Source organism: Manis pentadactyla, chromosome 10 (genome assembly GCF_030020395.1).
Source record: "Manis pentadactyla isolate mManPen7 chromosome 10, mManPen7.hap1, whole genome shotgun sequence".
Taxonomy (NCBI): domain Eukaryota; kingdom Metazoa; phylum Chordata; class Mammalia; order Pholidota; family Manidae; genus Manis; species Manis pentadactyla.
The window spans coordinates 102,788,319-103,066,263 of NC_080028.1; the positions used below are offsets into that span (position 1 = coordinate 102,788,319).

The 277,945-nt window shown below is 44.0% G+C and overlaps 5 protein-coding genes and 3 long non-coding RNA genes across 17 annotated transcripts; 3 read left to right on the forward strand and 5 right to left on the reverse strand.

Annotated features, from left to right (window-relative positions):
- Positions 1–11,137: 11,137 nt before the first annotated feature.
- Positions 11,138–109,439, forward strand: GNA12 (G protein subunit alpha 12). The gene is made up of 4 exons (XM_036932882.2): positions 11,138–11,585; positions 51,280–51,495; positions 104,896–104,946; positions 106,310–109,439. The coding sequence occupies exons 1-4, from the start codon at positions 11,274–11,276 to the stop codon at positions 106,877–106,879; spliced, it is 1,149 nt and encodes a 382-aa protein (XP_036788777.1). The 5' UTR covers positions 11,138–11,273; the 3' UTR covers positions 106,880–109,439.
- A 7,484-nt stretch (positions 109,440–116,923) lies between these two features.
- On the reverse strand, positions 116,924–142,324 carry AMZ1 (archaelysin family metallopeptidase 1). Of its 4 annotated transcripts, none has more exons than XM_036932994.2 (7): positions 141,889–142,324; positions 130,261–130,786; positions 128,599–128,763; positions 124,857–124,985; positions 124,383–124,549; positions 123,654–123,830; positions 116,924–119,633 (listed from the first exon to the last, which is right to left on the reverse strand). In XM_036932994.2, exons 2-7 carry the CDS (start codon positions 130,562–130,564, stop codon positions 119,076–119,078), a joined length of 1,500 nt encoding a protein of 499 aa, XP_036788889.2. In that variant the 5' UTR covers positions 130,565–130,786; positions 141,889–142,324; the 3' UTR covers positions 116,924–119,075. The 4 variants fall into 4 exon arrangements, with proteins under 4 accessions (XP_036788889.2, XP_036788892.2, XP_036788893.2 ...); XM_036932997.2 differs by lacking the exon at positions 141,889–142,324 and adding an exon at positions 136,962–137,075 and having other exon boundaries at positions 130,261–130,680; XM_036932998.2 differs by lacking the exon at positions 141,889–142,324 and adding an exon at positions 136,962–137,046 and having other exon boundaries at positions 123,654–123,761.
- On the forward strand, positions 137,169–140,658 carry LOC118936133 (uncharacterized). Its single transcript, XR_005034137.2, has 3 exons — positions 137,169–137,305; positions 138,243–138,516; positions 140,374–140,658. It is a non-coding gene; the product is annotated as an uncharacterized LOC118936133 (long non-coding RNA).
- Positions 142,325–144,401: 2,077 nt separating the features above from the next.
- Positions 144,402–167,805, reverse strand: BRAT1 (BRCA1 associated ATM activator 1). Of its 7 annotated transcripts, none has more exons than XM_057487437.1 (14): positions 167,538–167,805; positions 154,458–154,600; positions 152,594–152,748; positions 150,662–150,809; positions 149,829–150,201; positions 149,430–149,546; positions 148,289–148,380; positions 147,457–147,575; positions 147,193–147,379; positions 146,896–146,969; positions 146,117–146,219; positions 145,921–146,019; positions 145,605–145,780; positions 144,402–145,305 (listed from the first exon to the last, which is right to left on the reverse strand). In XM_057487437.1, exons 2-14 carry the CDS (start codon positions 154,582–154,584, stop codon positions 144,607–144,609), a joined length of 2,469 nt encoding a protein of 822 aa, XP_057343420.1. In that variant the 5' UTR covers positions 154,585–154,600; positions 167,538–167,805; the 3' UTR covers positions 144,402–144,606. The 7 variants fall into 7 exon arrangements, with proteins under 7 accessions (XP_057343420.1, XP_057343421.1, XP_057343419.1 ...); XM_057487438.1 differs by lacking the exon at positions 167,538–167,805 and adding an exon at positions 155,404–155,514; XM_057487436.1 differs by lacking the exon at positions 167,538–167,805 and adding an exon at positions 154,867–155,397 and having other exon boundaries at positions 150,662–150,806.
- A 24,672-nt stretch (positions 167,806–192,477) lies between these two features.
- On the reverse strand, positions 192,478–194,429 carry LOC130685155 (lysine-specific demethylase 4D-like). The gene has a single exon (XM_057508325.1). It carries the CDS (start codon positions 194,047–194,049, stop codon positions 192,478–192,480), a length of 1,572 nt encoding a protein of 523 aa, XP_057364308.1. The 5' UTR covers positions 194,050–194,429.
- Positions 194,430–218,630: 24,201 nt separating this feature from the next.
- LOC118936143 (uncharacterized) lies at positions 218,631–221,053 on the reverse strand. The gene is made up of 3 exons (XM_057488004.1): positions 220,998–221,053; positions 219,998–220,906; positions 218,631–219,118 (listed from the first exon to the last, which is right to left on the reverse strand). The coding sequence occupies exons 1-2, from the start codon at positions 221,051–221,053 to the stop codon at positions 220,069–220,071; spliced, it is 894 nt and encodes a 297-aa protein (XP_057343987.1). The 3' UTR covers positions 218,631–219,118; positions 219,998–220,068.
- A 2,258-nt stretch (positions 221,054–223,311) lies between these two features.
- LOC118919739 (uncharacterized) lies at positions 223,312–250,969 on the forward strand. Its single transcript, XR_008992251.1, has 3 exons — positions 223,312–223,682; positions 246,762–246,938; positions 248,771–250,969. It is a non-coding gene; the product is annotated as an uncharacterized LOC118919739 (long non-coding RNA).
- LOC130679185 (uncharacterized) lies at positions 223,729–270,685 on the reverse strand. The gene is made up of 3 exons (XR_008992252.1): positions 269,861–270,685; positions 251,666–251,748; positions 223,729–223,925 (listed from the first exon to the last, which is right to left on the reverse strand). It is a non-coding gene; the product is annotated as an uncharacterized LOC130679185 (long non-coding RNA).
- Between the last annotated feature and the right edge of the window lie 7,260 nt (positions 270,686–277,945).

A 277,945-nucleotide genomic window follows, 5' to 3' on the forward strand; every position in this document is an offset into this window, starting at 1 on the left:
AATTTTCCCATTGGCACAGAATTGTCTAGAATGCCAAGGTGAAGGTAGAGAGGTATCGGGGGGTGCCCCCAGCAAAAGGGGTAAGATGTCTTCTCCGGGCTAAGCAGGTGGCCCAAATGCTACCCCACCTGCTCCCCCATCCCTCCGCACCAGCCATGAAAGCAGGAGACTGCCAAAGAGACAGGAGGAGAAATCAGGAATCATTGGGGGAAGTGAGGAATGGTAGCGGTTAGGTAAAAGACACATGGATTCTTCCCCCCATCCTGTCCCAGCACCCCCTGCCCCCCACTCATGGCCCAGCAGAGAGGGAGGAAGAGGAAGGTGCAGAGCTGGCTCTCCTCCCTCCCTCCTCAGGCTCTTAGCGCAGGGCCCGGCTGCTCCACGAGAGGGGACAAGAAGAGCGTGAAATTGGATTTGAGATGGAAGTTTTAGATTCAGCCAAATTGACATTTTTATTGCCCAAAAGTTCCTCAGGGAATGACAGAACCTGCCCGACCCCGAACCAGGGCCCTGGACGTGGAGACTGGAGAGAGCAAAGCTGAAGAGAATGAATCACCAGTGGGGAAAACCGAGTCATTTCCTGTGCATCTTTACAGGCCACAGCAACGTAATGGCTGCCCCTCCAGACCCGGCGTGAGCTGGTGTCATCACCGGGGAACCGGGCATTCCCTCCCCCCGGGGTTCCATGCCTGAGATGCTCCCACAAGGGTCTGGGCCCTGGACACCCTCCCAGTGCCTATGCCCTCCCTGGACTCAGAGTCCCGAGCTCAGTAACGGTCCAGGCTTGCTCGGTGCTCCACAGTCACCATCTTGAGATTCTTAACACCTGAGCATGGGAACCCACAACTTCATTTTGCACTGGGTCCTGCAAATCATGTAGCCAGTCCTGGGATGGCTCCTTGTTTCCAAAGGCCACAGACAGTGGTGGAACCCACTTCTCAGGCTCCAGGGCTCCTGTGCATGCTGCTCCCCACCTTCTGGGGTTCTCTGAGACAGACAGGCTCCCCCGCCCTCCTCCTTGCCCAGGAGGCAGGCTTGAGCCTTTGTGCTCTGCGAGCCACGGCCTGTACAGGCCACCATGCACACCCCTCTTGCCAATTTTGGGGAGGGGGTGAGGATAGGAGAGAAGTGCTACAGGCCCTCAGGGACACAGAAATCCACAGGAAGTTAGGCAGAATTTCCAGACAGCTGTGATGGGATGAGAAAGACAAGGACAGGAGTGAGATGGGCCCACAATAGGAATAAAGTGCAGACACTTAGCATTTCCTGAGTGCCAGGCACTATGCTAGATTTTAGGAACTTGACTCACACTATCGATCGTGGGGCTGGCAAGTCTGAAGTTTGCAGGGCAGGCCAGCAGGCTGGGAACTGAGGCAGGAGCTGAGGCTTTAGTCTTGCAGCAGAATGTCTTCCCTTGGAAAACTGTTTGCTCTTACAGACTTTCATCCGACTGGATGAAGCCCCCTCTCGTTACTGAGGGTAATCTTTACTTAAAGTCAATGATTGTAGGTGTTAACTACATCTACAGAAGAGCTTCACAGCAGCAAGATTGGCGTTGTTTACATCTAATGTAATGTCTGTTTCCATCACTGGGTATGATGGTATAGGCAGGTTGACACACAAAATTAGCCATTGCAATTCTGACCAATAAGCCGTGTGTCAGAGCTGGCATGTCACTTCCAGGTTAACTGTCTATGCAAAGCCCTCCAGAGCACTTTCTTTCCCTCTGCACAGTGACCAGCAGTCTGTGAGAGGGTGGATCCCAGAGTGAGGAGACATGAAGGAGACTCCCCAAACAACCTCGATGCCCTTGAGTGGGAGACAGATATAAATCTGGGGTGTAGGAGAATTTTGTGAAGCTAAACTAAGTCTAAAGAAATTGAGTCCTCTGCTTCACCTTGCATGTCCACAGCCTTTATGAACTGCCTTGCTGTTCCCCCAAAAGCTTCCCCAGATCCCATCATGCTTGCAGCAAGTAGTGTTGTGCAAGTCTCTGTATGTTGCCACCAAGGATGAAATGCCAACAAGCACCAACCTGTGATGCTTGAACCTGATCAGCACCTGAGATGGAGAGGCACCCAGCTGTCCAGCCTGCTGACTTGGTTCTCAGAATTGCTGACTGTTAGTTCTCATAAATATTCTCCTTCAGGACCTTGAGGGGCATGTAAGTAGAATCTAGGTTCAAATAGGGAAGTGCCTTAGCATGAGTCCTGGATCCCACGACTAACTCTTCCTTAAAAACATACTGACTTTGGGTGAGACAATCAGCCAGCAAGACTACTATCTTCCAAATCATGGCTGGACCCCCCATGGAAAATCCCTTCCTTTCTTCCTTCCAAGAGAAGGAGCAGGTTCTGTCCTAAAAGAGGGCCCTCTGCAATGCTCTCAGGGCCCCTGGAGACTATGCCTGCCTGCTGTCCTTCCATTCATCCGCCCAGCCATGTATTCATCCGTCCTTCCATCCATCTGTCCACCCACCCACCCATCTACCCATCCACCCATCCATCCAATCCATCCATCCATCCATCCATCCATTCATCGACCCATCCATCCATCTGTCCATCCACCTACCCACCCATCCATCCATCCATTATCCATCCATTCATCAACCCAGCCATCCATTCATCCATCCATCCACCCAGCCATTCACACCACCCACCAATCCATATACCCACCCATCCATCCATCCATCCACTCATCCACCCACTCATCCATCCATTTATATGTACATCCATTCATCCACTCATTCATTCATCCATCTATCCTTCCTTCCTTCTTTCCTTCCTTCCTTCCTTCCTTCTTCCTTCCTTCCTTCCTTCCTTCTTTCCTTCTTTCCTTCCTTCCACCCATCTACCCAACAGTGACTGAGTTCCTACCATGTGTGGTCACAGGGGCTCCAGCCCTGTAGAGAGCCTGTCATATGGATGTAGTTGGGGAGACAGATGTTCAACATATAATTACATATAAAATTTTAAGTGTGATAAATGCTTGGAATGGAAAGCATGGGGTACTAAGAAGCTTACGGAAACTGGACCAGATTTAGCAGGGTGGTGAGGAAGTTTGGTGTTAGGAACGCCCTCCTGAGAAAGTATGGTTTTGAGCTTAGCTCTGAAGGGTAAAAGCCCAAGAGAACTGAGGGCAGGGCAGTTTTCTGGGCTGAGGGAATAGCCTGAGCCAGCGCCCTGTGATAAGCCCAATCTGTCCCCAGAACATGAGTCAGGGTTGCCAAAGAGTGGATGCTCTTATGGGGAGGTGGGAGGAAGAAGGGATAGCAACCTTACAGTTAGTCATGTGAAGGAGCTGCACTGGGGAAGACACGTCCTATAAAGGGGGTATAGGTGAGGCCAAAAAATACATTTTATATGTAATTATATGTTGAATGTCTGTCTCCCCAACTACATCCATATGGCAGGCTCTCTACAGGGCTGGAGCCCCTGTGGCCACACATGGTAGGAACTCAGTCACTATAAAGGGGGTATAGGTGTCCTATAAAGGGGATGTAGGTGAGGCCAAAAGAGCAGGATTCAAATTCTGTTTTTGCAACCTTCTCAGTGTATGTTTTTGGGCAAGATAATTTACATTGCTGAGTGTCAGTTTTATTGCATGTAATATGAAGATAATAATAGTAATACTAATTAACATTTATTGAGATCCTACTTTGTTCCAGTCATTCTTCTTAGGACTTTACCTATATTATCTCAATTAATCTTCAATAATTTCAACCTTATTGTAGGGCCATTTTTATTGCACTTTACAGATGAGGGAAAGTGAGGCACATTGAGATTAAGTAATTTGGTTAAGGTTACACAACTGGTAGAGGTAAGAGTCAGGATTCAAATGCAGACAGATGGGTCCCCAGAGCCCATGATCCTGACTATTAGACTATAGTGTCACATAGAAGTTGTATCAGTAAAGATAGGTTATGAGACAGTAACAAACACCCCCAGAATCCTTTTTTTACTATGATGCAGTAACAAGCAAGTTTCACAAGCTGGGTTGAGTTTATTTAGAAGGTGTATTTTTAATTTCTATAATGTTGGAACTCTCAGAGGATATATTTATGTAAATAACATCAATTTAATTGCAACATGGTCAGAGAATTTGGTCTGTATGACACCAAACCTTTCAAATGTGTTGAGACTTGCTTTACGGTCTACTACGTAATCAACTTTTGAAAGCATTCCTTGTATTTGAACAGAATATGTATTCTCTAATTACTGAGCTCACTGTCCAGTATATGTAGAGTAGATCAAACTTGTTAATTGTTGATTCTGTTATCTACTGGTATATAACAAGCCACTCCAAACCTTAGTGGCTTAAAATATTTTATTTGGTCATAATTCTGCAACCCAGGCTGGGCTCAGCAGGACAGCTGTTTCAGTGTTTGTCTCTTATTATATAGACACCTATACCCCCTTTATAGTGACTGAGTTCCTACCATGTGTGGCCACAGGGGCTCCAGCCCTGTAGAGAGCCTGCCATATGGATGTAGTTGGGGAGACAGACATTCAGCTGTTTCATGCCTAATTTTCATGCTGTTTCAGACTATGGCCATAGTCAGCTGCAGACTGACTGAGCGCTTGGCTTAGTGGGGACACTGGGCTGGCTGGGGCTCCCTATTTCCAAGCAGTCCAGGACCTTTGCCTTTTCCTATGGTCTCTCCCGCAGAGTATCTGGACTTCTTAGATTAGCTCAGGACTCCAAAAGCACAAAAACAGAACCCAACGGGCTTTTTTAGGATTAACCCTGAAAGTGGCAGAATGAAACCACTGCCACATTCTATTTGTCGAAACAGATCCCAGGTCCAATCTGGATTCAAGTAGAGGGACCACTTAATTATTACATTAAACCAGTGAATCAAACCTTTTATTATATAAAATGACTCTTTTTCTCATCAGTAACACTTTTAGATTTAAAATCTATTTTGTCTCTTATTAATATAGACATGCCAGACTTCTTTAGGTGGGCATTTTTCTGGTAAATCTCTCTCCATTCTTTTACTTTGATCTTGTCTGGGTCACTAGGTTATGTCTTTCTTAAGCATGTAGCCAGACCTTGTTTGTATTTTATCCAGTCTTACAGTCTTTGTCTTTTAATTATTTTAGTCCATTTACACTTATTTTGATGAGTGGTGTATTTGGATTTATTTCCACCTTCTTATTTCACCTATTTGTCCTGCTTTTATTCCTTTGCCTCTTTTTTCTTCATTCCTCACATTCTTTTGTGTTGATTTATTTTGGTTTCCTCTTTTCATTTTCTCCCCTACTACCATGGAAGTTACACTTTTTCCCTCTTTTGTGTGTGTCTACCCTAAAACTTTTAATATGAATATTTAACACATACTCCTTTAATGTCCAGGGTTTTAGTTCTATTTTTCTTCTTAACTCTACAAGATAAAATTATTATTGCCTAACACAGTCAATGATAAGAATTACCTGTATGTTCACAAAGTGTCCACCTTTCCTTTTGATATGGCAGACCTTCCTTGAGATTATTTTTCATTCTTCCTGAAGCACACTGTATTAGCATGGCTGCCACTGTAAAGCATCCCAGACTGAGTGGCTAACAGCTAATTCATTCTCTCACAGTTCTGGAGGCTGGAAGTCCAAAGTCGGGGTGTTAGCAGGGTTGGTTTGTAAATGGCCATATTCCCTCTGCATCCTCAGATGATCTAATTTCTGTATTTATTTGTGTCCAAATATCCATTTCTTATAAGGACACCAGTAATATTGGATTCCTAATTACCTCACTGTAACTTAAATACCACTTTACAGACCCTCTCCCCAAATGTTGTCACATTCTGAGGTACTGGGGGTTAGTATTTCAACATATGAATTTGGTGAGGAGACACAACTCAGTTCATAAAATGCATTATTAGTATAAAATAATCTTTTATTTGTGTTTGTTTGAAATGTCCTCATTTCCTCCACTTTCTTGAAAGATATTTTTACTGGGTTTATAATTCTAGGTTAATGGTTATTTTTCTCTCAATACTTTTAACATGTTTCTCATCTGGCTTCTACTTTTGTGGCTGAAATATGAGCTCCCAGGGTATGTGGTTCCATTGAAGATTACATGAGTTAGTACATGCAGAGTGGTGCTCAGACAGTGCCTGGCACCTAGCACTAGGGAGGGAGGCTGCAGAGGGAACCAACCCTCATATACATAGTAGCTATTTTATTTTCTGTCTGGCTACTGTTAAGATCCTCTCTTTGTCTTTGCTGTCCTTCAATTTCACTCTGGTGCATCTTGGTCTGGATTGCATTTTGTCATGTTGAGCACTTCATGTCATTTGTCAGTTTAAAATTCTGAGCCATTATCACTTCAAATATGACCTCGTCTTCCTCTCTCCATCCTCTTCTGGAACTCTGGTTCGCTATATGTCCAATATTTTCCTCCACCTTTCCTGTCTCTTATCTTCCATATTTTTGTCTCTGTTGGATTCTAGGTAATCTTTTCAGATCTGTATTCCAGTTGATTCTCTTCGTCTGCGTCTGAACCTGCAATTTACCATATCTATTCCATTTCTGTTTGAGTTTTAGCTTACAGTTTTACATGTATTATTTGGTTCTTTTTCACATCTTCCCAGACATATTTTTTATATAAAATCTCTTTTTTTCTCAGAGATATTAAATATATTCACTCTATGACCTGTATTTAATAATTCCAATATCCCAAATTTTTGTGAGTGTGATTCTGTTGTCTGTAGTTTGGGCTGATTTTCATGCCTAATTTTCATGCCTTATTTTCTTGAATGTTTAGTGGTTTTTACAAAATGCACGCTCACTTTCATTGGAACAGAATCTGTTAAAAAAGTATTGAAACCCATCCTGTTGATTTTACTACTTCACCCTAGTGCTGGATGGTCCTGGGTGTGCACTGGTTTCTTATCAGACTCCCTACCTTTGCTGAACTTTAGGCTTTATCTCCTGCCCCTCCCCTGCAGCCAGAAAAATAGGTCAGATTTGCAAGATTTCAGCGCATATCCTCAGGGCAGCTGGTGGCCTCACCACTGATCAGCTTACCTCTGACTTTTTGCTTCCGCTTTGATTTCAGCCCCCAAAGTTTCTTTACTCAGCTCATAACTCAAAGCTTTGAATGGTTTGTACACCATTTTCAACTGTTGCTGCAGGAGAGTTGGCCAGAGCATTTGGCCTACTGAACTGTCAGAAAAGGAAGTCTCTTTATTATTTCTCTCTCTCCCCCTCCTCCTGGATCATTCACATGTAACCCCCCCATCCTTCCTGTCTCAATTTCCAGCTCTTTATACTTTTCCTCTGGATTTTGAGATATTTCTTTCCCCTCCCCCTTCCAGGTCTTTCCTTTTGTTTTCAGCAGTTCTCAATTTTTTGTTGTTGTATGCTGTTGTTTTATACCATGAATAACTCTCCTGAGGTGGTGATGATGGTGGGGGTGATGGTGGAGGTGGTGGTGATGGTGAGGGTGGAGGTGGTAATGGTAGTGGCGGCGGTGATGGTGGCAGCAGTGGTTGTGATGGTGGAGGAGGTGGTGGTGGTGGTGACTGTGGAGGTGGTGGTAGTGGTGATGGTGGCAATGGTGGTGGTGGTGGTGACTGTGGAGGAGGTGGTAGTGGTGATGGTGGCAGTGGTGGTGGTGGTGGTGATGGTGGAGGTGGTGGTGGTGGTGGTATAAATCTTTCATCTATTACCACTAGTTAAAATGTTCTGCTTAATTTACTCTCTGGCTCCTGGGTCCCCTTAAACATATCTAAATACTCTTTTTCCCACTCAGAGCTCTTTGACTTTCAGGGAAAGCTTTTAGGGTCTCTTTTGTGGTGACAGAAGATGAGGTACCAAGCAAGATGTTGCTCCTCTGATGAGCCCCAAATGGAAGCTCCCAGGTCTCAGCAGTGGCACTTGTTGGCAAGTCCCCATTCCCAGGACTGGAGGTCTCCCAGCCCCCTGCCCATGCAGCCCTTCCACATTCCCCCTAGGCCAGAGAAGCCATATGAGGGCCTCGGAGGAGACCATGTGCATGGGACCCTATTGTTTTGGGGTACCATAGAGACCTAGGCCTTATCCCAGGCCTCTGAGATGCTGATCCCCTCACTCCCACCCAACTGGAGAGTGGCAGTTCTGTGGCTGTCCCTTTTCTGGAGATTCCAGAAGAGCTCACTATTCCTCATATATGTTCCAGGCCCTACCAGTGGAACCTCCTTCCAGCTGCCCCTTAGCCCAGGAGGGAGTATTAAATCCAAGTTGGGAGGAACATTGAGGGTACCCTTCCCACCCCTCTACCAGTTCGTAAATACATGGTAGCCATCTGTTTACAAATTTTGGTCTTGCTTAGTCTTTTTAGGAACTGTATGTTATTGTGTTTATATGGCTATACTTTATTGAATCAAGCCTTTTCCCAGGCTTTGAGTTTTAATACTATACAATGTGTTGTCCTCATGAATTTTTCATCACACCATTATTATCATTCTAAACTTGCAGTACCTGATCACCAAAGCTCCATCGTGATAACAATAAGAATGGCAGAAGTCACTGAACGCTCATGTTGTGCAAGAGCCTTACATGTGTTCACTCGTTTAACATTTATCACAGTCTTGTTTGTATCCCGATTTTATGGATAAACTAAATCTTAGAGGGTTTAAGTGACTTGTTCAGGGCCTCACAGCTAGCAGGTGGTGGAGCCAAGCTTCAACTCTCATCCACCTCATACTGTTCACGGAAAATACACTAGGTTAGATTTCCATTCCAGCTCCTGCAATTTACCAACCATACTTCCTCTGACAAGAGACATTCATTTCCTGAGACCCAGATTCTTCTATTACACTAATCTCTGTCTTGCCTCCCCCTCAGCACTGTTTAGAAAACAAAGGAGATTATGTATGCAAAAGCACTTTAAAAACTATAATATGCCATACAAATATAGGGGATAATTAAGAGATTATTAGTGAGTATATAGATAAGCTTATTTCAAGCACCTTAGCCCTGTGATGAATGTAAAGGATATGTCCAGAGACCTTGTCCAATACCCAAATTGGATACCACATAATGATTGCATAAACACAGACAGAAAGCTATTTATAAAGATAATAAATGATTGTAAATATCTGAAACACTTGCCCAAAGTGTTTTGTGAATCACCTTTTCTTAATTTCTTTTAGCTGAATGAGGAGCTACCCTGGTCTACCATTGAATTCCACATTTCCCTCTTTATTTGCCCAAAATTCCTGTTTTCTAAGAAACACTGCTTCCTGAGGCCTCTCCACTTTCTTTTCTGTCATAATACTCACATTTGTCTTTCTGTGGAAGGCCATTGTCAAAGGAAACTAGACTTTATTTTTCGACATTTTTGAATGACAAAATACTAGGTAACGTGTTGACTCATAGTCATATAAATTCATGCCACATATGGGCATCAAGGTCCTCAGGGAGTTTAATCTCTGAGTTAAACCCTTGAATATCACAGCTCTGTGGCAGAAACTAGGGATTTCTTTAGTCTCCACATTGCCCTGTGAATGGAGCAGCCTGGGTGCCTAAATTATGTCTAAGTTTCTTGACACAAAGACTGCATCTTTTGCATCCACAGCTTCCTCGCTGGAAGTCCCTGATGCCCGGCATTTTCATGAGTGTGCAAAAATTATTTGTAGAAGGGAGTGAAATCACATTCACTAATCATTTTTTGTGTCTCACAGTTAGAAGCAGAGTGATTGAGTGGGACCAGGAGTCTAGTCCACTCTTAAGTGGGACCTCGGGTCAGTCATTTGTAGACTAGTCTTTCTTTTATCCACCTGGTGAGAGGGAAGATTTGGACAGGATGATCTTTATGATCTGTTAAATTAACTAAATTAAGAGGCCATTAGACTGAGGTGGCTGTAATGCCATGGTGGCCTACATAAGCAAACCAAAATCTAACCCTGTAAGTGCTCACAGTCAAAATCAAAATGCTAAAGACAACCAGTCATGAACAGCCAACTAGCCTTTAAGCTATAGCCAATCAATTCCCTTTCTCTTGCTTCTGCATTTTCTCTATGTAAGCCTTTCTCCGGGCTCCTCTCCCCAGAGCAACCCTAGGCACTTCTAGTTTGGACCCAACAGATTTGAATCAATTTTTGTTCAAATAAACTCTCAAACTTTTTAATATGCCTCAGTTTATTTTTTAACAGACCAGTTTCCAAATTTGGCCAACCACCTGCAAATTAAGAGACACCTGAACTCCTTCCAGAAGGTTTTAATTCACACTAGATCTGGACAGGTAAGAATCTGTAATAAGATCACCTAACATTTATCAAGAACTTAACGTGGTTCTAGGCACCTCTCTAAGTGTTTTTTGAGTCCTTGTTCTCAGTTTGTACCTTCACAACCATATGATGTAGTTGCTATAATTGCCCCCAATAGAGGAGGAAATTGAGGCTAAAAACAGAAAGGCGGAAGAGGGAAGCTGCTGAAAGTGTTATTCAACTAGTAAAGGGTGGCGTGGATATTTCAACTCAACCCCAGCAACTCCAGACCCCATTGACGATCACTGTGCTATATAAAGACTTTTTCAGGTGATTCTGGTCATTCTGATTCGCCGGCTTTTTTATAAAAAGCCTCCCAGAGGCCCCTGCCACTCTCAAAGGGTGTATTTGTTGGAAATGTGTGTTTCATTTTGGGGTTTCTGGAAGGAAACTGGCTCAGGAGCAGCTTTCTCTCTAACCTAAGAAGAGCAGCTTGGCCTCCTAAAGGCATTTCCCAGCTTTCGGCAACGTCGAATGTGCTCTGCGAGAGACCTCGTCTCACAGGTTGACCCAATCTGGGAACCCAGGGAGAACATTTCTGTACACCTGGCACTTCTGGTCCCGCCCGATTTTGCCAGTCCCCCATTCCCAAGCCCCTTCTCCGTGATTGACATGACCTCAGAGCAATTATAATTGGTTATGGCGTAGGGTCGCTCCTCGTCCTCGATGACCCCGCCTCCCTTTCATTCTGAAAGAAAGAGCCTCGGCCCGGGGGTCCAATGAGGAGCGCCCCCACCCCAAAGGTCCCGCCTCTTTCGGCGCCGACCCCGCCCCGAGGGCCCGAGGGATGCCCGCCTCTCGGAGTGGCGTGGCCCAATCGGAGGGCGCATTCGTCCAGACGAGCGGCAGCCGGCCCAATCCCCGGGCCGCGAGCCGCGCGCCCCGCCCCTCCGCCGGCCGACGGCGGGCCGGGCGGCCAGCGGGCCTCGGGCGGCGGCGGCGACGGACTCGGCCTGAGGGAGCGGCCGGCTGCCGCGGGGCGCGCCTCGCCTCGCCCGCCCCGGGGTCCATGGCCTGAGCGGCCATGTCCGGCGTGGTGCGGACGCTCAGCCGCTGCCTGCTGCCGGCTGAGGCCGGCGGGGCGCGCGAGCGCAGAGCGGGCGGCGGCGGGGCCCGTGACGCGGAGCGCGAGGCGCGGCGGCGCAGCCGGGACATCGACGCGGGGCTGGCCCGCGAGCGGCGTGCCGTGCGGCGCCTCGTCAAGATCCTGTTGCTGGGCGCCGGCGAGAGCGGCAAGTCCACCTTCCTCAAGCAGATGCGCATCATCCACGGCCGCGAGTTCGACCAGAAGGCGCTGCTCGAGTTCCGCGACACCATCTTCGATAACATCCTCAAGGTGCGCGTGTCCCCGCGTCCGCGCCGCGCACCTGCGCCCAGGTGCGGCCCCGCGGCCTCCCGCCCCGCGCGGCCGGGTGCCCGCGCTGCGGGTGCCCACCCGATGGATGGCCTTCCCTCCTGCCCTCGGCGGCGGCCGAGTGCGGAGGGGGCGGGAAGGCCGGCCAGCGCCCGGGGATTGGAGCGGGGTGGGGGCGGGGGGCGGCGCCGGACGCGGGGTCAAGGACGCGCCCTGCGGGGTGGCATCCACGCTTCTCCCCGGTCCGCCTCTGGGGGTCAGGAGCCAGCCTTGCTCTGCCCTCCCAGTAAGTTCAGAGGAGTGGCGAAGGCCGGGGAGGAATCCGGCGCGAGTCCCTCCTTGTAAACTACTGGGAGCACTTCAAACATACAAAGTAGAGAGGCTGGAAGGAACTGTGGGTACCCACGCCCTCCGCCCCCCCAGCAGGGATCAGGGCCGCTCTGCGTCACCCATACCCCCGCCCCAGGATGGTGAAGCAAATCCGGGCGTTTTGTGACTTCATTAGAAGGTATCTTAGTATATGTGTGTGGCTAAGAGATAAGGCCTCATTTAAAAAGCAACCACAGGAGCCTTATCAAACCTAAGGATTAATAACTTATTAGTATCATCAAACAGCCGGCCAGCGTTCACATTTCCTCCATTGTGCTATAATCGTTTGTTTGCATTGGGGTATAAATTTTTTTATAATTAATCCTTGGGTTGCGACTTTTAATGTACCTAAGTGGTGTGTAGTCCTCTAGTTCTTGTCCTCCTTTGCAGTTCATTTGTGAAAAAACTGTAGAGTTGACAAAGTCTGCGTTCTAGTCTACTGTGACCTGTGCTGAATGAAGGGCACCAAAGAAAGATCTGAAGAAAAACGAAGATGACAGTAAAACAGTCTGTCATGCACCTTGATAGGGTCATTCTTTTTTTCTTTTTTCTTTTGGTGTTTTATATCTGCTTTTCCTTTACCCAGTCACCTGCCCTTTCCCAGGCCCATTTCAGGGAACCCAAATTACAGGTCTGAGGAAAGTTGTCTTAAAGCTTGTCAAGGGGAGTTTGTCATACCAGAGAGTGGCCTGGGGCCTAGATTTGATGGTGCCCAAGGGACTTTAACTTTAGCAAAGGGCTGTAGGAACCCATCTGGTACATTTCCTTCCCTTCTCCAGAGAGGAAGCCCCAGATGGGGGGGAAGTGAAGGGGCTCATCACTGGGACACGCGGATGCTGGAAGCCCAGCTTCAGGCCTGCCTTTCTCCAGGCTTGCATCAGGAATCTTGAACCAGTATTCCCACTTTATGAGATTGTTATTAAGATACTTCATTTTAATAGAAACAGCATCTTCTCAGGCGGGGAAGAGAATAATTTGAATGATAAAACACTCCCTTTTCTTTTCACCTCTTTCAAAGGCCTCTCTGAGTCAGACCTCTGGCCCAGGACTTTAAGGCTAAGGTGCCCAGTGTGATTCAGGGGATCGACTGGTGTTTAAAATTCCCCTCATCTTCTGGGGTAAAGTGCATTTCATTGTCTGTTCAGAGTGTATTTTTGCTGCTTTTCTGGACCTCCAAACCAGGCAGGTAGAAGAGTATAAAGGTTTGGCTGTTTCCCAGTTTATTTCAACTCGGGTGGCAGAGATCATTTAGAAGCATAGAATCTTAAATATAATCAGTGTATTGAATGTTTTAGAAAACTCAGCCTTAACTTTTTCCCAGTGCACATAAAACAATCGCTTTTACTGGCTTCCTTATCAATAGAAACGAAATTTGTTAACCAGTATCCTATTTTCTTTCCCAACTTTTTTTTTCACTGACTGTGGTTCACTTTAAATTTACTGTATCTGTTGTGACCATTTCAGTAACTAGACATTAGAAATTCATTTTCCAGTTTAAACCCAAAACTCCTCCCTCCACCCTGGCACCATTTTTAGACCTATCACTTTGGGAAGAGACTTTTAAAATAAATTGCTCTGTAGTGCCTTTACTAGAACAATACTGTGCAGAATCATTGTGTCTGCATACAGATTCAGTGTCAACAGATGATTTTTAAAGTACCAACTATATGCCATTCGTATAGCTAGGTCCTTTCACATATGGCATTTAATGTTCATAATGCTTCAGATGGTATGGTCCCATTTAGCCAGTGAGGAACTTGAGGATAGAGAGTTTAAAACCTACTCAAGGTCAGCTACCTGATAAGCAGGTGGCAGAGCTGGGCACCAAACCTGGTCTTTTTTTTAAGCTTTAATTTTGAGATAATTGTGGAGTCTTGTGCAGTTGTTAAAAGTAACAGAGAGCCCATATACCCACTACCAGTTACCCTGCGTGGTAACATCTTGCAAAACCGTACAACAGCATCACAACCAGGATACTGACATTGAGAAAGTCAAGGTACGGAGCATTCCCATCTCTGTCAGGATCCCACCTGTTGCCTTGGATAGCCACTCCCTCTCTTTTGCTCTCCTCCCTGACCCTGACAATGACTAATCTGTTCTTCAATTCTATAACATTTTTCATTTCAAGAATATTGTAAAAATGGAATCATGCAAAATGTGACTCCTTGGAATTGGCTTTTTTCACTTCAACTAATTCCCTGGAGATTCACCCAGGTTGTTGGGTGTATCAGTAATCAACAGTCCGTGCCTTGTGGTTGCTGAGTAGTAGCCATGGGATGGATTTACCACAGTACACCATTTAACCATCTACCTGCTGAAAGTTTCTGGGTTGTTTCCAGTTTCTGCCTAATGTGAATAAATCCTCTGTGAACATTCATGTACATGTCTTTGTACACACGGGCATTTTCACATATCTGGGATAAATGCTCAGGAGTGCAATTACTCAGTTGTATGGCAGCTGCATGTATAGGAAACTGCCAGACTGTTTCCAGAGTGGCTGTAGCATTTTACCTTCCAGCCACCAGTGTATGGGTGATCCAGCTTCTCTGCGTCCTTACCAGCCTCTGGCATTGCCCCTGTTTTTTATTTCAGCCATTCTGATAGGTGTGCAGTGTGGCATCTCATTGTGGTTTTAATGTGATTTCCTTGATGGCTAATGATGTTGAACATCTTTTCATCTGCTTATTTGCCACGAATGTATTCGCTGAAATATATCTACATATTTTTTACCCATTTTCTAGTTTAGCTTGCTTGTTTTTCACTGCTTATTTTTATTGTTGGTGAATGTTTTGAGAGTTCTTTATACATTCTAGATACTAGTCCTTTGTCGAATATTTGGTTTGTGAGAATTTTCTCCCAGTCTGTAGATTTTCCTTTCATGCTCTTAATAAGGTCTTCACAGAGCAAACATTCTTAATTTCGATGAAGTCCACATTATCAGTTTTTCCCTTTATAGATAATGCTTTTGGTGTCAAGTCTAAGAACTCTTTGCCTAGCCCTGGACCCCAAAGATTTTCTCCTTTTTTTTTTCTAAAAGTTTTACACTTTTACATTTTATTTAAGCTCCTGATTCATTTTGAGTTAATTTTTGTGTAACATGTGAAGTTTAGGTCAAGATTCGTGGTTTTTGCTGTGTTATGCCTGTGGACGTCCAATTGTTCCAGCACCGTTTGTTGCAAAGACTTATCTTTCTATTGAGTTGCTTTTGCACTTTTGTCAAAAATCTGTTGGCCCAGATTTTTGTGTGGGTCTACTTCTGGGCTCTCTGTCCTGTTCCACTGATTTGAAAGTCTCTCCTCATGCCAGTATCACACTGTGCTGACTACTGTAGCTAAGTAGTAGGCCTTAATACCAGAGAGTTATTTCTCCCACTTTGTTTTTCTTTTTCAAGATTGTTTTAGCTATTCTAGGACTTGTACCTTTCCATGCAAGTCTCAGAGTAAGTTTGTCTATGTCTGTCTTTGAAAGAACCTTGCTAGGGTTTTGATACCAATTGTTTTAAGCCTGTAGATCTCTTTGGGGAGAAATGACATCTCTAGCATGTTGCATCTTCCAATTTTTGAACATGGTTTGTCTTCATTTGTTTTGATCTTTGATTTCTTTCATCAGCATTTTTGCAGTTCTAAGCATACAGATCGTGTATGTGTTTTGTTAAGGTTATACTTAAGTATCTCCTTATCTCCTTACCTTAGAGCAATTGTAGATGATACTGTGTTTTTATTCTGTTTTCACACACTTATTCGTATAGAGCAATGTGATTGATTTTTGTGTCTTGATCTTGTGTCCTGTGTCCTTGCTGAATATACTTACTGGTTCTAAGATCTTTCCTGTAGATTCCTTGGGGTTTTCTACATAGATCATCCTGTTACCTGCAGATCAGAACAAATTTATCTCTTCTTTCCCAGTAGGTATGCCTTTTATTTCTTTTTCTTGCCTTACTGCAGTGGCTAAAGCTTCCAGCATTATGTTGAATAAGAGTGGTGAGGAGGCATATCTTTTGTTTCTTTCCTGAAATTGATAATTTGTCTTCTAATTTTTGCCATATTCCTAGAGAGATTTCACTTTTACTGATTTTTTTCCTTGAAAAACCAACTTTCTCTTTTATTGATTTGTCTTTATGGTTTTTCCAATTTTCAATTTCACTTATTTCTGCTCTTTATTATTTCCTTTCTTCTGCTTTGGATTTATTTTTCTCTTTTTTCCTAGTTTTTTAAGGTAGAGGCTTAAGACCTTTCCTCTCTTCCAATGTAAGCATTTTAACTGCTACAGATTTCCCCCTCAGCACTGCTTTAGCTGTGTCCACATATTTTGATATCTTGTATTTTAATTCTTACTGAGTTTCATGTGTGTTCTTCTTTTGAGAAAATTTTTTGATCCATGGATGATTTAGAAGTGTGTTGTGGTGTTGTGGTTTCCAACAGTTTAGAGATTTGCCCATTAATTGATTTCTGTGACTCCTTAAATGATGAAGAATGGTCAGAAAACATATTTTGTATGATTTCAATTCTTTTAAATTTGTTGAGGTTTGTTTTAAGGCTCAGGGTCAATCTCTGTGGGTGAATGTTCATGGGCACTTGGAAAAAAACATGTGTTCTGTTTGGTGGGGTTGTCTGCATGTGCCAGTTAGACCCTGTTGGTTGTTGGTGGTGGGTTCTTCTATGTCCTTGCTGATTTTCTGTTCAGTGGTTCTTTGGGTTGCTGAGAGTGAGGTGTTGACATCTCCAACTGTAAGCGTGGATTTGTCTGTTTGTCCTTTTAAGTCTGTCAGTTTTCACTTCATGTATTTTGAGGCTCTGTTGTGTGGTATGTAAACATTTCCTGGTGGTTTGATCCTTCTGTCATTTTGTAATGTTTCTGTCTCTGGTCATTTTCTTTACTTTGAAGTCTACTTTGTCATATATTTTAATATAGTCCACTCCTTTTTTTTTTAATGAAAACTTAAATGTTATATGTTTTCCTTTTAACCTACCCATGTTGTTGTTTTGAAGTGAGTTTCTTATAGCCAGCATATGCTACATCATATTTAAGGTAAGGTAATTAATATGTTATGGCATTAGCCTTCCACTTTATTCTTTTGTTTGTTTGATTCTTCTGTTTATTTTCCTGTGGATTATTTAAACGTGTAAGATTCCATCTTGATTATTTGGGGATTGGTTTTTGAGTATATCAATGAAAGCTGTGTACTGTTTTCTTGGTGTTTGCTCTGGGTTTACAATATACATGAATCCCTTATCCCAGTTTATGGTTTCAGTAAATGAACTGTGGAAACTTTATTCCAACTAGATCCCTTTGTCATGCCTACTTTTTAAAGTATAAATGTCTTAAGAATTTGTTATCATACCTTGAGTACCGCCTGGGATGGTTTTACATTAAGCAACAAATACGATTTAAGAAACTTACCTCTGTTTTTACCTATTCTTATGGTCTTTGCTTCGCCAAGTCCTAAGCCCTCTCCTTTCAGTTTGGAGAAACTCGTTTAGCCATTCTTCAAGGGGCAGTTTACTTACCACAATTTCTTTCAGTTTCCCTTCATGCAAGAATGCCTTTTTTCCCCTTCATTCTTGAAGGATATCTTCACCAGCTATAGAATTCACAGTTGACACTTCTGTTCTATTAGTACTTGAAAAATGTGGCCCATTCTTCTGGCCTCCCTGGTTTCTGATGAGAAATCAGCTGTTGTTCAGATAACTGTTGCCCTGGAAGTGTGTCGTGTTTCTCAGCTAAGGTTTTTCCTTTGTCTTTAGTTTCCAGAGTTTAATTATGATTTGTCTTAATGTAGCTTTCTTTCAGTTTACTATATTTGAGGTTTGCTCAGCTTCTTGAATCTATACATTTCTATCTTTTGCCAAAATTGGAAAGTTACCCTCCCCTGTTTCTTCAGACCCACCTTGAGGCCCACTCTTTCCCCTCTCCTCCTCCGACTCTGGTGACAGGATCATGAGCTCTTGTTACTGACCTCCAGGTCCCTGAGACTGTTGCCTTGTTGAGTGGAGTTGCTATCAGGGAGTGGAGGGGGCAGCAGAGTGACAGCCAGCCCAGCACCACCCGTTCCTGCCAGCTGGGACTGGGTGGGGCTGGAGGCTCAGCTCCCCACTGATGCTGCCCCTGTCAGAGAATCAGAGGACCTCCTGAGTTCCTAGGGGGTGAAAGATGAGATCCTTTCTTGGCCCTCCTAACAACACTTGGTGGGCCATTTGGAACAGGCCACCTGGTTTCCTGGGGCAGGAAGAGGAGGTGGAAGATGGGCTTCCCTTCCAATCCTGCTGAAAGTTCCAAGGGCAAGATACAGTTTCTGTTGATATTTGACTGGAATAAGGTGGGTGTTGCCCCAAAATGGTTTCTCTTGTAAGACCAGCCTTTTCCCAGTTCTCAGCTAGGGGGACCAAGCTTTTCTTGGAGCTCTTTCCGTCCATGCTGTTGGCTGTTCTGTGTGGAGGGTCTCAGACAGGTAGGAGGCAGTAGGGACACCTCCTAGCCATTCCTCAGGTCCCAAGGGCCCAGGCAGCCTGCCTCTTCTTTCCACCTTCTTTCCTGTGCTTGCTTGTCGTGTTCTGTCCAGAGTGTGTTTAGCTGTAAGGTCTTGCACTAGTAACTTTCATATAGAGGCTGAATGTGTCCCATGGTAAATGTCATTGTGAAAGTAGTCAGGAGGTTCAGTGGAGGAAAGGGAAGATTAATTCTGCCTGAAGTGTCTGGAAAAGCCTATTAGGAAGGGAGGTTTGAGCCAGCCTTTGAGGGCTCTATAGGATTTCAGCAGGTGGAGAACACACACCAGTGACACCATCTCAGTGCCAGACATTTGTCAGTTAAGACAGAATTCTGATAGGTAAAGGTATTAAAGATGACTGTAGGAGTAGATGGAAATTTCTGGTGCAAAGGAGCGGTTGTTATGTGGTGGCTAGCTAGAGACCCTGCAGCTGAAAGCTGTGGCTCCTCCTGAGAAGAATCACATACGTGTGGCTCCTAGGAGTTCCGTGGCCATTCCTAAATCTCAGTGTGGGCCTGTTGATGCTCTGTGGATTGCAGCTTAAGAACGTTTGCAGTAGAGTATCTAATATGTTAAATTTTTGTAAATTATGATTTTTTCTTAAAAGAATTGTTTCCTGTGTCGCACTGACTTTTTGCTAAGGTGACTAGGACTTTGGAGAAGTCTCCGGTGCTGTATTTTAAGCACTTTGGAACTCCTGGCCTGCAGTCTTTGTTTTTTGGGTTCAGATGCTGCAGTGGGCTTGTGTATGAGCACAAGCGAAAACGTGCTTCTGGGGCCTGGGAGAACTGTTGGGTTTCTGTTGCTTTGTGGCTAATCGCATTTCAGTAACAAGTTTACTTTTACACTTGGACACACATGGGTGGGCTTTTAGTGATACCAAAAAACAAGAACAGAAACATCTTTTCCATTGGTTAAAAAAATATCCAGAGCGCCCCCTCTGGCCATCACTGGGGGTTCAGAGCACCTGGCTGGGTGGGCTTCCCCTCCAGCTTAAGGTTGGTGTGTTGTTTATTCCAGGGGGATAGTTTTGACCTTCTTGTATCTGTCATGTGAAGTTTGGAGTTTAGCCATGCTTGATGCTAAATTGACAGATGTGAGCAGCTCATAATTATTTTCTGTTATTACATAGTTGGGACTGGGGACATGGATTGTACCTGTTTTAAACGGAGCTGAAGATTTAAGCTTAAGGCTTATCTAGAGATATAATTATATGGTTAACTTCAAACCAAAGAGGCTAACGTTGTGTAATGTCTTGGTGTGTGACTTGGGTCACCTGAAGGGCAGTGCCACCCTTAAAGACAGGCTCGTTATTTCGTGTTATAGTTGTTATGGTTTGTATTTGAACAATAGCAATAGAGTCTTCTGCATCTTCAGTCGAGTGAGCTGGACGAAGCAGCTGCTTAGTTTTTACTGACTGCCCTTTTAGAGAGTGAACGAAATATGAATAGTTGCTGGCAATGTGATAGGTTAATTTTTTTTAATAATTCTTTTTCCATTGAGATATTTGTCCCACATTAAGATAGGTAGGCTCAGGTAGGTCCAGGGGCCTTGGTTTACGGAATGGACACCACCACTTGCATTCTGCGTTGGTGTAAGGGTTGAGGAAGCCACTGCTTCTGCACTGATATGCTGCTCTGAGTCTGTTGGGAACTGGTGCTTTGGAAGTACGGCATCCCCAAGACAGAAAAGGAACAGTCCTCGCTCTTGGGAGTATTTATTTGCAAGTGGATAGAAAGCTGGAGAGCCGCACTGCCCTTGTTCAGAATGCCAGGGGGTGGAGGGTGTCCCTGATCCCTGCTTTCTTAAGGAGAGAAAGACAAGCAGACAGGTCCCTCTGGACCTGGGCCTCTGTTTTACCATCTAGCCAAAAGCCCACAGCACCAGGTACGTCAGTGGCCCTGTTCCATGAGACTCAGCAGGAAAGACTGACCTTAATGGATATGCACTGGTGTTACTTGTGAACCACGTCTTAGGCAGTCAAATAACTGCTTAAACTGAGTTGAGCAGAAACTCTAAGCCAAGGGAGCACTCGGTCAGTCTGCCTCGTGCAGTGTTAACATCACAGTTATGTAGTTGAGTGTCCCATGATTGTGCCAGGCGTGGGTTCCCCTAGCCCTTCAGTGCCTGTCTGGGGCAGTTACATGGAGGTTTCCTGTGGGTCCGGGCAGGGCAGGCTAGATGTGACCACAGGAAAGTCTCCCATCATGCAGAGCCAGCTCTTGGCTATGTATGTGCGTGGCAGTGAGTGGAAGGCATGCAGTGAGGAGCCCTCCTTTCACGGTGCCTGTCAGCCTGTGTGGCTTCTCTGGGGACAGGAAGCACAGGGCAGGACATGAGAGAGGACCCAACTGGTTAAATCACTGGAGGGACAGGGAGCCCTGGCCTCACAACGGAAGCCATCAAGTCTGCCTCCAGGTTGTATGATGACATTCACCTGGGGTGGTGCAGTGAAAAATACGCTGGGACCCAATCAGTGATTCAGACTGCCAGGAAACTCGGAACAAAACAGTTCAGGGCTCAGCCCTGGCACAGGGAGCATGTGCCACGGTCCTGATGGGACACCATGTGATGCAGTTCGCATTCACTTTCAGGGTAAAATTGTGGTCATCTTTGTAGACAAGGTACCCAGTGCTCAAGCAAAAGACTTGACACTTATGGGGAAGGAGAGGGAGTAATTATTTAAAGCTGCACCTCACTCTCATACACAGGCAAGAGGCTAGCTACCTCAGAGTTTTGTTCTGGGGTTTTTATAACTCTTGTTAGCAAGATTTTTTAATCTGTGTTTTCTACTGATGCTCAGTTTACTTCTGTATCTATAGTTGCTGGTACTCATGAGATGATCCAAAACTGTTCAAGTTTTTATGTCCACATAAGTGGTTTTTTTTTTAAGGAAATGAAGTTCCATAATTTTAGTTTTAGGATGGGGAAAGGAAATGTTTCTCCCTGGGATTCTGCTGACTTGCTTAGTAGGTAGATAGAATTTGAAGACTTTGTTAAGTGTGATGTGGACAAGGAGGAGAAACTGAGAGATTCGCTGGTCAGAATTGAGAAATAGAGAACTGCTTAATAGAAATATCAGCACAAATTTGGTACAATTCTAAAGTAATGAGATTGTGTTTCCAAACAAACATACCAGGACTACCAGAACATACTAGTCAAAGCAGATGTCTCATTAATAGTAATCATCTTGGGAAGCCAAGCCAGCAAATACTCAGTGTGTATTTCTGTGCGAGATGCTACAGAAGCTGCGAAGATCAGCTCCACCTGGAAGGAATAATGCCTTTTCTTTGTATGGGGAGCTTGTTGTGTCTTTGTGTCTGAAGCACCCTCCCTGTTGTCTCATTTGGTCTCAGTAACCCCACAAGGGTGGGGTGGGGGCTTCATCCAGTGGGAGGGATTTGCACTTTTCCAGCCTCCTCTCCCCACGACCAGGGCTTTCAGCTGTAGGATGACTCTTGCCCTCTCTGGCCCGGTGCTCGTGGGAGGAGGGGTGGCTGCTTGCCTGGTGGGCCTTGGAGAAGGAAGTGAGCATGGGTGCTCAGAGCCCTGGGGGTCCCCTCCACGCTGCCATCACCCTGCCCACAGGTGGTGCCCACAGGTGGTGCTCACAAGCCCACCTTGTCTCTGCGCTGGTCGGGCTGTGCTTGTGAGCAGACGTAGTACTTGGTGCAGATCAATAACCACCCTCTCCTAAATGGCTTGTTTAGAAGGAAAGCCAGTATTTTGGTGTCCACATATCTATCTGACTCCTGTGTTAATTTCCAAACTGATACTCGACCCGGGAGTGGAAGAAGAAAAGTCAAGACTCACTGAATACACATTTGCCTGGAGTCACCTGCTTGACTAGAATCCTCTCTTGACATCCAAACTCCATTTCTTTTTCTGTGATACGTGGAAACAGCAACCTGATATTTCAGGAATCAGTGTAGTTGTATCTGAAGGACGCCATCATCTTCTATTTTCTGATGCAGAACAGAACTAATCAAGAAGGCTGGCTGTGCTTACCCATTTATGGGAAGTTCTTAGAGTTTTGACAGAATCTTGGAGTTGCTGGGCCTTCTAACCCTCCCACGCAAGGCGAGGCCTCTTTCACGGCCCTGGCCTTGGCCACAGCAGCTCTCACTTCGGGGAGCTCACTGTGGCTGCCCCTCACCACACTAAAAGTGCTTCCTGGACCTTGAGTTGTTAACAGTGACTCTGAAATGCCTGGACCCACTTGACTGGTGTTCCATGGAGCAACTCAAAATCCAAGCACTATGACCAAGAACAGAAGGGTTTTCCCTACCTGTGTGGGGAGAGCTGCCGCTGGCCCACAGTGCATCCTTGTAGCACGGCCTGTTTCTGGTTGGGTGTCCCGTAACTTGCAGCTGAAGCAAACGGAGGCCTGAGGGACGAGATGGCACCAGCTCTGCTGGGCTGGAAAAAAAGGTCCAGGCAGAGGAACTGAAAGAAAGCTCTGTGGAAATGACAGATGGGGAGGTGGGGAGGGCACCTGGGTCAGACCTGGCAGGGCCTCCTCGGTCAAGGTAACTGGCAGCAGTGGGAAGCCATTGAAGAATTTTAAGCAGAGGATTGCCTTGGTTTTCACTTTTATGAGCTCAGTCTGGGGAAACATGTTAGGATGGAGCAGGGTCAGAGAACCTTCTCCCATGACCCAGTGGAGTGGGCACATACATTTATATATATATATTTTTAAAAATCTTACATGTGAATATGAAAATTCACTAGCTGTAATTAAGGAAGGAACAGGAGCACTTTTACACTTAGGGGTTGAACATATGAAATCCTGATACTTGACCCTCTTGACCTACAGAAAAGGCAGTTTAAGTTTTACATGGTCAAACCTTATTTTTCAAAAACACTCTGGCCAAGGGCCAAAAGAGAAGATCCTACGGCGGTGTAGTGCATCTCTTGACCTCAGCCCCACCCCTTAAAAGTACTGTTGAGGGAAGAAGTGAGTCAGCACATCCTATACCTTCTCACTAGTCCCCCAGGTTGGGGAGAAGCAGACCCAGGGTCTAGAGGGGAGCCCTGGGCAGAATTAGGGGCAAGCGCTCTGAAGCAGAGGGACTAGCTGATCCCCGAGCGTGCCCTCTGCACAGCACAGCTCAGCTCAGCTCTGGGGAGTGAACCCCAGGGGTAGGACATTTACCAGCCTTTCAGAAGAAACCTGCTCAGCCCCAGGCAAGGCTTTAACTTCCTTCCCCTCTGTTCCCTTAGCCAGAGATTGACAGCAGCGTCTGCCCATCAAACTCTAGCTCTGATCTGGGAAGACAAATAAGATGGAAACGCTGCCAGGGACACTGGCTCCAGGAACACTGACTCCAGGGACACTGGCTGAAGGGACACTGGCTCCAGGCTTTCTGATATGACTAGGTTGGTCGAGAGTTGAGCGTGGGACCCCCAAAAAGAAATGGCAAGGCCACTCCGCAGTTCAAGCACTATATCCAAAAGATGAGGCTGGGGAATGGCATGTGAAAGACAGATGGAAAACTGAGTCCAGAAGGAAAGGTAAACCATGACACAGAAGTATATTCCCCAGGAGTGGTTTATGTTTTACAGTAATAATAATAAGCATACAGATTGTATAAAACCAGAGCTCAAGGATCCGATAATAAAATGAGGAAAAAAGGGAAATTGCAGAATGAATGAGATAAAGAGATAACACTACTATAGATCTCATAAATAAGTCAAAAACAGGAAGGAATGGAATGGGAAGTTAGTCATGATGTGGGGACGTGTCCAGGCTGACGCACCAGGGATCTCCCCCATATTGTAGTCAGAAGTTGGAGAGACAACCAGGCACTTTGGTGTGTGTGTGGACACATATGCCTGAACTCCACGTCTCACCTATGCCCGCAGATGGAGGTGGAGATGTCTCTCTGCTGATGAGACTGCTGTGTTCTCTCAGCTCTGATAAACTGTGCTTTTGGCCCATCGCTGGGTCACCTTGGTATCCACTGCAGTGAGCAGGCCTTTTAAGGTGCTCTGGGCAGAAGGGAGTGTATTTTCTTTTGTCACCTGCTGACCTGAGGTCCTCAAGGGCAGGAATAGCTTCCCTGGTTTTTTTTGCCTGGTCTTTAACCCTGTGCCTGCCTGTCGTGGGAGAAGAGCACTCAGGGGGCACCTGCAATAATGACTACTTGGCGGGTGTGTGGCTTTACAGCTTTCAGACCCCCTCTTGTGGAATTACCTCACTTGTGGACTGTGGCGGCCTCATAGTGACTGGAGAAAGGCGAGGCAGGCCATGTTTCAGCTGAGGTGCATCGCGGGGCCTGCCTGATGGGGCCTGGGGGCAGCAGGCTGTGTGGATTTACTTAGGCTCAGCTTTTTTTAAAATGGGAGTTTTGCTTAAGTGGTGAGAACGTCTCCAGCGAGTTTTTGGCTTTCCCTGTACTCTGACAGCAGTAGAGGATTTAGGAACTCTAGCCCAGTGTAATAATTTGTACAGGTCCACATAACCACAGCTGAGTATCACGCAGGTTACGGTGCAGAGCTCAGAGGGAAGCACACACACACTCACACGCTACAAATCGTTCATGTACTATGATCCTGTTGTGAAAATACATGTAGCCATACCTAGAAAAAAATCAGAAGAACAAAATACCAAATGTCTATTTCTATGAAACAATTATGAATTTTTTTTAAATGTATTTTCTACAGTAAACATTATTTTAGAGACTGCCTTCATAATAGTGATTATTGTGTGTATCCTTAGGAATCTAACGATTCAGTAGTAATTATTCAAAGACTTTTTTCCCTATGGTAACTTCTGCAGTTACTGAGACATGTTCATTTCGAATTGTAGGTGTTTTACTTTGTGGTTTGAATCTTGCTTTAGAATTTTTGTAATCTTGAATATTTTCAGAATGCGTAAATATTTGCCAAAGAAGCCACAGCATCTTCAGCATTTTTTTAAAATAGGAAACGTCTTGTTTTTTAATTTTTGGTGACTTGAAGAAAAGAGCTGCCAAATTGCCTGAGCTCTTTCCTAAATCCGATACAAATTAAGAGTCTTCCAACAAAGTAAAATACTTTTTCTTCTAGCTTTTCACTCATTTTTAAAAAGTCATAACATTTAAAAAAGTCACTGGGTGTAAGAAGAATATCTTAAATATAAGTGCTTTTGAAATGAATTGAGACTTAAATCTTGAATTAGCTCTTCTAATAAAACTCTCATTTTTTATAGTTACTTAGCGATATGTTATTATTTATATGGGTAGTTATTTTCTTTTGTATTATTTTTATAACTGATAGGTGATTGTTTCCTCGATTGAGCTTTTTTCCCAAATAGTTTTGACATCGGTCCTGTCAAGAGGGGAAACCATTTAGTACTGTGGTAGACAGCGTCACAAATGCCTTGTAGGAGTGCCAGCAGGTGTGCTGACTTGAGGAAAGGTTATTCCCTGCACAGGGACATTATTATTTCAGACCAGAACAAGTTAAGGTTGCCAACTACTAATATAGTAATTCAGTGATGTTCTGGGGATTCTAGTCAATTAAGTAAAAGAAAAAAAAAAACTAGACATATCTACGAGAAAGGAAGGGACAAAATTAGCATTATAAGTAGAAAACCCAAGATGTCATACAAAAAGTTACTGGAATTAAAAACAGTTCCAGGAGTGGCTGGATACAAAGTAAATGTTTGTGTATGAACATGTATCTGCATGCTTTCCTACAACAGAAACATAATCCCATTGGTAACAGGAAAAGTAGGGTAAAATACCTAGAAATAAGCAAGAAGTAAAACCTATATGATGAAACCCATAACACTTTTCTGAAAAACATAAAAAGACTAGAAAAAGTAGATTATTTTTTAAGTAGGAATTCATGATATCAGAAGAAGGCCAGTTTATGAATTGGACACAATACCAGTCAAATCCCAATTTATTTCTTATTTTTTGGAACTTGACAGAATGATTCTGAGGTTTTTCATGATGAATGAATCTATGGTAGTAACAAACTTCTGAAAAAAAATGTGTTTGGGGCAGTTGAAGTATTAATATTAAAGTACTGTGAAGTATTAACATATAAAGACCCACACTCATTAAGCAGTCACCCGCTGTTACCCCTACTCCCAGCAACCACTCATCTGTGTTCTATCTCCGTGAATTTACAGAACTATTCTGGATAGTTCATTTAAATGGAATCATACAGTATGTACTATTTTATGTCTAGCTTCTTTCACTTAGCATTTTTTTTTAATAAGCTTTATTTTTTTAAGAACAGTGTTAGGTTCACAGAAAAACTGAGCAAAAAACAGAGTTACCATACACCCCATCCTCAGTCTACCCCAAAGTTTGTCTATTACTAACATCTTGCATTAGTATGGTACATTGTTACATTGATGAACCAGTATTAATATATTATTATTAACTGAAGTCCATAGCTTAGTTTGGATTCGCTTTTGGTGTTGCACAGTTCTGTGGGTTTTGACCAACATATCCACCATTACAGTGCCATACAGAATAGTCTCACTGCCCTAAAAATCCTGTGTGCCCCACCTATTCATCCCTCCCCCGCCAGCTCCTGGCAACCCCTGATCTTTCACTCTCTCCATAGTTTTGCCTTTTCTAGAATGTCAGAGTTGGGATCATTATAGTATGTAGCCTGTTCAGATTGGCTTTTCACTTAGTCATATGCATTTAAGGTTCCTCCATGTCTTTTCATGGCTTGATAACTCAGTCTTTTAGTGCTGAATAATGTTCCATTGTCTGGATGGACCACAGTTTGTTTATCCACTTACTTACTGAATATCTTGATTGCTTTCAAGTTTCAGCAATTTTGTATAAAGCTGCTATAAACACTTGTGTGCAGGCTTTTGTGTAGACATAAGTTTTCAGCTCATTTGGGTAAAAATACCAAGGAGTATGGTTGCTGGTTTATATGGTAAGTTTTGTAAAAAGCCACCAAACTGTCTTCCAGAGTCACCACACCATCTGCCTTCCCACTGGCAGTGAGAGGACTCCTGCTGCTACACCTCCTCCTCAGTTATTTGCTGTTGTCAGTGTTGTGGATTTTGCTATTCTAGTGAATGTATAGCTGTTTCAATTTGCAATTCCCTGATGACATACCACATTGAGTACTTTTCTTATGTTTATTTGCCAACTGTATCTTCGGTGAGGTTCAGATCTTTTGCCCATTTATTTGGGTTGTTTGATTTTTTGTTCAATTTTAAGAGTTCCTTGTATATTGATACAAGTCCTTTATCAGATATGTATTTTGCAGTGATTTCCTCCCAGTTTATGACTTGTCTTTCATTCTCTTAAGTGTAATGTTTACAGGATCCATCTACATTGTAACATGTATCAGCACTTCATTCCTTTTTATGGCTGAATAATACTCCATTTTAGAGGTATACCACATTTTGCATATCCATCTATCAGTTGATGGACATTTGGGACATTTCTACTTTTTGGGTCTGATGAATAATGTTGATTCATGTGTGGACATACATTTTGTGTGAACATATTTCCATTTCTCTTGGGTTTATATCCAGGAGTGGAATTGCTGGACCATATGGTAACACTGTTTATTTTAAGAAACTGCTGGACTGTTTCCAAAGTGGCTGCATCATTTTACATTCCTACCAGCAGTGTTTGAGGCTTCCAGTTTCTCCACATCCTCACCAACACTGACTATTGTCTTTTTTATTATAGCCGGTTTGATTTTGATTGCATTTCTCAGTGACATTGAGGATCTTTTCATAGGCTTGTTTTGTTCTTCTTTTGATTAAGACTCTTCTTTTTGACCTCTTGACTTTCCCTTCTTCCTATTTAATCAAACCTATGTGAGAATTCATCATATTTTTATAATGCTCTTCATATATATATATTTGAGAGTTAATGAGGGTATTTGTCACTCAGATGCCAAGGAATCGGAAATATCCAGAGGTTTTAAAGGATTTGGGGTTTTTTTTAATTTAAGAGAGTGTTGAGAATGTAAAATTGGAATGAAAATACTTCATTGTTCTTTTCAGCTGCCTCCATTACTTTGTGCCTGTATTTCCGCAATAGCCATTTGTGGGCGGTCTCTGCCTTTGTAGACTTCTTCCTCCATGCCCTTTATGTGACTGCTGGCAGAAGTCTTCTCAGATGCTTCTCATAAGGCTGTTTTCCTGCTGTAGAAATTGTAGTGGTTTTTCATGTCCCTTCAGATCAGACCTCTAAGCCAGCCAGGGCCTGTGATGGCCGTGTGTTGGCAAAGACACGCCCCCATCCCTGCTAGGGTGGCTCCCTTCTGTCCAGTGCCGGATTCCTTCCCTACGCTTTCCTCACTCTTGGTTTCTTGAAATTACCATGTAAAGTGAACATACACCCACTCAGGTACAAGGGAGAGGCGTCCTCTCACACTGGCAGGTGGGGGTCTCCCAGCCCTCCGCACCCACGCCGAGAGGCCCTGGGTCCTTGGGGCTGACCCGGGAGGCTCAGGCTGGCCAGAGGCAGGAGGGAGGGCAGAGCATGAGAGCAGGCAGCCATCCCCCTTCCTGTACCCCACACCTCCATAGTTACCCCTAATTTGAGCATGCTGTCCATATTCTGTGGGAACCCGGGCTGGCTTGGGGTGTAAATTGGTGCAACCTCTTTTGAGGGTGGTTTGTTGGTTAGAGGCGGTTCCGAGGCTTGTGTACAACGTGAGCGAGGCCGCTCTTGGTGCCCTGAGAGAGGCAGGGCGCCCCCTTTAGCAACTCATCTGGTGCGTCCTTACCGCCCCTGCCCAGGCCCTTCCCATGCAGTCTGGTGAAAATGCAGATTCAGACCCAGGGGTCTGGGGGGGTCCTGGGACCCGTGTTTCTTGTAAGCTCCCTGGGGAGGTTTCCACCACTGCTGGTCCTCAGGCTGCACTGATTAGCAAGGGGATGAGTTACAGTGGAATTCATATATGAACAGCCTAACTCCAGCATAGGGAAACTTGGTTAAATGATAGCGTGTAGGTCCTGCGCAGCCGTGGGAAGTCATTTAAGCTACTGGTATTTACTGAGCCCTGATGTGTGTTAGGTGTTAGGATGCATTCAGTGATAAAAGCAAAACAAACCCCTGTCCTCCCAGAGCTTACATCCAAGCATAGGAGCAGGGCCAGCATAAGAAGTGGGTGACACTCTGGGTTCCATTAGAGTATTTTTTACTCACAGGGTTCCTGGCTGCCATCATTTCAGGGAGTCCAGGGCTCTGGGAATGCCATGAAGGTGCCAGGGTTGAAAACTGTGTCTTTGAGACATGGGAACATGCTTGTGACATGTTTAACTGAAAAGGAGGGAGCAGTCTTTTAAGGTCTGAATTTTGAGTATAAAGAAATAAATGGGTGAAGGGCTGACAGTGACATCCACCAAAGCATAATGAGTAGTGGTCTCTAAAGGGGACTGACTTATTTCTGATTACTTACATAAGCACATATATCACTTTATAGACTATGAAAACTTAAAAAAGCTTGTCTTTCTTTTCCTATGTAGTTTTACTACACGTCCTTTGTTCCAAGATCATTCATTTGCATTGTACTTTATAGATACTAACATACAGTTTGTACTTTATTATGTCCACAAAATACTTTCAAAATTTTTTCTTTTTAATTTTGTGTATCTAGCCAACTAGAATCCAAAATCCTTTGAAGTTAAGGGTTTCATTTGATTTTCTCTAGACTCCACCTTGTAGCAAATTCTTCCTAAGTACTTATTGAACGAACTGTTCTAATTCTTCTGAATAACGACTGGGCCTCTTCCAAGGCAATGTTGTTTTTCTAAATCTGCAGAGTTTATTATTAGCATGATTGAAAAGACCAGGAATGTCTAATTCTTGAAGGTTCTCATTTTTCCCTCGTCACATTCTCTATTGCTACCATTCCCCCCCACCCCCTGCTTTCTTTTACAGTGATGTCAGTACTTCAGTGAGATAAGTGGCCTTTTTATCTAAACAGTTCCTTCTTGCCTCTGTGTAGCTACAGAAAATCGGGTCCCTTGGGTTGAGCTGTGTCTGTGCATAGCAGGGGGACTTTCCTGTGTGTCGGGCTGGCTCTGTACCGGGTGGCCCAGGAAGTGTGGAAAAGGCCCCACCAACAAAGTGGGCCACACATACCTCAAACCCAATTTTTTTGGTTACAGATAATGTATGAATAGTCACTAAGAACAAAAATTACTTTTTTCAAGACCATAGTAATGGTTGGTAACTGTAGTGTTCCCAGAAGACTTACTGTTTCTAATCTCTTGTTGAATTCCAGTAAATGGGAGGTCAGGGGATAGCCATGAGAGGCTCTGATGATAAATTCACGTAGCATCTTTTTAGTTACACTTTTAGGAGTGGTTCCAGCAAACCGTCTTGGGGGTTGGGGGAGTTGAGGGTGGTAATTTTGTTAGACTCCTTTGCAAATCATTGTCTATGTCTTTATTAGGGCTCGAGAAGGGGACTCCCTGACGATATTTCATAGATTTGGGAGGTAAGAGTGTGCCAGGTCTAAGGCCCCCATATCTCAGAATTACCACTTCTGGTCACTGGGCACACTACAGATGCTAGGTCAGACAGGGCGATTATCTTTGAATTCTGAGAATTTTGTCCCAGTGAAGTCTCGGAGGTGAGACAAAAAACACCTACCAGGTAGATCATCACAAAGGAAAAGTAGGTCCTAGTAGCAGCTTCAGAATTTGTAGATTCAAGTAAAAAATTATAAAAACAGAAAATAGGAAAGCTGAGCAAATACATTTTTAAGCTAGACTTGTCAGGAAATTTTGGTGTTAATCTGAATCTTGTTTGTTTACATGCATATTACATTTGTGCATAGCTCTAGAATGTCAACCCTCGGTTGGCGTGCAGGGACCTGGTCTCATGCACCTTGTGTCCCTAAGGCCTGGCATGGTCCCAGCATATGGTAGGCACTCAAATATATGTTGGACATATGAATAAATAATTTTAAAGGAAAGAAGTCTGAAAGAACTCGAAAACCAAATTTTAATTTTAATGATCTCATAAGCAAAACAGTTTTCATGTTTTAATAACATGAAGGTCAGGATTCTGCTGAGCAGGAAGATAGTCTAACCTTTGTGTTTCCTGGTAACTAACCCTGTGCTGGTGGCCTTGCAAAGAAAGAGAGCTCACCTAGAGCTGTGTGGCCCCCCTGCTAAGGGGCATCAGGGGGCCCAGAAAAGAGCGTGACAGGTGAATGGCTCTGCTTTGGGCCAGCCAGGGAGTTAGTGGGAAGTTGCAAGCCTTGTTCCTTATGTAGGGTCATCCATACTGTTTGGGAGTTTCATGCAAAGCTGATAGAAGCAGTTCTCTATTCATTATTCCATGTAACTGAAAACACATGAGTCTAGTTTCTCTCTGCTGTCAGGTGGAGGCTGACATCGTTTGAGTTGTTCACACTATTTTTCTGCAAGGGCAGCACCAAATCCAGGGCCCCTTGCCACAGGAAGCAGTGGGTCCCCACTGTTTGAAGAAGTTTTGCCTCTGAAATAAAGCCCAGTTATCTTACCTCCCACTTGTATTTCTCAGCCTGTCTTCATAGAACATCTGTGATCTGAGAATCTTCACAAAAATTCTTAAGCCTATAAAAATGAGAGTATTAACCAACAAATCACTGGTTAGCATCTTTTACTTGGATAACATTTTTGTAGACTGTGAGCGATTCCCATGGAGTTTGCCTGTGTTAATTAAAATGTGGCCGCAGTTTCATCTTTTTTAAGGTTATAAGGAAGAAGCCACAGTGGTCAGACCATAACTGACTTGTGGAGGCGGGTCTGGAAATCAGGCAGCTGGCAGAAACTGCAGGGAAAGCGACCCGTGCTGACATCTGGGGAAACTGGCTTCACAGAAGAGGGACCAGTGACTGCAGAAGCCCAGAGGCTGAGATGGACCCGGGGGCTGGATAGACTGCAGAAAGGCCCGCGGTGGGGGTAGAGCGGAGCAGCAGGGAGAGAGTGGTCAGAGATTGGGGTGGCAGGGATGCAAAGATTATGCAGTCTTGTAGGCACCCTAAAGGTTTCACATTTAAAACCAAGTGCACTGGGAAACTACTGGAAAGTTTTCAGCAGAGACATGAAATGATCTGACTTATGTGTTCAAAAAGATGATCCTGTGTACTAAGTGGGGAATGTAGACAGGGTTGGGGGATGGGAGCATGGGCCAGACAGAAAGTAAGGAAGCCACTCAGGAGACGGCCCTCGGACCTGCACACTGGTTGTTCCATTAGGTGGAGCAGTGGGAATGGCTTTTGTTTTTATCTTGCTGGACTCAGTTTTTGCATCTGTGAAATGGAGATCGTGGAGCTGTCTCATGGTTGCTCTGAGAAGTGAATGAGTAATGCCGGCTGGACTTGTGCCTGGACGCATTAAGTTCAGATCACGTTAGCTTAACTTTTATTGTTTCTCTGCTGCTACAGCCTTTCTCCCCAGGGAAAACCACTGCCATGAATTTGATAGGTATCCAGTCTGTCTGATATTTTTACTGCTTATATGTATATTCATAATCAATATATATATTTAATGTACTGTTCAGAATTTACAAACTGGTGTCATTTTGAATATTTCATTTTAAAAATTGGTTTGCTCAGCAGTATGTTTGCATTCTGTCCATGCTGGTAATACAGATCTAATTGGTTATTTTAATCATTACCGTTACTAGTTACCATGCTTTGTAATGCATTCTCTGCAAATGCACAGTGAGGTCTTACTCCATTTTCTCTGTGACCAGCAGTGCTGTGCATCCCCCTCCAGCCTGCAGGGACAGTGGCCGAAACCTCCCTGGGGTGCATGCTTAGCTGTGGACCTACAGGGCCAGTTATATACAGTGTTGTCAAATACTGCTCCTCATGGAAAGTCTTAGCAGGGTGTTCAGTGAACTCGAAAACTGTGTTCCTTATTTCAGATAAATGAGAAATTCACTGTGTAGGTCTTTGAGAAGACTATTGGGACTTGTTGGGTGCCTGTGCCACAGGAAGGAGCAGAGAAGTGATGGAGAGGTACTGGGATTTGTTTTAATCAGGAACAGTAATGCACGCAGACTCGAGAATGCTGTCCCAAAGTAAGGAGTTTATAAGGAGAGATCCCTGGAAGCGGACCCCTGGCCTGCAGGGCTGTGCCCACCATGCAGAGGCACCCCTGCCCGCGGAGCCACACCCACCGTGCAGGGCTACCCTGCACTCGCCACTGGGAAGCACCAGGGCGTCAGGAGGTAGAAGGAGAGAAAGGAAAGCATGGGAAGGAGCGGGCAAGGCAGGGTGAACAGTTTAGTGTTGGATGTTTCTGGTGGACGGTGGTGCTGGTTGCCCAGTACCTGGCCCTGGGTGGTCAGGACAGAAGAAACCTTCCCCTGAAGTATAAAAGCCAGGGAGGGGAGGTGGAGGCAGGGGGAAAAGCACCCACCCTCTTCCCCGATGTTGTGATGGGGCAGTTCATCATGACCCTTGGAGGTCTCAGCATCTTCCCTCGGATCAGGCCGGATTATATATAGACTGCTGTCCAGAGCTCAGCTCTGCAGACTGTGAAGCCTCAGGTCACCTTTGAATAAAGGTGATGCTAGAGCTTTGAATTTGCCAGCAAATGTAAAAAAGCAACATCCTAAAGTCTCTCCTCCACCCTGATTCCTGTGGTGATGGGCATACCTCAGTAGAATCTCCCCTTGTGCTGTCCTCTTGACCAGCTGAGGAAAACTCTGGAAGTGCCTTTGTACATGGATAAACTAATAACTCCAAAACCTGAGCTCCCAAACAGGCAGATTCTGAGTACTTTGGCAAACTTTCAAAGATAGTTTGATAAAATGATGTGTTGATGTTAAATTTCTATTTCTAAACTATAATTTATAATATTTTCAAATGGTAGTCAAGGGAAAACCCAAATAGCCCACGTGGAGCCTGGGCTGCCTTTCAGCCCCGCACCAGGCCTCAGGACCCTCCAGACCCCTCTCCTCTCCCAGCCTCTCCTCGCTCACCATGCTCCAGCCTCCCCAGCATCATGCTCAGTTTTTCAAAACTGCTGACCTCAGGGCCTTGTCCTGCCACCTACTGCATGGCTGGCTCCTTCCTGTCCTTAAGGCCGGCTTCCATGTCACCTTAGTGGCCTCCCCTGACAGCCCTGTGGATAGCGACACCCTTTACTGATTATCCCCTTCAGAGCATGGACCCTATGGCTGCACTGCAGCTATCCCACTTCTCTCTCTGTCCACGTGGGTTTTGTGTTCCTCCTCCCCTAGCTCGTGGGCTTCACGGGGCAGGGCCTCCCTACCCCTCTCAGGCCAGGCCCTGCCCTGTCCTCCATACCTGCGCAGCACTGGCACCTGGGGACTGTGGTGGATGAACTGAATGGGACAAGCAGGCTGCCTCAGAATTAAAGTGATTTTCTTGTCACCCACATACTGTTTGTTAGGCACTGGAAATAAAGGGGCAGATGGGTCCAGGAACTATGCTTAGGTTTGTGGCATGCCATGGGAGAGCATAGGAAGGGTGCTAATGGGATTTGTGGGGTCAGTTAGGGAACCCTTTCTAACAATGTCAAACCAAACATAGGCATGTATCAATAGAGCTATTTACAAGGAATTCACCTCTGGAAGGTGATTTGGCACAGCCCCTCTTAGAGTTCCCCTCAGTCCTGAAACTGTGTGACATTGTGTGCCATGAAAAAAGCAGGAAAAGGAAGTTTTGTGGTGGGGCTGTGCTTTTAATTTTAAAAAGGATTGTTGGATACAGCCTCACTGAGGTGATGCCTGAGCAGACTTTTTTCTTCTTACAAAAGAAATTGCCTGAAAGTCTCAGTTTGTGACTCTGACTTTATTTGTGAGCTTGGACCAGGTTGAGAGGGGTCTTTATTTTGGTGTCTCTAGTTGCCTTTCATTCAGCTTACTGGGATTCTTAAAGACACATTACCTGCGTGGGCCAGGACAGCAGATGGGGGCTGGAGTCTGTCTCTGTTGTGAGCGCCCAGCCCTGGCACGGCAGGGCGTCCTGATCTCTGTCCCCCTCACAGAGGAGTCTTTGTAGAGGGGCAGACACAGCTGTAGCCCCCAATCTCAAAATCTTCTAATTATGGGGTTTACATTTTCCAAGTGCAGTCTCACACTTCCCACTGGACAGTGGCCTCCATTTCCTTGCCGCTGTCAGCCCCACCTTTTGAGCTACCCCCACTTAGCGCTCACCTTGAATGGCTGGCATTCTGCCCAGTCCCTTTCTCTTGGGGTGCAGCAGGCCTCTTGATACAAGGTGTGCTTCACTTGCTCCAGACAGTGGGTGTGCCTGATGTCAGTAAGCCCTCCAGCAACTGTCACCAACTGGGCCCTGCTGCCTGCCACCATAGGAGGGTGAGGCAGCAGGGGAGCGGGGGCAGGAGGCCATCACTGAGCACCCTTTTGTACCGGATTGAATTTGATTGTGGGCATGTAATCATCTACTTTTAAATAAAATTAAAAAAAAATCATCCTACTAAGAAAGAGCTTAGTTTCATCGAAGCTGGTAATATTCATAATTTTTAAACTTTGTTTCATCTTAGAGCTAGAAAACAAAACATAAACTAACCTTTTATTATAGGGGATAAAGCAATGATGTTTTAAAAGTCACTAAGCTCTTTTGAATTTATAAATGTGTTGATCCTTAAACCCATTTAAAAATGTTGAGTAACTGTACTTTTTTACCAACTTTATCATTTGTTGAAGGTAGAGGTTTTGTGCTGTGTTCATTTGTCTATTCTCTCCCACATTATCTAGATGGACTTTGAAATTCATGATAACTGTTAGTGCATTCAGGTGGCTTTCAGTAGGGCACAGTCAGAGAAATTGCGTATGACCGTATTACAGGAGCATGGAGTCACCCGTTTTAGCAAATTACCAAGGTCGAAAGACTCTCTTACTGTCTTTCTTAGCAGCTTGAAAGAAAAAGAATGTTTAAGCTAAGAAAAACACTGTCAGAATGATTTATCATAATTTTGAGGAAAAGCAGATGTGGGTCCTTAAGGAGGTTTTCTTACTTGAAAACTGAAAATAGATTTTTCTTAGAATTAGTAACAAAAGGATTAGCATAGTTTGCAGGTTTCTATTACTAAGGAATAGTCTGACATGCAGTTCTGTTTAGCACTTGAGAACCTGTCTGACTGCCCCTCACGCACTAGTGGCCTCACATTACTAGGCAGAGTTTCTGGGAGGCTCCCTCCACACTCTAAGTAGCCCGTGCTTTATGTGTTCATTGTCAAATTTCCTTCAGTTTTATATGGAGGTGAAATGTAACTTTTCACCTGGTTCTTAATGGAAGGTGCTTTGTAAGAAATGGACAGTGTGGTTTGGTGTGGCCTGCCGGCTGGTTTTAAACACCCAACAGAACCCTTCGTGTGCATGCTGCCCGGAAACTGTGACCTTTAGAAACAGCACAGCTCTGAATAGAATAGGATCGAGAGCTGCTCCCTGAGAGCCCACCAGGAGAAATAATTTTTGCTTTGTCATCCTTTACTGCTTCATAACCTGTTAAGTAGGGTCAGTGCACTTTCAGGTACATGGATTTTTACTTTGAGGTCTCTTCTCAAATTATTTTTTAAGAAGTCTGTATAGTAAATAAAAATGGTCAAAGTTACCTTAATGGTCGTTACATAAAATTTATCTGAGTAATAAGAAGCAAAAGCTTTCTCCTGCGTGTTCTAAACAGGTCATCCCATCTGGCCGTCCTGGGGCCCTCTCTGGTGCTGTGGAGAAACCAGGCTTCTGGTAGCTTGGTTCATCTTTGGTTTTCTACAGAAGTCCAGGGACACCAGCAGATGGGCCCGAGCCCATGGTCACAGTGCCCTGGGGGCCTGTGGGATGCAGAGCAGCGAGCAGCCCTGCCCCTGGCTAGGAGCTGAGCCCACCTTTCTGGGTCTGTAGTTGCCCGGCTCCCAGAAGCCCCCATATGCCCAGCATGGGACTTGAGGCTGGCAGCTTCCTGGAAGTCTGTATTCTCTTTCAAGTTTGAATCTCCTTTTGCTTGGAAGATAATGTCCCCTCACTTGTCTATGTGAGAAGTCTCTGTTCTGATTCTCTGCACCTACTGCTGCAAAGGCTGGGCTTCAGGCCTGGTAGCCCCTGTTGAATCAGGTCTTCCCTGGGGTCCTGCCTCCCCATTTTTTCTTACTATCTTCCCAGCAACTGCTGGGATTTGTTGTTTGGGATCCAACTTTTTAGTTAGTAATAGGATCCTGAGCAGAGTTCCTCCTGAAGGTAATGACATGGTTATTGTAATAATTGTTACTACTTTTATTATTATTTTGCCCATTGCAGTGGACTCTGAAAAATAAAGCTAGAGATTTCCTCCCCTTCTGGGGTTAATCTTTTCCTAATGTCAGAACTCCCTACAGGAAAATGATTGAGAAGGCATAACACTGGAAGGCTACTCCAATTCAGTATGCTCTTAAAGAATTACAATGTCTTATTCCTCAGAAAAGCATTTGTATGCTCTGAAAAGAAATAATACATGTATGTGCAACAATTGCTTCTATTTAAACTCCACCAGTCTCTCTGCAGTTTTAATTTACTTGCTATAGTAAATTAAGCTGCCTCTTCCGTCTAACTTTTCCTGTAAACAGGCTTTTCTTTTGTCTTTGACATATGAAAAAGAGAGCGTTTTAAAAGGAATTTCCAGACCACTTGTACAACCAAGTTGCTTTCACGTGAAGTATGGGCCTTTGTAAGGACCTGGGCTTTTACTCTGATGAGTTTGAGCAGAGGAGTACCATGAACTGACTTATTGTCAGAGTAGATCGAAGGGGCCCGTGCAGACCTAGGGAGGCTCGTTAGCAAGTTTGCAGTGACCCAGGTGGAGATGGTGGCCTGGCCAGAGCCACAGTCATGGCAGTGCATGAAGTAATCAAGGCCAAGATACATCTTGAAGGTCACATGACAGCATCTGCTGACAGCTGGGTGACAAGAACAGTGTTGTTTCCTACTCCTCCCTGCGGGTTCCTGAGCACCTGCCAGTGGAGGCCTGGCTGGGTGTGGGCTGCCTGTGTCCAGCGGGGTGACTGCCCAGTGCCTGCCTGCAAGGGGAGTGCAGGCTCCGAGTCAGTCCCTTGGCCCCTGCCTTGGTACCTGCAGTGGTTGCCAACGTCACTTTCCCAAAGGTGCCATGGCAGCAGAGCCAAGTGCTGCCAAGGCTATTGCCAAACGGACCGCTGTGTGCAGTGTCAGACACCGCTGCACATTGTGTCCACTTTGAATTTAAAGGAGGAAGTGGGCTCTCAGTGCAGAGGAAGCGAATGAGCAGGTTCTTGAAATATATATTGAGAATTGTGGAGACTAATTCTTTGCTCTTTTATAAGTGCTAATTGCACGTAAAGTAATATTTTCATTTTTCATCATTAAATGTTTACTGGGCCAGTCCATAAAGACAGATGCCCATAGAACAGGGCCTCCTTACTAGTGGCCTGAATCCCAGAATGGAGGGCAGAGCCCAAATAATGGGAGGGTTTCAAGTTTCCTATAGCCGCTGGGGGCCAGGAAGCCGCGTGTGTTGTTTTAACAGCTCCTCATGATCAGCTGAGTATGGCTGTCCTGGTTCTGTTGTGCCCAGTTCTGTTTGCGCCGAACACCTGATCTGGAGTCCTAACAGCGTTGTCACACTTCGATGTGAGTCTGCCTGGTGCTCGTATTTACCTTACCCAGCCTCAGCCTGTCCGTCAGATGGTTTCTGAGAGAGGAGTGAGAACATGAGCAGGCTGAATGTCATCCAGCCTTACTGGTGTTTTCCCATCAGACACCTTACCTTAGTGCCTCGCTATGTGAAGGGATTCCTCTGTCTAGAGGCAAGAGCTGATGCTCACCCTCCCATCAAATTCAAGGCTGTCCTGAGTGAGAACTCTGGCTCCAGGTTGTAAATTCTTCTTTATGCCTTTGGTGTGAAGTTTTGTTGGAAATGCTGACTGATCTTACTTCTCTTACTGGAGATGAGAGACTTGAGAAATTCAAACATGCTTGAAAAATTCAAGCATTTTTGTTATTAGTAGTTCCTTTATTATTTTCTCTATTTTTAACTAATTTGTTACTTGTATTTATCATTCACTAATTTTATTTCATTATTGTTTATTACTAATAAGACTAAGAAGGAAAATGAATGCTTATATAAAACCTGATTTGAAGTATAGAAACCAAATACCTATTTATTTTCTACTTTGGGTTGTCATTGTGTGTGTATATAGATAGATACAAAGTTTGCTTCATTTTCAGTTGCTAATTATTGCAGTTTCTCTTGGAGCTATGGTTTGAAGATGGGACTGGTTAAATATTATTAGAGGACAATTTTAGTGAACCAAACCGACCAATTTTTTTAAAAATCAGGAAAATTAAAGGAAAGTGAAAAGTTTCCAAATGTTAATGTGTAAGTTGGTACAGCCTTTTTGGAGAGCAGTTTAGTAATATTTATCAGAAGCCTCAAAAATGTGTGCATTCTTTTTGACTCAGCAATTCTGTGATTCAGCTTCTAGGGATTTATCACAGGAGAATAGTCAGCTATGTGCAGATATGCCTATATCAGGGAGTTCCTTGTATTGTTCATACTTTCCAGGCATTTGAAACAATTCAGATGTTCAGCAACAGAGGGTCAACTTAATTATGGCAGTTCCCATATGTTGGATTACTGTGCATTGGTTACAAATCTTGAAGTTTTGAAATACTTAATGATGGGTGTCGGGGGGTGTTTATGATATATTGCTAGAAATGTTTTTAAGGATTTATAAAATGTTTATACTCACAAAGAAAGAATTTATTTAAAGAATGAGACATAACATTCTAAGACGTAAACTAAAGTTATTTCTAGATAGTGATTTTTTGAGGATTTAATTTTTCTACTTTATGCATTTTTATGTTTCTTCTATTTTCTACACCAAAAATATTTTTATAACTGGAAAGAAGCAAATACCATTTTAAGAAGTGTTCCCATACAGCAGTGCTTATACATTACAGAGATGTGATGTGAGCCACATTTTTACTTTAAATTAGCCACATTAAGAAAGGTATAAAAGCAACAGATAAAATTAATTTTAATAATGTTTTAATAACCCCAAATAAGTGTTATAATTTCAACATGTAATCAATATAAAAAATTAAAAGATGCTTCATGTAAGTCTTTGAAATCCAGCATGTTTAATAACAGTTCAGGCTGGCCACATTTCCCCTGCTCAGTAGCCACGAGTGGCTAGGGGCCTCTGTCGGACAGAGCAGCCAAAGATGTTGTAGTCTGTGCTGCTAACAGAGTGTGTGTGAGTGGAGGCCTTTTACTTTTTGGAGATTAAAGTAGGCTCTGAGCTCACCAAATTTCCTCTAATATAGCCAAGCAAACAACATATCCCATATGTCTAGGTTTAATTATAGTATTTTAAAAACACATTCTAGAGAATACCAGAAATGTCAGGTCCTCTCCAAGGCCAGTTCAGTTCTCGTTCTGGTCAGTGCCTGCTGTCAGCTCTGTGCGAACAGGCAACAGGCAAGACCCTTTCTGCCTCCTGCCCCTTTCTTTGCCCCCTTATCTCCCCAGATACACCTGAAGAGTTAGAGAATATAGGTCAAAAACCACCAGCCATAGAATCACTGAGTCACTCCTAATGGCTGTGTGACTGAGCTTCAGTTTTTTACTCATCTGTAAAACAGGCATAATTTTGTTCACCTCACAGTGCTATAAAGACAAAATGAGCTAATGGATGTTAGGCACGTACCAGATTGTTGTTCACATGGCAAGTCCTTAGTGTGATAAACATTAACGTGCTGCTGTGGCATCTTGGGCACAGCCTTTTGGTTGTCAGAAGAGTGGATTTCATATGTGTCTGCGTCTGCTTATTTAACACCTTGATCAAAATGTAAAGGCTTTGCAGAAAGGTAGCATTTTTGTGGCCTCTGAGCCTTTATTGATCAAATATGCCAGCACCCCAAGCCTGATCAAATTGGAAGCAGAGACAGTGGTTCAGGAATAGGGTTCTGATGTCCTTCACACCTCTGACCTTTGACCAAGCCAGAGGTAGTCTTTTAAAGGGAATGTTAACGGCTTGTCCTTGGTAGCGTCTATAGGGCAGAAAATGTTGTGTGGCAACTCTGTGCTTCCCAGACCTCACCTTGCCATCCACAGTGTCAACAAATTGGCTGAGATGGTGTTTCATCAGAACCAATCCAGTGGCACTGTCCCCAAAGGACAACAGTTTCACACTTTTCTCAGACCTCATCACACAGTTTCTTTCTCCTCTCTTATCAGTTCTTCCCCAAACCCAACTCATACTGTTTGGACTTGTTATGTGTAGTAATGTTCAGCGCAGTAATGTTAGGTGGAAGTGGTGGGGCAGGAGAGGGGCCAGCCTTGTAGACACCATTATATATTCTATATTCTATTTCATGTTTTAACTGCTCACTAGATTATTTCACAGCATAGATCCTAACTTGGATTTTGAAAAGATGAATTAGCTCATTAAGCTGTGTTACCTGTTAGTAGTGTCTGTGAGATCCTCCCCGCCCGGCTTGAAATTCTATTAATTATCTATTTGTTCTCAAATTTCTTTAACATTTTCAGTGCTTAATAGGAAGGTTTTATTTCCCCTCCTACTAGTGTTGGTCTTTATAACATTTAATGAAATGTTTAGTCAAAGTAGATTCCAGGGCTTGTCGCCTGACACCTGGGAGAGAAGAGAAAAGGCTGGTCTCTACATGGCTCCAGGAGGCGATTTCTCACAACTCCAGTCTCCTGGTTCTTGAGTTCTGCAATTCATCATGCATTTTCACATTCCAGTTTAGATCTGAGGAATTCTGAACTGATGTTGAATTCCTTTCCTTGTTTTGTTTTTTTAACTTTCGGAAGAACTGACTTTCCTAGACAGTGGAGAGAGGTTGACAGGTGATAGGTGGCTTCCCCCACACTTCCTATACCCAGAGTTCCTAACAGTGCCATCTATTTCCAGAAAATGCTTCCTTAGATTTCCCATTGTCCATTAAGTTTGACATAAACCTGGCCAAATCTCAGCACCCCCAGGCCATCCCCTCATCCAGACTCAACCTGGAGGGCTGGTCGGTGGCCCTGTGCTTATCTGCCCCGCCCTCCAGGCAGGTGAGCTCTGCTCTCTGCTTCTAGATCTCATCTTCCCGCTGCTTCTCTCCACCTGCACCGGTTCCCTCCCCCGCAGACACCTCCCTCCAGATGCCCCTTCTCCTGGTCAAGTGTTCCCTCCTATTACCGAATAAAGTACGGACCTCTGAGCTGACCACATCTGGCTCTAACCGCCCCTCTCACCCGCGGTGACGTTTCGGACTGCCGCAGGATCTCTCTCCTCCCTTGATGACAGCATTTGTCTCTGGCCTAAGGTGGGATGTGCAGTTCTGCTCCTGTGCCTGTGCTGGAAGCTCTCAGCGCCTTTGTTTTCCCTTACCGGCCCTTTTCTTTGCCTGAGGCAAGCGCTCAGCACAGCTGTGGGTGGAACTCTGGGGGCAGCTCTGGAGAAGTGACTCTGGTGAGGACAGCAGCACGGGGCGAGGAGGCCATCCAGTTCGGGGCCACAGAATAACGGGGGGGCGCTCTGACGACCCGTTTGCCTGCTTGCTGCCCCCCTTTCTCAGTCTCTCTCACCTCTGAGTTAGAAGGTGTCCTCCACTGCAGTTTTACAAGCCAAGAGGAATCATCTGCCTTTGCTTGCTGGGCTTCTTCACTTAAAGAAATGTATCCTGTTTACATTTCTGGCAGCATTTCTTTTATTTGGATGGTGGCCAAAGGCAAACAACTCAGCCTAGTGGGTTTGAAAAACAAAACAGAGCTTTCCAAATACATATGCTGTCGTCAAATTGGGTGAACATTCAAAACCTTAAAATTTGCTCAATGTAACTGTTTCATCCTATGGAAAAAGTTAATTTGATCTACTAGCATTTTATATCTGTGTTAGCTTTAGTATTTATTGTGGGAAGATTTTAGTAAGGAATGACCAAGATCAGGTTTGATTAGGGGCTGAACTAACAAAGTCTATTTTGAAATGAGATAACAGGATTTGCAGCTTTTGGTCTTTGTCCAGTAAAACCAAAAAACCCCCAAATCTACATCCCCAGCAGACAGGGAATCTGTTTTCTGACTAGAAGTTTAAATTACTGAGTTTATAAGCTGTCTTAAAAATGTGCTCTTTGAACAGTTTGAAGTGTTACATAGTATTGAGATGAAGTCATCGAACTGCTTACAACTGTTTATATTTGGGTAACCAAATAAAATGTATAGTTATAAAAAAAATTAATAATTTTTGAATAATTTAGGAACACTTCTTGAAAGAGGGCTTTCCTTAGGGCCCTAGGGCCCTAACAGACTTGAGTAAATTGTCTTCTGCCTCAGTTTCTTTTTCTTTAAAGTGTAAATGGATTTTAGGGTTTTCTTGGCCTTTGTGTTTTAGGACATTGGTCTTACTGGGAAAGGCTAGGGGCAGGATGTTTTATTACCCTAGTGTGCCTCTATATTAGTATCTTTTTGAGGCGCTAACAGCTCTGCATAATGATGGTGGCATGTCTGACTATCAGTTCTGCAGAAGTGCAGTAAACAGGACATTTCCCAAGACCTTAAGCTCCCTCTAGAAAGGACGAGAAAGTGGACTCAGATTTTAAGCAGATGTCCCAAGGCAGAAAAGCTCCCTAGGTCTCAGTGTTGGATATTTAGAACAAAGTTAGCACAGAGTGATTTTTTACCAGAATAATTGAAAAGGGCAATGGAGAGGTGTCTTTTTTTCTTGATGCCTTTTTCCTCCAAATGAAGGGAGTAAGAGAGAAACAGACTATAGCTAACTGGTATAGTTCAAGGTTCGTCAGCAGTTACGCCAATTAGCCCTGGATTTGTAAAAAGAAAAGTAAGGAGCTTTTTTTCGTGTTTGGGTGAAGGTAGTTTGGACCAGTTCCAGCTTGCCTGGGGGGCAGCATGCAGTGGGAACACAGGCTGCTTTTGGATATACCAGTTTTTTTTTTAAGCCAAACCTGTGTTCACCCCAATAATTAGGGAAGGCCTGTTTTTTTGTGCAGTGTTGAAAACTGTCTCAGGAAGTGACCGCTCAGACTTCTAAATCCATTTTGATTCTCTGCCTTCATCTCTGCCATAGAAAAAGGAAACTCCCCAGGGAGCAGAGGCCCAGTTTAACTTGTGAGTGAGTTTGTGTTTCTTCAAAGCTAACCTTTCTTAGCTCTGAGAGATAGCCTGCGTGTCAGACCGCATCCGCTATACTGGAGGGGCGTCCTCACAAATGACCATGGGGAAGATGGGGATCCCCTGACCAGCTCCCTCTGCCAGGCGTGGGCGCCTGCAGGGACGGTGGGGGCCCTTCTGTGTTTGCACAAAGGTGCCAAGGATCTCACCAGAGGAATCTCCTCTGCCTCCGTGTGCACAGGGACTTTTTGTTGTGCGTAATGTGGAGCATTTGAAACCCCTTTGTTTTCTTTGGTTCTTGAACCCTTTCAATATTGTCCTTTGGTACCAGTGGGAGTTTGATGCTATACGGTCAGAGAAAGTGGAGTGGCAGGAGGGACCCAGAGGCAGGAATGTTGGGGGTGGGGAGACAGAAAGGAGAGCTGAGGATTTATTTAAGCTAATTTTTCTGCCTGGTAGGTTCTCATCCACTGTTGCCACTTGTTGAGATTAACCTGCACTTTGAGAAGCTCAGTTTGACACCCGGTTCCAGCTAGGATTTTCCAGCCTCACCTTTTCCTGCTCCTCTCTCTTCCTTTGGCCCCTAGTAACCTTCCCTTTCTACATCACGTAATGGGAACATACATTGCCATGATTGCTAGTTAACTTTTTTCCCTTAACTTTTTATTTTGAAATAATTACAGGTTCACAGGAAATTTCCAAGATAGAATCACCCAGTTCTCCCATCAGTTACATGTCATGTAACTACTAGGGGTGGAAGGCCAGAGCTGATGTGATGCACGTGCACATGGTTCTGTGTCACACCATCACACATAGGCCTGCGGAACCCCCCCAGCTATCAAGACCCAGAACTGCTCCATCATGGCTAAGACCCCCACCTCCAGCTACCCTTCATAGTCATGTCCACCTCCTTCTCCATCCCTCACCGCAGCGGCCAAGAATTTTGTTTTCCAACTCTATATAACTGTCATTTCAAGAATACTACATAAATGGAATACCATATAGTAGGTGACCTTTTGAGAGTGTCTTTTTTCGCCTGGGCCATCTCCCTGAGATCCATCCACAGTGCTGCTGTATCAGTTCACTCCTTGTATTACCGAATCATGTGCAGGAGGTACCATGCATTGTCTCACCATTTATCTGTTGAAGGGCATCAGTTGTTTCCAGCTCTGAGCTGTTACGAATAAAGTTGCTATGAACATTCCTGCACAGATCTTGTGTGGACATAAATTGTCATTTCTCTGGAATAAATGCCCAGCAGTGAGTTTGCAGGGTTATATGGTAAGTGCGTGTTTAATTTTTAAAGAACCTGGAAAACTTTCCAGAGTAGCTCTACCATTTTACATCCTCACAGCAGTGTAGGAGAGAGCACATCTCGTGGCCTCACCACCATTTAGTATTGCCACAGTTTTCTGCTTTAGCGTTTTTGATAGGTGTGTCATGATATTTTAACAAGGTCATAATCCGCTCTTCCCTGATGGCTAGTGATCTTGAACATCTTGCCTTCCCCTGGCTTATGTGTTATCTATATGTGCTCTCTGGTGAAACAGCTCCTCATGTCTTTCCCCATTTTTTGTTGGATTGTTTTTTTAACTGTTGAGTTGTGAGCATTCTTCATATATTCTAAGTATGAGTCTTTTGTCAGATACGTGCTGGGCAGACATTTTCTCCCAGTCCATAGCTTGTCTTTTCAGCCTCTTAAGAGAGTCTTGCAGAGCAAAAGTATTAATTTTGATGAAGTCCAATTCATTTATTTTTTATTAGGGTATCATTGATATACACTCTTATAAAGGTCTCACAAGAAAAACAATGTGGTTATTATATTCACCCTTATTATTGAGTCCCCCCATACCCCATTGCAGTCACTGTCCATCAGTGTAGTAAGATGCCACAGAGTCACTATTTGTCTTCTCTGAGCTACAGTGTCTTCCCCATGACCCCACACACACCATGTGCACCCACCAATCATGATACCCCACAATTCCCTTCTCCCTCCCCACCCACCCTTCCCCACCCCTCCCCTTTGGTAACCACTTAGCCCCTTGGAGTCTGTGAGTCTGCTGCTGTTTTGTTCCTTCAGTTTTGCTTCGTTGTTATACTCCACAAATGAGGGAAATCATTTGGTATTTGTCTTTCTCTGCCTGACTTATTTCACTGAGCATAATACCCTCTAGCTCCATCCATGTTGCTGCAAATGGATTTGTTTCTTTCTTATGGCTGAATAGTATTCCATTGTGTATATGTACCACATCTTCCTTTATCCATTCATCTACTGATGGACACTTAGGTTGCTTCCATTTCTTGGCTATGGTAAATAGTGCTGCGATAAACATAGGGGTGCATATGTCTTTCTGAATCTGAGAAGTTTTATTCTTTGGGTAAATTCCTAGGAGTGGGATTCCCAGGTCAAATGGTATTTCTATTTTTAGTTTTTTGAGGAACCTCCATATTGCATTCCACAATGGTTGAACTAGCTTGCATTCCCACCGGCAGTGTAGGAGGGTTCCTCTTTCTCCACATCCTCTCCAGCATTTATTGTTCCTAGTCTTTTCTATGTTGGCTGTCCTAACTGGTGTGAGGTGATATCTCATTGTGGTTTTAATTTGCATTTCTCTGATGATTAGTGATGTGGAGCATCTTTTCATGTGTCTGTTGGCCATCTGAATTTCTTCTTTGGAGAACTGTCTCTTCATATCCTCTGCCCATTTTTTAATAGGGTTATTTGCTTTTTGGGTGTTGAGGTGTGTGAGTTCTTTAAATATTTTGGATGTTAACCCCTTGTCAGATATGTCATTTACAAATATATTCTCCCATACTGGAGGATGCCTTTTTGTTCTGCTGATGGTGTCCTTTGCTGTACAGAAGCTTTTTAGCTTGATGTAGTCCCATTTGTTCCTTTTTTATTTATTTCCCTTGCCTGAGAAGATACATTCAGGAAAAAGTTGCTCATCTTTATATTCAAAAAATTTTTGCCTATGTTTTCTAAAAAGAGTTGTATGGTTTCACCATTCAGATCTTTGATCCATTTTGAGTTTACTTTTGTATATGGGGTTAGACAATAATCTAGTTTCATTCTCTTGTATGTAGCTGTCCAGTTTAGCCAACACCAGTTCTTGAAGAGGCTGTCATTTTCCCACTGTATATCCATAGCTCCTTTATCATATATTAATTGACCATATATGCTTGGGTTTATATCTGGGCTCTCTAGTCTGTTCCATTGGTCTGTGGATCTGTTCTTGTGCCAGTACCAAATTGTCTTGATTACTATGGCTTTGTAGTAGAGCTTGAAGTCGGGGAGCATAATCCCCTCCCCAACCACTTTATTCTTCCTTCTCAGGATTGCTTTGGCTATTCGGGATCTTCTATGATTCCATACGAATTTTAGAACTATTTGCTCTAGTTCATTGAAGAATGCTGTTGGTATTTTGATAGGGATTGCTTTGAATCTCCGAATTGCTTTAGGCAGGATGGCCATTTTGACAATATTAATTCTTCCTATCCATGAACACAGGATGTGTTTCCATTTATTGGTATCTTCTTTAATTTCTCTCATGAGTGTCTCGTAGTTTTCAGAGTATAGGTCTTTCATTTTCTTGGTTAGGTTTATTCCTAGGTATATTATTCTTTTTGATGCAATTGTGAACGGAATTGTTTTCCTGATTTCTCTTTCTGCTACTTCATTGTTAGTGTATAGGAATGCCACAGATTTCTGTGTATTAATTTTGTATCCTGCAACTTTGCTGAATTCACATATTAGATCTAGTAGTTTTGGAGTGGATTCTTTAGGGTTTTTTATGTACAATATCATGTCGTCTGCCAGCAGGGACAGTTTAACTTCTTCCTTGCCAATCTGAATGCCTTTTATTTCTTGGTGTTGTCTGGTTGCCATGGAGAGGACCTCCAGAACTATGTTGAATAAAATTGGGGAGAGTGGGCATCCTTTTCTTGTTCCTGATCTTAATGGAAAAGCTTTCAGTTTCTTGCTGTTGAGTATAATGTTGGCTGTGGGTCTGTCATATATGGCCTTTATTATGTTGAGGTATTTGCCCTCTGTACCCATTTTGTTGAGAGTTTTTATCATGAATGGATGTTGACAATTTTTTTTTTAATGAATCATACATTTCATGTTCTGCCTAAGAACTGTTTACCAAGCTGTAGGTCCTGAAGATTTTCTCCTATGCTGTAATTTTATATTTTAAGTTAATTTTGTATAAGATGTAAGGTTTAGACCAAGATTCTTTTTTTTCTTTGCCTTTAGCTGTCCAGTTGCTCCAACACCATTTGTTGGAAAGGCTATTCTTTCTCTGTTTAATTGCTTTGGATGTTTACAAAAATCCATTGGCTGTACTTGGGTGGGACCATCTCTGGTTTCTCTGTGATGTTCCTGTGATCTGTGTGTTTCCTTCTTCACCAGTCCCACACTATCTTTATTACTATACTTATATTAGTCTTGAAATTGGGCAGAATAATTCCTCCCACTTTATTTTTCCTACTTAAAATTGTTTTAGCTAATCTAGTGCCTTTCCATATAAATCTTAGAATAATCATATCTGCATTCATAAAAGATCTTGTGGGGCTTTTATAGAAGTTGTGTTAGACCATATATCAATTTGGAAAGAACTGATATCGTTACTGTGCTGCAGCTTCTAGTCCTTGAACAAGGTATGTCCCTCCATTTATTATATCTACTTTGATTTCTTTCATCAACATTTTGCATTTTTCTGTGTACAAAGTCCTGTATGTATCTTGTTAGATTTATATCTAAGTTTTCTCTGTTTTAAGTGATTGTTAATAGTGTTGCATTTTAAATTTGTTTCCACATGTTCATTACTAGTATTTGGAAGGACAGCTGACTCTGTGGGTGATTTTCTATCCAATGACCTTGTTGAACTCACTTGACTTCTAGGAGTGATTTTGGTAGATTTCTCGGGATTTCATACATAGGCCGTCATTTCATCTGCAGGTAGGCTCTGTTATTTTTCCTCTCTGATCTTCGTACCTTGTATGTTCTCGTCATGTCACCGCACTGACTGGACGCCCACTACCTCATGGAAAAGCAGTGATAAAAGTGGGCAGCCAGGTTCTTAATCTTGGAGGGAGAGCGTTCCTTCGTTCTGCATTAATTAGGATGTCAGCTGTAGGGTTTTTGTCAGTCTTCTTTATGAAGTTAAGGAAGTTCTCTTCTCTTCCTAGTTTTCTGAGAGTTTTATCATGAAGGGGTGTTAATTTTTAAAATTCATATGTCTGTTTCCCCAGCCAGTTTCTGGAGATCAGACAGTGCTTCATACACATTTTGTTTCCACCCCCGATGCCCAGCTTGGTGCTTTGCCCCGAGTGAGCACTGAGCCCATGTCTGTGGGCCAAGAGGACGGGCCTGGTCCCTGCCAGTAAACAAGTGTGGAAGCTAGGAGGCAGCTCGTGGGGACATCTCTGGCCGGCCTGGCCTGCTAGGTCTGAAGGGAGGATTGGGGCTGATGTTTTTGGCCATGTTAGCATTCCACTGAATGGTTCAAGGCAGAAACAGTAGTTGTGGGCCTCAAAGTAATGCTACAACAGAGACAGGAGAAGGCAGAATTGATTTATCTACCACGCCAGGTGTTGGAAGTAAGGCTCTGTAGGATAACTGCCAACCAAGAGCCACTGAGCTGCAGACTTTCAAAGGGGCAATTGTATGTCATGTGACTTTATTCCAACAAAGCAGCTTTTTTTTTTTTTTAAGTATGTGCCACGTGGGCAGTGAGGTCCTGGTGCTCTCTGCCCTAGGAGACAGGGAGCTGCCCTTGTTGTTCCAGTCCTGCCAGCCAACTCCAAATTACTGAGGGCTTTCCAGACAGGGCCCCTGCTGCTCTGCTCCCCCCAGAACTGATGGTGCCGGAGAGTACTGGGAACCCCCACCAGAAACTCAGAAACTACCCCATAGTGCCGTTTCGCTGACTTGGAAGCACAGGCTGGGGATTGTGGCCTGGACATCCTCACTGCCGGCGAGGCCATGTCACCCAGCCGGAGTTTCCACGGTTGGGATGCAGGCCCCACTGCTGTTCTATTTGGGGCTGTTTCTCCATCCCTTTAACCCTGGGAGGTAAGAAAGGGGCACAAAATACTAGCTTTATTTTTAACAGTGAGGAAATAAGCAATAGAATGAAAAATAGTTTCTCATCATCCCAGACAATGGTGGCATTAAATCTGGACGGTGACCCCGGCTCCTGTCCAGTAGGCGGGCGGCCCACGTGGGTTGTTGCATTTTAGCCTTTCCTGTCTTGTGACTGCAGACTGCCTGTGTTTGTGTTTGAACTCTCCCAGCCACCGAGTTCAAGTTGGAACGAGCAACCTTCTGGAGCTGAGTTGCTGCCAGATCTCAGTGACAATCAGAGCAGTCGTTCCAGATAGCAGAAAGCAGTTGTTTGAAAACACTGTCTCCTCCTGACAGTCACAATCCAGGGTTGGTTTCGTCTCACTGCAGCTGTTGCCCCTCCGTGCTGGTTCCGTGATTTCTCTTCCAGGTCCTTCTCACATGAGTGATAGCAGAGCCAGCCCTGCCGTGCAGGGAGTGTCCACACCTGTCGGGGTGCGGTCGGAGTGCCAGTAGCTAAGGAGTTGGTGCCATGATAGCGCAAACCAGTAGATGAATTCTGGTGGCAAATTTACTAGCTTGTGAGTCTTTTGCTCTGTGACAGACGATGGCATGTTGGGGTCCTGTGTTGTGATTGGTCTCCAGGGCACCATCAAACCCTTTCTCTTTCTTTTATTTCCTAGGGCTCAAGGGTTCTCGTTGATGCACGGGACAAGCTTGGCATTCCTTGGCAGTATTCTGAAAATGAAAAGCATGGGATGTTCCTCATGGCCTTTGAGAACAAGGCAGGGCAGCCTGTGGAGCCCGCCACCTTCCAGCTGTACGTGCCTGCTCTGAGCGCTCTCTGGCGGGATTCGGGCATCAGGGAGGCCTTCAGCCGGAGGAGCGAGTTCCAGCTGGTGAGTGAGCCCTCTCTCTGGCCTACATGCTCATGTGTCACAATTAGTTTTGACCATTAGTAGAATTTCCTTAAAAATTCAATGAAAGTACAGGCAAACTGTAATTGCTGGAAATCCTAATATTCAACAATAAAAATACATATTGGGGACCAACTAAGGTATCTAAATGGAACATGCAAGAGGGAGCAAGATCAATTCAGTTAGGCTTGGTAAATGTTTTTGTTCTAGGAATACACAGGATTCTTAAGATTTTAAAGATTGGTGTAACTCAAGGAGCCCAAATATTTTAGGTGCTATAGGAGGAAATCAGTGCCTCCTTAAAACAACTTTCCTGCTTGTAATGCATGGAACCTGCCTGGCAAGCCATGTATGTCTTCAGTCTTCAGATCAGCACCTTGGAAGCTCATCTGAACTCCTCCACTTTGTTCCCTTGCTGTACCCAGCTGACACCCGTGCATGCCCAGGGGATCCAGGAACACTACCTCCTCCTCACCCCTGTGCCCTGAGAACCAGGGCCCTGAGGCTTCAGCCCCTGGCCTTTCTGTATGGTTTTGCCATATTGTGTATTTATTTTTAAATCATGGAGTCTTGAGTTTTCTCTGTTTTCAAACCTCATCTTAAGTGGTTTCATACTGCATATCTTCTTCTGTGACCTGCGTTTTGGAAGTTGATTCACGTACATGCGTTTCTGCACTTCTTCCCCTGCTGCTGCCGCATGCCCCTCTGATGTGGTCACACTGGCATTCAGGCATCCTCTTGTAGGCACACTTTGCAATGGTTGCCGTGTTTGCTTTTACAAACAAAACTGCTGTGGTCTCCCTCCTGTGTCTCCAGATGCACGCATGCAGAGGTTTCCCTGGGACGCACACTGTGGGGTCAGGTTGCCCCTCCAAATAGACAAGATGTGTCCAGTTATTTTCCAAAGTATCGTACCAGCTATGCTTCTACCAGGAGTAGAAACAAGTGTTTCTTGCTCTTGTTCTTACTAGTATTTGGTGTCACTCGACTTTAAAATTTTTAATAGTGTGTCCTTACAGTTTAACTGACATTTCCCTGATTACATTAATTGGTTATATGTGTTTTCTTTTCTGGACAATGCCTGTTCATGTCTTCTACCACTGTTTTCTGTAAGTGCTTTGTATTTTTCTAATTTATTTGAGGCTCTGCGTTGTCTGCCTGATGACCCTTCCAGTTCAGTCTGCATATACTCCATCCTCCCCTCAAACACTCATGTCTTACACAACCAGAGCTCTGTCACCAAAACCAGGACGTCGATGCTGGCATGCTTAGTAGTTAAACTACAGACACCATGCAGAACTGGCCCTTCTCTGCTAGAGTCCTCCTTAGGCAACAGGACCTGGCTCAGGACCCTCGTGGAGTTTAGCCCCCTCATCTCCATCTCCTCTGATCCTGGGAAGGCCCTAGCCTTACCTTGATTTTCATGACCATGACACTTGTAAAGAACACTAATCACTTGTTTTCTAGAATGTCCCTGTATGGGTTTGTCTGGTGTTTTCTCAACATTAGAATAAGACCGTGTTTCTGGCAAGAAAACCACAGAAGTGATGTTCCGCCATGCAGAGCATCATATCGGGGTCCATGCTGTTGATGTGCCCCGTGCCTGGGGGCGTGAGCCTTGATCATGTGGTTAAGGCGGTGCTCTCCAGGTTTCTCCACTGTAAATCACTGTAGTTCTCTGTTACTAATAGGCATTTGGGGACGATACTGTGAGACTATCCAAGTGTCCTGTTTCTCCTCAAGCTTTGCCCACTCATTTTAATCCACTGGTGGTTCTTACAGATGACACTTTTATAACCTGTTTTCATTTTCACATTCTTTCTCAAGCCAACTCTAAAAACTAAGGTGACCAAGAACAATCTGGCAGTTGCCAGAAAGGAGAGGACTGAGTGGGGGAGAGAAATAGGTGAAGGGGATTAAAAGGAACAAGCTTCCGGTTATAAAATATGTTTGTCATGGGGATGTACATATAATATATTGTACATCATAAGGAATATAGTTGATAATGCTGTAACAGCTTTGTATTGTGGCAGATGGTAACTAGATTTGTCATGGTGATTAGTTTATAATGTGTATAAATGTTGAATACTATGCTGTATACTTGAAACAAGTATAATTCTGTATGTCAACTACACTTCAATAAAAAGAAATTAAGGTGAAAGAGTCAGAAGAATTAGAAGATGCAGTTGCCATAGAAAGGAAATTTTTATCTTCTGAAGGGCAGGAATATCAGAAGCAACTAGAGAATACAAGTTAATATCTAAGTGTGAAATTGGGGTTAAGTCTTTTTCTTCATAAGCTCATATGGTCTTGGAAAGAAGATTCCACGGTCCATTCTGAGCTTGTATGGAAATTGCTGTTGATTGAGGAGGCACCAGAGAAGGAAACACAAGCACCCAGAGCTGGTTGTTTGCTAGTGTTCAGCGTGTTGCGTCTAGGCCAGCGGTGTATCGGGATAGTGTTGTCAAGACTTCCATCCTTTGCCTCCCTCCACGGGATGTGGCATTGCAGGGACCTCCTGGCTGCGGAAGTCAGGCCTTGTGTGGTTGCAGATATGGAAACAGACCCAACCTTTCCAGAGAGGTTATGGCTTGCTCACAGCCATCTTTTGAGGAATCACTATGAAGACCTTGGGCCAGAAAGGCCAGTCTGCATATTTCTCCCTACATTTGTTCATGCATGCATTAAACATTTGTGGGGCACTTTCTGTGTGCCAAGCACTGTTTATTGTGCTAGGGATGCAGAGCGAGACCAAAAATAAGCCTGCCCCTAGAGAGCTTCTCGTGCAGCCCCCACCTGGCACATGCCCAGCACAAGGCTGCAGCTTCCAACAGCTGGCTGTGCAGGTACGGCTGCCAGGCAGGTGTGCTCTTCCTGCCAGTTGTGTATGTTAAAGGCAATGACCCAAAGCAGATAGGACACTGTTTACCTTGTTTACTTGGTAGTGTGTATATGAGTGTCTGCTGTTCCCATACTTTTATACTTCTCTGTATTTTTCTTTTTATTTTAGCAAAATATAGAGCATTTTGCTAAAACAGCTTGACAGTAAACCTTTAACAGTCATAACTGTCAAGATATACAATGACAGCAACTGTAAAGAATAGAAGCATCTTAGCCCAGTGTGACAAGTGCCCCACAGCCTCCCCCATCTTCAGGAGGATTCTGGCTTCTCTTTGCTATAAATTTCTTCTCAGTGTCAAAAACCTTTCCAGGACAATGTCTCAACAACTTACATTTTGCCTTTCCTCTACGGGTGACGGGGCTGGAGCCTTTGACCGTCAGTGGTGAGGACCAGCCCTTTGGAGGGCTGCTGTCAGCCAGGTGTCAGGGTTTTCCTATCCCCTGTGCCGACTCGGTTTTCCTCATCATCCAGGCATAGGCAGAAACAGAGAGGAATAAGGGCATGTCTGGTGGCTGCCTTCTGGGGTACAGGGTTAGTCTGTGGGGCAGGAGGGGACCATTCCTGTGTGCTCAGTGATGGCCACTGCTGTTTAGACAGAGGGTTTGATACAACCTCTGTGGCTTTAAGAAAAGGAGAAAAATTAGCCTTGCTGTGATAGATTTTATCTTTTGAAATACATTTAAGTGAGACATAGCAAGACACTAATAGAGGTTTCCTCATAGGTATAACCAATATAAATATTGCCAACCTATATGCCCTTTTCCTAATAAAAGAGAATTTTGAATTTTTTAAACACATTTTGCAAATTGTCATGAACTGATGTACTTATAGCACAGCATGTAGATAATATTAGCATGATTTATCTGCTATTACTTCTTTTGAGTGTCTAGTTAATTAGCCTGGTACACACAAGTGTATCCGTTGTATTTTGCGTATAATTCCAGCACTGATGGGGACCGTGAATTTGCACATCATTGTCCCCCATGCTGGGCAGTGTGGTGAGCATTGTCTCACTGAGCCCTTTCTGTGGACCAGGGTCTATGCTGAGGTTAAGTCCAGTTTCCTCATAAAGCTGGTAAGATAGACACAATGCCAACAAATAACTGCAAAAAAAAGGTACAAAGAAGTATGTTTGAGGAGTATACAGGCTACGTTAGGCATACAGGGAAAGTATGTGACTCTACCTGGCAAGTAGGGGTCAGGGAGATGCTTTTGGAGATTTCTGATGATGAGGTAGGCATGGACCAAGGGGCAGTGGGGAGTGAAGTACACAGGGAACAAAAGAGGTTCGAGTTTGCGAGGCACCGGGCACCGCAGGAGCTCCCTATTTGGAGGGCGGGCAGGCACGCTGAGGCCCTGCTTCAGTTGGGTGGCTTGCACACGCGAGTAATGGAAGTCCCAACTCAGACCAGCCTGACTGGAAAGGGACCTAACCATCCGGGGATAGAGGCTGAGACAGGCACTCTGCCCATTTCTCTGTGCCAGCTCGGCTGTGGTCAGACCCACCCTGTGGTGGTCTCACCACCAACAGAGCAGCGGGGCTGCACAGTTGCCACGGCCACTTAGACCCGTGTTAGTGCCCCATCCCTAGCCTGTCCACTGTGGAGAGGGGCACTCGGCCCCGGACAGGGTGTGCACGCCGCAGGCTGCTCAGTGGTGGGGGTGGAGGGGCCACATAGGCCATGGGGCAGCATGGAATTACCTGTAAGCATAGGAGCCACTGAGGTATTTAAAGCAGAAAATTGCAGTTCCGATCTGCAGTTTTTCCAGAAATCACTGTCAACAGTGCAAAGGTGGAAGGAAAGAAGGCAAGATTGCAAACCAAGGCCGCGTGGTGGGCTCCTGTACAAGTTCTGGTTAAGAGGCTGAGAACTTGAACCAGGGCAGGTTCTCAGGGCTTACGATTTACTGGTATCAGTTTCTTCCTCACTGATCACTGGCATGACTCTTTGTTTGTCATCTCGTTACTGTCCTCTACATGATCAGACTTCTCTCCAAACATGCCATGTGAGCAGGGACATAGTAAGTCAAGAATCACCTGAGTAAATGGAGCCATTTGTTGCTTTGCATGATGTACCCTGGAAATTACGGCCAATCAGCTGCATTTAGTAACTTGTCCTTCTTGCTCAGAGGACTGGGTACCTGGGATACAGAGTCCTCAGGCCCGGGGGCTGCGCCTTTGTGGGTCAGGTGCTGGGGAGACCTGGCACACGTGGATTGCTGCAGGTGGTTCTTCCTCTCCTCGGATACTCTTCACTTCACTTCTTGGATGTTAACAAAGTTCACTGAATTGGGAGTCATTTTTTATGTCCTTGGAGTTACTTGAGTGGCAGGGCATCGCGCTGCACCCTTTCTGCTTCAGAAGACGCAGGTGGAGGCTCAGTTGAGAGGAGGAGTTTTCTGTTGATGGCACAGTGTTCCCCGGTTCCCAGGAGTCAGGTAGCTCTGCTATTAGAGGCGTTTATCTTCCTGTCGTGCAGGTGGGAATTAGGTCTCCGTGGCCTTGCAGAGGCTGCCAGGAGAGGCTGTGGCATGGGCTGAGTGTTAGATGTGGAGGAAAATCATCCCCCGTCGTTGTGTGTGTGTGTGGATGCTGCCAGACCAAGTGGTTTCAAGAGGAAAATTACCTTTTGGCTTAGCGACATGCTAACTATAAAGAGTGACTGGACTGGCCAGCCTTGCTCCAAACCTAAAATCCCTGTCTGTCATTAGGCGTGCTCAGTGTTTGTGATGTCTGGGCTTCAGGATTGCTGAGGTCTACAGGCTAGCTCCATAGGCACAACTGCCTCGCCCCTCTGTTCCTTGTCAGGGGATGTGTGCTTTTTAAGGGCCGTGAAAACGTATTTACGTGTTTTCAGGCTTGGGATGGATTTTGGGAAAGCTCCAGGACACGGTCATGCCCCAGATTCCCTCTCCATTCCTGAAACAAAATCAGCTTAGGCTGTGTGGTTGTTCCATCCTCTTAGAAAAAACAGGCCCAGTGTCTTTTCCAAAGGCCGACCCCATGGGCCAGGCTACTAGGAACCTACTGCCCTTCCCTGCCGCCGTTTCGCCTGATTTCCCAAAGGCCTCCCCAGCTGTCCTGATGTGCTTCGAAGGCAGGAGGGCCAGGCTGGATGGGAAATGCGGGCATTTGTAGCTACAGTGGCTTTTTGTAACTTTTTTGAGGCCCCAGGACACGAGGTGAATTGTCCTGAGTGGTGTGGTCTGTCTGAGCCCGGGGCTCTGTCCTTGAGGAGAGCAGGGGGCTGGGGTTGCGGGTGCTCCTGTCGGCCTCTGGGGGGCTGCAGTCATGGCAGCTGGCTGATTAGCAGTAAGACCTGGCGAGTGGCAGGGCATGCCCACCACTGTTTGGGGTGACAGGGCATCTCCCCTGAGTCTGAAGGCTCTGCTGCTAGCCTGGCCACATCTCCGACCCATAGGAGCTTTACCCAGGCTGCCTGGCACAGCCACAGACCTGTGTGGCTGCAGTCCTTTGCCTTTTCTCCTCGCTCTGCTGTCACCGTGTCCGATGTCTTGACTTTTTAAGTGCCATAGTCTAAGGGTTTAGAGCAGCAGGAGACAGGAAACCCCGGAAAGCACAACCAGGACAGCGCCTTCTCCTCACGTTTCTTGTGGCATAATTGTAACATTTCAAAGAACCTTCCTACTGAGAAACAATCATGTCCCCTGCTGTTCGTACCAGGTGTAGGTATCCCTGGGTATCTGCACTGCTACTGTGAAGTTTGGCTGGATGGGATGGATGAAAACCCAAAGGAGCAGTGACTTTCCCTCTCATATGACAGAAGGTCAGAGAGAACCAGGACAGGTATGGCTTTAGGTCTCCGTCTAGCCCTTTCTGGTGTCCTGCCACGTGGCTCCTTTCCTCAGCCATCAACCAGGACAAGGCAGTGGAAGAAGGGTCCACCCTTTGCCTTTCAGGGCTTCTTCCTGCAGGTACCATCATCCAGCATGTCCGTGGCTGGAACCTGGGCACGTGGTGGCACCTTCAGCATGGCAGCTAAGTGTGGGTCCTCAGCCAGTGTGTCAGTGCTGAGGAGGAGGGACAGAGCAGGGCTGCAGCAGGACCTTTCTGCCTCTGGTGTGACAGGGGGTAGTGCTTAGTGCGGCCCCCAGGGAGGGTAAAGTTGGGTTTGTCAGTTATTTTAACTCTCCCTTGTTGAATAAGGAGGCATTTATAATAGCACAGAACATCTTATCTGTGATATATTATATCTGGACTGATGGCGACACCTCACAACTGTCCTTCCAGTCTTGTGTGTGTCTTTTTCAATTTTATGGAATTCATTCATTCGGCAAATACTTATGGAGCATCTACTATGCATCAGGCATGCTTATCAATACCAGGGAAATAGTGGTGAACAGCCAACCAAAAATCCCTGCCCATGTGGAGCCAACTTTCTGATCAGAGGTGGCAGGCACTGGTCCTAGGCATGTGTACACATGCATGCACGAGCCCTTGTCATATGTGTGTTAGAGACAAATAGGCAGAGAACTGGGATGGATAATGTTGAGGGGGAGCCGAGGTGGATAAACACGGGAGGCTCCTTCAGATTCTTAGTTCTCCCACCTGTTTCCCCTTCTCTCATGATACTCAAGCTGAGAATGTGGCCCCAAAGCCAGGCTACATTGCTGCCCTCTCTGTGGTGGGGACTGAGTTCTCAGTCTGCTCCTAAAATGACTGGCATGCCTCCCCAGTCTCTCTGCTTCCCGTGGACTAACCAGCGTGGAGGGCCTGGGTGGCCAGCACAGACTCACCTGTGGAACTGACAGAGCATGGCACAGGCACACAGCCCATATTGTTTAAGCCTATGTATTTGCGTAGAGCCCTAACTAATGCAAGCAGACCCCTGGGTGGCATTTGAGAGCTCTGACAGTGATGGCATGGGAGAAGCAGGCCCGGCAGGTGTCCTGGGAAGAGTGCTCCCACCCCAGAGAGTGGCAGGTGCCAAGGCCTTGGGGTGGGAGCGGACAGCTGGGGGGAATGGGCAGAGGGCCACTGGAAGGACTTGGGCTTTGGGCAGAGGAGTGACATGGTGTGACTGACATGTTAGGATCACTTTGGCAGCTCTTTCAGTAGCACAGGCAGGCCCTTTGGGAGCTTTTGCAGTGATCCAGCTGGCAGGTGATGGTAGCTGAGATCATGTGATAGTGATCAAGGTGGTGAGAAGTGGTCAGGCCTGTCCCGGTTTGCAGGAGCATTTGGGGCTGGTAGCCCCACCACCAGTCCACTCTAAGGATTCCCTTAGCATCAGCCCTGATAGTGATTTTGAGCCCAGTGTTTTACTTTGTATTTTAAATTTAGGACACCCAGGGAGAGTCCCATGCTCCGCTTTGTGAGGGGCCTGCCGACTGCCCTGTGTCTGGAGGCAGTCCCTGGATCGCATAGCCTGCAGGACCACAGCCATCTGAATGCATCTTGCACTTTCTCGCTACAGGGTGCGTTCTCTCTGCCAGGGACTGGCCATCTGTGCCCATTCTGTGGGCAGTCGGTGGGTTACCCTTTGCTTCCTTCAGGTCCTCAGATGGGGAGGCGGAAAGTAAGAATCCTGATGGAGGAGGGCAAGCTTGTAGTGGCTTAGAGACCCAAGCAGCAATTGAGAGTTCTGAAATGGGTTTAATTTGTAAAAACTGACGGCAGCAAGTCTCACCACCTCATCCAGTAACCAGGGCATTTCCCACACACCCTCAGCCATGCTAGTTTTACTTTTCTTAAATTTTCACCAGCCTGATAAGTACAAATTTCCACGATTATTTGTTCTTTCCATATGTTTATTAGCCATTTATATTTGTTCTTTTGTGAGTTGACACCTTTGTTTTCTCTGTTTTTCTGTTGGGAACAAGTTTGATTCGTACTAGTCTACCATCAGGTGCTCATTTTTTCTAACACCTTTTTTAATTATAGATTTACAGGAAATAATTATAGATTTACAGGAAATTACAAAGATAGAGAGAGGCATTCTTCACCTATTTTTCCCCAATGTTTACATCTCACGGGACTAGAGTATAACGTGGAAACCACGAAACTGACTTGGGTACTATGCATGTGTGTTTCTGTGCCGTATTATCACATGTGTAGATTCATGTAACCACCACCACACTTGACCCAGAGCTGCTCTGCCATCTCAGAGACCCTCCTCCTGCTGTCCCTTTACAGTCATGACCCCGCTTCCTCCATTACCTTCACCCTGGCGACCGCTGATTTGTTCTCCATCTCTCAGATTTTTTTCATCTGGGGGATAGCGTGTAAATAGAATGGTATCTCATGTCTCGTCATGATGCCCTTGAGGTCCATCCAAGGTGATGCGTGTGTCAACAGTACACCTTTTCATTTCTGAGTAGCGCCTGTGGGAGGGAGGTGCCACAGTTTACCTCACTACATACAGGTAGACAAATGTGCATATGTACATATGTATATACAAAGAGAGTGTTGGTTTTTTTTTTATCTTACAGGGTAAGTCAGAAACATCAGAAATCAGTGAATGGTTTCTAAGAGAAAACAGTTCTATTTCAGATACTCGAAGACCAGAGATTGCATTCTTAGTTTTGGTTTGTTCCTGTGTGTGTGTTTTAATCTTGCAAACTACATTGACTTTCATACTGTGATAGAGGGGGAAATCTCAGCCTTCCTAAAACTTACTGTTAAAGTCAGAGAGACTTGAGAAGTCCTGCAACCAAACCCTCCTAACTTGTAGAGATGGTTTGAGAGTTGAGGTCTGAGAGTTGAAGAAGTTTGCCTGCAGTGAACAAGCTAATGGATGGCCTCTCCCAGATTAAAATGCAGCGCTTGGAGTAGTCCGAGCCTTTGAAGGCTTGTGTGGGTCCTGATCCCAGCTCTGGAGGGGTGGCTCTTGCCTGAGAACACAGAAGCAGGAAGCTGAGGTATTTGCTATTCTTGGATCCTGTACGGGTGAGAGACTTACGTGTCCTGCTTTAGGCTGTTGGCCTTTCCCCTTCATTTCATTAATCATGAATAGTATTATATACTTACAAGCCTCTAAAAATCTAGTCCCTTAGGGGGAAAAAAGAAGTGTTACGTATTTTAACATAAATCCTTGTGAAAAATGTTGCTACAGATCTTTACATCTGGAGGGTTTCTGAACCCATGACATAATAGCCTAGGGTGGAAATGTGATATATTCTGTGTAGAATTAATAATGGTATTTTCCACATGATAACAAGACCAGAAACCCTAAAGGAAAAGAATAATGAATTTGACTGAGTAAACGTTTTTAACTTTTGCATGTCTAAAGTTAGCACAAAGTTAAAAGGCAAATGACAAATTAGGGGGGGAAATCGCTGCTTGTATGGAAGGTATTCTTTGCATGTTAAGAGAGCATGTAGAGCTGCAGCCTGCATGAGAGGCTCCTGTGCATCAGTAAGTGATGGCAGCTGATCACTGCCTTGCACTGGCCATGGAGATGCAAACTAAAGCAACAGTGAGGTAGCTGTCAGTCAGATTGGTAGAGATCACCGAGCATAATACCCAGGATTGATTGGGTCCTAGAAAATGGGGATTCTCATACCCAGGTGGCAGGCAGGCAGGTAAAGTGATTCAGTTTCTCATTTTGTGTCAAAAAATGAGTGTTACACCCTCTGGCAGTAATCCATACTATAATCCATTGTATTTATCCTAAAGCAATAATTATAAGGTTTCTGGCTTCTAATTACAGTGGACTAGTTTTCCAGAGACTTCTGCTGAAAATAATTTAAAATGTTACAAGTGACTTTGTGAAAGCATTTAAGGGCTGACAAATCTATAAAGAGTCACCAGGCCAAACAATGAGAGGGAGAGAACCATGAGAGAGGAGCAGAGCCCCTGCAGCTTTCTATCCCTGACATGTTGGTGATCTAAACCATAAACCATTTTGACAGGTTTTTCAAAATCTCAAAAGGAGGTAGAAATGTAAGATTGCCAAAATTGAGGAATCTGGTAGGAGACTCTGCTGTAATGAGCTGGGACCCCAAAGGGTACAGGTGTACTGAAAGGAAACCCTCAAAAGAGGAGAGCCGAGCCGAGAGTATCGCCTGGCAGCTAAGCCAGGACAGGGAAGGGAGAGGAAGCAGAGGAAAACCCAGCTGTGGGTAGGCTTCCCTGGGGACTTGTCACCCAGATTCACGAGAGCAGTCCAAGAAACCCCAATGCTCTGAATTTTAAAGTGATGACAAACACATAGTGTGTCCAAGTGCCTGGTAGAGCAAGTGGACACACTCCCTGGAGAAGATACTTTAATCCTAAACCTTGGAGACTCCCCAGAAATGATGTTTTTAAGGTTGGGAGTCATCACAGAGATAGCCAAAGTCATGAGGAAACAAAGCAAAATGCCTAGAGTGGAAAGAAAAGAACACACAGCAGAAATAGATCCAAACAACTATGCTTAATGTGTTTAAAGAAATAAAAGTTAGAAAATATCTTCATGAAAAAACAGAAAATATTAAAAGTGATATAACATATTTTTAAAAATCAAGCTAGAACTTCTATAAATAACAAAAAAGCAAAAATTAACCCAATGGAGATGTTAGGCAGTAATTTGAACCCAATAAAAGAGTGTATAATAAACTAGAAGTATTAGAAGAAAGTTTCCAAGAATGTAGAAAAGAGAGACAAAAATAGAGGAATATAAAAGACAGGTTGAGCAGTATGGAGGATAGGTGGGAGAGGTCTCGTACATGTAAGCAGCAAAAGAGGAGGAAGACCGGGCAGAGGCAGTATTAGAAGATAATGGCTGATAAAACACAGCAAATCAGAGGATCAAGAATCCCAGTAAGTCCCAAGCAAGATTAACAAAGAAGAATTTATAGCTAGACATATAATGAAACTTCAAAAAACCAGACAGAAAAATCCTAAAAGCATCTACAGAAAAGGGTAGAGATCAACTTTCAAGGAGTGACAGATTGACAGCTTTTTCCCAAAAGCTACCACAGAAGCCAGAAAGAATGAGTGACATTTTGAGGTGGTGCCAACGAGAGAGTATAACTACAGATCTTCCTCAGTTTATGGTGGCGTTACATCCTCACAAACCCATTGTAAATTAAGAGTATAAGTTGAAAATGCATTTAATACACCTAACCTGCCGAACATCAAAGCTTAGCCTAGCCTTCCGTAAACATGCTCAGAACACTACATTAGAGCACAGTCAGGCAAAATCATATAACACAAAGCCCATTTTATAGTAAAGTGTTGAATTGTAGCATGTAATTTATTGAATCCTGTACTGAAAGTGAAAAGTGGAATGGCCATAGGGTGGCAGAATGGATGTAAATGTGTCAATTGTTTACCCTTGTGATCAGGTGGCTGACTGGCAGCTCTGGTTCGCTGCCCTGCCCGCTGCCCAAGAGAGAATCAACACCGAATATCATTAGCCTGAGGAAAAATCAAAATTGAAAATTTGAAATACAGTTTCTACTGAATGTGTATCACTTTTGCTCCATCATAAAGTTGAAAATGGTTAAGTCAAACCTTTTTTTAAGTCAGGACCATCCATCCTAACCTAAAGTTCTATAAAATTAAGGGCAGATTAGAGACATTCTCAAACAGAAAAAGTTGATCATCAGCAAATTCTCACTGTAGGAACCATAAAGACTACACTTCAAGAGAAAAGTGATTCCAGATGGAGGGTTTGAAACATCAGGATGAAGACCAATTTATCTGTTTTATTTTTTTGGTCATGCTTTTGGTGTCAAATCTGAGAATTCATTGCCCAGTCCAACATCAAGAAGGTTTACTTACGGATGTTCTTTTCTTATATTTAGGCTGTTCTCTTGTATTTCTGTTGTTGCCCCATTTTTGTATATGGAGTAAGGTAGGGGTAGAGGTAGGCCTCCGACCTCTGCAGGTGGACATTGAGTTGTTGCAGCACCATTTGTTGAACATCTGTTCTTTCCCCGTTGAGTGGTCTTGGCATCCTCAACAAAAATCAATTTGTCGTACGTGTTTGAGTTTGTTTCTGGATTCCCAGTTCTCCTACATTGACCCAGTATCTGTCCTTACGCCAGTAACACACTGTTTTGATTATTATAGCTTTGTAGTAAGTTTTGAAATCAGGAAGTGTTAGTCCTCCAGCTTTGTTTTATTTTTCTCACTGTGGTTTTGATTCGCTTTTCCCTGAGGATTAATGATGTCAAGCTACTTTTGAAGAAGAATAAAGGGGGAGGGACTTCCTCTTCACAGAGGTCAGCAAACTGTGGCCTGCAGGCTAACCTAAATGTGGCTTACTTTGTTTGGATCCCTAGTTAAAAGTGCTTTTTACATTTTTTAAGACTTGGAAATGAGGAAGAAGAATATGCAATAAGGACAACTGTATGTGGTTCACACAGCCTGACTATTTACCATCTGGGCCTTTGTAGAAAAGTTTGCTAACCCATTCTCTAATACATCAGATACTAAGATTTATTTTAAACTTTATTAACCAATACACTGGGGATATTGGTGCAAAATTAGATGAGTAAATTGGTGAGCCACATAGAGAACAACGAAGTTGGACCCCGGGACACAAATACCCAATTTCAGATGGGTTAGAGATCTAAATATGAAAAGCAAAACTGTGTATCTTTTAGGAGCTAATATAGAAGAATCCTTATGATCTTGGTGTAGGGAAGAATTTAGGTCATTGAAAGTGTAAATGCAAAAAGAAAAGATTAATAATTTGACTACTTCAAATTAAGAGGGTTAATCCCAGTTTATTCAAAGACACCACCAGCCCTGGGAATGGAAACATGCCCCCATCTCTAACCTACAAGGAAAAGTGTCCAGAAGATTTAAAGAACTTCCATAAATCCACAAGAAATAGGCAGTTAAACAGAAAAATGGATTGAAAGGTTGAACAGGCCTTTCTGAGAGGAGAAATTGTATACTTACCAGATTTGCAAAAATTAAAACACCCAATAATTCCAAGCATTGGCGAGAATGTAGAGTACCAGGAGCCCTCATACACCATGGTGCTGGTATATGTAGATTGCTGCACCCAGTTTAGAAATAGATCAGCGTTAATTACTAAAAATTAAGACATGTATTGCTGATGGCCCAGTTGTCCCACTCCTGAGTGTATATAAAGGCACACATGTAAATATTCATTGCAGAATTATTCATAACTGGGAATAATCCTAGATATTCCTCAGCAGTTAAATGGGTAAGTAAATTGTTCTTACTCCTGAGTACTATAGTGCAGATGAGCAAAGAACAGCCATCCTCATCACACACTGGTTCTGAACCCGGATACTACACTGCGGTAAAACTGCAGGAGAAGTTAGATAGCAGGAAGAGAGTGGCTCAGTCTGGGAATCAGATGAGCATCCTAGCAGAGCCCTTGTGGGGTGCTGGTCACGATCCTCTGCTTGACCTTGGTGGTGGCTGTCTTATCAGTTCAGTTGTGCATTTACAGTAGTAGTGATAAGGATGTGAAAGGGCAGATATAATTAGATAAATATGCAAAGATTATTTGTAAAGAATTTTAATTGTATTGCTTATTAAAGCAAAAACAAGAAGGCAGTAGCCTACATACTCTCCGGTAGGGATGGGTTGACTGTCAGAATACTGACCGTGTGACAGGACACTATGCGGCTACTAGAAGAGCTGAAAGAGAACAGTGCATCCACCACCGAGAGGCCCTGACACACATGGGAGAACAGGTTAGGAAGCCAACTAGAGGTATGTCCTGTCCTTTTCTGTTGAGACAGAAAAGAAGCATTTGTACATGAATGCAAAGAGAATTAAACCCTGGCGTAAATACATCCACAGAACCATCTCATTGATACCTTTTTAAAATTTCCTGTGAAATTGCAGGAACATGTATTTTTTTAATTACTTGAATTTTTAATATAAAAACACATATTCTTATAATCAGAAAAAACCATGAAAACTTTTTGAACAAGTTATAAAAATTGATGTCTACAGAAGATAATTTTATAAATCTTACAGTAATTTCTGAAAGAAGGCTGAATTCTGGTTAACTCTAATATACTGTTAATCTGGAAGTTTAAAGGATGGTGGTGTCGACCTCCTTCCCTACCTCCTCAGACCAGATCTCAGTCGATTTGGTCAGCCTGCTGAGGGAGCCCGAACGGGAAGAGCCCGGCCCCTGCCCCTTTTGCCGCGTGTTACCGGAGCTTCGTGCCTCAGCTGTCAGGGAGGTGGCGGCAGCTCTTGTAGACCCGTCCTGAGCCATGCGAGTACTCCAGCCCCGTGCTTGGGAGGCAGAGTTTGTTTAGTGAACGTGCTCACTGGTTTCGAGTTTCTTCTGCATCCATGTCATCCAGTGTGTGGACAGTGTTTGTAAGCAGGGTTGTGGGTCAGGGTGTCATGGCGGGGTCAGACCAACTCCCGTGGTTGCTAAAGATGGGAAATTCTCTAAGGAAACGAGAGGGAGCAGGCCGCTGGTAGTTGATAAAAACCATCAGTAGTCATCAGTCTGAAAATTGTGATTGACTCTAGTGAGAGAGGCATCTAGAAACAAGGATTTCCCTGTTGTGGCTCTCTTTAGGAGGCTTTTCTGAGATTTTTCTATTTAAGCCAAGTGAAATGGTTGATTTTGTTAACTTGTTACAACTTCTTTCTTTCTTCCTTTTTTTTTTTTTAATTGTGGTTAAAAAATGCTTTTTTCTAAGTCTCTTGTCACTAACCCTTCTAGCACACTAGTATTATTGATTAAGCGTGTGTATCTCAGTGAGTCGAGTGAGTTCTGGTTAAGGTGCCAGAGCTCAGTGTGTGTGTGACATTTCTTCTGAGGGATTCCCTTTGAATGTGAACGGCTCACCATTTAATAAACAGGTCATGAGATCGGAAGGAGCCCTCCTTCTCTGATGCCAGAAAACCTCCTTGCTGGCACCACCAGGCACACCTCAGAAGGTTTTATCAACACTTTCTGTTTATAAATTTAAGATTTAGAAATAAACCCAAGTTATTATTTGTGAGCCTTTCAGTTCTGAGTGGGCAGATTCCATAGTCACAGTATTTGCCCCACACCACTGGGCAGCTTAAATAGCATTAATTTTGCGCAGTCTGGAGGTTGGACATCTGAGGTCAAGATGCCGGTAGATCAGGCCCTCGATGACAGCCCTCTTTCCCACGTGCAGACGGCCGCCTCCTCTGTGTGCTCGGAGAGAGCACTCTGATGACCCTTTCTGATCCCAAAGGACACTCCCCCTCACAACCCCATCTAAACCCAGTTACCTCCCAAAGTCTCCCCATCCTGACCCTGTCACACTGGGGTCAGGGCCTTGACATAGGAATCTGGGGGACACAAGCATTCAGTCCCAGCAGTGTCCCTTCCCTTGCCCCCTTGCCCACTGCCCTTCCCAAAGACAGTTAACCAGCCTCTCCCCTTGGCTCACTCCAGCTTTTGGTGTTTCTTTCTATAAGAAGACAGGTTGTATTATGTGTTACCTTGCCAGAACTACCTTATTTTCGTATATTCAAATAAGAATGTCTTTATAATTGAAATGGGATTTCCCTCCCCCTTTCCAAGAGTTCTGAACCCAAGAGTATTAGATTGCATTAAATTCTTCATTTTTAAAAGAGGCACCAGCCACATGAATTTTGAGAAAAGCAGAATTCAGTGAGAGAAGGGTAGGGGCCCAGGTTTCAGCTTGCCCAGGGGATGGGATGCAGTAAGTGTAGAACACTAACGTAAAGGTAGCAGGCAGCTCCAGGAGGCACTTAGCCCTGATGAGCCACCCAGCAGTGGAGAACCTCTGCTTTTGGCTTCCTGCCCTGCCATTTAAAGTCTGGTGTGATGTTAACAAACCTTGTTTTAGAAACCTCTACTCAGTGAAAAGGTTTTAGTCCTTGAAATATAAGTGAAATTTTATTCACCATTTGGCCTCTGCTTTTTCCACGGCCCAGTTGAACTGTGAAGCTGACTGGTGTGGGATGAGAAGCTTCATGCTGTGGACACAATACACCAGGATAAGCAGTTCTTGGAACTGGGTTTAATGAGGCTTTGATCTCATCCCTTAAGTGACGTTTGATATAAAGGGAACTCCTCCGTTTAGCTGTGTTGTGTTGCAGTGGCTATTCTGCGTCATTCTGGGGCATTTTAGCAAATTCTCCAGAGCCTGTTTCTGAGTCTGTATCTCCCAAGCAGCACATGGGAGAACCTTGGACGCTCCCAGACACAGGTCGTGTTTCGTGCCAAGTGCAGCTGTCCTTGGAGCCCCGGCTTCGGTCGTCGTTTTGCCTGAGTCGGGCAAGTTGGTGACTCCTGCGCGAATTTGTGCTTCTGAAGTGCCACTCGCCCCTGGGCCCCCTCCCTGCTTGGTTTTGCGTCCAGCCTGAGTTGTGGGCGTTGGTGTCAGTTCAGGTTCTGCCATCAGCTTGCTGACCATTGCAGCCTTCTCTCCTCTCCTTTCTGTTTGCCCCTCCATACTGCTCGTACCTCAGATATTTTGTCACTTAGCTGCTTCTACAGGACACCCTCATGTACCCAGTGTTCATCCTTGGGTCCGCGTGCATCCCTTCCCTTTGCTAGTGCCGTGACAGCACGGAATTGTGGGCACACGCATCGGCCAGGAGAAGACCACCAGCTAGCGCTGCCCGCCATGTTATCTTGAGGTGGGGGGGAGGCTGGAAGAGAGGAGGTGGAGAGGGTGAGCAGGAGGGGGCAGCAAAGTGGAAGCCAGGAGTCCTGGTCCTTCCTTCTCTGCCACTCACCCATCACCCTCACAGGCATGGAGCCATTTTCTCACCAGCAAAGGAAGGTTCATCTTACCTGTGTCTTGGGTGCGCTGCTGTGTGAGCTGGTGTCTGTGAACGCACTCTGAGAGCGTGAGCCCTGGGTAAGGGAAAGCATAGAGCCGTTGACGCCATGCCGCTGTGCCAAGCCAGCCCTACTGCTGCTGGGTGGGACTTGGCAAGGGGGATTTCCTGCATTTTGGCACCAGAACTTTTTATTAACACCCCTTCCAATGGGATTTTTCTCAAAATCTGTTTCATATTCCCCTGTCCTTTAACTGTAGAGTATTTTTCATTTTTAAAAAGAATTTTAACAGCTTTGTCAAGGTGTAACTGACACAGTAGACTGCACCCATCTAAAAGTTATGATTTACTGAGTGTGGACGTGTGTACACACCACGAGACCCTTACCACACCCAAGGTCACCCAAGCGTGCAATGGAAATGTGCCAGTTTTGTCATCTCTTTGTTATAAATGTGTGTGTGTTTTATTCTCTGCTGGGCTGTGGATTTTCGAAGTCACTACACAGCGATCTGGGGATGAGCCACAGTACTAGGCCTCTGCTTCTTTAGGACAGCCACCACTGAGAGCCCCAGTGAAGGTGAATAAAGCAGTCACAGGAAAGCCCATTACCACACTTGAAAGTGTGCTTGTGAACTCGAGAACCCAGTGGCCATCAGGCTTGGGCTGTGCAGACCCTTTTCACCGTCTGGCTGTGGCCCAGCCGGCTCCGTGTGGGGAGCTCTGTAGGTGTTCCTGATGCCCAGCCTGTGCTGAGAACCCTTGACTAACCTCTGAGGTCCCTTCAGCTCCCGACATGATTCAAGAGTGCGGTTACTTCTACTTGAATTCATAGGCAAGATTTTTAATGGTCAATGTCCTTCCCTAAGAAGGCCTGCCACTTCAGAACAGCCTGTCCACTTGTTACACAAGGCATTCCGTATCCAGGGTTTTTCTCTTTTCTGCTGCATTTATTAGTGTAGCTGGCAGAGAGCTTCAGCCTGAAGGTCTTTCTGAGATGCTGGGCTTCTGGGAACTAAGACAGAGAGATTGGGAATCAGCCTCCATTGTCAGGTTATTTTTCCCCCTCTCTGTTCTTTTTATGTAACCTCTCTTTGTCTTCCAGAACTTCTTACTTAATCCAAGTCTCCCAAGACAATTCAGGCTAGTTCTATCTCATTCCAGTCAAAAAGTACATGGTGATATGTAACCCAAAATGAGGTTGTAAAGTCAAGAAAAAAACTCCAGAGAAGGGATATCTTGATCAAGACTATCAAAGTAAAACCAAACAAACCAAGAAACTAGTTATAGTGGTTATCTTCAGGCAGAACTCAGTAACCAGGAGGCAGACCTGTTCCTCCAGGGCCCCACCTCCTTCTTTGTTTGTTTTTAACTTTTTGATTTTCATGTAATGTGCATGTATTATCTACTCAAAAACTTTAATTTAAAAATATAATTCAAAACTTTATTCAAAAACTTTAATTAAAAATATAATTCATAACATGGTAAAAAGTCCGAATTATATAATGAGTATATTACCACCAAATGTGAAAGGGATGTCAGTGAATTGAATTATATAATTCATACCGCTTTTCAAATATTATTGATAATTGAAATATTAACAAGGATGCCCGTATATTGAGCGCTTGCTGTCCAAGCACCTGTGCATGAACATAAGCCAAATCCTGAGTAAGAAGTTGGCTCTTTAACACAGATTGAACTTCATAAATATGTATACATCATTGTCTTTCTTTTTAAAAAAGGAAACGATGGCTTAGGCTTTATCCATATTTTTATTATTTTAGTTGTTGTATTTTGTTCTTAGGTTAGTTTTATTCATCTGTGAAAGCAGTTTGTGTAAAAAGGAAGACAAGCCTAAGCCTGAAAGGAAAAACCCATGACAAGTGTTGACTTTGGCTCTTGAGCCTGCTTGAGCTGCACCTTAGCTAATTAGAGCATTCCATGAATCACTGATCTCGAGCCCCACCTCACAAACCTGACTTCACCTACTCTTCCTCTAATTCGTTCTGCTCCAGGCGTACAGGCCTACTGGCTGTTTCTTAGCAGTCTAAGTACACCTGGCTGCAGGGCCTTTGCACTTGCTGCTCTCTCTACAGAACACTCTTCCTCTCTTACCTGGTAAAGGTTTTGACTTCCTAGTGAACAAAGTCTTCCCTGACAGTCTTGATTAAAATCACAACCCTACCCACATTGCCTGTTAACCTTTTTTCTCTGTTTCATTTTAAGAATATTTTTATTGGAAAATTTGCGATATGTGTATATGTACACATGCATTTCTATAAATAAAAGAACATGTATATTAACTCAATTTTCACAAACGGGACATTCCTATGTAACCAGCACCCAGCTCGGGAAACAAAACTACCTGTACCCCAACCCCTTCTTTGTTCAGTACCGCCTCCCACTCTGTAGAGGTAACCAATCCTGACCTTTAACAGCATAGAATGAAGACTTTTGCCTGTTTTTGTGCTTAATTACATATATGGCATCATACAGTATATACTCTTTTGTAACCAACTTCTTCATTCAACATTATGTTTTGTGAGAGTCATCCATATTGTGGCAGGTGATTCTAAATCATCATTCTCATTGGTGTGTGGTATTCTGTTGTGTGAATGTAGCAGAATTTAATTGTACACTCTAATGTTAATAGGCATTTAGGGTTTTTACAGAAAGTTGCTGTGTATTTGAACATATTCCTTTTAGTGAAAGATGTAGGCATTTCTGTCAGGTATATCTGGAAGTGGAGTTGCTGGGATAAGGGTTCTGCATGTGTTCAATTTTAGTAGCTTTTACACAGTGGCTGTGTCACGTTCTCTGCCCGCAGAGTCCAGGTCAAGCCATTCCTCCTCCTTAACAGCACTTGTTATTCTCTTTTCCATGCAGTTACTCTAGCGGCCTTGTAGAGGTATCTCATTTTCTTTTTAATGGCGATATAGTTCACATACATAAAATGTAGAAATCCTGAGCATATACAGCTCAGTGAATTTTTCCCTGTTTATACCCATATAACTAACACCCAGACTAAGATAAAGAACATTTTCAACATCACAGAAAGTTCCTCCTGCTTCTTTCCAGTTCATACCTCTCCTCCTAATGAGACCACTATTTAGAGCTTTTATCATTATAGATTAGTGTTTTGCCTGTTTTTGAAGTTCACTTAAATAATTTATTATGTGCCCTTAAATCTGACTTAATGGCTCAAGATAATGGCTGTGAGCCATTCCTCTATGTTGTTGCATGTTTTTCATTTTTATACACAAAGGGAAATGAGAAAGGAATGCAAACATTTTACTACAGAAAATCAGCTAAACACAAAAGAAGGCAGTAATGCAGGAAGTGAGGGATGAACAGGCTATAAAACAAATAGAAAAATGAGAGAAGCAGAGCCTTCCTTACCAATAATTACCTTAAATGTAAGTTGATCAAGTTCTCCAATCAAAAGACAGAGATTGGCAGAAAAAAAACACGTGGTCCAACTATGTCTTGTCTGCAAGAGATTGACTTTAAATCCAAAGACACAGATGGATTGAAAGTGGAAGGTGGAAAGAAAATAGTCCATGTAAATAACCAAAAGAGAGTAGGGGTGTGCTAATATCAGACAGTATAGATTTAAATCAAAAAAGATTATTGTATAGTATATAAAGCCTTTATATATTATTTAAAGGTTCGATACAACAAGAAGATATAACAATTATTAACATTTATGCACCTAATGACAGACCATCAAAATACACGAAGCAAAAACTGACAGAATCAAAGGGAAAAATGTATAGTTCCTCAGTAATAGTTGGAGGCTTCGGCACCCCACTCTCAATAATGGATAGAACAATCAGAGAGAAGATAAGTAGGGAAATAAAGGACTTAGTGCAATAAACCAACTAGATCTAACAGACATATACAGAGCACTCCACCCAACAACAGCAAACACATTCCTCTCATGTGCATATGTGACATTTTCCAGGATAGACTATATGTTAGGCCATAAATAAGTCTCAAAAGATGTAAAAAGCTAAGTATTATACACTGTATCTTCTCCAACTACAGCAAGATGAAGTTAGGAATCAATCACAGAAATAAAACTAGGAAAAAATCATAAATTTATGGAAATTAAAAAAACACTCTTAACCAGTGATTCAAAGAAGAAATCACAAGAGAAATTAAAATACTTAGAAATGAATGAAAACAAAAACACAGCATACTGAACCTTACAGGATGCAGTGAAAGCAGTGCTAAGGGGGAGATTTAGAGCTGTAAATGCTGACATTAAAAAACAAAGACCTCAAATCAACAACGTCACCTTACAACTTAGCTAGAAAAAGAACTAAACCCAAAGCTAGCAGAAAGGAGAAAACAAGTAAAGCAGAGTTTAAATGAAATAGAGAATAGAAAAACAACAAAGAAAATAAAACCAAAAGTGAGTTCTTTGAAAAGATAAAATCAACAAACCTTTAGTCAGGTGAACTAAGAGGAAAAGAAGGTTCCAATTTCAAAAATCAGAGATGAAAATGGAGACTTTGAAGCTGGAGGACATTATGCTCAGTGAAATAAGCCAGGTGGAGAAAGACAAATGCCAAATGATTTCCCTCATTTGTGGAGTATAACAATGAAGCAAAACTGAAGGAACAAAATGGCAGCAGACTCAGAGACTCCAAGAATGAACTAGTGGTTACCAAAGGGGAGGGGTGTCAGAGGGCAGGTGGGGAGGGAGGGAGAAGGGGATTGAGGGGTATTATGTTTAGTGCACATGGTGTGGGGGATCATGGGGAGAACAGTGTAGGCATGGGGAGCACAGAGAAGGCACATAGTGGATCTGTGGCATCTTGCTGCACTGATGAACAGTGACTGCATTGGGGTATGGGTGGGGACTTGATAATAAGGGTAAATGTAGTAACCACCTTATTTTTTCATGTGAAACCTTCATAAGAGTGTATATCAATCATACCTTAATAAAAAAATTGTTTTTAATGGGGACATTGATACTTATTCTACAGATATAAAAAAGATTATAAGAGAGTACTGTGAACAACTGTATGCCAACAAATTAGATTACCTAGATGAAATGGGCCAAATTCTTAGAAACACAGAGCCTACCAGGACTAATCATGTAGAAATAGAAAATCTGAATAGACCTATAGCTAGTAAAGATATTGAATCAGTAATCAAAAACCGTCTTAAAAGAAATCCCTGGACTTGAAGCCTTCACTCATGAATTCTGCCAAACATTTTAAAAAGATCTCAGATCAATATTCTTAAACTTCCAAAACATTGAGGAGGAGTGAACCCTTCCTAACTCATAATTCTTTGGGTATAGTATTATCTTGATATCAAAGCCAGACAATGACTGTATAGGAAAAGAAAACTGTAGACCAGTATCTCTTATAAACATTGATGCAAAAATCCTCAACAAAATACTAGCAAACCAAATTCAGCAGCATTTTAAAAGGATTACACACTATTATCAAGTGCAGTTCATTCCTGAATGCAAGGATGGTTCAGTATACAAAAAATTGATCCTTCTAATACCCCACAATGACAGAATGAAGGACAAAAAAAAACATCTTAATTGATGCAGAAAAAGCATTTGACAAAATTAAACCCCCTTTGATAAAAACAGAAAACTATGAATAAAAGGAAATTACCTCCACATAGTAAAAACCGTATATGAAAAACCCACAGCTAATATACTAAATGGTGAAAGAATGAAAGCTTTTCCTCTAAGATAAGAAATAAGACAAGGAAGCCCACTTTCATCAATTCTGTTTGACATAGTACTGGAAATTCTAGCCAGAGCAATTAGCAAGAAAAAGAAAAGGTATCAAAATTGGAAAGGAAGAAGTTAAATTATTTCTACTCGCAGATGATATGATGTCATATGTAGAAAATCCTACAGATTCCACAAAAATCTTATTAGAACCAATCAGTGATTTCAGCAAAGTAACAGGATACCAAGTCAAAATGCAGAAATCATTCATACTGTATACACTAACAATGAACAAACTGAAATGGAATTTGTTCTTTTTATAGTGGTGTCTTTCAACATTCCTTTTCATCATTGTACTGGAAATCCATGTTAATGCAATAAGGCAAGAAAAGGAAGTAAAAGGTTTACAGATTGGAAAGAAAGACATAACTGTCTTTGCTTGCAGATGACATGACCAACTATGTAGAAATCCAAAAGAATTGAAAAAAAAAATCCCAAAACTAATAATTATAGCATGGTTACAAGATGCAAGGTTAATATGCAAATGTTAATTGCTTTCTTATATACCAACAATGAACAGGAACAGGTGGATTTTGAATTTGAAACACAGTGTCAATTACATTAGCACACCCAAAAATGAAATACTTAGGTATAAGTTTAATAATGAACTATGCACAAGATCTGTATATGGAAAACTGCAAAATTCAGATTAACAAAATCAACTAAATATATATTTCATATTCATGGATAGGAAGACTTCATATTGTCAAGATGTCACTTCTTCCCATCTTGATCTATAGATTCAATGTAGTCCCAATCAAAGTCCCAGCATATTATTTTATGAATATTGACAAACTGATTCTAATGTTTATATGGAGAGGCAAGAGACCCAGAAGAGCCTATAGGATTATTGAAGGAGAATACATTTGGAAGAGTGATGCTGCCCAACTTTAAGACTTACTCTAAAAGTTATAGTAAGCAAGGTAAAGTGGTATTGGCAAAAGAATAAAGAAATAGATCAGTGGAACAGAATAGAGAACCCAGAAATAGACTCCCATAGTCAACTGCCCTTTGACAAAAGAGCAAAGGCAAAGGTCAAAGAGTCTCTTCAACAACTTGTACTGGAACAATTGGACATCCACATGCAAAAATTTAAAAAGGAATCTATACACAGACCATACTCCTTCCATGAATTCAGAATGGACCATAGCCTAAATGCAAAATGCAAACTGTAAGACTAAAAGAAAACATATAAGAAAACCTAGATGACCTTGGATATGATGATGCCTTTTACATATAACACCAAAGACATAATCCATGAAAGAACTGATAAGTTGAACTCCCTTAAAATAAAAAACTTACGAATTTCAAGATTTCAAGCAAGTTAGAAGGTAAATCACAGACTGTTAGAAAATATTTGCAAAAAATCATAACTGATAAAAGATTGTTATCCAAAATACATGAAGAACTCTTGAAACTCAACAGTTAGAAAACAACCCTGTTAAAAAATGGGCCAAACGCCTTAACAAATATCTCACCAAACAAGATACAGAAATGGCAAATAAGCATATTAAAAGCTGCTGCATATCATTTGTTATCAGGGAAATGTCAATTAAAACAATGAGATTCCACAATACACCTATTAGAATGACCAAAGTCCAAAATTGTGACACCACCAAATGCTGACAAGGATATAGATCAGCAGGAGCTCTCATTCATTGCTGGTAGGAAAGTAAAGTGGTGTGGCCACTCTGGTAGACAATTTGGTTGTTTCTTACAAAACAAACTTACTCTTGCCATGTGACCCAGCAGTTGTGCTCCTTGTTAGTTACTCAAAGGGAGCAAAAACATACGCCCACACAAAAGCCTGCACACAGATGTTTATAGCAACTTTATTCATAATTGTAAAAACTTGGAAGCAATCAAGATGCCCTTCAGTAGGTGAATGGATTTATAAACTGGTAGAGCCATACAACAGAATATTCAATGCTAACAGAAAATGAACCATCAAATCCTGAAAAGACATGAAGGAACCTTAAATGCATATTACTAAGTGAAAGAAGCCAGTCTGAGAAGGCTACATATGATATGGTTCCAATTATATGACATTCTGGAAAAAGCAAAACTGTGGAGACAAAAAATCATTGGTTGCAGCTGGCCCAGAGTTGGGGTTAATGAATAGACAAAACAGAGGATTTTCAGAACAATAAAAATAGGTTTTCTATGTATGATATTATAATTGTATGTATGATATAATTAATAGTTAAATAAATAACTATATGATATTATAATTGCAGAACTATTATATTTTTTGTTCAAACCCATGAAATGTACATCACCAAGAGTGAGTCTTAAGGTAAACTATGGACTTTATGATCCGTCAGTGTAGGTTCATCCTTGTAAGTCCTTCAAGGTTTATCTTTGTGGGTCCATCATTGTAGGTTCATCCTGGGTTTAAAAAAAGGTACCATTCTGTTGAGTAATGTTGATCAAGGGAAAGTTGTGCATGTGTGGGGATAGGGAGTAAATGGGAAATATCTGTACCTTCTTCTCAATGTGTTGTCTTTTTTTAAAATTGTTTTTATATATTAGCAATTAGTAATCAAAAATTGAAATAAAAGCATTTACAAGAGCATCAAAAAATATGAAATAGGGTTAAATTTGACAAAAGATGTGCAAAGTCTTGAAATCTGAAAAATTACAAAAGCATAACTGAGAGGAACTTGGGAAATCCCTTTTATCCATGTTTTGACGTTTTTTAACTTGAGAATGTATTCATCAGTTACATAGTTTAATAAATTAATGTCTTTTAGTCCATGTATTTTATATTTTAATACTTTTGGAAGAGAAAAGAAATAATCATTGTTAGCATTTGGTTTTATTCTAATCTTTCTTCCCCTGTATCTTCTACCCATGATTTTTAATGGTGAATCTTAGAGGACTCTAGGATATTTTCATTTTGAGCAGTCCTCTGATGTAGTGTTGCAGTGGGTTCCCTGCACCAGAGGAAAATTGGGGAAACAGCGTGCTAATGTAGGACTCAAAAAGGAGGGTTACTCACTTTCATTATGTCTAACTAAATGACTGTGAAGCTAAAAAATAGAGGTTTGAATTAGCAACTCCTTAGCCACTAAGTTAGTGTTTATGAACTTTGAAGATGGAAACATTTCTGTTAATTTATTTGGTAACAAGCCTGATCTGCCCCGGCCTGGACTTGTTTGGCCTCAAAGCCTGACCTCACTTATCTGGGCATTGGTAAATGCCCCTCCCTTACTGGTTTTAAATATTGGGGAGGGTGTGTGTATTTGTGTGTTACATACAGAGGTAAATATTACTACAGAAATATTAGCATATTTGATTATAAGGTACTACCCTAGATTCCATCTGGTGATATTTTGTAATGTAAAGTATTTTTAATATATTACTGTACAAAATCTGAAAATTTCTGAATTCCAAAATATTTCTATCTAGTTCTAAGCATTTCACAGTAAGGGTTGTAATACAAATGAAGAAGTGAGGAACTAAAGATAAAATTTGAAACAAGTCAGCCAAGAGTTAATTTTAACTCCTGAAAGGGCTGGTAGATATATGCTGTCATGTGTGTAAAAGGCTTATATAAAGGACATTGTGTCATCATTGTTCATAATAGCAGAACACTGGAAATATTCTAAATGGCTATTGATTTGGTCAAATGAATTTTTGCACATTTATTCAGAGGAATGCTGAATACGGACCCTTTTCTTACACCGTGTACAAAAATTAGCTCCAAATGGATCAAAGACCTAAACCCAAGACCTAAAATTATAAAAACCATAGGAGAAAAATAGGGGAAAGCCTTCACAACATTGGACATGGCAGTGATTTCCTGCATGGGACACTGAAAGCACAGGCAGCTAAAACAGAGCCGTCTAACTTCCAGCGTTGCCAGCGTGTGGCATAGGATGCAGCCAACAGAATGAATAGGCAGTCTGCAGGATGGGTGAACATACTTGCAAATCATGTACCTCATGAGGAGTTAATGTCCAGAATATGTTTTTTAAAAACTACTGAACAACCAAAAAAAAAAATCACCTTATTTTAAAAGGGACCAAGGATTTGAATAGGTATTTCTCCAAAGATGATATACAGAAATGGTCAACAATATGTGGAAAAGTGCTCAACATCAGCAATCATCAGGGAAATGTAAGTCAAAACAAAACCACAGATACCCCCTCCACACCCACTAGGATGGCTACTGTCACAAAACAGTAACTCACAGGTGTTGGTGAAGATGTAGAGAAATCGGAACCCTCATGCACTTTTGGCGGGAATGTAAAATGGTGCAGCTGCTGTGGAAAACAGCACCTAGGTTCCTCAAAAAGTTAAATAAAAAAAAAAAAAGAACTTAACCGTATGAGCCAGTATGTGATTTTGCCCATATATATAAAGGAATTCAAAGTAGGATTTCGGATTTCACAGGTATTTGCAAACCCATGTTCACAGCAGCATTATTCCTAGTAGCCAAGAGGTGGAAACACTCCAAATGTCCATCAACAGATGAATGGATAACAAAATGCGGTCCATCCATACAAGGGAATATGATTCAGCCTAAAAAGGAAGGAAGTCCAGCCACATGGTGTAGTGTGGATAAACCTTAAATGAAGTAAGGCAGACACAACAGGACAAATGGTGTGGGATTCCCTTCTGTGAGGTATCTAAAGTATGTTCATGGAAACAGAAGGGGGATGGGGGCTACCAGGGGCTGGGGAGAGGAATGGGAAGCTGTAGTTGAGTAAGTATAGTTTCAGATTTTCAAGATGAAAAAATTCTGGAGATCTTTTCACAACAGCGTGGATGTATTTAACACTACTGAACTGTACACTTAAAAATGGTTAAGATGGTAGATCTCAGGTGTTTTTACCAACACAATAAAAAAAAGTAGATCTGTGTGTGGCAATACGCAGCAGAGCCTATACAAGATGTGTTGTGAGTAAAACAGGACACAGAATTCCCTACTTGTTTCTGATTTCCTCCACCTTCAATTGATATTCAAATCACAAAATTCAGAAGTGCATTGGCAAGCTTAGGGAGTACCCCTTGCCCCTGCCCGTTCATTCATTCAACTGAACATTCCTATATTCACCTTGGCCATCAGCCTGGCGAAACGGGTGCTACTTTTCCCTCATATTTTACCAAAAGTAATCATAAATGTCAAGGGTTAAAATCTTGGGAACTCAGGGTTCCTGAGATTAGGTTCCCTTCCCTTTAAGGAAAGGTGGTCATTTTCCTCATGGTACAGATTATTACTTCTTTACCTGACAAAATGCAGTAGAACTACCTCTATGTTTTGTGCATTCAACCTGGACCAGAAGCATTCTCAATAATTAGTGCTTCTTTAAGTCTCCAAGGATTTCTTTCACTAAGAGGACTGGGCCAGAGCTCAAGCCCAGCTGTAGTTAACCTGTGCGTCCCCTTCAGGACTCCTTGACACTGCTACTGAGAAAGGAGAGGGACCCAGCTGGCAGAAACCCCTGCACAGCCTGTTCTGCTGCCTCCAGTTTTCAGAGAAACAAAGAAAATGCAGATGCATTCAGATGCAACCCCAGCTCAGAGGACAGACCTGGGCTGTGATTAAACTGATAGGCACTAAAGTAGAAATGGTTTTGGTGTCTTTCCCTTAAGTACGGATATTAGAATTCAACAATTCTTATAAAGTTTTGTTGAATTTTTTTAGAAGTTATGATAGCAAAATATATGAGTGAGAGGAAATTCTGTAGTGTTAAGTCAAAGTGTGAATATGGTAAAGAAAATAATTCATCTGTATGTTAGAAACGAATTAAACCCTACTGTCCAGAGGCCAACAGAGAGAAATCTGGATTATGAAATAAAAGCTGAGCTCCACCATAATAATAACAAATAAACTGTTTGTTACTGGAATGGTTTGGAGGATTCAAGTAATTGAACAAATGAATGTCATATGCAATCTCAACTGTAATCTGGTCGGCAAACTCCCAGGACCGTAAGATGCTCTTCTCAGTGAATGATAAACCAGCGAGGATGCCAGGGCAGCAGTCTGAGGGAGCCTCTAGAAAAGGCATGCAAGTCACCCTTTTAGGGCAGGGTGCTGGACTCACTCTCCTGTGTCGTCTTTGTAGGACTGTTCCCTATGTGACCAGATGCCACTAGTTTGTCCCTGTGATGCCCAAAAGCAGCCCATCTGTGGAGAGGGTGCCACCCAGCCACTTACCCACTGAGAACTGGACACAGACTTATGTGGCCATGCAGTGGGCTGACTTTGAGGTCCTTAACCACTGTCCTTGGATAGAATTTTTGCTCATGTTCACAAGCACAGAATTTCTCCAATTATAATTTTTATTTCTCCAATTTTTTCTTTTGAGATCATTTCAAACTTAGAGAAACGCTGTAAGGGGAGTTCCGAAACTGCAGTCGCCTTGCCCTGGGACCTGGTGCAGCAACTCTCTGCCCCTCTGTCTCTTTTACTTTCTTCCTCACTCTCTCTCACATACAGTTTTTTTTCTGAATGCCTTTTTTTTTAAGTCCTTACCACCTCTCTGTCTCTAAGTTGTCAGACACAGATGCTGTAATATATTTCCAATCAAGTGCCAAAATGGTTTAATGAATCATAACGATTTCCCCCCTTTTTTCATAAGGGCACATTGTCAATCGGACTTTTTCCTAGTTTTCAAAAGAGGGTAGACTTCACATCTTGTGTGAAAAAGGATTTGACAGTAAGTAAATGTGAGGGAAGGGGTAGAACGCTGCTGGCCAGGCGTCTGTGGGCCGCATGTGCCACGCCCTCGGGCTGTGCCAACTTCGCTGGGGGAGAGGTGGGTTTGCCTCCACTGGCCACTCAGGGATACATGCTGGGGATCCCCAAGCTAGAAGCTAGACCAAGCCAAAAACTTGCTTTTGCCTCTCTTTCTTTAGGGGGGCCCAAGCTCTGGACCATAAGAGAGAAGGGTCAGCCTCCAGCTCCCGAGGGCGCAGGGCTCCATCCTCCCTTCACACCGCCGCCCACCTGCAGTCTTTGTAGGGGCATCAACTTGGTGCCCTTGTGATGGACGTGCAGGGTCTGTTTAACTTCCTGCTGCTATTTTGCTAAATAACTGTGGCTTAATAAAGATGAAAACAGCCCCATAACAGTCTTTATACCTGGAGCTCTATCTTCCCTGAAAATTTTGAGCCCCTGAAATAGTTTAGACCCAAATCAGTGTTGAACTACTTAAGAGTTATTAAATGGAGCTGATTAATTCTCAGTGTGAGCAAAACAGGAGCATTCTTGAATAAATAACTTGGTGTATGGAAACTTTTTAATGCAGCTTTTTTAAAGTGTACAACTCAGTGACTTTTAGTAAATTTACCAAGTTGTGCAACCTGAATCACCATACACCAGTTTTAGACCTTTCTATCATCCCATTGACACTGAGCCCAGTCCCCAGCTCCAGCCCCACATCCACTCTGTCTCTGAGGACGTTCTGGATGTTCCTGTCAGTGGAATTACACGTGGCCTTTGTTCGCTCAGCAGCATGTGTCTGAGTTCTGCCATGTCATAGCCTGCAACAGTATTCTGTGTGTGTTTAGCCCTGAATAGTGTTCCATTCTATGGATGAACCACTTTTCCTTCATCTCTTCACTAGCTGTGTGATGGGCATTTGGGTTGTTTCCCATTCTTTGCCTATTAATAATGCTGCTATAAACATTCTCATGCATCTTTTTGAAAGGAAATATAAATATGTTAATGGTGCTTATAAGAGAGCTGGCATTTTGCTCTTTTGGGGTGATTTTTACAAGAAGCAGTCCTCATTCCCCCCCTTTCTTTCTTACCCAACACATTATCCAAGAATCAGGACCTCTTAGCGCTGAGTTTGATGACTGTTGAAAGTAGTCGTGAGGAGCGAATGAGTCTTTCCAAGTAAACCTGGTGCCGTGTCATGAAGTCGGTATTCACAGACCAGAAGCAAAGTTGCCCGACAGTGGACCCATTGTTTCCCCTTTGCTCCCATTATTGCTCATTTCAGCCTCAGCTGACTACCAGGAACTTTGGGTTTGGGGAGATACCTCTTTTTTTTTTTGGTAAATCTATACTTTGGTTTCTCTGAATATTCTCTTTTAAAAAGAAATTTCATCACTAGTTTCAGTGCAGAATGTGATAAAATATTGTGTCTTCCCTCCCCTGTAAGAAGCAAGATTTTGTGAAATAACCCTACAGTTCACTCTTCTGTTTACTGAGCTTAAAAAAAATTTTCGGAAATATCAAGCAAAATCCTCCATTTGAGAAAGTGAAAAACATGTTGCTTTGAGAAGCAACTTATTGACACCTTTCAAATGTCCCCTTTGTCCAGGAGGTTCCTGCTGCTCAGGCTGTGGGTGGCTTACGTTTCCTTTGGCTCTGTTCCTGAGCAAATGCTTTATGTTGTTCTAAGGAGGTACCCCAAAAGTAGCCTGAATTGGGGTTTATGCATGTTCGTGGGCTGGTCCATAAAGAGTACACTCCAGTAGGTGGCACTTGCTCATAAGGTCTGAGGTCCAAGTTCTCTCTGGCTGGCACTGGTTCTTGAAGTAAGAAAGCTGATTGGATAGTCACTTCACATCTATTTTCCAGTGCAGAAGAAAAAGACAAGCAGTTGATGAGGATGCTTTGGTCGTGACTGAGGTTTGATCTCCTGGTAGCTTGGCAGATCATTGTCACAGAGGTAATCCCGTAAAACTTCCATCTGCTTTGGTTTGCATGCTACTCTTACAAAGGGTTCTGACAGGCTGATGTTTGAATTGTCTCCTTTGGCAACAAACCACAACCTAAATAAAGATCATTTAGCTCGGCCTGGTTTGTTTTGTAAGATAATTTTTTTTTAAGCAGAGGTTCACTAATATGACTTAATTTTTTAGGTTAATTAAGAACAGTTAGTGAAAGTGCCGCATTTTGAAGTACCAAGACATGATCCAATAGTAAATGCAGCACAGGCACCAAGGAGGTGCCTGCTTCCAGAATCTGCTTTGTGATTCTTATCATTGGGAGGGAAATAAATGTTTTCGTTCTGTCCAGATAACAGTCCTTAGCATAGTTCGTTCTGCTTTGAGCTAGCTTTAGATGATAGGGCCATTTGCAGTTGCAGATGGAGTTAGCATACGGGTGTCAGAGCTCCGTCCTACCCAATAGAACTATGCCTTGCCAGGGCCAAGGGGGTTCGGGTAGCCTCTCCAGACTAGCTGTTACTCAGAAAGTTGGCAGGGCCAAGGGAAGAAATCCTTTGTGGACTACCTGTGCCGGGACTCCAAGTTTTCTCTGCCAGATGAAGCAAATAAACTGTGCTGAGAGCACGCTGGCAGTCATTGTGCAATAAAGTGGTTCTGTCTAAATCTCCCTCCACTCCTCTCATGCAGTGCAGGAACCTAAGTTTCTCCTGTGAATTACCTCTGGCACTATTCCACTCCGTGCGTTTGTGTGGGGTTTTTCGTTGTGGTGGGTGTCCTACAAATTCGGCTAACTTTTAATCTGCAAAAAAATGTTTAAATGGTTACAGAAGGATAGAGGGAGAGACCTCTCAGGTGCCTGTGCAGGGCTCTCATCAGAGAGCTGCCCAGCCTGCCGCAGGACAAGCTCCGACGTTTGTGGAGGAGTGGGTGCTGAGTCAGTGGTCCTGCGCCTGGGATCCTGCAGGCCTGTCAGCGACAGCACAGAGCACAAGGCTTCTTTATGCAGAGCCAGGGCCCTGACTTGCAGGCAGCAGCATCTGGGGCATCCCTGCCACCACACCTCGCACCTCCCTGCCAGCCACAGCTCCGGTTGGTTCCACAAGCAGAGCCTGGCTCGTCTTGCTTCAGAGAGCCAAGCTGCTGAGCATGGCAGATGACTCAGATTTTGGCAGATGGCAGGCTGCTTTGAGCCTTTCTCCTTCCCTTTTGTTCGGCCAAGCTGGGGGAGGATCAGGCTGGGTAAACATCCAGCGAGAGCACCCTGAGCTGCACACTGTGCCTCTCCTCTGTGGCTATGGCCGTCGCCTTCAAAGCTGTGCCCGTCCACATGGCTAGCACCCCAGTGTGTTGCTGCTCTGTGCCCTGTCTCCTCAACAGTCAGGTCATAGGAGGGATGGGAGTACTGCCGTTGTTTCCATTTTCTAATTTATTTTTTAGGAAATGCAGCCCAGCGTAGCTCTCACATACAGAGCCTAGCTTGGGCGGCTGGTGCTCAGGTGCACCGCTCTGCTCTCTGCCCTGTGTGCAGAGCACCCGGGAGCTGGGCCTCTGGAGTTGAGCAGCTTTTTTTGACCTTGGACAAGTTAACATCAAAGATTGAGTTTCTTCAACTAGAAAAATGGAGTAACTGTATTATGTTTGGATTACATGAGATACTGTGTTAGGCCTGGCACCAAGAAGCTGTTAGCAGCATTGTCTCCCAGCTGAGTGTGTGGTTCACACCAGCCAGCCACATAACCCGGCCAGGTGTGAGCTTTCACAAACCAACTATTTGTTGAGCATTTATTAGTCAGGTGCCATGTTAAGTCCTTATAACTCCTAGAAATGGACCCCGAGTTGGCTTCCTCAGCCCTAAGGCCAGAGCATTGGGTGTTTTGAGTCAGTATTTCTGGTGTGTCTTGATTTCACAGCTTTCTCCACTGTTAAATTTTATACTGGGGTCTGGAGGCAGAGGTGGGAGGTGTGAAGAATGAGGATGGAGCCGCAGCATTCAGAAGGTCTGGGATGTTTGCAAGGCAGTTTGATGGTCTGCTACATTGTTCTCCTAAGTCCCGGCATTTGTTGGGGCACAGATGGGACACCATGGCATGGCTGGGAGTTGGATTGTATGTAGGTAGTGACCCCAGAGCTGGTTGGTGCTCCCCATACCTGGAGCATGCTGCCTGGTCCCTGTGTTTCATGCGCCATCTGGTCCCAGTGTTACTGTGATGGGCCTGATGGTCTTTGTTTCCCAGTAGCCCCTGCTGACAGCTACTCACAAGACTGTTTTTTAAGCATATTCAAGTATGAATGAGAGAAGAACCAGTAACAGCCAGATTGTACTTGGAATGGAATTTTATTTGAGTTTAGGGTGAGGGGCTAGTTTTGGAAAGGAGATTGTTTCTATCCTTAGAGATGAGACAGATTAGTTGGCGGCCATGACACTGTGTTGGAGCATGATAAAGTGGGGGCGAGTGAGCTCTCCGAGCACCATCAGGAAAGCCAGCGTTTCCCGGGTTGCCCCCTTCACTTTTACTTCCTTCTGTGCACTCTCGATCCCATCAGCCTGGTTGCAGCTCCGGGAGAGGGGTTTGTTCTCGTCGCATAAGTGGGACACTGAGGCCAGGGAGCTGACTGCATCCCATGGCAAAACCACAGAGCTCGGACGTGCTGTGCCTCGGTACAGCAGTCTATGGGATACGTGCGGTTCGGAGGCAGCCTGGCTGGCCCGTGCTGGAGGGTGCTGGCTGGGTTTGGGGAGGTGCTGCATTTGTGACTCCATTTAAGTTACACTATTTGGGGACCAGAGCAACACGCTGCCCAGCATGAGTCATGAGCCAGGCTGAGCAGGCTGACCTCGTCTGTCTGTCTGTCTGGGGAAAGGCTAGCAGGCTGTAGAGGGGAGGGCTTCGCAGGGAGGGACCCTCCCCAAGAACTGCTGGGAGGAGGCCCCTCCTAGGGGACTTGACAACAGTTCTTCATGTTCTTTCTTGATGCCCCAGCAGAGCAGCATCTGGCGCCTTGGGGCAGCCACAGCAGGACGTCCCTGGAGAAAAGACTGGAATGGTGCTGGCTAAACTTAGCTCCCGCCTGTGAAGCAGAAGGGCGGGATTTGGAGGGAGGGGTGAGAAGACTTAAAGGAACAGGGATAGTTCTCAGGGCCCGTCCTGGGCCCTGGGGTGAGTGACGCGTACTAGGATGTGCCCTCCTGGGCTCTGGGGTGGGCCGTGAGAGCACCCCAGCCACCCAACTGAGATGTGGGGTTTTGCCCGGTGCCAGCACCAGGGAGACCACTGTGGTGACTTGCTGGGTGGAAGGCATTTTTAACTCCGGAGCACTTCCCGTTGTGCCTACAAGAGCAGCAGGGCCTCATGGGCACTCCCAGAGCAGGGCGTGAGCAGCTGAGCGCTGACTGCTGCTGCCCAGGTGCTGCCACCACCGCGTGCGGCTGGTTTGGGGCCTCAGAGGATGGCAGACGTGTGGGCCTACTGGGCAGCTCCCCCTAGAAACAGGTCTGAGCAATTCGTGGGCAAAAGGGAACACTCTCTTACTTGGAAAACCTGAATAATTCATCAGTTACCACTACCACTTTTTTAGTCACCTCTCAACATCTGCTTCTTCCCCAAGACAGAGACAAGGTCAGTAGGAAAGAAGGGAGTCCACCGGCCGCCACAGACACGCGCATGGTCTCACGGTGCTATCTGTTCCTGCCACGGGCCCAGTCTACGCTGCTCACGGGTCTGTCTTTCTGACTGACAGCCATCAAGTACCAGGCGTTTTTCTGTTCTCTTTAACACTTTTTAAATATTTATTTTTTGTGTGTTCACGGTCACAGAACAAAGCCACTGGCTGCCCCCGCAGTCTGGTGGCAGGGAAGGGGAAGTAGAAAGCAAATAACCCATCATGGGGCTTGGTGGAGAGTGGCCGCCCCCAGTGAGCCCTGTACCCTTTGCTGAGGAGCTGCCTGAGAGGCAGCCTGGCCTCGAGGGTGGTGCCCCTCTTGGGGCTCTTTTCTCTCTCTTGCTCTTTTTTAGAATTGTAGCATATATAAATATTTCTCATATCCTGTATGACTACAGAAGAGGGTCTGAAGACGTATGTGCACAGTTTAGAAGGAAGTAAGCCAAAGATACCTGTATGTGCCACTCAGATCAAGAGCACCAGCCCGCAGGCACCTTCTTGCTCTTAGATACACAACCACCCTGCCGTAACCTGTTGTGATGGGGCTAATCATTCCATCTCGACGTGTGGTCCGGGGTCCCTGCGACACTTTCAGGGGCTCCACAAGGTCGAGACTGCCAAAAAGGCAGAAAAAAGGAAAAGATATTCTTTGTCCTTTTCACTCTCACTCACTCAGGAGTGTGCAGTGGTTTCATTTCTTATACAGTAAATATTGAGACGTGTAGGGGTTTTCTTGGGGGGTGGTCTTTGTTTTATTCCAGTAAGTTGTAAAAATACAGAGGCTTTCCATTAAAAAGCCTAAAGAAACTGCGTTCTCATTCATCCCATTTGTTTCAAGTTAGCTAATGAGTAATGCCTCAGCAGGAGATTTTTCAGACATTAATTAGGATTTTAGCACTTCTATTTTATGTTAATTGAGCAGCTCCATTGTGAGGAGGAGGAGGAGCCATTCCTCGTTATTGCCTTCCTGATGTTTGGCCTGGCGTTTACAGGCAGGGCCTAGAGAGCAAACAGATTATCAGGGATTCTCTAAATTATTACAGGAAATGGTGTTTCGGCCAAGATTCAAAAAGAGTCAGCTTTGAAGAAACAGTATCTTCATTTGCCAACAAGCCTTCAGTACCTCCTCAGTGCCAGGCAGTGCTGGAGCTGAGGCCGTACAGTGCAGGCGACCCGTTTTTCTTTTATGGTTCATGAGGTTTTTTTCCCCTAGGAAGTATATCAGTTCTGTTGCTAGGTAGCACGTTGCAGTGTAGCAAGTTAAAACCACAACAGAAATGTACTATCTCAGTGTGTGGGGTCAGGCACCCTGGTGCCCAGCATTCCCTGGGTCCTCTCTCAGGGTCTTACATAAGGCTTAGGGTCCTTTTCCAGCTCACCTTGCAGTAGCTTGACTGAGATCTCCATTTTTCTGCTAGTTGTCAGCCAGGCGGCACCTCAGTTCCCTGCCCTGTGGCCCCAGCGCTCACAGCAGGGCTGCTGGCTCTCTTCCAGGCCGGCAGGACAGGGCCACTTTGCAAAACGCTCACCTAGTTAGATCAGTCCCACCCAGGGTCAGCTCCTTTGATTAGCTCAAAGTACTGGCCCCTCTATCTGTGGGCTGGCTCCTCCCACGCTCCAAAAAAGGAGATTGTACAGGGCCATGTGTTGTTGAGGCTCATCTTAAAATTTTGCCAGCACACCAATCCCAAGGTCACAAAGATTTCTGCGTATATATATTTTTTCAAGTCTGCAGTTTCAGTTTTTATCTTTAGGTCTGTGTTCTGCTTGGAGTAATTTTGCCTGTGACACAGATAGGGTCTATGTTCTTTTTTTCCCAAACATATCAATTTTTCCAGCACCACTTGTTGGGAGACTGTCCCCACTAAGTTGCCTTGACAACCTTTTCAGAAACCAGGACCTTCTGGGGCTGTATTTCTGACTCTCGCCTCTGTCCAGTTGTCTGTGTGCCTTTTCTTTCACCAACACCAAACTCTTTTCCTCTTACTTTATAGGGTCAAAATCAGGCACTGTAAACACATTTTTCTTTTATAAAATTCTTTAACTTGTCCTATATCGTTTTTTTTAAATATCTGTTTTTCAAATCAGCTTGTTTATTACCAAAAAAAGCCTGCGGAGCTTTTGATTGGTATTGTATTGAGTCTGTAGACTAATTTGGGGAGTGACATCTTAACAGCATTGAGTCTAAAAATTCATGAACATGGCAACACTTCTCCATTGAGTGAGGTCTTGAATTTTTTGTGTCACTGTTCTACAGTTTCCAGTGAAGAGGTTTTAAGTTTCTTAGGAGAAAAAGTTGTTTTTAATGACTATATTATGGCAAGAAACATAAGAAAGGAAATATAAGGCATACAGATGAGAAAAGTTCCTGCTGGCAGATGACAGAAAACCCCAGCAATCTACCCAGAAAGTTGCGTAACTAGTAAATCAGCTCAGCAAGGTTACAGGATACATGAGCAGCATATAAAAACTCCATTTTATTTCTACATACTAGCAATGAACACATGGAAACACATTAAAATGCAGTACCACTAACAGTCGGTCAAAAGAAAGGGAGAGACTGTGATATAAATTTGGCAAAACTATACAGTACTTGGATGATGAAAACTACAAGACCACCTACTAAAGAAATCAGATAGGAACATGTGGAAAGTGTATCACGTTCCTGGATTAAGAAACTAGCAGGGTAAAGATGTCAGTTTTCCCCAGATTTATAAACAGATACAACACAATTCCACTGAAAGTCCAGCAAGACCTTTTATAAAGGTAAGTATGAATACTCTAAAACGTATGTGGAGAGGCACTAGGCTGACCAGAACAATTTTACACAAAAGGACCCTCTTAAGAGGACAAAAAGCAAGCTATGGACTGAGAGAAAATATTTGCCGTCTGCATAGCTTACAAAAAACCTATAATCTAGGATATATAAATAACTCTAGAAACTTAGCAATACTTAGATTATCCAGGTAGAAAATGGGCAAAAGATATCCCAGAACATAAGAAGAGATTTCCCCTGAGAGGAGAAGGTACAGATGATGAATAAGCCATGAAAAGATGTTCAATGCTACTCGTGGTTTGGGTCATTGCAGATTAAGGGAAATGCAAATTAAAACCATGTTGAGATGATTAGAACATATCAGATAAAAAATAGAGACAATACCAAAGGTTGGTGAGTATGCAGGGAAACTAGATCTCTCATACACCCATGGTGGGAACGTAAAATGGTGCGGCCATCATGAAAAATAGTTTGGAAGTCTCTTTTAAAAACTAAGCATATGCTACAGGGGGCAGAAGATGGCGGCGTGAGTAGAGCAGCGGAAATCTCCTCCCAAAACAACATATATCTATGAAAATATAACAAAGACAACCCTTCCTAGAATAAAGACCAGAGGACACAGAACAATATCCAGACCACATCTGCACCTGAGAGAACCCAGCGCCTCGCGAAGGGGGTAAGATACAAGCCCCGGCCCCGCGGGAGCCGAGCGCCCCTCCCCCCAGCTCCCGGCGGGAGAAAAGCAGGGAGAGTGGGAGGGAGACGGATCCCAGGACTGCCGAACACCCAGCCCCAGCCATCCGGGCCAGAGTGCAGGGCGCTCGATACTAGGAAAACAGGGCAGCAAGAACAGTGAGCAGGCACTGGAGGCTGGGCGACAGAGGGCATAAGAAAAGCGCGCGACCAATTTATTTTTATTTATTTTATTATTATTTTTTTTTTGCTTTGTTTTGGCGAGCGCTTTTATGAAGACTTAAAGGGATAGGGACCCCAATACTAGGGAAACAGGGAAGCAAGAACAGTGAGAGGGCACCGGTGGCCTGGCGCAGGAGGACACCAGAAAAGCGAGCACCCATTTTTTTTTTTTTTTTTTTGCTGTTTTGTTTTGGTGAGCACTTTTTGGAAGTCTTAAAGGGATAGGGACCCCAATACTAGGGAAACAGGGCAGCAAGACCGGTGAGCAGAGGCCTAAGGCTGGAGCCAGAGAATAAAGAAAAACGAGCGGCCACCTTTTTTTTTTTTTTTTCTTTTCTTTTTTTTCTTTTCTTTTTTTTTTTGGTGCTCATTGTTTTGTTTTGGCGGGTGCTTTTTGGAAGTCTTAAAGGGGCAGGGCAGGTCACTTAATACAGAGGTAGGGAATCCGGGATCTCTGGGCACCATAACCCCTGGGCCGCAGGGAGCAGGGAGGCCCCTTACGGAGATAAATAGCCTCCCAGCAGCTCCTGCTCCAACGCGACTCCACCATTTTGGAGTAGCTGCCCGAGCCAGGCCACGCCCACAGCAACAGCGGAGATTAACTCCATAGCAGCCGGGCAGGAAGCAGAAACCCTGTCTGCGTGCAGCTGCGCAGCACAAGCCACTAGAGGTCGCTGTTCTCCCAGGAGAGGAGGGCCACAAACCAACAAGAAGGGAAGTTCTTCCAGCCGTCACTCGTCCCAGCTCTGCAAACTATTCCTATCACCATGAAAAGGCAAAGCTACAGGCGGACAAAGATCACAGCGACAACACCAGAGAAGGAGACAGACCTAACCAGTCTTCCTGAAAAAGAATTCAAAATAAGAATCATAAACATGCTGACAGAGATGCAGAGAAATATGCAAGAGAAATGGGATGAAGTCCGGAGGGAGATCACAGATGCCAGAAAGGAGATCACAGAAATGAAACAAACTCTGGAAGGGTTTATAAGCAGAATGGATAGGATGCAAGAGGCCATTGATGGAATTGAAACCAGAGAACAGGAACGCATAGAAGCTGACATAGAGAGAGACAAAAGGATCTCCAGGAATGAAACATATTAAGAGAACTGTGTGACCAATCTAAAAGGAACAATATCCGTATTATAGGGGTTCCAGAAGAACAAGAGAGAGGAAAAGAGATGGAAAGTATCTTAGAAGAAATAATTGCTGAAAACCTCCCCAAACTGGGGGAGGAAATAATCGAACAGACCATGGAAATATACAGAACCCCCAACAGAAAGGATCCAAGGAGGACAACACCAAGACACATAATAATTAAAATGGCAAAGATCAAGGACAAGGAAAGAGTTTTAAAGGCAGCTAGAGAGAAAAAGGTCACCTATAAAGGAAAACCCATCAGGCTAACATCAGATTTCTCAACAGAAACCCTACAGGCCAGAAGAGAATGGCATGATATATTTAATACAATGAAACAGAACGGCCTTGAACCAAGGATACTGTATCCAGCACGACTATCATTCAAATATGACGGTGGGATTAAACAATTCCCAGACAAACAAAAGCTGAGGGAATTTGCTTTCCACAAACCACCTCTACAGAACATCTTACAGGGACTGCTCTAGATGGGAGCACTCCTAGAAAGAGCACAGCACAACACCCAACATATGAAGAATCGAGGAGGAGGAATAAGAAGGGAGAGAAGAAAAGAATCTCCAGATAGTGTATATAACAACTCAATAAGCGAGCTAAGTTAGGCAGTAAGATACTAAAGAGGCTAACCTTGAACCTTTGGTAACCACGAATTTAAAGCCTGCAATGGCAATAAGTACATATCTTTCAATAGTCACCCTAAATGTTAATGGGTTGAATGCACCAATCAAAAGACACAGAGTAATAGAATGGATAAAAAAGCAAGACCCATCTATATGCTGCTTACAAGAAACTCACCTCAAACCCAAAGACATGTACAGACTAAAAGTCAAGGGATGGAAAAACATATTTCAAGCAAACAACAGTGAGAAGAAAGCAGGGGTTGCAGTACTAATATCAGACAAAATAGACTTCAAAACAAAGAAAGTAACAAGAGATAAAGAAGGACACTACATAATGATAAAGGGCTCAGTCCAACAAGAGGATATAACCATTCTAAATATATATGCACCCAACACAGGAGCACCAGCATATGTGAAACAAATACTAACAGAACTAAAGGGGGATATAGACTGCAATGCATTCATTCTAGGAGACTTCAACACACCACTCACCCCAAAGGATAGATCCACCGGGCAGAAAATAAGTAAGGACACGGAAGCACTGAACAACACAGTAGAGCAGATGGACCTGATAGACATCTATAGAACTCTACATCCAAAAGCAGTAGGATATACATTCTTCTCAAGTGCACATGGAACATTCTCCAGAATAGACCACATACTAGGCCACAAAAAGAGCCTCAGAAAATTCCAAAAGATTGAAATCCTACCAGCCAACTTTTCAGACCACAAAGGCATAAAACTAGAAATAAACTGTACAAAGAAAGCAAAGAGGCTCACAAACACATGGAGGCTTAACAACACGCTCCTAAATAATCAATGGATCAATGACCAAATCAAAATGGAGATCCAGCAATATATGGAAACAAATGACAACAACAACACTAAGCCCCAACTTCTGTGGGACACAGCAAAAGCAGTCTTAAGAGGAAAGTATATAGCAATTCAAGCAAATTTAAAAAAGGAAGAGCAATCCCAAATGAATGGTCTAATGTCACAATTATCGAAATTGGAAAAAGAAGAACAGATGAGGCCTAAGGTCAGCAGAAGGAGGGACATAATAAAGATCAGAGAAGAAATAAATAAAATTGAGAAGAATAAAACAATAGCAAAAATCAATGAAACCAAGAGCTGGTTCTTTGAGAAAATAAACAAAATAGATAAGCCTCTAGCCAGACTTATTAAGAAGAAAAGAGAGTCAACACAAATCAACAGTATCAGAAACGAGAAAGGAAAAATCACGACGGACCCCACAGAAATACAAAGACTTATTAGAGAATACTATGAAAACCTATATGCTAACAAGCTGGGAAACCTAGGAGAAATGGACAACTTCCTAGGAAAATACAACCTTCCAAGATTGACCCAGAAAGAAACAGAAAATCTAAACAGACCAATTACCAGCAACGAAATTGAAGCGGTAATCAAAAAACTACCAAAGAACAAAACCCCCGGGCCAGATGGATTTACCTCGGAATTTTATCAGACATACAGGGAAGACATAATACCCATTCTCCTTAGAGTTTTCCAAAAAATAGAGGAGGAGGGGATACTCCCAAACTCATTCTATAAAGCTAACATCACCCTAATACCAAAACCAGGCAAAGACCCCACCAAAAAAGAAAACTACAGACCAATATCCCTGATGAACATAGATGCAAAAATACTCAACAAAATATTAGCAAACCGAATGCAAAAATACATCAAAAGGATCATACACCATGACCAAGTGGGATTCATCCCAGGGATGCAAGGATGGTACAACATTCGAAAGTCCATCAACATCATCCACCACATCAACAAAAAGAAAGACAAAAACCACATGATCATCTCCATAGATGCTGAAAAAGCATTTGACAAAGTTCAACATCCATTCATGATAAAAACTCTCAGCAAAATGGGAATAGAGGGCAAGTACCTCAACATAATAAAGGCCATCTATGATAAACCCACAGCCAACATTATATTGAACAGCAAGAAGCTGAAAGCATTTCCTCTGAGATCGGGAACTAGACAGGGATGCCTACTCTCTCCACTGTTATTTAACATAGTACTGGAGGTCCTAGCCACGGCAATCAGACAAAACAAAGAAATACAAGGAATCCAGATTGGTAAAGAAGAAGTTAAACTGTCACTATTTGCAGATGACATGATACTGTACATAAAAAGCTCTAAAGACTCCACCCCAAAACTACTAGAACTGATATCGGAATACAGCAAAGTTGCAGGATACAAAATCAACACACAGAAATCTGTGGCTTTCCTATACACTAACAATGAACCAACAGAAAGAGAAATCAAGAAAACAACTCCATTCACAATTGCATCAAAAAAAATAAATACCTATGCATAAACCTAACCAAAGAAGTGAAAGACTTATACTCTGAAAACTACAAGTCACTCTTAAGAGAAATTAAAGGGGACACTAACAGATGGAAACTCATCCCATGCTCGTGGCTAGGAAGAATTAATATCGTCAAAATGGCCATCCTGCACAAAGCAATATACAGATTTGATGCAATCCCTATGAAACTACCAGCAACATTCTTCAATGAACTGGAACAAATAATTCAAAAATTCATATGGAAACACCAAAGACCCCGAATAGCCAAAGCAATCCTGAGAAAGAAGAATAAAGTAGGGGGGATCTCACTCCCCAACTTCAAGCTCTACTATAAAGCCATAGTAATCAAGACAGTTTGGTACTGGCACAAGAACAGAGCCACAGACCAATGGAACAGACTAGAGACTCCAGACATTAACCCAGACATATATGGTCAATTAATATTTGATAAAGGAGCCATGGACATACAATGGCGAAATGACAGTCTCTTCAACAGATGGTGCTGGCAAAACTGGACAGCTACATGTAGGAGAATGAAACTGGACCATTGTCTAACCCCATACACAAAAGTAAACAAAATGGATCAAAGACCTGAATGTAAGTCATGAAACCATTAAACTCTTGGAAGAAAACATAGGCAAAAACCTCTTAGACATAAACATGAGTGACCTCTTCTTGAACATATCTCCCCGGGCAAGGAAAACAACAGCAAAAATGAGTAAGTGGGACTATATTAAGCTGAAAAGCTTCTGTACAGCAAAAGACACCATCAATAGAACAAAAAGGAACCCTACAGTATGGGAGAATATATTTGAAAATGACACATCCAATAAAGGCTTGACATCCAGAATATATAAAGAGCTCACACGCCTCAACAAACAAAAAACAAATAACCCAATTAAAAAATGGGCAGAGGAACTGAACAGACAGTTCTCCAAAAAAGAAATACAGATGGCCAACAGACACATGAAAAGATGCTCCACATCGCTAATTATCAGAGAAATGCAAATTAAAACTACAATGAGGTATCACCTCACACCAGTAAGGATGGCTGCCATCCAAAAGACAAACAACAACAAATGTTGGCGAGGCTGTGGAGAAAGGAGAACCCTCCTACACTGCTGGTGGGAATGTAAGTTAGTTCAACCATTGTGGAAAGCAGTATGGAGGTACATCAAAATGCTCAAAACAGACTTACCATTTGACCCAGGAATTCCACTCCTAGGAATTTACCCTAAGAATGCAGCAATCAAGTATGAGAAAGATCAGTGCACCCCTATGTTTATTGCAGCACTATTTACAATAGCCAAGAACTGGAAGCAACCTAAATGTCCATCGATAGATGAATGGATAAAGAAGATGTGGTACATATACACAATGGAATACTACTCAGCCGTAAGAAAAGGGCAAATCCAACCATTTGCAGCAACATGGATGGAGCTGAAGGGTATTATGCTCAGTGAAACAAGCCAAGCGGAGAAAGAGAAATACCAAATGATTTCACTTATCTGTGGAATATAAGAACAAAGGAAAAACTGAAGGAACAAAACAGCAGCAGAATCACAGAACTCAAGAATGGACTAACAGGTACCAAAGGGAAAGGGACTGGGGAGGATGGGTGGGTGGGGAGGGATAAGGGGGGGGAGAAGTAGGGGGGTATTAAGATTAGCATGCATGGGGGGTAGGAGAAAAGGGAGGGCTGTACAACACAGAGAAGGCAAGTAGTGATTCTACAGCATTTTGCTATGCTGATGGACAGTGACTGTAAAGGGGTTTATAGGGGAGACCTGGTATAGGGGAAAGCCTTGTAAACATAATATTCATCATGGAAGTGTAGATTAGTGATATCAAAAACAAAACAAAACAAACAAAAAAAAAAGGGCAGTTCCTGTGTGGTAACCTCCAATGAGTTCTACACAAGGGTATAAAGGGCATATAAAAGTGTAGGCAAAGGGTCTGTTTGTGTTTATACAGAGGATCAAAGCCTAATTGGGCTACTCCGAAAATGAACTAAGATACGATATGAAAAAGAACTTCCAACATCAGCACTCTCTGGAAGACTCATGCCAGAAGATGATCATCAAAAAACCCCAACAAAGATCCACACACTGCTACAGCTGTAGATGCACTCATCCCACCAGCTCCTGGACTTGCCATGGGAATGAAGGAGATATCTAAGCTGGCCTGTGCATACAGTAAAACAACAAATTTGACTGGATCTATACTGTTGGAACTCAACCAAGAATTAGGAGAAGTGCAAATTGTAGCGCTCCAATTACAACTACAGACTATTTACTGTTAAAAGAACATAAGGGATGTGAACAGTCCCCAGGAATGGGTTGTTTTAATTTGTCTGATTTCTCTCAGACTGTTCAAGTTCAGTTGGACAATATCCACCATATCATAGATAAGTTTTCACAAATGCCTAAGGTGCCTAACTGGTTTTCTTGGTTTCACAGGAGATGGCTGGTAATTACAGATATGCTTTGGTTTTGTAACTATACTCCTATTGTGTTAATGTGTGTGCGCAATTTAAGTAGTAGCTTAAAACCTATACACGCTGAAGTTACTCTACAAGAAGATAGGTCAAAGAAATAATCAATCTTCCCATGTTTTCTTCCGCCTGCTACTTCTATAGCTTTTCTTCTTCCTTCCTAATTACAACCCTGAAATAGAATTCGTACCTCATATCAAATTTACCGAGTATCATAAGTCTTCCAAGTGGTAAAGATACCTCAAGACAAATGCTGGGCATAGAAGCTACAGGGCATAAATATGCAAAGAAATAAAAAGCTAACCATTTCAAACAATAAGGCTTCTCTCTCGCTTACCAACTTTACATTTCCCTGTATGGCCCCGGAAGATGACTGGTTAGCCAGAGACGGGTAAGATTCCTCAAGGGAGGAACAACCTAAGACAGGCACAGTCGCAGGGGGGCCATCAGGTGAGAAATTGGGGATCAACAGAGGTGAGGCTTAGAACCTCACCCCCCCTGTTCTGAGAGAAATCTTCTGCATACGTGGATGTTTTATTGCCCTGGTCTAGCTTGGGTTAACACATAGTCTACAGGCACACACCTGATCATCTACATTTGCTCCCTTACAACACTAAACTATGTTTTCTACCTTTATCTTGTATCTATCTACCACTTCAGCATTTTATTAAAAATAATAATAACAAAGAGAGAAATGTGGTATCCACATATAAATCAAGTATAAAAATCAAATGAGTATTCATATTTGAACTGACTGTTCATAGTTCATAATGCATGAGCAAAACCGAAAGTTTCTGTGATGACTGCCCTTGTACTGTTCACTATGTAACTTATTCATTATGTAAGAATTTGTTCTCCATGTAAGAACTTGTTTGTTATGCCTCAGAAGATTGGAGACTGATGAAAATTAGGCTTGGGGTGGATTAATGATTGTGCATTGAGCATTGACTCCCCTATACAGAATTTTATTGTTGTTAACAACCATTTGATCAATAAATATGAGAGATGCCCTCACAAAAAAAAAAAAAAAAAAAAAGTACAGCCTTCCAATGGTAAAATAAATAAATAACCGGGATGTAATGTATAGCATAAGGAATATAGTCAAGATATTGTAACAGCTTGGTAGGGTGATAGCTGGTACCTAGAATTGTCATGTATATAAATGTTGAATCACTGTGTTGTACACCTGAAACTAATGTAATGTAATACTGTGCATCAACTACCCTTCAATAAAAAATAATTATCTACAAAAAAAAAAAAAAAAAAAACTAAGCATATGCTTCCCATATGACCCAGCAAGCACATGTCTATCATTTATTCCAGAGACATGAAAGCTGTGTCCATGCAAAACCTGTACGTGAATTTGACAGCAGCCCTGTGTGTAATAGCCAAAATAGGGAAACAACCAAAATGTCTCTAGATGGGTGAATGGCTAAATAAACCATGGTACATGCAAATCATAGGACATAACTCAGGAATAAAGAGGAACAGACTAGTAATACACATGGTGGTCCAACTGGCTGGATCTCACTTCTGCTGAGTGAAAAAGCCAATTTCAAAAGGTCACTTCCTGTACGATTCCATTTAAAATACATTCTAGAAAGGCAAAACTATACAGAGATGAAAACAGATAATGACTATAAACTATTGAGATATCAGTCAGATTAGTGGATTAGCAGTTGCCATGGATTCGGAGTAGCAGAGGAAGGAGTGTGGGTAACTGATGGGTACCTGGAAGGAGACCTTCGCAGGAGTGGATCACTTCTCTGTCTCAGTTACGGGCGATGAGTGTTACCTCATGTTAAGTATGCACTTTATCTCATCTGCAGATAAAATGCACAGGACTATATGTACATTGTGCTAATGTCAGTTCCCTGGTTTTAAAATCGTACTTTAATTAAATCAGTAAGATGCAACCACTTAGAGAAACGGGTGACAGGCACACTAGACCTCTCTGCACAATCTTAGCGACTTCCCGTCCATCCGTAGCTTTTTCAAAAAACAAAATGTAGAGCAAAAAAAATGCTACTCCTAAATATTTTGTTTCTTAGTGTAAAGTGTAATTACTTTTTTCAGATTTTACATTCCAGTTATTAGCTGCTACAATGTAAGAACACATATTTTGCATATTGACCTTGTATCTTGAACTTGTAAAGCTCACTTATTTGTTCTCTTGTTGACTTTGTTTGCAACCAGATACTTGATCTGCAGGTTCAGTTTTGTTTCTTGCCTTCCCGTCCTAACCTTTTGTTTGCTCGCCCACTCGCTCTTCCGCACTGGCTGGCCATCCAGGAGCGCTGGCCACAGTGGTGAACATGGCTGCCTTGCCTGAGGCAGCTCGCCCAGTCCTAGGGTTGAAGTGTTCAGTATCCCATCATGACTTGTGAGGCTGGCTGTAGGTTTCTCACTGCTCCCCTTTATCAGATGAGAAAGTTCCTTTCTCTGTGTAGCTGGATGAGAGTTTCCGACCATGAATGGATGTTGACTTTTATCAAATGCTTTTTCTGCACCTAATGAAATATCCATGTTTTTTTTTCTCATTTTGTTAAAATGTTTTTTTTCCTATTGTATTGATGTATTCTCCTTTTTATGTATTGTTGGGTTTGATGTATATTTGGAAAGACAGTCCTGCATGGGTCCTTTGCTGCTCACACAAACACTTTTGTGACCAAATGTGTAGAGATTTTTTCCACACCCAGCTATCCTCAGATTCTCCAGACATCAGCTGGATGTCCTACAGTTTAATTCAATTCTGACACTGTGTACCTGGAAGTACATTATGTCCCACAAGTCTGCTCCTCACATACACACACTTCAGATGCCAGTCGCAGAACCAGGTTGTATCCTGTGCTGCTGACCAGCTGCTATAAGCTGGAGGTTCCCATGACCTGCTCCTTGAGTTCCACTAATTTGCTAGAGTGGCTCACAGAACTCAGGAAAATAGTGTGCTTACCAGATTTCTGACTTACTACAAAGCACATTAAAGGATGTGAAAGAACAGCCACATGAAGAAATAAATACACAGGGCAAGGTCCAGGGGGTTCTGGGTACAGAAACTTCCATCCCTGTGGAGTTCAGAGTGCACTGCCCTCCCAGCACATGGAGGTATTCTTGTTCAGCAACCCGGAAACTGCAGACCCTGCAGTTCAGGATTTCTTTGACCTCAAGAGAAAAATCCCAGACAAGAGGTACCTGACAGGAACCCACTCTGGGCCTTTTCCTGGGGTCTCACCACACTTGGCACAGGCAGCCGCTGTTGGAGCTAGGGTGGGAGCTCCGGACCCTGGGTGTGGGACTTGCCCTAGCAGGGCTCAGGCAGGAGAGCCAGCGCCTCGGCCAGCTTCCACCACACGTCCACATTCTAGAGAGGAAGTGCGAGGCCCTGAGAAACCTGAGGCTGCACCTCCACTTGATACACTTTGGTTCATTTGTTTTAGGTGGATTTCCATTTTTATTTTAAATTATGTAAGGTATTTACATGGTTCCAAGTCAGAATACATTCCCAGGGGTCTGGCTCCCACCTACCCCACACCACTGCCACCGTACGTCATTTTTATTTGCTGCCGGTTTATCCTACCATGTTTCCTTTTTAAATATAAGCAAATAGTAAAGGTTTTAATTTCCCTATTTCTTATACAAAAGGAAGCATTCTATTTTAGTCCTTGCCCAGTTCCATGTAACTGTAGATAAACCACTCTATAACGGTAGCCCGGAGACCTTCCCCACTCTGCTCCTCAGTGCAAGACTCCCCCGCGTGGAGAGAGCGTGGTTTATCCAGCCGGCCTTCCTCCAGCGGACATTTGGCCTCTCCCAGGCTTTTGAGAGCACAGAAGTGTTGCAGTGACCAGCTTTGTGCACACATCACTTCGCTGGCCAATCTTTTACCTAATACATTAACGTCACAAATTAGCAACAGTTTATAGGCACCCAAATTGAAATTTGGGTTATCTTTATTTTTATAATTACATTAATGTAATGCTTTTTCTTTTTCCAGAATACTTACTTTTACAGCTGTGATATCATTTGATCTCCCAAGACCCCAGTGAAATGTCATAGGTGTTAACTTAGCAAAGACTGAACTCAAGATGAGTTTCCTTTCGGAATTACACAATTTTTTTAAAGTATTTTTAAAAGTTCTCTATTCAAACATACTGTTTGGTTAGCATCTTTATTAAGTGGAAATTAAGTCATAAATTTGATATTTATTAAATAATGGAATGGAAACGTGGCCTTTGGAATATTTTACTTTATGGCAGTTTTTAAAAGTGTCTTTGTTATGGCTAAACAGGTGAATGCATTTTTTTAATGCTATAACCCACCATTGACAAGCCCTATGTTTCTGTCCCAGTGTGACTGACTCCATTTTAAAATTTTAGAATTAACTTCACTAAGTATGGGAGCCATGGAGCAGCTCATGTCTGGATACATAGGATTTCAACCTGAAAAGCCTAGCCCAGTGTGGATGTTAGTGTTCACTTTCTCTGTAACCGTTCACTGGCCCTTTGTCCTTCCTCACTTCCCATGGGGTCTCTGCCAGTGATCCTTGGCCCAGCGGGCTCTGTTCCATGCACACACCTCCACTGCACGATCCCGCTAGCCTGTCACACAGGAAGCACCAGGAATCGAACCAACATATGGAGTCGATCCCTGACAGAGAAGGAGGGGTGATGGGAGTCTGCCCCGGGTAGTGATCATGCCGGCCTGGTCTTGGACAGCACAGAAAGGGTAGGGGCTCACTCTGGAGGCAGGTGCATGAGGCCGCTGAAAGGGCAGCCTCTGTCATGTGTGGGCCAGTAGGACCTGGATGTGGTGGGAGGGAGTGGACATTGGTGGCAGGAGCTTTGAGCCAGCAGAGCCCCACATGAGTGATCTGTGCGCCAGAGGTGTGGGTGAAGGGTGCTGCCAAGGAGCAGTTGCTGAGGAGCAGAGGCGCATGCCAAGAAGATGATTCTCTCTACTGATGGGCCTGCCTATGGTTCTGAAGTCACATCGCCTGCCTGCCTAGCAGGAGCCCAGGACAAACCTGCTTTCCCTTGAAAGGCACCAGGGACACCCCTCAGACTCACCCACATGTGCCAGGAGAAGGGGTCTTCACTGGGCTTGAGCCCAGGGATGAGTATGTGCTCAGGGGCCTCTGAGCACAAACTAGTGAACTTTCCTTGTCTCATCCATGAATCCATGTTCTTACTACTTAAGTGACTTAGATTTTCAAGTCAGAGAGGTTAGAAAAAGCCCCATTTCCATGGACTCTTCTGTTAGCGTCATTCAGTAGCTGCCTGGAGAGGATGCCAGGACCACTGCCTGTATAATGGCACCATCTTAGTCCATTCAGGCTGCAGTAACAGAAATACCACAGACCATGCGGCTTAAACAGCAAGCATGCATTTCTGTCAGCTCTGGGGCCTGGGGTCCAGGGCCAGGGTGTGGGAGGGCCACCTCCTGGCCCACGGACAGCACCTTCTCGCCTAATCATCATGAGGCTGTAGGCAGCAGGGACTCCCTGGGTCTCTAACCCTGTCATGAGGGCCCCACCCCAGGAATGATGGCTTTCTAGTGCTGAAAATACATCAGAATTTTAAACCTGGACCTTTCATGAGCAAATGCCATGGGAACCTGAAGCACACTGCCCATGTTGTCCTGGAGGCCACAACCGGCAAAGTGGCAAGGTCTGCAGGTCCCTGGTGACAAGCCTCGCGTGCCACACCATGGTGGAGTCAGTCACCCCTGCCTCCATCCTTCCCTCGGCCCCACGACAGACTCTGTGGCCGGGCCCTCCTGGACCTGGAGAATAGGCTCCCCTCCTGCGTGGCTCTGCTGGCTGTGCGGACTGACACAGAATCACAGACAGGCCTTCCGTGCTGAAGCTTTGTGTTGGCCTCACCCCAAGTTGTGTCCTCCAGGCACATCTCACTGCGCATCTTGTGGTTGGGGTGAGCCTTGGGGCCAAGGGTGCAGAGCCTGGGCTGGGGCTCCTGCATGGCCGTGACCTCTTACTGTGACCCCTGGGGGGTGGGGGGGCATGTTCTGCTTTCTCTTTACCTGAGGCCCCTCAGCTCATCGCCTGCTCTCATCAGCCTGAGAGCCGGGCAGTCGGGTCGGGGAAGCTGGCGTCATCCCGGAGTGCTGGATGCGTCTCGCTACCTGGGCCAAACAAACCAGCCTGCACCCCAGCAGCACCCTGATGCTGCAGGGAAGTTGAATTTGCTCATCATAATCTGTGCTATAACTGAGGGGACATGTGGGGTTTATCCCCTTAAGCAAACTGCTCTCTTATGAATCATCCTGTTTTAAAACAGGAAGACAAATTCTTCAATAAATGAACTTGATTCCTGGTTTCTTCCCTTGGGCCTGCTTGAGACAAGTGGGGAAAGAGAAATCAAGTCACAAGCTGCTTGCTCCCATCATCCTTCATCTTTAGTGACGTCACAAGCTCAGGCTGTAATCACCTTCCTTTCCAATGATCTTCCTCCTCGGTCTAGAATGTCAGCCTGCCGTGTGGTGTGGCATTTTTGTAAACCTCCATGACAGCATGGACCCGACTTATGTTGGGTGACTGTCCCCCATGTAAGGGAGCATGGGAAGCCTGAGACCGATGTCGCTGGTCTCTGTCTGAAAGAGTAAGGTTCAAACTGAATCATAGGAAGCCGCATCCTTCTTGTGGGTGGGGGGTGTGATTAATTTTCATCATTGTGCTTTTTAAGAGTAGCTTTACATGGTTGTTCACTTCCACTTCCACTGTTTAGCTCCCCTTAAGTCAACATTTGAAAGCCCTCTAAACACTAATTTATCCTGTGCATGCCATTGCATTGCATCCAGCCATCAGGTAGCCTCAGCTTGTGTCAGTGTTCAGTCCAGAGACTGTTCAATCCAGGGAACAAAGAGAGACTCGTTTATACCACAGAAATCCAGACAAAAGAGCCTTATCACTCCAGGCTGTAAACCAGGCTGCGCAAATGTGCGAAACATAGGGAATATCATGCCTGATCCCAGAAACGCCTCTTCTCTTGATGGTTCCCTGTCTTTAAAGACAACATCCAGAGTGCCGTCTCTGCTGGAAGCAAACCATCCAGGAATGTCACCTCAAGTGTGTCCCGTTCCCCGCCCCCCGTCCCCATGGCTTGGCCTTAAGTGGGCCAGTCTCCGCATCTGGGAAAGAAGGACCAGCACCCTACCCATCACTGGAATCAAGCAGGAGAGCTTTGAAAGACACAGTCTGAATTTGAATCCTGGGGTTGGAGCTAGAAAAGCTGAAAAAAAAATTTCCCTGGTTTAATTTTTAAAAACACATGTACACTATGTCTTTTCATGGCGCCTCCCTGTTTGACACAGAGGCAAAAAAGCCACACTCAGGTCACCCCGTCGGTGCTTCAGTTTGCCAAGTCATGGCTCCTCCACCAAGACTGAGTCTAAGTCTTTTTCCTCCGTGACAGGGTGAGTCAGTGAAGTACTTCCTGGACAACCTGGACCGGATCGGCCAGCTGGTGAGTAGAGACCCACCCTAAGAAGCCACCCCGGTGCTAGAACACACCTGAGACCAGAGCGGTCTAGGTGCAAGGCTCGCAGCGCCTTCTCGGGCTTCTGTCCATGCTCTGCATCCCGGGGGGACGGGGAGCGGTGCACAGAGGCCAGGATGGCCTCCTTCTTGTGGAGGCAGTGTTCACATTCTTGCTTGTGAGCCTTTAGTCACTGCTGAATGGAGATGTGAAGTGGTGTCTCTGTAAGAACCCTTCACCCGGATCACCACAGAGGAGGCAAGACTTCTTTAGTTAGTAAACACATTTCCTTTAACTTTTTATTACGGCAAATTCAAATATATGCAGAAACAGTCAAACGAAACCCCAGGTTCAACAATTACCACCCATAGCTAATCTCACTGCCCCAGCCCCACCTGCCCTCCAGGAGCAAATCACCCTATTGTTTCATCAGAAATAGTTCCGAGTGTATCTCTGCAGGGAAGCCGCTGAGAGTCATAACCACTGGACCATATTGCTCCTTAAAAACCAACAGCTGCCCCTGCTTATCAGCTAGCCACTGTCAGTGTGGCGATTTTCCCAGCTGCCCTGTTTGTCTGCTTGGAGAAGCTGCTTTACTCCACCAGTTGGTGTCAGCCTCCTACGAAGGTTGTGCCCATGCCACCCAAACTTCTTTTAATGTGTAGGTTTCTCCCTCCATCTTTCCTTCCTTGTAGCTTCTATGTAGGAGTCACTGGAGTCTTTCTCCCTAGGGTTTCTCTCCTGGATTTCGCTCTTCTGTCCCTGCAGGGTTACTGAATGTGATTGTCCCCATGTACCTGTGCTTTGGGAGCTGGAACTACAGGCTTCACCATCATTTGGTGTTTTGGCAAGCCTGCTGTCTAAGTGCTTACACACAGTACTCACTGCAGGTCTTTCATGGTGTGGAATCGAAGTGCCTCAGGAGTGACCGCAGTTCTTGTGTTGCTAAGTAAAGGCTTTGAGAGTTCTCCAAGAATAACATATTAAACATATTGCAGACTAAATTTAAACAACTTTGCAAACCTAAATTAAATTAGTTCATAGTAAGGTTTTGGAATGCATATGCTTTGAAAGTTAGAAAAACTACAATGTAGCTGTGGTGCAGAAACAAAGAAGATGGCCAGTTTCCCTGGGACAGAAAACGGGTGGGTTCCGGACTGGGGCCTCCGAGCATGAGCCCACTGCATCCAAAGCGCACTCAGTGCCCTCACTTTCCGTTCCATGGCGAATACAGCCTCGTGAGCAGGAGCTGTCTTGGTGCTCAGCTCAGCTTCTCGCGTGAGTCTGACTCTCCCTTCCTGTTCTCCCATGTTCTTCCTCTTGAATCTCTCCTTTGGCCTGTATCTTACAGAACTACTTCCCCAGCAAGCAGGACATCCTGCTGGCGAGGAAGGCCACCAAGGGCATCGTGGAGCACGACTTTGTCATTAAGAAAATCCCTTTCAAGATGGTGGATGTGGGCGGCCAGCGGTCACAGCGCCAGAAGTGGTTCCAGTGCTTCGATGGGATCACATCGATCCTGTTCATGGTGTCCTCCAGCGAGTACGACCAGGTGCTCATGGAGGACCGGCGCACTAACCGGCTGGTGGAGTCCATGAACATCTTCGAGACCATAGTGAACAACAAGCTGTTCCTCAGCGTGTCCGTCATCCTGTTCCTCAACAAGACGGACCTCCTGGTGGAGAAAGTGAAGGCCGTGAGCATCCGGAAGCACTTCCCGGACTTCCGCGGCGACCCGCACAGGCTGGAGGACGTGCAGCGCTACCTGGTGCAGTGCTTCGACCGCAAGAGGCGGAACCGCAGCAGGCCACTCTTCCACCACTTCACCACCGCCATAGACACCGAGAACATCCGCTTCGTGTTCCACGCAGTGAAGGACACCATCCTGCAGGAGAACCTGAAGGACATCATGCTGCAGTGAACGCGCACTGGCTGCCTCCCAGGGCACCGGTGCACACCTGGCCCGGGAGTCCAGGAGCGCGTAGGACAAGGGGCCGACGGAGGCTACTGGACCCTGGGCGCGCGCAAAACTACTGAAACCCAAGCTCTGGCTTCGGAGCTGATGCATAAACCTAGTAACACAGCTCGCCCTCTCCTCACAGACACTTACTCCTTTGTAACGCAGTTGAATCAAGGCGTGTGTGTGAGTGAGTGTGTGTGTGTGTGTGTGTGTGTGTGCGCGCGCGCGCGCGCAGGTGCATGTGAGTGTGCACACACTCTGCCTCTAACAACAAAAACCAGCAGCCCTGCAGACGGCTCTCCCTCACCCGCAGGTCTTCAGTGAGGCAGATTAGCTGAAAGCTTTGCCTGACTGTAGGCGCATGCCGATGCTGCTAAACTCAGGGCCCCGGCCCTGGGGCCTCAAGGCCACCTCCCAAAGCCAGCGAGTTGCCTTTTAAAACTCTTCGTGCCAGTTTCCTGATAGCCCCTGGTCCTGGCGTGTTAGATCAGGCCGAGGGCCGCAGCTTAGAGGGTGGGAGCAGGGGCTCCACAGCATGGACTTGCCTTAATGCCCTGCAGCAGGCGCTGGTCTTCCTGCCTTTCAGAGGGCCCAGCATCACCGCAGAGGGTGGAAACAGCTTGCTGACAGCAAATGTTCCTCTACCAGATGCACACTGGTGCTCATCACTCCATACCCACCCTTCCCTCCCCCCACTGACTGGCAGAAACATCAGCCGGCTCACCTGGAAGGTGACCCTGTGTCTTACAGTCGTCTTTGGAGACCTACAGTGGCTGCATTTCCCATGTCCCTCTTTTGGAAGCAGTAGGGAGCTTCCGGTCCTCTCAGGCTTCTGAAAGCTGGCCAGGTGACCAGCAGAGCCTGGTTAATGCACAGCTGCTTGGTGAGTGCCTAACACTGACCTTTTGGGAAGCCCGCAGACTATGGAGAAATCCAAGTTTCTCAAAACTAGCACTACACCAGTGCCTTTAGACAATGGCCCCTATTTTCAGCACCTCCTTAAATTTGACTCTTTCCAGGGTCCCTTCCTCCTTGTCTGCACACATAACAGGTCAATACTACAAGCACAGCTCCCACCTGGCCAGAGGCTGTGCCATCGACGTGAGCTGGTAGCCCTTGCACTCAGATACTTGCCCAGTGACCTTTGTCCAGGTGTCTTCCACTGTGTTTAAAAACACATCACATTCCAAACCGGCCCCCGCTGTGTTTTGCTCTACTAAAAAGTCTGTCTAGTGCGTACAGGACTTTGCCTAGCATTTAAATGAAAAAGCAGCTTCATCTGTAGCCAGCTCCAGAATGTTACTGTGGTCCAAACACCCATCCTGGGCGCTTGCCCTTGGGCCACACTGTTCCCAGTCCTTGTGTCCCCATTGCATCTCTTGGCTCGTTTTCACAAGCCACATCCACATTCATTTGTGGCAGATGCTGACCCAGAAGGAGGGAAAGCCTGCCTCTAAGTCGTCCTTGCTGCCACAGTGCTCTTAGCCAGGAGGCATCATGAAGCTCTTCCTCTTTGGTGCTCCAGGTGTATGCTGGTGTACCCTGGGGTTTGGCATCTTTTTGGCTAGAGAAAAGTTGCTGTTTTTGTACTGCTTCCTGTGGCTCCTCATCAACTGAAGGACATGACCCAGGATCAGTGCCGATGACCATGGTTTAAAGGAAAACACTCATTGACAGGCTCCCCTGGGGCAGTTCTAAGATCCTTTTTTTTTTGCAGCTGGGTCCAAGGCGGTGAGTGCTCCCCACTGGGCAGTGTTCCAGGCCGTACCAGACCGCTAAGGTTCAGAGCTGCCCCACCAGCCTGGGAAGGCGGTCATGGTTCTGGTGGAGATGCCGCCACAGCCGGTGTCATTAGAAGCCTCCCCAGCAGGCTTAGATCAGCCTGCCCGGGGGTGTGCGTTTTCTCTTAAACAGCCTGATGCCCTTGCTGGCTGGCCTTCAGAGTGGGAAGCATGTAAGTAAGCAGAGTGAGGCTGCCCAATGGCCTGCAAGTGGGGTGCAGCGTCCCGAAGGCCTGGGGCCCTCTGCCTCTTCCCAAGAAACCCATAAGGGCCCCCAGCTCCAGCTTCTGGGCGTCATCATCATCGGAGAAGAAGGTGACTATTTGCAAGGCTAAACTAAAGCATTTACAACTTTTCTACACATAGATTATAGCCGTTTTTGTCTACAGAAACCTTAGGCTTTTGTATTTTTTTACTTTCACTGTTACCCTTGATTATTGTCTTTTTTATTGAGTTGTTGAAGCAGAGATAGCTGTGCCTCATCTACTATTGCAAAATGTAACAATAAACTTCCTCAAAATAAGCTCTTATACTGCTTACTCAGAAGGACACATGTAGATTTTTGACTGAAATATTTGTAACTCTTCTGTTGGTAGAGAAATTGTTTCGAAGATTTTGCATTATAGCTTTGTAATGTATAGAGATCTCTAGAATTCTTCTGTAAGTTTTTTACTTTCTGGATAAAAGAAAAAAGTCTGATTATTTTAACCCCAAGATCAAAAACTAATCTTGAAATAAGATTATTGGTTATGACTGACTGTCTTGGGGGTCCTGAGGACAGACCTTCACTAACTTGGTATCATAAGATCAGGGCACCCATTCAGTGGGTGTCTGGGTGGCCTGCTCTTTGAACACTGTTCTCATCAGCAAGGAGGGTCTCTTTTGATTTGACCACCTTCAGTCTGGATGTTTTTTAAAATAAATCCTTAGTCTTTCTTTGCTTAATAGAAAATACCACTCAACATTCAAAACTAGCATTATGTTAAATTTTCAGCCCCCCAAATGAAGAGCAACTAACTCATCCTAATTTTACTTGAGGTTCGTTATTTGATAATCAAAGTTTTACTTCCACATGCTAAACGAAGCCTCACACACAGGTACTGACACAAATACCATTTTGAATGAAAGCCTGGAACACAACAGAGTCGTAGAGACACACACGCATGGGTGTGCGTGCATGCAAGAGGGCCTGCAGCTCCAAGATCAGAAAGCCTAGAAGGACCTGGTGGTTGACCTTTGACATGTCCTGAAACCAGGGACCAGGGGAGGCCAAAGGGAAGGATGGGACTGGGAGTCTTTGCCAAGCCCCCAGGGTCATTATCCGGTGGGATCGCCCTCTCTGTGGATTCCTGACCTCCTGGCAGTTTGTGCAGCCAAGGGTGAGAGCCCCTGGAGTAGAAAAGTGACCCCAGAGGGTTGCTGTGATTCCGTGTTTAGCATGGTGAGAGTTCCACGTCACGACGTGGTGGCCACGAATCACTGTGGCAGCATCCTGCCTCAGGAACACAGTGCCGTGTGTTTTATTTTGTGGTTTAAACAAGCCAAGAGGCCCTTTCTCAGCCTGTCACAGCATGTGGACCACCTCTCCACACAGTCCGTCATGTGCTTGACAGCCTCATGCTGAAATGGTTCCTGGAAACTTAGGAAGCTTTGCTTCAAAGAAAACTCCTGCTGTTTTGGGCTTAGCTCTTGGTGCAGCAGCCCCCGGAGACAGTCCTTACCCCTGATTCCGTGTGTCATGGCCTTGGCGCCGGGTGGTGGGCCCACAGCTGGGAGGCCAGGCCTAGCACCGTGAATGGGCTGGTTTATCGCCTTGACTTTTCATACCTTGCACCATTTGTGAGGCCTGTGCTGGACCCTGAAGAGAAGGGTGGCTTGGTTCAGAAGCTGACACAGGTTATTATGGTCCCTCCAGGGTGCATGACATTAGCTTTCCTGTGCTCAGGGAAGAGGAGCCCTTGGGCCTTTGGAATGCTGTCACTGCCTACACGTCCCATGGTAGTGCATCCCCTGCCTTTGCTGAGGATGGCCCGCTCCTGTGGGTGCACTCTCACTGCCAGGCCTTCCCTGCAGAACTCTCCAGAATGTGGAGGCTGGTGATTCTTTAGTGTACAGGCCGACACTGAAACAGGTGGATTTGCCCTCTGCACAGGGACTAATTGCCTAAAGCCCCTCTTCACACCCAGGGTGGCCCCTGGGAGGAAAGCATGCCTCCAGTGGCTCTGCTGGCCCGGGCCACTGGCTGTGCCTCACACTCAGCCTGAACACCCCAGGGCTCAGAGCAGCACTTTGCAAGCATGGGGCTGCGCCTAACACTTCTTGCTGAACTAGTCCCTAGGAGAGCAGACTTTTTCCAAGGCCATATCCCAGATGGTAACAGGAAAAGGAGGAGGTTAACCAGAAACAAGCAAATTGTCAAGTATCCTGGCAGGAGGGGTATTCTTAGGAATTTGTGTCAGGTGTAGCGAGGGGTAGGAAGTGGGGTAGAGCTCAGAAACAGGCCATGGGGTTCCAGCCCAGATAGGCCACAGCGAGCAGCGGGCTGTCCTCACTGATAGGCACGGCTGGCCAAGGGCAGCTGCTCTGGCATCAGACCCCACCTGTGGTGCCGTGTTCCCCTCACAACCCACTGTCCGCAGCAGAATGCCGTAAGTGTCACTGTGAGACTACTTTATACAAAACCCAGGGACTCTGCATCAGGCGACAGTAACTACGGCTGTGTTGCTCAGTTCACAGCACAGAGTGCAGACACATCTCAGCCCGAAGGCCGTTCTCTATTTCCGAGCTGTTGTAGAAGGTAGGTTTCTCCTCCCGTGGGTTTTCTTTTTCATGTGTGCATAACCTGAACCAAAGGGAAACACCAGAGCAGCTACTCGGGGCTCCTGAATCAGCCCCGAGTTCTCCTTGGGCCAGCAGGCAGGCTAGTGGGCATTGTTCCAGGCCTGTTGCTTGGCACTTTTTCTTAGCACTGAGTCCACTTAATTTTGTATTTTTAAAAGCTGATGTATTTCACCCCATGAACATAATCCCAGCCAAGGTGGGGTCTCCCTGTGGAGCCACACCTTGTGTGCACAGAGCCGGGCCTGGGCCACAGCCATGCCTTGTTCAGTGGGGCTGAACAGGAGTCTGAGGCAGGGTACTTAGAAACCTGACCCTCGGACTATGAAGTGAGAAGACCCTCTGGCCTCCTGCCGCTCTCCAGCTCAGGCGTTCACCTCTTCCCATTGATTCCAGAATGACTCGTCAGAAGGGAAGCTGGAGGATGGGCTGCCTTTCGGTGTCTGCAGTCTTTGCTCTGAAGTGGGGGTCAGAGGCTGGTCTGCAAGCACTTCCCAGCGGCCCATGGGCCTGCTTACATCAGCCCCCCACTCTGCCAATGTCTCTTCTGCATGGTGGGTACCCCCATTCAGCAACTGGCTCCCGTGGAAGCCTTGGGGTGTCGCAGGTGGGCAGCCCACCACCGCCTTGGGACAGGTTAGTGCCAACTGAGCACTCAGCGCTCATGTGAGACTTTGAAACTGGGATTGCTAAAACTGAGCCAGACTCGACCTGCAAGTCAGGCTAACGAGGTCAGTTCTCTGTGGCTCTGCTGCTCCGCCTGGGTGAGCCCGGACACCTCTCCCGACTCACAGGTGGACCAGTGGACCCGCTCTCGCCGTGTCTGTGGACACCAGTGGCCAAGGCCTGGTGGGAGGAGGCACATGCAGTCGGGCACTTGGGCCACATTCTCCATTGTCTTTCCTGTTACATTTTTCAACAAGCTAGTTTATGTAGAACTTTTAAATTTCTGTTGAGTCTGTTCATCTCTGGAGTCCTATAGTATTATCTTCTGACCTATTATGCAAATTGATTGAAAACATGCAACTGTCTTTCACCTTAACTCCATTCAAACCAACTTTAAACATCACGGGTGTGTTACTCTGCTGGCTCCAGGCAGTGTCCATGCTCAGCCGCATGTTCATCCTCATGTCCTTGCCTCACCTTGATGCTGTATTGTGTGGCTCCGTGAGAGCTGTGCCTGCAGCTGAAGGGGCATGGAGGACCCGCAGAAGGATGAGCAGCAGAGGCATTTTGGCTTTAGCATTCACAACAGACATCGTGCTTTGCACCCCTGGAAGGTCTTCACACAGAGGAGATCCCGGGAGTGACAGCCGAGTGCCTATGCAGGCACCTCCCCGAAGGGACGCAGCAGCACTGGGCCAGGCCTGGGTTTATGGATACCATGTGCCAGCTAGAATACAACGGAGTACAAGGAGCACATTGTAAGCCACAGGTACTGTAACATGTTTTGTATATATGATCTTCATAAATCTGTTAAAATTTGCCTAAATCACACATTTTCCTGGTGTGCTGTACCCCATGGAGACACCAGCTCGGGCTGCTCCCCAGCAGCTGTGCAGTGGTCTCTAGAACGGAAGGACATACATGGCTGTGGGTCCCTGGCTGTGCTCGTGTTGCATCCATAGGCCTCCTGAGTGGAGCTCTGCCACTGGGCAGCCGGCTTCCCAGAAGCAGTCTCCCTATGGCTTTGGTGGGGTATATGGTAGGTGCCATGTGCCAAGGCCTCCAGGTGGGAAAGTAAGGTAAGTGGTTATCACAGCCTTGGGTCTGGGCCTTAGACTCCCCTCACCCTCCGTCCTGCCCCTGCCTTCCATCCTCTCAGGCGCTGGTTCTCAGCAGGAATCTCACCCACTGTCCTGTGTTTATTCAACAACAGACTCAGCCTTTCAGCCCAGTGACCATTACAAGCAGAGACCTACAGTGCAGGCAGCATTAGGAACACAGCCGAGTAGCCGTGTTGAACCTGCAGACTCAGTAGAAAAATGCCACCGGTGAGCTTGGTATAAATAGAGGCCCACTCCAGCCCTCTCTGTGTTGTCACATCCCAGGTATCAGCCTTGACCCTGGGGGACACAGGAGCAGAGTAAGCATTCATGGAGCAACCCATTTTGGTGGATACGTTCTTTGAGGCATCCGGCAAAGCAGCCTGAACCTGAGGGACGCTAGAGAGTGTGCGTTGGGGTGACAGGCATGAGTGGGGGACACGCCTGTCCTACATGGATGAGGAGCAGGGGCCCTGCATGGGGAAGAGTGGAGCATTGCGGTTATAGACAGTGTCTTGCCTGGAAAACTGCCCGCCCGGTAATGTTCCGACCACCTTACAAAGAGGTTCTTGTGGGCTTCCAAGGAGGAAGGAATTACTAAATTCAGTGCTGAATTCTCTCATTTTCAGTTAGGCATCTAGGATTTCATCCTCTTCCCTCAAGGCTTTTTTATTCATTTGGGTTTCTGGCATTTATTAATTTTGAGAATGAAAATGTAATGTGAAAGCATTACAGAAAATACAAATTATGCAGAATTTATTCTGTACATCAACCATCCATGACCTCAGGACTAAGATGCCTACATTTGGATGTGTTTCTACTTGACTTCTAGACTTTCAAAAGTAAGAGCGATGCCAGCTAGTAGCTTGGTCAAGTTGTGATTGGAGCTCACATGAGGACAAAGGGTGCCGCTGAGAGACGCCCACGGGGGGCTTGTGCTGCAAGGCAGGGAAGGACACGCAGCCCCACAGGCCTGTCTTCACCTTTTTAGGCTTCATTCCCACTCGGAGTCAGTGTCTACACAGGCGCCCCGCACCACATGGCTGCCCTGGGCCCCGGGAGAAAACAGGCTGTGTGGGGGAAGCCTGGCCAGAGGACAGGAACAAAGAGTAAGTGACAGGGTGGCCATGCTGCCCAGTGGGCCTCAGTCCTTCCCCAGCAGAGCTGCTGTCCCCACCAGCCACTGAAAGGGATCTCTCCAGTGGGACATTCAAGGGAAATGCTCCAGGTCAGTCCCAAGGGCCATGGGTGAAAGACGGCTGAGGCTTGGTGTCATTTCAGGTGAGCAATGCCTGGTGTCCCCTACATTTCCCGTTGTGTGCAGGTAGGGCAGGTGGACACAGAGGGAGGCTGCAGCACCCAGGCCACTGCCGGCAGCTTGCTCAGCCTGCAAGAGCCTTTCCAGGATAGACCCACGCAGCGCCCACCACTCTTTACTTGCAAAGTTCCACTTGTGTGTTAGATGCATGTTGCAAAAGCCAGTGAAAATGAATCTCCTTTTGTTGCTAAAGGCTGCATGAGGGAAAAGGAGGTGATGGTCAGCTTCAGACGGGCCCAGGGCCACCTGGGAGTCTCCTGGCTGTCTGGCAGGTGAGTGGTGCCTCGGTGTCTAGGCCCAGGCCAGGATCAGTGGTGAGCCAAACCCGCTTTCTAGTCAGCCCTCCGCGACCACACCCGCAGGAGACCTGTTGGACGTGTAAGTGTGTGAGGCTCATGCCTACAGAATTGACACGGGTGGCGTGTCATCCTCAGCTGAGAGGTCAGGGTGGTGGGGCCCTGTGGGGGTGTAGGGACCCGTGAGCACAGAGGAGTCTGAGGCCCGGACTCCAGGCCTGTCCCAGTTTCAGTACAACAAAGGGTGTTGCTTACACTGCTTGGGGAGCGGCCGTTTGGGACGGCCTCCCTGCAACCCGGGTGACCTGTTCCCGGCTGAGTTGCTGAGAGCCTGGGTCCTTCAGGGGTGGCAGGAGGTCCTCCCAGGGGTGATCCCTTGGCAGCCAGGAGGCAGGCGGGGGCATTCAGCGGCCCTTCGATGAGCAAGGCCTTGGCTCACTGGTCACCACTGAGGACAGTGTGGGGGGCGGGGGTACTGGACGGAACATGTAGTGGCCCTGGGACATTTCTTGTAAATTGCGTTTTAAAATAACCCCCCGATATAAGCCTGCTTTCTTTTGCATCTTTACCCAAGAAGTTGAATTCAAAAATAAGCTTCCACTATTCTGGGTTCCCATTAGTCGGGGTGCTGGGAAGGGAGCCTCCACTGCCCCCGCCAGTCACCCACGCTGGCTAGCTGGCTGCAGGCGCATCCTTGCACCAAGGCAGTGGGTGCCTGCTGGCTGGCCAAGGACTGTCAGTTTGCTGTCTCCTTGGCACCAGTGCCATCTGGGTGCAGAGCTGCTGCACAGTGACCAGGACCAGCGACTCCAGCCTGGGGCACAGGGCTGTGGCAGCCCAAAGCCGGCCTGGGGACTCTGCATGTGCTCAGGGGTCCTCAGGTCTGGGAGCCACCTTGCGAGGCCCTGACCCACCCAGGCTTCACAGGGATAATAATATTCCTGTTGGGGACTCGCCCTTCTTGTACAAACAAATCCGTGAAGCCCCAGCAGCTCCAGGCCCTGTTTACGTTGGCATCTTCGCCCAAGAGTGCCGGCCACCCAGCCAGGCTGCTCCCTGGACCTCCGGGGAGTCTCAAGCGGAAGCACTGCAGCCGCCAGAGCGTCCTGGTGACCTCAGCTGAGCGGTGCCGGCTCCTTGTGCCTCCGACTCCCTCCGGCTCACATTTACCCAGCGCTTCCCCCAGAAAGACCTGGAGTCACAGGGTCCAATCAGAGCTACCTGGGTCTGAATTTCAGCCCTGATGCTTCACAGCCTCGAGCAAACAGCCAGACCTTTCAGCTTCCTCAACAGTAAAGTGGGGTGAGGGCCTCAGCTGCACCACGATCAAGATGTTGGAAACCCCCTCATACTTCGAAGGACTTGTTCAAAGGTGAAGGTTATTTGCAGGGAAGCTTTGCCCATCTTCCCCAGGCTTGGGTCCTGCAGGCTGCCCGCCCTGCACCCGCCTATCAGGTGGAGGGCAGCTCCTGGTGTCCCCTCGTGGACCGTGCGCACGCGCATTTGTGTGTGTGTGTGTGTGTCCGTCCCTCCCTGGAATGCTATAGCCTCTCCTTTGAACTTTGTGGGATCTAAATGCAGACTCTGCTATGATGGCAGCTGTCTGCTGCACCAGGGCACGTTCATCCGCCTCTGAGCCTCTTTGGAGTCCACCCCTCCCGGAGAGGTTTGACTCCGATGTCCCACAAGGCCATGTTAATGGGGCCACACCCCTCCACGCTGACTCCCATCTGCAAAGTGGGGGCCTGCTGAGGGGCTTGTGCCCATCCGGCCTACGTGGAGTGCGGAGAAATGTGGGATGATTCTCCTCAGGCTCCTCTGAGTAGTTTGGGCTTTGGGGAGGGAGCAGGCGCAAAGCAGAGCCCAGAGGAAGGGAAGCAGGAAGGGGGATTTGCCCCCTGTTAGGCTGGGGGTCTGCTCCTAGTTTTGACTTGTGTATTTAAACTGCCTTAGAAGGCCTGTATAGGTGTCCTAGGCCACACCTCCCACACAAACCATGATACAGATAATGTCATGACCCCGACACATTTTTAGTTCCATTCAAGCCCCTCTGCTGGGCTCACTGAGATGTGTGTCGGCAGGCGAGAAGACCCCTCCTTCCGACTCTTGGGCTTCCAACATATACGGAGAGAAATGGACTTGGCACATCACCATGAATAAACCAGGTCTGGAGCTTGAATTTGGGAAGATCTGTGAACTGACTTTGCTGGAGGAGATGGGGTTTGTTATCCCCTCCTCTGCTGTAGCCCTCTCCCCATTGCTCTTCGCCCCCATCACGGACGGACTCTGGGCTCACGTTTGAGCCGAGGAAGGAATCCGATCTCTGTTCCTAAGCTTTATTTTCAGAGTGTTCCTGCCAGCAGCTGTCCTAAAAAAACTGCACTCCCCCTGCAGAAGTGAAGCCCACCAGGGGGGCTCCAGGGGCTCGCCCCTTCCCTCTTCAGAAAGCTCTGGCCAGGCCCAGCATGGGGATCCCTGCAGCTGAGCAGGACCCCCTCCAGCTCCATTCTGTCTTACCTCCTGCTTAATCTCATGTCACTCCAGTGATGAACCTTCTGCAGAGGAAGAAGGAAACTGGAGAACAGGTCATATCAGACAGCAGGTGTGCCACCCACTCCCGGTGGTGGACAGTGGGGCAGGCATTTCGTAAATGTCTTCCCATCTCATAGGCTTTTCTGCCCCCCAAGAGGTGGAGTCTGTGTGCCCTCCCCAGGAGCCTGGGGAGGCCTTTGTGTCAGCACTGGAAGTGACACCCAGGAAAGGCCGCACCACCTCCATGTGACTCCCGAAAATCCCCCCTTTGGAAACCAGGCGCCACACTGTGAGGAAGCCCAGGCCATGTGCACAGGTCCCCAGGCGCAGACCTTCCCACCGAGCTCTGCCTCACGGCTGCTTCCTGAGCTACACAGGCTGCAGGGTTTTAAGGCCTGAGGTTGGGGTGGCCTGTTCTCATCTGTAGGCACCAGGCACTGGCCTGCCTCTGCAGGGTCTGCCCGGCACTTCGGCTCCCTCCTTCATCTCCGTTTCCTCCTGGGTCCCTGTGAAGTACTTTGAAGCCAGAGGGACCTGGGACAGAAGAGCTGCATGTGCTTCTGTCCACCCAGTGCCCCCGTGTTCTCTGGGACTAGGACCCCACACTCTTGCCTGGTGGCAGATTACAAGGGCACTTCAGACATTCTTGCTTGGTGGGACTCTCCTAATTGTATGTTTGTACTTTGTACTGTTTTCTTAGAAGGCCCTCAAAACTGTATATGCTGCCCACAAAACGGGTGAGTCGCCCTGTTAGTGCCTCTTCCCAGATGGGAAAATAGCTGTGACCCCCCTCATCACGCCACAGGAATTCCGCTGTCAGAAGTGGACCTGGCACTCCCTAGGACTCCTACGCTGCAGGCAGAGGCAGCTTCTGATACTGAAAACAGTTAATTGATCAGGAAAAATACCAAATGTGTATTACATAACAGGAAGCAAAATTTGACAAAATGAAAGGGAGACAGACAATCCCCAGGCTTGGCTGGACATCACAGATGGTATCAGTAGGGACACAGATGCTCTGAGGCACTGCAGGCCCCCTGTCAGAGAGCTGTCCCCAGGGCAGAACTGCTTGGTTTCAGCACTGCAGGTCACAGCAGGCAGCTGTCCCAGGGACTCTGCCTCACAGCGCCTTCCAGCCTGTCAATCAGATGCCTCCCTTCCTGCAACACCTGTCAGCCCCCGGGGGCACATCTCCAGTGAGTGGTGACACCACATGAAGCACCTAAGGGCCCGAATGCATGGGTGCCACAGAAAGCCACCCCCCATCCTCGGAGTGGATGGAAACAACGCCCTGCCCGCCCTACGAATGCAGAGCCAGGCTGCGGCTTCGGAGAATGAGATCACAGTAGCTGAGTCCTTGTGCCTGTCACCCCCGACCTGAGCTCCAGCTACAAGGCTGGGGCCTCGCAGGCCCAGCTCCTGCTGCCTCCTGCCCCCGGGGAGCCAGCGCTCTGGGGGCCGAGTCACCCTCTGCTGCGGCCCCAGGCAGGACATAGGGTCTTCTTCTGCCTCCCTAGAGACCTTTCCTCCTGAGCCCTTGCTGGGCCCACGGCACCCTTGGCCGCTGCACGTCACAGGCATTGGTGTCCAGGGAAAGGCAGGTGCTGGCACACTGCACGGGCCGCACTAGTTCTCTGCCGTTCTCCAGTGGCTTGGGGACGATCCCACCTTGGCCGGCCTGCGTACATTCAGCTTCCTCCTCAGGGAGGAGAAGGTGTCCCCCAGGACCCTGCGCAGCCCCACGCCATCTTGGCCGCAGGGCGGGTCCCGCCTGGTGGCCGGAAGCTGCCCCGTGAACATCTCCCACCGGGCAAGGGCATCCACAGCTCTGTCCACCTGCGCCAGCTCCTCCTCACTCACGTCCCTCTCCAGGGCCTGGATGCACATCGCCAGCCACTGTCCATGCTCCTTGATGGCCTCCACTGGGGTCCCAAGTGCTGGTGGGCCCTCCCAGGCTGCTGCCAGGGAGCTCAGCCCATCCTCAGGCTCGGGCCCCAGGGAGAAGATGTGGCTCCACGTGTCAGGGGTGAGGGGCTCTGACGGGCTGCTGCCAGGCTCTGAATCACTCTCACAGCTCAGGCCAGAGTCCGCACTGCCAGGCAAGGTGTCCTCTGACACAGACGGCTCCCCTGCCTCCTGCCCAGGCCGTGTCCCCGCCACTGCTTGAGTCCAGGTGTAGAGTCTCTGAGAGAAGGAGACACAAGTGGCTTTTCTCTGCAGGTCACTTACCTAGTCCCTTACCTAAGGGGACCCACTGTTACCCAGGGGCAGGTGTCAGGATGGTGACACAGGGCCCTTCAGACCAGGGCCTTCCAAACACTGGTGCCAGATGGACCAGCTCACGAGAGCCCACAGACAAGCTTTCAGGAGTTTTGCAAGCCAGTTGTTTAGCTCAGCCACTATCCAAAGTTAAATTATGTAGAGCTTACAATTAAATTTTAAAACTGTGTTAAAGGGAATAAATTCTCAAAACTCATCACTTCCCACATGTTTTTACTATGTTTGACTATGACCTCTGCTCTTGGTTATTTCCTCCTCTTGGGTCTATGGACAGACACCTCTAATGGTGAGCTACGGCGTGTCTCTTCCCACACTGCTTTCAGTGACAACTTGGACTCAGCCCTGGTGACTTTTATTCAGCATAGTACTGGAAGTCCCAGCCATAGCAATCAGAAAAAAAAGCCATCCAAATTGGTAAGGAAGAAGTAAAATTGTCAGTATTTGCAGATGACGATACTATATGTTAAACACTAAAGACTCCACCAAAAAACTATTCGAACTAATGAATCAACTCAGTAAAGTTGCAGAATATAAAATCAAACAAATCTGTTGTACTTCTACATACAAATAAAACAGAGAAATTAAGAAAATCCCATTTATAGTTACATCAAAAAGAATCAAATACTTAGGAATGAATCTGACCAAGGAGGCAAAAGACCTCTACTCTGAAAACGGTAAGACCCTGGGGGAAGACACTGAAGATGACACAAGGAAGTAGAAAGCTATCCCATGCTCCTGGATTAGTATTGTTAAAATGGCCATCCTGTCCAAAGCAATTTACAGATTCAGTGGGACCCCTATCAAAATAACCAATGGCACTTTTCACAAAACTAGAACAAGTAATCCTCAAATTTGTACGGAACCACAAAAGACCCCTAATAGCCAAGGCAATCTTGGAAAAGAACAAAGCTGGGGATATCATGCTCCCTGATTTCAAACTATTCCACAAAGCTACAGTAATCAAACATTATGGTTTTGTCACAAGAACAGATTCATAGACCAATGGAACTAACAGAGAGCCCAGAAATAAGCCGACAGCTACATGGTCAATTAATATATGACATGGGAAAGAAGAATGTGCCGTGGGGAAAAGACAGTCTCTTTGATAAATGGGGCTGGGAAAACCGGACAGCTATGTGCAAAAGAACAAAATAGGATCACTGTCTTACACCGCGCACAAAAATAAACTCAAAATGAATTTAAGACCTAAATATAAGACCTGAAACTATGAAATTCAAAAAATTCATAAAAACCAAAAATTCAAAGAAAACATAAGAACTCTTGGACATTGGCCTTAACAGTTTGTTTCTGGATACATCTCCCTAGGCAAGGGGAAAAAAAGCAAAAATAAACATGCGGGGCTACATCAAACTAAAAAGCTGCACACTAAAGGAAACAGTCAACAAAATGAAAAGGCAACTGCTGTATGGGAGAAGATATATTTACAAATGATATATCCAATAAGAGGCTAATACCCAAAATATATAAAGAACTACAACTCAACACCATAAAACAATCGAATTAAAAATGGGCAGAGGAATTGGAGATATTTTCCAAAGAAGACATAGCAATGGCAACAGACACATGAAAAAATGCTCCACATCACTAATCAGGGACATGCAAATCAAACCACAATGAGAGACCACCCCACATCAGTCAGAATGGCCACTATCCAAAAAACAAACAATAGTGTTGATGAAAATGTGGAGAAAAGGGAACCTTCACACACTGCTGGTGGGAATGTAAATTGGTGCAGCCACTGTGGAAAACAATATGGAGGTTCCTCAAAAAACTAAAAATAGAAATACCATATGACCCAGCAATTTCACTTTTGGAAATTTACCCCCCAAAAAAAACACAAGATCACTAATTGGAAAAGATATCTGCACCCCTATGTTCACTGCAGCATTATTTACAACAGCCAAGATATGGAAGCAACCTAAGTGTCCATTGATAGATGAATGGGTAACGTTTGGTACATATAGGCAATGGAATATTACTCAGCCATGAAGAAGGAAATCCTGCCATTTGTGACAACATGGAAGGACCTAGAGGGCATTAAGCTAAGTGAAGTCAGAGAAAGACAAATACCATATGATTTCACTTATATGTAGAATTTAAAGAACAAAACAAACAGACTCATGAACACAGAGAACAGGCTGAGGGTTGCCAGATGGATACAAGGATGGATGAAATAAGTGAAGGGGAGGAAACTTGATCTGGGCAATGGTTACACGAGTGTACACACATGTCAAGATTCATTAAGCTGTACACTAAGATTTGTGTGTTTTAATATATGTGCCCTCAATTAAAAAAAAAAACATTGGCTTTGCTGAGACCATTTACACCATGGACATTGGCAGATACTGCAAATCAAATGCCTTGATGGCATTTACCAGTATGCTGCTGGTGGGTGCAAAGACAACAGAGACCTTTACCGGCCCAGCCTCAGTCAGCTGTTGCCTACCAGCGAATCCTCAGGGGCTGTCCCAGCACCCGTGGCCTGCCGGGGGCAGCTCCCCTCCTCTGCTCCTCAGCCCCTCCATGTCACAGAGGCTCCCTGGGGAGAATGGGGCTGCCATTTCAGGAAGCACACCGGGAGCTTCTCCCTCCCCTCTGACTCGGGCCTTCACCCGGTTGGGAGCCTGGGAAAGGCCCCCTCCCTGCTCAGGGTGGGCGGATGGGAGTAAAGCATCAAAGCCATGACAGGAGAATCCTGGAGCTCTGCAGATGCCCGGCCTCCCTCCCTGCACCCTGAGGTTGAGAGCTGGCGGCCCTTGGCCCTGCACTGTGGGAGCAGCCCAGCTCCGTGGGTGCCCATGGGGGCCGATGACCATGCTCTGAGGACCATCACCAGCCCTCTGCAGCTGAGGTGCTAGGCCTGGGGCGGCCTGGCCTCCCTCTCCAAACCCACAGGCTGATTCCGCCATGCTCCTTGGCATTGCTTACCTTGGAGTCACTCAGAAAAGAGGCCTGCGGGAGGCAGCTCCATGACCTGGAAATGCCCAGCCTTCTAGTTCAGGGGGCCTCAGGGTGGGGCTCCCATGGGCAGCACCCCTGGGAACCCATGAGAGATGCGAGTCCTCACCCACCCCTGAGATGCCGAGAACCCCTCCCCACAGGTCTATCTCCTGGGCCGTTCACCAGAAACAAAGCTCCCTGTGGCCAGGCACCCTGCCTCCAAGAGGAGGAGAGAGGGGCCTCCCTCCCCAAACCCCAAACACAGTGAGGTTCGTGTAAAGCTTTCAGCTTACACCGTTTGGTTTTAAAATTAAGCTGGATAGGCACTATGCCTTTATTCGAATGAAAACTTTTTTTAAGTTGATGTTTTCATCCAAATGTGGGTTTAAAGGAAAAATAACCACTACCTGCTTTCGAACTTGAAACTCAGCAAAGTGTCTGAGTTTGCAAACAAATCTCCCCAAAGGATAAGGCTTCTTCCCGGCAGGACAGCAGACAGGCCCATTTCCCGGCACCGCCAGCCTGGGCCCCACTCCCAGCAGTGCCTCGTGCTGACGGCAGAGGGCGGCATCGCCCACCGGCCTCCTGAGCACGGACGGCGCTGCCCTTCCAGAGCCTTGTTTAGTCTGGTCCTGCCCTGCTGCTCTTCCCGCCCATCCCCCAGAGTGAAAGCCTTGCTGGGGCCACCACACAAGCTGCCGGGGTGCGGGGAAAGCCCCCTGGCTGAGTAGGTGGAGACAGCGCCCGGCGCGTCCAGCACCTGATCAGAGCCCTGTAAGCGCTCCCTCTGTACTGTTCTGAGGAATCGGCCTGCCCCTCGGCCCCCCAGCCCAGTGCAGCCGAGTGGTAGCAGCCCCGCCACTGAGTGTGGCAGGCCGACCAGCGGGGCCTCAAAGACCTGCTCTCCCCCTGAGGCCGTGGTCCTCCTGGGGCCTGGGGGCGGCCGCCCAGGACATAACTCACCTTGTACCTGTCCACAAGCTTGAAGCCCAGGACATGCTGCAGCTTCCGCAGGCAGACGGGACAGAGGTCCAGGGGCCGCCGCAGGACCTCGTCCAGGCTGAGCGCCCCCTGCATGACGCAGCGGAGCCAGCGGCAGTGCCCCAGGCCGAGGAGGTGGCAGAGCTTGTGGCACGTGACCTGAGGGAGAAGGCCCACCATGCCCTCGAGCCCTACCACTCCGCCAGACCCTGGACACCTGGGCAGCCCCACCAGGAGCCTGAGTGCCCTGGGGCAGGCCAGTGTGCCAGCAAGTGGCCCCAGCCCCACCCTGCTCTGGCCGCTGACGTCTCTGGTGCCCCAGCACTGGGGCTGTACTGGGCGCAGGGGGAAAGGGGAACTGGGGGACCAGCTCTGGAGGATGCCCGGGGGAGCTTGGGTGTCAGACACGGGTGCATATCCCAACCCTACCACTCCACAGCTGTGCGACCTTGGGCAAAGGGATTGGCATCTCTGTGCCCTGGTCTCTGTACTCCCTAGAGTGATGGGCTGTCCTCCTTGTTGTGAGGACTGGACAGTGTAGCCAGCTGGACACAGGGTTCAGCACTGTCTACTTGTGTCCTGTCTGACCCACATCCTGAGCATCTTCCCTGAACCCACCAGAGGCCCCACCCCCATCCCATCTCCTCCCACCACCTTTGTGGCACCCATGGCCCAGATGCCCGCCCACAGTCCACCCAGCCCTGCCCCCACCTTGCAGCACTGTAGCATCCCCAGGACACTGATGTGCAGGGTCTCTTGGTCCTGCAGGGGGGTCTCGGGACCATCTGCCGCCACCTCTGCCAGGGCCGGATCAGAGGCACAGGGCCCCAGCTCCAAGAATTCCCCTGAGAACCGGGCAAAGCTGCAGATACCCACTTCTGGGGAGAGGCAGAGAGACGGGGGCTCAGGCAGCAGGCTCGCTCAGGGGGCCCATGGCAAAGCTGCCCCATCCTCAGGATGCAGGTCCCGAAGGCCTGCCAGTGTGTCCACATGAGGTGGCCTGGGGATGGCCCCCTGCCCCAAAGGAGCTAGACCAGGGGCTCCCAAGCAGCTGTTTGCACATTTGTGCCTCATCCTCCCTGGAGAGAGAGGAGGAGGGTGACCCGCTTGTGCTCCTGTGCCCTGGGTGCCTCCCCCCACCACCACCAAGCCCAGGCTGAGGCAACACCAGGGGCCCTGGCTCACCGTGGCCTGGGAGGAACTTGCCGAAGGTGAAGCTCCAGGCCTCGCAGGGGTACAGGTCGGACAGCGTGAGGCCCAGCACGCACAGGGCGTCGCCCGGCTTGCTGCTCTTCAGGAAAGCCAGGATGCCATCTGCGGGGAGAGCGAGGGGCAGCGGGGAGGCGCTCTCACCCTTGCTCTGTCTAGGCCCAGCCCTTCCCAAAGAGGGGCACAGCTCACAGCATGCCGCAAGGAACCGCGAGTCTGAGGCCAGGAACTCAAGGCGGCTGACCTGTGCAGAGCATGGCAGGGGCTCCACCTCCCAGGTCAGCAGCTGGGCTGAGGGGCAGGAAGGGGCAGGGTCCCATGTCCAGCATGGTCTGGACAGCTGGTTTGGACCCAGTAGTCCAAGATGCCAGAAAGGCACCAAAAAGGCCACGGTCCAACGACACATGCTCAGGACCACATGCCACCGAACTCACGGCAGAGCCGCGTGGGCAGCTGACGGCTGGCCCCAAGGATGTCGCGACCTGGTCCCCAGGACCTGCAGGAATGCCTCTGGCAGAAGGGGCTTCGCAGAACCTGGGAAGTGGTTCTGGATTTTCTGGCTGGACCCAGTGTAGTCGCCAGGGGCCTTCGAGGCAGGAGGGGCAGCGCGGCCTAAGGCGCTGTGGCCCTGCGAGCCCCAGAAGGAGCACCTCTGCTCACTCTGATTTTAGTCCAGGGACACTTCTGCTCCAGAGCTGTGGGGAATGAATGTCACCAACACTTGCACTGACTTGTCACAGCAGCCATGGGAATAATGCTGCCACCCGGCGTGGACAGAGAGTGCCGGGGACACAGCCCGGACACGACCACGTCCTGCAGGCGGAGGTGGGAAGGGGCCAGGGAGCCGCCTGCGAAGACCAGGAGAGGGCCCCGTGACCAGAGCAAGAGGGGAGGCTGGGAAGGGGACACAACACACATTTCCAAGGGGTTTTACATAGGTGGGAGCAGAGAACCAGGTGGTGGCTGGAGGGGCACGCAGGGCAGAGGGGTCCAGTGGGGGAAAAGCTCTGTGGGCAGAGAGTGGGGAGGAGCCAGAGCGGGTCTGGGTGCAGGCAGAGGCGGGGCAGGGAGGAGCTGGCCAGTCAGCCCCTAAGCCAGGGAGCACAGTGCAGGGAGGGGGCAGTTCCCCCTTGATAATTTCCTCAGCAGAAAAGGTGAGGACCCAGCTCCTAGTCACGCACCTACGAGAAGACCACTCAGGAGGTCTGTTTTCCTGGTCACACTCAGACAGGAGATGGATTTGCCCAGGTGTGGGCAGGAAGGGGGGTGAAGGCGGGAAGTGGGGACTGCGGTGGATCAGGGACAGGGGAAGGCGGTTGGCCCGGGTGGGACCTGAGGGAGCAGAGCCCTTAGAGCAGGGACGCAGGGCTGGGCATCTGGGAGGAGGGGCTTCGGGGAGCTGCTTCAGCCCCAGGGGTGGGGAGCACACTGTTTGCTGCTACTGATGACAAGCCTAGTGTAGCGCTGGCCACGGAAACACAGTGTGAGCTGGATATGGAACTAAATTTTAAATTTTACTCATGTTAAAGTAAAACAGATCAAATTGATTTTAACATACTTCATTTACCCTAATATATCCAAAATATTTTCACATAGAATCAAGTAAAAACCAAGATGGTTTACATTGTTTTCCACCCCAAGCCTCCAATCCCAGTGAGCATTTACACTCACTGCACACCTCGCTTCTGACCAGCCACATTTTATGTGTTCAACAGCCACACGTGGCCCGTGGGTCCTGTCCCGGGCAGCTCAGGCTGGGCTGTGACCTGGGGAATGGGGTGACCATGCAGCAGAGGCTGAAGGATTTCAGCTCTTAAGGTGGCAGTGATGATGATGGTCATAGGTCAAACTGTGTCCCCAGAAAGATGGGCTCAAGTTCTAATCCCCAGTGCCTGAAATGTGACCTTATTTGGAAATAAGGTCTTTACAGGTGTAATCAAGTTAAGATGAGGTCAATAGGGTGGGCCTAACCTATATGCAGACGAGAAGAATGCAGAGACACACAGGGAGAAACAGTGAGACAGCGGAGGCAAGGTGGGAGAGAGGGAGCCACCAGCTCAGGGACCCCGGGACTGCCGTTGCTGCCAGGAGCCGGGAGAGGCAGGGAGGAGCCTCCCCCTCCCCCAGGGAGGGCCTTCTGAGAGCAGGGCCGTGCCCACACCGTGGCCCAGGCATCCAGCCTCCCGCCCCGGGGGAGAACACACTTGTGAGGTTTTAAGCTCCCAGTTTGGGGCACTTTATCAGGGCAGTCCTCGGAGACTCACACAGTGAACTAGACCAAGTAAATCTGACCCCCGTATCCTAGGCTCTGCTGCTCATTGAAGCTTCATGAGCCCACCTCTTTCCCAGGACACCATGCAGCCCCTGAGGCATGGGGCAGCAGCAGATGGCTGGGCAGTGAGGGCGAGGAGTGCAGAAAGGTCGTCTGCACCGCATGCACCTCAGTGCTGGGGTCTCCAAGCACCACAGCCCCTGGGCAGCTGGGATACGAACAGACACTGGCTGCTCCCAAGTCTCAAGCACAAGTCAGGTGGGAGCTACACCAGGTCCGCTGGCACCACACATGGCATAGGGGAATGGAGGAGAGGTGCGGAGGCTGGGGCTTTGCCCTCTGAAAGGCAGGGATCCTAGGCTCTGCACTCGGGCAAGAGCCAAGGGAGGCCATTGCTCCCTGGGCCCTGCTCGGGGAGGTGGGAAGGCTGCACCCAGCAATCAGGAGGGGTCCAAGCGACCAAACCTGAAGCCTGGGACACAGAAAGGAACCATCGGGATGAACCCACCCCAGCCAGATGGTCCCTGTGATGGACCACTAGGAATGGGGACCAGACCCCACTTTAAGATAACCAGAAGCCGAGTGAAATGCACAGAACAGCTCCTGAAAACCTCGGCGGTGGGTGAGGAGTTGGCTACAGGGGCAGTGGGGAAGTCAGCGGGCAAGGCAGACTGCTCACAGGTGGCCAAGGAGACCGTGACCATGCCGTGCACTGTGTGTGTGCGCCAACACCCAGCAGGAAGAATTGTATTCTATGTAATTATGCTCAATAAACATGACAAAAAATCAGAGAGCTAGTGAGAAATCAGAAACAGGATGAGGATTGCAGCCCAAAGAGAAAGGCTGAGCAGTTTCTGAGATGGGGGAGGGCAAGGGGATGCCCCTGACGCCCTGTCTGGCTGCCCCACCCCGAATCCCTGGGGCAGCAGGCAGCCCAGGGGAGCCTCATGTCTGTGTCTCAGACGCAGCACCTCATGGGCCTGGCAGAGGGAAAATAACATCCTCTCTGGAGGAAAACTACATCATCCCCAGCCATAAATTCTTCTAAGAGTTAAACTAATGTTTCCAATAACATGTCCAGCTAACAAAAAAAAAGTAAGTCCCACCAAAAGGCAAGTTTACTGACACAAGATTTACAGGAACAGCAGGTGAGCCACGTGGCTCAATGTGTGGGTTTAACAGCATGTGAGGTGCAGTTAGAGAATTGGGAAATGAGGCTGAGAATAAAGTGAGGATGAGATACTGGGAAGTGAAAGGAGAGAGTGAGAGGGATTAACATGCATCCAATCGGAGTCCCGAATGGGAGGCTGGTATTTGAAGAAAGAATGCAATTTTCCCACCAACGATGAACTGTCCGTCAGCTCCTTCCTCCCGCCTCCTGGAGAGGCCTGGGCGGAGTGCAGTGCCTGCACCTGCACGCTGACCTGTGGCCGGCTGCACACTCACCTGTGTGGAGCTGGAGCCTCTCCGAGTGCGGACTGGGACGCGAGGAGCAGCGAATGGACGCAGCGGCCACCGAGGGCAGGCACCTGACCTGCAGGCCCAGGAAGAAGGCCTCTGCGCAGCTCCGAAGGTGGTCCAGCAGGACGCCTGCCGGCCCCTCACTCAGGTCTGGGGGTGGAGTGGCACGTCAGCCCTGCAGGGCCCTGCTGGCTTCTCGGGACCCCGCCTGCCCACACCCGGGACCCAGGGTTTCCTGCCAGCACCATGAGGCCAACACGGACCCTCCTTCATGGAGTGGAATGCCAGGCATGGGAGGGACGTGAAGCAGCTTTTTAAAGGGGCAAAAAAAGGAGGGAAACAGACAAATGGTCCATGCCCAGAGGAAAGAGCAGGAGTCACAACTCTGGGACGACTGGCCTGGGAGGTGGGGAGCCAGGGGCACGGGAGGTCATCCAGTGCCCTCAGACCCTGAGGCTGGCCAGGTGTGGGCAGGGCACAGCGGACCGCAGGAGCGAGCAGCCAGAAACAGCCCGCTGGCTTAATGCTGCACAAAGCCAATGGGGAGTACAACCAGCTCAAAGTTTAGAGGGACAGGGACCAAGGTGGGCAGAGCCCCTGGGCCAGCCCCGGAGCTGGCTAGCAATGTAGACCCCCAGGCCACCTCGGAACCAGAACCTGCATTTAAGATGACCAAGCATCAGCATATTAGTTTGGGATATGCTGCTCTGAGCTGATGGGGGGTACGGGGAGCCATGCAGACGGGTTTGGAGCTCTTTGGGGGCAGATTCTGCAGGTGGAGATGGCAGATTGGCCAGGGTGGGTTATGGAGAACTAGGGGCACCTGCAGGCTCTGGTCCCCAGGTGGGATCTGGGACAAGGCCCCCCAAGTGCAGCCTCCTCTGGCTGGCCGCTCAGATGCTGCCCTGAGGGGAGGGGCGGGACACACCGACTGTCAGCTCAGGCCTCTTCCTCCGCCCCAAAGCCCAGTGCCACACCTGCCTTGCGTGCCCTCTCTGCCAGCCTGGGGCCACCTGCCCTTGGCCTTCAGGGAGGTACAGCGACCCTCAGCTGCAGCACCTGGCCCCATGGAGAACCCAGCCAGGCCATTGCTATCCTGGGTCCACACAGAGCCCTCATGCCTGTGTCCCCAGTCTGGGCCAATAAGCTCTGGAGGACAGTGGCTATGTGGGGGCTCCCAAGCTGTGGGACCAGCCAGTCTCCCAGCCTGAGGCTTGGTGTCAAATCACCTCTACCAGTGGCCAGTTCTGCATCTTGGGCAGACCAAGTGACTCTCCCTGCCTCCCTTTCCTCACCTGCAAAGCGACCTGACCCTAAGCCCAGTGCCCCGTGGAGGCTTATGAAGCACCCAGAACAGTTCCTGGCACAGCGCTGGCTTCAACAGGTAGGACCAGGGTGTCCTGTGTGGACCAGGCGGTGACACAGCCACGAGGGTCCTGCAGCCTGGGGCTTTCTGAACAGTGATGGGGGCAGGGTGGGTAGAGGGCCTGAGCCCCATCCCCACCCCAAGCCCCCAGCACCATCCCCCCTCACTTCACCTAGTGCTGGCTGTAGGCTCTGGTCCTCCATCGGGGCCGTGGGCTCTGATGCCACCCCCAGCTCATACCCACTTGCAGCCCTGTGGGGTCCCCACCCCCAACCAGGTACCTATAGGCTGCAGGTAGACATGTTTCCGAGTTGGGCTTTGCTTCCTAGGCAACAGGGAGGCGTGGAAGCTCTCAAAGTCCTCGGGGGCCTCTGGGCAGCTGAGGAGCCAGTCGAAGGCTGTGTGGATGAGCAGTGTGCAGAAGAGGGTCCTCTGTGGGTTGTAGGCCTCAGCCAGGAAGAGCCTCTCAGCCGGGGAGAAGGTGGCCACATAGAGCTGCTGCAGGGCAGGGCAGCTGGACACTAGCGCATCCTTCAGGGCCCGGGGGCCGAAGCTGAACTCCTGGGCTGGCCGGCACTGCAGCATGGCGGGCCTGGTCACTCTGGGAAGCCCCTGCTGCGGCCCATGAGCCACCCAGGGGATAGCCACGATTGCTTCCAGAACTTTCCTGAGGGCTGATCAGAGCAGCTGCCAAGGGCTCCCTGCAAACGGACACTAGGCTGAGGGCCCACGAGGCCTGGCTCTGGCTAGCGTGGGGCCTTAGCAACAGCGAGAGGTGGTGGAATGGAAGCCTCCAGGCCCAGCGCCCTGCAGAGGGTGGGGAGGAGGGACACGTAGCTGAGTGACACAGCCTGTTCTCTCAGGTGAGGCCAAGAGCTTGGTGGGGGATGAGTGTTGTTGAGGGGGCCAGTGGCAGAAGGATGCTGTTTTTGCCTCTGGCAGGCTGGGTGAGTCCTTAATACAGCCCCAGGCATGGGGAAGCACCCTCCCGGCAGCAGGGACACCTACTTCCATGGACCCCTGAAAGGCCCCAGAGCCACTTGAACCCCCAAGGGGCATGCAGGCCAGTGAGGACAGCAGCCCCAGTGTCCATTCCCCCACTCAGACTCCCCAGCCCTCGGAGGGAGAGGAACTCAAAGAGTGACCACCCCACCTTTGTGCTAAGCCCCTGTAGAGCCAGAGAGGCCCCTCCAGAAAGAAAACTAGCTGCTCCTGACCTCTCTGATCACCAGGAGCACCCCATCACCTGGGGCCACCATCACCTCCTGATCCTGGCTCCAAGCCATCCTGGAAGGGGCCACATGTGCCTGGGGACGAAGCCCTAATCCACGTGGCCAGGCCAGCCAGGAGCTGCAGGAATGCGGGGGGAGGAAGGCAGCCCCACAGCGCCCAGACCCAGAAGCTTCCCAGCACACGCAAGGGGTGGGCACAGTGCCAACCCCCAAAGCTATAAATAGGGAGATGTGGGCAACAAAGAGAGTAGGCGGGGAGGGGGTATGGGGACTCAGGGACGGATAGATGGGCTGGGGACGTCTGTCCCCAGTGACAAAGTCACTTTACAAATCGGAGTTTTCCTTTCAAATGGGGAGCAAGGCCTGTTGCATCCCTGTGCTGCTCAGAAACAATGCTTCCGCCCAGCACGCCCCCCCATGAAACTGCCAGCAAACAGCTGGCCCTGGTGCCAACCACTGCTGGGGGCTCTGGGTCTCAGCCAGACACACACAATTGGGGGCCCTCCAGAGGCTCACACAACAGTGAGGAGGAGGGGGTTACTGAGGAAGAAACCAGCTAGAACTCAGGGAAAGGAAGACACACAGAAACAGCACCCAGAGCGAGGCAGAGCAGCGCTCAGTGGAGAAAGCGCTTGCCTGGTTCTTAATTTAGCAAGTCAAGCCAGATATGCAAAAACCCATCTCTGCAGACTACAGAGTTGTGAGGCCTCCCAGCCCAGTGCGAAAAACAGGAAAGGGCCTTGTTCTGAATGAAGAAATGTGCTATATATTCCCTTTACTATCCTCAATTTAGAATATTCTTCCAGAAAATGTGTATGTACATCCTCATATTATATACACACATTATGTATACATATATGTAAGTATATACACATATATATATACCAGCTGTTCCTCTACGTATAATTTATAAATTTTTCTCTGGAAAAATTATATGTAATTTGACCAGAGGTTACTTTATACATATCTGCATAGATACACATATATACACATATATTGCCCAGAGGTAAGTGCTGGCTTAGATGAGGGAGGGGGCTAGGATTGAATGCCCAGGAGGACCCCAGCACAGAGCCCTATGCTTTTCTTTCTGCATATATATTTTATAAATTTAAGATTCAATTGCACACATGATCCCATATCCTTTTGGCTTAGCATATTATGTGCATTTTCCTGAATGCTTCAATGTTCTATTAAAAAAAAACGCCGTGGTGAACATCTTTGTACATAAGTCTATGTTTCCATTTCCTCAGGAGAGATTCCCAGGGCAGAAGATAATGCATGTGGGTGATGAAGGAATCATGATTTGCACTTCCAAACTGCTTTCAAAAAGGTCATGCCGATTTATAACCTCACCAGCCCCTGAAGCACTAGGTCGTCAGCAGCAAATAAAAATTGCCAAGGGCACTGGACGCCCTCACTGTGCTCCAGGCAGAGCTTCACCACGAACGCAGGGGGATGTGTGGATGGCTACTATCCCCATTTTCAAGAGGGTGGCAGAGTATGATTACAACGCCCTTAACCAAAGCCACACAAGCTCGTGAGAATCAGATGGGATTGGAACACACTGATTTTCAAGCACCAGATTCCCACCTCCAGAGCAGCAGGACCCCCATTCTCAGGAGGCCCTGCTCAGAAACCCGTCCCCATCAGACTCCAGGGCAATATTGGCGATTTGCAACAGGATAAGCAACCTGTTCCTGGACTGCAGGAAAGACATCAGATATGTGAACACCAGGACCAAATCCCGTCGCATCAGAAAGGGTCACAGTGGGCAAGTTCTCCAGGGCCAGAAAGCCTGCATGGTGGAAACTGTGAGGACAGAGCCTGTGAGCTAGGACCTGAGACACCAGATCCACACTTCCCAAGGGGGCCGGGAGCACGTGTGGCCTCCCTCCTTCACTCATTCACTTGGCTGACAGTCACAGAGGCCTCCCACCAAGGGACCTGCCCAACGCCCGTGGATAAAACAGACAGAGGTCCCCGACCTTGTGGAGTTTAAATTCCAGAGCGATCAGACAGTATGCAGAGTGCTGTAGACAGTGTGTTAGAAGGCGGCCAGTGCAGGAAGCCGAGGCTGAGCCAGGATGGAGGGGCGGGTGGGTGTGCCGGGGCCAAGGTGTCTTTTTCTAGAGGGTCACCAGGGGGGCTTCAACAAAAAGGCAAGATCAAGCACACCGTCCAGAGGCAAGGGGGTCAGGGACCTGAGGCAAGTGTCCCAAGTGGAGGGGCACAGGCACAGGGCCTGCTGCCCACGGGGAGAGCTGGGGTGCACGCTGCAAGCATGTCTAGGCAGCCTGTCTCCCCCGGGCCGGTCCAGGGGGCTGGGCACAGAGAGTGCTCTCTGACCTTTCACCCCACTGTGCCTCAGTTTCCTCCCTGGCACAGTGGGCTTGGGACCACCTGCTTTTGCCCAGAGAGCAGCTGGACCCACCAGCAAGGAGGCGGTACCCAGGTCCTGCACAGCCCCAGCCCTGTGCTCAGGGAGCTGCAGTGAGTGTGACCCACGTGCCTCTCACTGCCTACTTCTATGTCTGGAAGCAAGCTGGTGACCCTGCTCTCCCCAGGCTGCCCACCAGCAGCCTCCTAGCACAGCGCTGCAGCCGGGGCTTTCCTGAGAACAGGTTCCTCTGAGTAGTTCCAGTAACATCACAGTGGTCAGAATGATTCCCTCTGTGACTGGGAGGAGTTATAAATTCATTCTCTGGAGCAGCCAGGGTCCTCCCAGAGGGTTTGTGTCAGCTTGTCCAAGGAGGTGAAAATGGACAGACTGATATTCCCAGGCCACCCAGCCACACCTGGTCAACATCCCTCCCCAGGGGGCCCCATCCCTGCTCCTCTTCCTCCATCTCCTGGCCACAGGGGGGCTCTCTCCCCACAACCCCCCAGAGATCACTTTCTGATCTAGCATTTCATCTGACCCCACAGCTACCTGAAACATAGCTACCAGGATGCACCCATCTTACAGCCAAGAGGACTGAGGCTCAGAGAGGGGAGCCTTTGGCCGGGCTGCACAACTCACCAGGACAGACACGGCTCTCCTGACTCCTGAGAAAACACCTCTCACTCTGGTCCTCATTTGTGGGACCTTCTCCTACCCCCAAAGGGTCTTTCCTGACAGCACCCACTCCCCTTATCACCCAAAGAGCCGGCTCAGGGGTGTCCCTGCCAGAAACACCTCTAACCCTGGCAAAGCTGCAGGGAAACGAAAATGCCACCTTTTCTCCAAAATGTCAAGGGTTCTGACACATCCATCACAGGTGAGACTTGGGCCCAAGCTGTAAGACTCAGGCTCATCTCAGCCATTCTAAGAGGACCAAGTCACGCAGCTCAAGGAGGGCCCCACAGGTAACTTGTGCAGGGTCAAGGCCTGCGTGCCCAGCCGAGACCCACAGCATTTCCAAAGGAGGCGGTCCTGGTGCTCAGACTGTGCTTCGCCTGGGGCCCTCACGCTCCCACACCACTGAGGACCCCCAAGCGCTGCTGTTTACGTGGGTTGTATCTATCAATGCTACTGCATCTGAACTTAAAACCACACCATGTGGAACAAGGACACAAAGTCCTGCCTCTGTTAGCATCACACATGGAGTCACGTGGCCTCTGGAAAGTCCATCCTCCACTTTTGAGGCAAGAGACAAAAAGACAATGTCCCAGTTGTGAAGACAGTTCTGACCTCGTGGGTCCCGGGCAGGGTCTTCCAGCACAATCCCAGAGCTGCTGTTTCCTCTCCAAATCCTCTTCCTTGGAACGTTTGTTTGCACACCCACGAGCAGGTGTGTGCTTGGAGCATCCACGTAGGGGAAATGGGCATGGTACAAGCCAGAGAAAGCCCACAACACCCTGCCTGGCAGCCCGCGGACCCTGAGGGAGTGGCTGCATGGCTTTGGACAGCTGGTGGGTCAGTGGAGTGTGAGGCTGCAGCCTGGGCCTGAGGGCCTGAAGTCCCTGCCCTCCCAGGCAGCGCCGTTCCCTCTGGGGCCCGGAACACGGAAGTCCGGCCAGATAGCATTTCGTCTCACGAAGCCTGTGTGGCCACATTCGTCTTCGTGGGTTATTAAGGGATTCCTCCCAGATCCTTCCAGCCTGACAGGTCCTTTCTGCACAAGACCACTCCCTACACAGGAGCAGAACCTGGACTTGGGCTGAAACTGTGGCCACGGCCATGGCCGCCAGCAGGTGCCACGGGAGGTAGCCACAGTCAGAGCAAGGCATTCTCACCCTCTCTGCTACTTGCCAGCCTGTCCACCTTGGCAATGGTGAATGCTCCAGAAGAGAAACCTCCAGAACTGGGGCTCCTGGCTGTCCTCCGGCTCTGCCCCATCCATGGCACCCCTCCACCTGTCAGGACAGTGGCTGACATGCACAGAGCACCTGCATGCACCCAAGCCCCACCTGCACCATCTCTTTTGAGCCTCACTACCTTGTGACATCACAGGTGCTGTTAGGGTCCCATGTCTCAGATGGGGAAACTGAGGCAACAGTCACACAGCTGAGCAGTGGCTGGACCCAGGTTTGGAGCCATGCCTCGCACCAGAGCTGAACTCCCGGTGTGCAGATGGGGTTGCATAAGCAGAGAAGGCCTCACAGGAACACCCCAGACATCTCGTCTAAGAAGCAGTGCTGTCTCTGCCCTGCGGCCGTTCACACAGAAACTCCTTCCCCTCCTCCGGGGCGCCCGGGCCTCTGTTTTGCTCAAGGGCTGGTCAAGGGCATGTCCTGATACAGGCCACTTCCTCCCCAGGGAGGGTCTGCCAGCAGGAAGGTGATACTGTCAGGTGACCAAGGGCAGGCTGCCCCTAACCTCGCAGTTTGGGACACTTGTCCACCCATCTGACCGGACAGATGTCCTGCCGTTGGGCAAGAAAGCACATTCTGGTCCTTCTTCTGAACAGGCTGCAAAACACACCAGCAGCTGCATCGCGCGGGTCATTAGCTGCTGGCCAGACCTTCAGGGCGGTTGCAGCAGCCTTGCCCAGCAGAGAGACAGAAAAGGTTTGGGGTTTCACACTTCTCAGGTTTCCATTCGCTAGGAGCACGCAGCGCTTGGACCGCAGCGGTGAAGTCTGGGTGTCCCACCCCCGGCTTCCTGTTGCAGCTGTGAGCTCCACACACTACTGTTCCTTCCCTGTGCTGGAGGGCGGGAAAGACCTCCCTCCGTACCCCTCGCGACCCTGCAGCTTAAGCTAGGCATCTCTGGGATCCCACACCCTTGCTCTCCTGGCCTGCTCGAGCTGCCTTGTCTTCCTGAGCACGCAACGGCCAACTGAGCCTCATTCACCAGCACCTGGGCAGTCGCTGAGGCCCCCTCCGCCTGCACAAGCTGCGAAGCCGCCCCGGGGTAGGGCCTGGCCCTGGGCCCTCCCGCCGCGGTTCGCTCCATCCCAGGACAGCCAACAGCGCCGAGAAGCAAAAGGCCAGGAGGGGTCGCTGAGTCCCTGCCCCGCAGGCCCTGCCCTCTGTGGGCCAGCCCAGGCAGTCCCGACCCTGGCGCGGGGTACGGGGTGTGGCATTGCACCAAAGCCTTCTCCGCGCCGGTCCCCGCATCCGCCACCTCCTGCCCGGCGCCTCCGTGTCCCCCCGGGCCCCGTGCACAGGCGCCCGCCGCCCCCCGGGCGTCCTCGGGGCGTACGCGGTCAGACCCTGCGCTCTCGACTCTGAGTGCCGGCGGCCCCCTCTCGGGCCCCGCGCCCCGGCCCCGCGCGCGCCTCCCCATCCATACGGCCGGCGGCCCCTCTTGGACCCCGCGCCCCTACCTCTCAGCCTAGCGCCCTCGTAGCTACCTCCGCCGTGCAGAGAACAGCGTGGGCACTTGGCGTGGGCCCCGAAAATCAAGGAGGTCCCTGCGTGACGTCAGCGCAGAGGCCCAGGGGCCGGGGCGGAACCGGGCGGAAAGTGCGACGGGGCGCAGGGCGGAGGGGAGGCCGCTAGCTGCGCGCCACACCCGCTCCTGGCCAGCTCACCGAGTCCCTAGACACGCCAGACACTGAACTCTGCTGACTTCTTGAAGAGCATGCCTGGGACACCCTTGACACTACCAGAAACAGCTGCGGGAGAGTGGGATGAGGACCGAGATCTTACCGCCAAACAGGTGAGACAGGTAAGCCGGCTAAGGCCGCCAGGTGAAAGGTAAGCCGCTGGTTGTGTCGGCAGAGGGCTGGCATCAGGGGCAAGTGTAGAGATGCAACGTCAATTCATGACACAGGGCAGAGCCCGGCCACCACCCGCCCTGGGAACCTCCTCCTCCCTTGCAGCCCCCCAGTAGAATGTCATGCCAATTTATTTGGAACTTTTTATGCCAGGCACACTATTCTAAATGCTTACACATATTATCCCATTTCAGCCTCATGACATGCCTGTAGATAGCTATCTTTTTGTCCCCATTTTATGGATGAAAACTTGAGGAGTAAGCGGGGAGATGAAAGGCCCAGATGGCCCAGTGGAGGCTAGTCACACACACCCCACCTCACCCCAGCCCCGCCGCCTTGCCCCAGTTCTGTGCTGGGCTCCAGGTCAGGACTGAGGAGGCGCAGAGAATAGGCGAGGCAGGCAGCAGGCACCTATGCCGCCCTCAAGGTCACCAGGGGAGCCAGGGAGAGTCTCCCTACCTCCTGTTGGGTCAGCAGCCTCCCAGGAGAAGTTCCCCGCTGTGCTTTTGAGAGGCAAGGAGCTCCTCCCCAGTGGCCTTCCTGGCTGGCTTCTGTCCCCTCCCCAATGGGCTGGGGGAGTTGGCCAGAGGGAGCGAGGTCTCCAGACACACACCTTGGGTGAGGGCCACCTTTTCCCCTGGCCCCAGGTCACCATGGCTGGTCAGTGGCTCCTACCCAGGCCCTGCAGCTAGCAGCCATGAGGACAGCAGCCTCTCTGTGCAGGGCCAGCTGTGAGTGTGGCTGCAACCCCTTGCCACCACCCCCGGGTGGGACAGGACTCCCAGGACAGGGAGGGGCCCCCAGCACGAAGGCCGGCATTCTCACCCGGCTCCAACAGGACTTGTTCCTCAAGCTGCCCTTTTTCTCTTTGAAAACCTTTATGATAAGGGCTTTCTTTGAGCCAAGTGTTGCCTGGGCTCCGATTGCCAGCTTCCCAGGCCTCCCCAGGGAGCCTGCCCACCGCTGCCTGCCTGGCCTCATTCTGAAGAAATGCCCCACGGATGGCTGAGGGATTCGTCACCATCGCCCCCACCATTTCAATGGAATGTTGTTCAGACCTTCAGAAACTGTGCTGTGACAGACGTCCACTGACAAGACTTGGAAAATTCTAAAAAATACAGAAAAACAAAAGAGAAGACCCCCATAATGCAACCATCAGGAGGTAACCTCTCTTAACTGGTTGTGAGACATCCTTCAGATAATTTCTTCCCTCCACATTTAAATACACCTGTGAGGAATTTATACGGTGTGCTCTGTTCAGCCAGCAGCTTGGTCCCCTAACACCCTCCCTGTCGGCAGCCAGAGATCAGCGCCCTCAGCCTGTCTGCACGGAGTTTTGTTTGTTTCACGGATGACTTACCTGGTTTGGGACATTTTGGGTTTTCCCCAGTTCCTCAATATTTATATATATATATATAATCTGTGAAAATCTTGTTTCTATAAATCTCTTTTGCACAAGTATCTGATGTTCCCCCCCTTGGAATAGATCCCTACAAACAGAGTCAGGCTCACAACGCCACATTTTGACACACGCAGCTGCAAGGACTTTCCGGTTGGTAACTGGGGGCAGAGCGCTCAGAGCCTGAGAATTGCTCCCTGGATACCGCCTTCCCCAGCAGTGCAGCCCCTGGTGACTGGGAGGGGCGGGGGCAGTGCAGCCGTGTCAGGCCTGGGGTCACATCTCCTGTTTTTGGTTGCCCAGTTAGCACATGAAATTGGAAATCCAGATGCACCCCCTGCTCATTGAGAAGGATCCTCGCCCTCAGTTGGGGGGTGCCCATGGCCGGGTCTCTGGAACACAAAGGCAGCCTGCTGACAGCCAGCCGGGGCCACCCCTGAACACAGGTCACACTTGTCTCAGAGCCCAGACCTCTCCTGTGAAGCCACCTCATCAGAGCCAATTCCAGAAATGGGTGGTGACATGGAGTCCCATCCTTCCAGCTGGATGGACAAAGGATGCCACCCCCACCTTCACACGCCTGCCATCCTCTGCCCGGGCAGATCCGGGGTAACAGATTGCTGTGTGGCCTCCGCACCTCCCTGCACCCCATTCCCCAGTAGTGGCTAGAGTGGAAGCCCCCACTGGCCCCTCAGAATGGGATCGCATTCAGAATCAGGATCTTGCAGATGTAACTCAGGTGAGAGCCTTACAATGCGGCCATCCTGGGTTAGGGAGGGCCCTGCATCCTCGCGGTGTCATGAGAGACAGGTGTGGGGGACCCAGAGCACAGAGGGAGGCGCCAGGTGACAGGAGGCCGGATGTGGACCCAGCGCCCACAGCCCCTGAGCCGGAGAGGCAGGAAGCACGCCCCTAGAAGCTCTGCGGGCAGCAGGCCCTGCTGACACCTTGATTCCGGCTTCCAGCTGGCCGCAGACCTGGGAGAACGTTACCATTGTTTTAAGCCTCCAGCCTGTGGTGACTTGTTACAGCAGCCTCAGAAAACACATATGAGTTGGAAAATAAGAAGAGGCTTCATATGGTGGTTATAAGGATTAGAAAAATACACAACCATGGCGGATGTTCTCAGTGCCCAGTAGGTCCTTGGAACATGGCAGCCATTTACTCAGCAAATGCTGAGACACCTGTTAGGCCAGGTGTGGGCTGGGGCAGGTGCCTGGCCTGAGGGTGGGTGTCGGGGGTCCTGAGGGTCAGCCCACACCCTTTCCCGGTGTGTGTGTCTCTCCAGGGGCATCCTGCTCCTGTCCCCCTCTATCACTGTCTCCCTCCCTCCGTCCCATTCTCTTCTTCATGTGGTTTTCTGTGTGCAGGGGCCAGAGACAGTTCCCACATGCTGCTTCTCCAGCAGGAAAATGGGGCTGGGCACGAGACACAGGCCTGCTCCTCGGGAAGTGGCGGCCATGCCCGGTGCCATCTGGGCCTGTTGGGTTCAGTCTGGATTCTGGGCTTCCTCAAGGCACCCTCTTGAACTGGTCATTGCCCACTCAGGCCCTGGGAGACCACGGCCCTACACTTTGTCAACAACGACAGCAGCAATAATAATAATAGCTCCATCCTCAGGTGCCTGGAGTGGCTTGGACATGTAGGTTTCCAGGACTGTGACTGCATCCTGCTCAGCCCTGACAGCACGCACTCCAGACAGATGGGCTGCTCCCCGCAGACCCCCAGTTTTTCAACCCTGAGACGTGGCCACCACTCGCCCAGCTCGGGTTGTCATAGGGGCTGATGGGCAGGAACATGGTCACCAGTGGGCACCTGGAAGGCTCTGGCCCAAGGCAGCCTGCCCAGCACGCGGCTCGTCTCAACTTCGGTGTGGCAGGGATCTGGAAGGCTCAGGATTTGCAGATTCCGTAAGTGGGCCTGAGGCCACACCACCGCGGTTTGGGATGTCCTCCGCCCCAGAGAAGACTCACCGGCCTTTCCTCATCCACCCTGTCACCACAGGGGAGACCGGGGAGGCCTGGAGTCCTGCAAGGCAGAGCCCCAGGCTGGGAGGCTGCCAAGTCAGGCCCATAAGGGCACAGGCCATGCCAAGCCCTGCCCGAGGGTACCAGCTTTGGAGCCAGTCGCGTCTTCAGAACACATGGTCCAGAAGCTTCGCCAGCAGGCACAAGGTAAGGGTCAGTCAGGGAAGGTGGTGGGGGCAGGATCCTGTGTGGGGCCAGGGTCAGCCTGAAGTGGCCTGGCTACAGGGACAGGCTGGGCCAGTGTCAGCATCCTGAGCCATCAGCTCCAACTCTCCCACCACCCTAGCAGGGAGGGCTGAGCACTGGCAGCGCCCCCTCCTGGGCAGTGGGTGACTGCTCCTGAGGCTCTGAGCTGCCGAATCCTGGCGCCCCGCCCTCTCCCCAGGGGCAGCCCCAGGAGACCTGGGGCCTTCTAGCAGGGCCTGCTGGGTGGACGGCACTCCTGCCCAGCCTGGACAGAGGAGGAGCCTGCAGGGCTGGGGATTCAAGCCTTGCAGTGTAGGGCCTGCCGAGAGCTCTGAGAACACACTTCTGCTAAGGACACACTTGGGCAGCCCTGGGGCCGTGGGCACTTCCCCTTTGGAAAACCCAAATCTCCCCCCACAGCCCTCCCCCTCAGCGTTTCCAGCAAATGGTCCCACATTTCCTCTGGCACCAGGGAGCTCTGGTCAACCTCTGAACTATCTGCTGACTGCCCCAGGCCCCCCACCCCCATGTTTCCTCCCAGCCACACATCTACACCCAGACAAGCCACATGCCCCACCCAAGTCTTTCAAGGACATCCCTTTCTCTCAGGATGGTGCCCCCAGGGCCCTGGCTGCCTTGCCCACCACATCCCTCCCTCACCAGCTGGCAGCTGCCCACCCCCAGCCCTGTCCCATACAAGCACCCTCTTCCTACCTGGGGGCCCCTCTGCCTGGAAGGCACCTGCATCCCCCAGCTGGGTTTCCCAAATCAAGACAAAGCCACAACCTCATACAGGGCCCCCTTCTCTTCTCCCGGCCACCCCTGACCTGTGCCCAGGGCCCCCCACCCCATGCTGAGGCTTCAGGCCCAACAGCTACATCTTCCCAGGGGCCCACCTGCCACACGCTTCATACATGATTACCTGGTCAGTGGCTGTCTTCACCCGAAACGGCTGGGAGTCGGGACGGCAGCCACATGGGTCTTCCTTCTGCCAGCGCCTAGGGCAATGCCTGGCCCACAGCAAGTGCATGGGTGGGCTGCCACGCACCCCATCCCTGTGCTCGCCCGGCACCCCTGCCCTGGCATGGCCCTGAGCCCACCCCATGGACACAGCTGTCTCCATGCACACATGCACACACATGCATGCTCAACTCACACCCTGGGCCCAGGGCCACCCACACACGCTGCCCTGAGCCCTCGCTCCCCGCACACTGACACGGCACACACACAGCTGGGTGTGCTTGCTCACACTGTCCCTGCCACTTCACTCCAACGGGCATCAGAGCTGCTGTTTGCAGCCTCTGCCTGCTGGTGTGTTTGCCAAGCAGTTTCCATGGCGACTCGTCTTGGCTCTGACAGCAACAGACGAGTGCAGGGGAGACAGTCTCCATGGAGGGGGCAGGACTCGAGATGTGTCCTCAGGCTCCCAGGCAGGCACAAGGGGGTGTTCCCACAAGGAGGCTCCAGAATTTCCTCTGGTCTACAATGCTAGAGCTGCCTTAGGTCATTCATTCATTCAACAAACCTGTGCTGGCTGCAAAGCTGCCTGATGCCTGGGCCCACCCCCAACACGGCTCATGGCCATGTCCTGAGAAGACTGCTGTCCCCAGCATCCCACCGAGGGCCCATCCTAAGTAGGCCAGTGGCTCCTGGAGCACCAAGGCCCAGCTGCCCATCTTCTGGGAGGCTGGCTCCATGGGGCAAGGATGCCAGGCTCTCCTCTGCAGATCAGTTGCAAAAACAGCCCAATTGTCTGCCTCTCCCTGAAGCATCCAAGCCATTTGCAGAAACTCGTCAAGAGGTAATCTTCCCACCCTTGAATCTAAGCCTGTCCCATGACTTGCTCTGGCCAGCAAGGTGACAGAGGTGATACCATGCCAGTTCTGAGCTGAGGCCTCAGGGATGTGCATGCTTCTGCCTGCTTTTAGTCTCCTTAAATAGTATGTGAATAAGCCTGGGCTGGTCTGCTGGAAGGTGACAGAACACAGGGGACCTGGGTCAGCCTTGCTGAGACCGCCTGTTTATATAATGGAGTACACTGATTTTCAGTTGTTAAACCAGCCTTGCATACCTTTTGATTTTGCTGTATAATTCTTTTTATACATTACTGGATTCAATGCACTAGTATTTTGTTGACATTTTTGCACCTATGTTCATGAAAGATACTGTTCCCTAAGTTCCTTACCTTGAATGTCAGTCTAGATTTGGTACTGGGGGTAATGCTGGCATCAGAGAATGAGACAGGTGTTCACTCTGCTATTCTCTGGAAGAGATCACGAAAAATTAGTATCTCTTCCTTCAAATTCACCAGTAAACCCATCTGGGCCTGGTGCTTTTAGGTTATCAATTATTGATTCAAGTTCCTTGGTAATAGACATGGGTCCACTCCCACTGTCTCTCTCTCCTAGTGGGTTTTGGCAGACTGTTTTTCAAGGAATTGGCCCATCTCATCTCGGTTACCCATCTGTGGGAGTAGTTGTTTGTGATATTCCTTGATTATCTGTTTTGTGTCCATGCAAGGATATCTATCTTTCATTTCTAGTGTAATTTGTGTCCTCTTATCTTAGATGGCCTGGTAGCAGCTTATGGATTTTACTGATATCTCTATAGAACCAGCCTTTGGTTTAGATGATTTTCTCTATTGATGTCCTGTTTTCAATTTCACTGATTTCTGCTCTAATCTTTACTATTCTTTTCTTTTACTTACTTTGGATTTATGTTGCTCTTTTTTTTTCTAGTTTTGTATGGTGGAGGCTTAGATTGACTCTAGATGTTTCTTCTCTAATACATGCATTTAATGCTATAAACTTTCCTCTCCGCATTGCTTCTGCTCCATCCCACAAATTTGGAGAGGTTGTATCTTCATTTTCATTTACCTAAAAATATTTTTAAATTTCTCTTGCGATTTCTTCAACAATGCCAAGTGCTTTAGAATGTGAGGACACTTACCTCTGGCAGGGAAATGATAGAATCCCTTTTAAAGACAAACAATGAGGTTCTAAGAGGAAGTGACACACCCAGGCTCACATGGCCTAGACGAGGCAGAGCTGGGACTGGTGTAGCTGTCTGGTCTCCTGGGACCAGCCTGGAGCTCAGCCCTCCTGGCATTACCACTGGTATTACCTGCCTGCTTAGTGGAGATGGTGGGCTTTGAACTGCCACAAGCTTGGGGTGATCCTGGGAGTTCAGAGGCTAGAAGCCTGGCCTCGGTAACCTGGAGTCACTACTGGAGGGGCCGGAGCCAGCCTGAGTTGTCTGCCCTTGGTTGCTTGGCTGTCCCTGGGGCACAGTGGGGTCCAACTAGAGACCCACCCCAACACATACCTGTGAAGCACATGGCTGTCCTGCAGAGGGGCCTCTCAGAATCTTCTACAGACCCCACTGGGCCGAGGGACTGTCCCCAGGCAGTTTTAGAACACAGCACTGACTCAGTGGCACTATCAAATACCATTTATTTTGAGTAGAAAATAAGCCACTTTAATACATCAAAATGCAGGATTAACTTAGCTGGTCTTTCCTGGTCCCAGCGTCCTGGAGGGCCTTGTGCATCCAGGCTGGGCTAGAGCCCTCAAGTCTACAGGGTCCCTAGGAAGGGACATGGTGCAGTGCTGGGGGCCCAGGGAGGACCCCACTGAGCGCCTCAGTAGCAGTCAGCCTCATTCTTCCCCAGGACGCCCACCATGGCCAGCAGGTCCTGCAGGAGTGACTGAGGGCTCTTCTCCACGTGGTCACTGCTCTCGGCCAGTGCGCCCCGAAGTCCCTCCAGGTCCACAGACCTCAGCACAGCCATCACGGCCTGAGGCTCCAGGTTCCCCAAGGGCTGGCCCTGCTCACCTGCCTGCCACCTCTGCAGGGCAGCCTGCACGGAGGCCATGTCAGGGCTGCCCCCTGCCTCCTGCAGGCTGCTACAGGGAGTAGCCCTGGCCCTTAGGAAGAGGAGGAGGTCACAGGACTTCTGGGCCACGGGTCTGTCACAGTCAAACAAGGCTCGAAAGACAAACTCAAAGAGCCGCACTCGGCAGAGTGGCTGCAGAGCCTCAGGCAGCAGTCCAGGAGGCACTGCCTCAGGAGTGGCCACAGCATAGGGACAGCAGGAGCTAGGCGGGCCCAGCGTCTGGGCCAGGAACACCAATGCCAACTCAAGGGCCTGGGCCCGGACCTCCCAGTCCAGGTCCCGGCTCGCTACCTGGAGCACCCTGGCCACAAACCGCTCAGTGTCCTTAGCCACGTCCACATGGCTGTCCCTCAGCCACTCAGTGAACACCTGCATGACGGCCCTCCGGGGAAAGCCCTCCGAGTCTGTGGTGAGGATGTGCAGAAGCTCTGTGAGCAGGCTGTCCTGAAGGACAAATCAGAGGGTGAGCAGGGCTGGAGAGGGCGGGGCTTGGGCCCAGAGCAGGGGGTGCTGCAGGGAGAGGCCCTGTGAGACAGCCACACACGTCTGGGGCTGACTCTGCTTGGGCTTTCAGGCCATGTGCTCTTTGGCGCTCCATGTGCTCATCTGCCAAATGGAGGTGATCACACCCAACAGCCCTGACCCCGGACTGCCCATGCCTGGGGGACTGACCCGCTTGTCCCTGGGCATCAGGACAGCTGCTGGGTGTGGGCTATGTGGCCATGGGAGCCGCCCCCTCCTACCTGCTGGCCTCCTGGGTGCTCAGGGCTGGGGGGAGCAGCATACAGCCCCCAGCTAGAGAGCTGCCCCGCGGTAGTCACGGCACTTGCGCGGACATAACTCTCAGGGTCTCGCAGGAGCTGCACGGCGAGCTCAGGCACCTCTGAAGTGTGCAGGGCGAGTCTGAAGCCAGCCTGCCCTGGGGGTCCAAGTGGCCACAACTGGCGGTGACCAAGGGCTGAGCCCACAGCACCCCCTCACTCCCACGGCGGCAGCCAGCAGGAGACCATGGAGCCAAGGCTGGGCAGGCCCTCCCACAGGTGTCCCGGCCACACTCACCGCCCCAGTGCTGGACCATCTGGGTCAGGAACTCGAGGCTGGAGTCCCGCACCTCCCAACAGGGGCTGCACAGGCGCTTCTGCAGCACGGGGAACAGGTCTGCAGCAGGGGGTGCACAGCAGCAGTCACAGCGTCACCCCATCCCAGGCCCACCCACTCGGACTCCCTCAGTTTGCCCAGGAGGTGCAGGGATTACCTCCAAGGAACAGCTGGGTGCAGGGGTCCAGGTCGCAGCAGCCGGGAGTTGTGGGTGAGCTCAGGAACCACTTGAGAGAAGCCTGGAAGGCCTTCTTCAGAACCTGGCATGGGCAAAGCAGGGCTGCAAGGCCAGGGCGAGGGGCGGCTGGCCCACCTGCCCCCCTGTACTCCTGCCCCTGCTCTGGGGTGAACAATGGGCACAGGTGCAGGGAAAGGAGCCGCTGGGCTTCATTTGTAAGCAGCAAAAGAATCTGGAAGTGGCAGAACTGGTGCCCCGGAATATGAGGGAGAGAAAGGAGGCACCTCTGGCCAGGACCCCCACTACCAGGGAAGTGGGGTTCCTTCACAGGACCCAAGAAATACCCAGGGCGCCTTCTCCTTAGAGCCCCAGGAAACTGCCAGATCACCCAGATGTCCCCACTACCTGCTCAGTAGCCACGTGGCTTTTATTCTACTCAGGCCTGACTCAGCCAGGGGCTACAGGAATGGACTCATTTGCAGAGAACATCAGTAAGAGCTCAGACTCCAGCACAGGGCTTCCTGCGCCAGTTCACTTCTCTTGCCCAGGATCCCCTCTAAGACGATGGGAGCCTCTCCCCACTTCCCACAGCCCGGCGCTGCCATCCTCACCAAGGCCAGGCCCTACACCAAACCCCATGTAGCCCCTCAAAACTCACTTTAAGAAGCAACTCTGGCCCACTGAAGGCCTTGTTCCAAGAGACCTGCAGGTGGCCTCTGCCTCCTACACCCCCCACCCCCTGCACCCCATGCCTGTACCGTGGGGCTGGAGTCGGGGCTCGTGAGGTATTCCAGGAGGATGGCAAACACCAGCGTCACCAGCTCTTGGGGGCCTGAGACACATGGGATGAAACACCCTGACCTCGCACCCCGGCCGCCCCCAGCACAGCAGTGTGTCAATCCAAGGAAAGTAGAGGGCAGTCCCACCAGTCCGCAGTCCCTCCCCTGCCCCAGAGAAGACATGCAGAGGGCGGGGCCCCGCAACACCTGAGCCCCAAGGAAGTGTGGCTTGTGGGGCTCGCCCAACACCCAAGCTGAGAGAAGGCACTCACTCACCTGGCTCCTGAGACAGTGTCCCCAGGAAATCCAGGGCCGCCTGCTGGACTCGGACACAGCCTGCCAGGATGGCACAGAGATGGCCCCCCACGTCAGAGGCAGGGGATGCCGAGCCATTGCAGAACCGCAGTATTGTTACCACGGCCCAAAGCATGGGTGCCTGAGGCCAGGGCGCAGGGCGCTGGAGCTGGGGGAGGAGGGAGGATGGTCAGTACAGGCCAACGACCAGGGGCTGCTGTGCACGTGCTCCAGGGCCACACCTACCAGCGGCTGCAGCAACTCCAGGTGGGCCAGTGTCCGGCACAGGAGCCCCGCACAGGCCGACCTGGAGGAGAGGAGCGTGTCCACTGCCACCGAGTCACCCTCGGTCCCGTCCAGCAAGCCTGGGAGTCGAGCCAGAGACAGCCCCTTAGCGGGCACCTCCCATGTGGTCTCACCACCCGTCACGGGCCCCAGCTGCGGCTCATGTCAGAGACCAGACTGGAGGTTCTGGGTGGGCAACTCGTCCAGGCTGACATGTGACTGGACAGATGGAGTCTGAGCCTGTGTGCAGGGCTCCTCAACAATCAAGGGCCAGCTGTCTCTGCAGTCTGCTGCTGGGTCCCCTCCCACCAGCCAGGAGGTTCTCCTTACACTCGACACAGGGGTGCTAAGGGGTCCCGTCCCCTTCTCTGATCCCTGACCCATCGTGTAGCTGAAGCAAGACAAATCGCAAAGGGGTGGCCTGCTCTCCTGCCACAGGTTCCAGGACGGGTCCAAGAGGGCGAGAGCCAAGCCTCAAGCTGTTCTGGCCTGGCACCACCACGTGGCCCAGGCCCACTAACTACCACTGACTGCCTAGGCCTGGGCCAGGGCTGAAGTCCAGCTGCCCCAGGGCACCACAGGGGGTGACAGTGCCCACTGGCTCCAGGGTCAGGACCTGAATATGTGAGGGGCAGTCCCATCTGAGATGACAGCCTACACTCTGGCCACACTCACTCCCAGTTCGAGTGATGAGTAGGTAGCCCACTGCCCTTTGGCTGGCCTTGACCCTCAGGATTAGCTCAGGGACCCCATGGAAGCTGCTAGAAAGAACCTCCCTTCTCATGCAGCATACCTGGGGACCTGGGGGCCTGAACAGCAGCTTTCAGGACACAGGCCAGGGGCTGGAGGAGGATGCCCAAGGCCTGGGCCCTCAGGGCCTGTGGACTGAGGACAGAGACACAGTGAGAGCTGCTCCCCAACCAGAAGCAAACTGGCTGCCCAGTCAACATGCCCAGCAAATCCAGGCAAAGGGCCGGTGCTGGGGTCTGGACACCACCTTGGGCAACAGCTTCCCTACAGGCACCATGATACACACTCAGGCAATGTGTGTGGCACCCCATGGAAGCTGCTAGAAAGCACCTCCCTGAGCCCCAGAAGCACCCCCAAAAGGCCCAGTCACAACAGCTACAACAGACAGTGCCTGCTCAGGGCCATGAGGCAGGAGTCCCAGCTCCCAGGAGGATGCCCCAGCCCTCATCTGCTCAGCTATCTTGACTGAGGCGCCACGTACTGGAAGATGACCTCACTCGTGCCTGGGCCCAGGGCGGGGTGCGAGGCCAAGCCAGCAGAGGTCTCCTTCCAGACAGGCTGCCCAATCCTTTGCCTGCCCCTCCGGACTATTCTCTCTCTCTCTCTCTCTGAATACCTGGAAACCTGCAGCCCAGAGCTGGCTGGCATCATACTCCCTCTGGGGAGTGGGTCCCAAGGCGACTTTCACCCGCAACCTGGGCTGGCACGACCAGCTCTCATCTGTCCAGAACCCTGAAATGCCTTCTTCAGTCCTCCCATCTCTGTGGCTGCCACGCATCCTTCCAGGTGGCGCCGCACATCCGTCTCCCTCCAGGATGCTGTCCAGCCACTCCTGCCTATCAGTTTCCCCTCTGCCATCCCACAGCCCCCAGTACCCCCCTGGTGTACCCCATGGTGGCCCAGGATCCACAGCTAAGGCCGCTAGGGAGGCGGGCAGAGGGCAACTCCAAGAGTCTTTTAGCTCTGGGGAGCCTATAAAGCTTTTGTCCAGAGAAGTTATTCTCACTAAAGAGAGGGCAGAAGTGCAGCCTGTACTAATGCCTTGGCCATAACCCACAGACTGCCCAGCCACGCCCCGCACGGCTGCCTGTTCTCTGGTTTCCAGAGCTCCCTGAAATTCCCTGACTGCCAGGACCAAGCCTGAGATCTCTCCACCTGCCCCCACAGTGGGTCCCAGTCCTCACCAGTCCTGCAGAGTCAGGATCCCCATGGCCAGGGGCCCTGCTTGGGCGGGGTTCAGACGGCTCAGAGTTTGTGCCAAAGTCTCCCACAGCCCACAGTCAGAACTCAGCACAGGGGACCTGCAGAGAAGGACCCCGGGAAGAGAGTCACTCCTCTGATCTGTCCACACGGTGCCCAACAGGCCTGCCACTGCCCCAGCGCCTGGAGGGGTGCCTGCTGCCAGCTGAGGCGGGGGTCTTTCCCAGGTGTACGGCCTTTCTGATCCCTGTGGTTCCTTAGTTAGAGCCCTGGGTGAGCCAGGGATACACGGCCCCACATGTAACAGCTGCCCTACAACTTCTGAGGGAAACGAGCACCCCCCAACTCCTGCCTGCCCCCAGGTGCGCCCCAGGGGACCTGACCGGGCCACGCTGAGGAGAAGATCCACGAGCGAGTGTGCAGCTGGGATGGGGTCTTTCTCGAGCAGAGAGGCCACGTGGGGACTCAGCCGCACCCAGAGGGCTTGCGTCCAAGGGCTGTGGCAGTGCCCGAATGTGGTGGTCAGGGCGTTCAGAGCCTGTGTGACCTGTGGGGTGGCTGTGGCGCACAGGGACTCTTCGATGTGACCCACAATCTTCTGGGCACTCGCTGGCCAGTCACAAGCCTGTGGGCTAGGGTGTTTCTCGCTTGGGCCTTGCATGGACAAGCCCAGGATGTGCACCAGGAGCTGTCCAGCTGCTGAGGCCACAAACAGGCTGGAATCTCCCTGCAGGGAGAAGATGGTGTCAACGGCACCTAGGGGAGGGGATGGGCAGGGAGAGAGGAGAACAGGGTTCAGCTGCAGAGAACCGTGGTAGATGGCACAGATGTTAAAACCACTGAGTGGCTTCCATCACCAGGCCTCAGGACCTCGGGGAAAGTGCCTGAAAATGGCAAAGTGCAGGAGGCACCACTGGGGCCCCAGCCTCCCCTCTGCTCAGAGGCAAAGGAGCCGGAATGAGAGGTGAGCCGCTCAGACCCTTGGAAGCTTATTCTTTCTAGTTCATTTCAAAGACAGTCCAGCTGCTGGTTCTGACCTACAAGCCAAAGGATATGGTAATCCCTGGGCACCCCGCATGTTCCTCACAACAGCTCTGTGATATCACAGCCACTGTAACAGATGGGAAGCCGAGGCCAGCAAGGTGTAGTGACTTCCACGGGTGCACAAATCAGGCACTGCAGGGCCACAGGCCAATGGGGGTGGGTGGGAACTCACCACAGTTGGCCAGGAAGGGCAGGGCGCTTGGGTGCTGAGCCAGGGACCGCAGGCCCTGCATCCAGCCGCTGCGCACAGTCGGGGCAGTCCAGGCTGTTCCCCCACGGGGTCCTGCCTCCCCAAAGAGTTGCGGTAGCAACTCCCCCTGCTGGGAAGCACAGAAGTGGTGACTAGGGCATGTTCCCAGGGCATGGGCAGACCAGAGGGCTCCTCTCCTGTTCACGGCTGCTTGAGGCTCTTCTTTGGGGAACTTTCTCATGAGCTGCTGATACAAAGGGTCTGGGGGCAGCTATGCTTCTGAGGTGATATGGGGGGCCCTGGGACCTCGGAGGCGCTCCAGTCACTCAAGGGTAAGAGTCTAACTCTACATCAGCCAGAAGCCCGAGGGGTGTCTGCTGCCTGCAGCTCCCAGGGGAGGCCTCTGTGGGATCTGTCACCTGAGGGAGATCCCCCCCGAGTTACAGCTCCCCCCAGGGACAACCTGTAGCCACTGGGAGGTACACAGGCTCAGTACCCTGCCTCGAGTAGTCTGAGTGTCCCCTGACGACAGTCCCCAGCAGACAGGGCTGGCACTGAGCAGAGGGCCCATGAGAGGCCCTTGGGGCTGCAAGGCCACCCAAACTCTGTAAAGAGGCAGGCAGAAAAGGAACAGGAGGCTGACCCTGCGCCAGGGGCCCAGAGAGAGGAGAGCAGCCTTTCCCTTGCAACTCCAAGCCCATACCTGGCCCATGTCCCCTCATCCCTGCAAAGAGGGGACAGGCTACCGGAATAAAGGGCAGCCAGTGGCCTTTCAAGCTGCCAAAGCTGTGGCCAGCCTTGGAAATGCAGACACGGGGGTGGGGACTGGGAAATACCCAAGAGATCAACAAAGCCGGAAGAACCATTTGCTTGGCATTTAGAATTTACTTTTAAAGAAGCAGGCCGTGTGGCAGACCACTGAAACCGGCCTAGTGTACATTCTGCCAGACCTGTGGGATTCTTAGATTGCGCCCTCCCTGCTTCCTTCTGTAGGAAATGGAGATAAAGACTCCTGACCTGTTGGTAAGACAACATGAAAGTGATTCTGCGAACTCTGAAGTGCTCTATAAACTGCAAAGCACCACACATATAGGATTACTACACACGAGGGCAGCAGCATGAAGCTTTGGCCTAGAACACACTTCAGTGTAGCGAGCTGCCACGGAGCGTGGTGGGGAGTCTGTCCCACAGCAAGCTGGTGCTGGGCTGGGTCCCTGGGGAGTCTGCCTTGCTGAACTGAGGAGCATGCATGAATGGCACTCTAAATTGCCTGGAAGGACACACCCCCTCACTACTGTCCTCGCTCTAAGAGACTCCACCACAGCATGGCTTTCCCAGGGCTTTTGGCACAGGAGGCAGAGAAAGTGGGTGTGCCTTCGTGCCCCTGGAGAGGCTCCGTGAGGTGCCATCACTATGACTGGCAGGGCCGAGCAGGCATGTGTCAGCCATCGCTTAACAAATGCTGTCCCAGGGTGCACAGAGCAGGGAGACATCTGGAGTGTCTCCAGGATGCCATGTTCTGCAGGAATTCTGTTCACTCATGCCCAGGACTCGGTACTACACTGGTTTGGGCTCCCGCAGGCGACAACACCATGAGACAGGCATGATTCATGACTCTTGTCACAGGAGAAACTGAGGCTCAGGGACTCATGAACCTGGGAAAGCCCATCCAGCAGTAAGTGTCCGCAGAGTCTTATTCCCAGGAGTTTACACCTTGGCCCAGCATCATTCCTTGTGAATTTTTCAAAGGGGGGTACACTCAGGAATAAAACCTTGTGGTACAAGTCAAGACATGGGGCAAGCCAGATGTTGGAGACTGAGGGGTCACGACAGCTGCTACAGCTTTGTGCACCTGTAGGAGAGAAAGCCTCCCACTCCTCAGCGGGTCACTCAGGTGGGAGGAGGCAGGCTCACCTGAAGATACTGGAAGCAGTTCTCCTGGGAGGCAAATACCCCTGCGAGGCGGAGCAAGAAGGAGAGGACTCTGGAACTCAGGTTCTGGGGTTTCAGCACGTGGAACAGCAGCTCTACCAGGCAGGGATTCTCTTGTAATAACAGGAGGCTGGACCCTGAAGACAGGCCAGCCAGGGAGCGGGTCAGCAGGGGCACGGCAACCACATCTCCCTAAAGGATCATTCTGGAGACTCCCAGACCCCCTTTCTCACAAGCTGCCAGACTCAGCAGTCTAGCTGGGAGAAAATGTTGGCGACAATCACAATAAAGGATTCATCATTTTAATCCAATGCAGGGGAACAGACTAGAAAGCCAACACTTTGACTATCCAGGTAAGGGACATGGACAGGAAATATAGATAACCAGAAGCCTGGAAAGATGTTCTGTCTCGCTGATTATGAAAAAGCAATGCAAACTAGAGCAGAAGCCCATTTTTATCTCTCAGGTGGATCATTTTTTCTTAAACTGAGACTACTCGATGCGAAGCAGTACAGCAGAAAAGGCATGCCTTTCCAGACACGGCACCTGAAATTCCTGTGCTCAACTATGCTGTTGTCAAAGCACTGGTGGGGAAAGGGGCAACTTGGGGCAAAGGCTAGGAGGGATGTCCGCTGAGAGGACCTTGTTGAAGGAACTAACAAATAATATGGTTCAGGAAGAAGGAAAGAGAACAAAGGAGAAAGAAGCAGCAAGGAAAATAGCACAGGGGCAAATCTGGGAAAGTGCTGAGTTCAAAAATTAAAAATAAGCAACTTTGAAGGATTTTAAAACAAAACAGAATCAGGACACCAGACAACAGTAACACAGAAGATAGTGCCCAATGGAGTTCAGGTGCCTGGAGAGCCTTGTATTTCTGGAACGGAGGATAGACATGCTGATTTACTTTCAACCATTTAAAATCCAGTGTGTGTAAGGGCCACCACTCAAGAATATAAACAAAATGCATGGGTTCAAAACCTGAAAAAGAAAGGTTAAAAAAAAAACAAGAGTTTTATTAATCCAATGGAGGGCTGAAAAGGAGAAAAGGAGCAAAGACAAGACACGGGAAATTTAATACCAAAGAATACGGTGAAAATAGGCTCAAATGCAACAGATTAAACTGTTAGAAAAAAGAGCTGCTCAGATAAATGAAGAGCAGAAAGCTGGCAATACACTATTCTAAGAAGTGACGAGTGAGTACAGAGGCTGGGAGGAAAGCGCTGAGGAGATGCAGGAGGCAAAACCAAATGGCTGCAGTGAGAGCCCCAACAGACAGCGCCAACTTTAAAGAAAAGAGCACTATCAGAAAGTTGGTGTTCAAAGAGACAAATCCCAGAAGATGTAACAGTCTGAGCCTGCATGTACCTGACCTTGCTTCAAAAAAAAAAAGGAGGAAAAAAAGAATTTCAAAGTTGTTGAAGCCACATGTAAGATTCTCACTTGCCTCTCAGTAACAATTAAGCAAATGAATTAGCAAGAATACACTGGGCTTGAACAAATAAACTCAAGCTAAGGCACAAGTATGGAGACTAGGTTCTTTTTTTTTTATCATGCAAAACACAGGGGAAAAAGAGTTCAGGCTGGGGGATGAGAGGATAAGAAAATTAGTCTATCTAGGCCTCTGCGGTCATCTAGAGTGAGCCATGCTGCAGTGAGCTAAGACCCTCAAGCTCTCCTGATCACTCCATTCCCTCCAGCTTCAGCCTGCCGTGTCCCCCATTAGCCAGAGGAATCATCAGGAGGTAAAGGAAGGACACCAGATGGACACCCCTTCCCCAGGACAGGGGAGCCCTGTGTTCCCTCAAGCCTCTGGGCAACAGTCAACAGCAACACCCCTACCCTTTACCTGCTTCAGTTATTGATTTAAACCAGTCCAATAGTTTCTCCAAACAGGTGTCATCTGTCACGGGCTGCCTGGGGTCTGTCAGAACGGCACAGAGAGCCGGGAGTTGCTGGGAGCACTCTGGGTCCATGGCTAGGCAGGGGATCCTGCAAAGCAAATGTCAGACTCTAGCCACCCTGGTCACAGGCAGCCCGCATGCCTCCTTAGGCCCCAGAACTTTCAGCTCAGGCCAGGCGGCTGGAAGACCGCAGTCCCCAGAGGGAAGCTGGGAGCAGCAGGGTGGTTCAAAAGCCTCAACCTGGGTGGGGCTGGGGGTGGTCAAGAGCAAGCAGGGCCCCGGGTCTTGGCCGCCCTGGATGCAAAGGAGTCCACGAGGTAAACCACAAGGTCTTAGAGCCCAAGGCCTGCCAACCTTGGATTCTGGTCGGGGGACGGCATGGGACCCACGCTGCCGGTGGGCCAGAGTCAGGCGTGTGCGGGCTTTCGGGGACAGCCACACGTACGGAAGAGGAGCATCTCAGGGAGGGTTGGAAATTCCTGTCTGTCCCTCTCCGGATCAGCACATCTGCACCCCACAGCCCTGAAGCCAACGGTGTGCGGACGGGGAAGCCCTGTCCTCGGCCTGTCCCTCCCGGAGGGGCGGTCTGGGAGGGGTGAAGGGGGCCCGTCGGTGTGCGGTCGGGGAGGCTCTCGAGGGAGCTGGGGTGCCTCTGAGCGCCGGGGTCAGGGGCGTGCGTCTGTCAGTCCGCGCAAGGCCAGGTCCTGCGCTAGGAGCCTTCCCTGCGACCCCCGCTACGGACGCCGGACCGTCAGGAGGATGCTGAGGGGAGCGAGACTCTGGCCGCGATCGGGCCGGGACCAGCCCAGGCCGCAGGCACTGACCCCAGGCTGCTCTCCGGCTCACCCCTCGACCCCCTCCCGCGACTCCCAAACGGATCCCCAACCGGACCCCGACTTCTCTTAGCCGCCGCTGCCACCTAGCGCCTCCCCGCGCGCGCCTCCTTCGCTCCGCGCCCGTCCGCCGCCGAGGCCTCGCCCCCGCTGCAGGTCCCGCCCCAGACCGCGCCACCAGCCGAGTCAGGAGGGGGAGAGCACTAGGACGTCGGGCGTGGAAACCGTGAAAGCTCTCCCGAAGGCCACCCTGGGAGCCCAGAGAACCCAGAGTTGTGGAACAGGCTCAAGCTAAAAGGCATTGGAGACAGACTGGTGCCAAATCGGTCAGTCCGACCCATCACTCCCACCCCCCGACGCTCAGTGGTACATGCCCAAACGTAGGGCGGGCCCTGTCAGGAAAGCGGGGCTTCCGAGGGAAGGGGAGGGGTTGTGACGGGAAGGGGCATGGCCTTGCCGGCCGCGGGACCACGTGCCTGGGCAGGAAGAAGGGTGGGAGAGATACGTGCCTGAAAGGGGCGAACCGGTCATTGAGGCAAAGCCTTTGGTCCTTTGACCTCAAAACAGCCCTCAGGGACCCTCAGCTCTGTGCTGCAGCTTCTCAAGGCTAATGGATTAAAAACAAGTCTTCTCCCACATCCCTCTTTGGGTCTCTAGTGGCCATTCTTTCCCCTCACTTAGGGCAGAAAAAAAACAAGTCTTATCTTCCCAAAGCGTTAGTTTTTCAGCATGATTTAGGGGGAAACACAAGGTGTATATTAGGAAATAGAATTCCTGTGGGTATTAAAATAAAAAGGAAAGTAAAAACTTTGACGGCGGAACCACTTAAAACAACATCCCTCCCTGCTAATATGCGTGATTGGACCGCTGTGGAGGGAAAGATCCTAGAGCACTGTGCCAGATGTTTCACTTAATACAAACTCAGGTGGTTCAGCAGTAACTCTTGGAGGGTGGGTAGTGTTACCATCCCCTCCGATAAAGAAACTGAGGCATAGAGAGACAGCTCCTAAGGTCTCATTGATCGCGGGTTGCACCAAAGCAATCTACCTCCAGAGTTTAATGCCATATTACACAGATCCACAATTTCTTACCTGAAACTTGTAGGGACAAGTGGTTTAGAATTCAGAATTGTTCAGATTATGGAGAAGTTGCATGGTACATATACACTGTATGTAAGATTACAATCCTAGCAAGGTCTGATGCAGCATGCCTTAATTAAATGAGTTAATAGTCGTCCCACAGTGAAATACATTAATATACACTCAAGTGGAATAAATAAACACTGTAAACAGCCTCAGCTCAGATTTTTGTCAACAAAGGAGTTGAGGTCAGAATAAATTTTGCTGACAAAGAATTTTGAAAGGTTTTCAGAAGTTTTTAGAATTCAGAAGGGCGGATAAAAGGTTGTGGACATACACTGTCCCTATAGTTAAATGGGAGAATGTAACTGAAACAACGAAAGTAGGAAAGGCAGAGAGCGAGAGGTACATGTAGTTTAGGTAGCAAAAGCCCTTGTTTGCCATGTGGACAATGCCCCAAGGAAGCAAATGCAAGTTGTTAAGCAGGTGAATGGCCTAGCAAGATTTGCCTTTTAAAGACAATTCTGGTGGCCAGATTACAAAATCTGGGCGCCTAAACCACTAACCAGTTCAGTTTGTGGGGAGTCAGCCTTTGAACAACCCTTTGTTGTTCAGACGAGGCACCTGAGAAGAGAGCTATGGACCCATAGTAGATGTCGGTGACAGAACTAGAACACTAACCAGGCATCCCTTCAACTGTACCATACTATTCTGCAGTGTAAGGACTCCATTCTTTCCCCGGTAATAACACCTCCTCACATTGCACTCACTCTGGGAGGGGCAGCTGTACTAATTACAGATATTGACTCATTGATCCTCACAGCAACCCTTTCTTCCACTTTATATTTAAGAAAACAGCAGCACAGTGAAGCTACATGACTCGCTGCATGCCCATACCTACTGAATGAGCACCTGCTCTGTGCCAGACCCTATTCCAAGGGACAGAGATACAGTGTGAGCAAAACAAAGCCCTGCCTAAGAAGGCTTAACGTTCTTGACATGGAATGTTCTTGTAGATAATAAATGTCAGGTGGCAGGATGAAGAGGAAGAGTGGATGCCATTGGAGACTTGTATGAAGCCCAGCTAGGGCTGGGCCCTAGCGCTTGACCGTACCTCACTGACTCCCTGAATTCTCTATGGTTTCTTTACTCACTTCTGTTGGTCAAACTATTTTGAGAGTTCGATCTGTTCCCTGCCAGGTCTGTGGTTCATGCGACCTCAGTGAGATCTTCCCCAGGATGCCGGCTCACCCAGACCTGGGCGACCACATCCACCTCAGGGCCTTTGCAGTGTGGATCGTGTGCATGGTGGGTACACAGAGCAGGTTCTGTCCGGTAGTGAGGGGCCCTTGAGTACTCCAATGTGGCTGCCCGCTCTGTGCTCTCCCAGCGAACCACCAGGTGTATCAACCCTTGTCAGTCAATATGCCACAGTGAATTTCTACTTCTAACTTAACCAGGTATTTCTGACAGATCTAAAAGGGCGGCATTTCTCACCACACGACCCCCTCCTACCAACCTCCTTGCCAGTTACTACAAGGGGTGGGCGATCCAGTCGGTGATCAACTGGATGGCTCCTTGGGTTTTCAACCCAAGAAACTCAGAGGCTGACAAAGTCAGGGTGTGAAGGCTGCGAGGCACAGTTCAGGGCTGGCAGCCAGGCTGACTGATGGGAAAACAGAAGAACAGGTTAAAGGAAAACAGAGGAAGGTGGGAGAAAGACCCCGAAGACCCTGGGACCATTTGGTCTCTAAGTTTCCTCCCAGGAGTCACGTGACGGGTAACGTGGCCGTGCGGCGGGTTTGTGGGGTTTCAGTTCACCTGCCTACCTTTGGACTGGGCTAAGCAGCTTTACTGGAGAAAGCCTGGGTCAAAAAGGGCTTGAAATTTGTCACTGGAGCCCTTCTTTTTGTTAAAGGTGGGCACAGCGTTGACAAAGTGCCGGTTGTCCTGCATGCCGGTTGTCCTGCATGCCCCTTGGCCCAGCCTGGCTACTCCTCCTGTTTGAGCCCCTTTAAGTCTGACCTCTCGCTTTCACAGCACAGGCCGGGGAACCATTTCAGTGATTGCACTGGGTCAGCCGTGAGAGCTTTTATCCTGGTTGCGTCTAAGGCGGGAATGGTCTGGGAAGCAAAGGTTGTTTATTCCTTCAATATGCTTAGTATATGTGTTGAGTGCTTAGTGATGCAAAGTACCTTCTGCACACACTGACATACTGAATGTTCCTAACTCATCTGTAGGATGGGGATGATTTATTAGCCCCATGCCACAGATGGGGAACTGAGCTCCATGAGATTCAGGAACATTTCCAAGGTCACAAGCTGGTGAATGACAGCTGGGACTCAACCTAATTTTGTCTCTGGACAAAACTCATTTTCTGCATGCTCAGTCCTTGCCCCTTCAGGGCTAACAGTCTAACAGGGGAGAGTCACGTAAACCACTCCTTTTTGGTCATGCTCTTCCTTCCCATTTAAGTAAGAAGACACCTGCAGGTGAGACAGGGACCGTGGATGTAGTCAGAGTAGGGTGAGGGCCTCTGGAGGAGGTAGGGCAGGATATTTGCAGTCAGAGCAATGTAACTACATGCAAGGAAACAAAACCCCCCCTGCTAAAACTCTATGTTAAACATTGAGCTCTAGAATAATTCTTCAGTAAAATCAGTTAATGTTCCCCAGATAAAGAAGAGTAGCACATGTTTTATTATGCTAACCATTTATAATCATGTGTAAGGTTCTCTTTAGCATACTAAAAGGCCCAGGCCTGTGTGCTGTCTTTCTCCTTCAGATCTGATGAAGTGATTTTGCAAACTGGGCAACTAATTTAGCAAGTAAGCCCAGGCATAAACAACACAGTAAAAGGCAGGAAGGATTCCACCTTAAAGATAAGATTGCATGTTAATACCCAAGAAGTTAAGACCTTAAAAATTCTTCACTTACTCTTTAGCAAACAATGCCTCAGCCCACCTTGGGGGCTGAGCAGGTGGCCTTGTTTCATATGCCCCTGACCAAGACGCTGGTATCTCAGGGAGAAATCATCAGAGGAAGTTGCTTGTGTTAAGTTAATTCTAAATATTCAGAGACCACTTAACAAGTCCACACCCCTAAGTTTTTTCATGTTCTCAAAAAATCCTCAACTGCCTATAAAACCCCCTAGACAACGCACCACTACGGACTCTCTTGTCCCCTCTTGTCCCCTCCTGGCATGAGCCAGGAGCTCTGTCCTTCCACTTTATCTCTAAATAAAAGCCTGTACCTTGCTCTCCTACCTTGACTGTTTGTGAAGCTCATTCTTCGGCTCTGTGGCATCACAGGCAGGGACTGGGTCTTGTTCCAGACCATATCTCAAACTCCCATTTCTTGGCTTAGTCCTCAGAACTTAATAAATGGTTTTGATGCTGATGATAATGACACACTGATAAAAGTAGCTGGGTGTCTCCCCACTCATCCTTTGCCACAATTAAATTCTAGATTTCTTAACCTGGAATGAAAAATGAATGAACAGACAATAAACAGCATGGGCTTGTTTCTGGGCTGCTGAAGATCCCTGTAATTCCATGCCTACCTCTAAAAAGTCCAGTTCATTGCTGAAGAAGAGAACATTTCTGATAAAGTCTTGTCTCTGATTGGCTGTGACCACATTTATTATGTAAAGGAATGAGAGGGAACACAGAGACACTGAGCTGTGCCAGGAGTGAGGAGCAGAATGGTCCAAGAATCAGTAACCAGCTCATCAGTGAGTCCCTTATGTGGACGTGCAGCCTGCAGGTACCCCCTGTCAATGCAGGTATGAAATCACCCTCATCTAAAAGCTGGGAAAGTCTCAGAGCCTGTCTCCACACAGGATGACAGCTGTAGTAGATATTCTGTCTCCAAAGCCAACAGGCCAAGTTTACCTTCATTTTAAAGATCATCAGAGAAGGGGATTGGACCGCCCTTGGACCTTTTTTCACAGCATAATAATTCGGTCAGGAAATGGTTTATTTGCATCCAAACTAAAGCCTCCTAGAGCTATTAAGGCTTATGACCTCTGGTCTTAAGCACAAAAGAGGCAGCATCAGCTTCTCAATGTTGTGTAGTAAATATTATTTGAGGCTAGTAAATTTTACCCTAGGCAAAATCATTCCCATTTCTTTGAACTTTTCTCCTGAGTTTTATCAATGTTGCTCTTCTTTAAGTTCCTCTAAAAGTGAGACTGTGTGGCAGCAGGGCTTAGTAACAGAAAACCAGATCAGAAATGAGGGTATCTGTCACTCTGCCACTTACTGTGACAGGGCAGCCCAGACTGGGCTCAGGGACACAGGACGGGCAAAGCAGGAAGGCTTACTCCAAGCCATCTGCATTATACACGTTACAGACTTGGATGGAAAATGTGCTGAGATACACTTGGCAGTTGAAGTCTTCTGTTTCTTAATGAAATACATTGTTCATGTTTATAAGCAAACTCACTCATCCAGAGTCTCTTCAATCTCCCCCTCCATGGTTATGATGGTTGAGGGGCTTGTTAGATGTGGCTTCTCAGAGTCCAAAGCGTGCTGAGCCTTGTGATGACAATAAGGAGTGTGAGAGCACACATGTGTCTTCTAGGTATGATGGAAATTTTTGGAATGTTAGCGCATGCACCCCCCCCCACACACACAAACTGTGAAGGTTGATTATCTGTGAGAACTGAGATCTTCTTCTTTATAACTTCCAAATAGCTCAAAAAAATATTACTATAGTGTAAATTAATTTTAAAATCCTAAAAAACCCTAAATATTACAAATAATCACATTAAAAAGGTTAGTTCAAAACAATCTGTAGGTCTAGATATAGGGCTATTGTGCTCTAGTAGGAATAGGATTACACAGCTTTCAAATTTCACCATTGCTTCTCCAAAGAAGAAATTCAGATGGCCAACAGACACATGAAAAGATGCTCCATATCACTAATCATCAGGGAAATGCAAATTAAAACCACAATGAGATATCACAGCACACCAGTAAGGATGGTCAATATCAAAAAGACTAAGAACAACAAATGTTGGTGAGGATGCGGAGAAAGGGGAACCCTCCTACACTGCTGGTGGGAATGTAAGCTAGTTCAACCATTGTGGAAAGCAGTATGGAGGTTCCTCAAAAAACTAAAAATAGAAATACCATTTGACCCCGGAATCCCACTTCTTGGAATATACCGAAAGAATACAACTTCTCAGATTCAAAAAGACATATGCACCCCTATGTTCACCACAGCATTTTTTACAATAGCCAAGATATGGAAGCAACCGAAGTGTCCATCTGTAGATGAATGGACAAAGAAGATGTGGTACATATATATACAATGGAATACTATTCAGCCATAAGAAAGAAACAAATCCTACCATTTGCAACAACATGGATGGAGCTAGAGGACATTATGCTCAGTGAAATAAGCCAGGTGGAGAAAGACAAATGCCAAATGATTTCCCTCATTTGTGGAGTATAACAATGAAGCAGAACTGAAGGAACAAAATGGCAGCAGACTTGGAGACTCCAGGGGTGAACTAGTGGTTACCAAAGGGGAGGGGTGTGGGAGGGCGGGTGGGGAGGGAGAGAGGCAGAAGGGGATTGAGGGGTATTATGTTTAGTACACATGGTGTGGGGGATCACGGGGAGAACAGTGTAGCACAGAGAAGGGACATAGTGGATCTCTGGCAACTTGCTGCACTGATGGACAGTGACTGCATTGGGGTATGGGTGGGGACTTGATAATATGGGTAAATGTAGTAACAACATTGTTTTTTCATGTGAAACCTTCATAAGAGTGTATATCAATCATACCTTAATAAAAAATAAATAATAAAAAATTTCACCATTGCTGTTCACTCCTTATTTACTGAATGCTCAACATTCAACAAACATTTGTTAATCACTTACTAAGTGCTGGCACTATGCCAGAGCAGGGATTGGCAAAATACAGCCTGTGAACCACATCCAGCCTACTACCTGTTTTCATAAATAAAATTCCACTGGAACACAGCCACATGCATTTGTTTATGAATCGTGTGTGGCTCTTTTAATGTTAAAAGAGCCCTGCTGAGTATTTGCAACAGAGACTATATGGCCCACAAAGCCTAAAATATTTAGTGTTTGGCCTTCTGCAGAAGAAGTTTGCTCGTCCCCACTTTAGACAATGAACATCAGAGCAACAGCAGCCCTTGGCCTGTCCCTACAGAACTAGAGTCCCGCTGGGTGGCACTCAATTAGTGGCAAAAATAAATACATAACTGCAACACGGTAGCAAAGAAAGTTATGTCCGTGCTACAAGAGAGTACTGTGGGCAGTTTACCTAGCTGGGAATACATGGAAGACAAAAACAACAGAGACCCAGCAGGTACAAAGGCCCTATGATGGGAGCAAACATGGGAAATTAACAAAACAAGACTCTGAAGCAAGCACAAGTGGCTAGAGGTAAAGGCCTGGCAATGTGCGAGACACCAGCTAAGACTGGGAGAGGGATGGGAGACAGCCGAGACAGGCCTTGGGACCTCGATAAGGACGGATCTTTATACGAACAGAAAGGCAGGTGGCAGGGATAAAGGGGGTGAAGTCTGTCCAAGGGAAGTGCAGACGCAAGGTCATCAACCATCTCAAACAGTCCCGTCAGCCAAGAAAGAGGCAGTCCACGTTATCCCAGGTACCATGGCTTCAGAGTCAATAGAGATAGAAGGATGAGAATAAAACTTTTATGGTTCATAAACCACGCCTTTCCTTTCTCCATGCTTCCATGTGTTCTAAGACTACAGTGGAGGCCCAATTTTAGAAACAAACAAAGTGGCCATTTCCTTACATGGTCTCTGTTCGATCATACATCCTGGCCAATTCAATCAACAAACTGATATGATACGGAATAACATCTTCCCTCAGGTATAAGTAGTAAGATAATGATAATGAGATTTCTTAAAGTAATGCTGCCACCTCCCAGACAGAGGGAAGGCCCACTTACCAAGTTGGGTTGAAGCCAGATCACCTAAGATGCACGGTAAGAATCTGCACAGAAGGACTTCAGCTTATTAACAGTCATAAAGGAAAAGGGAATTTCTGCACCTGCGAGGAGGTGGAGTATTCTCTGTTGGAGCACAGAGCCCTCTTCTGGTCCTAAAGAACGGCTTATTGCATGGCTGAGTTACTAAGTCTCAGAAAGCGCTGGGTTCAGCTGACTTTACTTCCCTGGAGAACCAGGTTGGGTGCATCTGGCATCTGGGTCCCTCGGGCAACTGGCATCTGGTCAGGAGATGGGCTGTCCTGAGGCTCATGTGTGGCACCCAACCACCTCCAGCAGCAAGAGCACTATGGCCCCCCAGATGCAAGACCCCTCCCCTAGCCCTGCCATGCAGTACTTGTTGCTTGACAAAGTTTTTAGATGATTCATCCCCCTCCACCCCAGTCTGGTGCCTTAAGGAGTGTGTCTGCTTACATGACCACAGGAAGTGCTCCTGGCAGATTAGAACAGAGCAAGAATGCAAAGCAGGGCAGCAGCCCCCTCAGCCCAGGGCAGCACATAGGGAGCACATAGCAAAGCACACCTGGAGGCTGTGAGCCTCTGGCGCTCACCAGATGTGGCTGTGGTGCTGGGACTATTTTCCGCTCTAGAAAATCCTGTTAAATGAGCATGTGAACTTTCAAAGGAGGAGCTTTATTCAACAGACTTAAGCAGGAGCTCTCTCCATACATTCACAGGTCTGACAATAGAGGCAGGTCCATGTGCTCTCTGGCGTCACATAGCCCAGGCTCAAATCCTCATTCCAACACTTCCTAGCTGTGTGAATGTGGAATAGTACTTTAATCTCTCTGAGCCTCAGTTTCCTCCGCTACGGAGGACAATTACAGCCCCCATCTCCTATGGCTATTGTGAGGATTAGTGAGATTACATGTGAAAAAATGCCCAGAAGAGTGCTCTGTATGTGATAAGCACCCAAGGAGCTCTAGACCACCATCTGAAGCTCTGTTGAATGTGTGAAGGCTCCTGCCACTCAGCGTAGCTAGCACACCAGTTCCTCCTTTCGTAGACTCACCTTCTTGGCCACTCCATCCTCCCAGTTGTTCTGGCCAAAGTCCTTGAGGTCGCCTGTGACTCCTCCCTTTCTCTTACCCAAAAGACTCTTGACTTCAAAATACATCCAGAACTAGACTGTCACTGCCCTGCTCCAAGCCACCATTGCCAGGTTATTGAAACTTCCTGTCTGGTCTCTCTGCTTCTGCCCTTGAACCCATACTATTCTATTCTTCATGCAGCAGCCCCAAATAATCCTATTAAAATATAAGTCAGATCACATCAAAACCATCTGCTCAAAGCCAGCACAATGGCTGCCTGTCTCACATGGACGAAAAGCTGAATTTCTTACTAGTCCAGAAGACCCGACGTGACCCCCCAGCTCACCTCTCTGACCTCATCTCCTGCTACTCTGCTCACATACCCTTCTTTAGCTGCACAGGTCTCTTCTCAAACATGAGGAACGCTCATGCCTCAGGGCCTCTGCACTGACTGCTCGCCCTGCCTGGAGCATTCTCCCATACATGCATGACTGACTGTGCCACTCACTTCAGGTCTATGCACAAAGTCTCCTCTGCAGTGACGGCTTCCCAGGAGCCCTGTCAAACCTTCACCTTTTCCCTGATAGCTCATATCATCCTGCCTTGCTTCATTTTTCTCCTCCCTCCTTTCCCACCAGATCCTCAGCTCCTGGCTGACTGTACCCGAGGGCGGTGGACACAAGCCCCTCCACAATTCTGACCTCCTCAGCAAGGTGCTCTGGCCCCTGTTCTTTTCCAAACTGCTGCTCGTCTCACCTCCCAAACTGCCATTTGGAACTATTTCCTCTCTTCATCTCTGCAGTCCCCTTCTCATTGCCTGCCCCCCTGCCCCTACCCAGGGGTCCAGGGGCTCTGCTGCCTATGTGACTCGGTTCTATCCACTTCCTCTCTGCAGAATCCTGCTCTTTTGTCGTTCCTTCAAATTTTATCCCTAAAGTTTGTGCTCTGCCTCCCTGCAGTCTCCTTAATCCTTCGTTCCTTCATGCCGACTGCTCCCTTCCATCATGCCCCTTTGCTCTGGACACTTGAGTAGACTAATCTCCGCACTTGCATTAGCTTACCTGTTCCAACCACTCCCTACCTGCTAATTCCTGAATCTGCATTTCTCACCCATGATGCTCCCTCTGCCTGGAATGTCCTCCTCTGTCTATTCTCCCTTCTGACTCCGCCTCATCCTTCTAGGCACAGCACAGAGGTCACCCCAGTCTAAGGCTTCCCCTAGCACCTCCAAGATAGATTAAATCTAATAGGACTTTGTTTCCCTTTACTAAATTATGAGTTTTTTGCTTATGTCATGATAACAGTTAGTACTTATGTGCCAGGCACCTCTCAGAGAACTTTAGATAGACTAACTCGTTTAATCCTCAAAATCACCCTGTTATTATCTACAAATTAACCTGCCCACGTTTACAGCTAGTCAATGCAGGTCCACGTTTATAGCTAGTCAGTGTAGGAACTGACACTTGCACTCACACAGCGTGGCTCTAAATCCCATGCCTCGCCACCTCTCCACCCAGCACACTTCACCCACACACCAGGGAGCTTGTGACTTCAAGAGCCACACTCTTTCTGTTCTCCTGCTCACATCAGTGGAGCACAGCAGATGATTACTAAATGTGCTCTGAATTTAAGTGAAATTTGTTTTGCATGCATTCCCATGTCTTCCTCACATGTGTGGTCTGTCTCCTCAAGCCATGCATGAGATCCTTGAGGAGAAAGGACCAGATAGTGTTTTCTTCATAGGCCCAATGCATATTGAGCTGGGGGATACGCAGAGAGCTCTAGGGGTGCAGTTGAGGGCAAAGTAATTTCAGGCTAATTAATGTCTTAAGTGTGTACTATTTACACACATGCTTTCAGAGGTCCTAGCATCGACAGGTAAGGGAGCTGGAATGGATGTGGAGGAGGTGAGGAGACTGAGATTGCCTAAGAACTGGCCAAACTCCAAGAGCTAGAAATATCTGAATGGGATTACAGAGATTACAGCGCAGGGCTCTGAATGAAGCCCCGCAAGCGAAAGGCGGTCTCCTGCCAGCGCATCTGGTCCTGGGTAGCTGTAGCCGTCAGGACTGGGCGGGGCGAGCTGGGTGGGTCAGCTCCACCCCCGGCGAGGGCGGCCTTGGCCGCTGGAGCAGGTGTGGGAGGTGGGCAGCAGGCCGGATGGCAGCCCTGAGAGCGCCCTGGAGGAGAGGCTGGCTGAGCAGCGGCGGGGCAGGAGGCATTAAGGCGGGTGCGGCAGGACCTCTGGAGGCTTTCGGGGAGTTTGCTCGCTCTCACCAGACAGGACAGAACACAGCACCCTGAGGTGACATGATTTCCAAGTGTCAGGAAAAACTGGTTGTCTTCACATGAGTTAGAGATAGTGTTTCCGTACAATTTGTAAGGATCCCGTTGCATTTCTAAAACTCTATACCTTAATTTTAAAAGTCCTCACTCAACTTCAGATCGAATTTAATCATGTCATGTGCAGGATGGAAGGGTTTTCAGGCTCAGATGGCCTCTGCAGAAGGCCTTTCCCATAGCGTGAAGCGCAGTGAACTTCTCGCGCAAAGACCCACCCTGTTCTCACCAACTGCGCTGTCTTCCACAGTCTCTTCGCCCCACTCCCCCAGCCTTGATCTCCTCTTGCGTAAAATGCGAATGAAAGTGCCCACCCACCTACCCAGTCCCACAGAATTGTGGCAATGACCTGCGCCAAGGCCAAGAGCTCGCAGCCGAGGCTTTCTGCTGATCGGAACGGTCTGCCAGAAACAGAGACCCCTGTTCCACGCCTTCCGCCGTTCAGGAAACGAATGAGACACTGCAGATGGGCGTGCTGGAGTGTAGGGAGCGCCACCTCCCCCTGGGAACCCCCGGCCCCAGCGGCTTTACGCCAATGCTCGCAGACAGCTAAGCCCCGGCCGTGCCTTGCCAGGGGGCGAGGTAAGCTGTAACCCCCGGAGCTATGGATCCGCAACCCGCGTTATCTGGTCGGGCGCCGCCTTTCCCAGCCCGACCCCCTCGCGGTGGCCGCCGAGCGCCCCTGGAGCCCAGCCCAGCGCCCGGCTCGGGAGCCGCCCCGCTTACCTGAGGCTCCAGCAGCCAGCGGGGCGCAGCGCCTTCGGCCGCGGGGCGCTCGCCGCGGAGCGCCGAGTACACGGGGATGCGGTCCCGGGTGCTGTACAGGGTGGCGAAGCGCTCGGCGCCCTCGGAGCGCTGGCAGATCTTCACGTGGGCTCCGGCCGCCAGCCCCGCGGGCGGCCGCTCGGCGTAGAAGAACCGGTCACCCTCGCCGCAGCCGGCTTCCTGCTCGCGCACCAGGCGGCCTTCCGGCAGCCCGGCCAGGGCGAAGAGGCCGCCCAGCGCCAGCCAGCGCGCGGGGCCCATGGCGGCGGGGCCTGGCGGGGAGCGCGAGGCGGCCGAGCTGGGGGCAGGCGAGTCGGAAGCCAGGCTGGCGCGCAGGCGAGCGCTCAGTGGAGCCCGGCGGCGCGGCGGGGGCGGGTCCGCGTGCCGCCCGCGCGCCTCCCGCCCGCGCGCCCTGCAGGTGGCTGCGGAGGCCCGGCGCCAGCCGGCGGCTGCGGGCCGCGTCCCTGACATCCACCGGCGCCCGGGCCCGCGGACCCCTCGCCGCCGCGCCGCCTCCTCTCTACGGTCCCCGGAGACGGGCCTGCAGTGTCAGCCTGATCGGAGGGGTGGGGCCCAGCAGCCGTCCGAGCCAGCGAGCGCCGGGGCCTCGGGGACGCAGAGGGCCGGCGTGACATGCTCACTGAACCGTGGCTCTTTGGAACTAACAGGCAGGGACCACCCCGCTTTGAAATCCCATGAATACTAGCTTTCTCTCCTCAACCAAAGGCTCAAACAGCCCGCACCCGTATAAAATTGTGATGTTTTAGCAGATCGGAAGCCCCGAGACTCAAGCATAATCCTGTTAGAGGAATGTCCTAACCTAGGCAGACAGTACAGACGTGTTGCGGTTTGCTTGGCGCAAGACAGAGAAACAAAACCACTACCAAGAAAGGAACAACAGCCAACATCTTTGGTTGATAGGCTGGTTGACTCCTTCATTAATTTGTCCCGCTGAGGGCCTTTGCGCCAGCCTAGGTCAGGCAGCTGGGTACAGTGCTTAACCAAAGCAGGGTCCCTGCGGCAGGAAGAGGCAGCCTAGTAGGAACGCTTGTCATTTATCAAAGAAGTGTGTTATTAAAGGAATAATTAAAAACTGAAAATGGATCTGAGAACCTGACCCCTCTGGGGATTCAGGGGATGGTCTGGGGTTTTCCTGAAGAAGTGGTGTGAGAGCTGAGACCTATACGAAGAGAACACAGCATGTGTTCAGGGGTCTCCCAGCAGAAACATGCCCTGCAGTGTTGGAGGAACACCAGGAAGGCTGGGGTGGGTGGCGAGCAGACAGCTGGGAGGAGATTATGAGAAATGGGATAAAGAAGGAGGCAGAGGTCGTACCATGTAGGGTAGGATAGGCCAGAGGCCTTCAAACATTTTTTGACAGGACTCACAATGAGAAAACAAGCTGCATGAGATAATACACATACAGTTGGCATTGCAATCCATGTTTCTGTTCTGTCTTATTCCATTGAAAAAAATACTGGTGGTAACCCACAATTGTTTCTATGACCCACTAATGTCTAATGCCCTGCAGTTTGGAAAGAAATATTATAAGTCATGTTGAGGATTTTGATCTTTCAGTGGTGGTGACACAATCCCATTGGCTCCCTGGGGAGAGACACGTGGATTGGAGTGATCCTGAATGACTGAAGAAAAATATGTGCAATAATCCAGATGAGAAACTGTGGCTCAGTCTACAGTGGTGGTGGTAGAGATAGAGCCAGAGTATCGAGTAGGTTGCCTTTATTTTCATGCTGTTATTTGAGCTTATTTCCCCATTGTGCCACATGGGGGGTTGAGCGCCAGACCGTTCCCATACTTGCCTAAGATGGCAACACCAGCAAGTCCAGAGCCAGATATGAACCAGATCTGTCTGGTTCTCGGGACTGGTCTTTCCTCTGAGTCACAGCAGATCTGTAAAGTGAACCTATAAAGTAGGAGACAGATTGTCTGGAGAACACGTTTTGGATCTTAAGAACAAATTCCTTACAGGCTTCAACACCTGGCAATGCTGACTAGTTTGGTTCCTAAAATGAAACCTAAATTTGTATTCTAATTAAAAGAAAGAGAAAATAGACCGACATAATGTGATGTCACAGAAGAGGCTAGACTTGGGGTCCTCTTTGATCTGGGATTGCAGTTTTGTCCTGCAGTCCTGTAATGTTCTCTCATGGGAAGCCGTGAGGACTATAGGTTTTATAGGATTTCATATATTTATATCATTATGTAAAGGATTATACATGTTCCCTAATGTCAATTCATCTTGTCACAAGTTTAAATCAATCAATCCCTCCTCCCCATGTTCTTTGTACGTGTTTCTATTATGGTAGTTATCATGTTAGGGTATTAACTCCTGTGTCTGTTATCTCCATTAGATCATGTACTCCTGGGAACAAAGGTGGTGTCTTCTTAGTCTCTGGATCCTTATGGCTACCAGAGAGTCTGGAGTAATAGATGTCAAATATGATCATTTTGTTATATTTTAAAAAAATGCATAAAATACAACAAAATAAAATTTCAGTCTTTATGACTAAAGCATTTGTATGGCTTTAATCCACTGCTTCCCAAATTTGTTCAATATCTGCCTCCCCTTTGATAAGCATAAATATCTCTGCCACCACTTCCCCACCCCTGTGACAGATTCTTTCCCTCCTCCCCTTTCTTCCAGACCCACAAATACACATTTGCGTATCCCACAGCCAGAATGGTTTTGTCTACTTTATTTGCTTTGTTTCATTTTGTTTGCTTGCCTCCCAAAGATAAAATTATATTATATAGAAAGAGAAATCAGGAAAACAACTCCATTCACAATTGCATCAAAAAGAATAAAATACCTAGGAATAAACCTAACCAAAGAAGTGAAAGACCTATACCCTGAAAACTACAAGTCACTCTTAAGAGAAATTAAAGGGGACACTAACAAATGAAACTCATCCCATGCTTGTGGCTAGGAAGAATTAATATAGTCAAAATGGCCATCCTGCCCAAAGCAATATACAGATTTGATGCAATCCCTATCAAATTACCAGCAACATTCTTCAACTAACCTGAACAAATAGTTCAAAAATTCATATGGAAACACCAAAGACCCCGAATAGCCAAAGCAATCCTGAGAAAGAAGAATAAAGTGGGGGGGATCTCACTCCCCAATTTCAAGCTCTACTACAAAGCCATAGTAATCAGGACAATTTGGTACTGGCACAAGAACAGAGCCACAGATCAGTGGAACAGATTAGAGACTCCAGACATTAACCCAAACATATATGGTCAATTAATATTTGATAAAGGAGCCATGGACATACAATGGGGAAATGACAGTCTCTTCAACAAACAGATGGTGCTGGCAAAACTGGACAGCTACATGTAAGAGAATGAAACTGGACCATTGTGTAACCCCATACACAAAAGTAAATTTGAAATGGATTAAAGACCTGAATGTAAGTCATGAAACCATAAAACTCTTGGAAAAAAACATAGGCAAAAATCTCTTAGACATAAACATGAGTGACCTCTTCTTGAACATATCTCCCCAGGCAAGGAAAACAAAAGCAAAAATGAACAAGTGGGACTAAATTAAGCTGAAAAGCTTCTGTACAGCAAAGGACACCATCAATAGAACAAAAAGGTACCCTACAGTATGGGAGAATGTATTTGTAAATGACAGATCCGATAAAGGCTTGACATCCAAAATATATAAAGAGCTCACCCACCTCAACAAACAAAAAACAAATAATCCAATTAAAAAATGGGCAGAGGAACTGAACAGACAGTTCTCCAAAAAAGAAATTCAGATGACCAACAGACACATGAAAAGATTCTCCACATCACTAATTATCAGAGAAATGCAAATTAAAACCACAATGAGATATCACCTCACACCAGTGAGGATGGCTACCATCCAAAAGACAAACAATAACAAATGTTGGCAAGGTTGTGGAGAAAGGGGAACCCTTCTACACTGCTGGTGGGAATGTAAATTAGTTCAACCATTGTGGAAAGCAGTATGGAGGTTCCTCAAAATGCTCAAAATAGACTTACCATTTGACCCAGGAATTCCACTCCTAGGAATTTACCTTAAGAATGCAGCACTCAAGTTTGAAAAAGACAGATGCACCTCTATGTTTATCGCAGCACTATTTACAATAGCCAAGAATTGGAAGCAACCTAAGTAACCATCAGTAGATGAATGGATAAAGAAGATGTGGTACATATACACAATGGAATATTATTCAGCCATAAGAAGAAAACAAATCCTACCATTTGCAACAACATGGATGGAGCTAGAGGGTATTATGCTCAGTGAAATAAGCCAAGCGGAGAAAGAGAAATACCAAATGATTTCACTCATCTGTGGAGTATAAGAACAAAGGAAAAACTGAAGGAACAAAACAGCAGCAGAATCACAGAACCCAAGAATGGACTAACAGCAGTTCCTTTGTGGTGATCTCCAATAAGTTCTTCACAATGGTATAAAGTCATATCAAAGTGTGGGCAAAGGGTTTGTTTGTGTTTATACAGAGGACCAAAGCCTAATTTGGCTACCCAGAAAACGAATTAAGATATGATATGAAGAAGAACTTCCAACATCAACATCCTCTGGAAGAGTCATTCCAGAAGATGATCATCAAAAAACTTCAACAAAGATCCTGGCACTGTTGCAGTTGTAGCTGCATTCATCCCACCAGTTCCTGGACTTGCCATTGGAATGAAGAAGTAAATGTCTAAGCTGGCCTGTGCATACAATAAAAAAACAAATTTGACTGGATCTATACTGTTGGAACTCAACCAAGAATTAGGAGAAGTGCAAGTTGCAGTGCTCCAAAATCGTGTGACTATAGACTATCTACTGTTAAAAGAACATATGGGATGTGAACAGTTCCCAGGAATGTGTTGTTTTAATTTGTCTGATTTTTCTCAAACTATTCAAATTCAGTTAGACAATATCCATCATATCATTGATAAGTTTTCACAAATGCCTAGGGTGCTGAACTGGTTTTCTTGGTTTCACTGGATGTGGTGGTAATTGTAGATCTGCTTTTGTTATGTAGCTGTTTTCCTATTATGTTAATGTGTATATGCAATTTAATTAGTAGTTTAAAACCTATACATGCTTATGTTACTCTACAAGAAGATATGTCAAAGAAATAATTTAAAAAATTATATTATAATATTGAACTTACTTTTGCAAATTACAAATGTCCTCACTCCATGATTCTGAAACAAACTATGGGTGGGTGTGGCCTGATCTAATTAAAGTTTTTGCTACCTGCTGCTTCCAGGGGAAGACTGTCCTTAACTGCATCTATATGTGTGATATGCAGCACATATCCATCATTCACCACTGGATTCCTTTCCTTCTCCACTCACTCTCTTCTCACAGGGGAAGAGGTTTCAGACCAGATCCTTTTAGGCCTCTGCACTCACATCCATGCCAATCTAACATCTGTCAGAAGCCTTCAGGGACGGCCTGAAGATGAAAAGCAATGGGTGATGTGGAATAAAATGACTTTTTACTTGCCCTTCTGCAGTTTGGTTGGTTCTGTCCATGTTGTTTGAAAACATGAGCCAAACTAGACACTCCTCCAATGCCTTGGCCCCCCTTGTGCTGTGATGACAGCTGCATCCCGCCACCCCACCACCACCGGCACTGCCTTGGACCAAGCCATCCTCATCCCTCATACCCAGTTTTTATCCCTTCATCCCCTCCCATCCACTCTCCAGTGGGGGTGACTTCCTTAAATAACTCCTACACTAGAGTCCTTCAGTTGCTCTCCACTTGCCTTAGGATAAGGCCCAATTCCCTATCTGACCCCTGTGACTGCTGAGGTCTGGCTCAATCTTTTTTGGCTTCATTTCTTTCCTCTCCCACCAGGCCCTCTTTGCTCTAAGTGCTATTCAAATTCTTGCAATGGCTTGAGTGAAATATTCTCTTGCCCCTGAGCCTTTGCATCATAAACTTCTTCCTTTGGCCTGGAATTCTCACCACATTCCCATCCCTTCACCCCTTTCATTTTACCTGTTGTTTTTTTTTTTTCATAATCTGGCTGAACATTAGTTCTCAAGTCACCCTGCTTCCTGACAAACATGTCCTCATCCCTCACCCCGCCTCCTTCCCTGTATGAGGTTAAGGGCCCTGTTTACTTATGCCTATTAAGACCAGCATTTCCCTGTGTTGTTGTGTTAGACATAAATATAGTGCTGTTTCAGGGTAATTATTCAATACAGTGAGTGAGTAAATGAATTGGATGAAAGAAAAAATCCTTCTTCCATGAAACTTTATTTGCACTCTTATTGCTATAATTCATACTTTTATTTTCAAAATGTTTTCAAAGCATCTACCATAAGCCAGCCCTCGTGCTGGATGCTGGGTATTCAGGGAGAGCATAGTTAGACCTGGTTCCTGCTCTGCTGGTACTAATGCTAGCCCCTCACAGTGCCACGTGGGAAATCAGAATAGGAGGAAGAGGGTAACTGATTCTCTGCATGCTGCTCTGTCTTAGACCAGGGACAGGCAATTCTGGGAACATCAGTTCCCATTACAGTGACTCCGTGCCATGTCCAGCTTTAGGATCCACCTTGACCTTTGCATCATAGAGCTTGAAGTAGGAAGGGAAGACAGAGCAATAAGCAATTACAATTCAGTGTGAGAAGCGTTCTTTGAGGGAAGTACTTTGTGTTGTGAGGGCAGAGAAGGGTCACCTAGGTTAATCTGGGGAGGAGAAGCTCTGGAAAGACAGTGGGAACAGTGGAAAATCATACTGAATGATGAGACATGTTGAAACGATGGGTCATAAACTAGAATAATAATTAATTTCTAAGTCTGAGAAGCTACTTCTTTGGCTCTCTTTATAAATTGTCTAACACTTATAAAAAAATAACAAATAAAGAGGAAATTAATCCCATGTGGTTTGCTAGGATGGTGAGGAGGCTAGAATATCTTCTATTTGGGTTAGAATGCCAGATTTATTTTCCTAATAAGAACTAAATCTAAGGAAGCATGTTTAGCTCAACCCTCTAGTGAAAGGCAGAAGGCCTCTGAGTCAAAGGGTTATTGTCAAACCAGCAGAAGGCTGAGTCACACTTACTTGAAATTATGCGCAGAGCTGTCTTCTTTCTAGCGAAGCTAAACTTTGGATGATGTCTAAAAGAAATATTAGACAACTTCAGTTCCCCCAGAAGAAGCACACACGCTTACACATACACTCCTCTCCCTGTTAGCCTGCCCTGAAAAAGACACCTGACCCATAGAACTTCTGAGCATTTCTAGGTTGTTCAACTATTCAAATTTAAAATTTTTCCAGATTTTAGAGGATTACGTCAGGCAGGAATAACTTTGAATTCCTTTATATAGAAAATATTTAAGTATGTGTCCTGATACACCCAAATAAAAAATAAATTTTTCTGAAGTTTTTTTTTCTTTTTTTTTACTTTTCATGGCTGTAGGGAGAAGGGTATCATGGTCCTGAACCTGAATTCTGGCATTAGACTGCCTGGGTTCAAATGCTGGGTCTTCTTACTGGTCATGTGATCTTGGGCAAATTGTTGAACCTCACTATCCCTCAATTTTCTCATCTATAAAATGAGGATGATGATAGAACCTACCTCCTAGTGTTGTTTTAAGCATTAAATGCATTACTATATCATGTTTCATTGATTCTAAGACATACATTTTTACATTTTAACATCTCTGAAATTGAAGTGTATTTCACAATCAATAGTGTAGCATAGTTTAATTTCATCACTGGAATGTAAAATAATGCTGTTTCTTAATCAGTGGTGTCTTAGACGTGATGAAATTCAGGATACAAAGAGCTTTAAAAAGTGCATAGCACATAGAAAGTACTATATAAGTTTTTAATAGGTGATATAGTCATAAAATAGATAGCTCCTCTAACTTCCTCAGAGCCAATTAATATAGCTCATTAAAAAATTATTTTCCAGAATGGGAGTGCCAAATAATTACACGATTGACCCATTTGCCAGAACAGAGGAAGGCTGCTCTTAGCGTCTCACCTGGGGTTGGAGGAGACATCTGGTATCCATCCCTTTGCCTTAGTCAAGATCTCAGAAAGGTGATATAACTGAGAGCCGCTGAGACATGGGTACCTTGAACAGGCTAATGATTTGGTGTCCCTTTAGATAAATTCTTTATCTAATTATTCATTGGAGAGACTGAATGCTCTGAGAAATGGAAGAAAACTAGGATTTCTGGTGGTGGGGCTCAGCAACCCAGCTTTGACACCAAGACTTTAACATATCAGGGCACAAACCTAAGCCCTACAGATAGCCAGCTGCTCTCTTAGAAGGAGAGTGGCAATGCAGCTATTCAAGAGGGCCCTTTGGAGATTCCACACCCTTTTCCAGGTGGTTCATCAAAGCATTGTTTTCCAATCATTTACAGCACTCTCCCTGAGAGAAGATTCAATAAATATATGTATATTTTTAAATATTATCACGTTTCCAGGAAGGTGTTTGTGCACCTTGGAGATGGGCCCTGTGAGCCACTCTCAGACCTCTTCCCACTAGTCTTAATTCAGCTCAATTTCTGCACCTAAAAGGCCTGGATGACTGACACACAGAAATAAGCGAGTGTCATACGTTTAGAAAGAGGCTCAAGAGGAACTTCCCTGTCTTCTTGTTTCTTACTTATTTAATGTTCCTTTTGTAATGTATTCAGCTGACAGTAAGAGAAGGCAGAGCATTCTATTTTAAAATTCCATGTTTTTAATTTTTCTTTATTTTGAATAATTTTATATATACTTCTGTATTTGCACACTTTTATTTGTCTAGAACAAATACATATTGCTTTCGTATTAAGAAAGTTTTAAAAAAGTTTTAAAAAACTTTCTAGGAAAAATGAAACTGAAGTGCTCCTTACACGTTCATAATAAAAAAACTAGAAAAGTAGAATATACAATTTTATGCATGGTATGATCACACTGTGTGATCATATGCAAAGGATACACGGCTGAGAAGAGTTCGATAGCTGTCCTTGCATGATAGGACAAGTAGAATTATTTTCTTCTACTTTTTTACATTTTAAATTTTGTATCTTATAAGAAAAAATAATGGAATACATTTAGAAGCAAATATTAAATTCAGTTGAAGTCTGGAGACCTGTGTAAATTTAGTAAGTATAAATTTTAGAAAAACTCTATGGAGGATGTCCTTTTCACTAGCCATTCATAAGTCACCAAGGCACTTTGTCATTCGTCTTTAGAACACAAACATGACATGGAGATTCTGATGAAGCAAGATGAGCAAAATCCATCTTCTCCACCTGTAAATAACAACTTGGCTTGGCTCGCTCGCCTAACCCCTGTTAATATTACTTAGTATTTCCAATAGTTTATTTGGGCTGCTATAATAAAATACCATATACTGGGTGACTTATAAACACAAACATTTGTTTCTCACAATTCTGGAGCTGGGAAGTCCAAGATAAAGGTGCCAACAGTCAGTGCTGAATTGCATTGCACCTGGATACCACTGATTGTAAGATGCACCATCATTTTGCATACCACTGGGCAATTCAATTATGTCACACTACCAATTGTGAATGATGGCCCCCTCCCTGCTTCATAACTGGCTGTTTTTTTTGCTGTGACCCCATATGGCAGAAGAGGCAAGCAAGCTTTCTGGGGTCTCTTTCATTAAGGCACTAATTCCATTCATGAGGGCTCCACCTTTAGGACCTAATTGCTTCCCAAAGGCTCCACTTCCAAACACCATCACACATGAAGTCTCAGCACAGGAGCCTTGGGGGACACAAATATTCAGTCTGTGGCCATATTGTTGAAGACAACAGTGTGCTCAGTGGGTGAAGGGGGTCCATCTAAATTAGGTAGATGCTGTCTTTCCTCCAAACACTGATGTAGGTAGAGAAGAAACTTATTCATTCATTTAACAAATACAGACTGCCTCCCTTTCACTGTGGGCCAGGCTCAGCGCTAATTGCTGGGGACACAGAGTGAATGGAACCTGGTCTCAGCTGTCCTGGAACTCACAAGCTAAGCGTTTATTTCAGAAATCCACCTGTCTAAGTATCCATTCTATTGTAAATACTCATGGATTTAAAATAATTGCTTTTATTTTTATTACTAGGAAAAAAATTTAAGAAAAATTTTCAGTCCTATCTCTTAGTCTACATATACCTTACTTGGCACATAACAGCATCTGGGAATTGCAAAAGAACTCCAGAATTGCAGATAAATGGAAAAAGCATGGGTTTTGGCATCAGAAGACTGGTTTAAATCTGAGCTCTGATGCAGGATGTTTGAGCACTCTGGGCCTTAAATTCTTCAAATGTAGAATGGTAATACTAATACCTATTTCATATTTTGGCATAAGAATGAAATGAAATAACCAGTACAAAGTACTTAATATAGAGCAAAACTCAGTAAATGCTGGTTCCTTTCTTCTACATAGTTTTTCCATAGGTGGATGTCCAGACTTTCATTTAGGAAAAAAAAAATGCAGTTACAACAATCTAGAATTTACAAGATGATCTGGAACTTAAAATTTGAGGGCTCTGTTTTTATTCTCACAAAGATTAAACTGGTTTATAAACTGGTTAGCTGCAGAATTCAACTGACATTCAATTCCAAATCAAGACGGGACCTTTAGAGCTCTGAGCCCTCCAACACAATCCTTCGAAGACCAAGAGACCCTTGACCCATTGGCTTTGACCAAGTCTCAGGAAGCTTTCCAATGCACTAGCTCTGAGGTCCTGTGAGTAGAAAATGTATGTAGGAGGCAACAGAGTCAGAGAAACATGATCTCTACCATGCTGTTGACTTCCATGAGTGTTCAGGGAATGAGACAAAATTTTGGACAAAAAACCCACATTCAGTAAATATTAATAAACACTTAAATTAACTTGCAGAAGAAAGCTGAGAGCATTCTGAAGACAAAGGAGGCACAAAGAAAACCCTAGCAGTTCATGCTGAGTCCTAAGAAGTTCATGGGATGTAACCACTCTCCTCTGGTTTGTCTAAAAGGTTTTCTCAAGAAAAATGGAAAGGAGAAGGAATCATCTACTGGCCACGTTCATGAAACTATTCACTGTCCCCCTAGACTTGCTAAATGGTTCCCTGGGGTCCTAATTTTGGCCACTCAGAGGTGACTAGACAATGTCATTTTTAACCCACCCCTGGGTATTACTGCTTGGCTGCGTGTGCGATGCCTTCTCTTGCTGCTTTATGCCTCCTGCCCACTCCCCCAAGGCCCCTGCTACAGTTCCCATGGGAGCTAGACTGTGGTCCCAGTTCCTGTGTCTCTCACAGAACTTGCCCCAAAAGTGTAAGCCCCCTGCTCTTTCAGCAAGTGCTGCTATTCAAGTCAACAGACATTTGAGGTCCTTGCTTCATCAATCTGCTCCACACATACCCAGGCTCCAACAATGAGGGCATCTGTTACAAATCTAATATTAGCAACCAACACACGTCACATCATCTTGTATAAAGAGAATATTGAGGGAGAAACATCCGGTTACTAGCAGAGACATGGTAGCAGAAAACAAGGAGCTCTGTCAAATGCTGGAGCTGTCTGTGGTTCAGGGAGGGAGGAGACCGGAGAGTGTGAGTCCTTCTTTCTTTCCTTCTGTTCTGCTGTGCTGGGAAACATGACATAGTCTGTGCGACTGCTGCAGTATCCGGCTCTGCGTGAGGTAGAAAGGTCCACCCAGACCCTAGGAGGACATACAGAGTCAGAAATAGCCATGTTTAGGCCTAGGCATGTGGAAGGTGAGCCTTTGGGCAAGGGTCTCCCCAGCTAACAGGTCACTGCCATTGCATGCCTTTGGCCGCATGACTTACAGGACTACAGGAGTCTCGCCTTTTCTACCAGCTCCAGCAGGAGAGTGAGGTCATTTAGGTCAGTCATCCTGTCTCATGCATCTTGGCAACCCAGATGGGCTATTTAGAACAGGGGCCATGTCTCTGAGGTCAGTGGGCCAACTCTGACCTCTGGAAATGTTCCACTTAGCCATCACGGTTTTTAAGCTTTTTGGATCAGCTGCCAACACTTAAAAACCTGAAGATTTTTTTTCATAAAATTCCAAGTTTCCAGCTTCTCTGGAAAATTCAGAATATAAGACCCCTGAGCCTCATTCCCACAGAACTCCCCAGGGGAGTCTTAGGCTTATGATGGGGCATGAACCAATGTACCAACTGTAACACTCATTTAGACAACTTGCCTGCACCCAGTGGACTGTGAATTTTCCACCAAGGGTCAAACGTCTCACTGAGAAGTCATGAGATCTCCGGCTAGGTTTTCTCCAACCAAGCAGCCTCTGGGTACTACTAGCAATGGACAGGAGCAGACAAAGGAAGAAGACAGACCCCATTTCAAGGAAATACACACCCCCAGAAGAGCGGAGCCCCGTCTGCATTGCAACTTGAGTGAGAGAGACGCTGCAGGCCGGTCAGGCCCAGACACCGTGCCCGCGACGCAGAGAAACAGAAACTCTCCCAGAGCCTCGTCACGTGTCCTGGTCACTGGAATGGAGAGCGGTGAGGGTGGGGAGGGAAGAACGTGTCCTCTCTGTGTCCCTCTGTGCTTCCACTGGGCCCAGTGAGAAGAGAAACCAGATGTCGCCGGCAGTCGCCGAAGAAACTAGAGTCCCGCCCAGCCCTGCAGCCTCACAGCGCTCGGACCCGCTGCCAGACGGGCGGCCCTCACCGGGACGGCATACACAACTGCCCAGAGAGCTTCTGAGACTTTGAATTCCTGTCAATTAAAATGGAATTTGGGGTTTGAGGACGGGTGGAATGTTCAGGCATCAGTATGTTTCAAATGGGATTCCAGTGGGTTGAGAACCAGTGTGCAGAGCAGTGCTTCTTAACCTTAAACTTACCCATGTCCACCAGGGATCAAGTTCAAGTGCAGATTCTGAGGCATAGATGTGGGCTGGAGTCTAAGCCTCTGCATTTCTGTCCAGCTGAAAGGTGACGCCCATGCTGCAGGACCCACACCATGCTTGAGAAGAAGCTACAGCCTTTGTCCGTTGTCATTCTCTTTTCAAGTAGTTTAGCAAGGAAGACTGCAGGTCTGCCAACTCTAGGTCTGAAAGTAATTATCACAATTTTTTTTAAGTGATAATAAAAATCATTAATAATAAAAAAATAACTAATCATAATAAAAACATCAACATGAGCAAAACTTTGCTACGTGCTTTTTTGTCAAACACTGTGAACTTACACTTTTTAAAAAATATTCAACAGGAAGCTGTGAGTTAAAAGCTTGTTCTTACCTGGAGCTGGTTACTATTCAGTGTTTTACTTACATGAACTTATTTAATCTTCATAACCACCCTTATTGTTATGTACACTGTTATTATCATTTCCATTTTTGGGAAAAAGAAGCCGAAGCACAGAGAGATGAAGCAGCTCCCCAGGGCTACACAGTTAATAAGTGCAGAGCTGGGGTTTAAGGAGGACTGTGTGCTGGTACCCACTTTACTCCACCATCTTTCCAGGATGCTGGGGTCTTGGCGTTGTGAGTCACTTGCCCATGGTCACACTGATAAATGGCAGAGCTGGGCTTTGACTCTCCATCTGCTTGACTCTCCACCCTGTGCCCTTGGAAGGAAAAATGAATGATGTATATCAACTGCAAGTCAGGGTTCTTGGCACACTGTAGCCACTCAGAATCTGATAACTTTCCCTGTCTCTTTAGGCTCCTTCTTTTTACCTTTCTTCTAAGTAGCCACTGTGAACTTTAGACAAGCAATTTGGAGTGTGTCTTTGTCTATTTCGGCTGCTATAACAAAGTGCCATGAACGGGTGGCTCTGGAAGATGGAAGTCTGAGATCAGGGTGCCAGCATGGTGGGTTCCTGGTGAGGGCCCATTTCCTGGCTTATAAGAAGCTGCCTTCCTGCTGTGTCCTCAAATGGTGGAAAGAGAAATCACTTCTCTTATGCCTTGTCTTAGACTAGCCCACTCATGAGGGCTCCACTCTCATGGCCTAATCACTTTCCATGGATCCCACATACAAACATCATCACACTGGGGATCAGGATTCTAATGTATGGATTTGAGGGGGACACATTCAGTCCACAGTGGGAGGTGGGGAGATAGGGAAAAGACAGAATCGCACAGAGGAAACGGAATTTAAAGGACCTAAAGGAGCCGAGAAATGTCAATGGCACAAGCAGAAGGGAGGGATCTGACAGTAAGTCACACTCACTTCTTAGAGGGAAGCAGCCAGAGGGGGCATTCAAAGCCAGTCTCCATCCCTTTCCAGAAGTGGCTGGAAAAGAAAATAGATACCTGGAGCAGTCATCATTCTCCCCCAAATGGTGGCAGGTGTCCATTTGTCAGGTAAGATTGAGAAAAAGCAGCCAGGAGGTCTGCCATGAGCCCAGAAACAGGGAAACAGACTGAAAACTGAGAGCCCTGTGGGGCTTTGGCCCTGACCTTGAGGCTGACTACTCCAAACAAAAGATATATTTCTTTAGGGGCTCTAAAACCGGTAGCTTAGGGAGAGCCCGGATATTGTTAAGGTTGCTGAGAAGAAGCTGTGAAATGGTGAAACCTCCTAATTGCTTGTCTGTATCTGCAAGCAAACTGTAATTACACTGTATTCTCAGCACTTAGTATAGTGCCTGGTGCACTGAGAGCACTTAACAATGTTTGTTGAGTGACTGAATGAGGCTCTTGTATTGAAATATGAGAAACAAAATTTATTCTCTGGCCCTGCAAGTTATTTCAACCTCCAGTTTAGAACTGGGTATCTTATTTTTAAAGATAACTAATATGAAAGCAATAGTGCTATGACAGGCACTGTTCATTTATTTTAGCTGTTTCTTCTGATACCAGCCCTTTTTTCATTTCCATTGATGATTTTAAGTCATTTATTCATTCAAACAACAAGATTCTTTGAGTCCTCACTGTACAGAGAAAACCAAGAATGATAACCAATTGTATTAACCAATTGTACTTAAACCATGAGAGAAACCATAGGTAAAATTAAGTACTTAGGGTCCTAGAGGGTTACGTGTTAAGTACAGTTAAGGTGATATCACCATAAGAGAGGTGAGGTTAGGCCACCTGGTTCTTAAATATTTCTCAGGAAGGAGAAACTTATTCAGTAGACCCTTGACATTCAGATGGCATGGATCCTGAGAGCCTTACAAATTCTTAATCCTAGGGCTTTCCTGAACATTTTCCTTATCTGGAGACAGGATTTTCCTGTGCATAGGCTCACACTCTGAATCTACTGTGCATTCAATTCTCATATCTGGTCATTCACCTGGTAGCTATTTTTCCAGAAAATCCCTGCATTAGGCTCCCCAAGAGTTAAGTGTATCTTCTGTCACACTAGCTCTATAGCCCTCTATGTTATTCAGATATGGGCCCCAGCTGAATTCCAAAATATTGACTGCATGCCATTAATTTTGGTTTGCTCATAAATAGTTGAAATGGCTGCTGTTAACTTAGTGAATGTCAGGGATCTGCTGTGTCTGTTAGAGTCCCAGTACCTACTATGAGTCCGACACATACCGTGAGCTGATACAGCAGGAAATCAAAACATACAGAGTTCCTGCTCTAGGATTTGCATCTGGTGGGAAAAAAACAGAACCCTTTTCAGGGGTGGCTGTGAATTAGGAGTGTTTTTAATGACTTTGTGGTCCCCGAATTCCTCTCCTCCCAGCTTACCTAAAACATCATCCACTCCAGTCATTCAGTGGTTTTCTGAAGCAGTTACTGAGTTCTGATGCATTAACTGAGTTTGGACATTTTGTGCCTACCTCCCACACCAGATCCCCTCCCTCGTCTCCCCTCCCTCCTGCTCTCCAGCCACTTTGCTAATCTGTGAGCATGTTAAGGATGTGCATACCTCAGGGCATTTGCACATGTTGCCGTCTGCATATAATGGTGCTCTCACACCTGTGTCCACATGGTGTACCTGTAGACTTCATCCCCAAGAAGCTGTCTCAATCAAAGAAGCCTCTTCCCCCATCTCGGAAAAGACCATCCTATCAAATGTTGTCTCTCTCTAACCCCCTATTCTGCTTCATTTTTCCATGTGATGCTTAGACTACTTGACATGTTATTACATGTCACTCTTTATAATGAGGATATAAGCTCCAGGAGAGTTGAAACTTTGCCTTTTTCACTATTGTGTCCCCAGTTCCAAGAACCAAGCCTAGAACACAGTAAACATGTGCTGAGTGAATGAATGGACCCTGAAATACACAGAATCTTTTGAGTGAATCTTGTGAATCTTTTGAGAAGAGGCTCTGAGAGATGGGACAGAGAAAAGATGCTCTCTGACATAGCCCTTTTTTGGGTGGGGGCCCTGAACAATTATGGCACAAGGACACTGGGTGTCCAGATACTGAGGTGACATAAGAAAATGCAGAAACTCAGCAACACAGATGTTACCTGTTTGTGGGGTGCATCCCCCACCACACTCAGTTCTGTCCCTGCCCTGTCCTCCCTGGAATTGCTTATCTCTGTAGCATCCACACTTGCTGAGGATCAGTGAGAAGGGCCTCACTCGTACCCTGCAAGCCATGAGGGACAAGAACACATGAGGAATTTCAGCCTGAGAGGCTGGTGAGCTGGGCGGGATGGGCAGGGCAGCGGGAGAGAGAGGCTGCTATTCCCTGGTGCTCTGTTCAACCCAGATCGGTTTCCTTTCTGCTTATCTCTGGAGCCAATTCCTAGCAACTGTTTGTGGTTTCCTATTTAGAATGATGAAAGGGAACACAAACACTGGAGGGGAAAAGAACTTGAAATCCATAGCCACAATCCAGTGAAATAAATATCATGCTGAAGTTATTTCTAAGTATCTGCAAAGGACGTTTTACACACCTAGAAACTGAATTGGTGCAATGGTTAATTTTGATGAATAATTCCGTGTGGCCAGGTAGTCAGACAAATCCATAACTGAAGCTTTTTATAAATCTTAGAGATGTTCCAAGAGTTGAATACCAACCTCTACACAAGTCAAATGCAGCTTCTAATGTCCAACTGATAAGTTGGCTTTTAAGTAATAATCATAACAGCTAATGTTTATTTAGCACAAATTATGTTTGCACTGGTCTGAACTGTGTACAAATTCCAGCACAGATGCTATGTGGCTGAGAGCTCCCTTGGTCTAAATACAGAAATGGAGAGCAGCGGAAAGGACCGATTTATTGAAAGATTACTCAATAGTCAGTGTAGGACTCTGAATAAACCTGACTGTTTATGAAGTCTTGAACTTGCCTTGGTGACACTGCAACAAGGTTGAACATGACAAGGAATGGAATTCACAAATGAGCATGTGTGACTTTTTTGTACAAATATGTAGTCTATCAGGAGAAAAAAAGTTTCCTACCAGTAAAAATTATGGATACTCTCATACCTGTGTCCACATGGCACACCTGTAGACTTCATCACCATCCCAGAAAAGGCCACCCTATCAAATGCTGTCTCTCTCTGACAGTTTGGCAGTTTCTTACAAAGTAAGTATACTCTTACATAGCAATCGCACTTCTTGGTATTTACCCCAGTGAGTTGAGAACTTACATCTGCACAGAAGCCTGCACTCAAATGTTTACAGTAGATTTATTTATAATTGCCAAAACTGAGAAGCAGCCAAGATGTCCTTCAGTAGGTGAGTGGATAAATAAACAATGGTATATCAATGCAGTGGATTATTATTCAGCAATAAAAAATGAGCTATAAAGCCACAAGATATGGAGGGGACTTAAATGCATATTACTAAGTGAAAGAAGTCAGTCTGAAAAGACAACATCCTGTATGATTCCAACTATATTATGTGGATGAAGCAAAACTATGGAGGCAATCAAAGGATCAGTAGCTGCCAGGGGTTTGGGAAAAGGGACAGATGTATAGGCAAGTGACAGAGAATTTTGGCAAACTAGTCTATGTGACGTTATAAAGGTAGATACATGTTATCATACATTTGTCAAGCCCATAGAATGTACAACATCAAGAGTGAGCCATAATGTAAACTAGGGGCTTGGATGATAATGATGCATCAATGCAGATTCATTAATTGCGACCAATGTACCACATTTGGTATGTACGCTGGTGGAGGAGGCTGGGAAGGGGTCTGTGGACATTCTGTGTATTTTCTGCTTAGTTTTATTGTGAGTTTCTCTAAAAAATAAAGTCTATTAATTAAAAAAAGTAATGGGAAGTTTCTGGAGGTGGTAATGACAGCAGTACTAGAACTAAGCATAATAGGGAGAGAACGTGAGAGTACATCCCTGGGCTCGTACTTGCCTTACAGGTGGGAGAATGTATGGATACACATCCAAATTAACTGAGCATCTCCTGCATGCCTGTCACATTTCCATCCCACAGTATCTTCACAAAACTGCTGCACTCTAATTCTGGCTCAGAAAATCAATGACCTTTGGCTGACAGTCACACAACAGGAAAGTGGCAAAGTGCACATTCAAACGCAGTCCTATTGCCTGTGAGTGCAGTTCTCCCTCTGACTTCTGAAAGGTAACAGCAGTGACTACGGAAAGATTTGCTTCACAAGACACGTCATGCTTCTCAATCAGCTTTGTAGCTCTCCATAGAGAGCAGGTGTATTGATGGAACGCATTCATGTATGGAGGGAAAACATCCACAGCATTATTTATTTACCTCAGTGTAAGATGAAACAAGAGCCTGCAGGGGAGGTGGTAGGGAAGAAATAGTGAACAGAGAATCATTATTACTATCCAGAGCAATATCTTTTCCAGAATTTCCCACACTGAGGACAAAAGGCCATCTTGAACTGCCTTCTCAGGGCCCTTCACTGTGGTGACATCAACCTTTTAACTCTTTATTCAGGTGCTGCAGGATATCCTGGTAACTCCAGTTACTACTGAGTCTTCTCCACCTGTCCACCTTCTCCACACAGTCTGGAGCTGTGCGTGCTGTGCCACGGGGAGGCGCCTCTTGGCCTGCAAAGATAGCCTCCTGCGCCTCCTGCTCCCGAGGACTATGACTGCGACCATGTGTGCCAGGTGGGGTGGAGATTCAGGGCAGACCTCTCTCCAGGCATCTGGTGCCCAGTGCGGCGGGCGCCGCATGGTTCACCGCCTCCCGGTGCTGCCTGCGCTTCCCAATCTCATAGCGCTCTGGCTGTTCTGTCCATTTTTCTCCTGGGTCTCCTGTTTGCTACCTTTGTAGGAGTTCTTTATATATATTCTGGATATTAGCTCTCTATTGGATATAAGTAATACAGTGTCTGTTCCCACTCCTTGACTAGTCTTTTCACTCTCTTTTTCCTATCTTTTGATGAACAGCAGTCCCTTTTTACCCGATAGTGCATGTATTATTAAAGCAGCTAACACATACGGTGCCCATCAAACACGAGACACTGTTCAGTGTACACTGCACAGAGTAATTCATTTAATCCTCATAATGACCTGATAAAGGAAATCCTATTAATCCTGTTTCTCAGATGAGGAAACTGATTCAAGGGGACATTTAAGCAACTTTCTTAAGGTGACACATCTAGTAAGTGGAGTCAGATATTAAAATAAGAATCTCCAAGATGATTCCTTAGAAGAACAAAGAGGAGTGACTTTTCCCCTATCAAGCTGCAATATTTGAGCTGCAATGGACAAACACATCTGTGTACAGAATAGAGAGGCCAGACACAGACACACGTGTGTGCAGGAATCCTTATGGAAGGGAGGTGGCATTCCAAACCAGTGAGGAGAGGTGGACTATGCAGTATGTACTATTGGTATTGGTACTTTTTTTGGAAAGAAAAAGAGCTCTGCTTCACACCACTTACATAAATAAATCTGCAGAACACAACAGAACTTTAAGACAACTAGAGAAAATATTGAAGAATGTCTCCATGAACTCGAGTAGGAAAAATATTTTAAAGAGCCACAAGCACCATGATGGAAATGTCTGATATATTTACCTGGCTCCAGTGTAATGACTATGACGGTTAATTTTACATGTTGACTTGACTGAGCTCAAGGATGCCCAGATAGCCGGAAAAGCATTATTTCTGGGTGTGTCTCTGTGGGCGTCTCAGGAAGAGACTAGCATTTGCATCAGTAGACTGAGTAAACATCACCTTCACCAATACAGGTGGGATCATCCAGGCTGGGAGCCTGAATACAACAAAGGTCGGAGGTAGTGCAAACCCACTCTCCCTGCCTAAGCTGACACATCCATTTTTGCCTCTCCTGGGACATCTGACATAGGCGCTTCTGGCTCCCTGGCTTTTAGACCCAGATGTGGTCTTATACTATTGACCTGTATTTCTCAGGCCTTTTGACTTAGATGGAATTACACCACCATATTCCTGGTCCTCAATTGCAGATAGCCGATCTGGCAGATTATGGGATTTCTCAGCCTCCATAACCACCTGAACTAATTTGTGCAATTAAAGCTCTTATATCTGTGTAGATACTATTGTTTCTGTTTCTCTGCAAAATACTAACACACCATAAAAAATAAACAAAATTACAGTCTAGACAATATCCATCATATCATAGATAAGTTTTCACAAATGCTTAGGGTGCCTAACTGGTTTTCTTGGTTTCACTGGAGATGGCTGGTAATTGTAGGTCTGCTTTGGTTATGTAACTGTATTCCTATTATGTTAATTTGGGGGCGCAATTTAATTAGTAGTTTAAAATCTATACATGCTTAAGTTACTCTACAAGAAGATATGTCAAAGAAATAACCAATCTTCCCATGTTTTCTTCCTCCTGCTACTTCTATAGCTTTTCTTCTTCCTTCCTAATTACAACCCTTAAATAGAATTCGTGCCTCATATCGAATTCTTCCAAGTGGTAAAGATACCTCAAGACAAATGTTGGGCATAAAACCCACAGTGCATAAATCTGCAAAGAAGTAAAAAGCTAACCTTTTCAAACAATATGGCTTCTCTCTCACTTACCAACTTTACATTTCCCTGTATGGCCCCGGAAGATAACTGGTTAGCCAGAGACGGGTAAGATTCCTCAAGGGAGGAAAAACCCAAGACAGGCACAGTTACAGGGGGGCCATCAGGTGAGAAATTGGGGATCAACAGAGGTGAGGCTTAGAACCTCACCCCCCCTGTTTTGAGAGAAATCTTCTGCATACGTGGATGTTTTGTTGCCCTTGTCTAGTTTGGATTGATATTTAGCCTGTAGGCACACACCTGATCATCTACATTTGCTTTCTTACAGCACCAAACTATGTTTTCTACCTTTATCTTGCATCTACCTACCACTTCAGCATTTTATTAAAAATAATAATAATAATAAAAATAAGGGAGAAATGTGGGATTCACATATGAATCAAGTATAAAAATCAAACAAATATTCATATTTGACCTGATTGTTTATAGTTCATAATGCATGATCAAAACCAAAAATTTCTGTGATGACTGCCCTTGTACTGTTCACCATGTAAGAACTTGTTCGTTGTGCTTCAGAAGATAGGAGACTGATGAGAATTGGGCTTGGGGTGGATTAATGGCATCGAGTCCCCTGTACAGAATTTTATTGTTGTTAACTGTTAACAACCATTTGATCAATAAATATGAGAGATGCCCTCTCAAAAAAAAAAAAAAAAAGATACTAAAGAAACATAATAACTAAATGTGACTTGTGACCTGTGATTAGATTTCAATTTGAGGGGGAAAAAAGCAGTAATAAATGACAGTCTCTGAGAAATTAAAAAAAAATTACAGTCTAGAAGTTTTTATCATACATAAAATAGACAATGAATTAGTATTGTGAATCCTACAGTGATGACTAAAAAAGAAGTCAACCCCCAAAAATGGGGAAAGCCTTAGAATAGATAATTCAAAAAAGAGGAAATTCAAATGGCTTCTAATTATTAAAAGATGTTCAGGTCACTAGTAATCAGGGAAATGTAATGAGATACTATTTTTTACCTATTTCGATTAGGGAAAATAAAAAGGTCTGACAATACAAAAAAATGGGTCAAGATGTAAAGAAATCAGAACCCTTGCACACTGCAATGGAGACAGAAATTGGAGGCTAATCTGGCTATTTCTAGGAAAGTTGAAAATGAACAAAAATACAATCCAGTAATTCTATTTCTATGTACAATGCTGTTCAGTACTGTTTGAATGAACAGAGATTTGGTAGAAATCCTATTGTCCATCATCAGGGGAAAGAATAAAATAAAAAATTACACCAGATCTAGTTTGTTGGACTGACTAGGAGCTATATATAGCAATGTCTTTAGATCCTGTAAATGCAATATTGACTTTTTAAAAAGATGATAGTGGGGAATAAGTTACTGAAACAACACATGACATATTACTTTTGGCTGTATAGACTTTCCCATATACACTTGAAGAAAGTATGCACTGAACACTTGATCATTATTTCTCAGAAGTGGAAAGAGGCCTGGAAGATCGAGGCAGCAAGAACAAAGGTCATTCAGCCTTTATATAATTTTCATTATGAACGTCCTTTGCTTTTCCAAGATTGAGTATAGCAAAAACTCATTGGACATGAAGAAACAGCTGGATATGGGGATTTTTTATTGAGAAGAGCGGTCCAAAGTGAGTGTCCAAATTGAGGGTGTTGACATGAAGTAAGATAGGCCTTGAATAGAGGTGCTTGAAGAAGTTGCTCTACCACCACCTCCAGCTCCCAGTCCTTTCAAGATCAGTTAGAAATGAGTTTATCTGTACAGCAAAACTGTATATTTTTAATGTATGAAAGTAACTGAGTGAAGACACAGGAGTGCAATGAGAGCAATGTTTCCTGGAAATTTGTGTTTTCTTGTCCTACAAAATCCCCAGTTTTTTTATCTTATGCTTCCCAGGGCATCTATCTGCTAGGGAAGAGATTGTGATAATTCTGAACTATATAACAAGGAGAATTTCAGTTTTTAAAATTTTAAATAGGAATTTGAAGCAGGCTGTTGTCTTCAGAGAGACTTTTCAGAATTCCCTTATTTCTTTATTTCTCTTCATTGCTGTTTCCACAATTGACTTCAATTGAAGGACCAAAAAACCCTCAATTTCTCATTTACCTGCCACATAAAGAAACTGCCTTGCTCCTGTAAGATCCACTGAACATCCAGCTGCCCTCTAGGGCTTCTCCCTCCCAAGTGACTCCAGGCAGCCCCCACTGTGGCTCGGCCATCTCAGGGTCTGGCTTACTCCCTGCTGGCAGGCCTCTCACTCCCATCCCACACTATGCCTGGAGTCCAGGCGCCCGGCTTCCCCTGTCCACAGAATACAGTCCTGGGCCCTGTTATATTAGGAGAGACAAAATTGCCCAGATAGGAAGGGAGACATGGGTTTTTGCTGCTCCTCAATCTGAACTTCAGATACACACTTTTTTTTCCCACTATATCTGCCTGTAGTTTTACATGGTAATTCTAATTCCAAAGCCTTGCTGAAAATCTGTGGTGGAGAGCTGGAGGGGAGAGATGGTTTCCTTCTCTGAAATGTTTCCTTCTGTATCCAAACTATCATTTTCATATCCAAAGTTGATTCTGAGCTGTCTACTTCAGTGCATTTCAATACTAATCCTTAAGTCTAAGTAACTCTCACTTATATTCCTTAAGATGTTCTTTTACTCCTGCCCCCACCTTGTCCACAGAAGTAAGATGATTGTTTAAATGTGTAAATCACTTCACGTCAAGTGCTTTTCTAAGTTTCCAATGCCTTCTCATTTCAAGTTGAAAAAATTCAAATATTTCACATGAACCACAGCGCCTATATGCCTCAGACCCTGCCTCCCTCTCTCTTCCTCTGCCCCAGACACAAATGAGCTTCCTTTCTATTCCCAAGGAAACAAAACCATCAAGTCCCACTTTAGGTCTATTATACTTGCTGTTTCCTTTAAGTGAGAGTCAGCTCTGGACCTTCCTTCTCGCCGACTGGGTCTCAGAAAGGCCTCCTGCTCCAGGACGCTTTCCCGGGCCACCTACAGGCCAGCCCTGCCCGTTCTGCTCTATCGTCCCATCCCCTTTACTTCTTCACAGCACATTTTGCCAATTGGTGCTGTCATATTCATTTATTAGTGGACTTGCTTATTGGGATGAATCAATGAATTAACCATGTGAAATATAGTGTTGAAAAGGAAGTGGAGACTCAGAGCAAAGACAGTGGCACTTGTGTTCTGTGCTTGCTCATCTCTCCCGGCAACTTGGGTTGCACTGCCCGGCCACGTACAGTTTCCCAGGTGGTTTCCACCAAGTCATCCTTAGATATGGCTGACAAACCAAATCCCCCCTCCCAGCTAGCCAGCCAGAACCCAACAAGCATCCCCCCAAATCATTCACCAACATCACACAATATAACCATCCCATAAAATAAGTTTTGTTTGAAATGTTTTGATATAACTATTAAAAAGAGTGCAGAAAAGAATAACCTTCATTCTTCAATTGGCTGAATTGGTGATATTAGAAATAAAATCAAATTTTAACATTTTGGTTACCTTTAATGTATTTTTGAAAAAAATACTGGTTATACATTTTAAAGGCACCAATGACTCAGAAACATAAATATTTTCTGAGCCTCTATAGACCAAACTGGTCAAAAGGGCCTAGTCTTCTAAGAAAGTGTGGAGGAGAGGGAAAGGGGGAAGGGAAGAGATCAGAGGGGAACCAAAGTCCAGGATTCATCCAAATCGCAGCAGCACCCAGAGCTGGCCGAGAGAATGGGGTTTAGGTGCAGATCAGGCTTTGGCAATGTCTGTGGGGCCTCATTTGCAGAAACAAGCATCCAGTGGATGAAACCTCGCTGGCAACAGAGAAATCATCAGTGTAGAAAGAGGTAATGGTGTCTGGAAGGAAGAATGAGCTGTAGGTCATAAATAATGTGGACTAAGCAGGTCCCGTGGCAGCACCGCACGATGTGAAGGTTCTGAGGCGTACACGTGCCCAGTCTTAGGGAGCCTCCACGCGTCAGTTTAGCGGGCTACCAAAACGTCCCCTGGGCTTAGGGTGCAGGGACACAGCAGCACCTGGAAGCCTTAGCAGAATGTGGGAACACAGAGCTCGGCGGTGCAGCGTTGTCCAGTGAGGGTCCGTCCAAAGACAGGGCCTGAGCATCGGGATCCTGAGCTGCGCATGCTGTGCTCAGCAAGAGGCGCTTCTTGGCCGGTGCCTGGTCAGTCAGCTCCTGAGTCCCCTGCTCCCGAGGACGACGGCCAGGACCCCGCCTGCCAGTTGGGTGGAGACCCAGGTCGGATGGGCCCCAGGTTGTCAGCAGGGCTGAGCTGTGCTCCGGGAGCCGACAAGTGGCATCCCTGCCCTGAGCTGCAGAGGGAGGATCAGAGGCCCACACGCGGCGCCGAGACGCGGGCAGCCTAGGGGCACAGCGGTGGCCCCCTCGCCCCACAGCCACCTGCCTGGCAGGGCTCAGTGAGCGGCGGGGCGGCAGGTCCCGGAGGCCCAGCGCGGCTCTCCCGGTCACCCACAACTCCTTCCAGGTGCCCGGCTCCTGGCTGCCCGTGGCCGCGGGTGCCACGTGGTTCACCGCCGCCCGGTCCTGCCCGCGCTTCCAGAGCTCATAGCGCTCGTGCTGCAGGGTGCGCACGAAGACGTCCATGGGAAAGCTGACCCTGGCCTCCCCGCAGCTGCACTGAGAGGCCGCTTTGCCATAATCGATCCAGCGCGGCATGGCGAAGTTGATGGCCTCCGCGCAGTTGAAGCCGTGGTTGAAGCCAGCGTGGTAGCCGTAGGGAAATGTGACTATGAACTCGCCAGCCTCCTGCGTGACCCGACTGAAGGGGATCCTGTTGTTCCTGAGGACAGTGGGTGACATGAGGGCCACCTTGTGCCGCAGGAAGGCCCTGCAGCTGTGGGCACTGGCCGGGAAGAGCTCCTTAGCCAGGCGTTCCAGGCGCCAGCCATGCTCTGGGGGCACCGCGTACCACGTTTTGGGCTCCCCGAAGTGCACATAGTTGATACTGTACAAGTCCATGTCCTCTGTGTGCCATGCGAATGTGGTCTTCCACATGCCGAAGTACAGGTAGGGTGTGTTGACGCCTTCGATGACCACCCCACACTCCTGCTCCAGCAGGTCCTGAATGGTACCCAGGTGTCTGAGGTTCCACTGCTTAGTGTTTGCATCAAACAGGGAGCCGTTGACGTCAGCGCCATAGATCGGTGAACTGTAGAGCCGGGTTTTCCAGAATTTTCGCTCCAAATCGTCAAAATCCAAGTCTGGTGGTGCCTGATATTTAGCACTGTTTGCCAGGTGGCGATACTCCCCAACTGTCATGGCCTTCTTCTTCTTAGAGTATTGAGTGAACACACCAGCCCTGCCGGAGACAGCCTGCTGGAGGGGAGTGGGGATTAGGATGTCACTGATGTCATCGTATGTCTTCCTGGCTTCCCACCCCTTGGGGGGGATTATCTTGGCCACACCTGCTCGGTGTGCACCTTGAGATTCCATATAAATAATATATTTCTCAAAATCATTAAACTCTTCTTCAGTTGGGTAGAAGGTCATGATTCTACAACTTGGGTTCTGGGTACAGTTTGCCTGAGACTTCATAGCCTCCATAATGAACAACAAACTCTCAAGTCTTCAGGTATGGTCTGGATAGTTGAGGATGGTGGAAAATGCTATTATTCCAAAATTAGTTTGAGTGTCTTTGAGTCAGCAGGAACAACCCGTGGACTTTGATGCAAATGAGATGATAGTTTTTGGGCTTGCTGCTTCCCCAGGAGACTGCCCTCTGGGCAGAAGCTGATACAGGAGGCTGAGCGTGCAACTCTGTGACCTTCCTCAGCTGGCACTGGGGTTTGTTCTCTGCGGCCTCCTGACTCACCCAGTCCTGGGTGTATGTTGTTCCAAATGCACTGTCTCCAGGACAGTGTTTAAAACAAAACCTAGAAGAAAGAATACAAAAGCCTGAACATTAATGTTTGGAGAAAGTTATTCAGGAGCTACAAATAAAATACCATGGGATCCCACCATGGGTTAGTATCCCACACTCAAAGAAAGGCTAAAATTTTATAAGATTGATAATATAGGATGTGGTGTTGATGTAGAACAATGGGAATTCTCATACCCTCATAGAGGGAATGGAAATCACACTTCGGGAAACTATTTGGACAGTATCTACTAAAATTGTACTTATGCATGTGTAAGATAGGACATACACAGGTGCTATGATTCAACTGTTACCACCTGTCTAGGTAATCTGTACAGCTGTGCATGGAAAGTCACCTCCAATAATGCTCATAACAATATTATTTCTAGTAGCAAATACTGCAGACAACCCAAATGTCCATCAACAGTAGAATGGACAAATACATTGTGGTACAGTCCTACAATGGAATACAATAGAGCACTGAAAATTACATGAACATATAGGGATAATTTTGCAAACATAATACTGGGCAATATTATCCAGACCTAAAAGACTATCAAATTCATTATTCCAATTTTACATGAAATTTCATCTTTTTCTATAAGTATATATAAAGGAGGAGGAAAGTAATCTATGTGAGAAGTCAGAGCAGTGGTTACCTTTGAGAAAGAGAGGTTGTGAGTGGGAGCATGAGGGGGTCTCTGGAGTAACGTTAATATTTTGTTTGGAATCTTGGTGCTGGTTACACAGCCATCAGAATAGCTAATTGTGATCATTCATCCAGCTGTTATGATTTTCACAAATTTCCATATATTTATTTAAAAACAGAGTTTAGAGTGAGAAGCACTGAAGACTAAGAGACATATTTCATTGTATTAAAAGGAAAAGGAAGAGTGAAAATAAATGAACTAAACATTTGATTGAAGAAGCTAGGAAATGGACGAAGGAGGAGTAAAGAAATAAGAAAGAATAAAAATGAAATTAATGAAAAATAATACATACAAAACAGAAGGATGATGACCAAAAATATCATTTGAAGAGACTAAGAAATGCAACAAACCATGAGCATAATTGATAAGAAAGGATAGAAAGTAGAAATAAACAATACTAGGCATTAAACAGTGCACAGATCTAGTAATATAGCAGAGAATTTTTCTAAATCTCAAGAGAATCTTATGAGCATCTGACATCAACATTTTCAACCGATAAGAAGACAATTTTCTAGAGAGGAGACATACACAAAATGGATCAAAGCAAAAACAAAAAAGCTCAAATATCCCAAATAAGAATCTGGATCAAAGTATGACCCCTAAAAAAACCTTGAGACACAATATTTATAGGTGAACCTAGCAAATTTTTAAGAAAACAACTGATTATAGAAATCTTCCATGCTATAGAAAAGGTTGTAAAGCTACTTAGATGAGGCTATACTTATCTGATTGCCAAACTGGAAAAGGACAATAGAAAATAAAGCATAAACGAAAGCTTGCTAAATAGAATATTATCTAACCAATAAAGCAAAATGCTAAAAGAATAATACATAATGATCAAACAGACTGTGTCTCAGGAATGCAAGGATGATTCAACATCACAAGATCTAATGATATAATCAGAATATTAATGAAGGAAATGAAAAATAACATCATCTTATAGGTACCAAAAAAGGATTTCATAAAATTGAACATTCATTCATGATTTGAAAACTCTTTACTTGAAAACCACTCAGAAAAATTTCTACAGTAAGATAAAGTGTTTCAATGTAAAAACAAATAGCAAGTGTCCTTAACAGTGAAATAAGAGAAACATTCTCTTGTTTAAGGTAGGAAAACAGATACATCAGCAAACTCTCTCATTAGCATGATCTCAAGTGGTCCTTTCTTCTAATTTGTGTCTCAGAAGAGCTTGAGACACATGGCTGAGACACTGAAACAAATGGCTCCTCCTCCTATGTGCCTCTTTACACATAGGCAGCTCCCCTACCCCTTCAAGGCTGAGCTTAAATATGATCTTTTCAGTGAGGTCTCCTCTGGTAGTTATTTAGGATAAAATTAGACATTATTTTCTCTCAAGAAAACATATACTCTCTTCTCAAGAAAAACCTCTCCAAATGAAACATACTGCTGATCAGGATTTATAAGTCTCTTCAAAATTCTACTCAAATCAGCCCCACCCCAATTCCATCATCCCCAGTCTAATCACAACAGAATCCAATCAGCTATCCAACCAGCTCTTCCAATTTAACTAGCCTTCCTTGTTCTAGTAAATGGCATCCTTTTCAGTGTTATCAGCCCACAAAACATTGGTGTTTTGCCTGAATTTTTTTCTCTGAGATTTCTTATAAGAAAATAGAAAAGGGAAAGAGGACTGCCAACCCTGAACAAATCTGAAATCATATTTTAAAAATAAAAAAACTTGTAAGCTCAAACAAATGGCTTCCTTCCACAGCCAGAGTTACAGAGACTAGAGCTCGGGTCTGCAGCAAGCATTGATTTGAAACAGTCTTACAAAAGCCACTAGCAAGGGCCAGAGAGAGCAAGCATGTCCTTTGCCCCAGAAAGCAGCCCCAAAGGAATGAGAGACCTAGGAATAAAAGACACACCTGTTAAGAGGAGAAACATGCCTACTCCTATCATAAGTTGGTGTATGAAATCAGAGGAGACTTCCTAGAGATTATGAATCCACTTGGACTCACCTTACAAAATTTTTGGGTATTTGTGAGTTACTGTTTCTGGACAAATTCTCTGCAAATTTGTCAGAAACCAAGAGCAGATCCAGGTTTTGTGGGGTCTGAAGATAATACAAATTTCAGGGCCTTCTTGGGAATGGAAAGATTTCCCTGGGAAAGCTGCCAGGATGGGAGGGAAAGTAGTAGAGTAAAGATAGCACCGTTGTCAGGGCACAAAACACCATTGGTACTGGGGTCTGCACAGAGCCATGGGGAGATGAAAGTCAGGCCAAGGAAATGGGGTGAGGGGGAGCTCCCAGGAGGAGGGAACCCTATTCCCTTTAGAGGGTTAGGAATATCTTCCTAACCCTGCAGTCTCCCCAATAAGACTTCAAAAGATCAGCTTGCCTGCCGCAGCGAAAAATAGTAACACCCCTATACCTCCTGTGGTCCCCAAGCATCTGCCTTTCCTTATTGGAGGTCCATTCAGATAAAAGGAAGCTGGGGCTGGGGCCCCTTCCTCTACTCCTACCACCCTCAGTGGGGGTGCCAGTTTGGCTTCTTTGAGTAAATATAATCCCTCTTCCTTTGGGTCTAGGGTTTTGGGCAAAAATTGCAAAGGAAGGCCTTGCTCTCTGTGACTCCTGCTGGTGGCTTTTGTAAGAGTGCGTCAAACCAAGGTTTGCTGCAGACATGAATACTAATGGCAGGGACCCTTGAAGTGAGCAGTAAGTGACCTCTGCCTTAGCTGGACCCTCATGCGCCAAAGAATCTGCAAAAAGTAGGATAAGAAGGATCAATATACACTTCTCCTTTTCCAACTTTAACCTCAGAGGACAGATGGAGGATCACAGCTGGTGAGACTATCTCCAGGGCTTTGTAGGACTTATTGTAATAAATGCGGGGGAGGAGTTGATGACAATATGGCTCATTCTTAGGGAGTATGAAAAATGCAATTTATTTAGACTCTAAAGAACAACATCTCCCTCTTCCTATTCCAGATATACCTAATGAACTCTCAGAGTTTGGGGATAGGTTGTTATAAAGGAGCAGCATTGTCCAAAAATGGCCCTAGATATTTCCCCAACTGGATGGAAAATGCTCAAGTTCAGATTCCTATGGGACCAGTGGCTTCCTTCCTATGGCTGGGGGGCTGAACTGTCCAAAGGAACTTGAGGTCCCCAGCTGCCTCCTAAAGCAGAGGGCTGCTGGCCTTCCCAGACAGCTCCTGTATATGGTTGGCATGACTTCTAGGCTACTTGATTCCCCAAGTCTGCATGTCTCTTTCCTGATAAAGTTGCTGTCATCAAAGCCCTATATGAAGGAAGAACAATGGGGAAGGGGCCCCTCCCTTAGAACAAAACCCAAGACACACCCAGGATCCCTCCCGAAAAAGGGATACCTTTCTGTGGAATTCTGAAGAAATGGGAAGACTGTGTCCCTTGTTTTGACACACTCTTACAGGTGTATCAAGTCCTTAACTCATACTATATAACTTTGTGGTATTTATCCCCATACTTTGCACAGCTATTGCCAACTCCACAAGGACCAATGACAGAATTATTCCCCATAGAGAAGGAGCATTTAAATAGTAAGCTTCCAGCAGGGTTAGGGTTTTTCCAGGGAGGTATATTTCAGGGAGAGAGAAACAAGCGTACTGATGACTGGATGGAGGGACAAAAGAGTGATTATAAGCATGGGTAATTAAATTTATCCTGGGTAAAAAGGAAATGAGAACATGAGGGTAGAGATGGAGAATGAAAGAGTATTTGATTTGTGGTCTGAATTTCTCCATTAGGTCAAATAATTCTGTTAGAACACTGGGAAATGTAAGCTAGAAAGAGAATGGGATGCTTGAAACAGATTTTTTAACTATCTTATTGATGTCTACAAATTTTCCCTTTTACTTTATGCTATTCAACTTTAAACTGCCCTCCTCTTGCACCATTATTTCTCCCATATTTCCCTTCCATCTTGGTCCTTAAATTCCATCCTTTCTCAAGTACAGCAACTTGATCCCATATCTTCCTTTACTGACCCAACAAAGCACCATCTCTTCTTCCACCTCTTGTAGTTCTTGTTTAGCACTTATAATTTATACCTTATATAATATGAACAGCAAGAGTCACCTTTACTTAGCACTTCACTTTGCCAGCCCTTTTATTAAGCACTTTCTATATAATATCTCATTGAAACCTCACAACTAGTTTATGAAGTTGGCACTATTATTACCCCCAATCAGTGGAGTAGAAAATGAAATGTAGAAAAATGTATATTTAATTCAACAGCTTGTGCTCTCCATCTCTAGAACTTTTCTGTTCTCTCCATGGCTATCTCTTCTGTTAAATTCCTTAAATCAACACCTCCCCCTTATTCCAGGACACAGTCAATTAAATATCACAGTCATCTTTGTCTCTCTTAAATCATCAGTTATCACTCTCTTCCTGATTTAAGCTACGGTCTTGCCTCTTACATTCATTTCAATACCACACATGTTGAAAACATGCATGAAAATAGTTTGCACCCACAAATGCATTTCCTCCCCTCTCACCTTCTGGTCTGCCCCCACTTCTCCACTGAAACTGATGGCTACAAATCATTAAGCTGTTTCCTCCCAAATGCTGCTCCAGGGGTTACACTTTATCTCTGTACATCCTTGGCTCACAGACACCTTCTTGCTCCTAAAAGGTCCCTGACCTCACTGATGCTACTCTTAACTTCCTGGTTCTTCCTCTTCCTCCTTAGTTACACTTCCTTTCCTTGCCACACACAGATGCAAAGAACATCTCTCTTCTAAATTCTTTTTCTTTCTCCCTTTAAATTTCCTATTTATGTAGATAGCTTTCTTTAGTACTGCACTTTCTCTCCTTACAAGTCTTATTTATTGTTATAGTTTTCCTTAACACTTTCTCCTAAGCTTCTGCTTTCCTTCTTTGTCTTAGGTAGGTCCACTAAGCCCCTGAAATTAACTTGGTTAGTACAAATTGGTCATCTTTCTTCTGAAACTAATTTCTTCCTTTAGATGTCTTTATTTCTACAAATGGTAAAACAGTTATCTTACTCACCTTCTTCAACCATTACATCTCCCTGCCCAGCCTATAGGCAGTGGCTGTCAGGGGATCCCATGATTGTCTACTGTGAGACCCCAGGAACACTCACACAGCACAGGGAGGCTTCTGTGCTCTCCTTACCTCCCTTGTATTAGGACCCCAAGGGCCCAGTTCGCTTTCCTCTCCAACTTAGCTGTCACCACCCAAGCCAGGCCTTGGCTGCTTTGTGCCAGGATCGCCTTGTGATAGTATCATGTCATAGGCTCCCTACTCACCCTAATTTTATAATCTTAAAATTCTTCTATAATGATATTTTATAAATTCTTTAAATATTTCTTGGGAACATATAATCAAATTTTCCATTCTATTTGAAAACTTACTCTAAAGAAATGGGAAGAATGAACAATTTAGAAGGAGAGCTAAATACCAAAAGCTTAAATACCATACTAAGGGCCTTTCCCTTAAGAAACAATAAATGCTGACTAAGAATATTACACAAGACCTCATTTCTTATTGAAATATCAAATATACAACTGAAATAATCTTTGAATTGAGCACTTTGTATCTGTTTTATAAACTAAATTATTTCCTTTGTGCATTTCTAAGGATTCTAGGAAGGATGAGGCAGGGCTATCATATCTATTATATGTGTGTGCATATATACATATATGTGTGTGTGTGTATATATATATATATTAGTCTTCAGTTATTGAGCAACAAAAGGTAATAATCTTTTATGTTATAATATAAATATGTATATAATAACTAGTATATATAACATATGTAAGTATATATTGCATATAATAATATAACTCTGCACTCAAAACAATACTGCTCAGAATTTGCCAGGTACAGACAGTAATCCTTCAGTATTCCAGCCAAATGCATCACTTCTCTATGATCTCCGCTGCTTGCTTTAACCATGAGACTGCCTGCTTGCTTCTTTCAAGCTGGGTTACAGGTACTGGTTGAGAATAAATAAATACACTTTCACTTCAGGTACACATTATATCCTTATCCATGGTATCCACAGTAACACAGAAATTCTTTATCTAAGGAAACTTGAGAGTTCTTACAATGGAAGAAAGATATTGTCTTATCAGAATGATTAAAAAATAATACCTGGTCTCTTAAACTTAATGGATCTCTGGAAATTACAATGTCTTTCCTCTGTGTCTTTTAAGAATAATTCCTCCGACCTTTCCTTGTGTGTATGTGTGTGTGTGTGTGTGGAGTGTACATGTGTGTGTGTGTAGGTATGTGTGTGTGTGTGGTGTGTGTGTGTGGGGGGGGTGTTTTCAGCTAGAGAAGGTGAGGAGTGAAATGAATAAATTTAAAAGTCCCTTTCATTTCAGCCAGTGTCCAGATTGCACACCAATTTCAGGATAGCAGAAAAACCTTTTCGTCTTTCATGCTGCATACATATTTCAATTCTATTATCTCAAATGGGGATTGTTTGACAAAATGTCTCAGGCATTGGCCACTGTTTCTGCTGACAATATCTAAATTGTGTTCAACAAAAACTTTCTTCTCGAGGTAGAAAAATCTACTTAACCATTAACTGAAAATAATTTATAGCCATAATATTTGATGGCTGAATAAATTCTATTTTATTATGGCAAATGGCTCAATTTTCCCCTCTTATTGGACAGTTATTTTGGTTTTACTTTTCCATGACTATTACTAACCACTTACATTTATCCTATATTTCAGTACCTAAAACAGTATATACAGTAAAATATTGGTTGAATGAATGAAATTCCTTAGACTAGTTATTAGGAATGGAATTATTGCATTTTAGTATTTAAATATTTTAAGATCCTAACACATATTGCCAAAACTTTTCAGAAAGAATGTCATTTCATATTCTCACCACTGAGTAACTTCACTTAGGGGAAAAAAAAAAACTTTGCCAGTTTGGTAAATGAAAAAGTGTACCTAAAGTTTTAATTTACCTTCCTTGGATTGCCATGAAGGATGCTATTTTTTCTTTCATGATTATCAGCCATTGCATTTCATCATATATATTTTTGGTGAATATATATGTATGTGTATATATATATATATATATGGGTAAAACAATATCTTTTACCCATTTTTCTCTAATAGGCTTCCAGTGCTTTTTTTTCTCATCTACTTATACTAACATTTTACATATTACTTATATGCATATTTCACATATTATTTTACATAATTAACAATTTAAATATTGCTCATATGAATATTTTACATATTAAAATAAGCCCTTTGTTATATATGCTCATAGGTTTTTCCCAGTTTGCCATTTAGTTTAAAATTTTAATTCTATTTCATTTAAAATGTTTTCCACATACATTTCAATGTCTTATGGTGCAGTTTATCTTTTCCTTTGTAATGTCTTTTATATTCAGTAAGTTACTTCACTGTCCAGAGGCAGATAAGTATTGTCTCATGTTTTTTTCCTTATTATACATTAATTTTACCTTTAATTCTGATTTTAATTATACCTTTCATTCTAACTGGTTTATTTTATTAATTTGTTTTATTGTCTTGTGTGTATGGTGTGAGGAATAAGGACGATGAAACTGGTCCACAGGCCTCTATATATGACCTGTTTGCTGTGTATTTTCTGTTTATAGAAGCTTTTCACTGTCCCAGTGTTCTTAAATTTTTTCAATCTCAAAATTCAGGTGCTTTGGTTTTTTTGTTTTTTGGTTTTTTTTCCCATTTTTCATTTTATTTTATTTTATTTTTTTTGAGAGGGCATCTCATATTTATTGATCAAATGGTTGTTAACAACAATAAAATTCTGTATAGGAGACTCAATGCACAATCATTAATCAACCCCAAGCCTAATTCTCAACAGTCTCCTATCTTCTGAAGCATAACGAACAAGTTCTTACATGGTGAACAAATTCTTACATAGTGAATAAGTTTTTACATGGTGAACAGTGCAAGGGCAGTCATCGCAGAAACTTTCGGTTTTGATCACACATTATGAACTATAAACAATCAGGTCAAATATGAATATTTGTTTGATTTTTATACTTGATTCATATGTGAATCCCACATTTCTCCCTTATTATTATTATTACTATTTTTTTAAATAAAATGCTGAAGTGGTAGGTAGATGCAAGATAAAGGTAGAAAACGTAGTTTAGTGCTGTAAGAGGGCAAATGTAGATGATCAGGTGTGTGCCTGTAGACTAAGTATTAATCCAAGCTAGACAAGGGCAACAAAACATCCACGGATGCAGAAGATTTCTCTCAAAACAGGGGGGGTGAGGTTCTAAGCCTCACCTTTGTTGATCCCCAATTTCTCACCTGATGGCCCCCCTGCAACTGTGCCTGTCTTAAGTTGTTCCTCCCTTGAGGAATCTTACCCGTCTCTGGCTAACCAGTCATCTTCCGGGGCCATACAGGGAAATGTGAAGTTGGTAAGTGAGAGAGACAGGTGCTTTGGTTTTAAGACATTTTTTTAAGTTACTTCTTTGATGACTTCCTCAACATTTTTCCTATGCACATTAATTCCTGTTATTTGGAGATTGGACCTTAATTTTTGTGTCTTTTTTTCTCCCACTTTTCTATCCCTTTATCACTACACTCTCTCTTTTGAAAAATTCCTTCATCTTTACCTCCCCAAACTCCTTCAATTGTGTCTTTTTCATTTCCCCTATCAAAATTTTAATTTCCAGCAGGTCATTTCTGATTCCTTAGCTTTTTTGTGTGTATATGTACCTTCCCCCACCTTTTTTTTCTCCCCAGTCTTATTGTCCTGTTCTTGTTTCACAGGTGCACTTCTTCAATCTCTCTGAAAACACTAAAATGTCAATGGCTTTGAAGTGTTTTTTTCCCCCTCCATGGTCTGTTTCTTTGAAATTTCTTTTTACATTTTTTTCATTTTGTTTTCTATCTTTCAGATGTAAGGCTTTCCTCAAATGTCTGATGATCCTTAGTAGTTGGTTCATATATGAGTATAGCACAAAAAAAAAGCTGATTCAAAACTGGATGTATGGATAGGTTTGGTGATTATGCTTCCGTGAATGGTGATCCGGCTGGGCTGTGTCCTGGGTGAAACTCTGACACTGGCATCTCTAAGAGCTGGTCATGTGCAACAGTGAAGGATCTTCCAATCTTCTTCCTGGAAGGGACAGGCCTGGCTCCCCCACCACATGGAAGAAGATCCTGAAATTTCTAATATCCAACTTGTGAAGCTCACCAAATCAATTTGTTTTCCTGATGACAACTACACTGCCAATGGTTCCTGGAAGTTCTCAGTTCAGGGACTACCTTTTCCACTTGCTCTAGGAAATGAAACTTGGTTTTCCATCAAGATGAGAGAGGAGCAGTTTATCTTGCTACTAGAGAATGCGAGGGAGTCTGAGGCTCCAACTGCTTCTTAGACTTTCAGCAAATCTTCCTTAGCCTCCTTCCACATCCAGAGGAAGCTAGTGTCATGAAATCTAAGCCTTTTGGATTCTGTGGCACAGTTGTGTTCCTTCTTTGCTTTTCTCACTGCCAATTTAAGATTCAACTTTCTAGGGTTTGATAAATCAGTTTCTATTTGTCCATCTGTTTTCAAAATTTATTACTACCTTATTTCCTTTACCACATGCTCTCTTTGTAATTTATTTCTTAAAACAAAAATCCTAGTACTGTCACTTCAGTGGCGTTTGGAGGGAGCAAAGTAAATGATTGTGTCATCATCTTTTTCTCTTTGTTTTCCCAAATGTATCTCTCAAAAGCTCCTTCCACAAACTCTTGGCTGCAAATACTCCTAGCCACTGTCTCTGACTCAATGCTCTCTCTTCCTCACTTCTCTTTTCTAAGTTATAACCCCTGCCTTCCTGATATAGGTCCTACCTGATTGACCCCTCCCTACAAATCCTAGACCTTGGTGAGAATTCTGTCTTCCACATTCCATGAGTACTATTTGTTTGGGCATTTTATTTGGTGCTTAATACAAATTGCTGAGGTGGGAGCTCTCCAGAATATTCCTTTCACCTGTAATGGGCACTTATCTAAAGTAATAAATTCCTTCCACGACATGTGCTTGCTTTTTCTCTCCAAGATTTTTTCATGTTTCTGCCTCACAAGCTTCAACATTCCCTTCTTGATAAGCTACATGGAAAAGCTAAGATAAAAAGGTGACTTTTTCTGTATACTTTGTGCCTCAAAGTCCAATCTTTGGTGTAGATTTCCTGTTTAGGAACATCCAGGAATGTAGATATAAAGACTCATGGCAGGAAGTGTCAGGCATGAACAGCATAGACTAAATTGTGACATAGTTGGATGAGCGCAGATTAAATCATGGCACAGATTGGAACTTGACCTTTATTTTTACTTGCCGGGAGGACATATCCTTTAAATTAGCAACTTAAATATCACATTATGACTTCATTGTGATATAAAGGATAAGTTGAGCATGATAATATTAACCTCATTAGTCTTCTCTGTTTGCTTTCCTCTGTTACAGGGACACTTAGCAGTCACAGTGGTATCTGGAGTAGGGAGCAACAGGAGCCAGAAGCCTTCTTGAGCCCCTTATCACCAAGACACAGCCACGCTATTGAGTTTTGTGGCAACATCTATGCTTCTTTGAATTGTCAATGCATTTTGAAGACATTGCTTGAGTAACACGCAAGCCTCATTCTTGGATTCTCCAAGAGATTCTGTAAATTAATGCTTTAAAAAAACACTTATTTGCATTAAAGTAGTGAATTCTATAGTATGCAACTAAAGAATCCTGACCAATACACTGTCTCCCTCATTCCCATTCCTAAATCACTCTTACATATTTTAGCTGTTTCTTTTGTTTTTCTAGTATTTGTAGACTTTTCAGTTTTAGAGATTGTGGACACTCATTCCGCAAAAGGCATGGGTTAAGTTCTCTTATGTTTCATCCTAACACAGAGACTTCCCCTGCCCCAGCCTGTCATATAAATACAAAAATTTTTGGTTCAATGAAGTCTGAATTTTTACCATGTAAAATTAGTCTCAGCTGAGTCATGTAGTGAGCTACGATTACCCTGCCTTGCATGTACAAAATTTTATCTATCCTATAGTTAATAATTTTCTTATTATGTCATTTGCTTGGCTTAATACACATTAACTCATTCCCAAATTCATTTCCACTAGTGTACACCTCTTCTAACTACTTAAACCACACCAGGTACTAAATCAGATTTCTCTTTTAAAAATATTCTGCCTGGAGCTTTCCATATGCTTTCTTAAACCTGGATTGGCTAGTCTTTAGACTGTTGCAGAGCCTGCATCCTGGGGTTTGTTAACCATAATCCTGGGGATTCCCTTTCCCTCAATATTATGTTAGACCCCTTGATTCCACCCATCTCTCTTCTTTCCTAGTTTATGCCCTTGTGTCAGTGAGCATATCCACCAGAAGCATCTTTGGAAGCTTCATTAGAGATTATGAAGTAGCTCACAGAATCTCCAGGAGGATGGGGGAACGGGGTTTGGAGACTGCGTCCAGAAACAATATCCAAATTATCCAACAGTCTATATTAAGGTATTCCTGTACCACCTGTGGTCAAAGGCACCAAAGACCTTGAGCAAGGGACACTACCAACTAGAACTTATGCCACTAGTGCCTCTGAAAGTCCAATCTCTCATCACCCTCTCCAGGAACAGATCCTGTACAAAATTGATTCCTTCACATTTCCTCAAATTGAGGTCTCCATAAAAGTGTCTGACTGGAGAAGATTGGAGACTGACGAAAATTAGGCTTGGGGTGGATTAATGATTGTGCATTGAGCACTGACTCCCCTACACAGAATTTTATTGTTGTTAACAACCATTTGATCAATAAATATGAGAGATGCCCTCACAAAAGAAAAAAAAAAAAAAAAGGACAGACTTCCAATGGTAAAATAAATAAGTAACCGGGATGTAATGTATAGCATAAGGAATATAGTCAAGATATTGTAACAGCCTGGTAGGGTGATAGCTGGAACCTAGAATTATGTATATAAATGTTCTACCACTGTGTTGTACACTTGAAACTAATGTAATGTAATACTGTGCGTCAACTACCCTTCAATAAAAAATAATTATTTAAAAAAAAAAAGTGTCTGACTGGAGGAGCCCAGGTCATATGCCTACATATTTGCTGTAGTAGAAGCTGAACAATTGAATTCTGGCTTCAACCTTGTCAAGGCAAGGGTCATAATGTGGGAATTTCCCAATATAAAAAGGAAATTCAGAGTTATTGGCTGGTCACAAATATAACCACTGTCTAGCAAGGTTTGCATGTCTGAAGTGTCTTCTAATTTTACACTTTTCTTTTTGGATTCTGATGACATTGTTTCACTGAATTCTAGCTTTTAGAAATCCAAAGCCAATTTGTTTTCTGATCCTTTTTGTGCAACCCACTTTTACTCTCTGAATACCTTTAGGATATTCTTTTGCCCTCTATTTTCTCAGATTTAATCAAGATGATTGGTCTTATTTGTCAACAATTGTTCTAGAATCTCTGATGTAGAAACTCATGTTCTTCATGGCTGAGAAATTTTCTTAAATAATTTCTTTGTATATTCCTTTCCACTATTTTCAGTTCTTGCTCTGTGGAAATACACTTTGGATATTAAACCTCTTGGACTGGTCATCTAATTTTGTTATCTTTGCTTTATTTTCCATCTTTTTGTTCACTATATTTTATTTTCCAAGCTTTTTTAGCAGTTAATTTCAGAAATTCTTTTGTTCTCTAGATATTCCTTTTATTATAGATTTCTGATATTTTTCCATGGCTGCAGCTTTTCTTTTCTCTCTCTAGAAGTGTAAATTTTAGGGATTTTTTATTAAAGATTCATTTGTGCTCTATGTTGTGTCTGTTTCATCTGAATCCACCCTTCCAGGATATTTTGGTTTCTTTTATGTTAAATGTTTTCCTCATATGTCTAGTTATTCTTGGTTTATGTTTAAGAGTCAAGCATTATAGAGTTGCGTTTCCTACGTAAGACTGGTCGGCTTCACAGAGAGTGCTCTGATAGGGATCCAGTCATTTCTTTTGCGACTGGGGGCAACTGTCAGTATCTAGAGGTAAGAGTATAATAAAAGACTTTAAATTTATGCATCTGTCTCACTTGAAATTAGGGCCCAGGAATTTATGCTGTCTTAAATTTTTTGTTCTTCAGATACATTAAAAATAGAGGAAATAGAATATATAGCAAAAACCTGCATTCCAACCAGCCCAGAATTAACATCTTTATATTGCCATGTTTGCTTCAAATGGTTTTTAAAATTAGCTTTATTGAAATATAACTTACATAACAAAAATATCACCCACTTTAAGTGTACAGTTCAGTAATTTTTTATATATTTACAGAGCTGCACAACCATCACCATTACCTAATTTTAGAATATTTTCATCATTCCAAAAAGAAACCTCATGCCATTTGCAATCACAGCCCATTTCCATCAGACAACCATTCATCTACTTTGTCTTGATTTGCCTATTCTAGACAGTTCATATAAAATGGATTATATGATATACAGTGTTTGTGTCCAGTTTATTTCACTCAGCATGTTTTGGAGTTCATCCATATTGTAGCATATATCAGCATTTTGTTTCTTCTTGTGGTTGAATAATTTTTCATTTTTATGAATAGATCACATTTTATTTATGCAATCATCAGCTGATAACATTTGGGTTGTTTTAATCTTTTGGCTACTATGAATGATGCTGTTATGAACATTCATGTACAGATATCTAAGTGGACATTTATTTTTCCTGTGTAGATAACTAGGAATGGAATTGTGTTATATAGCAGCCCTATGTTTAATGTTTTCAGAAACTGTTATGCATTTTCCCAAAGTGCCTGCAACATTTAAAATTTCCATCAGCAAATATATATGAGGGTTCCAATTTCTCAATGTCCTCATGAACACTTGTCTTTTTGTCTTTTCTTTATACAGCACTTCTAGTCAGCATGAAGTCTTATCTCATGGTTTTGATTTGCATTTCCTTAATAACTAAAGATGCTGAGCATTTTTCCCTATGTTTATTGGCCATATATCTTTTTTGAAGAAATTTCTATTCCAATACTTTGCTCATTTTTTTGAGTCATTTGTCTTTTTGAGTTGCAAGAAGTCTTTATATGTCCTGGTTACAAGTCCTTTGTTGAATATATGATTTGCAAATATTTTCTCTCAGTCTGTAGGCAATCTTTTCACTTTCTTATGTCTTTTGAAGTGCACAAGTTTTAAATTTTGATGAAATCCAATTTATCAATTTTCTTTATTGCTTGTGCTCTTGGTGTTTTATTTAAGATTATTCTATTATAATTTTTTTATAATCTAATTATAAAAGTAATATCTATTATTGCCTAGCTCAAGGTCATGCAGATATACTCCTATGTTCTCTTCTACGAGTCTTCTGGTTTTAGTTTACATTTGGGTCTATAACCAATTTTGGCTTCATTTTTGTGAATGGCATGAGGTAGAGATCCAAATTCATTCTTCTGTAGGTAGATATCCATCATTTCAGCAACATTTGTTGAAAAGACTATTCTTTCACTGTTGTCTTGAAACCTTTGTTAAAATCAATTGGCCACAAATATAAGGGTTTATTTCAGACTCTCAATTCTATTCCATTCAACTACCTAGCTATCTTTATACCAGTGTCTTATTATAGCTTTGTATAGTTTTGTATATTAAAGTTTTGAAATGAAGAAGTGTGAGTCATCCACATTTTAAAATTCTTTTTGAAGACTGTTATGGTTATTCTGGGTCCATTATGTTTACATATCAATTTTAAGATCAGCTTTTAATTTCTGGGGGTTAGGGATGGGGAGTCAGAGGAAGGATAAGAGATTACACTCAACCCATAGATCAATTTGGTGAGTATTGCCATCTTAACAATATTAAGTCTTCTGATCCATGAATATGGAGTGCTTTTCCATTTATTTAGCTCTTCTTTAACAATGTTTCATAATTTCTACAGTAGAAGTGTTGTACTTTTTTATTCCTAAAAATTTATTCTTTTTGATGCTATTGTGAATGGAATTAACTTTGCAGAATTTTCATTGTGTGTAGAAAGCAATTCATTTTTGAATAACGATCTTGTATCCTGCAACCTTACAGAACTTGTTTATTAGGTCTAGTAGTTTTTTCGTGGTTCCTTAAGAGTTTCTCTACATTAAATCATTTCATGTATCAATATAGATTTTATCCTTCCTAATTTGGATGCCTTTTATTTCTTTTGTTGCCTAACAGCCCTGAGTAGAAGCTCCAGTGCAATGCTTAGAACTAGTGAGAATAGACATCTGGAAGGGTCTTGTCCCTGCAGCAAGTACTTTTAAATAGAAGAAATAAATACTTCAAGTGAAGAAGTCCCTTTCAGATTCAAATCCCAAATCCTAATTTCTTTTTCCTCCCTAGCATCATGGATTTAGTGCATTTTCTGTGGATGTTTTTGTGTGTGCATGTGCATTGTATACTAATACAAAGTATTGTTTTGTGCATCTATTTTTATTTTATATAAATGATTTTACACCAAATATGCTAACACTTGTGCAATTTTTAAATTCAACACTAACAGATTCAAGATATATTTATATTTACCTATATATACCTACATATGTAGTCTGTCATAAGAATATATTTTGTTGATAGTATTTGGATTAGTTTCAGTGTTTTCCCACAAACAGTGCTGCATTAAAAACCTTTTATATGTGTCCTTGTAATTATATGTGATAATTTACCTAGGGTAGATCTTCCTAAGCATTATTTTTATGTGGTATAGAAATTATACCACCGTATTTTTAGGTAGTGTAGAAATAATACAAGTTACATTTTGTATATTGTTAGGCAATGTCAAGTTGCTTTACCTAGTGATTTTCCTAATTAACACACTCACTAGCAGAGAAGGAGTTTCTCTCTCCACACCCCCAGATGTACTTGATGTCAAATAATTCAGTTGTTGGTTATTTGATTGGCAAAATAATTTATCTCCTTTTATATTAATATGTTGCCTGTTTCCTGGTGATGTGCTTTTTCATAGATTTAATGGCCTTTTATGGGTTTTAGTTTTGTAAATTACTAGTTATATACTTCACTCATTTTTTCAGTTAAATTGTTTTTTTCTGATTTATAAAATTTTCTAAATATTTGGGATACTAATTATCTATTGTATTGTAGCAAGTAATTTATGGTGTCTTAATTATTTTGAAAAATAAAGCATAATCATTTATTCATCTTTTCAATTGTGATTTGTTCCCTTCCTGTTTAAGTAATCCACTCTTCCATGAAGTCACAAAGATTCGTTTTCTTTGTGTTTCATCTTTATTAGTTTCAACCATTTAGAATTGTGCTGTTGTTGGGAGGTAGGGATCTGTATGGTTGTTAGGATTTTTGGTATAAATCTAATTGTCTACCACCATTTAACCCACCGAATTGGAATACTCCACTCTTATATGCCAAGTTCAAATATAAGCATGGATCTCTTTCTAGACTTTCTATTTAAATCCACTAATTTGCCCATTTCTGTGCCAAAACTATAGTTTTAATTTAATTAAGTAGCTTTACACTTAGTATTGATACTTGGTAAGGCAAGTCCCCATGTCTTTATTCATCTTTAAAATTAGTAGAGCTAAACCTCAGTATTCATTTTAGAATAAATGTGTCAAGTTCCATAAAAATCCTGTTGATCTGAATTGAAATTGCATGAAGTTAAAATAAATTTGGGGGTGGACACAGCTCCCATATTGGGCATTCCCATCAATTAATTGGTATATTCCTCCATTTATTCAGATGTTGTATGTATTTATAAAGTTTCAGGATTTTACCCATAATGATAATGTATGTTTCTTTAGATATATTCTTGGGAATTTTATAATTTTTGAGTGCTTTGTAAATGGACACTTTTTCAATTAACTTTTATTATTTATTGATCTTATATCTCTTTCCAAACCTTATTCTTATTTCCTATTAGTTTGCTAGCTTGACCATTGATTCAAAGCTTTTCATATAGATGATATTTTCTGAAAAAAATACAAAAATTATTACCTCTTTTCCAGTAGTCATAGCTTTTATTCTTTTTCTTTCTTTCTTTCTTTTTGTAGCTGGGCAGGAATGGCAGTCTTACATAATTAGATATAATCTCCAGTAAAATGTTGAATGTTGACTTAGTAGAAATTATACCCTCATTTTAGACTTTAACAAGGGTGGCTCTAAACTTTAACATTGAGTTACATCCTATCATTTATCACCTTAAGACACACTTTTAAGACTAACAGGGACCAAGGGAAATCAGGCATAAATCAGGACTCTACTAACTAATCAAGTAGTTGAAAAACAACATAGAATATTTGAGCAATGCAATCTAAAAATTGACCTAATTGGCACATATTGAACTTCTGTACTCCCAAACTGCAGAATTGCATTTTTTTCAAGCTCTTCATAAATTTCATAAAATTGGCTATAAAACTGTGGACATAAAACAAGTTTTAGCAAATGTAAGAGGACAGAAAGGTTCTCTGACCATAAAATAAAGTTATGAATTACTTTTTAAAAGATAACTAGAAAAATCCCCAATTTTGTAAAATTAAAAATGCATTCTAAATAAAACTTTAACAGGAAAGAAGTAAAAATGGAAATTAGGAAATACTTTAAATAAGAGCGAATATTCTATGTTCTGAAACCTGTGAGATGTTGGTAAGCAATAGTAAAAGGGAGATTTGTAGTTAAATAAATATCTAGGAAAAGATAGGAGGCTGGAAAATTAAATGAACTAAGCATCTAACTTCTCTAGAAGTTAGAAAAAGAATACAGCAAAGAAAGTAGAAGAAAGAAAATTTCACCAGTAGAAGACTGGTGAAAATGGGAAAGACCAGAGATCAAAGTCACACTAATACCAGAAAAGATAAAGCAGTCATCACTACAGATGCTGCACGTGTAAACAAACATTTAGTAAGTATAGTGTGACAAGTTTAAGCCAATATGTTTTAAAATTCAGGGGAAATAAGTAAATTCTTAGAAAAACATAACAGCAAAATTGACAAAAGAAAAAATAGAACACTGAGTATATCTATAACCATCAAGGAAACTGAAGTGCTAGTCAAAACCCTGTAAACAAAGAAAACCTAGACCCAGCAAATTTTACCAAACATTTAAAGAAGAAGTACTTCCAAGCTTAGACAAATTTTCCCATAGAAGAGAAAGTATTTTCCAACATGTTCTATAATATAAACTTTATTAAAGAAGTCCCAAATAAAGACATATGAGAAAGGAAAATAATGGGCCAATCTCACTTAGGAACATAGGAGCACAAGTCCTAATTAGAATCTGAGTAAACAGATTCCTGCAATATATTCATCATGATCAAGATGGGTTTATTTCAGTAATGGAAGGTTGGTTGACAGTTAAATAAATTAATGTAATAATACACACAAACATACTAAAAGAGAATCTCATTAGATGCCGAGAAGTGTTTGATAAAATTTGTTATCCATTTAGCAAACTAAAAATTGTGGGGGGAAATTTTAATTGAATAAAATGCACTGACCCAAAACCTTCAGTAAAAATCATACTTAACAATGAAAATTTGAAAGCTTTCCCATTAAGATCAGGAGGAAGACAAGGAAGCCTATGATTTCACTGGATGTCCTACCTGACATAAGGCAGCAAGGGGAAAAAAGGAGTGGGAAAAAGACTGGGAAGGAGAGAGAAAGCTATCCTTATTCATAGATATGACTGTCTACATAAAAAATCCCAAAGAGTTATGAGTTAACTATTTTAATTAATAAGAGGGTTTAGCATGGTCTCTGCATTTAAAATACAATATATAAAAAACAATCATACTTACATATACCAGCAACAAACAATTGAACAATCAAATTAAGAAAGAGGTCACTTATTAAAGCATTAAAAATTGAGCAGCACCTAAGGCTAAAGCTAACAAAAATTTACAAGATTTCTATGGAAACAGTAATATAAATTTACTTAGAAGCAATTAAAGAAGACCTAATAAATGGGAAGACAGAACCTGTTAATAGATTTGAAGACTCAATATTTAGAACTGTCCATTTCTTCTTAAACTGAGATTCAGTGATCCCAATCAAAATCCCAAAAGTAATTTTGTAAAATGTAACATTTAAGATTTTATATTTAAGTGCAAAGGGCCAAGAAGAGTCCTGCACTCAGAAGAGAGGGACAAGGCCAGGCTTGCTTCACAGGATTATTCCAAGAGCCTCTATCACACCATGCATAAAACAAATTTCTAATGGGCCTGTGAAAGGCATGACTATAAACCCTTCAGAAGATACTATCTGACAATACCAATGTAACCTCAAAGTAGGGAAGAATTTCTTAAGAAATACCATGCACTAAGCAAAAAGGAAAAGACTGATAAACTGAATTACCCCAGTATTAATGCTTTTGCAGATCAAAATATACCAAAAAGAAAAGCCAATAAGTGGAAAATATATATGTAGCACAAATAACTGACAGAGAACTGGGGCCCAAAGTATTAAGAACTCATAGAAATCAATCTAAAAAGAAGATAATTCAGTAGAAAGATTTAAACAGATATCCCACAAAAGAAGAAATTCAAGTGAACAACAAATATAAATAAAGTGATTAGCAATGAAGGAAAAGCAAATTAAGACCTCCATAAGATATCACTATAAATCCACCAGATTACCTAGAATTAAAAGTTGGACAATATCAAGTGTGGTGAGATTACAGAACAAGGAGAACTCAACCTGCTGATGGGATATATAAATGAAATGTATACCCATGCACCTCTACACATTTACAAAAATGTACATAGTGGCATTATTTGTAATATCACCATACTGGAAACATAATTATTAGAATAAATTATACTGTGTAGTTTTTTTTAATTGAGCACTTTATTGTAGAATTAGAAAGAACAACAAATAATATAAATCTAAGAAAAGCTGGTGGAACAAATAAGTAACATTAAGATTAGAAATTAAGGAATTGGTTAGTATTTGTAAAAGCTTAATGGTAAATAGATCCAAAAAGATAGACCCCTGCAAAAGCAAAGCTAGTCAAGAGGGAAAAAAGCATATGTGGTAGGAATAAGTGAAAAAGTAGGAATAAGAAAAAAGGTACAGTAACATAATATTTTAGGAAAATACATGATATTAAAAGGAAGCTAAAATTTAAAACATTTTAATTGACATCACTGAAAAAAGTAAGAACTATGGAATAAACTGGAAATAATTTTTTAAATTAACAAATAATCATTCTTCCTCCCAAGCTGTTGGGCCCAGATGTCCTCATGGGGGTAGCTTGGTGTTGGGAATCAGGGTGCAGAGTATTAACAGCCAGGTATACTGTGTATTTTTACCCAATTAAATTCTATATAGTATACAACAGCTGTATAAAAGCAAAACATAAAAAAAAGCATATGATTCATTTACATAAATATTTTGAACACTTTACATGATTCATTTACATAAACATTTTGAACATTTATATAAAGTTCACAAATTAGAAAGACTATATATCATTTAGAAATGAGTACATAGGCATTTATTGTGGAAACTTATTTGGGGGCTTTACAGTTAATTTTATGAATGTCCAACATTTTTTGAAAATAATGTATATTTTGTTTTGGTTAAGGATTTTATATACATATAAATGCGACATATAAATATATATGCAAATATAAATACAGTAAGCATATGTATCTATGCACACAATGCATCAATGTTGCTAATTTGTTTTATCTGGGAGAGACTGCCATTAAAAAAAATTCCCACCATTACAGATTTGTCAGTTTTACCTTTTAATTCTTTATTGCTTCAAAATTTCCAGACCATGCAATTAGTTACATACATGTTCATGATTTAATGTTTTCCTAGATTTTTCTTTGGAATGCAGTAAGATGCCCCACAAATGTCCTTGTTAATGCTACTCAAAGAATATTTTTGATAATTAATTTGCTACACAAAGTTTTTTGTTGTTTTTTAGTATTTGCCTGGTACGTCTTTTTCTATCCCTTTATTTTCTATATTTTAGTTCTTTCATTTTAACTGTTTTTTTAATATGCTTGCTTTTAATTGTCTTAGTAATAATGAAGTGGCCAGCAAGTGATAGGTAGCTATGTGCTTGATTTGGGTAAGAGGTGGTTAAATTATAATATTATCTAGTAATCTAGCCTGGACCATCAGCAAATTTCATTTTGAGGCTGTTCCCAGGAAATCCTCTCTCTGGGTCCCAAAGTATCTTCAATTAAAATCAGGATTTGTTGGTAGAAGGCAAGCTACTTTATTTTTCTATCCTCTTCATTTATCAAAATAGATTAAAGCACCAGCTTTATAAATATATATATAATTAGAAAATTAATCATTTTTAGGTTAAAAATAGAACAGATGCTATCATTTATACTTTTTTAAGTGTAATTTCTAACTTGTGAGCATTGAGTTTTTTTCCTCTGTTTTCTTACTAAAAGCCTCAAGCAAAATTTTCACATTTTGTGGGCTGGTAACTTTGTAATGAAAGGGTTTACTAGAATTGGAGAAAGTGATTCAATTAGAAGAGGAGGGAAGTGGATTAAATTAGAGTTGTGACTGGATTCAGGGTGGGGCTGACTGAATTAGAATTTTGATGGTATGTAGAGAGCCTAATAATCACATGATTTTCATTTAGAGATTCTTTCCTGAAAAGAAATCATCTTTCTGTGTCTTGGCATATCTTCACTGCAAATCTGAATTTCAGACTAGCAGAATGTTAATTATTTTTTTCCTTTAAAATATAAAAGAGATTAAGACAATAACTTTTTACATAAAAATGTGACTTTCTCCAGTTAGAACTCATTCATTCATTCACTCATTCACTCATTTGAAAATCATTATGGGCACCTATTGGTGCCAGGCACTGTCTCAGATGCTCGGCTTTCATCACTGGACAATACAAAGATTCTTGCATTTGTAGAATTTATATTCTGTATGAGACAGAGAAAGAAAGAATAAAACAAATTTATATAGGATTGAATAAGGATCATACTATACAGGATCACGGATGATATGTGCTACACAAAAAAGAAAAGTAGAACAGGTTAAGGGAGATAAGGAGTGCAGGAGGTTGGGGACCAAGGTAGAGGTCATGGTTGGTTGAGCTGATTTGAACAAAGACTTGAGTAAGACAGGTAAGAGTATTCTTGGCTGAGGAAATGGCTAGTGCAAAGGCCCTAAGACAGGAGCTATGTTCAGACAACACCAAGAGAGGCACAAGCAACACAGGAGGTCAACTAGATAGGGGAGAGTCTTGTAGGTTAGTGTGAGTCCTTTGACTTTTACCGTAAGGGGAATGGGGAGCCAATGCCTCCCCACTGTCTGACTCTATCCCCTTTTCCCCCAATCCCATTCAATAATATTATTAATTTAAAAGAATTATTGCCAGTTTGATGCTGTAATGTGGTAATTCATTGTTAGTTTACTTTCATTTTCATAATAGGGAAGCTGAGTGTCTTTTATGTTTGTTGTCTATTTGGAATTGATTCTTTGCCTTTTTTTTACTGGGTTGTATTTATGCATATTGCTATTAGTAATAGTACTACTAGCAGTAAAGTTTTGTATGTTATAGGCATAACAGAATTTACCTGCTAATTGAATATTTATCTTTTGACTTAATTTGGGGCATCTTCTGCCATAAAATTAAATTTTTATATAGATAAAATTTTTAAGTTATTTCTTTTATAGCTCTTAGGTGTCCTGCCTTGATCAAAAGGGCTTTACAAACCCTAGGTTGTACAAATAGTCTCTTAAATTTCCTTTTTAAATTTTTATAGTTTTGTTTTCTTTTGGATGTTTAATTCAACTGGATATATAGTGTTTGTATAAGCACTGAACCTGGAATTCCTACATCCTGCCATAGGAATAATCAGTTTTGTAATTACAGCTATTATATAAAACATCCTTTTTACATTGATTAAAATAGTAACGTTGTCATATTAAAATGAAGGAGCACTTTTTTTGACAGTTGCCTAATGATTCTCTTTTGTGAAGCTTACATTGTAGGCATGTTTAGGCTAAATTTTCTTTTTCTTCTTTTTCTTTTTGAAGGAGCATTTTTTAAGGCTAAGATATACTACACCATATCCAAAAGCTGGTAAGAATGATCTGAAAGGGATGGATTCACAGATAATGAAAGATAGTAAATAGAGCAGGATGCCAGTTACTAAGAAAGCTAGAGAACTTGGAACCCAGAGAACAAAGGAGAGGGTTTGGGGTCACCACATATGGAAAACTGAGGGTATGGGCAAACTCAAAGGCAGGTTGGTAGATTTGCCTGGGGGAGATAAGTAGTCCTTGTTTAAGAGCTGCTTTTCCCAGAGAAGTCAGAACATCATCGACTCCTGGTAAAGACGGTCAGGAGGGAAAAGTGGGTGGAAGAGGTGTGTAGATTTGAGCAAAGGGGAATGTGGGAAATCATATTATTGCAGAGGGGGAGTACAAAATTAAGAGTATAAGAGGATTAGCAGGAGAATTAAGGGCTCAAATAGAATTTTGTATTAATGGAATTAAAATGAGAATTATATAAGATTTTTGCCAGCAAAGGCAACTGATAGGATGAATTTTAAGTTTTTAGTAAACTTAATTTTAGTTTCTTTTTCTAATACTTTCAAAACAGTTAAGCCAAAAGCTTTGTAGTTTTCTTATTAGTACTTTCAAATCACTTACATAAACTTTTTACTTAATACTTATTAACACTTTAATTTTCTTATTTCTTATTAATGCTTTCAGACCATTAAGTCAGAGCTTTAAATTTCACAAACTGATTATATGTTGCTATTAATGAAATTACAGGAGTGGTTATTTAATCATGGTTGGTTATCAAAAGATTAGGTGTTGGGCTAGATGTTAAAGGCCACTGGAACAAAAACCAAGGGTATTTTCTGTGATGGTGTCAGCACCTTGTCATTATTACTTCATTTCTCCACCTCATAGTGCAACAATCATTCATTCATTCAACAAATACTTACTCAGCACCTATTATGTGCCACGCACTGTTCTATATGCGGACGATATACAGGTGAACAAGAGACAAGGTTCCTGTTTTCCTGGAACTTATGTTCTAATACAGGAAGATAGACAATAATAATAAAATAATATTAATAATAATAACAGCTAACATTTAGCAAGTATTGTTTGTTGAGACAGTTTTAAGCACTTTATAAGTATTCATTTAATTCTTACATCATTGTAAGGTAGAGACAAGAATTATCTTCATTCTGTACATGAGGAAACTGAGGCACAGAAAAGGAAAATAACCTGCCTAAGGTCACAGAGCTAGCAGAGGGCAGAGCTGGAATCTCAAACCAAGAGAGTCAGGCTATAGAGCTCTTTCTCTTAATGACTTTTGCTATGCTTCCTCTCAGACAAGAAAAATGGCAGTAAACAATGAACAAAGTTCAGGATTGTTTAGTACTAAACAAAATAATAAAGGGTGATGCAACGGTATTTTTGTGTTGGAGGTGAAAATGTAGATATGAGGGAAAAACTCATGGAGGTGACATCTGAGCTGAGACCTGAAGGATGGTGATCTGTTATCGTGGGACACAGGCAGCAGAGCAAAGACAGCACAGTGGAATCTTCCCTTGTTTGTGAAACAGAAATGCCCAACTGGCTGTAGCTACGGCTTAGTATGTAAGAGTGATTGACTGAAAGTGAAGTCAGAGATAGTCAGGAACAAGAGCCCATGGGGCCTCTGGTCACATTAAGGAATTTGATTTTTTATTCTAAAATCACTAGATTTTTATGCAGAGAAGCAACATTACCTGATTCATAACTTTGAAAGATCAGCCTCACGGCTATATTGACTTTAGGACAAAAGTGGAAACGGCAACACCTCCCTTCACACTAGAACGTAGGCTTCTTTAAAAAATACAACTTTTAACCAACAATACAAACACAACCTTTGCTTTGAAGACTAATATTTTTGCGGGAATGGTACCTTTATAAAGATCGTGGTTGCCCCCGTATATATTTGTTCTTTCTTCAAATCCAATTAAATGAAAATACTAGTTATTCAGCCCAACTCTCTAGGCTCGCTGGGTCTAGCTCAGCAGAAACGAAGCAGGAGCCGGTGGATATATCAGTTGGGTGTAATCCTTTTCTACGCTCTCTGTCGCTGGTCGGGGATGTGGAGTCGGCTACCCGGAGCTTTCTGTCCACGAAAGGGTCTAGGAGAGGGTCGGAGAAGGAAAAGACGGAAGAGACCTCTAGGTACACAAGCGCGCTCAGAGCCTTCTCTAAAGCACTGGTTTCAAACGCCCGGCCTCTCGAACGCCTAGGCTCGGCCCCACGCCGTCGCCATGCCAACGTATGGCTTCCGCGGATTGGTGGCTGCCTCCGTCTATGACGTGCGTTGGAAGAGCCCGGGTTTGCTTCCGGATCTTGGGTTTTGGCGCAGGGGTTTCTGGGAGTCGCGAGTCGTGGTGTCTGTATGAGGTGCGGAGGTCGCTCCTTGGGACCTCGGCCAACGTGAGTGACAGGAGGCTGACGGATTGTCTTCCTTGTCCACGTGGGGCGGAAAAAATAAAAAGAGTGCGGTGGGTTCAGGGTTGGCGGCGAACGCTGCTCGGGAGCTGTGGGCAGCGGCGGAGCCCGGCGGCTGTCGGGCGCAGCGCCGCGGGAAGGCAGCTGTGCGGGAGGCGAAGCGGGGTTCACCGGCTTCGCCCCACAGCGGGTCAGGCCTGGGGGAGGAGTCGGCGACTCCCGGGACAGCCCGAAGGCTCCCTGCTCCGAGGTGGGAGTGATGATTATTCGCCGGTGGGGGGGTACGTGGGAGGCAGTGGTGTCCCCGGGGCAGAAAACCCTGTTTCTCCCTCTCTGGATACATCCCCTTTCCTCTTCTGAAAATCTAGAGAAGTAAACCAGTTCCCCCAGCTTCCCCACACACTTGCTTTTTCAACATTTGACGGGTTTGGGGAGCCATATCTGCTGGGCGGTACACTTTTGGCTGCTCAAACCCAGAAGTACCATGAACACTTTTGGTTATCAGAATCATTTTGGGTGAGGTTCCTGTCTTTTAGACATTCAGTAAATTATAACCTGCAAAATACACGATTTTTATTACTATGGTTGCTGTAGGAGAAAATTGCAGCAACAAAAAGTTGTTGGAGAATTTTGCCTATGTAGCTGTCAATTGAAATTTAGCACGTTTTTCTCCAAGACAGTAACTTGGCCAGGGATTTTGAAAGTATTTTTCTTTGTTTTTGTAACCTATTTTCTGTTGTATGAGGTGCAAACTTTAGGGAGTCTGGTGGAGTAAGGTTGAGCTGAGAATTTTTAAAACTCAGTCATGGCTGTACTGAATTTTACAAGGCCTTGATATGTCAAGTCTAATAATTCTTATAGTAATCCCATTAGGAATATCCCCATTCCACAGGAATTTACATTAGGTAACTTGCCCAGGGCCACAGAGCCAGAAGGAGAACAAGAAACAAGCTCATCTTCATGACAGAATTGTTTGCACTAATTAAGAACTGCTTAAGAAGCTGTATTCCTCTATTCCTGAGACTCATTATTTGTTTTCTTGAGAGCTTTTGTTTGAGATGAAAGTAAAATTTGGAGAACGAGTTTTGGAAATGATTTCACAAGTTGGATATTTGTCAATACTTTATATAATGAAAGTTTATCATATTGGGAATAACTTGATACTATTTTTCTTCAAAGTGTAAAAGATGACGACAGCAGCTAGGCCAACTTTTGAACCTGCAAGAGGCGGAAGAGGAAAAGGAGAAGGTGATTTGAGCCAACTCTCAAAGCAGCATTAAGTAGAGACCTGCCTTCTCACACAAAGATCAAATACAGGTAATGAAGACCTTTTTTCTTGTTCACAAGGCAAGGCCAAAAGTGTTGAATGACACAATCATGAACTAGTATGTTTGGGTCATATCACATATCTATTTTCATAGGAGTAGAATGCAATAAAGTTGTCTAACACAAAAATTACACTTTGTGGTTGTGGAATGCTACCAGATATTCCTATGTAGAAATTCCTATTAATTGGAAATTTTCCTGTGTGGATTTAATACTAACTAATATATTACCTCAGAGGGTCTGTGCACTATTAGGACTAATCAATAAGGGATTAAAAGTATTACAGTAAAGAGCCCTGAGTTGCCATACTAACAAAAAATAAAAATATTTTAGTCAAATCTACAGCATTATTTTAGGAAAATAGGTGATTCGCTTGGGCTTTTTGAGATACTGGAAACAACACGGATCCTGTTAGTAACCTTCAGATTATCATAGTGATCTTGTCCAGTGTTCTCTTTTATTCTTGAGGAATTTAGGAACAAAGCTCTCTTTTGTGGATTGTCTTCCACTGTTACAGCCATGTGTTTTTTGTTTTTTTTATTTTGGTGTCATTAATCTGCAATTACATGAGGAACATTATGTTTACTAGACTCCCCCCATCACCAGGTTCCCCCCACAAACCCCATGGCAGTCACTGTCCAGCAGCGTAGTAAGATGCTGTAGAATCACTACTTGTGTTCTCTGTGTTGCACAGCCCTCCCCGTGCCCCCCCCATATTATACATGCTAATCATAATGCCCCCTTTCTTTTTTTCCTCCCCTTGTCCCTCCCTTCGCACCCATTCTACCCAGTCCCTTTCCCTTTGGTAACTGTTACTCCATTCTTCCTTTCTGTGAGTCCTCTACTGTTTTGTTCCTTCAGTTTTTCCTTTGTTCTTATGCTCCACATATGAGTGAAATCATTTGGTACTTGTCTTTCTCCGCCTGGCTTATTTCACTGAGCATAATACCCTGTAGCTCCATCCATGTTGTTGCAAATGGTAGGATTTGTTTTCTTCTTATGGCTGAATAATATTCTATTGTGTATATGTACCACCTCTTCTTTATCCATTCATTTACTGATGGACACTTAGGTTGCTTCCATATCTTGGCTATTGTAAACAGTGCTGCAAGTAAACATTGGGGACATAGGGCTGCATATGTCTTTTTCAAACCGGGCTGCTGCATTCTTAGGGTAAATTCCTAGGAGTGGAATTCCTGGGTCAAATGGTATGTCTATTTTGAGCATTTTGAGGAACCTCCATACTGCTTTCCACAGTGGTTGAACTAATTTACATTCCCACCAGCAGTGTAGGAGGGTTCCCCTTTCTCCACAACCTCGCCAACATTTGTTGTTGTTTGTCTTTTGGATGGTAGCCATCCTTACTGGTGTGAGGTGATAATCTCATTGTGGTTTTAATTTGCATTTCTTCATGACTAGCGATGTGGAGCATCTTTTCATGTGTCTTTTGGCCATCTGAATTTCTATTTTGCAGAACTGCGTGGGTCGCGGGCGGCGGGCGGGGTACGAGGGGGCCGTGGGCCGGTCCCCCGCGGGCTGCTGGCGGCGGCCAGCGTGGGAGCGGAGCGTCCGGGGCTGCCCCGCGCTACGCTCGTCCGGCGGCCGGCCTGTGCCTGCAGTCCGGGTCGGAAAGGAACTGGAGAGGCGGCTTTCAAGCCCACTCAATGCCATCCTACCCCGCGGCTCCGCAGGGGTCGGAGTGGAGGGCGGACCGGTCACCGCCCTTTGGCAACCCACGCCGGCTCGTGTTAGTCCTCAGGAATCAGCGCGCGGGCTGCTGACTGCTTTCCAGGGGCTGATGGAAGTTCGCTCCAGTATTGTTCCGTTTGCTTGGCTTCATTGCTCCGCTGAGTGGGGTGGAGGCGGGGGGAAAAGATTTCTCTTAAGACCGATAAAAGCTTTATCAGACATTAACAGCCGCCACTCGGTAATATAATCGGTTTATTTTTCTCCAAACTCTGTCTTTGCATTTCACTAAATGTAAACATTAGTTGAGGCGCTGCTGCTTGTCCAGTACAAATGAATTAAAATTGCTGAGCTGGGCAAATGCACCAGGACTGAAAGACCGAAATGCATACCCACCGTTTTTAGTCAATTTCTCTAAATACCGTTCAGTTGGGGTTGTTCTGTATATATTAAAAATAGAAAGAAAACACGTAAATAAGCAAGCCCAAATATTTGTGCTCTTTGTCCAAAAACTGTTTTTCTTCCTTTGTGGGTCAGGCCAAGTGCCAAAGTTATTTTTCAAGCCTCGTTTCCCTGCAGTAGGGCTGCCATTTTTTTTTTTTCTGTCTTTCCTATTTGAGAGCCTGAAGAAAGCAAAGAGATTGCAGATTTGAAGTTGATCGAACAGTTAAATGTGCCTTAAATTGTGTTTATTGGGTATATTTTTCTTGAAATAGTTTTTATTAAATGTGCATGTTGAGTATGTGCAGTTATTTTTTTCCATAAACTCTGGCATCAAATTAAAGTTGATACTTGCTCAGCTTATTGTAGGGCAGCTTATGAGAAATGTAATTGATCAGAAGGGCAGATCAGCTTAGTTGAATGTTAACTTTACTTTCAGGGCCAGATGTCTGTCACTTGAACTCAGCTTTTTAAATAATAATGATTACTATTAATTCCTAACTTTAAAAGTGATTAAGTTATATATTTAACATGGAGAGTATTGAGATGTTTGCTTAAAGTCAAGCCTGATTAAGTAACAGCTAGGTTGTTTTTTTTTAACTGAATGAAGAAAAAAAGAACTATATTGACTTTTTTTTTAATGACTGGCAATTCGGTAGGCCAGTGTTTGGAGGTGATATTAGGCTTCAAAATCTATTTTGTCTTTCTTTTGAGATAACCATGGTTATGGATCTATCATATTTTGCTAGCTTTCTTTATATCTCTTAGCTTTTAAGAAACTGTTTCTGTTCACCTAGAAAGAACATCCTCATTTCTAGCCATTATTGAAAGAAAGGTATATGGAAAGTGGATATTCACCATTTTCATATTTTATAATTGCTATTAACACCTCTGCCAGTAGAGTTTTTAGTAACTCCAGGGTATTTAATATTGATTCACGCAATAGCATGAAATAATTATTTTAGATGAAAATGGGATTGTTTGAGCCAGGTATGACATGACTTGGCAACATTTATAGCTTTTTAAGAGTGCCATTCTTAAGTGCTCTCAAAAGATACCAAGTGTTTAGCAGTTTTAAATTCTTCATTTAAAAAATAGCATGTTAGAGTTTTTTTCTAATAAAAATTTTTTCTCATATTTCCTTTTTGTTAGAAAGTATGTAACTCTAAAATTCTTCTATAACTCCCAAAATGCGATTCTGTGAATTTATCTGTGTTTTTCATTTAATGAACTGTTCAGTAATAACCAAGTGAGTCAGAGCATTTTGAATTTTAGCTCAGTGTAGTTCATAAATGGAAGAATGAAACTCATGCACACCCACTGTGAATTACTCTTTGCTGTTATAATCTTCATTAATGATAGGGGAAGAGTCACCTTTATATGTGGCATAAAACCTTTTTCTCTAAGTGGCTTAATTTGTTGACTTTGGGGAGAACTTCAAAAGGAACTGATTCACCTTCAAATGAAATAATTTAGTTTAACCCAATATGTGAAGATCGAACTGTATATTGTATGAGAATCACATTTATTCCTAGAAGTGCCCTGACAATTTTGATTCAGTGTCTTCCAAAATAAAGAGACTTCTTAAACTATTGACTATACCTAATTTGGTAATCTTAAGTCAGTAAAAAGAATGGAGAGGTAAACTGTATAGGGGAATAAATGAACAAACAAAACTGTCCTCAGATCTGTAACTCCTAGTAAGCCCAACTGCTCTGTTACCACTGAAATAATTCAATAACATTTTTAATAAAAGAGGAAATGCTTCTATTTACTTTGGAAAAGTTAATGAGTTTTGAGGTGGAATATATTTTACTTGAAGAAACTCCAGTGAAAACCAGATGCATTTCAAAGTGGAGTGCCAAACTGCATTAAGAAAGGTAAGTAACTGCCCACTTATCCTCTGATAAACAAGAGGCGGCACATTACAGTGTCCTTTGAGTATTGAGCAGCTGGGAGCTAATGGAGTGAAGAAAACCTGCATTATTAACTTTTAATTTTAAAAATTCTTAGTATGTTTAGGTGGCTCTAGTGATAGAGCTTTGTTGGCTATTGCACTTTTCCAGTTTGCTTATATAGTCACTTATTGTGACATTTTGATGGTTTCACAAGTGAAGACACTGAAAATAAAGTGAGAAATATTAGTTGAACCATATGAACCTCATTTTTATAGTCAAAATTATCAGTTAATAGAGAATTTATATGGTTCAATAAGTAGAATGGAATTGTTTTGACTTGAGTTACTTAGCTATATTCTGCCTTGGTTAATTAGATTTCTTATATACATATTTTTTATTTCAAAAAGCAGTTTTTTACTTAATTTGGTATTAAATGAACTAAGCATAGATCAAATAGTTAATTTATGAGAGCAAACCATTATGCACTGATTTTCAAGCTGCTTTTCATGGAACTTTCAGATGTTTCAGTGTTCAAAAATGCTTGAGTTGGATTAAATTTTTAAGTACATAGTAAATTATTTTAAATTATAGTTCAAAAATACCCAAAATGTTTTACCAAACTTTAACAAATTATTTAAAAAGTTATTTTTTGTTGCAATATTATTGTTCAGGCTTTGAATTAAAACTTGTTCTTCTAGCTTTGTACATATATTTGAACTTTTTTGTTTATATGGCATTGATGAGAAAGATCATCATTGATTTTGAAGGGCGTGACCTTTAAAAAAAAATTCTCTATACATCTATACATAGGTTTTCAGGTTAGTTTTTTACTTGTAAGAAAACAAATTTATTGTTATTAGTAATTATTACTTTGTAACTAAAATATTCTGCTGCTTCCACCCCCACCAAATAAACTTCTAAAGCATAACTGCTGACGCAGTGATACTGGAAACCACCAGACTGTGCTCACAGTGAGGCCTTTGATGGGTCTTTTAATCTGGGGCAAGTGAGTTAAATTCCTTCAAGCCTAGTTTTTTTTTCTGTAAAGTGCAGATAATTTCTACTTACCTTATAGGTTGCTGCATAGCTCTTGAGGTAATGTGTGTTCAAGTACTTTGTAAACTATAAAATACAACTATGCATAAGAAAAAGACAAGCCTGTTAATTTTCTCTTTTCCCAGAGTACCTTCATTCTTTGTATGTTGTGGCAATATATTTCAATACATACTGAGTAATTTGTTTAGTCTTAATTTTTCTGTCCTTTTAAATTGCCTATAAATGAGAGGTGAAGATACTAAGCTTTTAGTTAGGACTATCAACACAACTGATTTTTGATTTGCATATTTGCTTGTATCTACCCCATCCCCTCTTAAATAGTAATTCAGTGTGTTGCTTTGGATTTTTCCAATAATTAAATAAAATGAAATTTCCTTTTGGACACTTTAGCAGATAAAGGAAATTGGTATTTGGTTTGAAAGATGAAGAGTTAAGGGTGAGTGTACTTAATAGAAATGGGCAAATCTAGGATAAAGTGAAGAATTTTTAGTTATTTTAACTTAGGAGGAGAATTATGGGAGTAGTAGTCTCTTACTCTTTTCTCCCTATTTATCCTTATCTTTTTTTCTCTTTTCAAGGGATTGGGTTATAAATCAAGTTTGTCTAGGCTTTCACATTTTTTAGAGTGCCTTCCCATTCTCCGTTGATTCAACCAGAAAATGTAAGTGGCATGGCTTCTGTCATACAACTAGTAGGAAGTCCATTTAATTCTTAGTACTGCCTCTGTAATAAACAGAACTGTATTTTAAGTGTCCCCTGCAGTATTGAAGCTGCCAGGGAATAGTTTTATTTCCCTCCCACTCCCAGTTTTAGCATTTGTGGAATGCCTGTAGATACCTAAAACTCTCCATCTGACAAATTCTTTCTGTCAGTGGCACTGAATATTGTCAGTTGTTTTCCTTGAATTTTCAGGATCACTTCACTCAGTTTTTGAGAAAATGTTTATCAAAATCCTGTGTTGGCAAAAGAGTCATTCAGAGTACAAACTAGCCACATAGACTTTAATAAAATAGAGTTTCCTATACACATGTAGTCATGTGTCTGGTAACAGTTACCTTAAACCTATAAGGGGATGCAGTGTAAACTCTTTAAAAATAAATATTCTGCACCATCTAAATCCATAGTAAGCATGTAGAATTCCTTTTTGTGTTTCAAAATTTTCTTCAAAACTCTTGTGACATCTCCAAAAAGCCTTCCCTGAACTTCAAACTCTTTTCCTTTTCCCTCTGTCCTCAGGACTGCCGTGCCACCCGTGTCTACTGCATGTATTGCATATAGAACATTGAATTATAATGAAAAATGTACGTACATCTTTTTCCCCTACTGGGTTGCCTCTTAATAGATCTGGTTATTGGAAAGTTTATCTTTAGCTAAATAGTATTTTGATTTAAAGATATATTGCTTTTATAAAGATTGGCAATATATTAATATTGCACATAGTATAATCTAATAAAATGAGAACTTTTTCACTTTCCAAAATATTTTTGATGTTTGTCTGACATGTCGTTCTTTACAGCCATATTTTGTTCTCTTTATAAGGAATGCTTTGAGAGGTTCTGTAGCAAGAGATTATTTTGTTGTCTTTGTGACCATGGGAGTATTTCAGTTAAATATCATACCACATTTTGGTGGGAGTTCTGATAGGGAGCAAGAATGTTAGTCCACCAGGAGGGTCAGGATACTGGCCTTAGCTGTTGGTCCTTCTCAACAATGTGAAAGGGCTATTGCTTTGATATGGACATACGTTCCACCTCCTGGCAACTGCTAGTGTTCTGTAATGGATGGCTATTTTAGAGTGGTTAAGGGCATACCTTCAAGCTTCCAACATGCTCTGTAGGCCACCAGTTAAGATTCATGTCACCATAGAATCCTGGCTAAGTCTTTTCCTCTTCCGGCTCCCGCCAGGATGCCTCACTCTGGCAGTCTCCCCAGACCGGCTCTGATCTCTTTGGCCGGCAGACACTCCTCTGGTAACTAACTGAACCGGAGAATTGTTCCTAGGCCTGAGCTACCCCTTAGCTAGTCTTTACTTTTTAGATCCACCTGGAAGTGAGTCATTTATTGGTCTGTGGGCCAGGATATTGAGTACCCCTTGAGGGAAACATGGCTATTATAAGGATATTCAGTGGTGGGTTGAGATGCCTTGCATTTTGCTGCTCAAAGCTTCTAATAAGGAATGACAGGCATCTTCATAAAGAATCTAATTGAACATATCATAAGTGAGTAAGTATGAGCAAGTATAAAAGTAGCTGGTTTAGGGCCATATTATTTCTTGCACCAGAGATTTCTTGAAATATTTTGTATAAGAGTTATTTTCTCTACAATTAATAGCCACTTGTAGTGGTGGTATATGTTCTCATTTCTAGATGCATGTTTTATTTTTACAGCTTGCTGTGTTGCAAAGTTGGCAGTAGTCAGTTGAAGAAATGAAATCTTCCCAGCTGTAGAAAGATGCTGAATATTTAGAAAGGTCAGATCCACCTTAGGGGTAACTAAAGCTGGATTGTGCAGAAGATTATTGTAATTATTTGAGACTGTAACTCTTTTTTGTTTTGAAATGCATCTTACAATATCAATAACAATAGTAGCTTCTGTTGAATATCACCTATGTGCCATCCACTTGCCATTTAAGCCCGATCTATGTACCACATTTAATCATGACAATGAACCTATGAAGAATTATTGCTCATACTTTATGACTGAAAAATTAGGGATCAGAGAGTTTTAGTTACTTGCTTAAGGTCATCATATCATTAAATGGCAACTCAGGACTTGAGACCAAGTCCAACCCCAAAGCCTGGCTTACAAGTGCAAACACTGAATTTCCTTCCATATTTTCTTTAAGCAAAGACTCTTACAAAATGTAAATTAATGAAACTTAATAGGACTTGATTACTCAAGAGATGAATAGGAGTGATTTCAAATTTAGGTATTTTCTATATTTTTACAATAGAAATGCAAAATTTTCTTACCTTTATGAGATTTAATTAAGAAACAAAGTGAAGCTCTCATTGAACAGTTTTGAACTCTCTAGTTAGGTCTTATATCTATGTCAATCTGTTGTTAATTATGTGACTATTTTTTCCTAATCCCAGGATATATTTCCCCTATTTTCCCAGCCAGCTTAACCTACTCCTTTTACCAACCAGTCATTCATTAATTCATTAATGTTGGTTCATTCAATACTGCTGTAAAATTTGTGACAAAGGACACTGTCAAGAAACGTTTTGAGTTTAAGTATTGCATCTCCTGAATAGGACCTGTAAGAAAGGTTCTTGCTTTTTTGGTACATTTTTTACAATATAAAATAATTATTTATGATGATAAGAAATAACATGAACTCATTCCCACCATTTGGTTTTCTATGTAAAGGCAAAAATGATGGCAAAAGGAGGTGAAGAACCCCTGGAACTGCTGTCCCTCACTGGCACCCCTGCCTCCGTCCCCTGCAGTGCTGTCTCCAGGAGAGTTCCCAGTCCTACAAAGAGTTTGGGCTTATGCTGGGGAGAGAGATTTGTGGGAAGGTAGGGCTTCCTATTTGGAAATTGTAACTCTCAAGAGTTTACCATAGAAACACAATAAGATCTAGTAAAGTTACAAAGTACTGTCCATATTACAGGTATATTCAGTAGGCACTTACTGATTATCGTGGAAACCTAGCTATTTGGTATAACATTGTTTCCAGGGGAAAATACATCCTGAAATCTAAGTAACTGCTCCACTGTAGGTTATTTTTCCTACATTGTATACTTAACACTAAAAACAAGTAATATTTTGACTAAAAATATTTTTTAATATGTTCACTCCAAAAATATATTTGGTTATTGTTGTCTAGTAGGAAAACTGTGTTAATTCAGTTCCATCCAACTTTCAGGTAGTTGAAGTGAAGAAAGATAAAGTTTGGGTGATAATCAGGGCGCTGGGATGACCAAGGGCCAGCACCCAGCTGGCTCTCCCTGGTTCGCTTTGTGCTGAGGCTCTGGCCCTGCACAGTGCATTTTAAGCTGAGTGGCATATTTTTTTTACCTACCCCTGTTGTCTTTAAGGTAATATGAATGAAAAAATAATCAATTTTAATTCCTCAGAAATTTTCCTTTTATATGAAATTAGGAATTTAATTTGTATCTCTTAATTTTTTTTCTGCTGTAATTTAATAAGGGAAAAGAAGCCCAGTAAATTGAATCCACTAAAAAAAAGAATTAAAACAAAATCATCTTACCTAGAGGTACCTTGGCACTAAACCCCAAGTAATGTTCAAATTCTTTGATTTTATCAAAACTTTTTTGTATAATGTAACTGAAATTTGTGAATACTCAGCTGGGATAGCAAAATACCTATTTGTGTTGTAGTCTTATTTTTTAATAGAGTATGACCTATATAGTTAATGATCTTGTGAGATGCTGTTTTATATTGTGTAGCTATTAAAAAAAAAACACAAGGTCTAGGTTCTAATACTCTTTAGGCAGATTTCATTGTTAAACACCCAAGATTAGCATGAACTCTTAAATATTGTTTTGATTATGCAAGAGAACTCTTTAGTATTCGGTGCTTTTAAAAATGAGGGAAGAATACGTATAGATAGATAGGAATATAGACACAATTCCCCATCTTTGGTAAAAGTACATACATTGCCATTTGATGCTTGTTCTGTATCTCTACATTATTACCCTTTCATGGCCTCCATGTTCTTACACCAGCAAGAAATGTAAATGCTGTTAACATTTACAAACCACTCATATACTATATGAGTATATTCATTCCCTTAGTTACTCATTCAACAGACATTAAAGACACGGAGTGAGGATATCAGGGTTCTTGCCTAAGCAGTGTGTAAGAATTGGACCAAAAATCTGGATCTTATGAAGAGGTCTTCAAGATTATGCCCCTCACTTGATGTAGGGTTTGGCAGATTTTTTTCTGCAAAGGCCTAGTGAATACATATTTTACAGGTAGTTGTCTCTATGACAACTGCTCAACTCTGCCTTTGTGCAAAGAATTTGGCATCACAGGCCTAGGTGAGTGACCTTTCTTAATTTGCTTGCTCATTATTGAAAATAGATAGTAATAGCAAATATTTTGAAACATTTTCTGTGTTATTCTAACTGTACATTCATTGGTATGAAAAATTAAAAGCCAACTATATAATAAACACTACATTTATAAAAATATTTAACTGGAATGACCTATTTTGTACCTGGATAGGTACCATATAATTTAGATGGATCAAGAGTAAAAGTTTAAAAACTCTGTACATACTAAATATACTTGAAAAACACATTTGTCAGGTCCTTTAGCACACACAGTGCTTTCTACCTCTTTCGAAGTAACACTTTGTCATACCTTGTTTGATTTTAGTAGAAGTGCCATTATGTATGACAGAGCCTTACATTTTAATTAAAGTTGCATTTTGAGAGTTTCCCAAAACCTAATTTATATGAATAGTTTGGATTGACATGTCATAGTGCATAACTAGTCACTAAGAGTCTGAATGTATTTTGTGCTGGTCTGAATCCCCAGTTAGGATCTCATAGCTGTTATACTTTGAGATCTCAAGTGAAGTGAACATATGGTAGTTCCATAGATACCCTTTATGGCTACAGATAGACAGTGCAGCAAGCATAGTAGTTTTTCTATAGCAAATACTTTTAAAGTATCGAACATTGTCTTATTCCATTAAAGTCATAATTCCCTTCCTTCCTCAACCAACATTAAAATTGGCACCTCAAGAAATGTGTCATATAGTAAGTGAAATGAACACGTGCCCAAGCTGACAAAGGTAGTACGTGAATACAGATCTGCATGAGTTGTGGGGGTTGGGAAATGTGTGTTTTGGGAGTAGCGACTCAGTGGAAACAAACCTTTTCTGTGATGACCGTTAGGTGATGGCTGTCAATAATTTAAAAATGGAAAACCATTTTTCTTGAAGAATACTTTTTATGGAGATGAACTTGAAAATTTTAAATAAAAAAAAATTAAATGCTCACACTAAGCATTTAATCAGTGGATATAAAATGGCACCATTTATTAGGGTTGCACATTTGTAAAAGCATCAGTATATGATGTTTTCCGTGGTTGAGATCCAATGATACCAGGAGAATGGCTCAGCCAATGCAGAAGTGCAAGATTCGCACCCTATTGAGAATTTGTATTGAAATGAAGATTGACAGCCATGCATTTTAATAATGTGTGCTTCAAACTAGATCAGGTAAGGAGTTCTTTGACCAACTCATTATGATTGTGTATTGTTATGATTGTGTATTGTTATGACTATGTATGGGGAAATTAAATATACATAACCAAGCACTGATATGGATCGTCATTCTTATTTCATTCTCTTTTATCGTATGAAGTAGTCACTAATCTGATATACTTGGGGGTCTTTTTTTGTATAATGGACATACAACATTAAATTAGTTTCAGGTGTACAACATAAAGACTCCACATTTGTATAGATTGCAAAATGGTCACCACAGTAGGTCTAGTTACTATCACCATATAGTTACAAAATTTTTTTCTTGTGATGAGAACACCTAAGATAACTTCCTTTGCAACACAGTATTACTAAACTATAGTCACCAAAGTCATCATGCTGTACATGACATCCCCTTGACTTGTAACTGGAGGTTTGTACCTTCTGATCCCCATCTCCCATTTTACCCACCCTCCATTCCTCTCTTCTCTGGCAGCTGCCAATCTCTTCTCTGTATCTGAGTTTTGTTTTGTTTTGTTTTGTGTGTTTGTTTTTCAGAACCCATGTACAAGGGAAATAACAGTGTTTGTCTTTCTCTGGCTAATTTCACTTAACATAATACCCTCAGGGTCCAGCCATGTTGTCATAGATGGCACGATTTCATACCTTCTTATGGCTGAGTAAAATTCCATTATATACATAGCACATCTTTATCCATTCATTCATTGATGGACACCAAGGTTGTTTTCATATCTTGGCTATTGTAAATAATGCTGCAATGAACGTAAGGGTACATATGTCTTTTGAAATTAGGGTTTCTGTTTTCTCTGGGTGAATACCCAGAAGTGGGTGGTATTGCTGGATCATTTTGTAGTTCTAAGTTTAATTATTTGAGGACTCGCCATATTATTTTCCATAGTGGCTGCTCCATTTCACGTTCCCACCAATGGCATATGAATGTTCCCTTTTTTCCACATCCTTGCCAACACTTGTTATTTCTTGTCCTTTTAATAATAGCCATTATGACAAGTATGAGGTGATAACTCATTGTGGTTTTGATTTAATTTCCCTGATGATCAGTGATATCAAATATCTTTTTGTATGCCTACTGGCCATCTATATATCTTCTTTGGAAAAAAGTATTCAGATCTTCTGCCCATTTCTTTAACTGGGTCTTTTCTTTTTTTTGTTATTGAGCTGTTATTTGTTACTGTTCTTTATGTGTCTTGGATATTAACCCTTTATTAGACATGTGACTTATAAATATCTTCTCCCATTCGGTAGGTTGCCTTTTGTTTTGTCGATGGCACCTCTGTGCAGAAGCCTTCCAGGCTGATGTCATCCCACTTGCTTATTTTTGCTTTTGTTGCCTTTGCCTTTGGACTCAGGTCCAAGAAAATATCACCAAGAGCGAGGTCAAATCGCTTACCATCTATGTTTTCTTCTAAAAGTTTTATTGTCGGCCGAGGCGGAGCCAACATGGCGGCGTGAGTAGGACAGTGGGAATCCCCTCCCAAAAACATATATACTTTTGAAAATACAACAAACACAACTAGCCCTAAAAGAGAGACCAGAAGATGCAGGACAGTGGCCAGACTGCAGCTACACCAGCGAGAAACCAGCGACTGGTGAAAGGGGTAAGATACAAGCCCCGGCCCTGCGGGACCCGAGCGCCCCTCCCCCCAGCTCCCGGCGGGAGAACAATAGGCAGAGCGGGAGGGAGACGGAGCCCAGGACTGCCGAACACCCAGCCCCAGCCATCCGGGCCAGAGCGCAGACACAGTACGTGCCCAGGGGGCCCTGGATACTGGGGAAACAGGGAGTAAGACCTCTGAGCGGGTGCCGAAGCTGATGCCCCTGTGACAAAGAAAAGCGGGGGCTTTTTTGAAAGTCTTAAAGGGACAGGGACTTAACAGCTTGACGGAAACAACCCAGGTCACAGTACAGCAGCTGGAAATCACAGGGAAAACCGGGTGCACTAACCCCCTGGGCAACAGCTCTGAGACCCCTCACGGAGGCAAACAGTCAAGCAGCCCCCCCATCCATTACCCCACCGGGCGCTGCAAAAGCAGAGAAGCAGCCTGAGACAAATTCCGCCCACAGAAAGGGAAATTTCTCCCTTCCGGCCAGGCAAGACACAAAGACCCAGTCTACACGCAATTACCCAACACAAGCCACTAGGGGTCGCAGTTGTCCCAGTAAAGAAAGGCCAGTAGCAAGTGAAAATTTTGGCCCTCCCAGCTGACAGTCAATAGCACCTGTCAACATGAAAAGGCAAAAAAATATGATCCAGACAAGACTAACCCAGACAGCTTCGGCATCTGCTACATCTTCCCCTGAGGAGGAATCTGGGGAGATAGATTTAGCCAGTCTTCCTGAAAAAGAATTCAAAACAAAAGTCATAACCATGCTGATGGACTTGCAGAGAAATATGCAAGAACTAAGGAAGGAGAATTCAGAAATAAAACAAGCTCTGGAAGGACTTCAAAACAGAATGGACGAGATGCAAGAGACCATTAATGGACTAGAAAACAGAGAACAGGAACGCAGAGAAGCTGATGCAGAGAGAGATAAAAGGATCTCCAGGAATGAAAGAATTTTAAGAGAGCTGAGTGATCAAACAAAAAGGAACAATATAAGAATCATAGGTATTCCAGAAGAAGTAGAGAGAGAAGAGGGGATAGAAAATGTCTTTGAAGAAATAATTGCTGAAAATTTCCCCAAACTAGGGGAAGAAATGGCCTCTCAGACCACAGAGGTACACAGAACTCCCATGACAAGGGATCCAAGGAGGGCAACACCAAGACACATAATAATTAAAATGGCAAAGATCAAAGACAAGGACAAAGTATTACAGGCAGCCAGAGAGAAAAAAAAGGTTACCTACAAAGGAAAACCCATCAGGCTATCATCAGACTTCTCAACAGAAACCCTACAGGCCAGAAGAGAATGGCATGATATACTTAATGCAATGAAACAGAAGGGCCTCGAACCAAGACTACTGTATCCAGCACGAATATCATTTAAATATGAAGGAGGGATTAAACAATTCCCAGACAAGCAAAAGTTGAGGGAATTTGCCTCCCACAAACCACCTCTACAGGGCATCCTACAGGGACTGCTCTAGATGGGAGCACTCCTAAAAAGAGCACACAACAAAACACCCAACATATGAAGAAGGGAGGAGGAGGAATAAGAAGGGAGAGAAATAAAGAATCATCAGACTGTGTTTATAATAGCTCAACAAGCGAGTTAAGTTAGACAGTAAGATAGTAAAGAAGCTAACCCTAAACCTTTGGTAACCACAAACTTAAAGCCTGCAATGGCAATAAATTCATACCTTTCAATAATCACCCTGAATGTAAATGGACTGAATGCACCAATCAAAAGACACAGAGTAATAGAATGGATAAAAAAGCAAGATCCATCCATATGCTGCTTACAAGAGACTCACCTCAAACCCAAAGACGCGCACAGACTTAAAGTCAAGGGATGGAAAAAGATATTTCAAGCAAACAACAGAGAGAAGAAAGCAGGTGTTGCAATTCTGGTATCAGACAAAACAGACTTCAAAATAAAGAAAGTAACAAAAGACAAAGAAGGACATTACATAATGAAAAACGGCTCAGTCCATCAAGAGGATATAACCATTATAAATATATATGCACCCAATACAGGAGCACCAACATACCTGAAACAAATATTAATAGAAATAAAGGAGGAAATAGAATGCAATGCATTCATTCTAGGAGACTTCAACACACCACTCACTCCAAAGGACAGATCCACCAGACAGAAAATACGTAAGGACACAGAGGCACTGAACAACACATTAGAACAGATGGACCTAATAGACATCTACAGAACTCTACATCCAAAAGCAACAGGATACACGTTCTTCTCAAGTGCACATGGAACATTCTCCAGAATAGACCACATACTAGGACACAAAAAGAGCCTCAGTAAATTCAAAAAGATTGAAACCCTACCAACCAACTTTTCAGACCACAAAGGCATTAAACTAGAAATAAACTGTACAAAGAAAGCAAAAAGGCTCACAAACACATGGAGGCTAAACAACACGCTCCTAAATAATCAATGGATCAATGACCAAATCAAAATGGAGATCCAGCAATATATGGAAACAAATGACAACAACAACACTAAGCCCCAACTTCTGTGGGACACAGCAAAAGCAGTCTTAAGAGGAAAGTATATAGCAATCCAAGCATATTTAAAAAAGGAAGAGCAATCCCAAATGAACGGTCTAATGTCACAACTATCGAAATTGGAAAAAGAAGAACAAATGAGGCCTAAGGTCAGCAGAAGGAGGGACATAATAAAGATCAGAGAAGAAATAAATAAAATTGAGAAGAATAAAACAATAGCAAAAATCAATGAAACCAAGAGCTGGTTCTTCGAGAAAATAAACAAAATAGATAAGCCTCTAGCCAGACTTATTAAGAGGAAAAGAGAGTCAACACAAATCAACAGTATCAGAAATGAGAAAGGAAAAATCACGACGGACCCCACAGAAATACAAAGAATTATTAGAGACTACTATGAAAACCTATATGCTAACAAGCTGGGAAACCTAGGAGAAATGGACAACTTCCTAGAAAAATACAACCTTCCAAGACTGACCCAAAAAGAAACAGAAAATCTAAACAGACCAATTACCAGCAACGAAATTGAAGCGGTAATCAAAAAACTACCAAAGAACAAAACCCCCGGGCCAGATGGATTTACCTCGGAATTTTATCAGACATACAGAGAAGACATAATACCCATTCTCCTTAAAGTTTTCCAAGAAATAGAAGAGGAGGGGATACTCCCAAACTCATTCTATGAAGCTAACATCACCCTAATACCAAAACCAGGCAAAGACACCACCAAAAAAGAAAACTACAGACCAATATCCCTGATGAACGTAGACGCAAAAATACTCAACAAAATTTTAGCAAACCGAATTCAAAAATACATCAAAACCATCATACACCATGACCAAGTGGGATTCATCCCAGGGATGCAAGGATGGCACAACATTCGAAAGTCCATCAATATCATCCACCACATCAACAAAAAGAAAGACAAAAACCACATGATCATCTCCATAGATGCTGAAAAAGCATTTGACAAAGTTCAACATCCATTCATGATAAAAACTCTCAGCAAACTGGGAATAGAGGGCAAGTACCTCAACATAATAAAGGCCATCTATGAAAAACCCACAGCCAACATTATATTGAATAGCGAGAAGCTGAAAGCATTTCCGCTGAGATCGGAAACTAGACAGGGATGCCCACTCTCCCCACTGTTATTTAACATAGTACTGGAGGTCCTAGCCACGGCAATCAGACAAAACAAAAAAATACAAGGAATCCAGATTGGCAAAGAAGAAGTCAAACTGTCACTATTTGCAGATGACATGATACTGTACATAAAAAACCCTAAAGACTCCAACCCAGAACTACTAGAACTGACATCGGAATACAGCAAAGTTGCAGGATACAAAATCAACACAGAAATCTGTGGCTTTCCTATATACTAACAATGAACCAACAGAAAGAGAAATCAGGAAAACAACTCCATTCACAATTGCATCAAAAAAAATAAAATACCTAGGAATAAACCTAACCAAAGAAGTGAAAGACTTATATTCTGAAAACTACAAGTCACTCTTAAGAGAAATTAAAGGGGACACTAACAGATGGAAACGCATCCCATGCTCATGGCTAGGAAGAATTAATATCATCAAAATGGCCATCCTGCCCAAAGCAATATACAGATTTGATGCAATCCCTATGAAACTACCAGCAACATTCTTCAATGAACTGGAACAAATAATTCAAAAATTCATATGGAACCACCAAAGACCCCGAATAGCCAAAGCAATCCTGAGAAAGAAGAATAAAGTAGGGGGGATCTCACTCCCCAACTTCAAGCTCTATTATAAAGCCATAGTAATCAAGACAATTTGGTACTGGCACAAGAACAGAGCCACAGACCAATGGAACAGACTAGACAATCCAGACATTAACCCAGACATATATGGTCAATTAATATTTGATAAAGGAGCCATGGACATACAATGGTGAAATGACAGTCTCTTCAACAGATGGTGCTGGCAAAACTGGACAGCTACATGTAGGAGAATGAAACTGGACCATTGTCTAACCCCATATACAAAAGTAAACTCAAAATGGATCAAAGACCTGAATGTAAGTCACGAAACCATTAAACTCTTGGAAGAAAACATAGGCACGAACCTCTTAGACATAAACATGAGTGACCTCTTCTTGAACATATCTCCCCGGGCAAGGAAAACAACAGCAAAAATGAACAAGTGGGACTATATTAAGCTGAAAAGCTTCTGTACAGCAAAAGACACCATCAATAGAACAAAAAGGAACCCTACAGTATGGGAGAATATATTTGAAAATGACACATCCGATAAAGGCTTGACGTCCAGAATATATAAAGAGCTCACACGCCTCAACAAACAAAAAACAACCCAATTAAAAAATGGGCAAAGGAACTGAACAGACGGTTCTCCAAAAAAGAAATACAGATGGCCAACAGACACATGAAAAGATGCTCCACATCGCTAATTATCAGAGAAATGCAAATTAAAACTACAATGAGGTATCACCTCACACCAGTAAGGATGGCTGCCATCCAAAAGACAGACAACAACAAATGTTGGCGAGGCTGTGGAGAAAGGGGAACCCTCCTACACTGCTGGTGGGAATGTAAGTTAGTTCAACCATTGTGGAAAGCAGTATGGAGGTACATCAAAATGCTCAAAACAGACATACCATTTGACCCAGGAATTGCACTCCTAGGAATTTACCCTAAGAATGCAGCAATCAAGTATGAGAAAGACCAGTGTACCCCTCTGTTTATCGCAGCACTATTTACAATAGCCAAGAATTGGAAGCAACCTAAATGTCCATCGATAGATGAATGGATAAAGAAGATGTGGTACATATACACAATGGAATACTACTCAGCCATAAGAAAAGGGCAAATCCAACCATTTGCAGCAACATGGATGGAGCTGGAGGGTATTATGCTCAGTGAAAAAAGCCAAGCAGAGAAAGAGAAATACCAAATGATTTCACTCATCTGTGGAATATAAGAACAAAGGAAAAACTGAAGGAACAAAACAGCAACAGAATCACAGAACTCAAGAATGGACTAACAGGTACCAAAGGGAAAGGGACTGGGGAGGATGGGTGGGTAGGGAGGGATAAGGGGGGGCAGAAAAAGAGGGGTATTAAGATTAGCATCCATAGCGGGGTGGGAGAAAGGGGAGGGCTGTACAACACAGAGAAGACAAGTAGTGATTCTACAACAGTTTGCTACGCTGATGGACAGTGACTGTAAAGGAGTATATAGGGGGGACCTGGTATAGGGGAGAGCCTAGTAAACAAAGTATTCATCACGTAAAAGTTTTATTGTCTCTGGTCTTACATTCAAGTGTTTAATCCATTTTGAATCAATTTTTGTGTATTGTGTAAGGTAATAGTCCAGTTGTCCCAACACCATTTATTGAAGATACTGTTCTTTCCTCATTGTACATTCTTGCCTCCTTTGTCATAAATTGATTGACCATATATGCTTGGGTTTATTTCTGAACTTCCTATTCTGTTGCATTGATCTGTGTGTCTATTCTTATGTCAGTAGTACACTATTTTGTTACTATAACTTTGTGATATAGTTTGAAATCATGGCAAGTGATGCCTCCAGCTTTGTTCTTTCCCAAGGTTGGTTTGACTACTTGGGATCTTTTGTGGGTCCATAAAAATTTTAGGATTGAGGCACTTGTTTTTTGTTTTTTTTCTTTCATTAAGGTATTATTGATATACACTTTATGAAGGTTTCGCATGAAAAACAATGTAGTTACTACATTCACCCATATTATCAAGTACCCCCATGCCCCATTGCAATCACTGTCCATAAGTGTAGTAAGATGCCACAGAGTCACTATTTGCCTTCAATGTGCTCCACTGTCTTCTCCCTGATCCCCCACACACACCATGTGTGATGCACTTGTTTTTAAAAAACAAGTTTCCATGATGTATAAGCAGCCATTAGGAAAACATTTTACTTTTAACTGATGTTAAATATTTTTTAACATAAGTATATGACATCTATGTGTTTTTTCTTTCTTTACAAATGATCTTTATTAAAGCTATTGCAGAAAACATGTTTGTCACAATGACAGATGGAAAGGATTGATAATGAGTACCCTTAATAACTCCATTTAACTTAGAAATTTATAGAAACAATAGGATTTTTTAGAATATTGAGTAAGAAACTCAGAATCCTGCCACCAGTGTACTACTAGGTGTTGCATCTTTTATTTAGGGTGTCACTGATATTTCAGCCTGTTGTGGCAGTGTGCATTTAGCAATTTTAGTTTTTAATAAACCACTATATTACCATTCACGAAAGGTACTCTGTCATAAAAATGAAGTAATTTGTGCTCTTGATCTCCTAACTTGTCCATCACTTTTTCTGTGGCAGGTTTGCATTTCAAGGGCATGAAAGAGTAGAGAGCACATTGCTATTATAAAAGACCATTTCCTTTCATTCTATCTTTATGGTCATTTTAATGCATTTAGTGTTTATGGATAATTAACTGTTTGACAGAGCTGTGGAGCACTTGAAAACTAAAATGTATTGTGCTGCCAGTTGTAGATCAATCAATTCAAGGTAATTTCTAATATGAAGATGTAAGTCAGTGGGAAGTTAAATTGGACTCACAGAAACTTGGTACATACTTGCTGTGGAACATATGTAACGCATAGTTGGTTATTTCTAAGAAAAATTTACATTCACACACTTCAGTTCTGCTTCACAGATTTATGGTAGATTCTTGCTTTTCAAAGCCAGTTGAATTCACAGGGGACACATGCAATATACTGCTGCTCAGGGTTTTATCTTCCTGGATGTCATTGCAACTCACAGCACTTATCCGACCACCGGAGAACAAGTTTTAGGAATTAACATCCTTTTCATATTGCTAGGATTGACTGTACCCCCGACTGAAGCTATTGTGTTTATTTTAAATGTTTCTTTTTGGGAAAGATTGAAGGGATTTATGAATAGGGAATAGCAATTCTGTAAACTAACAAGTCTGTGTGGTGTCTAGGACAGTAGTTCTTGAAGTGTGGTCCTAGAACCAGAGGTGTCACGTCACCTAGGAGTTTATCAGAAATGCACATTTTTGCATCCCACCCCAGGCCAGCTGAACCAGAAATTCTGTAGGTGGGACCTGTTCGTCTGTGTGTTAACAAGGCCTCCAGGTGATCCTGATGCACTCCTAAGGACTGGGAACTGCTGGTCTAGAATTATTAACCAAATGCTTTTACAAATCCGAATTGTATGCATCCATTTTATTTTCAGTATGCATTTTCAGTTGTTTGAGAAATATGGTAATAAGAGGATTAATTAATAAATTGTTTCAAATTAAAGTAATACTATGTCTCTGATCTTTATATGTAATTATGGCAGTACCAGCTAAGAATCAGGAAAATTCCTCTGATTTATAGATTTGAGATCTTCAGGTATACCATGCTCTTACCCTAAGAAAAGTATAATGTCTTATTTTGTTGTTGCTAGATTCTGAGTTTTGTCTTACGGGAAAAAATAGAGTTGGGTCTTGGACCTCATTTATGATTGAAATAAAGTGAGAATATCTTTTGGGATTGCTTGTTTACGTAAAAATAAGTGTTTTAGTGTTGACATTGTTAGACTGATAGGTCTTAACCATCTTAGATTATTTTTATTTCAAGGAATGTTGATGTATTAAGTTTTCATGGAGAAGAAGATTTATCTTGGATATTTTTTCCCTTAAACAGAAGGAGAAATAATATTTACCCTAAAGACAGTTTTAGGATTGATATCATTGGGTTTTTAAAAAATTGTTTTGAGTCTGTTACCTAAGAATAAATATGCATGTAAATTATGGGCAGTCTTTTCATCTGTAAGCTGGTAGCTTACTCTTCAGTTACAAATGGGATGTCAGAAAGTCATAGCAGGAAGCCTGAAAATCAGAACACAACAATCCTAAGGAGTGTATACATGGGCTGTAGATAAATCAAAAGGATAAAAGATTGCTCTTTGAAAAGGAAAGACCAGTTTCAGTTAGTCGCAGTTCTGCCTAGGATAGCGGATATAAAAAATTTTGTTATTTGGTTGCATCTAATTTTGACATAATTTTCCTCATATTGTCTCTAGCTTAGTACTAAATTTAACCTCTGGTGATCTTACTCAGGAAAAATAATGGACTGTTTAAAATGCATGCCTCATCCCCCTCCCAAATTCTCTTATGCGTTGGCTGCCCCAGAGGCATATCTAATTACTTAATTCTAAACCATGGAGAATGATGCTTTTCTGTTCTCCTGTGAGGAAAGGACTAGTATAGTACCTTAAATAGAACTGTCTCCATGGCAATGGGCAGTCAGCTTTTGACTTTGAGACTCATAAAAAAAGGAAATTTAAAAAAGCATTTTCATGGTCTAAAATAGCAGTACAGCAAAAGCAAGGTATGAATATTTCCTGTCAGTTACTGCATGACTGATAAAGCTAGCACAACATACCTTTTCTTATTTAGCACTTTTTATCTGACTATTTAAAAATGCTTGCTATACAGTAATTCCTTCCCTTAACTAATGAGTGATAATTACTATCTTCAGATTAATAGAAGACCTGAGAAGCTTGGATGTAAGTTTAGGATTGGGGTCCAGACTGAGAAAAAAGAGTTGCCTAACTAGTTGTATTGAAATTTTATTTTCACAAAGAATAAAAATACTGGCGAAATCATGGGTCATTTTTTATCATATTTAAGCAGAATTATCTCTGGAACACTGGAAGCAATGACAAGATTAAAAATAAAAGCTGAACAATTTATGCCATTTTTTTTCTAATTGGCTCCCACAAATTTGATTGTATGGATCACTTCTTCTGTCAAAATGACTCCACTGGCAGCCCGCCTCCCTAGATCCCTCTTGTTTCCACGCCTGCTTAAGAAGCAAAACCCTTTGGTTCTCACTGCTGGGCCATCGAGCCTTCAGGGAAAGTGAGAGTTGCTGTGTATTAAGGCCCAAAGAGGAAGGTCACGTTATCTCATGTAATTTTTTTGTTCTTTTCTGTATTTCCTCCTTGACTAAGCCTTATTTCAGTATGGGGTTAATTTCCAGTTGAATTGTCTCTCACCTTTAAAGTATTACCATTAAAATGCTCAATACTCTGAAGTTACTCTTCATGAGGAACTTAGTTAAGCAAATTATGTGATATACAATGCAGCACTGAGCATCTCTGAGGATGTGGATCTATGTGCTGAAGTGAACTGATGTCCATAATAGGTTATTAAGTTGGAAAAACTTGTGTTGGTTTTTTTTTTAAGGACATAAGCTTTTCATTTTCATTTTTAAGGTAAAGAGATACTGTAGGATGGACACCAAAAGAAGCGGTATTATTTCTGGGTGATGGGATTACTAGAAATTACTTTTATCATCTACTTGTCTTCATTCTCTTTTGTTTGTATTAATAATAAATGTGTACTTCATAAAAACTTTAAGAGCTTTTACTGTTTTGAAATAAGAGTAGAACAAATAATTTAAGTGAAGGATGGGGCAGAGAGCAAATCTAAATGTGATGGCAAATTAGAGATGCGTTGAGGTAAAAACAAAAGCTCATAGATTTGATAACCATGGTAACTGTGGGTAGATTGCCAGAGAAGAATAGTGTATGTGTAGGTGGCCATAGATACATTCAGTCTGAAAGTGAATGAAGATATTATAGCTGTCTGTATAGCATATTACTTTATTACATCAGTCATTCCAGGATTTTTCTGAAAACTCGTGTTTATTAATATTTAATAAGAAAATTAGTTTTCCTCTTTAATTTTGAATTCAAGAGATGATTGCAGTTGTTTTGCTCTACTTTTATACTGTATGGTAAATAAGACTTATTGTGTAAATTTCAGGGATTTATCAAATATGTAATTTGAACATTGTTTATTAATCTAGAGATGTTACCTATTAGGACCTGAGGATAGGAAAAGGTGTTAATTTTAGGAGATACTTTAATCTACTGTTACTACATTAATAATTACATTTTAGAGTTTTTGAAGAATTAAAAGGTATACAGAATATGACTTAGGTATTAGAGAGCTTACTTTGTGGTTGCACAGGAAGATATTTTCTAAATAATTATGATGGGAGATAAAATGGAAAACATACCCTTTGGCTTTTTATAGATATTAATAGATTGTGCTTATCTTTAACAACTATGAAGTTATGAATAAAATTTCGATCATCCAAATATGCTACTGTGTGGAAAAGGATAGTAAATACTAACTATTAAATACTTTCAAGGCAGAATGATGTGGTCATTGTGACTGTATTTTTAATAATTTTTTCAACCTAAATTTTAATTCTTGAAAATGATCATCAGCATCAGGTATGCAATGTCGCTTGCTTAAAACTATGATGACCACACCCTTAGCTGCTTCTCTTCCATGTTTGCTTTCCCTCACCCTAGGTGGAAATTCTCAATATCCAGAAATAAAAGGAAAGGATCTAGAAATTCAATGTTCTACCTCCATTTCTGTCTCATAAATAAAAATGAACTATCTCAGTGTTTATATTACTTAATTGCCAAGGATTTCATCTAAGGGTCCTGATGATTTTATTTAATTTCATTTTATAAGTCATAAACTCTAATGTAGCTAAATACATGTTGATATCTGGACTGAAAGTTGCTGGAAAAAGTCATTATAAATAGAGGTAATAGATACTTGGTTTTCCTCTTCTAACAGCCTGTAAGAGCAGAATAAATACTAAGGTAACCGGATTTTATTCTGTCTAGCACGGAGGGAGTGCTCTACTGCCCTTCATTTCTAGTTGCCAGTGCATCTGTGAGTACCTCATATAAACACATAAAATACCTTCTGGCTGGTAGAAATTTTGTTGGTTTACTTGATTATGACTTTGGAATTTGCAAACTTGATTCATCTTTATTGTTTATAAAAACATAATTTACATGCCAGGAAGTAATTGATGATTATGATCTGATATCTGAGATATACATATATATATAAATTTTCACTCTATATTTTTACTCTAATGATAGCAGAACATCTAATTTTCTTGATAAAATTGTATCTTTTTCTGTGGATTTGGTTTTCAAATAATGCAAATGCAGTTATAAGTTGCCTAAGTTAAGTCTGGTTTTAATTTTACATCTGTTTAGTATGGTGAAATCTTTGATGTAAGGAAGACATACTTATTTATAGAGTATTACTTATAATGAACTATGTGACATAATTAAAAGCAGATATTCCAAATTTATCTTTCTTTCCCTTTATCTTGTCTGTGAACTTTATCAAATTAACTTTTTAAAAAATAAGAGAATCTTGAGTCTAGTATATTATTATAATACATTTCTTAAGTCTTTGTCTTAATAAGAGCTATGCTTAAGTGTGCAGTGTTAGAATGCAGCTTGCCATCAGTTCTGCTATAACACTTACACACATTTGCTCCAGTTGATATGTTAGGGAATAATTTGAGCATAAAGAAAGGTGAATTTTGCCTCTTGTTTAAACACAGTTCCGTCTGTGAGAAACACTAGGTGAATTCAGAAAACTGCACCCTTCTGATCTGAGTGGCCTAGGAATACCCTAAACATGCACACACCTCAGACACCTGCCCTCCACTGCTTCATCACTTAAAGCTGCAGCCCTTCCAGCACCCGCTTCCACCAGCCACCTTCAGGTCTTTCTCAAGGTAACGTGTCATATTTAATGTAATGGTTATGTATTTTGTAACAGTTTGACATGTGCAGAACTGGTACCATTTTTTGTTAGGTTACTTTTTCTTTTTAATGTAAGACTGATGGAGTTTTTTTCAGTGTTGTTCTTAACCTAATTTTTCTCGTAAGCCGTCTGGGTTTTAGTGCCTGATTTTGTGTGGTGCAGTGACTTTGTTGGAAGCACGTATTTTGTGTTATATAGCAGAATGACTGTAATTGAGAAAGTTACCTCTTTTTTTTCTTCTAAATTTCCCTAAGATTTTAGTTAATTCACTGTAATAGGGTGATTAATATAATAAATTTAAATATAAATGTGATCAATCAAGTACAGAAATTCAGTGGTTTTTAAAAAATAATTAGATCATTATGGATCACAGATGTCATTGAAGAGAGTCACTTGGTAAGGGCACTAGAGGGGACTGCTAAAAACTTGTCACCTAAAATCATAATTAAAAGCATAGTCTGTTATTGTGAAGTTATTAAAATTTGTGTGTTGGGGGAAATTATGGGATAAAGGAAATTACAAAATTGTATAGTAAATTTGCTTTTATGTATATACGTATATGCTTACAAAAATATATTGGAAGGATAGAAACTACCATGTTAAGAGTGGTTATTTTCATAAATTGAAATTGTAAAGAATTTTTGTTATTTTGTACTTTATTTTCTACCTTAAATAAATACTACTTTTATAATCAGAAAAAAAAAACTACGCAGAGTGAAGGAAAAGACACAAAAGAGGGTATGTGGGGGAATATAGTGCTAAGAGTAATTTAATTATTTTCTTAATGAAGGCCATAGAAAAAAATAATACAGAATGGAGGGAAATTAATGAATCTTGCCAGATATTCTATCTAAAATTTGAATACAGGGCTACTTTTTGTTTTCTACCCACTGCATTCTTAACACAGTACTAGGTTTTTTTCTTCATACCTTATCTCATTTAATCCTCATAACAAGTCTTATGAAATTGAGATGTCATCCGTTTATAAAGGAATAATATGAGGCTTAAATATTTACCTGATGATTGGAAGCTACACTGTTACCATTATAATATATTACCTTTTCTGACTCTGTGGAAATGTGTATTTTTGAAACACTTGCATTTATTTTTTATTTCTGATTAGAAAAACAGTATCATCTTGCATTCTAAATCAGAAAAAAGAAACACATATTTTCTGGGGAAAACAGGTTGTCACCTTTTGTGAAGGACCCCATTGCCTTACAGCATCTAGAATACTGCCGTTCAGGACTTAGGGGCCTGTATTTTGTGTTTTGCCACTATAGGAATAAATGTTACTTCAATGCTTATCAGTAAAGTTAATCTGGGGTCTTTCTATATATCATTCTCATTTGATACTTTAATGTTTTCATCAGAAACCAATTAATAGTATTAAAAAAATAATAGCAATAATAAAAAAGAAATTATTGGCCATCAGAAATGCAGAAATCTGCTGGTACATTAAAAATATTTTAAAATACTTGCCAATTGAATTCTGCTGATTAAATAATCACATATGTCTATTCAAACTGTTACTAAAAATAATTTTATTTGAATTATGGGTAAGAATTACTTTGGTAAGTTCTCTTAATCATAACAAAATCATGATTTGATTAGCCTTTAAATCCTCTAAAAACAATCACTGGAATAATTGTATTGATTTGGAAATGTACTTTGTCATGTGAACTTAATCCTTAAGTCTTGGCACCACTAATTGTGCAGAAAAAATAGAGTTGTTCCCACTGTAATACTCACAGAAAAGATAGTTTGGGGTGCAACTAGTGAATCTAAGATTCTTTGCTTTAGAAGGTGAAATTAGGTCTGGAAGGGCTAACAATGAAAACTCCGGAGGAGGATCTGCAGCTTCAGTCACGGTGTCATTTGGTGCTTCTTTTTGGAACCAACTGCCATCCTTGGCGGAAGCAAAAGCAGCCCACGTAGACGGAAAGCCAGGCACTCCAGCCGGCAGCCCGCGCCAGCCGCCCGCCACCAAGCGGCCGCCTTTGGCCCAGCAGCTGGCCCACAGCTCTGACGAAGATGGGTACATGTTCCGCGTACCGCTAATCATGTGACTCTTTTAGAAGAGAAGAGTGTGTTTTTTGGAGATTGTATCCTAGTGAAGAAACAGCTGTATTTGAAGACCTGTTAATGTTATATGAACTCCCTAAAATTAAGTTATGGAAAATTAAAACTCACTAAGATGTACAGGCCTAGTAATCCTTAATGCTGAAGTTAAAATTATACAATATATCTTTTACTAGAAATACCTGAGAACAAGTCCACACATTATTTTGTGAGGACTTTGAAAAATCATTTATAATAACAGATGTAAAAGATTTTAATCTTTTAAGACCTCTCACATCATTTACATAAAATATTTTATCATAATCTTTTGATTTATTTTGGGGCTGAGGACTAGAGAAAGAAGAAAATTAAGCAACATGGATCCTTACAAGAAATTGATTTAAAATTTTTTATTTTTATTTTTTTGGAGTGTGGTGTGTTTTCTTAATTTGGATCATTTATACAAAGTATAGAGTGTAGAACATTGAAAAAATCTTAGATATATTTAAAATTAGTCATTCTGTTATAAGAATTATGTAAATTACATAATATAATATGGACTATTTTCTAATCTTAATTTTATAACATTTTACCAAAAACTCAAAATCTAAGTTTACCAACTTATTAATAGACTAAGTAAAATGGTTATTTTAAAAGCATTTATTTTAAATGAGTAAAAAGAATGAGAAGGCAATCTTAAAGCAATTTGGCTATTTCTCTTCTGAAATCTTTCTATCAGCATTTAGAATCTCTCACAACACAGAACCAGAGAATACTAATACAAAAAGGCCCTTAGAGATCATCTCTTCCATTTTTCAAGTAAGAAAACTGATGCCCCAGAAACTGCTCAAAGTCTTTCAGTATTTGAGAAGGGAAAAGAATTTTTGGTACCCTTTTCATTATGTTGGCTTACCTGTAGCATTCAATTACATATCATTCTGTATTTTTTGAGGTATCATTCAATGTTTAATTTCACCTACTCATTTGTAAGCTCCCTTAGGTAGCTTTTATATTTTGTGTAGTCTTAAAAGAGCTATTACATAAGCTGTTTAACAGTGAAGAGTTCTGGTAGTACACACTGATTGGTTGGTTGATTTGAGTGTGTGTTTTTAACTCAGAATGCCTAGTGCAATGCTCTGGTTCCCATTAGATGTCCTTTTCATGCTTAAAAATTAGTAATACTTATATCACATAAATGACTTATTTATTTTGGGTTAACTAGAAAACTGGATTTAGTATACTCATGTTGAAGCTTGAAGTAGAATCTATCCTCAGTTAAAATGTCAGTTAAAATACAACGGTAAAGAACAGTAAGGTGCATGAATAGCATCTGATCTTAGCTTGCAAGCAAGCCAGTTAATCTGGAAAATGGGAGGAGGTATCAGGAAAATGGCAAATTATGGAAAGTCTTTTTGATTATTAGATAATTACTTTCACAGATTTTAATTGTAACAGTTACAACTCTTTCTTTCCATCAGCGGCTACACTATCAGAATTTTGTTGCCAGAACAGAAAGAAATTCAAAACGTGTGTGTGTGTGTGTGTGTGTGTGCACGCGCGCGCATGTTTTAGGACTAGCATGAGTCCAGGATGCTAAAAAACAATTTTTAAGGTGGTTATTGTACAAAAATAGTTACTTAATGTCACTAAATAGGCTCAGATATATAGAAATATTATGTGGCCAATCAACATTGAGAAACTGATTTGGATTAATTATTAAGATGGAACACTTCTGTTACAATCAAAATAGTGAAAGAAAAGATAAAGACATGTAAAGGTATGACCAGGTGTCATACAAGTGAGAACCCAGAAGGGACAACTCCCTGTGGGTTTGAATGAGGGTTTGAATCCTCAGTATAGAGCATGTAGGAGCTGAGGTGAGTTGGGCCTTATGAGATGAGTCAGCAACATTATAGCAGATAGGAAGAAGGGATGTGGGATTCCACGGAGGTCCAGGCTGCCTCATTCTCTTGATTCCCTCTATATCAGATGGTATCCCCATTATTCATCCATCTAGTCATCCAATTCAGAATTCTTTGAAGCATTCTAGACTTCTCTCACTACTTTACCCTTGTACCCAATCACTCAACTCTTGTCTCCTAACTAGCTCTTAACATAATTCCTTTTCTTAACCCATACTGCTTAGTTAATGCAAATCTTCTCTTTCCTAGAAATTAGAATGGCCACCTAATATGTTCTATTTCCTCCAGCCTCCCCTACCTCAGTCCGTTTTATAAATGACATAAAAAATGTTTTCTTAAAGGACAAATCTAATCCCTTTTAATATTGTCCATTGTTTATATGAAGCTCTTCAGTATGTATTTATGATACAACTCTTGCCTGTGTCTGGGCTTACTGCCTGAGAGAAGTTCAGGAGTCATACAGACGAGCATATAGGTACCCAAAGTGTCGTGCCTTTGCATTTTCTTTTCCTTTTGCCTGGGATATTGTATCCACAAAGACCCATCAATTTTTTTCCAGGTAGCCTGACACGTGTCTATTTCTTCCTAAAGATTTATCCCATCTGGAAGGCTTTTTTGATCCATTCCCTTGCAGAGAAAGTTAGGCATTCCTATTTTGGTTATCTCCATAATAGCTCCTAACATGTATTGTAATTGTACATACATAATTATTTACCTGATGTTTCCTTGCAGTCAGCACTTAATGCCTTATTATCTTTGTACTTGCAGTACTTAGCCCAAGACCTTCCAGATAATGACCTTAAAAAAGGGAAACAATCTGTTGAATGAATTAATAGTTCTTTTTAAAAGTCACCACTTAATTTTAATCCTAGTAAGGTTTCAATAAACATAACACATTTTCTTCTTTAACTTATTAATTACCAAACGTGTATCTTAATAATTGCCATTTACTAAATGTCAGGTGTTTTGTTAGGTACTTTTAAAAAATTATAATGAAAAATGTCAAACTATGTAAATATACAAAGAATAGTACATTGAACCTCCAAAGCCCATCACCAGATTCAGTATTGGCGAGATTTTGCCACTCTTACTTCATCAGTCCCGTGTTATTATTCCCGAAGGAATTTGAATTAAATCTCAAAACTCATTTCCTTTCACCCTTGCATTCATGAGTATGCACTTGCAAAACATACAAACACATTTTTGTATAACTGCAATGCCAGGATCACATCTAACAAAATTTGCAGAAATTGCTCCATATCATGTGAGATCCCTTCTTAATTCAGTTTTCTTCCAATTGTTCAAATGTCTTTTGAGTTGACTTTCTGAATGAGGTCTACTATTACATTTGGTAGTTGGGTCTTTCAGTCACTGTAAAGAGTCATCTCTCCTCTTTTTTGTTTTTGTTGCTTTTCATTTTGTTGTTGTTTTCAGCCTTTAGCTGGTTGGGTCAGTTGCCCTGTAGAATTCCTGGATATGCTTCCTCATGGTGTCATTTAACTTGTTCCTCTCACTCTCTATTTCCTCTCTTCCCCATCAATTTGAAGTTTGGGCTAAAGGCTTAATTAAATTCAGGTTCAAATTGTTTTTGGTACATAGGCCTTTTCCTCATCTTTTTTTTATGGCTGTATTGATAGGTTAGATTTCTAAAAGTAGGATTGCTGGGTCAAAGCATATATGCATATATACTTTTTCTAGACTTTGTCAAATTCCTGTCTTTGAGGGTTGTTTGATTTTGTGTTGCCACAATTTTGCCTGTTTCCCTATAGTCTTGGCAATAAATATATTGCCTAACTTGGATTTTTGCCAATCTGATGTATGAAATATATTTGCTTTTCTTATGAGTAATTTCTTCTGTTACTTGCTCATTCTTTGTCCATTTTTTGATTTGGTTGGTGGTTTTTTCCTCTTGATTTTCAAGAACTCCTTATATAGTTGGGGTATTAGCCATTGTCTGTGTTAAATTGCAAGTATTTGTCATCTGATTTATCTTAGGGTGTTTTGTTCCATGCAAGGGTTTTTTTTTTTTTAAGTTGTTTTTAAATGTGTTTGTGTATAGTTTTTATTGTTTCGGTATTTTTAGTCAACTAGGAAAGTTCCAATGGTTTTTGACTCTATACATGTGCCAATACAACTTTCAGTTACAGAAATAATGTGTCCTACTCTACGGTATAGCTAGTACCCCTCCTACATTGCTCTTCTTTTACAGGGTTTTCTTGGTCATTCATGTTTGCTTAACTGATTGAAAGCTTACTTTACAAGTAAGAAAATGAACACTTCCATAGAAGTTATAAGAACATGGAGTAATGAGAAAAATAAATAATTGTTCTTAAGGCTTTCTTAATACTTTGTCTTAAGGCTTTCTTAATACTTTATCTTAATATGAAGGTTAAATGTAGCAGTCTTTTTGCAGATGCCGAACCCATTTATAAGCATACAAAATTAAAAGGAAGAGAGATGAGAGTGTATTGGAAACATTTATTCCCCTCAGTGGTTCCCAAAGTGTGGTCTGTGGACCTGTAGCCCCTTAGCGTACATGAGAGCAGTGGCATCCCTCTGCCGTAGTAATCATGTTTTCCTCAGCATCATATTCATAGTAAAACAATGTCAGTTTCATTCAAGAATATCCTTGATAAAAGTAAAAGTTAGACACTTCATTAAATCTCAGCCTTATCTTTTGATTGAGTACTTATCTTTTTAATAGTCTCTGTTTCAAAATGGAGAATATGTACAAAGCTCTTCCACAGGCCAAAGTGTGTGACCATCTCAGGGAAGGCAGCCTGTGACTGAGTTGAGCCAGACTAGTCACTTTTTATTGAACCCCATGTTTACATGAAAGAATAACTGACTGATAATTGTGGTTATTAAGACTTGGGTGTTTGGCAGATGTTTTCACAATAATGAACAAAGTGACCTGTTACTTTAAGGAAAACAACTGACAGGATTTATTGCCAACGATAAAATTTGAGCTTTCAGGAGAAAGGAATTTTGAAAAATTGGTATTCTCTATACTGTGAGCCTGACACTTCTAAATACTTAGAGATTTTTCTGATGTTATTGGTGGTGGTATTAGCAAACTTTAATTTTATACTAAGTGTGTTAACACTTGGAAGACCTGCAAGTCTCAGTGAGCCAACATTTTCAAAATGACGCAGTGGATAATACTACAAAATGGTGTGTTGGTAAATAATCCATTCAGAATTCAAGAGAAGCAAGTGGATTTTATTTTAACAGAGTAAGAAGTTTATTGATATTATTTCAGATTCCACAGTGCAACAAACTTAAAAGCTACTACTTGTCAAGTTTTAGTGTAATAGCGAAGAATGCCCAAATTATCTGAAAAGGTGACTAAAATACACCTTGCCTCTTTCTTTTCCAACTGCGTATTTTTGTGAGACCGAATTTTCTTTAGGTTATACAATCACAACATATAACAGCAGATTGAATGCCCAAGTAGATATGACTGTTCTTTTTAATTAAGCCAGATATTTACACATATGTAAAACGATGCTACTTTTCTTGGTAATTTTTGTTTTAGAAATTATAGACTCCCCCAAATCCATTTGTGTCAACATGTAATGGGTTTATTATTTCTATTTTATTTTTTTATATTAATTAATAAATACTTAAAATTTCTTTGGTTTAATTTCTAATACGGTAATTGACAGATATTACCCACATAAAAGCTTTTGGGATCAGTAATTTTTAACAATATAAGGAGGTCCTGATATCAATAAGTTTGTGAATCGTATTTAAATAAGCATAACAATTCATGGTTTTAATTCTGATTACAATAGGTTTTACATTTCCCTGTATACATTAAGCACAGTTTTATAGTCTTCTGGATAAAGAGTTAGAGGTTGACAAAAAATATAGCAGAGATGAGGTTAATGAGAATTTGCTATACAGATCAGATTATTTATTCTAGGCAAAAGTTAAAACACAACTGTCCTTTTTCAAAACTAAAAACAAAAACTTCTGCTTTTCTTTTAAATTTCATTAAAACTGAAGTTTATATAATTCAGTGTAAAATCATACTTTAATTTTGCTTGGTTGTGTTCTCTGGAAACTGGGTGAAAGATACTTTCTCAATTTAAATAAAAGCATGAGTTCTTGTTATTTTTGACTACTCAGTGTGTAAAGAAATACTGGTTTTTAGATGGCTAAAATGCCATCTAGAGATTTTGTAAATCTCCAGAAATCAACTGTATCTAATGTTTTTCCCTGATTCCTTCAAGCTGAGCAAATGGCCTGTGTTTTGTTAATTATTGTGTTTTGAAAGATCTGGAAACTATCCTGTCAATCTGTGTTCCATTAGAATAACCTAAAGGCCTGTGATTTAGTTACAACCTAGATATTGATGCTGAGTATAGAGGTTTGATTTAAAATTCTACTTTTCCCTTATATACAAGGGAACTACATTCACAGCATATTTTTTTGTTTCTCTTTAAGACTGGTAGCTATCAACAATATAATGAGTAATATCAGAATTTTATGTAGCTATAATTTTCTCTAATGGGAGTCTTACTTTCTAAATCCTAATTTCTTTTGATCTAATTGGGGGATAATTTTAATAGATAAAGCTTTCTAAAATTCACTGAGTTTTTTATTACACAAAACCGAACATTTATATAGAAGTAAAGCCCTTAATACTTGAGACCTGGAAAGAGATCTTATGATTAGTGGTGGGAAAGTATATTATCTATATGTTAATGGGGGAACATTGAGTTAGGTAGTTACTATGGACTTGTATTATCTCAGGTGCAAAGACATAGTTCTCTCTTCATTTTCTTGGGCTTTAGCCCAAATAATAGCATTTTCAACAATACTGTGCTGTTTTGTAGTACTGCATCTCTAAAGAAAGGACTCAACATTTTTTAAGAGCTTATATAGGAGCCTTTGTTGTTCAAGATTAGTGTCACAGCATGCAGTATGTTTCCCTGATTTCTCGGAAAATAGTACCAATTATACGAAATTGCAGATATTACTTGTTTTAACAACATAAGAAAATAAACAAATGGGGAAAAGTGAATATTTGTCCCATAGGGAACCCCTAGAGCACAAGGAAGGTAGTGAATTGATGTTCCAGAACTGTTTTCATTTTGTTAGTTTAATTTATTGGTGTCTCTCGGTAAGAGCACAGAGAACTGCATCAAGTCCGCAGGATGCATTTGCCCTGTTGAATGAAAAGGGATGGAAGGGCCTGTACCAGACTCCTGTCTCCTTAATTCAGTTCAACAAATACATATGAGTATCTGTAATTTTCATGTTGCTGTACTCTAATGCTACAGATATTTTGTTAGAAATTGATCCTTCTCCTTAAGGAGCTCTATTTATGGTCTGAAAGGAATGATGAGATAATGATAATCTGTTAATAGCTATAAGAGAAACAAAATGCAGTTGTGAATGTTAAGAAGAAAAGATTTACATTCACAGAAGAGCTTGGGAGGTGGTAGGAGTGCAAGGACACCAAAGGACTGGCGTTTGAGTTGGCTCTTAAGGAAAAATGGGTAGAATTTGAATAGCGATAAAAAGGGAAGGCAGAGCCTCAGGACATGCTGGTTCAAATAGATCTCAATTCCATAGAACACTGAAAACTACCACGTTAGAACTACTGATTTTTAATTTACAGGTGATCTAACTTGACTAATTTATGCTCCTCTGTGGCATTACAAAGAAAGTGCAAAAGAGAGCTGTATTCTTTGCTACTTGCTTCCAAATGGCACTGGACATGAATGTGATTTTAGATTTACTTCCAGTTTAAATGATTAGCTACTAGTATAAATGATGTAAAGACTATGCTAGTCCCGTATTTTATTCTTAATATTTCTGCCTTTGCAGGTTTGTGTCACTCTGTGTTTTACAGGGCATACTTTAGTCCTTTTGCTTTCCACAGTCAGTGTGTAAATATAATAGCTTGCTGGATCACTGTCTAACCCCATACACAAAAGTAAATTTGAAATGGATCAAAGACCTGAATGTAAGTCATGAAACCATTAAACTCTTAGAAAAAAACATAGGCAAAAATCTCTTGGACATAAACACGAGCGACTTCTTCATGAACATATCTCCCTGGGCAAGGGAAACAAAAGCAAAAATGAACAAGTGGGACTATATCAAGCTGAAAAGCTTCTGTACAGCAAAGGACACCATCAGTAGAACAAAAAGGTACCCTACAGTATGGGAGAATATATTCGTAAATGACAGATCCAATAAAGGGTTGACATCCAAAATATATAAAGAGCTCATGCACCTCAACAAACAAAAAGCAAATAATCCAATTAAAAAATGGGCAGAGGAGGAGGGGGCGGAAGATGGTGGCGTGAGTAGAGCAGCGGAAATCTCCTCCCAAAACAACATATATCTATGAAAATATAACAAAGACAACCCTTCCCAGAATAAAGACCAGAGGACACAGGACAATATCCAGACCACATCCGCACCTGAGAGAACCCAGCGCCTCGCGAAGGGGGTAAGATACAAGCCCCGGCCCCGCGGGAGCCGAGCGCCCCTCCCCCCAGCTCCCGGCGGGAGAAGAATAGGCAGAGCGGGAGGGAGACGGAGCCCAGGACTGCCGAACACCCAGCCCCCGCCATCCGGGCCAGAGTGCAGGGCCCTGGATACTAGGGAAACAGGGGAGCAAGAACAGTGAGCGGGCACTGGAGGCCGGGTGTTGGAGGACATAAGAAAAGCGCGCAACCATTTTTTTTTTGTTTTGGCGAGCGCTTTTTGGAAGTCTTAAAGGGACAGGGACCCCAATATTAGGGAAACAGGGCAGAAAGACCGGTGAGCAGAGGCCTGAGGCTGGCACCGGAGAATAAAGAAAAACGAACGACCACCTTTTTTTTTTTTTTTTTTAATTAAAAAAAAATTTTTTTTTTTTAATTAAAAAAAATTTTTTTTCTTGTTTTTTTTTTTGTGGTCGTTGTTTTGTTTTGGCGGGTGCTTTTTGGAAGTCTTAAAGGGGCAGGGCGGGTCACTTAATCCAGAGGTAGGGAATCCGGGATCTCTGGGCACCCTAACCCCTGGGCTGCAGGGAGCAGGGAGGCCCCTTACGGAGATAAATAGCCTCCCAGCAGCTCCTGCTCCAACGCGACTCCACCATTTTGGAGTAGCTGCCCGAGCCAGGCCACGCCCACAGCAACAGCGGAGATTAACTCCATAGCAGCCGGGCAGGAAGCAGAAACCCTGTCTGCGCGCAGCTGCGCAGCACAAGCCACTAGAGGCCGCTGTTCTCCCAGGAGAGGAGGGCCACAAACCAACAAGAAAGGAAGTCCTTCCAGCTGTCACTCGTCCCAGTTCTGCAGACTATTCCTATCACCATGAAAAGGCAAAGCTACAGGCAGACAAAGATCACAGAGACAACACCAGAGAAGGAGACAGACCTAACCAGTCTTCCCGACAAAGAATTCAAAATAAGAATCATAAACATGCTGACAGAGATGCAGAGAAATACGCAAGAAAAATGGGATGAAGTCCGGAAAGAGATCACAGATGCCAGAAAGGAGATCGCAGAAATGAAACAAACTCTGGAAGGGTTTATAAGCAGAATGGATAGAATGCAAGAGGCCATTGATGGAATTGAAATCAGAGAACAGGAACGCATAGAAGCTGACATAGAGAGAGACAAAAGGATCTCCAGGAATGAAACAATATTAAGAGAACTGTGTGACCAATCTAAAAGGAGCAATATCCGTATTATAGGGGTCCCAGAAGAAGAAGAGAGAGGCAAAGAGATGGAAAGTATCTTAGAAGAAATAATTGCTGAAAACTTCCCCACACTGGGGGAGGAAGTAATCAAACAGACCACGGAAATACACAGAACCCCCAACAGAAAGGATCCAAGAAGGGCAACACCAAGACACATAATAATTAAAATGGCAAAGATCAAGGACAAGGAAAGAGTGTTAAAGGCAGCTAGAGAGAAAAAGGTCACCTATAAAGGGAAACCCATCAGGCTAACGTCAGATTTCTCAACAGAAACCCTACAGGCCAGAAGAGAATGGCATGATATATTTAATACAATGAAACAGAAGGGCCTTGAACCAAGGATACTGTATCCAGCACGACTATCATTCAAATATGACGGTGGGATTAAACAATTCCCAGACAAACAAAAGCTGAGGGAATTTGCTTTCCACAAACCACCTCTACAGAACATCTTACAGGGACTGCTCTAGATGGGAGCACTCCTAGAAAGAGCACAGCACAAAACACCCAACATATGAAGAATCGAGGAGGAGGAACAAGAAGGGAGAGAAGAAAAGAATCTCGAGACAGTGTATATAACAGCTCAATAAGCGAGCTAAGTTAGGCAGTAAGATACTAAAGAGGCTAACCTTGAACCTTTGGTAACCACGAATTTAAAGCCTGCAATGGCAATCAGTACATATCTTTCAATAGTCACCCTAAATGTTAATGGGTTGAATGCACCAATCAAAAGACACAGAGTAACAGAATGGATAAAAAAGCAAGACCCATCTATATGCTGCTTACAAGAAACTCACCTCAAACCCAAAGACATGTACAGACTAAAAGTCAAGGGATGGAAAAACATATTTCAAGCAAACAACAGTGAGAAGAAAGCAGGGGTTGCAGTACTAATATCAGACAAAATAGACTTCAAAACAAAGTAACAAGAGATAAAGAAGGACACTACATAATGATAAAGGGCTCAGTCAAACAAGAGGATATAACCATTCTAAATATATATGCACCCAACACAGGAGCACCAGCATATGTGAAACAAATACTAACAGAACTAAAGGGGGATATAGACTGCAATGCATTCATTCTAGGAGACTTCAACACACCACTCACCCCAAAGGATAGATCCACTGGGCAGAAAATAAGTAAGGACACGGAAGCACTGAACAACACAGTAGAGCAGATGGACCTAATAGACATCTATAGAACTCTACATCCAAAAGCAGCGGATATACATTCTTCTCAAGTGCACATGGAACATTCTCCAGAATAGACCACATACTAGGCCACAAAAAGAGCCTCAGAAAATTCCAAAAGATTGAAATCCTACCAACCAACTTTTCAGACCACAAAGGCATAAAACTAGAAATAAACTGTACAAAGAAAGCAAAGAGGCTCACAAACACATGGAGGCTTAACAACACGCTCCTAAATAATCAATGGATCAATGACCAAATCAAAATGGAGATCCAGCAATATATGGAAACAAATGACAACAACAACACTAAGCCCCAACTTCTGTGGGACACAGCAAAAGCAGTCTTAAGAGGAAAGTATATAGCAATCCAAGCATATTTAAAAAAGGAAGAGCAATCCCAAATGAAGGGTCTAATGTCACAATTATCGAAATTGGAAAAAGAAGAACAGATGACGCCTAAGGTCAGCAGAAGGAGGGACATAATAAAGATCAGAGAAGAAATAAATAAAATTGAGAAGAATAAAACAATAGCAAAAATCAATGAAACCAAGAGCTGGTTCTTCGAGAAAATAAACAAAATAGATAAGCCTCTAGCCAGACTTATTAAGAAGAAAAGAGAATCAACACAAATCAACAGTATCAGAAACGAGAAAGGAAAAATCACGACGGACCCCACGGAAATGCAAAGAATTATTGGAGAATACTATGAAAACCTATATGCCAACAAGCTGGGAAACCTAGGAGAAATGGACAACTTCCTAGAAAAATATAACCTTCCAAGATTGACCCAGGAAGAAACAGAAAATCTAAACAGACCAATTACCAGCAACGAAATTGAAGAGGTAATCAAAAAACTACCAAAGAACAAAACCCCCGGGCCAGATGGATTTACCTCGGAATTTTATCAGACATACAGGGAAGACATAATACCCATTCTCCTTAAAGTTTTCCAAAAAATAGAGGAGGAGGGGATACTCCCAAACTCATTCTATGAAGCTAACATCACCCTAATACCAAAACCAGGCAAAGACCCCACCAAAAAAGAAAACTACAGACCAATATCCCTGATGAACGTAGATGCAAAAATACTCAACAAAATATTAGCAAACCGAATTCAAAAATACATCAAAAGGATCATACACCATGACCAAGTGGGATTCATTCCAGGGATGCAAGGATGGTACAACATTCGAAAGTCCATCAACATCATCCACCACATCAACAAAAAGAAAGACAAAAACCACATGATCATCTCCATAGATGCTGAAAAAGCATTTGACAAAGTTCAACATCCATTCATGTTAAAAACTCTCAGCAAAATGGGAATAGAGGGCAAGTACCTCAACATAATAAAGGCCATCTATGATAAACCCACAGCCAACATTATATTGAACAGCGAGAAGCTGAAAGCATTTCCTCTGAGATCGGGAACTAGACAGGGATGCCCACTCTCTCCACTGTTATTTAACATAGTACTGGAGGTCCTAGCCACGGCAATCAGACAAAATAAAGAAATACAAGGAATCCAGATTGGTAAAGAAGAAGTTAAACTGTCACTATTTGCAGATGACATGATACTGTACATAAAAAACCCTAAAGACTCCACCCCAAAACTACTAGAACTGATATCGGAATACAGCAAAGTTGCAGGATACAAAATCAACACACAGAAATCTGTGGCTTTCCTATATACTAACAATGAACCAACAGAGAGAGAAATCAGGAAAACAACTCCATTCACAATTGCATCAAAAAAAATAAAATACTTAGGAATAAACCTAACCAAAGAAGTGAAAGACTTATACTCTGAAAACTACAAGTCACTCTTAAGAGAAATTAAAGGGGACACTAACAGATGGAAACTCATCCCATGCTCGTGGCTAGGAAGAATTAATATCGTTAAAATGGCCATCCTGCCCAAAGCAATATACAGATTTGATGCAATCCCTATGAAACTACCAGCAACATTCTTCAATGAACTGGAACAAATAATTCAAAAATTCATATGGAAACACCAAAGACCCCGAATAGCCAAAGCAATCCTGAGAAAGAAGAATAAAGTAGGGGGGATCTCACTCCCCAACTTCAAGCTCTACTATAAAGCCATAGTAATCAAGACAATTTGGTACTGGCACAAGAGCAGAGCCACAGACCAATGGAACAGACTAGAGAATCCAGACATTAACCCAGACATATATGGTCAATTAATATTTGATAAAGGAGCCATGGACATACAATGGCGAAATGACAGTCTCTTCAACAGGTGGTGCTGGCAAAACTGGACAGCTACATGTAGGAGAATGAAACTGGACCATTGTCTAACCCCATATACAAAGGTAAACTCAAAATGGATCAAAGACCTGAATGTAAGCCATGAAACCATTAAACTCTTGGAAGAAAACATAGGCGAAAACCTCTTAGACATAAACATGAGTGACCTCTTCTTGAACATATCTCCCTGGGCAAGGAAAACAACAGCAAAAATGAGTAAGTGGGACTATATTAAGCTGAAAAGCTTCTGTACAGCAAAAGACACCATCAATAGAACAAGAAGGATCCCTACAGTATGGGAGAATATATTTGAAAATGACACATCCGATAAAGGCTTGACGTCCAGAATATATAAGGAGCTCTCACGCCTCAACAAACAAAAAACAAATAACCCAATTAAAAAATGGGCAGAGGAACTGAACAGACAGTTCTCCAAAAAAGAAATACAGATGGCCAACAGACACATGAAAAGATGCTCCACATCGCTAATTATCAGAGAAATGCAAATTAAAACTACAATGAGGTATCACCTCACACCAGTAAGGATGGCTGCCATCCAAAAGACAAACAACAACAAATGTTGGCGAGGCTGTGGAGAAAGGGGAACCCTCCTACACTGCTGGTGGGAATGTAAGTTAGTTAAACGATTGTGGAAAGCAGTATGGAGGTACATCAAAATGCTCAAAACAGACTTACCATTTGACCCAGGAATTGCACTCCTAGGAATTTACCCTAAGAATGCAGCAATCAAGTTTGAGAAAGACAGATGCACCCCTATGTTTATTGCAGCACTATTTACAATAGCCAAGAATTGGAAGCAACCTAAATGTCCATCAATAGATGAATGGATAAAGAAGATGTGGTACATATACACAATGGAATACTACTCAGCTATAAGAAAAGGGCAAATCCAATCATTTGCAGCAACATGGATGGAGCTGGAGGGTATTATGCTCAGTGAAACAAGCCAAGCGGAGAAAGAGAAATACCAAATGATTTCACTTATCTGTGGAATATAAGAACAAAGGAAAAACTGAAGGAACAAAACAGCAGCAGAATCACAGAACTCAAGAATGGACTAACAGGTACCAAAGGGAAAGGGACTGGGGAGGATGGGTGGGTAGGGAGGGAAAAGGGGGGGAGAAGTAGGGGGGTATTAAGATTAACATGCATGGGGGGGTAGGAGAAAAGGGAGGGCTGTACAACACAGAGAAGGCAAGTAGTGATTCTACAACATTTTGCTATGCTGATGGACAGTGACTGTAAAGGGGTGTATAGGGGAGACCTGGTATAGGGGAGAGCCTAGTAAACATAATATTCGTCATGTAAGTGTAGATTAGTGATAGCAAAAAAAAAAAAAAAAAAAGGGCAGTTCCTGTGTGGTAACCTCCAACGAGTTCTACACAAGGGTATAAAGGGCATATAAAAGTGTAGGCAAAGGGTCTGTTTGTGTTTATACAGAGGATCAAAGCCTAATTGGGCTACCCCGAAAATGAACTAAGATACGATATGAAAAAGAACTTCCAACATCTGCACTCTCTGGAAGACTCATGCCAGAAGATGATCATCAAAAAACCCCAACAAAGATCCACGCACTGCTACAGCTGTAGATGCACTCATCCCACCAGTTCCTGAACTTGCCATGGGAATGAGGAAGGAGATATCTAAGCTGGCCTGTACATACAGTAAAACAACAAAATTGGACTGGATCTATACTGTTGGAACTCAACCAAGAATTTGGAGAAGTGCAAATTGTAGCGCTCCAAAGTCTTACAACTACAAACTATTTATTGTTAAAAGAACATATGGCATGTGAACAGTCCCCAGGAATGGGTTGTTTTAATTTGTCTGATTTCTCTCAGACTGTTCAAGTTCATTTGGACAATATCCACCATATCATAGATAAGTTTTCACAAATGCCTAAGGTGCCTAACTGGTTTTCTTGGTTTCACTGCAGATGGCTAGTAATTACAGATATGCTTTGGTTATGTAACTATACTCCTATTATGTTAATGTGTGTGTGCAATTTAAGTAGTAGCTTAAAACCTATACATGCTGAAGTTACTCTACAAGAAGATATATCAAAGAAATAATCAATCTTCCCATGTTTTCTTCCGCCTGCTACTTCTATAGCTTTTCTTCTTCCTTCCTAATTACAACCCTTAAATAGAATTCGTGCCTCATATCAAATTTACCGAGTATCATAATTCTTCCAAGTGGTAAAGATACCTCAAGACAAATGATGGGCATAGAAGCCACAGGGCATAAATATGCAAAGAAGTAAAAAGCTAACTTTTTCAAACAATAAGGCTTCTCTCTCACTTACCAACTTCACATTTCCCTGTATGGCCCCGGAAGATGACTGGTTAGCCAGAGACGGGTAAGATTCCTCAAGGGAGGAACAACCTAAGACAGGCACAGTCGCAGGGGGGCCATCAGGTGAGAAATTGGGGATCAACAGAGGTGAGGCTTAGAACCTCACCCCCCCGTTCTGAGAGAAATCTTCTGCATCCGTGGATGTTTTATTGCCCTTGTCTAGCTTGGATTAACACATAGTCTACAGGCACACACCTGATCATCTACATGTGCTCTATTACAACACTAAACTATATTTTCTACCTTTATCTTGTATCTACCTACCACTTCAGCATTTTATTAAAAATAATAATAATAAAGAGAGAAATGTGGTATCCACATATAAATCAAGTATAAAAACCAAATGAGTATTCATATTTGAACTGACTGTTTATAGTTCATAATGCATGAGCAAAACCGAAAGTTTCTGTGATGACTGCCCTTGTACTGTTCACTATGTAACTTATTCATTATGTAAGAATTTGTTCTACATGTAAAAACTTGTTTGTTATGCCTCAGAAGATTGGAGACTGACAAAAATTAGGCTTGGGGTGGAATAATGATTGTGCATTGAGCATTGACTCCCCTATACAGAATTTTATTGTCGTTAACAACCATTTGATCAATAAATATGAGAGATGCCCTCACAAAAAAAACAAACAAAAAAAAAAAACAAAAAAAAAGGACAGACTTCCAATGGTAAAATAAATTAGTAACCGGGATGTAAGGTATAGCATAAGGAATATAGTCAAGATATTGTAACAGCCTGGTAGGGTGATAGCTGGAACCTAGAATTATGTATATAAATGTTCTACCACTGTGTTGTACACTTGAAACTCATGTAATGTAATACTGTGTGTCAACTACCCTTCAATAAAAAATAATTATTAAAAAAAAAAAAAAAAAAAATGGGCAGAGGAGCTGAACAGACAGTTCTCCACAGAAGAAATTCAGATGGCCAACAGACACATGAAAAGATGCTCCACATCACTTGTCATCAGAGAAATGCAAATTAAAACCACAATGAGATATCACCTCACACCAGTATGGATCGCCATCATCGAAAACAAACAACAACAAAATGTTGGCGAGGTTGTGGAGAAAGGAGGACCCTCCTACACTACTGGTGGGGATGTAAATTAGTTCAACCATTGTGGAAAGCAGTATGGAGGTTCCTCAAAAAGCTCAAAATAGAAATACCATTTGACCCAGGAATTCCACTTCTAGGAATTTACCCTAAGAATGCAGCAGCCCAGTTTGAAAAAGACATATGCACCCCTATGTTTATCGCAGCGCTATTTACAATAGCCAAGAAATGGAAGCAACCTAAGTGTCCATCAGTAGATGAATGGATAAAGAAGAGGTGGTACATATACACAATGGAATATTATTCAGCCATAAGAAGAAAATAAATCCTACCATTTGCAACAACATGCATGGAGCTAGAGGGTATTATGCTCAGTGAAATAAGCCAAGTGGAGAAAGACAAATACCAAATGATTTCACTCATATGTGGAGTATAAGAACAAAGAAAAACTGAAGGAACAAAACAGCAGAAGCACAGAACCCAAGAATGGACTAACAGGTACCAAAGGGAAAGGGACTGGGGAGAATGGGAGGGGAGGGAAGGATAAGGGTGGAGAATAAGAAAGGGGGTATTACAATTAGCATGTATAATGTGGGGGGGGAATGGGGAGGGCTGTGCAACAGAGAAGACAAGTAGTGATTCTACATCTTACTACGCTGATGGACAGTGACTGTAATGGGGTTTGTCGGGGGGACTTGGTGAAGGGGGGACCCTAGTAAACATAATATTCTTCATGTAATTGTAGATTAATGACAACAAAATAAAGAATATATATATATAATAACTTGCTTATACTTTGAATAAGTACACTATGTGTTCTAATAAGTAAAATGTAAGGGGTTTTGTATTTGCCAAGGAAAAGTTCATTTTAGAAATTCATCTATACTATAATGCAAATTTAACTCATTTAGCTACTCTTTGCTATATGGATATAAATTTTAATTCTTCTAGCGCTGGGATGGGGTCCATTCATTTTTGCATACGTATCTGCATCTACTATACCAACTCCTACTACTGATTTCTGCTGGTAATAGTAGCACTCAGGGCTACCTTTTCAGTAGAATGTTGTGTCTATCCATAGGCTCACGGTTGGTAAGACAAAATTTACCAAATCGCATACCCAGTTTTTTTGTTTTTTTAGTATTAGTTGCTTGATCATAATATCTCATTATTTCTTGGAACTCATTTTTTTGAAAGATGGAATAGAAAAAATACCCTCTTATTCAAATGACTATCATGTAAAATTTTCAAAAACGGACCAGAAGTTTACCTCACACCACATACATACTAAAGATGAAATACTGGAGGATGAACAAGACGCTGTCCCAGCCCACCTGGCGCTGACAGCCAGAAGGGAAAGAATCACTAAAATACAGTTGATAAATGCAATGTTTTTAGTGGAAATGTTTTAAGATTTCAAGTTAAAGTTTTTAATCAGTATGTGTTGTTTAAAAAGGCTGAAATTCACCATGTTAGTAATGAGATCTTTGCAATGTTTAAGTGACTACCTAGAGCTGGAGCAGTTCCAGAAAGGGCTGGCTAGTCTTGGTTTTAATGTCTCAGTTAAGACTCCTCAAGTCGCAGGCCCTTAGAATGAGACAGGAAGGCCAACTTGTGAAGGGGTTTGTGTGTTCTTTGGAGTGCCGGTGAATTTCTACCACACCCTGTAGTTCCTGGCTGGGCTCTGATGCCCAGTGGTGCCTTGTGCCACTCTAGCTGCAAGTAACAGGAGAGCTGGTGCTATTCAAAAGACTCGAGTGCCATCGCCATTTTCTGCTTCCAGAGTTTTTCTCACTAAATGACCTTAGATCTCAGTGAGTTGTAATATCATGACGGTCAATATGTATTTTAATCAAGTTTAGAGAAGTCACAATTTTGTTAAATAGTCTTTTAGGCTATTGTGGGATGGATGATGGGAAGATAGTGTATATTCCAGGTAATGACAGACTTGAGTTTACTGTAAAATTAACCAATCTTCTGCAGTTAACCTAATTTAAAACCTGTTCATCTTTTCTCACTTAGGGATAGAGAGTTTTTATCTCTGTGTTCCTTTCCTTTTTCGCTTTCCCTCTGGAATATGTATTATCACTAATTTCTATAAACCCTGTCATTATTCCAGAAATTGCCAAAGAATAAAAAGATGGCATCACATTATTTCATAGCACAGAGTAACATATCCATTCCTGCCCTTTTTGCAGTGGTTTCTGCTAAAACATCTTTGAAGAATAGAGTCAGCAACTGAAATTTACTATTTGTATTGATAATTGCAGTTGGCTTTCTTATACACATTTTAAAGTTTTATTAGGGGCATATGTTTAATATTTAAGATTTTGTCATTGTAATATGTTAAAGAAAGTTGAAATATGAAACTATCTTATAAGGATGTCTTTAAAAATTGTGGGATTAGTATGTTCAGTGGAGTCAAATCTCTGCTTTGCCAAAGTTTTTATATGTTAAACAAATTTTTTTAATTCTTTAAGTGTTTCTTTGTAAAACCCATATATTGCTCTCAATGTTCTTTCTCTCCCATGGAGATAAGTTCATGAACAGTTTTAACATTTCAGTAGAATATGTATATTTTTGCTTTTCCCTTTTTAAATGAAACTAAAGAAGAAATAAATGCAAATTAAATTTAATAACTTATTTAAAAAGTATTTGGTACTTAATGCAGCTATTAATTCTCTTTGGCAATTAGGGGCAAATAATTAGTTGATTACCTGTAAAGACTCATAATTTTAAGAATTCCTAATTTCCAAGTTTTTAAATTTTCTATTGGGATTAATTTATATAAAAGTATCTAGTAAATTGCTTAGCTGTTAAGTGTCAAAATAAGCAATTTTCTAAATATAATTAATCCTTATCCTTTCAGTGTTTCTTTTTTGTGTCCCAGAAGAGAATTACTTATAGACATGATCTCTCTCATCTGATTAATTTCAAACTAACTTCTTTCAACTATAATAACATAACTGAAAAAAAATCTTCCCTTATGGTAACATTCTTGAGATCACAACCCTTTAAAATATCTCTTAAAATACATGTAACTGACATATAGAAAATGTCTGTTCCTATTTTAATACTAGCTTTTTTCTTGATTGAAATTATAGAATTTCATGGAAAAATTTTAAGCAAATCCTGTGACTTATCTATGATACTTGAAAACAAATCACAATTACGTTTACTATTGTTCAAAATTACTTAAATTTTTCTTTCTGCTTTTTATTTGTTAACACTGAAGTCATCATCTTAGAGAATTTCTTTTTAGTTAGTGGTTTGAACATTATCATTAAATTAAGTCTCTGAAGAATAGTATCTTCCAATTTTTCTGCCATTGTAATTTGTTGGTTTTACTGGTTTCCCAGTTTTAATCAATTTTTATTTCTATGAAGTTATCTTAATACATATTTATTATGCTATGTTCATTCCTGAATTTTTAACCATTTTGTATCTTTGCATCATCCCAGTAGCTGAACTCAGGACTAATTAATGCTAAACAAAGCTGTATGGTAGAACAAAACAAGGCTTAAAGAGAGGAGAATATGGCAATATTATGCCTCAAACTTTGCACAGCTGCAGGCTATTTCTGCTAATAGAACAACCATTGACTTCTTCTATTAGAGTAGCATCTGTTAAAGTACAGCTTTTCTTGTTTGGGGTGTTTTGTTTTACATTAGGCAGAATTGGCAGAAGAAAAAACAAGTCTTTATTTTGTATTGTCTTTGCATTTTTTACATATTTCTATGCATTATCTTCTCCCCACCTCTCAACGAGAGGGAAAGCTAAGACCTAGAACCGACATTATTCTCAGTTCTAAGGAGAAAATATTTCTCAACTCTTTTAAGGTTGACATAAAGGTTTAGCTGGGAAAAGGCAGTTACAGGATTTGGCAACTGAATGCAGACTCCTAGGATAAAGAGTCAAAGGTAGCTGTAAATCGGAGCCAGGGTTACTGGTGTGCATGTGATTGTATAACTTACAGAGGAAAGTGAAGAGGAGCAGCTGGTTTGAGGTAGAAGAATAGTTTTAAACATTTTGAGTTTAAGGTGCTGATAATACAAACAGATGGCATGGGCAGTTCAAAATGCCCCAAAACTGAACTGAAGGGCAGAGAAGACCTCGCTCCTAGCTGGATAGAAAAGATTCAGGAGTCCGGGACAGGGCTTGCTCATTTTCATCTCACATGCCCATTTTTCTTCTGAATCCATTTCCCCCCAGCCCCCATATAGTGACTGACACACAATTCAGTAGAAGTTTGTTTATGTAAAGAAGATCTAAGCCACGGAGGAGAAACTCACCTGAGAGAATGGAAATTGATGAAAGAAATGCAGGGAAGGTCTCAGGGAAGTGTGAAAGTGGTCAGAGTGAGTGGGAATGTTTCCGTGTGGTGCGGGCTGAGCAAGAGGAGAGTCACTCAGGAAGGGTCAGATCTGCGTTGTGCGAGAGAGAGGCGAGAAGGCTGGTGATGCAGGGGAGCATCTCACCCAGGATCTGGAAGTGCTTATAATAAGCAGAAAGTAATGGTTGTCAAGGGCTGGGGGGCGAGAGAAATGGGGAGTTGCTGTTCAGTGGATATCAAGTTTCAGTTATGCAGGACGTAAGAGGCCTAGACACTTGTTTCACAATATTGTGCTTACAGTTACCAAAACTGTACTGTACACTTAGTTTGCTAAGAGGATAGTCTCATTTATGTGTTTTTTCCCATAATTTTTAAAGGTGGGGAGAGCTCTTGATAGTTTTTTGGAGACTGAAATGTCAACAGAAATTGAGACAAGGATTCTTGGAACTGGCTGATTTGTGTTTTTTTTCCTTTTCTTGAATTGCCCCTATCTGGGTTCATTCTTAATTTGGTTGAAAGCATTTCTGCAATTACATTAAAATGTTTGGTTATTGATTGAGTAGGGGTGACTATCAAACCAATAACAGGTGGTCATTTAGCATTTCAAAAAGGCATTAAAATGCTGGAAGATGTGATTTAAAAAAAAAAATCAAATGAAGGGCCCAGAGCAAGCACTTAATGTGGTAGAACCTTCTGCAGTGGCAGATGGCAGTGTCTGTGCTGCCCTGTGCAGTAGCCATAGCCACATGTAGCTGTTGAGTACTTGAAATGTGACTGGCGAGATTGAGGAACTGTATTTTTAACTTTATTTAGTATTAATTAGTTTAAATTTAACTCTTGTGGCTAGTGGCTTCCATCGAAGGCAACACAAGTCTAGAGACTTGAGAAAAGTTAATCAGCATATGAATGAAGTAGGAACTCCGGCCAGGCATTTGGATCTGAAATAAAAGCTGAGGAAAGGTACTACGACGCATTACCAAGGACCAGAACTCCCGCGTGTGGCTTTAAAGTGGTGTCATCCTGTTTCTTTTATGTTTGCTCTTACCAGCTTTAAAAACAGACAGAAAATAGGTGGAGAAAAAAAAAAATCAGTGAAGCAAGTTCACAGCAGAATCCATGAGTCGCCTTGATCATTTTTAATTTCTGTGCTTCGCCTTCATATGAATACACAAAGCAGCCTGTAAGATAAATTCTAGCCGAAATAAGCAGGCAAAGAGAGGCAACAAAGGGCCAGGTAATTTATTTAAATACCACCCCCGGGTGATGTTCTCGCGGCCTGGGTACTACAAGCCGGAGAAGTCACGCCCAGTTAGGGAGGTGGGGCGCTTATAAGGGATTAGGAGAGGGGGGAGTGGGCAAGCTATCCTAAGGGGTGTTGAGAGGTATGATTGACTAAAGGTGACATAATAGTCAACTAGAAACTTTTTTCCTTCCAAGAGGGAGGAGGCTGACATCCAGGTCTTGGCACATCAGGATGGAATTCAGGGAGAGCTGTCCCCTTTCCATATGCGGCACGGACTTTGGGGTCTGGTCTGTTCTCCCCCTATGGCATCTCTCTGTTCTGTTTGCATGTCCTTGTTTTTCCTTTCTCCAGCCTAACACAGCCAAGTGGGACAACAGTCCAGTGCTGACCAGAGAGAGGCTGCTCACACAGAGGCAGGGCCTGGGCCGATGGTGTTAGCAGTGCTGCCATTTAAAAAATGCAACTGAGGAAGGGTACACGATGGTAAAACTTAAAAATGATGTTAGTTTTCCCTTCTCTTCAGGGTATGAGCAGCTCTCTTAGGCCACATCATCTCTCCCCTGGGCCATTACAGTAACTTCCCAGCTGGGTTTTTGTTTTCCTTGTTTTGCTTTTTTTTTTTTTTTTTTGTCTCAGGCCCAGGGGCTATATCACCCCCAGAATTGTATTATTAAAAAACAATTTTAGAGATCTGATCCACATCTCTGCTCAGGAAATTTTACCTCATATGTATTTAATAAAAAGTTTCAAACACATTTTTGGATGCTGTTTTTCACTTTGAAATTAATGGGTTATGTGGACATTTTCTCAGCTGATGAGAAGAAAATTGGTAAAACATTTTTGTTAGCCTATTGGCAGAATGTAACAAGAACTTTAAAGATATTTATCACCTGAACTCCAGTAATTCACATCTGGGAATCCTCCCAAAGAAACTATCTAAATACCACAAACTGTGTCCCCAAATCTTGTGTGCAAAGGTCTGTACCTCATAGCATTATTTAAAATAGTGAAAACTGTACGTAACTTTCATGTTCAACAATAGGGAAGTGACAGTTGCTGAAATGATGTCCTCCCCCATCACTTTGTGTGTGCATCTGCTAGGGATATATTTCATGCTATAGTCAGTCGTATGCATTTCTGCCATTCTAATCCATACTTGTGACCCTGCTGTGCCTATACATTGTAAATGCTCAATGAATGTTTGCTGAATAAATGAACAAATGAATATTGTCACAAATGAAACTGAGTTTTAGTTGCTTGTCAATTGATTAAAACTAAGAGGTATTGTATTCTTTTAAGTTCAGTATGATGCAGTTCCATTTGTAATAAAAATGTTATTTTAGATTTAAACATCTTCTTTTCCAGAAAATATTTTTGTAGACAAAATTACAATTTCAAACACTGAAAGGTAAATTCAATTGATAAATGTATCAAATAGTGATTTTTATAAACAAATAATATTAGTAATAAATCATTCTGTGGCCCCAGTCTTTTTTGTACACTTGTAGCTTATTTTTGTCTCCCAATATTTTCTCTGAATTTTATGTCTTTTTTATAGTAGAAATAAAACCTGTAAATACCTCAAACCTATGATTTGTCCACACATTTAGTTCCTCTAGCTACTTTATTCATTTGAAATGATCAGGAAATTGCATACTAGTGCATTAGGATGTGATATAGAGTACTTGAAATTTTGTTTTCTGTAACTTACAGTGGTTAGCAAAAGGAAGAAATCTGTTATTTTCCTTTACATTATTTTTCTGGGTAAATCCAGATTATTGTTGATGTAGACAAGAAATAATTACAATGATGTAGATAAGAATTTCAATATTAGAAATTCTAAATTCCTCCTTTTTACATGGAGTCCTCTAGTGTACTTGACCAGCAGATTGAGATAGATATTTGTCATCCCTTTATAAATAAAACGTAGATGCCTCATTCTTTCTGAAACTTTAGCAGTTTAAGATTGTCATTATTTAATATATTTAGTTGATAGAACCCTGAAAATTGAGTGTCAAGCTCATGAGGCCAGGGATCTTATCTGTTTGCCCACCGTGTCCTCAGTTCTATCACAGTACCTGATTAAGCTCTCAAAAAGTCATCGAATGCCTGACTGCCTACTTTTGCCCATTTGTTCTGTAACGGCTTCCTAATAAAGTAAGGGATTTAAGTATCTATTTTGTGTTGGACAGGCTCTTTGATTGTAAGGAACAAAAAAGATTCAGGTTTTCTTACGGAGAGAGAAAAGTGCAAAGGAAAAAGAAAGGGGGAAAGAGAAGAGAGCCAATGGTTAGGCTTTACTTTCTCTAGTGAATCTGTAGAAGCTAGAGGTTTTCCCCTAGAATCAGGTGTCTTTTCCTGCCTACTCTGATGCTTCTCCATTGTGTTCTCTTTGCTTCTGCTTCTGAGTGCTGCTTTGTTTCTCTTCTCTTTGTCACTAGTACTCCAGAGTTACTTCTAGTACTGCAGAATCTTTCTGGTCCAGCTAATTACTCTTAATTTAGGCAGAACTTTTTTGTAAAGGACCCCCACCCCACTTGTGGGCTCCAATTAGCTTCTGCATTGATTGGTCCAGTTGGCTTTGGCCAGGAGACAAGGTCATGTGAAATAGGAATTGCTACCCTCAGATAAGGAACCACCTACGGTTATTTCCTCAGTTTAGAAGTTTCCTGAGAGGCATCTGGTGTCATTTAAAGCTTAACACATAATTACTCAATATTTGTGGACATTGCAAAATAATCACCATACAGTAAGTGTAGTTACCATCTGTTACCATTACAAAATTTTTTTGTTGTAATGAGCTTTTAAGGTTTACTTTCTTTGTAACTTTCAAATTTGCAATACAATATTATTTACTGTAGTCACATGCTGTATATTACATCCACATGACCTATTTATTTTATAACTGGAAGTTTGTACCTCTAGACTCCCTTCATCCATTTTGTCCACTCCCCATTCCCTCCTCCCTGGCAACCACCAACTTGTTTTCTGTATCTGAGTTTGTTTTATTTCGTTTGGTCATTTGTTCTGTTTTTTAGATTCCACATGTAAGTGAAATCATATGACATTTGTCTTTCTCTGATTTATTTCACCTAGCATAATACCCTGTAGGTCTATCCATGTTGTTGCAAATGGCAAGATTTCTCTCTTTTTTATGGCTGAGTAGTGTTCCATTGTATATATGTACCACATCTTCATTATCCATTCAACCATTGATAGACACTTGTTTCCATATCTTGGCTATTGTCAGTAATGCTGCAGTGAACAAAAGGGTGCATATATCTTGGAACTAGTGTTTCTGTTTTCTTTGGGTACCTCAGAAGTGGAATTACTGGGTCATCCAGTAGTAGTTGTAGTTATAATATTTTGAGGAATCTCTGTATTGTTTTCCATGGTGGCAGGGCCAATTTACATTCACACCGACAACATGTGAATGATCCATTTTTGCCACGTGCTTGCCAACACTTGTTTTGTCCTGTCCTTTTGATACCAGCCATTCTGACGTGTGAGAGAATACCTCATTGTGGGTTTGATTTGCATTTCCCTGGTTAGTAATGTTGAGCATCTTTTCATGTGCCTGTTGGTCATTTGTATGTCCTCTTTGAAAAAATATCTGTTCAGATCCTCTGCCCATTTTTAATCAGGTTTTTTCCTCAGTTAGTTGAGCTGTATGAGTTCTTTCAAACCCTTATCAGATATGTGATTTACAAATACTTTCTCCCATTTAGTAAGCTGCCTTTTTATTTTGTTTTGCATTTTCCTTTGCCATGCAAAAGCTTTTCAGCTTGATGTAAACCTGTTTGTTTATATTTGCTTTTGTTGCCCATTTCCTTTGGACTTTGATCCAAAAAAAATATCACCAAGGGTGAGGTCAAATTGCTTACCATCTATATTTTCTTCTAGGAGTTTTATGGTTTCTGGTCTAACATTCAAGTCTTTAGTCTATTTTGAGTTAATCTTTGTGTATGCATTGATGTTTTATGTTATGGTTTTAGAGGGCTTCATTTTTAGAATTTAGAATATTGCTTTTATTATAGAAAATTAAGTAGTCATTTCTCCTATCTCTTCTCCTAGTGGGAAGGACTTCAAAACGTGGGAGCCTCCCCCTGGCTATTCCTGCTCCTCAACATGCCTATGGAGAAGGAAGTTACTTCTGATTGGAATTTTTGTGGCTTGTAGATAATCACATTTAAAATGGAGACACCAAAGTATTTTTCAATTAAAGAAATTTAACAAAAAATTTAAAAACTTAAAAAAACTAACACTCAGACACATCACTGGTAACCCATAAGTTGTGAATACATAATGGATAGTAAATTTAACAGTAAGCATTGTTACAGTTCCCATTTCTTAAATTAACCTCTACTTCTCCAAGTTTTACATTTTTCTTACTTAAAACTTCAAACCTTTATGCTAGATATCTTACTCCTATTTTATTCAGGGGAAAAAAAACACAGGTCAGGCCATTGCTTGGGGAGTTGCATGTAATCTTTGAATTTAACCTTTCCTTAGCTTTCAAATTGAGGTCTAAGAGTAACTGGCATATGTTAGATATGACTTTATAATGGAGTTTAATGGTTTTCAGTCATGACAATTATGGACTAAAAATATGTGGTGCTGTAGAATATGACTGAGAGAAATGACATTTGAGGAGTCTACTGTGCACGCATGTTAGGGGCTCACCCTGTTACCTTATTCACACAACGGTCCTGTGGATTTTCTTTGGTCTGAGACCTAACACTTTTTCTAATTTTATATAATTCTATTTATTCTGTTTTAGTTCCCTGGAAGTAAATTTGCACCAATTTAACTCTTCTTAGATAGTCATCATTAATACATAAAACTTTTCTTTTAAAAACAGGATAAAAGAATCAGAGTATCTCAGCCCTTGACAAGAGGACCAAGTACCTTTATTCCAGAGAAGGAAGGAAGTTTATCTGTCCTAAAATATATTAAGTGTTATGTATATGTATACAAAAAGCCTTAGTTGTATCAGAATATCTCCATTTCTAATACAGAAGTAAACTTGTGGTTGCTTTTGTTTATTATTTCTATGTCAGAAAACCGGAAATATTTTATTTTCAACTTCACTTAAAAGTTTGTGTATATAATGATCTACCTTCTTATTTTAGAGTTAGATAGTACTACTAGTCTAGAAAAATTAAAATTTTACCGTATTTCATTTCAAATATAGCTTTTCTGAACAAAGCTGCTAACTAATAAAATTTAGTATTAGCCAGAAAGTTTTAGGTTTAAAAAAAATGGCCATGGTTTCATGGCGGTTAAGGGTTACAGAAATGTTAAGATATTTTGAAATGAAAAAGTAAGTTTCCCAACTGGACCTAATAAACAAAATATGATATTATATCCCTAGTAGTTACTCCTTTCATGTGGCTCTAAGTCTCTGGACAGCATGTCACAGAAGGCCCAATGCAGTCTGCACCTTTAGTGAGAGTGGGAGTCAAGACTGTGAATGCAGAAAAGAGAGGTTGTGAAATGACGCAAGGAGATGATAATCCTTAACAATGTACAGGACCTTTTACATTCCTGGATGTCTCTCAGGTATACTTGGGCTAAGGAAAGTTTAAGAAGCACTAATTGAGTTTTTCTCTGTTTCAAGGAGTTAACTAACTCAGGTTAAGTACAGTTTTGTAAACTAATTCACTGTTGACTGCAAAAACATTACTTATCTTAAAGCACCAGAATCATTCCTATATTGTTCTGAAATTAATCAACAAATACTTACAGGACACCTGTTATATTCCAGGCAATATTTTAAAAGAACGGATGAGTAGAATTTAAATAATACATTCCAGGACATTGCCAGAGTCAGCAATTCTTTCAACTTCATTTCACCTTTTAGTGATCTTATACCATTTAAATGAAAATGTTAAAGGAAAGTTTAACAGAAATGTTTTGGGAACTCAGTGACTACGCATTAGAAAGACTGTTGTGCTTCTGCCTGCTTCCCTCTTAGGGCATACGGGCTGCTCTTAGTGGACTGATTGCCACATATACATGAAGACTTCCTGAAGCACAGCAATTTTCACAGTATGTGTTGGAAGATAATACGGTTTGCAGAAGCCACTGATTTTTCAGGATGTGTCAAATCATATGAATCTATTAATATATCTTAGGTATCAGTTAAACAGAAGAAATGTCTGCTGGGGAAAACAGCAAAAACCACAAATATTCTATGCCTCATTGTACGTGGTTTATCTGGATCCTGTTTAATATGTTTTTAACTATTATCTTGGTCCTTGTAGTTGACAAAATGGGGGAAAATGAACAAATGCAAGTATATTTGACTTTATAATTAGCTGAAGTGAAATTGCCTCATTTTTACACTATTGTAATTAACATTTTCTCACAATTTACACTTCCTTTGGGATTAGATTTTCCTCAGTCAGTAGTGCCTTTGCATAATTTGTACATATTTTTCAAAAGAGACTGTAAAGCCAGCCCTGAAGAGTGCTTTCTTAATGGCAGTGTGGATCTCTGGAAAGACCATTGGTGTAGATTTTAGGAAACCTGGATTCTAGACCAGGCTCTGCTGTTACCTTGAATTTAAACTTGAATCTGTTTTCTTATCTAAAATAAGGAGGGCGTTCTTCTGAAGTCTAGAACTCTAGCTCTAAAATATCCATAATAATGAACCAGTCCTAGAATATGCCCACATAATTCCCACAGAGCTGGATCCTTCTACAAGGTGCTAATAAGCTTTTAACACCTTCAGAGCCAATTCTTGGTGTGATGCCCAAGCTATCATTATGTGTCAAGCTACATATAAATAACCTGTTT

What these genes read in the sequence shown, in the direction of transcription:
- LOC118936143 (XM_057488004.1), bottom strand. Translation starts at nt 221,053, where the DNA reads ATGATTCTGATAACCAAAAGTGTTCATGGTACTTCTGGGTTTGAGCAG. An exon ending in GGGTTTGAGCAGCCAAAAGT is followed by an intron (nt 220,907 to 220,997) that starts GTACCGCCCAGC and finishes TTACTTCTCTAG; the next exon opens with ATTTTCAGAAGAGGAAAGGG.
- GNA12 (XM_036932882.2), top strand. Translation starts at nt 11,274, where the DNA reads ATGTCCGGCGTGGTGCGGACGCTCAGCCGCTGCCTGCTGCCGGCTGAG. An exon ending in TCTTCGATAACATCCTCAAG is followed by an intron (nt 11,586 to 51,279) that starts GTGCGCGTGTCC and finishes TTTATTTCCTAG; the next exon opens with GGCTCAAGGGTTCTCGTTGA. An exon ending in TGGACCGGATCGGCCAGCTG is followed by an intron (nt 104,947 to 106,309) that starts GTGAGTAGAGAC and finishes TGTATCTTACAG; the next exon opens with AACTACTTCCCCAGCAAGCA.
- BRAT1 (XM_036933031.2), bottom strand. Translation starts at nt 154,892, where the DNA reads ATGCCGTCCCCCGACCAGAATCCAAG. An exon ending in TAAATCAATAACTGAAGCAG is followed by an intron (nt 152,749 to 154,457) that starts GTAAAGGGTAGG and finishes GCCTGTCTTCAG; the next exon opens with GGTCCAGCCTCCTGTTATTA. An exon ending in ATCCTGACTCTGCAGGACTG is followed by an intron (nt 148,381 to 149,429) that starts GTGAGGACTGGG and finishes CTCTGTCCTCAG; the next exon opens with TCCACAGGCCCTGAGGGCCC.
- AMZ1 (XM_036932994.2), bottom strand. Translation starts at nt 130,564, where the DNA reads ATGCTGCAGTGCCGGCCAGCCCAGGAGTTCAGCTTCGGCCCCCGGGCC. An exon ending in CAAGTTCCTCCCAGGCCACG is followed by an intron (nt 124,550 to 124,856) that starts GTGAGCCAGGGC and finishes GCCTCTCCCCAG; the next exon opens with AAGTGGGTATCTGCAGCTTT. An exon ending in GGATGCTACAGTGCTGCAAG is followed by an intron (nt 123,831 to 124,382) that starts GTGGGGGCAGGG and finishes CTTCTCCCTCAG; the next exon opens with GTCACGTGCCACAAGCTCTG.
- LOC130685155 (XM_057508325.1), bottom strand. Translation starts at nt 194,049, where the DNA reads ATGGAGGCTATGAAGTCTCAGGCAAACTGTACCCAGAACCCAAGTTGT.